This window comes from Ahaetulla prasina, chromosome 6 (genome assembly GCF_028640845.1).
Source record: "Ahaetulla prasina isolate Xishuangbanna chromosome 6, ASM2864084v1, whole genome shotgun sequence".
NCBI classification, from domain to species: Eukaryota; Metazoa; Chordata; class Lepidosauria; order Squamata; family Colubridae; genus Ahaetulla; species Ahaetulla prasina.
Genome location: NC_080544.1, coordinates 65,334,784 through 65,623,141, shown reverse-complemented (window position 1 = coordinate 65,623,141; position 288,358 = coordinate 65,334,784). Strand labels below are relative to the sequence as shown.

The following is a 288,358-nucleotide window of genomic DNA, read 5'->3' as shown; positions in this document are numbered from 1 at the left end:
TGAAAGACTCCTGCAAAAAGATAATTTTAGCCTTCCTTGATGCAACAAGTAGGTCAATACTGTTTTTTTTTCCTCATGTTTTTCAGTAAGAAAATCCTGTATTTTATTTTGCATTTTTTCATTTTCATATAAATCTTTTCAATGAAGGGTTAGAATTAGTGTCTTAACCCTTAACTTAACTCTAACCCTTTTCATGACTCTTTTCATACTTTACCTAAATAGTTATCATTTTGCACAATGCTTAGGTATTATATATAATGCCTAGGGAAAGTATATAGCATATTAAAATAATACAGACATTTCATATTTTGCCTAAAAATGTCACACATTTAATAGATTTCTTACATGTTCTATTTAATGTCAATTTGTCACACATTGCTGGTAACATACATAATACATGGAAATGCTGAGCATTTCTTTTTTAAAAAAAACAAACAGAAGTCAATTTGTTGCCATGTTCTATTAATAATATTTACTTATTTAAATATTTTCACCTTCAAGAAGAAAATACCAAAAGGCAAAATACCTGTTTCCTTTTATTTACCAACAGGTATTTATGTACTAGGCTTGGAAGATCTATTTTTAAACCAATAGGTATCTGGTGCAAATAACCTTCTGAAAATAGAGAAGCCTAAGCGAAGAAACCATTTCAACTACTAATCTAAAACAGAGATAACAAATAAGAAGAAAAAGTAAAGCACATTCAAACCTGGCCTTGCTGGAATGACTTCAATCTCTTCTTGAACCGGGATGGAAGAACAAAATCACAGCCTTTTGCAAGGAAAGCTAATTCCCCTCGTAAATCAGGGTCCCTTCGCAGAGATCTATCCTTGATCATCATTTTTGTTACTTCCTCAGAAAATTGTTCTTCCCAGCAAAGATGTAAAGTCCTTTTCAGGTATCACTTCAACTATTTTCTTGATTTGTTTGTGTGAGAGGGGGCAAGGGTTTAAGAAGTTCTAAGTGAAACATATCTTGTCTTTTTATTCTCAGAAAGAATTGCCTATATCTCATCCCAAGGCCAGTGGACTCTCTTTTTTGATATTCAAAGAATCCCTGAGCACAAAGATTTCTGGATGCCTTTTACCAATTATTTATCAAGAAGTATATCTACACCAGAATCTGTCCCTGCTGGCTACATGACAGTGAGACAAGCTGTCCTTGGTTGGTAACAGAGCAGAGGTATTGTGGGAAGGGAGGCATCTACCACACTACTAGCAGTGGTGCTAAAGTTAGACTTATTGCAGAGATAGCTAAATATATCATCTTCCAAGATACGCATTTTATGATGTCCCATGGTGAAGTTTTAGGTGCAAACTTAGCTATCAATCTCAACTGAAATCAAAACCATAATCTATAGATGCCACCAGAAGAGCACAGATATTTCTGATTAGAATATAATATTTAAAAGGTTGAAATCTCTTTTAATTTAAATTTTTCATGTGGTAAAAAAATACAGCTTCTTACTGTCCAAAAGACATATAATTATTATAGGGTAACTATCATGCTGTTAAAAATTTTCCTTACATGTTTGGAGATAAGACAACAACATTTTAAAGTAGACTGCTTTCCTAGTATCAGAGCTTTTAAAAAGTGTGCTTTTTAAATTAAATCAAGAATGGAGCTACCAAAATTGGTACAGTATTTGAAATCCAGAGAATGTATTTAATTTCATGTAGGATCAAAAAAGATCTGATTATGCCAATTGTCATCCTTGATATCCTAAATATAAATGAAATCTGGATTTAACAGATGTATTGGAGGGAGAGGTAGACATATTTGGGCCTTTGGGGAAAAGTATTAAAACTAATTTCAGTTCTCATGAAAAACAGGCACCTTAGAACAATTATCATTTAAAAATGGCAGGAATCCTTCTTCTTCTTTTTTTGAAAACTTGATTGAAAATGGGATAATTAATAATTATTTCAACCAACTATTATGTAAAAATGGAAAATAAATATAAGCACTTTTATTCTTAAAAAGTCATTCAAATCACTAACAGCAGGTTTGCCTGTGCTTTTATTTTATTTTAAAATTTATTTAAATGTATTGGCCTCTCAACTCCAATGAATTCTGGGTGATTTTCATATATGACAAGCTATTTTTGTATTGTGCATAAGAAAGTTTGGACTGATGTCCAAACTATAAATCTACTATAAAGAGTGAAAAATTCAATGACATATAAATAATTTGCTATGTTACAGTAATTCCACAGCGCAATATTTTTATATGAATGGGCTCAACTGTTATGTGAAAAAAGAAATCACTCAATCTTACCTTGATAACCTCCGGCATCTGTTGAATTAATGGTGAGGCAGGTTTTTTCTTCACTGTATCAATGTAGCTCTGCTTGTCAACTGTAATGGAAGGTGTGGCTAAAGTTTCCTGAAGAATATGCATCACTTCTTTCTCTTTTGATAAGCTTCCTTTGCCCAATTGGAATTCTACTAGTTCTTGGGCAAAGTCTTCAATACTCTCCAAAATACGCAATAAAAGAGTTTTCTCATCTTCATCCATTTTATGACCATTGATTTCTACAGGTTTTGATAAGGAAGAAGGCACGCTTTTGTCTTCAGGAAAACAATCTTTGCCTTTGTCTTCACTGGTTAAACCACTACTTTTCAAATGTCTAGACTCACTCTGCTCCACAGTAGTTTCTCTCAGTGTAATTTCCATTTTTTGTGAAAAATTCTCCAAATCCAACAAAAGTTTATCTATCTCTTCTTGATTGTTTTTTCTAAGCTCTTCTTTAGAGACCTGAACATTGTAGTTAAAGGCTTGATCAATGGAACCTGTTGAAATGGAGAGGTCGCCCTTTGATAGAGGCTGTGCAACAGTATGTGAAGTTTTAGGAAGTTCTAAAGAAGGATTTAGCGTTTCAGCTCGCTCCTGGCTGCTTTCTGAATCTCCCCTTATTGTTCTACTCTGAACACTTGATGCACTTCCCCTTACTTTTTTCCCATCTGATTCTTCTACAATATATAGAGATTCTGTGGGAAAAACACAGTCTGATGGATTTAGAAATTGTAACTGAGGTAGTACATGAGAATCATTTCTAAAATCTATATTGTTCGGCAATGTATTTGAGGAAATATCTACACTGGGGATTTGGATAAGATTGGTTGTGGAATTTGTATCATTATTATCCTGAATTCTTTTTGAGTTAGAGAGAAATGTCTGCTTTGCCACAGATGATGCAGAAGTTACAACATCTTCATATCTTGGTGGTTGCTCATTGCCAAATATTGGGGAGAAATGAGATTGCTCCAAAGCAGACAAACTATTAATCAGTTCTACCATGTCACTAGGATGTCTAAATTCAAAAGGCAACTGTTTAAGGTAAGAAGAAAATCTTGTCATTAAATTCATATAGATTATTTCAGAATTAACCAAGGACTCGCTATTATTTCCGCTATTGACATTTCCTGAAGATTTCTTCTTAATGCATTGCTTTATTATATCTGTACACTTCTTCAAGTCCTCTGAGCATTTTAGCAAGATATCTAAGCACATCTTAATATCTCCACTGGAAGAACCATCCAGTTTGTGCTTTTCCAAAATTTGTGTTAAAAAATTGCCATCAGGAAAAGTTTCTATAGGTAAAGGAACTACAGAACTCCCACTTTCCTTAACAGAGGGGCTGCTGACATGCCATTTTTCTTCATGGGAACAATTATTTAGAATACCGTTAGGAGGGGACAAAATTTCATCGCTGCTGAAATGTCCACTAATCAAGTCAAAATCAAGTGATCTTCTACTGAATTGGTCTGACTTAACTTTTCTTCCTTTTCTATAGTTTGCCTGATTTGAAGAATTTCTCAGTTTTTCAAATGAGAATTCTTTTATTTTTCCACTAGCAAGATTTATGGCTTCTTCAGTGATATCTTTCAGATTTCCACTGCTTTGAACAGAAGATCCTTTTTTGAGTTTTGGATTACTAGGAAGGAGCTGATGATAATCTTCATCCCCAGGCAAAGCAATTGAATTTTCAGGCATTGAAAATCTGTGGGTCAGATCTGAATTTCTAAAATTAGGTGTAGAAACTTTAAGTAGTTTTGGACAAACACTGTGGTGGGCCACTATGCACATAATTCCTTGTTTGAATACTTGACATGTCCCTGTGCAATAATGCACAACATTTTGAAGCTGATTATCTATTATAGCACTGCTGTAACAATTCACTGTTGTTATTACTCTTTTATAGTTTGCTGCCATAATATGAATTTCAATTTGTTGCACTCTGAAATGGCTTAAGAGAGCAATCACTTTACCCTCCTTTAAATCTCATATTGGTACATCATAAGCATTGAGGTGGTTGTGTTAAAAATGTAGCAAAATCAATGCATTGTCAAGAATCTGTATTAAAAGATTGTAGACAATAATCTATAAAAAATTAAAATGACCAGCATAATGTATAATTGTCTTTTAGATAATAGTAAATATTTCCAGACTAAAAATGTTGTAGTGATGAACAATTGTTTTCTTTTCTCAATAGCAATGTTAGAAGTAAAAATGAAGGACGTTAATCCACTTATTGAGAAAATTAGGAAAAAACTTTCTCTTGAATGTTTTGTCCAAACTTCCTCTGAACTTCAGATTTCATGGAGAAAATAAAAGCATGTAATGTGGTCAAATGATCCACCTCCTTCATTGATGTAGAAGATGCCTGCAATAACAAATGTTGTTAGCAAACAAATTTCAAGCCTAACTTTAGATACTGCTACTAACTTTAGATAAGCATTGCAGGAGAAGCAGTGGCAGAACCTGGGGACAGACTACAGAATCAAAACAGGAATCAGCCTTGAATCTCTACCTAGACGCAAATAGACCAAACCCAACCCCTATTGAATTCTGTTGACCCTTATCTAGTGCCAAGATAATGCTATCAATTTATATCATTAATGGGAGAAATACATGTTTAATAAATCTTCCATGTCCGTAACTAAGTATATGGAAAAAAAGATCCAAAAAATATATTTTCTTTCTAATACAAATTGAAAACTACACTACTTGCTAATGCTATCTGCTCTCCAATCAGATAACTTATGCAAAGGCAACAGATAATAACCATTAAACCATGTGGGTTACAAATAAAATAAATAGTAGATAAAACAAATTAATCAAATATACTTAAATTAGTTCAATAGCTAATAGCTATTGCTATTAAGCACATAGAGTTGAATTAATTTTAGTTTGTTCACTAAATGAAGACGTGAAAATTACTCTTGCCTAAGATCCAGATTTCATTTCCCAGTCATGACCACTATTACTACCAACATCTACAGACAACCTGCTGCCTCAATGATTCAAGGGGTAGAGATTAATGTCTTGCCAGTCCTCACCTTTTTAAGATGGAGGCTGAAAATGGCCTCTGAGCTCTTCTGAGCAGAGAAGGCAGACTTCTCCACTCACCTTATACCCAAAGGTATAGTCCCTTTCTGCCTAGAAAGCAACAAAAGAAGCTATCATTTCAGCTTCCTTCAGTACATAGAAACTAGAACTGCCCTTTGTCTGCAAATAGAGAACAATTGTTCCCCAAGTTTCACTGTAGAAAGATAAAAATAAGGGGTGAGGTTTTGGGGAGAGGGAAATATCTCATTTGAGGCACCAGACACTTCCCATAGGACTTACACATTTATCTAAGCATATATACAAGACAGCCAAGACAGGAAACAGCTGTCCTATAACTGCCCAGAATATCTTTAATTCTACAATTCTTTTCTCTCTAGAATCTCAGATTACACTTCTAAATGCTATACTGGATTTCATATTTTCATAGATGACATTAGAATAAATCATTTAATTTAGCTTTTTCCAGAGGCTGCACTGACTAATGCAAATATCAACTTTAATCCACAGTATACTGATAAAAAATATTGCCAGAAAAACTTACCCAGCAATTTCATCAAGTTATCGGGCTGTTTTACAGATGGGAATACTAGTAATATTTCAGATCACATCTCAGTTTGAAAACTGCACATTGTACTAGCAGTAAATGCTCAAGATTATCAATGAGGCATATTTATCTACTGCTAATCTCTCACTCAGTGAAGACGAGTACATGCAACACTTTCATTTTAAACCTGTTTTCACAAAAGCCACTATCATAAGGATTTCCCCTGATAACTGCTTAGAGCAGTCTTCCTCAAAGTTTTTACCTTAAAGGATCCCTTGAAATAATTTTCAGATTTCAAGGAACCTGTGAATAAAAAATTACAAAAATTTCACATAATTCATTTTTAATTTATACAATCCATATTTTATAGAACAACAGCAAACTGACAGGCCAGTAGCTGACTTGAAGCATGTAAAAAAATCACACCACTGCAAACACTGGCATTGCCTGGCCTGCAAAGTTCAAAAACTGATGTTTATTTATTTTAATAAAGACCTTTCTCAGAAACCTCTTGCAGAACCTTAAAGTTTTGTGGAGCCACAATTGAGAAAGGCTGATAGCGTTTATAAGGCAATGTATACTGTATTGTGCAATTATGATTTTAAATAAATGAGTCATCATAATACATTATTGAACATATACTTTATCTGAAAATCTTCACCATCAGAATGACATCTCCTTTTTGTTTACTCTTACCATGCCTATTACTTACTAATTTAAGGTAAAGTTCATACTCCTATTAATTTTATAAGATTCAAGCATTAAGATTATTTATTTGTTTTATTAATATTCTGCCTTTTATTATTTTTACAAGTATTTTATAAAGCAAGTCAAGTTCCTCCTCCAATTTTCCACACAACAACCCTGTGAGGTGAGGTGAGATAAGGTGATAGAGAGTGACTGGCCTGAAATCACACAGCTGGCTTTCATGATAAGTCAAAACTTGAACTCATAGTCTTCTGGTTTCTAGCCTGTCAATTAGACACATTTTTCTAATAATAGAGGAATGTTAATCTTAAATTTTAATTTATAGATTTCATTCTAATTTATTCCCAAGAATCAGGTTATGTAAACTTTTTTTTCTTTTTACAGATAAAGAACTGAAAGTTAATAAATAGCTTGGTCAAGCATCTAAGTAGCTGTACAACTTGAACTTTCTCTCCAAGATCCAGATCTGATTTACTGTGCCATAAAAGTATGTGTTTACAATATTCCAACATATTTTTAGATTACCTTTATCCGATAGACTTCATGCATTTAGTCTTTTTATCTCATTTCCCACTATTCATGCATTAGATGTATTCTTACCCATTCGAATAATCTATGTTAAGTAGTAGTTGCATACATTTTTAGAAAAGCAACCTTAATGTCATCATGTTTATTTTGAAAGAAAAGCAGCCGATCAGCAGCTGTTGCTGGTAAGGCGACTTGATTAAACACAAACAATAAATAGTAACATATCCTGTCTCTACAATGCCACCAGATACTGAAAAGCAGCAAAGGGAACACTGAGCTCTGCTGTTTGGGTACAGCAAGCAAATTTGCAGCTGCTATTTTCTCCTTGTACTCATTTTCTGGAGCCGGACAGGACGACTGTGCTCACAGATGAATCATCTGCAATTTCATTCATTTTCTCTTTCTCCCTGAACCTCGGATCCTCCCCACCATAGCTTCTAAAAGTGCTATCATAACCATGAAACCATTTTCAGGATCCTGACACTTTTTTCTTTCTGTAAATGAAAGGACAATGTAGTTGACCTTCTGTTATGTTATAGTTATGAAGGACTAGTTAATATGACCCTATAGAATCTCCTTCTCTTGTAAATCTTGCCTTAAAGCCTTGACTTTAACTTTTCAATAAGTTCTCTAGGGCAACGCTTCCTAAAGTCTAGCAAGGATCAGCAGATTGTATCAACTGCACTGTGATTCATTGGCCTAAAAATGAAGCTGAGATGACTACAGATTTCCATCCAAAATGAAGGGAAATCGTATATAACAACAGCAAAAGCTAGCACAGATTCTCTATGGCTGTGATCAAACATATCTAGCTATGAGCTGCTTATTACTGAATTGGATGGTATATACTACATTATAAACCCCGAGTTACAGTCAATACTAGCTGGGTTCTGACATCCTACATTTCTGGGAATCATGTCAAAGGGATCTTGGATAACCATTGGTACCACACTTTCAAACTTTTTGGATAACAGATCCTTTGCCTGCAGCACTGCCCAAACAGAATTGTCAACTAGGGAGATCAAAATGATTCCTTGTATTTTGTCTTTAAGTAACACCTGGATTCAGCAAAGCTATCTAGAATAATTCTAGCAGAAGCAGCTAACGTCTACAGGACCATATAATATTATTTTCAGTGCATTTGAGTGCATTTTCAGTGCATTGTCTCTGTGATCTCCCCACCCCATACACACAAATTTCTGTATTGTATCCTGCACAGCACCTAGCACTTCTGTGTCACTCAGGTTCCTTACACAAAGTACATAATAGCACCCAAGGCCCGAAAACCAAGTAAAGCCCTATTTCAGCAAAACAATTAAACTGGTTGTGACAAGAGGTTTTGCATCATTTACTGTATTCAAATCACAGGGACGGTTTTTCAAAATAGCCCAGTAGCAGCAATGTGGACTTATGTTCCTTCTTTTTTTTTCCCTCGGGGTTCGGCACTCCACTTTTGCCTACCTTTCTTAACAGGATTTGCCCATTTCGTAACTTTGGCGACTGCAGTGATTACCTACACAACGCTCTATTGAAATTGCGACTGACGTCGAAAACGGTTACCAGAGCTTAGAAATCATCCGGACGTGGGACTAGTCAATTTCTTTTCCCTTACCCCTTCTCTGCAAGTTAAAAGTACTTATCTGTTCTCTTCCTGACCCTCTACTGTCATCACCCGTTCAGCTGAGGTCGTATGTCTCCAGTTTTCCCAAGAGCTACTCGAAATGCTGGAAATCTCCGAACTGTCTCGATTTTTTCGTCCCCGGCCGCTCCCTCTTTTTTCCCTTCCAGCTTTCTCCGCGCCCCGGCCCGCCCGCCCGCCAACGCCAATCCGATCCAACGAAAACCCAGCACAGTTGTAGCCAGATTCCGGACAAGAAAGGAGAGTTGGCTTTTTCGGCGCCACTTTCCTCCTCTGTTATTTGAGAGCAACAATTACTACCCAACAGGGGACGCTGGTACTAGAGATAGCCGTGGCAGGAGCTTTCGCACCTACCCGCTGCCGAGGCGATTCCCTCGCCCATTCTAAGGCTCTCTTCAGCTTCGACCCTCCTCCTTCCTCCACCCTCTGGCCGCAAGAGGCTCGGCGTCTTTTCCCGTCCCTTCCGCACTACGAAAGGGGCGCCCACAGAGCGCACTTCAGTGGAGATGGGGAGGGGAGGAGGCGGTGGTATTTCTCTGCCAAGAGGGCCGAGACTCATTTGAGCGCCAGCCCCCGCGGCTCCCGCCTGAGATTGTTTTTCTGCGTCCCGTCAACAGAAGCCCAAGTCTGATCTTTGCTTGTCCTGCCTGGGAACAGCCACAGACAATCGCCTCTGAGGGTCCTGGGATTTAGGGTGGGAGTTCTTGTGAAGTTCGGTTTGAGGAGGTGGTTTTAAAACAAAAGACCAACGCCCTTGACATTAACAGAAACGTTGATCTCATCCTTGGCCTTGCTATGTTGCAGTGGAAAGTTTCTTGAAAGATTGAGAAACCAGAAAGGAAAAAGAAAATAATGTCTTTATTCTCCACTTTTAAACCACATGATTGTGGCGCATTGAGCCAAGATTATGGAACCCTTAGGTCTGGCATTTCTGAAATGCCAGCTGCAGTTTCCTGTCTCTGATTCCAAAGCTCCAGGGCTCTTCCCTTACAAAGTCCTTATGTCTCATTCTCTTTGGCTTATAGTTATTTCTACCGCACCCATGTTGTGCATTCATCAGCTTCATCCCCATAGGCTGAAGTTGGCTCCTAGTTCTTTATTCCATTCAACAAAGCCATATGTACTAAGTTGAATAAAGAATGTGAATAAAATTTGGACTGGTCCATGTAATACATCCAGGCTATCTTTTGGAGATTCCCTTATAACATGCCAGGCTTGTTTTATCAAAAGCTCTCAAATAAATTGCTAGGATGAATCCAATTATTCAGAAGGATTTTGTGGTACAGGTATTTAACAGCCCCAAAACTTAAAACCACCGTAAGACCATGTCACGGTTTCCTTTGACTGTTAGAAGCAAAGAAAAAGCATGTCAGGGAGAAAAAATGTAACTCGGGATTCTTCAGTTTCATCCACTATTTTCTATTAACCAAGGACCTTTCTCCACTGCTAAATGAAAGTACTATTCACACATTTTTGAATTTACTGTTCTTTGAATCTACAAAATAGTAGATTATTCTGCTTCTATTGCCTCTTTCTCACTATTGAATAGTGCTGTCCCGATTTTGCATGTCCAGTTGGTTCTTCCTGTCTGCTATCTTTCATCTTTTGTATCCAGCTCTTTAGGGATATGAACAGAATGACAACAGTTGGGCTAATGTGGGATATCTGTTGTCAACTCGTTTTCTCAAAAAAATCCAGTGCAAATTGTTTTCCAGGTAGATACAGTAAATACATTCCCCAAAAACCATCAATCTTAAGAATGTCCAATTCATCACTTGTTGATTCTGTTCTCCAGAATCTGTAGAATTAGTATCTCCTTCAGCCTTCTCGAATGAGAAGCGATTTCCAAACCAAATTCCTTCTCCTTTAAATCAGCCAACAGCAATTTAGATTCCAATCCATCCAGTTGTGAGAGTGATTTGGCTACAGTTGCCTGAATATCGTCTTTAGGCTGATTTAAAACTTTGTTATTTTATCAAACTTTTAATCAAAGTTTTCAGTTTGAACTTGTAGGTTAAAAAGCATTTTTAAATATCTCATATACAGTATGTCTTTTTATATATCACTTACTTACCATCTGTAGGAATAAAATTTTCTTTATTGCATTACATTGTATCTTAGTGTTTAACTGAGAACTCATGCCTTGAGAAGAGGCAGTAAATTCAAGCATACACACTGCTGCACTTCTATATCTGCAGCAAAGTATAGGATTACCGTAGCTTGTTAGAATAAGAATCAGAGACTCGGCGGAACTCATATATTAAAGCTACTGTGTAGCCTTTCAAGGGATATGTGTATAATATTTTCATACCTTGAAGGATACCACTCTGCCCCTAGAGTTATCTTGTTTCCTTATCAGTTATAAAGCAATTACCCCCATTAATGGACACACATGTTCAAACTGTCTTTGATCAACAGTCTATATAAGAGCTTGGGTGGGGGTGATGCAACCATTCTGATATTCCTTCATTTCTCAGTGGCTTTTGATACCATACACCACAATATTCTTCTGGATTGGTTGGGTGTGGAAGGCGCTGTGTTGTACTGTTTCGCTTCGTTCCTCAGGATTTGATTTCAATTGATGTTGATAGGGGAGAAGTTGTACCTGTGGTCCCTTGTTTGTGGGGTGTGTCAGGAGTTAGAATATAATAGAATAACAGTTGGAAGGGACCTTGGAGGTCTTCTAGTCCAAACCCCTGCCTAGGCAGAAAACCCTACATCACTTCAGACAAATGGTTATCCAACATCTTCTTTAAAAACTTCCAGTGTTGGAGCATTCACAACTTCTGGAGTGCTGACACTCTCCCCTTTCCAATGTAATATTTATATGAAACTGATGGCTAAGGGTTTTGGTATCATTTTATTTATTTATTATTTATTATTTTGATTTATATACCGCCCTTCTCCCGAAGGACTCAGGGCGGTTTACAGCCAGATAAAAACAGAAAATACAAACATTAAAAAACATTTTAAAAAAACTAAATTCAATTTGGCTAAGAAAGACTAAAAACTCTAATAACCCCCCCCCATTAAAACTATTAGGCCAGCCCTGTGCGATGAAACAGAAATGTCTTCAGCTTGCGGCGAAAGGTCTGGAGGTCAGGGAGTTGACGTAAACCTGGAGGCAGCTCGTTCCAGAGGGCAGGAGCCCCCACAGAGAAGGCCCTCCCCCTGGGGGTCGCCAGTCGACATTGTCTGACCGACGGCACCCTCCGGAAACCCTCCCTATGGGAGCGCACTGGTCGATGGGAGGCAATTGGTAGCAGCAGGCGGTCCCGTAAATAACCTGGTCCTATGCCATGGAGTGCTTTAAAGGTGGTAACCAACACCTTGAATTGCACCCGGAAGACCACCAGCAGCCAGTGTAGCTTGAGCAGGAGAGGTGTTACATGGGAGCCTCGAGTTGCTCCCTCTACTACCCGTGCAGCCGCATTCTGGACCAGTTGGAGCCTCCGGTGCTCTTCAAGGGGAGCCCCATGTAGAGAGCGTTGCAGTAGTCCAGGCGGGAAATGACGAGGGCATGAGTGACCGTGCATAAGGAATTCCGGTCTAAGAAGGGGCGCAACTGGCGTTATCAGTTGAACCTGATAGAAAGCTCCCCTGGCAATGGCCGTCATATGCTCTTCTAAAGACAGCCGTACATCCAGGAGGACGCCTAGATTGCGGACCCTTTCATCAGCATACTAAAGATATCAGGCTTTATAGCCCACACCCAGGCTGTGATATTTATCAGTGTCTGAAGACTGTTCAGGTCTGGATGGGGCAGAACAGACTTCAGCTCAATCCTTTCCAAGCTGAGTGGCTGTGGTGGTTTTCAAATAGCAAATGTCAGCTGTGACCAAGAAGGACTTTGCATAATCATTCCAGTGCATCCTTTTCTGGACCAGAAAGCCCTTCAGACAGTTTCTCAGATTTTGATCATTGGATCACTGCAATGTGGTCTTCATGGGGCTTGAAGGCCATCCAGAAGTTACAGCTGGTACAAAATGCAGTTGCACAATTGGTAACAGTATCTCCCAGTATACTCATGTGTCACCACTATGTGAGCTGTAACATAGTTGTTAGACAAATTTCAGGTGCAATTCAAGGTGTTGGTCATTACCTATAAAGCCTTTATGGCATAGGGCCTAGATACCTGACAGCCTACCTATCTCCAACTATTTGTAGGTATTTTCCATCAAAGAATATACCTAGTGGGTATATTCTAGATTTCTTCTATTAAATATTGTCATCCTATGGGACTTTTGTTGCCATGAACAGGATTTGCATCTCACACAGCATCGGTCAAAACTCACTGTATAAATGGGGCATCCTCCTCTCAGTGTGACTGTGGAGTCCCATGTTAAATTATAGATCACATTGTGACTGGTGGTAAGCTGAGGGCATATACTGGTCCAGTAACTGATTTTTTCTCATATAAATAATGTTCCATGTCAATAGTTAGATGGCCCAAATCATGGGTGTCAAACTTATGGCGTCACATTCCTGTCACATGACATATTGTGATGTTTCTTCCTCTCGCGGACCTGGGATGGGTGTGGCCTGTACATGATGCATCCAGCCCCCAGGCCGCCAGTTTGACCCACACACATACACACTGCAAGTCCATACTCTAAATAAATAAATAAAGTGTGTCTTCTCTGTCATGGCCCCTCTGGAACAGCATCCCAGAGATATGGACATTCCTAGGATTCTAAAACATACTTAAAAAGTGGCCTTGCTCCCAGACCTTCAGTTGATATATTTGTATGGCCTTTATTTGGTTTAATTTGTTACTGTTTATTGTTTTAGTCTGAACTGCTTGTGGGCTTGTATGTTTTAAACTGTTTTTATTATTTTGTATTTGTAAGCTAATTAGATTGTGGGAGTGGGAAGCTATAATAAATTAATACTTTTGTAATTTTGTATTCTTGCTCCCAAGACATTTGGATACAGCAGACTAGTACAGCCTCACAGCTTTGGAAAATAAAACAATTGTTTAAACGTGTCCTGCAAACAACACATCAGAGCACCACCATTTATCACAAGTCAGAGATCAGCACAAGGGACGACTATAAAAAAGGTAAAGGTAAAGGTTCCCCTTGCACATACGTGCTAGTCGTTGCTGACTCTAGGGGCCGGTGCTCATCTCCGTTTCAAAGCCGAAGAGCCAGTGCTGTCCGAAGACGTCTCCGTGGTCATGTGGCCAGCATGACTCAATGCCAAAGGCGCACGGAACGCTGTTACCTTCCCACCAAGGTGGTCCCTATTTTTTTCTACTTGCATTTTTACGTGCTTTTGAAACTGCTAGGTTGGCAGAAGCTGGGACAAGTAACAGGAGCTTACCCCGTTACACAGCCACAAATATTATTTTGAAGAATCTATTTATAGACAATTATAACATTCAAAAAATATGTTGAGAAACAGGGTGTCAAGAGACTTACTCCTTCCTGCCTCTCTAGGTATAAGAGGGAGAAAAGCAAAAAGACTTGCACAATTCTGTTACAGTTACGACAGACGAACTCAATAAAATATTGTTCTAGTCATCTTCTGGAGTCTGTTTCCTTGACTTATCAGCTTAAAAGGGCTAATAACAGCACATTTTATGATGGTATAGTTTTCTGATTAGGATGAGAGTAGAGAGCTGTAGAAAGCCCTTGATTTGTAAAGGTTTCTAGTGTAGTGTATTGAACAGCCACTGCCATTGTGGGTCTTACTCTCTGGGTCTTACTCATTCTCGTACTAATATTTTAAGCACATATTTAGAAAATGGGGTTTGATACTTTTCAGCCTTCTATTCCTGTGTTCCATCCCACTGCAATGCTAAACTTTGTTTCTAAATACTTTAACATAATTACACATCCGTGATGTGCAATTTTTCCTCATTTGCGTTACAAGCGTATGTCTCTAAAAAATAATTGTCAATAGATGGCGTACCAACACTAAGCACTCGAATTCCTTATCTGTTTCTCCTGTTCACTTCGCCAAGGACAAATTCTGACAGGTGGTTTTACCGTTACGCATGCGCACGCCGGCCTCTCTTCCACCCCACCCCCCTTGGCTCAACGCCCAAACATCCGAAAGTCGAGTTGGCGCATCCAGTTTCACGTTTCTTTTCATCCTGATGTTCTATAAACAGGTGGGAGTAAATTACCTACTTCCGGAAATAATCCCTCCCTCCCTTCAACAAGTCCTTTTCACGCATGCGTGTTGGTGGCTGCCGGAGAAACTGTGTTTCCCCCCCCCCCTTCCCATTCGCTCTTTCAACTGACGGGATGTAGTTGCTTGTTTGCTTGCTTCCTTCCTTGTATCTCCCCCGGCAATGTGGGTGCGCTTGGTGGAGGCTGCAGCAGCAAGAGCAGCACTAACAGTCATCGCAGCGGTCCTGGCACCAGCTCTTGCGTGGGGTTGAACGGCTGGTGCCGTTGGCGTGCGTCAAGATGGCGTGTGTGCTGGAGACGCCACTCCGCATGAGTATCCTGTCGGTAAGTGCAGGCCCGCACCAGCAACGGCAAAGGCTAGCGCTTCTGCTTCCTGGTGAAGGAAGTGGCATTAGGGCTTCCGTTTGGCGGTCTTTTTTCTCTCTCTTACCTGGGCTGGGGGAAGCGGTCTTGGTCCTCTTGTGTCCGGCTGGGCGAGTGAAGGACTACTACCTTTCTTAGGTTGTTCATAGCGAGTCCCGCCCTCCTGGAAGCTTGTCTTGTTTTTTTCCCTTTCCCCCCTTGCAACAACGATAGGAGCAGGAGAGCCTTGGGTGCTGCTTTTCGCTTTGAGGTGGGCTTGGGGAGATTTGGGGATGTCCAACTGCTGGATTTTTTTTTTCTCTGGAGGAAATAAAATAAAATAACACCCGCTGCATTAAGATGCCACGGGGATAAGAGCAGTAGCTCTCGTCTTGTATCCATAGATTTTGGAGGGAATTTTTCTGTTTTGTTTGTCCCCTTTATTAGTTTTATGCACACACAAAAATTGCCAGTTTTTTTTTTCTCCATAGAAGTTCGGACTGTTTTATTAGAGTAGGAAACACACGTATAAGTAATGGATTTAGTTTTAGATTTAATTTTTTAAATGCTTGATTTATTTCCTAATGTTGAATCTGAACACAATTAGAGGGGCATTCTGGAAAGCAGAATTCTTTTCCTTTAATAGACATTTAAGAAAAAAGTTATAGCAGTTGCAAATTCCACCTGCTGTAGTTTCCTATTTTGCTCAGCTGTTAATTGTACAGTTCTTTTTTTATAGCAGGTTACAGTGAAGTCGCATTGAGCTAGGTTTTTTAGAGAGAGAGAGAGAGAGAGGGAGGGAGGGAGGGAGAGAGAAAGTGTGTATAGGTACTAAAAAGTATATTCCACTCTATTTGCATGTGTTATCCTTGGATTTCCACTTTCTGTAGTGCTGTAGGCTGGGTGGGGAGGAAATGATTATGCTGTTATAGGTACTTCAGTATCACTTATAAATATGGCTGTATCTGTGTAAAGAACATTTAAGGAATGTGTTCTTTTAAACATGATTTTGTTGGGATTCTGTCTTTGCAAAGTCTATTATCTTGTAAGTTGGATATGTTCCAATAGTTTGGAAGGGCTATAGGAGGTATGGAAGTATTGTGTCTGTGTATTTTTACACCTAACATCCATTGAAGAAAGAAAACAAAGTTTGTACTATGGACAATGTTTCTGCAGCAAACCAGTGTTTTGTGTATATATGTGTGTGTATAATTGTAGAATTGTTCTTTGTGTTAAAAATTTGTAGGCAAGTTTCTAAATTTGGAACTCTAAGGAAAACTTCATTTAATGAACTGATATCAGGAATGGGTTTTGTTATTCTTGATCATCCATGAAACAATAGTATACCATCCATATTGAAATCATTTTTTAGATCATATCATTTGCATCTTTTTATATTTCTACCTATAGAAGCAGAATGATTAAAGGTAGATTTATCTCATAGGATATTGATTTGACAACATCCCTATAAGAAGCTGTCTTAAATCCCTAAATAATATTAAGTGCTAAAATAGTAGCTTTATTATTGAAAAATTATTTCAAATCTATAATGTAGCAGTTGAAGAATATTGTAATGTAGTGGATGATACACGACTGATATAGTGTAATCTCTTCAACAACTCCCCGTAATGACTTTTGGTTTTGAAAGTAGGTGCATTTATATATAAAAACACATTTTTATCAGGCAAAAGAAAAAAACTGGCAGAAGAATCTGGTCCTGTGTTGGAGAAATAATAGAATTATTAATTGGAAAATTATAAATTAGCAGACTAAATTTCTACCCAAACAGAGAGGCTATTGATTTGGAAGCTGATTGAGTCCAGAGATAGGTGTTTTTTTTACTCTGAATGAGATATATCACCTGATGATCTACAACTTGGAGGAGTCCTAGACTCAGAAGTCCTGGTTGAATAGCAGGTAGTGGCTGTAGCCATGATGGCCTTTGCACAATTATATATTGAATACCATATATGTCCTTTCTGGATCCGGAAGCTTTACTTTCAGTCATTCATGACCTTGTCACCTTTAGGTAGATTACTATAATGTGCTGTTACAAATAAATATTACTGTTTCATAGTCTTGCTTTCTTGAATTTGTAAAGACCTCAAATGTCTTTGCTTACAGGAAGTTACAGCAAGTAGTCGCCATTATGTTGACAGATTATTTGATCCTGATCCTCAAAAAGTACTTCAGGGTGTCATGTAAGTAGTACAAACTTTTTTGCTATTGTGTCTTTGTTTGAATCATTTTCATTACTTGCTTTTTATACTTCAACAAAACCTATGTATTCAACGCATTACTAGTGAAATATGCTCAGTTACTATCCTTTGTTAATGTATTAACATAGTATAAATCTTTCTTTCCCTGCCTGGCAGTTTCAGTATTTTTGGTTTGATTTCTAAATCATGCCTAAATCTTGTCCGCCGTTTTATACATCTGATATACATCTGATAGTAATATATTTTTCCTGCCTGCACAGTATTCACCTTTGCATCTGATGAGAATTCCCCAGTGTTTTGAAAAATACAAATTAAGATAGTATTCCTAGATATTACAAATTTAAACTAAAAGTAATATATATCTTAAATTGAACAATGAATATACAATTATGCATATATTTTGTCTTAACACTTGAAAAATGAGTATCTGATATATAAATTATTAGAATTCAGCTGTTTTAAAACCATAATTCAATATGATTACAATAAAATTCATCTGTGGTTATAAGAATATTGTTGGAAGTTTCTGTTTAATCACAGTACATTATGTATAGATTCTAATGTCATGATAATCATAACACTGGTTACATAAATGAATTTCAGAAAGTATGGCTTGATTTTGGTTCAAGCAATTCCAGTATGTCCTACCATCTGACCTCAACCAAGTTCATTTAATCTAATATGTGTTTCTGAATTGGTCTGTGTCATTGTTTTGGTAAGGTTGAACAAGCATTAATTCTGAATAGGGCAAGTAAAGACAGCAAGGATAAAAAACATGTTCCAGTGTGCTTTTGTATTTTTGTATTGTACCTGAGAGAAAAAACAATTGGAATATACAGATCAAGATTAATTAACTTGGTTAAGCCATCGTTAAAAATACAATTAAAAGAGAATTTTTACTTTGGCCCCATTTTGTGGTTATTATAGACAGGTACATAGATTTCTACGTAAATATAAAATAAGTTAACATTTATTGGCTATATGAGAATATCTAGGATTGGTTTCTGCTGCAGTTGATAACTTTAGGTTAACATAGTAAGGTAGCTGGGCAATTCATAGGGTATTTTGTTTATATTTAATAGATTTTCTGTCAGTTTTCCTTTGAAGAGGAAAATATGCTGGTTCTCTTTTTGGATAAAAATGATTATAAGTTTTTCTGGAAATCAGTTATTGAGTTGATGTTCCAGTATTATATAAACATTCCATTAGTTACGCCAAAAGAATTATTGGCTTCTCTTATGTGAAATAGCTACAAGAAATCCCTTACTATACCAATAAGTTCCATATACTTTGACAGTAATTGCCTACTACAAACTCATGTTGAAAACCCTATTTCTAACTAAACCATAGGATTTATGTTCCAATTCCCAGACATGTATTTCCAACAATAAGAAGATTGTAACCTACCCTAATTTTGTGTTTTACAGTCTGTATGCATGGATATGGATATGACTATATGATGTAGTGATCTACGATATTATTAGAATTTCTCATGAGGATATTACTTTGGAATTTCTATCTCCCAAAGAGAATTCTGGGGAAAAAGAATCTGAGTAATACAAAAATAGAATAGGTTTTAGTTCTGAACAAGTAATTACTTCAAAGAAGACGACCTATGAGTTTTGTTTCATAATACTTTTTGCATAGTTGAATCGCAAAAGAATCAACTATTTCATTTATATTGTTGCTGTGTCTAGTGTTTTTATGGTACAAAAAATGAAGCCATTCTTCTAAGGTAAAAGAAATCATTTTTTAAAAACATCCTTTCCTATGAAACTGTTGGAATTAGCATTGGGCTATTGTAGTCATGTTTAAGATTACTTTCAACTTTTATAACTTGCACTGACACATTTACTATAGATCTCTAATGTTTTGAGTTTATCAGGTATGAATATTTTATTATAGTTCCCAAATTCATTTCAGAAATTGAATATACAGTTGCAAGAAAAAGTATGTGAACCCCTTGGAATTACGTGGAGTTTTGCATGAATTGGTCATAAAATGTGCTCTGAACGTCATCTAAGTCACAACAATAGAAGAACACAGTCTGCTGAACATAATACTACACAAACATTAGATGTTGCCATGGTTTAATTGCACATAACATGTAAACATTCACAGTGCAGGGAGGAAAAAGTATGTGAGACTCTAGCCTAATGACTTCTCCCAGAGCTAATTGGAGCCAGGAGTGAGCCAACCTTGACTCCAATCAGTGTGATGATATTGGATGCATTGCTGACAGTTGTCCTGCCCTTTAAAAACACACACCTGTTTTGGGTTTAACTGGTTCCAAGAAGCACTGTCTGATGTGAACCATGCCTCGCAGAAAAGAGCTCTCAGAAGACCTACGATCAAGAATTGTTGACTTGCATGAAGCTGGAAAGGGTTATAAAAGTATCTTCAAAAGCCTTGATGTTCATGTGTCCACGGTAAGACAGACTGTCTACAAATGGAGAAAGTTTAGCACTATTGCTACACTCCCTAAGCGTGGTCATCCTGTAAAAATGACTGCAAGAGCACAGTGCAGAATGCTGCATGAGGTAAAGAAGAATCCTAGAGTGTCAGCTAAAGACCTACAGAAATCTCTGGCATATGCTGACATTTTTGTTGACACATCTACAATAAGGAAAACATTAAAGAAGAATGGAGTACATGGGAGGACACCACAGAGGAAGCCATTGCTGTCCAAAAAGAATATTGCAGCACGTTTGAAGTTTGCAAAAGAGCACCTGGATGTTCCACAGCACTAATGGCAATATATACTGTGGACAGATGAAACCAAAATTTAGTTGTTTGGGAAAAATACACAATACTATGTGTGGAGAAAAAAGGGCACAGTACACCAACATCAAAACCTCATCCCCACTGTAAAACATGGTGGAGGGAGCATCATGGTTTGGGGCTGTTTTGCTGCCTCAAGGCCTGGGTGGATTGTTGTCATTGATGGGAAAATGAATTCCAGAGTTTATCAAGACATTTTGCAGGAAAACGTATGACCATCTGTCCACCAACTGAAGCTCCGCAGAGGATGGGTGATGCAACAGGACAATGACCCAAAGCATACAAGTAATTCAACAAAACAATGGCTTCAACAGCACAGAATACGCCTTCTGGAGTGGCCCAGTCAGAGTCCTGACCTCAACCCGATTGAAATGCTGTGGCATGACCTTAAGAGAATGATTCACACCAGACATCCCAAGAATATTGCTACACTGAAACAGTTTTGTGAAGAGGAGTGGTCCAAAATTACTCCAGATCGTTGTGCACGTCTGATCTGCAACTACAGGAAGTGTTTGGTTGAGGTTATTGCTGCCAAAGAAGGGTCAGCCAGTTAAGTCCAAAGATTCACATACTTTTTCCTCCCTGCACTGTGAATGTTTACATGTTATGTGCAATTAAACCATGGCAACATCCAATGTTTGTGTAGTATTATGTTCAGCAGACTGTGTTCTTCTATTGTTGTGACTTAGATGACGTTCAGAGCACATTTTATGACCAATTCATGCAAAACTCCACGTAATTCCAAGGGGTTCACATACTTTTTCTTGCAACTGTACACACATGTACAGTGGGCAATTGGCACTATATTTTCTATCTTGGGAAATACTTGGCTTGAGAGACTGATTATGCCTGATTTACTTTAAAAAATAATAATCAAATGAGTTATAGATAGATGGGGAATGGAATTATATTGGGAATGATATTTTAGCTTTATCCCAACATTCTTTCAATAAGTTAAAGGCAATATATGTGGCTCAAAACAGAAACTTTTGAAGATAAAAGGTAAGAGTTTCCCCGGTCCAACCGTGTCCAAATCTATGGGGCAGTGCTGATCTTCATTTCTTACCTGAGGGAGCCAGAAGATATTTCCGTGGTCACGTGGCCAACATAACTGTATGTTGATGTGCACAGAACACTGTTATTTTCCCATCAAAGTGGTACCTATTTATTCGCATTTGCGTGCTTTCGAACTAAGTTGCCAGGAGGTGGAGCAAGTATTTATTAAGGTTATCTTTATTAATTCAAGGTCACCCACTGAGTTTTGTGGCTATGTGTGGGGATTTGAATTATAAATCTCAGAATCTGGGCAACTGGCAGATGACCTGAATGTGCTGTACTGTTGGTTTGAGAGGAAATCACTGTCAACTATTGTTACCCTCCCCATCTCAGAAACATCAACAATATCCAAATCTCCTGCATCTATCTTCATCCCACTAGATGCCCCACCACAGGTGATCCTAGAAAAAAATGTATGAGATCTATTTTATGGTAGAGGGATCACCAAGGCTCTGGCCATGATCCGCTACTGGTCCGTGGCTCGTTGAGAGCTGTGCTGCGCAAGCGGTGGGCAAGCTTGTGAAGCATTATTTGCATGCTCAGGATTAGGTTGTGTGCATGCAACCATCCTCTACCCTGCACTGTCGCTGCCACCAGTCACAGACCCAAAAAGGTTGGGGACCACTGTTATAGGCAAAAGATCGGAAAAGCACCAGGCCCAGATGGAGTAATTACTTCTTGCTTGAAAGTCTGTGCTGATCAATTGGCTCCAGTCTTCATCAGCATCTTTAATAAATCACTAGAGATGTGTTATGTTCCTTCTTACTTCAAATGCTCTATAATCATCCTGGTTCCCAAGAAACCATACATCTTGGGATGACTACAGACTGGATGCTCTGATATCTGTAGTTATGAAAACCTTTGAAAGGTTAGTGCTAGCCCACCTGAAAGTCATCACAGATTCACTGTTAGACCTCTTGCAGTTTGCCTATCCTGCAAATAGATAGGCAGATGATGCTGTCAATATGGCACAGCACTACATCTTGCAACATCTTATATCTCCAGGGACTTATACATGGGTCCTCTTTGTAGACTTCAGCTCGGCATTCATTACTATCATTCCAGAAATTCTTCACTAAACTGATTCAGCTAGCTGTGCCTCCATACTTATAGATGGATTATAAGCTTTCTGACAGATAGAAAGCAACAGGTGAAGCTAGGGAAAATCACATTGAATACCCAAACAATTAGCACAGGTTCCATCAGGGCTGTGTGCTCTCTCCATTACTCTTTTCTCTCTATACAAATGACTGCATCTCAAAGGATCCCTTATTTAAAGTACTGACTTTTGCAGATGGTACCACAGTCATTGGTTTCATTTGAGATGGTTATGAGTTTGCATATCAACGGGAGATTGAACAACTGGCCTTGTGCTACAGCTGGAAAAATCTGGAGCTGAACACACTTAAAACTGTAGTGATATTAATGGAATTTAGGAGGAGCACTCCAACTCTACTACCTTTTACTATATTAGTTAGAAATGCAGAAAAAACAATTGCAACCAGCATGCCTGCCATTGAGGACCTCTATATTGCATAGGTCAAGAGGTCTGAGAAAATATCTACAGACTCCTCACATCCTGGACATAAACTGTCCTCAGGGCTCTGTTACAGGGCATTGCATGCCAAAACAATTAGACACAGAGACAGTTTTTCCCTCATGCCATCATTCTGATGAACACCTAATTCTCACAGTACTGTCTTATATATATTTACCCATTTAATATGGCTGTATTACTATTTTCCTTCTCATATTTTTTACTACCTTCTATTATTGGCATCATTATTGTGATTATTTTTATTCTGTTGTTTTCCATGTATACCGAGAGCTCCTGCACCGGAGACAAATTCCTTGTGTTTCTAATAACATTTGGCCAAATTAAATATTCTCTTCTCTTCTCTTGCCATGCCCATCATCTTTATAATTAGACATACTGTGGTATAATTACAACATGAGATAATTTATGTTGCTCAATATTACTTAGCACACCTGCTCTTTATTGTATATTATCTTTATAATATCTATTTTCATTTGCAAACATGGTAGACATTGCTAATCAGCCCTTATATGCAGTTGCCATTGACCCCTCTGAATCTTTTGAGTCTGTTTTGAGACCATCTTTTTGATAGAACCATTGTTGAGAACAGTGTGTAAAATAATACTCCTGTATCATTTACAAAATACAGTATTATATGTGCTTCATGTAAGGAAGAGTTCATTTAAAGATATCTAGAAACCTACAATTAGTTTTTATGGAATCCTTTTCTATTTTGGTTTCTGTAGAACACCGATACAAGTAATCCTCAATATTTGACAGAGCTTATCCATTATGTGGTATGTTATGACAGTCATAAAATGGGTTGGTCATGTGATTGAGCTGATTTGACCTCTTTTTACCAATAAGCATTAAGGAACTGCTGGAGTCGTTAAGCAAACACTGGTTGTCAAAGCAAGCCAGTGGTTTGCTATGGGTGTGATTTTACCGAAAAGTGGAAATAAGTCCTAGTTTTCAAGAAAACCTACCTGACTGCAGGATGTAGCAAATGCAGCCATGTTGCCAAGCATCTGAGGTTTGGCCATGTTCTAAGTTGAGTTACATGCAATGTAATATTATTATGAAAGGGTAGATGATATATTTAACTTTTGTTCTTAATTTTTTTCTGGAATTCTTAACATTATTTGCTTTCACACTGATGATGTTGGCTTCTATCGGTATCTAGTATTATGAAACATTTAATAGTTAATGTAATTGATACTTCCTTAATAATAGCAGTAATCCTCAACTTACAACCATCTTCAACTTAGCAGCATAATTGAGTCCAAATTTCTCTTGCTGAGTTTGTTAAGTGAGTTTTGCTCCATTTTACAAACTTTCTTGCCACAGTTGTTAAGTGAATTACTGCAGTTGCTAAATTAGTAATGTGGTTATTAAGTGAATCTGGCTTCCCCATTGACTTTGCTTGTCAGAAGGCCGTAAAAGGTAATCACATGACCCTGGGTCATTGCAACTGTCATAAATAAGAACCAGTTGCTAAGTAATTTTGATCACATGACCATGGGGATGCTGCAATTGTAAGTGTGAAAAACAGTCATGTCACTTTTTTCAGTGCTGTTGTAACTTCGAGCAGTCACTAAATGAACTTGTAAGTCAAGGACTACCTGTAATTGGTCTATTTTACAAAACAAGATATAGATAATATGAGCTAAACTGTGGGATTGTAACTACAGAGAGCAAATGGAGATAAATAAAAGTAAAAAACAAGGTGAAGCCTGCCTTTTACTTTCATCATAGAAATTGATATACTTTCACTTTCTCATCATGGCAGCCAAAAGAAAAGCTGCTAAATTAGAAGGACGCAGAGAATCACTAAAAGAATTTGCAGATAAGATTATTTCACCAGGGACCTTCCAGAAAATGTTTGAGGAATTCAGTGAAAAAGAATTGTCACTCTTGGGGAGAAATAATGTACCATTTAAACAATGGCAAAAATATATTTAAATTTTATATAGCTAGAGAAAAAAGTTAAAGTTAAATCTAAAGTGTTGCAAGATGCAAAGGAAAGAAAACTGGATTTATCAGATTTGAATTTGTATTTCACTGCTTGTTGTTTGGTCTGGATGAAAGAATGGATATTGCTAAGAAACGAAACTTTTACAGTTAGGTGACAACCTGATGTTTTGATGACATGTACCTTAATGATATGATAAAGCTAAAATTAATGTAAACTTTAAAATTTTTATTAGATATCTGATATTGAGAATATGAAATAGATATAAACTCAGTTGGTGCCCAAAAACGCATTTATGGATAACCAGCTCAAGAATGATATCATAGAAGAGAACTGGCAGACCTATCTGGAAATTTAATTGTTGTACTGGGACATACTGGAAAACAATCAAAGGAAATTTAAAATCAAATCAATAGAATAATTAATAGCAAAAGGATATAGTTTTCAGTGGTTTTTCAATTTATAGCTCTCAAAAAGGTTTAAAATGGATAAAAATAACATGATATAGAGGAAAATAAGACTGAATTTGAAATACAATTGTGTACTGATGATGAACATGTAACTGCTAAAATGTATAAACTTTGTTGTAATTTGAAAAACAGGAAAATAATTTAAAATGTATGATTAAAATAGACTAAGAATTTTGATTATAATATGCAGATGGATCAGGTGAAAAATACATGGCTAAAAGGATTGAAATTTATATTGTGTTGTGATCCCAGAGAGAAATTTTATAAAAAGATGTATTGTTGGTACATGATGCCAAAGAATGTGTGAAGATTGTATAAAGGCACCAAATGTATGTTGGAAATGTGAACAATAGGCAGGGACATTTTATAATGCTTGGTGGATATATAAAAAAGATAAACAATTTGATTCAAATGCATATTTTGATACAGAGAATTTTAAAGATCAATGTTCAATTGAAGCCAGAGCTTTTCCTTTTAGGACTAATGGATAAACAGAAAAAAACAATATTATTTCAACATATGATTACTATGGAGAGATTATTGTATACATAAAGATGGAAAGATTAAACATTACCTATTATGGAAGGAAGGGTTGATGAAGTTGACAGATTTTGTTGAAATGGATAAATTGGTTTCCTTGATTACAGAAAAAATATCTATATTTATTGGTGATTGGAAGCCTCTTATGGAATTTTTGTGTAAATATAAAGTGTGATTTATAGACAGGATAGATTATAGAAAGAAAACTAATATGATGGAACTTTAGAGTGAGGTTAAAATATATTAATAATTTCTGTGAAGAATATTGGAAGCCACTTCTTTGTATCTTTTTCTTTTCTATTTTTCCTTACCTTTTTCTTCTTCTTTTTTTTCCTTTTTATTTTGCATTTGATTTTTTTCTTCCTTATTAATTTCTTGTGTAAAGATATCAATAAAAATTACACACACACACATATCCTCTAGAGCATGAACATCATCCCAGCAACCTAGCTAAAGCAAGCAGGCACATACATGGAGCAGGAGCAACATAAGACCCTGTCTTATATTTTTTTGAACCCCAAAATAAGCACTTGGCCTTAGTTTCGGGGGAGGACATTATTTTGGGGCGCTTGGAGAAAGATGGGGGTCCTCTTGCCATCTTACTCTGTCTCCCTAACCCAAAGAAATGGCAGGGACCAGCTGCACATTTGCTTAAATATTTTCAGGAGGGCTTATTTTTGGGGAAACAGGGTAGGAACATGAGCAACATAGGAAGATGCTGGCAGCAGATGATCATGTGACAGTGGCAAAGGATCCGTTCATACTGCCTAGTAAACCACTCCTGTATTTTTATCAAGAAAATCACATGGATAGAAAATTTTAAATGATTAAAATGATTTAAAATGATCATCTATAGTCTAGATGATGGCCCCATCGAGATTCGTCTTTCCAGACAGGTACAGGATTGTTGTCTTGAGTCATTCCTAGTTGCTCCTGTCCAGATTTGGGGAACTCACTGCTAAAGAGCCAGTTTTGGTGGCAAAATCACCTGTTTTGTCAGTAGGAGGAAAAAAATTGCCCCACTACCCAGCCTCATTTTTGGAGGACCTCAATGTTAGGCTTTTTTTTTCCTTTCTTTTTTTTTTGTGTGGAGGCTGTGATGGAATGTTTCAGCAATATACCTTTTCCTTATATATGGATAGTTTGGCACTTGATACTTACATGTGCTTTTTCTGAATAGTGCATTGTTTTTGAAATTATATTCTGTTGTTTTTTATATTGGAAGAGATGTAGCTTGAAATTGAGAATTTACATTGCATTCTTAGCTTTTGTTCCCAGAGGAGCTGAACTTCAAAAAAGGCTATCCAGCATGAGTAAGAATGAGAAGTTCAGCTAGGGCTGGAGAGGGAAGCAAGTGAAAACACTTTAATTTGAGAATGTGCTTGATTTTGCTTTGCACTTTGTGAATTGGAAATTTGGAAGACTTCTGAAAGCAAACCAGCAATTACTCAGAAGTACTGACTCATAGGTATTAGTGAAGATGTAATGAGCTAAGCTTAATCAGCATTTTCTATTACTTAATGAAAATAAGTTTTTTTGTAACGTTATGTAGATAATCCAGCTACAGTTGAGATAGGCAAATCCTTCATTTTGGACTACCTTTAAAATGCAAACAATGTATCAACTCAGTATTCAATGTTTCATGCAAACTGTATTGTGACTGTTCATTTGCAACAGGAACACCATATTGCTAAACAGCGCTTGATTACTATTTCTTAAATATTACTGCTATTGAAGGTAGCTAAACATATTTGAAATGGTTCTGACCATGCTTTCTTTAGAATTGCATGAAAATTAATATTAGGGTTGCTTCATAAACAGTATACTGCAACTGGTTTTGGAAAGAAAACAGCTTTCAGATTTGCAAACAATGCATGCACAGTGTGATCTCTGGCAGGAGGAGCCAAGTTGGACTAATTGAGTCGTATATAAGAATATTTCTTGTTTAGGGCTACGCCTGAATTTAGTTTTTTAATACAGGTAGTCCTTGAATTATGATCACAATTGAGCCCAGTATTTATGTTGCTAAATGAGAAATTTGATGAGCGAGTTTTGCCCCATTTGATGACTTTTCTTGCCATATTTGTAAAACGAATCACTGCAATTCTTAAATTACTAACACAGTTGTTAAGTGAATCTGGCTTCCCCATTGACTTTGCTTGCCAGAAGTTCTCAAAATATGATCACATGACTCCAGGATACGGCAGCCATCATAAATATGAACCAGTTGTCAATCATGTGAATGTAAATCATGTGATGCTGCAATAGTCATAAATGTGAAAAATTGTCATAAGTCACTTTTTTCAGTGCCATTGTAACTTCAAAGAGTCAGTAAATGAACTGTTGTAAGTCAAGAACTACCTGTATTATTTTTATTGCTTCTAATCTATAAACAGAAGGAAAAGAGGGACCCACATAAAAATATTAAAAGTAAATAAAAAAAGCAAGAACACATGTCAGTAACAAACCCAAAAAAATATTGGCCATAAGAGTAAAATTTAATAGACTTTCTACTACTTTGATAAATATTATGTAGGCATTAAATGAATGCATGTCTTGCATCCAAGGTTTTAAATCATAGCATTAGAATCGCCATTGGAGTAAAACAATCTTCTTAAAAGCAGCTGCCACATGATTAATCTCAATTTCTTTATAATTTGGCAGGTTCCAAATTTTTGAAATATACTTTAATATTGCATTGATGTGTTCATTAAGATAATGATTCAACATTTCTTTAAATTATTATCTCATTGATTTCTTAAAATCAATTTTACTGCATTGATTTCCTTTTATTAGTCATTTAAAGTTGCCTGAAATATCTCCATATCAATCTTGGTTCAGCTTTTCAGTTGAATAAAACATTTAACTCTAAGATTTAGGAAAACTTACTCTAAGAATAAAAATTTAGATGTCTCAGATGTTGCCAATATAATAGGACTAAATTGTAACATCAAAAGAGATTATAATTGAGTATAATGACATATGACAGTTTAAAGTAAACCAAATTCAATTTTTAGCTTTTCTTTTTAGCCTCATATTCAAATGAAGCCACTGTAAAATAGGAATACTGGCCATATTGGGATTCTCATGTTTAATTTTTAAATTTTTACTTCTAACTCCATCCTAATTTAACACTTTTGATACTGCTATCTGATTTATATGCCAGATGGCTTTATAATGAATGGTCAAGTGCACACTTCTGTTTGAATAGCTGGTATTAGAGAAATGTCAGATATTTATATTAATAATGGGGATGTTATTTTTTCCTGTTCAGTGCTTAGATGTAGCAACTAAATGGTGCTACATTCTGCAAAACTGAGCTAGTAGTATCTCAGCATAATTTACTAGGGTTTTTCTCTTTCTGGATTTACAGAGATATGAAAAATGCTGTAATTGGAAACAACAAACAAAAAGCCAACTTGATTGTTTTGGGAGCAGTTCCAAGGTATGTCCTCTGCTACTCTCATTTTCACTGATTCACAGCAGTCTCATTAAGCCATTAAGGACACTTAATTTCCTGACTGTCGCTGACTCTCTCTATATTTTTTCTATAGCTAAGATTAGTATATCTGATCCTTTGCTATAAAAATTGTTTGTATGGATACATCTGTGCTGAAAAATTTGGAAAGAATGTCTGTTTCAAAGCTATGAAAAATAGTTCAAAAGTCACTGATTAATAAAACTTTTAAAATAAATGCCTAAACCTGTTTCTTCCATGTCTTACTGCATGAAGATTTCATATAAGAATTTGGGAGAAAAACACTTTTAATAAAAAAAAAGAAAGAAACAATTTACTCTTCTTTTTTAAATTGTGAAGTTAACTTCCCAGCCTTCTAATTAATAATCTATAGCAAATTTCTACAATTTGTTTAGTGTCTAACATACTGTTACCAAGTTTCTCATATCGGTAGTAAAAATAAAGTATCAAGTTGTTTCATGTAAATTTGTGGATCTACATCATTTTTTATATATTCCTAGGACCTACTGCCATAAAGGTGTTTGAAAATCAATAATCTTGTGATCATTAACAAGACTCATATTCTTCAACACCATTCTTATTTTTATTTTATTTGTATCCTGCATCTCCATAAGTAAAAGCACTTCCAATTCCATTTTTTATAATGCTTTCATCTTATTGTTGTTTTTGACCTTAACTTTTTTGATGGAAGAAGCCTTTAGTTCCTTTTGTTAAAACAATGGGCTTCTGAAATATTTGTTGATCTACTGGAAAGCACTCCGAAATCAACCAGTAGAACTTGATCTCCCTCCCTCCCCACCAGCCTAAAGTTACCCAGCTGGATTTCATATGTAAGGCAGAACTAGAACTCAAACATTTCTAGTTTTTACTCTGGTGCTTTAACCACTAGATGACACTGGATCTCACTATTAACTACTAACATAAGGTTCTTGACTATTTCCATCACAGGTAGCCCTTGTGTTTTGAACATTAATTTAGTGACCACTGTTACGATGGCACAGTGAAACTAAAGCGACATGACAGGTCCTGGAAGTTTCTGCAATTGCAGTTTCCCTGTGGTTACATGACCAGCTTTTACATCTTCCCTGCCTTCTTTCCACAAAGACAATCAATAGTGAAGTAGAGAGGAGGTTCACAAGTTGCCCCGCTGCTCTTTTGCCCACTCAAAACACTCGCATAGCCACCTATACTCCATAGTAGCAACCCAGCTACCTGCACTCCTTCATGCATGGCCATAGCACCTGCCGATGGAAGCTGCCAGCAGCCCCCCCTTCTCCCTAAACTCTCATCCACAGCACTCAGCTGATGGCCTACTTGCCTGGGACTCACACCTCTTTTCTTGTTATGGTCTCATGAGGTGGTCACTTAAAGACTTTTGTGCTCCTAGGGTTACAACAGCAACTGTTGGGCTGTTGGAATTGCTATCACTAAGCAATGTGGTCATGTTATATCATGCTTTATGGTCACATTTCTTGACCGTGGAAATTCTGGTCCTAATTGCTGTCACAACTTGAGTTCTACCTGTAACATGGGCTTTTCCCCCTCCATTTGTACCAATGTTTTTTTGCTTTTGTCAGCAGAATTAAAATGTCAGCATTAATTATTATAACTAAAGTATATAATAGACCTGATATACTCATAATGTGCTCTTCAACTATTACCTCTAGTATTCATAGGGCCCGAGGCAAAACAACACTATTTTGAGATTTAGGTTATGTGGTTTGACATACCTTTTGGGCCAGATAATTCACAGACCAGATGCAGCTGTCGAACCATTTTTTTGTTCACTATCTGTACTTATCTTTGTTCATGCCACAAAAATGCAATTTTATTCTGATTTTGGAGAAGAAATAATATAATTATTTGAGCCTTAAAATAGGGTTAAGATCTTAAACTTACATTAACTGCCTCATAAACTCTGAAAACTTTTTAAAAATGGTTTAATTTGCTTTTGTTTAAAATCTGCTTTGTAAGATTTTAACATTTTCATAAGCAGAGTAAATGATATGGCTACTTACCTGAATGCTTTATTCTTTTACCTAGTAATTCCTAGATATGATGACCATTACATTTATACAGTGTCTTCAGGCCAGGGCCCCCTTGATTCTTGATTGATTAGAAAGATGAAACATAAATCTAAACAAATAAAGCCTTCTATAAGTTAAATTAGTATAACTATTTAGTGTGATACAAATGTAACACAAATACCATACTTCCAAGCATTTAAAAAATAGATGAGAATTAGAGTAATAAAAGCAAAAGATTTCAAGGAAACAGGAGGCAAGACAGGATATAAATGCATGTAATGTAAAGAATCTGTACTCAGTCACTATTAGGAGATTGATCTGTCTGTCTGCCTGTCTATCTGTCTATCTATCTATCTATCTATCTATCTATCTATCTATCTATCTATCTATCTATCTATCTATCTAATTTAGCATGAAGATAACAATGGACAAAAAATTGGTTTTAGTTACTGAAAATGAAATTGCATACAGAGCCAACAGCTATTTATTGTGAACGAGAATATCTAATCTCCCCTCATATTTGAAAAAAATATATGAAAGCAATAGTGCTGGAGTTCAAGCTGAGCAACAGTTTGTTACAATAGTATAGTACAAGGAATTGTTTTTGACTGAGACAGTGGTTATATCGAAATGTAACTTGTATATAACCAAAACTATGTTGCTGATAAAGTAATCAAGTGTCTTGGTAAAACTTTGTTCATGTGCAACTTAGTCCTTTTGATAAACAATATAGGAAGAAGTTAATGATTTTTTCCTGAAAATAGGCTTTATTTCCATTTCTAAAGTAAATTTGTTTTGCAGTCATGAAGAAGATACTGAAATCACATAAATAAATCAACTTTTAAAATTTATTTATATTATACAGAGGAATGATGATGATGAATCAGTTGTAGACAAAAATGTCCTCAAAATTTAGCTATCCTTGACATTTATAAAACACCAAAGCTCTTCTGCTATATAAATGCAATTCTATGCATTTTTACCAAGGAGTAAAACAATCCTTGGTAATGGTTTGAGGAAAACAATCAAACTCAGTAGTACTTTCTTCTACATAGACTTGAATGGGATTGTGCTTACATATTTTATCAGGCTTATATGCAACTCTAATCATTCCTTACAAGCCTCCAAAACAGTATCAAGATTTAAGACAATAGTATAACAACATAAATAGAAAAAATAGTATAACTTTCCAAGTGCCATGGAGCTATCATAGCCCATATAGTTAGTCATTCTTCAGGAGAACGAAAACAATCCCTAAAACCCCTGACAACATGTTTCACTTTATCCTATATCCTTCCCTAGTCCCTGTATTTAATAATTGAAAAAGAGAAGAAAGTGTCCTGTCGTTCATGCTGAAATCCACCTGCAATATTCCTTATGTGTCCTCCAAAACCTTTTTCCATATTCACGCATAATTCTTAATCTGGTATTCATCCATCCATCCATCGTTTCAATTTGTATAGCACCTATTTCTAATATATGTTTCTGGGCAGGCACAGTAATTAAAACTATATAAAAACATAATACAAAAAATATATAAAAATGAGGCAAAAAAGTATTCAACAACATAGTCAGTAGCCAAGGTATAACAAAAACTGTCAATAACAATCAACATAACCATTGCATGGATTTAACCACATACCCCGATCCTCAAGCCCAGTGGCAAGTCTTTAAGGCCTTACAAGAAATCAGTAGTCAGGTGAATCTAATTTTTGAAAGCTGAAATATATCTACCTTTGTAGGAGGTACCAAAAACAATAAGCTGAGCCAATTGTCAATTATAATAACCAAAAATTGAAATATCCCACTTTTCCTGACATCATCAGTGATGTGTTTCCTTCCTGTTGTTGAAGAAAAACAACAAAGTGCAGAAGAGAATCTCTGCTTGATGTTATGAGAAAATGGAAGGCATAGCTGCTTTTTCTCCTCTCTAGCAATCCTCCATACTTGGAGAAGAAAATAAAAAATTAGCCGCTATAACTGGAGAAGAGAGGCAGGTTTGTGGGAGGACAAGGAACGCAAAACAGGTGTTAGGAATAGCTACTTCCAAGTTTGATATTTCTCCCTAAGCCTTAAAACACACATAGACTTTGTTTGCTGGGGAGGTTTCAATTGAAATGGCCATGGAGGCAGAGAGCCTTCCATCTGGATGGGAGAGGAGTATGGTATTTGGAATTCTGCAATGTTATCAAATTTCTTCAGTCTTCCTTGCCATCTGAATCACAATATTTTCATAGTGTGCATTGCATTGTATTTTCCAGTGGAAAATACCACTTTTCTTTTATGTAACTAACATTGATCCAGCCTGCTTCAGCAGTAGGCTTGCACAAGATGGAGGCTGTTGTAAGGACATGTCCTTAACCAATTCTGTGGATGAATCCTGAGCTGTGCTACCTTGACTCTGTTCACATTACAAGAAGCTAAATTCTTCAAGTGTGCTACAAGGTTAAGTTGTGAATATAATATACGGGACCGCCTGCTGTTACCACATGCCTCCCACCGATCCGTACGCTCTCACAGAGAGGGACTTCTCAGGGTGCCGTCCGCCAAGCAATGTCGGCTGGCGGCCCCCAGGGGAAGGTCCTTCTCTGTGGGGGCTCCCACACTCTGGAACGAACTTCCCCCGGGTTTACGCCAAATACCTGACCTTCGGACATTCTGTCACGAACTGAAGACACATCTTTTTATTCGCGCGGGGCTGGCTTAAATTGAATTTTATTAAATTTTAAATTTTATTAACTAATTTTAAATGGGGTTTTTAGTTCATTGTATACTTTTCAGGCCAATTTTAAAATAAGTTTTTTAATTGCATTTTAAATTGTATATTGTACTATCTGTTTTATTTTTGCCTGAGTCCTTCGGGAGAAGGGCGGTATAAAAATCAAATAAATAAATAAATAAATAAATAAATAAATAAATAAATAACCTACAGAGGTGTGTTAATTTGTCTTATTTCATTTATTAGGTGCAAATTATGTTTGTCAATAGTAGATGCTAGAGCAAAACACTTAACTTGCTAATTATATTTTGTTTAAAAACTTCCCAAATTGTAACTCAGGAACTAAGGAGAGAAGTAGGATTTAAAGGAAACAGAAGTCATGACCAAACACTTACTATCTAGCCATGTGTTCATATAATGGTTTGTAGCGTGTACAATTCCCAAAAGGATGGCTAAAGTTTACATTTTTTCCCTCTAACTGTACACAGTCCTTTTCTTCATTTTGCTAGAAACATAATGTCAGGTTTTGCATAGTTTGGCATCTTTTATCCAATATGAAATTGTGAGTGAGGGCATGTCCCTGAGGAGCTTAAAAAATGATCTAAAAATGTTAATTCCTGATTATCATTAAGAGCTATGCCTTTTTCTCAGATACTTTTCAGCTGAAAAAATATTTTATTAATTGATCATTTGTCTCTGTTGCAGTCGGTTTGACACCTTCCTTAGTTGTCCAATACTTTTTAGTATTAGCTGATAGAGAAATTTTATGACATTATTATTATGCAGGATACCCTTACCTAAACATTTAAATGAAATAAAGAAAGCATCCTGAGGATTTAGAGTATTTTTGCTTCAGTATACCGTAATTGGAAATAGGAAGAAGTATTGTTTTGGTTGCTCCAGTGATTTTCCAGAGTGGGTAATGGTGATTCTCCAAGCCACAGTGCTTTATGCAAATAAGACTAATTAAGACTTTGATGTACATAAAAAACTGTGATTAGAATGACAAATAAAGTATTTATTTCATTAAGTGTATCCTGTTATGCTTGTTCTTTCTTAGCATTTGAACATCTAGCAAGTACCTAAATTATAGTATAGGGCAAAATATTGTCAAAGGTATCCTTTAGCAACTGGGAAATATAGCTTAATTCATCTGATACATCTTTCTGGTCAATCCGTTTATTTAACTCTGCTGCATAGAACTGGCAGAAATTGCTGATATGCTTATTTAATTATTTTCTTTAAAGAAGGATAATCTCCCCCCCCCCAACAGTGATTACTTATTCTTGGGTTTTGAAAAAATATACACTTATATCCTACGTGAACCAAAAAGATAATGTTATATTAGTTCATCTTAGACAATTTTACTTTATTTATAGTTTCAGGGTTTATCGCTTGGAAGTCAATCAACCTCACAAAATAATAAACTTAATGGTGCAAAGTTCAGCATATTTGGTTTCGACTCTTATCCTTGTCCAAATTATCATTAAAGAACTTCCTGCCATTTTCTTGGCTGATTTTTTTCTGTTTATATAGCTGAGAAAGTAAGCAGTTATATATAATAAATAAATAATGAATGGTATCAGACTTTGGCATCTCAATTGTTGATGTAGTGCTGTGTTCTAATATGAATTTTTATGTAATAGTTTGATGTGAGTTCTGATTGCTTATTTTAAGAAAATGGAACTGTATAAAACAATAGAAGTGAAATGTTTATTTTATTCTATTATGCTAAAAACATGATCTTGAAAAAGAATACCACAACCAATGTTACATTTATTGAATGGAAGTAGTAGTAGGAGTAACAGTATGAATCTGAGTTTGTATGATACAGGAGAACAGAATGACCCATTTCAATTATTATGAACACACACACACACACACACACACACACACACACACACACACACACACACACACGATTTCTATGTGTTTTGCCTTCATGCCCCTTTCTTCCTCCCTATTTGGCATGTAACAGTTGGAAGTTTCCTAGTTACTGATAAATGGATATTGATACTCAGTAATGTAGACAATCACTATTTGCATTCTACCAGTTTTGGATTATACCTTTCATAAGGTTCATTCAGCATGGGCAGATGTTAGGGATTATTGAAGTCCAGAATATTTGGAAGGCACCCAGTTTTATTAAAATCAGGGCAATTTGGGATTTGAAATCAGTTTTAAACACAACCTACCTGAGAGCATGGGTTTAGTTATTCCAATCCAGAAAGTTATTTTCTAATTTAGATGTAATGAAAAACCATAGTTAGCTAATCAAGAATTTTTTATCAGATACCAAAAGCATAAGAGAAAAGGCAGCACAAAGATTAAAACATCCTATATTATAATGACTGATAAGATGAAAAATAGTAGTATGACAGTATTACCCATTCTGTTTCTCTCCTATAGAACTGTTAACATTCCATTCTTCCTCCCCTATGATCTGTCCTCTTTCCCAAACCTGTTAGTACTTCTTAGCACTGAGCATTCTCAACATTCATAGGGCTCTATAGGTGTTTTCTTGCTTTAAGAGTTGAATGTATATGAATATATACTTTGACCTTGGGAGTGTTCTGCATGGGCAATGAAATATGGATTATTATGTGTAACTATTAATAATAATATCAAAAATCAAAAATGAAGAAAATTAAGGGTCTTTCTGACTCCAGTCAACATAGCTATATATCTTTTAAATTAACAAGAGTACAATATATGATAATGCAAAAACATGTTACCAATGTTCAAAGAATACACAATATATGTATTATAATAGTATTATCTTAGATAATTTTTGATTATATAATACAAAAAAAATCTATTAATCACCCTTAACAGTCCTTTATATCCATAGAAGGAATTTGAGTATATTTATTATGGCATAAACTTTTATGGATTAGAGCAGGAATGAGGAATGATAGATTTCTGAATGATTTGCAGGCTACCTGCAGATGTTTCTTAGCAACAGTAAAACAGTTATCATTTTGAAATTCGCTTATAAGAATCCTTAAACTTTTAATCTAATGTAGATTTATAATGGTATATCCCATTAGTTATCCCTAATGTGTGGCTGTTGAGTTTGATATATGTAGTTGTCAAGATAGATTATAATGGAGCCTGCATCATTCAAAAAGTTACTGTTTTCTAGTTTACATGTAATGAAAAACTGTAGTTGCATAATCACAAATATTTTATTTATGGGATATCAAAAACATGAGGGAAGAGACAGTACAAGGATTAAATTCCTAGATTATGTGATTGATCATTAATTGTCAATGGTCATTAAGTAAGCTAGTGGTTTGCTATGGATGTGGATTTGCTGAAAACTGGAAGCAAATGCTGGTTTTCAGCAAAACTCATACAAGGCAATTGTGTAACCTTGGGACTCTGCAAATGGTTGTAAATATGGCCATGTTGCTGAGTGCCCGAAGCGTAGGCATGTAACACTCCCCACCCCAAGTGTCAGAAGTATTTTGAATCTGCCATAACACCAAATCATCACTTAAGTGACAGGCCGTAAATTGAGCATTACCTCTATAATTCAGCATTGTGCTATTTGATTATTGTTTCACACTTTGTTCCCAATTATAAACTTTAGAGTTCTGATAAAGAATATGTTATATTTTTGAAGTCTATCCATAGCTAGTATACAGTTCATCTCATTGGGGCAAAATAAATTCGTAGAGTAATTAAAGTAGCTACTAAGGATGTACACAAACTATTCCTATTCTTGTTATATGCGCTTAATTAACTTGCCCTTACTCTCTGTTGCTTCTGTTGAACCAAGCAGAAAACACAAGAGAAAACAAAACAAAACAAAAGAATACATGAGCATATTTGTGAAGTAGAACACAAAAGGAGCTCAACAAGATTAAGATGTTTCTTCCTTCAGTAGTAAAGGTGCTCATGGATCCTTCTGTCATTGTTGTGGTCAGAAAAAAGTTCAAATCAAGTTCAGGCAAAAGAAAAACATAAGAGAATGAATTCATTTTAAAAATATTATATACATTTCCACCACTCAACTAGCTCTGGCAAATGGTGAGAAAGATGGATTAAATGTTTTCTGTAATTGTCCTTTGGGAAATAGCAGTTCAGTTTAAAAGCTTTTAATCTTGTAAAACAGTTATGTGAGAAAACTGATATGCATGGATTTAGCTTCTGGCGTAAAGCCTATTGATAAGCAAATATCATATTTATTTATTTATTTGTTTGCTTACCGTAAGATTCCAAAGGGAGAGGTAGTGTCTCTATTCTAAATTTTAAATTATCATTAAAGTATTTTTTATTTCAATACAGTGTTGTTTGTATACTATAAAGATTATTGACATTCTATTATTTAGATAGCTTAGAATCTTGAAAATAGAGAAGGGAAAAATAAATACAATAAATATTATAATAATTAATTTTTTCTATCTGTAGATAGAAAAGTTTGGTAATTATATAGTTAAACAATTCGTAGAAATCAAAGATCTTAAGACACTTATTTAGAAGGAACAGTTCTCAGCCTTTTCAAAAGATAATAGTAGTCTTCGAATTATAACCATTCTTTCAGCAACCATTTGAAGATACGAAAATGCTGAATGAAGGGTCTTTTCATCAGTGCTTAACAATCTGGCTGTTGTAGCTGTCCTATAATCATGTGAAAAAAATTGGCTGCTTGGCAACCATCTCCTAATTTTGACCAATTGTAAGATTCTGCAGGCATGTGATTGCCGTTGACCTTCTCTTCTGGCTATGATGGATTACAGTAACACAGCAGTTTCCAACAAGGAAGGAGTGCATTCCAAGGAGGGGTTGACATGAGACAGCACAGTCTAGAGCTGGATCATTGAAGGAGGAAGACATTTATGATAGTCAGAATCTCCCAGGGTATATCCATTAGGTTAGGCTAGTACAGCTTTAGTCTGGCAAGATTCTGTCTATACAGTATATACAAATAAAGAACTTAACTTTGGTTCTTTTGGGGACTAGGCCTGACACTGGCTCCCCATTGACTGCTTGTGTGAAACTGGCATGGAAGGTTGTAAGTCAGGCTCTTGGGTATGTCTCTCCCATCTCCTATCAGCCTTCACAGATAAATCTGACAGGAAACAGCACTAGATGAATTAATTCAACTTTATTGTGAGTCTACAACAGAATCTTGCAAGTGTGAAGGCATAAACTTCCTATTGTCACTTTTAAGTGCTTGATCCATTGGGTGGGTCCTTCCTGAATTTCTTTCTCTAGTTGTTAAGCCACTGGAGGCTGTTGCTACTCTTGTTCATTTTCTAATCACCATCTCCTCTTCACATATTCCATATTCCAGGGGCACTTCCTTTATGTATACATGCTGTCCCTCCCCCTCCCCTTCATTCCCATGCCATGTACATGCTGTCCCTTCCCCCCTTCACTGATAGCACACAATAATAACATAATAGCAATAGCACTTACCGCTTCATAGTGCTTTTACAGCCTTCTCTAAGCGGTTTAGAGAGTCAGCATATTGTCCCCAACAATCTGGGTCCTCATTTTACCCACCTCAGAAGGATGGAAGGCTGAGTCAACCTTGAGCTGGTGAGATTTGAACTTCCGAACTGCAGCTAGCAGTCAGATGAAGTAGCCTGCAGTACTGCACTCTAACCACTGCGCCACTTCAGCTCTTAGGCTTCCCACTTTCCCACCTCACAAAGATGCATGCTCCCACCAATGCCCTTCTTTCTTGGATCTCTCTGCATTCACACATATGCATGGCATATACTCATCAGTGTCTTTCCTAAGCCTCCAAGCATTCACAAACATGCATGCATCAACCAGTGCCCTCCTTCCCTGGGCTTTCCTACATTTGCATACACTCCCTGCCCTTTTTCTCTCTGCACTCACACTCATGTACTCATCAGTGCCATCCTTTCCAGGCCTCCTTATACCTGCACACACTTCTTCCCAGGTCTCCCTGTAGGCTCACACTGCACTGTCCAGTCCCCCAACTCACATGTGGCTTGCCCCAGTCCCAACACCACTGTTACTGATAAATTCTACTTGAAATTCCATATCACAGGCCTTTACCGCCTCACACTGTTCTCCAAGCCATACATCGCATTCCTTCCCCAAGCCATGTGTCCCCATCTAATGATCCTTCAAAAGCTTCTGGTCTTCCTCAGGTTTCATGAGAATGGGAATGCTGATTGGAGAATAGCAGGAGCCTCATTTTCATGGTTCTTTGAAAGATTTCATTCTCCAAATTGTGTGCACCATTTCTTCTCCAGATAGTGTGCTCTTTCTTGCAAGACCTAGAGAAAACCAGAGCCTTTCCAAAGGATCATAAGAATGGGATGTGTAGCTTGGAGAAGGAATGGGATTTGTGGAATACTATTGTGGAATACTATTTGAGAATAGTATGAGGTAGCAAAAGCCATCAGTGTGCAGCTTGAAGAGCATTTCTCAATGGCAATGACACTGGGCCTGAATTACTGACCTTGGGGCTGTGAAAGCTGGATGACACTGCTAGAGTTCCTGGGCCTCTGCTTCAGCCCCAAGTCTTCTATTGCTGCCAACAGCTGCCATGGTGTTGAGTCACCAAAAGGGCATAGATCTGGGGGACATAAGTGGGTGGAGCGATTGTAGTGCCCCTGCTGACATAAGTATTGCTAGGCCAGGTGGGGCAGCTGAGGCTTCTGGGAGCAGCTGCAGCTTTCTGCTGCATGGCAGCACCCCACCCCAACTTGTATGCAATCTGTGCTGGACACTCCAGGGCCTCTGCCACCCTCCCTGCATCACCCCTGTGCTCCTTATTTTGAATGCCCTCTGCTTAATAACTGACAATTTTGACGTTTCTTATCAGTAACCAGCAAAAACAATTATTTCAGTTAAAAACCTTATAAAACGGAGCTGGTCTATGCTCAAGGATTTTTTCTTTATGCATGAAACTGATGCTCAGGAATGTATTTTACAGACTTCCATTAGAGTTTGTATATGTGGGAGTTCAGCCCACAAATGAGTTGAAGCTGATATTGTCTCATTTGTGTTGCTAACATAGCTTTCTACAGTTGGTTGCTTCTTGTTCAAAATTGCCCCCATAGGGATTAAACATTATGTTTAAAATAAACACGTCCAGCTCTTTTTCCTTATATAATGAATGCATTTTCCTCTACAGTTACCTCCTTTTGTATAAGCCAAATTTATCCTGAAAGCTAAAGCAATAAATATTTTTTAAAAAATAATGTTAGGGAATTTGCATTATTGCATTAAAAATGTTTTTGATGTATGTGGAATTCTTAGAGCTGTTTATTTTTAACATACGTTTTTAATAACATGGAGATAAGGTAACTAATTCTTCACTTTTGAGTATAACACAACATGCTGAAAGTGTAGTGATATATCATAGATGTTTTCCTATTTGGTATATTTTTAATTATTGTGAATTACGTAATGTTACTAGTTGGTAAAATGTTTTTACCTGGTTGCTTCCATGATATTTATTTCTAATTGTCAGGGATTTGATTAGGAAAAATTGGTTTGCTTATGGCTTTTTGGTATATGTGAAGCCACTCATTATGACTTAATATTATGCACAAAATCTTGACTGTGTAGAGTAGAACATGCCTTCTTTCTGTAGTTTTATTTTTAAAATATTTCAGCAATTTTTTGGTATTTTCACAGTGTCATTTTTCTGATTAGGCATGCTAAAATAGACTATATTTGCATTTTGTTTCTAATAGATATTTTAAACAGACTATAATTAAGCTTTTTGCAGGGTATCTTTACAAGGGTATCTTTACTTTTTTATTCTGTTATGGTTAACTTTTTTATTCAATGATTTTAACACATTTCTTTGATAACTTAGTAGTAGTTAAAGTTCTTTTCAAAATAAATTGCATCTCTTTCCAAGTTGTTTCTTTCCAATCTTTGAGATTTTCTTGCTACCTATGTTTTAAAAATATATTGCCCATTTCTTCCAGAATAGCTCTTCACTCTGACCTGGTACTTCTAATTTAAATTGGAAACAAGCTAATTAGCTTTCCATTGTAATTCCACTTTTTCAACATAGGTTATGGATATAATGTTCACATTTTTTATCTATCTAATAGAATCCAGCTAGGGTTCTGTGTAAACCCCATCCATTAGCATTTTTATAATCTGCTTTTGTTTATATAGGAGGTTTCTTTATTTGAATTATTTTATGTGATCTTACTTAAACAGTTGTATTTCTGTATGTAGGTTGCTATACTTGCTTCAGCAAGAAAACTCCAGCACTGAGCTGAAAACGGAATGTGCAGTGGTTCTAGGAAGCCTTGCAATGGGTACAGAAAATAATGTTAAATCGCTACTGGACTGCCATATCATACCAGTCTTATTGCAAGGTACCTAATTTTTCATTATTCCATTGGTTTTTTTTGAGTACATAGTTTGTGAAAACTGAAAAAGAATCTAAACTTGTATTTACAGGGTTACTGTCACCAGATCTTAAATTCATTGAAGCTTGCCTCAGATGTCTTCGTACTATTTTCACCAGTCCTGTCACTCCTGAAGAATTATTGTATTCAGTAAGTTACAGGCTGTAACTGATCTTTTGTGTCTGCATTTATTTATTTATTTATTATTTACATTTCTATACCGCCCTTCTCCGAAGACTCAGGGCGGTTTACAGCCAAGTTAAAAAGACATATACAAAAATTAAAACACAATATTTGAAATTTAAAAATCTGAAACCATAAGGCCGAATATTAAAATAACAAGAAATAAAACCACTCAATTAAAAATTACTCTTAGGCCAACCCTGCTCGTTGAAACAAAAAAGTTTTGAGCTCGCGCTTAAAGGCCCGGAGGTCGGGAAGAAGGCATAGCCCCAGAGGCAGTTCGTTCCATAGGGTAGGTGCCCCAACAGAGAAGGCTCTTCCCCTGGGGGCTGCCAGCCGACATTGTTTAGCTGACGGCACCCCGAGGAGACCCTCCCTGTGGGAGCGCACAGGTCGATGGGAGGCTATTGGCGGCAGTAGGCGGTCCCGTAAGTAACCTGATCCTATGCCATGGAGCGCTTTAAAGGTGATCACCAACACCTTGAATTGCACGCGGAAGACCACCGGCAACCAGTGCAGCTTGCCTGGAGAGGTGCTATATGGAAGCTCGAGGCGCTCCCTCTATCCCAGCAGCCGCATTCTGTACCAGTTGAAGTCTCCTGGTGCTCTTCAAGGGAGCCCCATGTGAGAGCATTGCAGTAATCCAGGCGGGAGGTAACGAGGGCATGAGTGACTGTGCATAACGAATCCCGGTCCAGGAAGGGACGCAGTTGGCGGATTAGGCGAACCTGATAAAAACACACATTTGATGTGTGTTTCCGGGAGAATTTAGAATCTTTGAAATTAGAACTATTGCCCATTTCTTCCAGAATAGCTCTTCACTCTGACCTGGTACTTCTAATTTAAATTGGAAACAAGCTAATTAGCTTTCCATTGTAATTCCACTTTTTCAACATAGGTTATGGATATAATGTTCACATTTTTTATCTATCTAATAGAATCCAGCTAGGGTTCTGTGTAAACCCCATCCATTAGCATTTTTATAATCTGCTTTTGTTTATATAGGAGGTTTCTTTATTTGAATTATTTTATGTGATCTTACTTAAACAGTTGTATTTCTGTATGTAGGTTGCTATACTTGCTTCAGCAAGAAAACTCCAGCACTGAGCTGAAAACGGAATGTGCAGTGGTTCTAGGAAGCCTTGCAATGGGTACAGAAAATAATGTTAAATCGCTACTGGACTGCCATATCATACCAGTCTTATTGCAAGGTACCTAATTTTTCATTATTCCATTGGTTTTTTTTGAGTACATAGTTTGTGAAAACTGAAAAAGAATCTAAACTTGTATTTACAGGGTTACTGTCACCAGATCTTAAATTCATTGAAGCTTGCCTCAGATGTCTTCGTACTATTTTCACCAGTCCTGTCACTCCTGAAGAATTATTGTATTCAGTAAGTTACAGGCTGTAACTGATCTTTTGTGTCTGCATTTATTTATTTATTTATTATTTACATTTCTATACCTGGCATAGACTCAGGGCGGTTTACAGCCAAGTTAAAAAGACATATACAAAAATTAAAACACAATATTTGAAATTTAAAAATCTGAAACCATAAGGCCGAATATTAAAATAACAAGAAATAAAACCACTCAATTAAAAATTACTCTTAGGCCAACCCTGCTCGTTGAAACAAAAAAGTTTTGAGCTCGCGCTTAAAGGCCCGGAGGTCGGGAAGAAGGCATAGCCCCAGAGGCAGTTCGTTCCATAGGGTAGGTGCCCCAACAGAGAAGGCTCTTCCCCTGGGGACTGCCAGCCGACATTGTTTAGCTGACGGCACCCCGAGGAGACCCTCCCTGTGGGAGCGCACAGGTCGATGGGAGGCTATTGGCGGCAGTAGGCGGTCCCGTAAGTAACCTGATCCTATGCCATGGAGCGCTTTAAAGGTGATCACCAACACCTTGAATTGCACGCGGAAGACCACCGGCAACCAGTGCAGCTTGCCTAGGAGAGGTGCTATATGGAAGCTCCGAGACGCTCCCTCTATCCCCCGCGCAGCCGCATTCTGTACCAGTTGAAGTCTCCTGGTGCTCTTCAAGGGGAGCCCCATGTAGAGAGCATTGCAGTAATCCAGGCGGGAGGTAACGAGGGCATGAGTGACTGTGCATAACGAATCCCGGTCCAGGAAGGGACGCAGTTGGCGGATTAGGCGAACCTGATAAAAACACACATTTGATGTGTGTTTCCGGGAGAATTTAGAATCTTTGAAATTAGAACTATTGCCATTTATCCAAACTAAGAAGGCAAATTTTTATATATATATAGTTTCTGGGAACCATGTAATGCTACTATCATTTGTTGTGTGAGAAGCAAACACAACTTTATTGTATTCCCCATTTGAGAAATATGGGGAAATAATGTTTATTATATTGACTTGAGTGGGGACTAATGGTTTTAATAGTGAAATAGAATAATTCACATGTTATAAAAGTAATATTAGAATTATTTTACATTTTATTATTTCACAGGAGACTTTCATTGTCCTTACTGTGTAAAGTGATCATTTTCATCAGCTTGATTAGCTGGGCCAGTGTGGGAAAGTTCCCCCACATGGGGCTTTCAAGGCAGTCTTGCAGTCCTTTACTATGAAATATTCCAAGTGCCTTAAATATTTAGCAATTTATATTGCTTATTTTATACTCCATGTATATACTATCGTTCTTGTATTTCTTAAGAATTTCCCTTTACCTACACTTTCCCACTCTCAGCTCTTGCCAATGTTCCAAGCAGCATATCCCTACTGGCAACTCATCTCCTGATCTCCTATTTTTCTTTCCTCTGCCCCAATGCACTTGACTTTTCTCCCTTCTCCCCTCCTCCAATTTTCCTGGACCAAGGGATCCCTGTTTCCTTCCATGTATGGACCTGAAACTCTGTTTCCTATGCTGAGTGGTTCATGCATGTAACATTTTACTCATCTTTTAATTACTATAGTCATTGGTGGGTTTTCTGGGTTACTGAGTATGTAACTTGAATAGATTCTGAAAAGAATCTAGTTTTTGTTATTTTGATTTAAGGTTTTACAAATCCTTTGTTTTCCTGTGCACTACTTGGAGAGTCCAAGCATGTGTTAAATTTGTCTGATTGGCCAGTGACTGAATTGCAAAATCTTTGGCCATGCCTCTTCCTCCCAGCCAAGCCCCAGTTTTTTCAACTCAAGTCGGCCTAGAGAGACATATTTTGAGTTGTTTACACAAATAAATTCATTAATTAGGATATTGGACATTCCAACAACTAAATTATTGCTAAATTGGCTTGAACACTGTGTGTGTGAGAGAGAGAGCTGCCTTCCGCGCTGGGAGTGGCGCTGCAGTCGGTGCCGTAGCTGCGTTTGCTGCGTGGCAGGCTAATTCTTTCAGCCGGTGTTGCAGAGGCCTCAGAAGAGGTTGGAACCAGCTTTCCATGGACCGAGGCTTTGGTCAGTGGTACAGCTCACAGCAACACATTGGGAGTGCGGTTGGCGGTACTGTGCTGAGATCGGAGAGCTGATAGCTGCCATTTTGAGGGTGGCAGCTACTATTGTAACTGTTGCAAGCTGCAAATTAGGGCCAGGAGGCTCTGAACAGCATCAGTGCAGACAGAGGTCTCCTGCAACCGAAGACTTGGTTTGGAGCAAGGAAGGCAGCCATTACACGCAAGTAAACCGTGTTGCCAGTTTCACACCTTTGCCACTGTAGCTGTTTCTGCAGTCTGCCTTGTGCTTACAAATTGTGTTGCCGGTTTGGCCCTTCAATTGTGGCCTGGACTGCACAGTGAGTACCTGCTTTATTGATCAGTAATAAACATTCCCTTGTAGGGGATTATTTTACTGTGTGATTCATGAGTCAATTATCACAGCAATTCCAGCAATAATGGCGGACCGCATGGATTCTAATAGTAATTCTGCTGAATCAGAATTACTGACTGAACCAGTCAGCAGATGGCTGCGTGTTCTGAGTCCAAAAAGGCGAGAACAGAAGCCAAAGGGCCTTCTACTAGATCCAAGGCCAAGCATTCTAAATCTTCAGCATCTGACAAATATGCCCAGAGGAGGCAGAAGGCCCTTGAAAAACAGTTTGCAAAAGCTCAAAAGCAGGTAGGGGCTGCAAGGGCCCCGAGGATTTCTGGGAGCACTAGTTGAGCTTGCTTGTCATTAGACATGGAAATACTATCTCAAACACTATTGGATGGCCAGCTCCCCTGGTCTCCTAATGTGATCACACAGCTGCAGGAGTTTCAGCCAACCTCCTATGAGGAAGCAGGTGATTCTGGCTCTGGCTTTTCTGCATCAGGATTGCAGGCTGGGTCTGGCAGCAGGGCTTCAGCTCCATCTGCCACATTTACTCCGACTGTGGCGGGACTCTGCCCTCAGGAGAATTTGGACCAGTGTTTGTCTGTAGAATTATGCAATGTCATTGTTCAGACAATTGCACAAGGCATTGATGCAGCTCTCCACCAAAGGGGGTTAATGGGATCATTACCTCCAGGACCTTCTCGGTCAGGAGCTAAGCATCATCACTTCCAACCAGAGATGGGTTATCTGAGAGAACCACATTCCCCACCTCCTTCAATGCAAAGTGAGGCCTCGCTAGAAGGGGAAGAGGCATTAGGAGACTTTGAATTCTCAGAGGATTAAGGCGTCGCCCCAGCAAGCCTATGTATTCTGCGCTATTTCGCCCTAATCTGTTTGAGACCTTATTATTTAAGGCCAAAACGACAGCCAATATGGGGAGGACTGAGGGTCTTATTGACGATTCCATGGCATCTCAGGATTCCTGTGCCAGCCTCTTTACGGAGCAGTCACAACACAGGAAGTGATCCCCTCGCCGAAATTCTTTGTGGATATCATACAAAGACAGTAGGATCAGCCTGCCTTCATTCCTGTGCCTAGTGGAATGGACAAGAAAATGTACACGGCAGAGCAGGAGCTAGAAGAGCTCCTGCAGATTCCAACTGTGGATGCCCTGCTGGACACATTAGCTTCAATGGCCATACTACCTTCAGACACTGCAGAAGGGTTAAAGGCAGAAGACAGGAAAGCAGAGCTGTGGGCCCGTAAAATTCACCAGGCTGCCGCCTGGGCTATTAGATCAGCCACAGCCAGTTCTTTTTTTTCTAAACTTCACTATTATGGCTGCATCAATTGCAGCAGGACATTAATAAATTGATTGCAGCAGCCGAATTCTCAGCTGACGCGGCCCTCAATGCAGCCAAGTTTGCCTAAAGGGCCCTGGCATCTAATGTTACCTCCAGGTGCTTATTATGACTTCGCCAGTGGCAAGCTGACACGAAATCAAAATGGAGATTAGCATCAGTTCCATTCAAAGCAGGTAATTTTTTGGGGGACGTGTTGGACCCCATCCTAGTGGAAGGGAAAGATAAGAGAAAGGCCCTTCCACATCTTTACAAAAGAGCGGAGAGTAAGACTGTTCCTTATTACCGGAGGCAGTCCTTTTGTGGGTCTGAGGCGGGATTCTCTGCCTCACACTATCAGAGATCATACCCACAGAGTATGGACAGGGCACAAGACAGATCATTGTTCCGGGATAGGGCTCGACAACCCCAATCCAAATGGACCTTTCGGGGAGCCAGTACCCAACTCGAAGTGACTCTCAGTTGCAGGTTCCCATTGGCAGCAGGTTGAAACTGTTTGCCAGCCTATGGCAGGACACCACTACAGATACTTGGACACTACAAACAGTGAGGCTCAGGCTCACTCTAGAGTTTTGCTCCAACCCATCAAGACATTTCATTCAGTGCCCCAAGCCCAGGAATGTCACCAAGAGAATCCTAATGGAGGCCGAGATCCAGCACTTGCTGGACAACAGGCCATCGAACTGGTGCCAATAGAACAAAGGGGCCTGGGGTTTTATTCAGTTCTGTTTATGGTTCCCAAAAGTTTGGCGGGGGACAGAGAGCCATTTTAAATTTGAAGGACCTCAATGTACATATAAAATACAAAAGGTTCAAGATGCAATCCCTGTACACCATCCTGGGTGGCATCAGACAGGGAGATCCGTTGACTTCTATAGATCTCAAGGAGGCATATTTCCATGTGCCAATCAGACTGTACCACAGGAGATTCCTCAGGTTCTCATTTGCAGGCAACCATTGGCAGTACAGGGCACTGCCTTTTGGCCTTTCCTCAGCCCCACGAACATTTACCAAATTGTTAGATGTCATCACAGCTCATCTGCGGGCAAGTCCCATAAGACTACAATGTTATCTAGATGATGTCTTAATTCAGTCGTCGTCACTAAGACTGGCAGAACAGGACCTTCAAATCACGGTCCAAACTCTCCAGGATCATAGGTTTTCTGTGAACTTGGAGAAAAGCCACATTATACCTTCCACCATCATCACCCATTTAGGTGCGGTGATCAACATGCAGATGTCACAGATATTTGTGTCTCAGGAACACCTAACCAGTATAAGAGACATGGTGAGGCAGATCAAGGACTTAAACAGAGTACCTTTGATCCTGCTTTCCCAACTATTAGGGAAAATGATATCATACTTAATGATAGTTCCTTGGGCTCAATTGCATGCAAGGCCCTTGCAATGGCTACTACTACCCAGCCAGAGATCAGGGTGCAGCAATTCACTGGCCACGATCAAGGTTCCCAGGCAGGTGGTCCAATCCTTGGACTGGTGGATGTCATGAGCTATGGAAAAAGGCAGTCGTTTTTGGGAACCTTTCCGAATGATACTCCTCTTGGAGGCCAGCCTTTTCGGCTGAGGCGTCCATTTGAATTCCAGATTGACCGAAGGTCGGTGGTTGGAACAGGAGCTCCTTCATGACATCAGTTGGCTAGAACTGAGGCTGGCCCATCTGGCGTTACAACACTTTCAAGCAGGATTGACAGGTCAGCACGTGCTGTTCCTGACTGACAATGTGACAGCCAAAACACATGTTGATAGACAGAGCGGCACTCGTTCCAGGGATCTGATGCGCGAAGCGATGGCCTTAGGTCTTTGGGCGGAGAGACATCTGTCATTACGAGCAGAGCACATTTCCAGGGCGGACAACACTTAAGCGGACTGGTTGAGTAGAACAACCATCGACCAGTCCGAATGACGACTCCACCCAGACTTCTTCCGCCAAATAACAATCAGATACGGATTCCCAACCCTGGATTTATTTGCCAGTCCACAAAACACTCAATTTCCAAGATTTTTCTCAAGATTCCGGACTCAATCGGCAGAGGGCACCAATGCTCTCCATTGCTGGTGACCTGCTGAACTCTTATATGCCTTCTCCCCAACCCCTCTCATACCAAGGGTCATCAGGAAGATCTTGGAGGAGGAAGCAGAGGTGATCCTGGTGGTGCTCCACTGGCCCAGGTGTCTGTGGTTCGTGGACCTGGTGACACTATCCAGTGGCCATGGAAGATACCACCTCAGGATCTCCCTCAACCAAAGGGTTCTGCAACATCCAGACCTCCAGTTGCTCCAGTTGGCCGCCTGGCACTTGAAAGGGAGATCCTCAGGACAGGACAATTTTCAAATAAAGTAATTTCAACCATTCTAGCTGCACAGAAGGACTCAATAAACAGGATATATGAAGCCACATGGGTTTCATTGTGTCACTGGTGCACTAAGGAGAACTTACCTCCGACTTCTGCGACTGTTCCACAGGTCTTGGAGTTTTCCAAGTAGGTCTTGAGAAAGGGTTATCCACAAACACTCTCCGCAGGCAGATGGCAGCCATTGTCCTGCCAGGTGGAGGAATGACCCCTCTTTCCCAGCACCCTAAAATGCATAGCTTTTTGAAAGGGGTCTCCAACCTGTTACCCCCAACTGTCCATAGATACCCAACTTGGGATCTGTCAGTTGTTTTATAGGCGCTAATGTTTCCTCCATTTGAGCCTTAACATCAACCAGCCTCAGACTGCTTACCTTCAAAGTGTCCTTTCTAGTCGCAATCACGTCAGCACGCAGGATCTTGGAGCTGGCAGCACTTTCTGTGTGACCAGACTTGTGTATTTTTCATCCAACTAGAGTCATTCTCCGCTTAGATCCGACATTTGTACCGAAAATTAACACCTGGTTTTACAGGGCGGAGAAGGTAATTTTACCAGATTTTTGTCCGAAACCCAGACATCCACGTGAAAGACTCTGGCATACCTTGGACGTCCACAGAGCCATTCACAGTTACATGAAATGTACGGCCTCATTCTGACAGACAGAATCTCTGTTCGTCTCTTCAGTTCAGGTCGATGGGCAAAAAAGTTTCCCCATCTACCAATGGACACTGGCTGAAGGCGTGTATCACACTGGCCTACAAACACCAGACCAGGCTCACACCACACCGTATTACAGTGCACTCAACCAGAAGTGCGGCCACTACAGAGGCCTGGGCTACGCAGGCCTCGATTTTGGAAATTTCCAGGGCAGCCACCTGGGCTTCCCCGTCTCCATTTGTCAGAAATTACAAATTGGACATGTTTGCCTTGGCTGAGGCAGTGTTCAGAAGAAGGGTACTGCAATGGGTTCTGCCGGCCGGGGACTTGGACCATTCTGTTTCCCGCCCTTCACCGAATTAGCTTGGGTATATCCCATGCTTGGATTCTCCAAGTAGCACACAGGAGAAGGAACATTGGATTTACCTGAACGTTCTTTCTATGGGCACTGCAGGAGAGTCCAATACCACCGTAGTACGGTACGGTGCCCAGGAGTGGTCGATTCATTGATTAGACTACGTCCTCTCCAGATCCATGTCTTCATTGAAAAAACAGGCTTGGCTGGGAAGAAGAGGCGTGGCCAAAGATTTTGCAACTCAGTCACTGGCCAATCAGACGAATTTAACCCATGCTTGGACTCTCCTGCAGCACATATAGAAAGAACGTTCAGGTAAGTCACCATTCCTTTTCTGAAAAGCCACCATGATAGATGAACAATGAAAAGTGAGATTAAGTTCCTTGGAGCAGAAATGTTCATTCATAATGCATTATGTATATCGATGAGGTGACATTTAATAGAATTTGTCCAGACAAGTATTAATAATATTATCAAATACATTTTTTTTAAAGAAATAATAGAGTCCCCTCTTTTTGTTTTTGTTTTGTTCACATCTACATTTTTAACTGGTCTACCAATTTCTGTTTCCATTTATTTCTAAGCAATGCAGAAGGTATATTAAAATGAATTCTAAAAGAAGGTTGAAAGTATCAATACTCAAGGTATTCTGTAATGCTAGTTAGATCATGTTCTTAAATTGTCAGAACTCTACAGTCTTTGTAGATAAATCTTTGCTTATATTGTGTGTAAATTAATAGTCAACTTCGCACTTCTCAAACTGCTTCCTTCTCAACGCAATATAAAATAAAATTTTGTGCCAAGTCCACAAAGTAGATTTATCTGTGACTTTTTTTTTAATTTAAATGTTTCATTTAACTTTTCTGACTTTCTAGGATGCTACAGTTATTCCCCACCTCATGGCGCTGCTTAGTAGGTCTCGATATACCCAAGAATATATATGTCAGATCTTCTCACATTGCTGCAAAGTAAGAACTATCATGAATGTTCTTTCCATATGCATGTGTTTATTTGCTTCTGAAATATTGTTTTCCAAGTATTTTAAACAATTTTCTCTTTGATTCATTGTGTTACTTTCAAACATGTAATTTCTAGTTGGCATGCATACGATGTACTTGAGGCCTTCCTGAATTTCTTAACTCTCGAAACATTGTGTACTTGTTCCCCATTCTGTAAATTTGGCACTAAGTTCATAAATATAAACAGCAACTTTTCTTTAAAAAATCTATCTAGTTTTTATTGAATAATATAATTTCTGTACAACAGAGTAAATTGCTATATTTACCCTGATCCTTCCTCTTTCCTCCTAGAAGATTAGTGAAAGCTTTGATATGGTGTTCTGTAGATGTGGTCCATGGATGAATTTGTCAAGACTTATAGAAATTCCTGGTGCTTTTGGGGGAGCTCTACCTCCACCCGATACCTGAGGGAAAGGTTTCCAAGCTGCTAGACAGCTGATTTTCGCTGTCTTAGCGGCTCTACGCGATCCAGGGCTGGCGGTCTAAAAAGACCATCCTTAATGACCAGTGGAGCCACAGGAAATATGGGGGAAAAAAATCTTGTAAAACTTTTTCAATAAAAAAAAGACTTATAGAAATGATGCTTTACAGAATTCATTAAAAGGTTCAGAAATTCAGTCTCTTGAATTGAAAACTTTTCAAATCTGCAGTCCTATATATTTTCTAGAAGAAATATTAATAGAACCACAGTTTTCAAGAAAGACAGACAAGAACAGAGTATTCAGATAGTGGTCTCATAGCTGAAATCTTAAATGGTATAATTGAAAAGAATGTTCTATATACAGTATATAGAATGTATATATAGATAGATGGGGGGGCTATCAGGTTCTTACACATTTTTTTTGCATTTGGGCTCTGTACACTACCACATTGAATTTCAAATGAAACAACATGGGAATGAAGTGAAGTATTTCAACTTTAATTCAAAGGGTATGGCAAAAATATGGCATTAAACCATTTATTTTTATTTATTTTATTTTATGAAATTTTTATACCACCCTTCTCCCAAAGGACTCAGGGTGGTGTACAGCCAGAAATAAGATACAAGATATATACAATTAAAAGAAATTAAAATATAGCAATTACTAAACGGCTGATAGTTAAAAATGAATTTAAAATTTAAAATATTAATAAAACCCCAATATAAAATTAAACTATTATGCTAGTCCCGCTTGAGTAAATAAATATGTTTTTAGCTCACGACGGAAGGTCCGAAGATCAGGCACTTGACGTAGGCCAGGGGGAGTTCATTCCAGAGCGTCGATGCTCCCACAGAGAAGGCCCTACTCCTGGGGGCCGCCGGCCGACATTGTTTGGCGGACGGCACCCTGAGGAGACCCTCTCTGTGAGAGCGTACGGGTCGGTGGGAGGCATACAGTAACAGCAGGCGGTCTCGTAAGTACCCGGGTCCTAAGCCATGGAGCGCTTTAAAGGTGGTAACCAGAATCTTGAAGCGCACCCGAAAGACCACAGGAAGCCAGTGCAGACTACGGAGCAGTGGTGTTACGTGGGAGCTTCGAGCGGCTCCCATTACTACTCGCGCAGCTGCATTCTGGACTAACTGCAGCCTCCGGGTGCACCTCAAGGGCAGCCCCATGTACTCAGCATTGCCGTAATCCAGCCGAGACGTAACCAGAGCATGAGTGACTGTGCATAGGGCATCCCGGTCAAGGAAGGGACGCAACTGGCGGACCAAGCGAACTTGGTAAAAGGCCCTCCTGGAGACGGCCGCCAGATGTTCATCAAAGGACAGCCGTCCATCCAGGAGGACGCCCAAGTTGCGAACCACCTCCTTTGGGGCCACTAACTCGCCCCCAACAGTCAGCTGCTGGTGCAGCTGACTGTACCGGGGTGCCGGCATCCACAGCCACTCCGTCTTGGAGGGATTAAGCTTGAGTCTGTTTCTCCCCATCCAGACCCGTACAGCTTCCAGGCACCGGGACAGCACTTCGACCGCTTCGTTGGGGTGGTCCGGGGTGGAAAAGTACAGCTGAGTATCATCAGCGTACAGATGATAACTCACCCCGAAACCACTGATGACCTCACCCAGCGGCTTCATATAGATGTTGAACAGGGTAGGCGAGAGAATCGACCCCTGAGGTACTCCACAAGTGAGGCACCTCGAGGACGACCTCTGCCCCCCTGTCAACACCGTCTGCGACCGGTCGGAGAGATAGGAGGAGAATCACTGATAAACGGTGCCTCCCACTCCCAATCCCTCCAACCGGCGCAGCAGGATACCATGGTCGATGGTATCAAAAGCCGCTGAGAGATCTAATAGGACCAAGGCAGAGGAGCAACCCCTGTCCCTGGCCCTCCAGAGGTCATCCACCAACGTGACCAAAGCAGTCTCCGTGCTGTAGCCGGGTCGGAAGCCGGACTGGAACGGGTCTAGATAGACAGCTTCCTCCAGGTGCTGGGGGAGCTGCCATGCAACCACACTCTCTACAACCTTCGCCAGAAAGCGAAGGTTGGAGACTGGACGGTAATTTTCCAAAATAGCTGGGTCCAGGGAAGGCTTCTTCAGGAGAGGTCTCACCACCGCCTCTTTCAAGGCGGCGGGGAAGACCCCTTCAACCGAAGAAGCATTTATAATCCCCTGGAGCCAGCCTCGTGTCACTTCCTGAGCAGCCAGCACTAACCAGGAAGGACACGGGTCCAGTAAACATGTAGTTGCATGCAACCTCCCCAGCAACCTGTCCACGTCCTCGAGAGCCACAGAATCAAACTCATCCCAAATAACATCAACAAGACGTGTCTCCGCCATCTCGGCTGGATCATCGCAATCATGGTCCAAGCCATCACGAAGCTGAACGATTTTATCGTATAGATAACTGTTAAACTCCTCAGCTCGTCCCCGTAGGGGGTCATCCCATCCCTCCTGTTGAAGTAGGGAATGGGTCACCCGAAACAGGGCGGCCGGGTGGTTATCTGCCGATGCAATGAGGGTGGAAACGTAGGAACGTTTCGCCTCCCTCATTGCCACTAGGTAGGTCTTAGTAAAAGACCTCACTAGTGTCCGATCAGCCTCGGAACGGCTGGACCTCCAAATACTCTCTAGGCGTCTTCTCCGGCGTTTCATCTCTCTCAGCTCCTCGGAAAACCAGGGAGCCAATTGAGATCTATGCCGGGTCAGAGGCCGCAAAGGCACGACACGGTCCAAAGCCCCAGCCGCGGCCCGTTCCCAAGCCGCAACCAGTTCTTCAGTCGTGCCGTGGGTAAGATCCTCAGGAAACGGCCCAAGCTCCGTCAGGAACCTCTCCGGGTCCATCAGGCGCCTGGGACGGAACCAACGTATTGGCTCCGTCTCCCTGCGGCGGGGAGCGGCGGTCCGAAAGTCTAGGCGAAGAAGGAAATGATCTGACCATGACACCGGTTCTTTCACTATATCTCCTAAATCCAGATCATTTACCCACTGACCAGAGATAAAAATCAAGTCTAGCGCGCCTCCCCCAATGTGTGTAGGGCCATCAGTTACCTGAATCAGGTCCAAGGCCGTCATGGAGGCCTGGAACTCCTGAACCACCGTTGATGACAAGCCGGCCGATGGCAGGTTGAAATCTCCCAAGACCAAAAGTCTGGGAATCTCAACCGCCACGCCAGCAAGCACCTCTAGTAGCTCAGGTAGGGCTGTAGTCACGCAGCAAGGAGCCAGATACGTGATCAACAGCCCCATCTGATTCCCATGGCCCCACTTCACAAGGAGGGATTCACAACCAGCTATCTGAGGTACAGTGGACTCCCTCGGCTCCAGACTCTCTTTAATCACAACCGCCACCCCCCCCCACCTTGGGCCCTCGGCTGATGGAATGCACGGAAACCCGGAGGGCACAGTTCAACCAGGGGTACATCCCCCTCTGTGCCCAACCAGGTCTCCGTAACGCCCATAATGCCCGCGGACTCCCTCTGAATAAGATCACGAATCAGGGGAGCCTTGTTAACCACGGACCGGGCATTGCAAAGCATCAGCCGAAGACCCAAGCTCTGAGGGTCTTGACCATCCGGGGAACGAGTGAGGACTGAGGGGCCGGAGCACGTGATCGCTTTTAAACATCGAACACGTGCTCCCGAAGAATGATGCGGCCCCCTGCCTCCGCCATATCTGCCTCTCCCACTTACATTGAGGTTTTGTCTTCCATAAGTGAATCGAATGCTATATTAGGTTGAGATAGGGCAGTGATGGCTAACATTTTCTGGACCGAGTGCCTAAAGCGTACACGTCCCTGCACATGAGCCCCACCCCTGTGCATGCGCCCACCACGTGCCTCACCCCCACGCATGCGTGCACAGCCCCCCCATGCCCCACACATCCTACACGGCCCCCCGCATGTGTCTCTCCCCCGCACATGTGTGGCAGAGATCCAACAACCAGCTGGCCAGCGGGAGGCATGCGCGGCAAAGCTGAACTGGGATGACGGCTTGCATGCCCACAGAGAGGGTGCTGCATGCCATAGGTTCGCCATTACAGAGATAATGTCATTCACTGACTTAGCCAGTGAAGATTATCCCATTTTTTTGCTTTGAGAAGCTCTGGGATTGCTTTTGCTCCATGTATATCCATCTGCAATATAAAGTGGTGATCTATCAGTTTTGCTTCATTTGCCTGAATCTGAGCAGAGATTATAGCCTTATGCACTTCAGAATTCCTCCTGCTTCTTTCATCAGCAATCAGATCATCAATAAACACCCTTGGTAGCCATACATACCCATGCCATAACACTGCCTCCACCATGTTTGTCAGGTGATGTATGTTTTGGATCATAAACTATTCTTTCCTCCATCCCCCTCCCTCTTTGTGACTGTGTGATCCACAGTTTGGAAGCAAGTGAAAATAGTGGCATATGAGAACAGAGCTAACTATGTATTGTATTGTCCATAATGGATTATATACAGATACAAATTGATATTTTAATAATACAGGTAATTTGCTCAATACACATTAAGATTCAGTACAATCTGTAATCTAAAGTATGAAGAACGGAAAAAGCTCTCATTGGAGGAAGGGAATAGACTACAATTTTTCAAAGCTTGAGCTTTGAAAAAGAAAGACAATATCATACTTGGCTTTAATTTTATATCTTTTAATATCTGTTCTTCAGCTCCGACACTGGCATAGCTGCGGCTTTAAATCCTCACCTCAGCCACTTCTATGTGCCAATGTAAGTTTTTTTCCCTACAATGATTGCATTTTTAAATTAAAAAATTTGTCAGTTTCAACAGTCCAAATTATTTTCAGGTGTTTTTATGCTGGTTATATGTAGTTTAATATCTTGTTTTTACTTGAATCAGGATATATGTACACATTTTATTAGCGTGTAGTAACATTTTAAAGCACTCCAATTTGAAGTTTAATATAAAAATAGGAGGATTAAAGTGTACTAGCAGTAAAATTTGAAACATTGAATAATAAACTGAAGAGAGTCTGTGGTATGAGTGTCAAAATATGTTGTACACCCCCCCAAAAAAAAACAACCGATGGAATTCAAACAAAGACTTTTCAACTTTCACCTTTCTACAACTAGCCAAAATAAAAAGTTAAGAATTTTAAATTGAGCAAAGTAAATAAGGTGCTCCACATTATAATTGGTTCATAATAAAGATAATTTATTATATATCATTCAGTTGAAACTGACTTCATATTAGAAGAGAAAAGAAAGCAATACCTGCTTGAGCAAAAAGACCTAGGCAGTAAAGTCTGGCATGTGTTATCTCATTAGTTAATAAGATAGTACTAAAATGTATTAATCTTTTTTGTTGATGTTGGTGACATTATTTAGAAACAGTGATTTATTAGATACTTTTCTGGTCTTAACATTATCAAGATGATTCTAAAATAACTTTGATAAAAAGATGAGCATATATATTAATATTTGCCTAGCTCTAGTTTGGTCCATGTAATCCTCATTTATGAACATTCATTTAATGTTTGAAGTTATGCTGGTGTTGAAAAAAGTGAAGTATAATCAGTATACTTACAACCATCACAGTGTTCCCTCAGTTACATGATCAGAATTTGGGTGTTTGACAATCAGCTCGCTATTACAATTGCAGTGTCCCATGGTCACATGATTGCCATTTGCAGTCTTCTCAGAGGGCTTCCAACAAGCAAATTCAATTGGGGGAACTGGATTTACTTAACAATTATGTAATTCGCTTAATGACTTCATTGATTTCCTTAATGACCAAAGCAAAAAAGGTAAAATTGGGTGCAACTCACTTAACAACTGCAATACTGGTCCCAATTGTAGTTGTCAGTTCACAACTAACAGTTTAGTTTTAATTACTCACGTACAGTAGAATTTCGATAGTATCCATAGTTATAGGGAAAGTTTTTTTATGTGATTAGGACACAAATATTTTTTGTCCCTTAAAGAATTAACATTCAAGTCTGATAAATTCAGCAATTTGGAACCAAGAAGTCAAATAATGATCATCAGAAAACTCAGATGAGGAAATAGATGAGGATGAAAAAATGGCATCTCAGCAAAAATAATCAAAGCAACATTTAAAAAAAAACCCTTATTGGAATTACGTTTCTTTTGGTTTATGATTTCTTTTTTTATAGTTAACAATGCAAGTATAATGAAAAAATATAGTAGCAAATTAAAAATACCTAGTATGCTAAGCATGTCATTTGGGGTTCTTTTTGCTTTTTACAGTCCTTTTGTTTTAAAACCTTTCAATATTAGCTACTTTAAGTATTTTAATGTTAATAAGGATTTTTTTTAAAAAACAACAAAAAACAAATATGCAACAATAAATTCTACACTTCTTATCCATCTACTTTTCATTAGATTTATCCTTTCTTTATATCTTCTTCCCATTTTCCCCCATGACATACATGTAAAGTGAGTTAGGTTGAGAGAGAATGACTGGCCCAATGTTTCCAGGTAGCTCCTGTGGCTGAGGCTAGACTTGAACTTGTATCAACCTAATGCCAGTCCAATACCTTAACCATTATGCCCAACTGGCCACCAGTGATCCTGTGAAGTAATCACTAGGCCATCAGTTAAAAATATCTTTTCCTCGACATTTCCCAAAGTTGCTGTTGTCCAGATTGTGCATCCTTAGCCTTGTGCTTTTTTGTGCACACTTTTTTTTAGTCAGCAGCCAAATGTTGCTGAAAATACTGTTAAAGTATATTGAAATAAGTTTCTTCTAAGGTTGCATCAATTGTTATCCTATATGAACCTTTCTTATTGCATCTCATAGCCATGCAAGATGTTAATTTATGTTATGCAAAATGCTTAATAATGTTCTGTTCAAATAGCATTGCCATTTGGTGATCATGGACAGCTGTAATTTTTCATTTGAGATTTATTTTTCCTGATTCAGCAGTTCAGTGTCATTCACAGGAATTTCATTTCTATAAAAAATAGAAACTTTCATTTTAAATATGAATACTTGAGTGTTTTTGACAAACAAGGTTGTTTAAAAGCACATAAAATAGCCAAAAAAGAATTACAAACACAAATACAATACAAATTCAACATTTATATTTCAATTGGTATAATTCTTGCTTGAGATATCTGAAACACCCTTGGATTTTTCGTTTTAAAATGTTTAAACACGCTTTTCCAAGATCTTCCTTATTTCACACTCATAAAATATATAATTCCCCCCCGAAGAAGTGGGTTTTTTTCATTTTAAAATTTGATTTTTTGACAACGTACAGTTAATATTCTAAAGACGGATGCTAAGGGAAACCCAGTGTTACCATTTTTTACAACATGCTGCTTGTCTTTATGTTTTTACTCTCCCCCCTCCCCCCCAAATAGCAACTTCTTCCCCAGGGCTACAATTTTTGTAGAAAGTACTACCTGCAAGTTTGGTGATGCAGCTCTTCCAAGTCCTACTTGGAGGGAAGAATTATTTTTCTCTTAAATGAGGTAAAGAAAAAAGGTTAATTGACACCCCCATCTCCCATTGACTGCTGTTCTAAAAAACAAAACACGAGCAAGCAATGTAGTTCTTACTTTCATAAAGTTTTGTGTTCTAAAAATTGCTGGCAAGCAGTGATGGTGAAGTCACGTAATGATAATCCAATTCTAATATTTATTTGAAATGAATTAAATTAGACATTGAAAGCTATAAGCCTGCAATTAACTAGTATAAAGTAAAATAACTTGCTTTTCTTTACTGTATGTTTAAAGAGATGTGGTTTGTTTTGTGTTAGGGTCCAGACCATCAGACAGTGCTGTTCAATCATGGAGCAGTGCAGAATATTGCTCATCTATTAACCTCTGCATCTTATAAAGTAAGCCAGTAATATAATCTGTTTTCTATAAACTAAGCTACTATTTTAAAATAATAAGTTAGCATAGTTCTTTTTTGATGAAAAAAGGAAGTGCACATTTTTCAGTTTAGTCTTGGGTGTATCTGTATAGATATGAAAGAGAACTTATTTCTTGTAAAATAGTGTTAAAAGAGTAAACTTCATATTTTTATAAAGGATTTTTTTCTGATGGTTATGGTGGTAGATACATATATGTACCAAGACAACAATTATGTGTGGAAGCAAGAAAACAATTATGCTATTAATAAAATTAGATTTTTATGAAAATAGCATCTGCCAGTGATCATTTACACATATACTTATTATATCATAATTATAAGTTTTGCTATCCAATATGCCAAAACCAAAACAAATTTAGTGCGTGGGAGTAATTACAGTGAAATTGAAAGCCAAGTCATTAGTATAAGAAATTGAGCAAAATGACAGAATTAATATTTACAGTCTTTAATATCTTTTTTGTTTGGAATATTACATTTTTTTAGGTAAATAAAGACTATAATCATCATATTTATAATTGCAATATTTACAATATTAAATATTACAATATTTAAAGAGGACAGAAAGCAAATATTTTATCATAAAATTTGTTGGGACTCTATAGACAAGGAATTTGATCTATGTATTTTTGAATAGCCACTTTTCCCAAATTAAGATTCATGAAAACAAATTTCAGTCACTTTGGAAAACACACAATGATTTGGCCAATAATTCATGTCCCTTTAGAAAATTTGCTTTTGATAAATACCTTTTAGTCTTTTGAATTTTTTAAATTTTTTTGAAGAGTTTTAAAATGGCATTTTCACTTCTAATAGTTCTTAAAATACTTTTAATTGCAATTAATGTAAATGCTGTATATTTATTCAGGTTCGAATGCAAGCACTGAAATGTTTTGCAGTTCTAGCCTTTGAAAACCCCCAGATATCAATGACTCTTGTAAATGGTAGGTTTCTGAGGTCAGTATGGATATTCATTAAATAATTACAGTTAAACTGTTTCTTGAAACACATTTTCTCTTTGTTTTTCAGTGTTGGTCGATGGAGAACTATTACCACAGATATTTGTGAAAATGTTACAAAGAGACAAGCCCATTGAAATGCAACTCACATCAGCCAAATGGTAAATTTTAGGATGTAGGAAACATGTTTTATAATATTAATGTTCCAATTTAATCAAGAGTGCATCATATGCATCACATCAACTCCAAGAAAATAATATCAGAATCTAATACCTCAATCACCAGCATTAATAGTAGGCAACTGATAGTATTAATGGTAAGCAATCCTTTTAGGACAATGAGCACATTTAGACTTGCAGACATTTGGTAACCATGTTAGCTATGACCAATCATAAAACAGACATTTACTAGAAGGAGGACAGTATGTTTCCTCGTTGTCCAGCCAATTTTTAATCAACTCCGCATACATTTGTCTTCTATTTAGGAAGGTAGTTGCATTTCAAAATAAACCACAGAGCTGCAGCCAGCCACAATTTAACTGCTATTTTAATTTACTAAGAACTTTCTCCGAGTTATATGTTACTGATACATTAATACTGATTTATTAAATTACAGAATTCTGTAACTTGGCTTATAGTGCTCCATCATAACCAAGTCTAAGATGGATTAAGTAATTAAAAATTAATTAAATTTATACTGCTACATTTCCACCCAAGTTTAAGTGTTGTATTTGCCTTGAATGAGGTCCATTTCTGAGAAATTGTCAAAATGTATACAGTCCTAATGTTTTCCATGCTTTCGGTTTTAGATTTTAGTGTCCACAGTTCTTATTTAAAGAATCATGAACAGAAACAGTATAGAACTGGGGACAACAGATGATACTCAATATATTTAACATATTGCTACTCTTGCCAATGGACAAATTTTAATATCGTAACAAAATCAAAACTATATATATTCTCAGTAATCATGCTACTTTGATATTTCATTGTAGCCTTACATACATGTGCAGAGCTGGAGCAATCCGTTCAGATGATAACTGCATTGTGTTAAAGGTAGGTGGGTGAATCACACTAATAGTACTTAAAACAGGTACCTCAAAAACAAATAGTGGAATAAGTTTATTGCTAAAAACAGGATGTTTAGTAAAGAGTCAAGAAATACTTAATGCTTTCTTATTTAATTTTATTAGCAACATTGTTTTTATTGTATGGTTTCTATACCACCCTATGTTGGTATTCAGTAATACTAAATTATTCTGTCTTTAAATCATGATGAAGTTATGTAAGTCTAATACATTTTGTTAAGTGAAAATTGGACTCATGGCTTAATAATCTCTGCAAGTGTTACAGTTGTATATAATAGATTTGAATTTGTGATAATATAACAATGTAAATATTTATTAATAAACAAGTGTATATCAGTGGTTGTTTTAAATTTTACTTTTTGTGCAAATACCAAAAAAGGTTTGATGACATTTGATTAGGAAATGCCTGTTAAAACATCTATATTTAGTGACAAATTTAACAGAAATTTATATAAGAAATATGTAAATAAGTAGTCAAAAAACTAATTTCGGATGTTGTAATTTCCAGACATTACCATGTTTGGCACGGATGTGTAGTAAAGAGAGACTACTAGAGGAGAGAGTAGATGGAGCAGAAACTCTGGCCTATTTGATTGAAACAGATATTGAACTACAGAGAATTGCCAGTATTACTGACCACCTTATTGCAATGCTTGCAGACTACTTCAAATACCCTAGTTCAGTGAGTGCCATCACTGATATAAAAAGGGTAGGTTTATTATGAATTAAGTAGGTATGACAAGTGTGTTTCTGTGTGCATGAGAGAGAGAGAATGAAAACTTGGGTTAATATATTTACTGTATATCTATATCTAAAATCATTATTTTTAGACTCAAATGAAAATCTTACAGAATCTTCAGTAGAGACAATATTTAAATTAGCTTTTTAGTGGTACCTGAAATTTCTTTGGTCCTGACTTGTATGAGTAAAACAAACTAGATGGGTTTTTAATAAGCTATACTAAATTGTTTCAAAAAGTTAACATAATTGCTACAGTTTCTTGTATTTGATTCTGCCTGAAGATGGGATTGAAATTCTGTATGTGACAGATAAGCCAAGCTATATTAGTTATGTCAACAATTAACAATTGCTCAGCTTCATGGCAGTGACGTGCAGGACAACGAGAGAAAGATGGGAAAGGCAATTGATTTGGGGATAAGTGGGAGCTACATTTGCACATTTATAGATGTGCAAATGCATAATACGATTTCAGTCAAGCCTGCGATAATAATTCTTTACATCAAGTATTTGAGTGACTTTTGCCAACTTTTAATCTAGAAGTCAGCAAGCTCTGTAGTAGACAGAAATTGGAGATTTGCAGCTTAACATTGGCTCACAGAATCTGATACAGTATAATGTCCCCATTATTAATGTTTTAGCCCATGGGTGTCAAACTCACTGTGTCATGTTACCATCATGTCATGTTTCATGACATTTTTCCCATTTACAGCAATGGGGTGGGTGTGGCCTGTGCATGATACATCCGGCCTGTGGGCCACCAGTTTGGCACCCCTGTTTTAGCCCATTTAGACTCTCTACTCCAAGATTGTTTAATGTATTTATTTTTAGTGATGAGTTAAACATTGCCGGTAATATTCTTATTTAATCTTGAATGGGATACAAATTTACAAAGTAAGGTGCTGTATAGACGTAGGGAATGTTTTTGCATGTTCTCCCAAATCATTTCCCTATTTTCCATCTCTTTTCACAAAGATGGTGAAGAGTTTCAATTTAACCAATTTTTCATATAGTTGTAATGGTGGGAACATTTCAGTATCATTGCAAACACTTTAGATTGCAGCTAAACAAATTGTTTTAGGGAGTGGCTGTGATATGTAAAATTATGTACAATTCTGTAGTGTTTTATGCAGTCATCATCTTTGTTTCTCTCTGCTTCATCTTGTGTCTTGTCCTTCAGAGATTCTAAGTTTGAATCTGCTCAAGTTGACTGGTTGTGAAAGTGGGCTTAACCCTCTTTAGTATTTTTCTAATATTAACAATAGAAAATCCCAGGATTGCAGACTAAACAGGAATGCTGAAAAAAGTCCTGGATAAAAAAGGCAGCAGCAAACAGTTTCTATATTTTTTTCAATAAAAAGCAAACTTTTTCTATATTATTTCAAGAAAATGCAATCACTAGGATTTGAGCTCAACTTAAGGGAATTGTTAGGATTTATAAGATTTAAATTATTATAATTGAGAAGAACAGAAATGAAGTTCTAAATAAGATATATAATAAAGTGCCAGTTGGAAATTCTTAAAAGTGCTTCCTAATCTAAACTCTTCAACACTCAGATGGTATCAGTTGTGAAATATGTTTTAAAATTCCATTCAGAATTCCATTCAGAATTCAGAATATATACAGTTTGATCAACATCCATGAGTTTGCAATTTAAAAAATAATGTGAATTTAATTATCTTTATTAGCTTGACCATGACTTAAAACATGCTCATGAATTGCGCCAGGCTGCTTTCAAGCTCTATGCTGCCCTTGGAGCAAATGATGAAGATATTCGAAAGAAGGTAAATCTAAGAATTTATCAGGTAGTTTCCAATATCTGAAAGTCAGGAACATAACCTTGTCATTGAAATACATGTTTTGCTTATCATTATATTTTGTAATGAAATAAGATATCTGGATAAAGTGTAGTTTCCTAATTAAAAATATTACGGTTTAATTGAATTGCAGAAAATAATTTTGACAATGCCCCTTAATAGATATTGCCATTTTTGTACAAGAAATATAATGTATAAAAGTAATATAACAATATGCTTCATTATCATACTATGGCATAAGCATGAAATTTCTTTTATGTGAAATTTAACTTTTTTTATCTATTCATACACACTGTATGCATATTGTACACAGTATATGGCATTAAAATAAACATAATAAATACTTCATTTTGTTCTGTAAAATGCAATAACATTTTTGATAACTTTCTTTCAGATAATTGAAACTGAAAATATGATGGATCGGATTGTAAATGGCTTATCTGAGTCTAGCATCAAAGTGCGCTTAGCTGCAGTCAGGTATAAATTTACGTAGCAGGATTAATATTACATTTCACATGTTCAGACTGATAGTTGTTCACTTCATTTATTAGAACATACAGTGATGTTAAATTATTTGAAAATTATGAATTATCTTTAGCAGTAATTGTACTACGATGAAACAGAATCTGAACTCAGTTTTTAGTTCGGTTTCTGAAAATGCTTACATGCAAAACTGCCTCTATGGAAAGGAAGTATTTTAGAGCTTATACCTCATATTTCTGAGCAGATGTTTGCACAGTTTGTCAAGATCTGTACAGCAACTACGAACAAGTTTCCAAGATCATGCTGTTTGGAAACCCTTAATGAAGGTAAGAACATTGGGAGATTATTTGTTGTAGTATAAAGTACGTTGATAATATTATCCAGGTAGTCCTTGACTTATGACCACAATTGAGCCCATAATTTACATTGCTAAGCAAGACAGTTGTTAAGTGAGTTTTGCTACATTTTATGATCTTTCTTACCACAGTTGTTAAGTGAATCACTGCAGTTGTTGTTAGTAACACGGTTAAATGAATCTGGCTTCCCCATCAACTTTGCTTTTCTGAAGGTCACAAAAGATGATCACATGATCCCAGAATATGGCAACCATCATAAATATATGCCAGTTGCCAAGTATTTGAATTTTGATCACAGGACCTTAGAGATGCTGCAGTGGTTGTTAAGTCATAAAGCACTTTTTTTTAGTGCTGTTGTAACTTCAAAGGGTCACTGGATGAATGATTATAAGTTGAGGACTACTTGTAATACAGTTATAAGGCTAGTTAAAGAAAAAAAATTGTATTGAGATATGTTTCTAGTGATTTACCTGTTCGTTTCAACTCACCTAAAATATGATGTTGCTAAGATCTAGAAATAATTAAATATAATGTATTAGAATTAAAGGGTGTGGTTGAATATAAATTATTTTCAAATAAAACTTTATATTTCTAATTATGAATTACTGTTTCAGTTTAGGTTCTTCTAACTGTCAATGACAGTAGAATGCATATCTTGATAAATATGGATTTTAAAAAGTAATTGTCCTACCCTTATTTTTAGAAAGCAGATATTTCTAAATGTCAATGCAGTTGAAGTGCATATTGGAAAATAATTCACTGCTACAAAATATTTAAAGTGCTATTTTGTAAAAATGTTTCAGATAGTAAATGATTTTTAAAACTCTGGTGATTTTTCTAGTTGCAATCCCTGTTCATTTATATATACTGTAAACTATTCAGAAAGCACAAGGATTGTTTGCAGTATTCTCTGAAATTTATAGAAAATATTTTTTCATTATATTTTTTCACTATCAAAAGACAGAATAATAACTCAAAAGTCTTGAGTAATTTCTACCTAGGCTAGATGATATCTCATGTTATAAGAAAGGGAGTATTATGTCATTAAGCATTTTAAAGAAGGAAGACATGTTTCCTCTTTTTCTTTTCGTGGTTAAGTATAAACAGCTGGTATGTCAGTTAGAATTGTTTGAAATCGGAAAAGATTAACTGCAAAAAGCAGATGTTGGTACTGTTTAATTTCCAAATGCTAATAATGGAAGCTGGAGTTCAGGTTCTGCATCTACAAAGGTAGCAAGGCAAATGTATATGTACCAGTCAATGAATTATTCTAAATTCTTGAAAAAAAATGCTTATGATAAAATTACTTTTTCTTTCTTTTTTTAGGTATTACAAAATGCTCCAGATGAAATTTTAGTGGTAGCATCTTCTACTCTATGCAATCTCCTCTTAGAATTTTCTCCGAGCAAAGAGGTTGGTTGTTTGGGCTTTTAAAACCATAAAAGTAAATCTGACTCTTTGTGTCAAATATAATGTGAATATGTACTGAAATCATGAGAGGAATCTGTTTCTGGTCTTTCTCAGCAGACACATAAAAACAGGTTTTTCTCTGAAAATAGGCAAATTGTCACTTTGAGCAAAGAAATCATGCTAATAGTGTTTACTAATAAAAGCATAAACAGTTCCTTTCAAGCACAATAGAAGCAGATGTACCATAACAAAATGATCAGAGGAAAAAGTTGAGATAAAATTGCCAGAATAAAAAGTAATTAAAGATGAAAGAATTTTCCCATTAGAAGTTGGAAACAAATAAGAGCAGAGATTAAAAAAATACTAGTAAAAACAAGAGTCCTTGTAGTAAAATCCTGTAAACATAAATGAAGTCAGATAGCTTTCATTACCCAGGGTGAATTCTCTCACCTCGACTTCTTTATGGCAAAGGTGAAAGTAATTTAGAATCCTAAAGTAAACAGTGAGAAAATGAAAATAACTTTATGTTGAAATCCAGCAAGGAGTTATATGGGTCAGTATTCAATCAGTTGATTAATGTATAAATAAAAAGTAAAAACAAAACAAATTTAAAAGCTGCGGTTAAAACCAAGGTGTGCTTAAAAATAACAAACTGCTGAAAGGAAAAAATGAAAGACCCAACCCTTCAATTGGTTCTATTGAGAATTGCAGTCATCAAGATCCCTCATTTTAGAAGGCACATAATCCTCCAAGGGTCGTCTTGAGTTGTTACTAGTTGTTTCTGTTCAAAACTGGGAAGCTGCCAAATAGCCAGCTTTGGTGACATAATCAGCTGTTTTTCAGCAGGTAAGAAAAAACACCCATGCCATCTTGGGGGGAAAGTTTGTTTGATTATTTTCAACCATGGGGTGGGACAGTTAACAGCTGCCTTGGGTAGGAGAACCTGATGGAACATACTGGAAAATCAAAAGATTGGGTGAAAAACTTATGGCATTTGGACTGAGTATTCTACACTGTCTGAGCTTATAAAAATATAAACTGTGTAAAGAAAGAAGATATAAAAGCTTATCTTGTATTCTAGACTTCTTTAAAAAAGTATCTTGTTTTTGATTTAAGAGCACATTTAATGTACAGAAACAAAATGAAAGAATATATGTTACTGAAATTTCTTAACTGGTTTTGCTTTTGTTATATGTAGCCTATCTTAGAATCAGGAGCCATAGAACTTCTCTGTAGTTTAACTCAGAGTGACAATCTTGCCTTGCGAGTGAATGGAGTTTGGGCTTTAATGGTAAGTATCAATGTTAATCTGATAGCTGTATGTATGCATCTCCAATTTTAGATTTTATTTCTTTATTAAATTTGTATACTGTCAAATCATCTAGAATGCTTTTAAGGATGGGAAATCAAAACAAAATCTCAACTGCTAAGAAATATAGCAGATGTTAACATCTGCTGTTATAGCAGATGATAAATAGTGTAATGGAGTGAATCATTTGTGTAAAATGTTGAAATTATTCTGAATAAAGTTAATTTGGTCCTCCTTTTTAGAATATGGCATTTCAAGCAGAACAGAAGATCAAAGCAGACATTTTGCGAGGCTTGAGTACAGAGCAGTTATTCCAGTTACTCTCTGATTCTGATGTAAATGTACTAATGAAGACTTTGGGATTACTTCGGAACCTTTTGTCTACTCGCCCTGTAAGTAAAAAAAAATGGATCTTCAAAATAAATATTTTAAAAATGAATCTGCAGATCTTGTTAATTTCTTATTATATATCATTATATATTGGGAGCTGATATTCCAGAACTTCATCTCAACTTCATTAAGCTGTTGCTTGTATAATTTATAGAACAAACATTCTGTAGAAATGACAAAGCAGAGTTCTTTCTGAACCCTTGTTGCTACTTGAGAGCTTTCTATCTGAAAACCAGAACATCTATTTTTCACAGTATGTGCAGATCAAGGAGTAATACAACAGTGTTTTATTTTAAAGGAAAACTATCATTTCTGTTGTGCTCTCATATTCATATATATGATTTGTTTCCATTGGCATAGACCTATTTCCTGTTATAAGAATTCTACAAAGCCAACTGTAGATTTTCTAACTTTTTAGGTGAGCTGTTTGTTAATGTTATTTTTCAAACTCTTGGCAGCATATAGATCAGATAATAAGTACTCATGGGAAACAGATCATGCAAGCAGTAACTCTCATCCTGGAAGGAGAACACAACGTGGAAGTCAAAGAACAGGTATTGTGCTTTATTGTATTAATACACACAACAAGTTTAGACATGAAGAATTGTTCTTTGTGTTGAATGAACAAAACAAAAATAAAACGCCAAACACTAAAGTCTTCAGGAAGAAAATTCAAATACTTTTGCTAAGAATGCATAAGCGTGCAATATTTCTTGTGCAAGTATATAAAAATGAAATATGCAACTAGGAGATTATTATTCTGATTATTTTATTTAAAAAGTTAGAAACAAGACTGCATAAAACGCAGTCTCCCAAACTGCTGGAAGTAAAACAAGGTAGAAATGGAAGTAAAAGGTAGAAATGTTAGAAACATCTCAGCTAAACAAATGCAAGTTCTTAGATGAGTTCTGAAGAAAGGCAGACCATATGCTGCTTGTTTCCTTTTAAACAAGTATATAACTTATTTTTATATCAAATTTGGAGACCGCCCTTCTCATTCATTTAGTGATTGTGTGATGCCCAAACATACTCAAGTGTTTAGAAACCTTGGGCTTGGGCAATTAGATTTATGGTTTCCTGAGAGAAAGGTAAGTGCCTCTGATATACCAGTATGTGTGTCTATGCTAGCTTATGACGATAATGAATATTTAAATGCACAAATGGAAGAAAAAAATTTTTTTTTGCTGTCACCTTTGGCTGGGAATGTAGGGAAAGTAGGAGCCTGCAAGGTGTGGGTTCCAAAGGTCTGGAGACATGATGTCATCCATTGTCCCTTTAATTTCAAGTTAAGAAATCAGGATAGTATGATAAAGAAAAAAAACCCTCCACTAGTGAATTATTTATAGGATTTCGCTTTTTCTGTCTTCTGTTTGAATGGGAAACGGTTTATGCAGGATATTTTTTTCTCAAAATTTATGCTGTTTTTCTACAGCTAGGCTGTGGTTTATTTATATTTTATACTTACGATATTTCTGTTAACCTTTCTTTCTGATGGGGTAATTTACAGGTTTTCCTCAGTTTACATCCATTCATTCAACGGCTATTCAAAGTTATAGCTGCATTGGAAAAATGGACATACGGCCAGTCTCCAAAGTTATAACTATTGCATCACTCCCATAATTACATGATCTCAATCCAGTTATGATATGGTTATGACATCACAGGGAATCATAGTCTTTGATCACCATTTGCAATTTTTCCTACTGACTTTCCACAAGCAAAGAAAGTAGGGAAGCTGGAAGGGAACATCACAAGTAGCTCCAGTAAGTGACACCATCCATAGCACGCACACTCCATCCAGATGCAGCTTCCACTGTGCCTCCCCATGCACTTCCTCAAGTCACATACAGCGTGAGTTGGGTCTCCCAAGCCCCCCCCCCCCCGCCTTTTCCATCTCCTATGGCATTTCACTGCTCCTTATCTGGGATGTCAGACACATCGTCCTTAATGGCCTGCATATCTGAGAGTTACAATGGTAAGCGGGACTACCAAGATTGCTGCTGCTAAGTCATGCAAGTGACATCGTGCTTTATGACCACATCACTTATCGGTAGCAAGCACCATACCAATTGCCATTGTAACCTGAGAGCTATCAGTGTAATCATTGTGATCAGGAGGGGCAGGATGACCCCTTGCAGGGACGTGCCGAGGAGTTTAGTGGTTATCTATATGATAAAATCGCTCAACTCCGGGATAGTTTGGACCAAAATTGCGATGATCCAGGTGAGATGACGGAGACGCGTCTTGTCGATGTTGTTTGGGATGAGTTTGATTCTGTGGTTCTCGAGGACATGGACAGGTTACTGGGGAGGTTACATGCCACTGCATGTTTACTGGACCCGTGTCCCTCCTGGCTGGTGCTGGCCACTCAGGAGGTGACACGAGGCTGGCTCCGGGGAATTATAAATGCTTCATTGTTGGAAGGGGTTTTCCCCGCCGCCTTGAAAGAGGCGGTGGTGAGACCCCTCCTCAAGAAGCCTTCCCTGGACCCAGCTATTTTGGGAAATTATCGTCCAGTCACCAACCTTCGCTTTGTGGCGAAAGTTGTAGAGAGTGTGGTGGCATGGCAGCTTCCCCGGTACCTGGATGAAGCTGTCTATCTAGACCCGTTCCAGTCCGGATATAGTACGGAGACAGCTTTGGTCACGTTGGTGGATGACCTCTGGAGGGCCAGGGATAGGGGTTGTTCCTCTGCCCTGGTCCTGTTAGATCTCTCAGCGGCTTTTGATACCATCAACCATGGTATCCTGCTGCACCGGTTGGAGGGTTTGGGAGTGGGAGGCACCGTTTATCGGTGATTCTCCTCCTATCTCTCTGACCGGTCGCAGACGGTGTTGACAGGAGGGCAGAGATTGACCGCGAGGCGCCTTACTTGTGGGGTGCCTCAGGGGTCGATTCTCTCGCCTCTCCTGTTCAACATCTATATGAAGCCGTTGGGCGAGGTCATCAGTGGCTTTGGGGTGAGTTACCAGCTGTACGCTGACGATACACAGCTGTACTTTTCCACCCTGGGCCACCCCAACGAAGCTGTCGAAGTGCTGGAAGCCGTACGGGTCTGGATGGGGAGAAACAGACTCAAGCTCAATCCCTCCAAGACGGAGTGTCTGTGGATGCCAGCACCCCGGTACAGTCAGCTGCAACCACAGCTGACTGTTGGGGGCGAGTCATTGGCCCCAACAGAAAGGGTGCGCAACTTGGGCGTTCTCCTGGATGGACGGCTGTCGTTTGAAGACCATTTGGCGGCTGTCTCCAGGAGAGCTTTTTACCAGGTCCGCCTGGTTCGCCAGTTGCGCCCCTTTCTTGACCGGGATGCCTTATGCACGGTCACTCACGCTCTTGTCACTTCTCGTCTGGATTATTGCAATGCTCTCTACATGGGGCTACCCCTGAAGTGCACTCGGAGGCTTCAGTTAGTTCAGAATGCAGCTGCGCGGGTGATTGAGGGAGCCACACGTTGCTCCCGTGTAACACCGCTCCTGCACAGTCTGCACTGGCTACCTGTGGTCTTTCGGGTGCGCTTCAAGGTGTTGGTTACCACCTTTAAAGCGCTCCATGGCTTAGGGCCTGGGTACTTACGGGACCGCCTGCTGTTACCTTATGCCTCCCACCGACCCGTACGCTCACACAGAGAGGGTCTTCTCAGGGTGCCATCCGCCAAGCAATGTCGGCTGGCGGCCCCCAGGGGAAGGGCTTTCTCTGTTGGAGCACCTACCCTTTGGAATGAACTTCCCCCTGGTTTGCGTCAATTAGCTGACCTTCGGACCTTTCGCCGTGAATTGAAAACGCACTTGTTTATCCAAGCGGGACTGGCTTGATTTTTTAAACTTTTTGAATTTTAATAATTTTAATTGGGGTATTTTTATGAATTTTATGGGTCAAATTTGACGGTTTTAAATTTTCGGCCATTTATAGAATATGTTATTTTAATTTTTGTTTTAATTTGTATATTGTACTGTTTTTTAATCTGGATGTACACCGTCCTGAGTCCTTCGGGAGAAGGGCGGTATAAACATCTAAATAATAAATAAATAAAATAAAATAAAGATTACTGCTTGAATGCAGGTAGTCCTCCTGAGACCCCAGCTGGGACCAGACTTCCACAGCTGAGTGAAGGGGTTGTTAATGAGTCACATCTAATTTTACAATTGTTTTTGCTACAATTTTTAAGTGAACCTGGCTTCTCCTATTAACTTCACTTGTAGAACCTCCGGGAAAGGTCATAAATGACAATCACATGATCCTGTGACACCAAATGCCCAAACTTTGATCACATTATGGTGAGCGTACTGTGATGGTCATAAGTATGATGTTCAGTCATAAGTCAGTTTTTTCAACACTGTTGCAACTTTGCACTGTTGTTAAATGAATGGTTGCAAGTCGAGGACTATGTATAAAAGTTTTCATAGTTTTAGCTTCTTACCCTGGATTGCTTATGGAAGTCTTACTTCTCAAGCTGCCATGAACCATTGCCATTCAATGTTAGATTTTCTATTGTTATTTCCATATATTTCTGTTCTTCCTTTCCTTCAGACATTATGTATACTTGCCAACATAGCAGATGGAACAACAGCTAAAGAATTCATCATGACAAATGATGATATCTTACAAAAAATTAAGTATTACATGGTATGTAATTTAAGTTTTTCTATAAATAAATTTTGGGAAAGGATTATAGCCCAGGGATTTTCAGCATTTGATAGAAATCTATATATTAAATGCAGTACTATTTGTTGCTGTAATTTTTTTTGAAAACAATATTTTTCCTTTTTAAATATTTTTTCAACTTTGCTTTCATTGAAAAAAAGCGTAGGATTTTTTTATCATTATTGTGAGTAATAATTTGGAGGCAAGAAACCTAGATTACATAAAAGTTAAGAAAGAAATGTAAATTTTTACTTGAGTCAAGCTTGGTTCCTGACATATGTTTCTTGGCAACAATATGGAACTGGTTTGCCATTAACTTCTGCCAGCAGACATCAGTGTGCTTGCTGCTAGCTTTGTCTTTATAATCAAGGCTATAGCTTCTTGTCCAAGTATTAACTAGATCAGCCAGGGTAATAAAGAAAGCAATAGTAAACTAGATCCATTCTTCTGCCAATAACATTACATAGTTCTGTGACGTCAAAAAGAGTCAGCTTCAAAAGGATTTGATTTTACTAAGGAATAACTTAAAATATTTCTGTCTAAATGTTTTTTGTCTGCTTAGAGCCACTCAAATGCTAAACTTCAACTGGCTGCCATGTTTTGTGTATCTAATCTTATATGGAATGAAGAAGAAGGTAAGATATACTGAGGGGATTTCTCTTCTGAAATGCTTAATTTAAAAATGAAATTTCATTTAGTAGTTGAGCATACCGAATGCATTTTTATCTCGGATGGGGAAAATCACTACAGTAAAAGACAGGTAAAGTGAATATGCTATTTGGGGTCTAGGACTTTTAGTCTCCGACTCTTCATTCTCCTCAGGTGTTTCTCCTTGGGCGATTCTCCCCAGACTTATCTCCTCAGCTGGCATGCCTCAAGGCATTTCGCAAATGAATTTAGTGAGACTTACTTCCGAGTAAACCAACTGTTTCTCCCTGTATGGGGGGGGAAGAGAGAGGGAGGGAGGGAGGCATTTTGGCAATGAATTTAGTGAGACTTACTTCCAAATAAACCAAATGTTTCTCCCTGTATTGGGGGGGGGGGAAGAGGGAGGGAGAGACGAAGGCATTTTGTCAAATTCTTTTACACCTCTCTCCTTTCACTGGATTTCTATTACACCCCTCTAGTCGATTGGTTGGGGGCTAACTGTCATGGAGGGTGGAACACCCAGGACGAACCGTCTTTCTGTGAATGGGCCGTGTCGAAGGGTGTGGGATGCAGGGGCCGGTGGCCCATTGCCCAGGGCAAATGGCTAGAGGCTTGCCAGCTGAGGAGATAAAGTCAGGGGAGAATTGGCCGAGAAGAAATGCCCGAGGAGAATGAAGAGTCGGAGACGAAAAGTTTCATTCTATGCTATTTGATTCCCTTTGAGTGAAAAGGAAGTTACCTGGAAAAAAATGAAAAGAGCAATTCTAGTGAATGAAATTTGAATAGCTTGACATTTTTGTCAGGAGCTGAAATAGGAGAAGAGAAATTCGTGACTTTGGACAGATCAAAAAAATGGAGTAGCCATAAATGTGAAAAAGCATACCATGGTAATCAGAAATACAAATTAAGAATAAGAAAGTTTGATTCCTAATACTGTATTTTAGACTGAATTTAGAAATGTAATTAACTACTGGTTCAATTTATGCTCTGATAAAACACTATAATTCCTCAACTGAATTAATAAAAATTGAACTTTAGTACATAAAACTACTTTGAAAGGGGCAGTAAATCAGCCAAATTGTTAATTTAGCAATTATGGAAGGAATCAAACAAAACAATTGTTACTTCTATTTGGGACAGAATTAAATATATGAAATTATATAACAAATAGGAATATAACCCAGAAAAAATTGAAAAATATTTGAAAAGAGTACTATCTTAAACATCTATAGAATTAAAAAAAAAGTATTTGTTTTTCAGAAGATAATAGTCAACATAAAATGAAATTGAGTAAAGTTCCAGGAACTGATATTTTCTGCAGTTAAAGTTTTTTCAAGAAATTTTGACTAAACCCATGAACAAGCTTCAACCACATGAAAAGGCATTACTTCTTTAATCTAAAAAATAGGAAAAGATTCAATTTATCCTGAATAATATGAACCTATATCTCTATTGTCTTCTCCTATAACCCTGGAAAGGAGCCCTTATGAGGTGCTACCAGCCGGGCCAGCTGGACAAAGGTGTTGTTTTTTTTTAGGGAGGTATTACTCCTCCAGCACTCCTCCTCACTCCAGGACTCCTGCTCCAGATTTTGCCTCGAGGTTAACTCCTGAAACCTTTCTCATAGATGGGTATAGCTACAAGGCAGTGGAGGTTTGTGATCGGAGTTTTCCTTCTCCTGCATAAATTGCCTTCCAAGGCTAATGAATACCATCAGTTTTTTTCCCATGCACACAGCTAACAAAACTTCCCACTTACACTCAATCAAACAGTCACCCTCCCCTCCCCCTAAAAACAAGCAGATTCATTCATGAGGTGAGCTGTAGCACCTTCCTCCTTGCAGTCACAAGATTCAATCATAAGGGGAGTTGGAGCACCTTCCTTCCTGCAGTCACACGATTCACTCACTCAAACAGACACTCCCCTTCCCCCATTTTATGCCCCATTTTGGGGCATAAAGCGGAAGAGGGCTTTATGTCCCAATGGCAGATAAAATAGCAGAACCATCTTCTAGGAGAAGGAAAACTCTGATTTCAAATCTCCACTGCCTTGTGGATATATCTAGTACTGGAAAAGGCTTCAGGAGTCAACCTTGAGGCAAAATCCGGAGCCAGAGTTCTGGAAGCAGTTCGTGACTGCTTTACATTCTGGTAACTCCCGCGTACAATCACGTTCTGGTAACTCCTGCGACACAGCTGGAACTAATCATATCAGCTCTGTTGTTCCATTGGACTATTTCAGCAACTTGGAGAGGGGGGATCTGCTGCTTGGGTAACATTCTGTCCTCCATGTTAATCTACCCAGACCTCATGCTCTGGAGAAGACATTCCAGCTTTGCATACAGCATTGAAACAACACGGGAAGTGGCAATTACCGATTATAAGTCTTTGCTTGATTGGCGTAGAGCATGACACCAGGGGCCACTTTCGATGGTGGGAGAGGTCATTGTACCTCACTGGGCAGTTACCACCTACCATAAGCTGGGCAGCCTCTAGCTAGTAAGGTGCTACCCTGCCACGGTCTATTAACCTCATGGGGTGCGTGGGTTAGGGGTCAAAGCTGACAAGCAGATCAATAACTCTGCACCATACAACAAACATAAGAAAACTTTAGGCCTAAAGTTGGGCACTTGGAATGTTTGGACAATGACCCATGGCCTTTCTGACAATTTACAAAAAACAGATGACGTACATAAGACAGCTGTCATCGAGGTGGAGCTGAGCAGACTGTACATAAGACAGCTGTCATCGAGGTGGAGCTGAGCAGACTGCAGATGGACATCGTTGCCCTTTAAGAGACAAGGCTATCGGACTCTGGATCTGTTAAGGAGAGAAACGTCTCATTCTTCTGGCAGGGAAAATCATCAAGTCTAGGGAATATGGGGTTGGCTTTGCGGTCAGAAACATCCTACTAAGATTCATTACTCCGCCTGCTGCAATGTGGATTTAAAAGCCAACAGATCCACTATTGACATGGTATTTTCCCTTAGACAATTGCAGGAGAAATGCAGGGAACAAAGAGCCACTTTTCGTAGCTTTCATAGATCTTATGAAGGCTTTTGACTTGTTTAGTAAGAACAGCCTTTATAAAATTCTCTCCAAGATTGGATGGCCACTTCAGCTCCTCAACATCATCAGGTTCTTTTATGAGGAAATGAAGGGCACTGTAGTTTTTGATGGTTTAACATCAGATTCCTTAGACATTCGAAGTGGAGTGAAGCAGGGCTGCATCCTTGCGCCAACTTTATTTGGGATCTTTTTTACTGTCATGTTGAAACATGCTTTTGGAACTGTAACAGAGGGTATTTATCTCTGGACCAGATCAGACGGATAACTCTTTAATCTCTCTAGATTGAGAGCAAAGTCTAAAGTCCAGCTGAAATGCTTATAGGATTTCCTCTTTGCTGACGATGCTGCTGTTACTGCTTACTCTGTCGAAGACCTTCAACTACTTACGGACTGTTTTAGCAAGGCCTGCCAAGACTTTGGACTAACAATCAGCCTGAAAAAAACACAAGTCATGGGTCAGGACGTGGATTCATCTCCCTGTATTACAATCTCTGCACAAGAACTGGAGGTCGTCCATGATTTTGTGTACCTCGGCTCAACTATCTCCGACACTTTCTCTTTAGATACTGAGCTGAATAAACGTATTGGTAAAGTAGCCACCATATTTTCCAGACTTACAAAGAGAGTATGGCTTAATAAGAAGCTAATGGAACATACAAAGATCCAGGTCTATAGAGCCTGCCTCCTGAGCACACTCTTGTACTGCAGTGAGTCTTGGACCCTTTACGTACGGTGGGAGAGAAAGTTGAACACCTTTCACATGCCCTGTCTCCGACATATTCTTGGCATCACCTGGCATGATAAAGTTCCAAATAGCACAGTCTTGGAACATGCTGAAATTTCTAGCATGTATGCACTATTGAAACAGCGACATCTACGCTGGCTTGGGCATGTCATGAGAATGGCTGATGGGCAGATTCCGAAAGATCTCCTGTACGGAGAATTAGTGCAGGGAAAGCACCTCAGAGGGAGACTGCAGCTGCGATATAAGGATATCTGCAAGAGGGATCTAAAGGCTTTGGGAATGGACATTAGCAATTGGGAAACCTTGACTCTGATCATTCAGCTTGGAGGGTAAAGACATAGCATGGCCTTCTCCAATTTGAAGAGACACTTGTTCGGCAGGTTGAGGCAAAGAGGCAGTCCCAGAACCAGCAAAATCTGGGGGCTGGGCAGGGGATAGAATGTTTCTGCTCTCAGTATGGAAGGGATTGCCACTCTTGAATTGGCCTTTTTAGTCAAACTAGATGCTGTTTTAGGACCTCTTTCCAGAGCACGATACCACAGTCTTTTGAGACTGAAGGATGCCAGTGATGAAGATCTCTATTGAATTTAGATTACAAGCTTTTTCTGGGAATCCTTGATATGAGATTAAATGGCTTTCTAGCAGATATTATATAGCCTCATCAAATAAGCTATATGATAAATAAAAATAATATTCATATCTTAAATGTTATTGGCAAGATCATAAAAACAAACTTTAAAAATGGCTATGATTTTTCTTGGTGTTGGAAGAATCTTTGACAATTTGGGATGGTCTATGTTTACAGTTCTGGAAAAAAATAAATTGTGTTCCTAATTTTTTTCATATGGATACAGAGTACTGTATACAGAATGAAAAGCCAGAATTATGGGGAATAATGTTTTGTTTTTTTGTCATTTCTATCAAAGTCGAGCAGACCAACTTGTCTTCTCTTTTCCTCTCTTTATTTTTATTTGTTAAATTTTTTTACTTACCTTTATACATATGGCTTTACACATATGGCTTAAAGGGGCATGATAGCAATTAAAAACACTGAGCTTATCGGCTGGAAAGCCTATGTTCAAGACCCGAGTGCTGTGTGATGGGGTGAGCTCCTGTTACTTGCCCCAACTCCTGCCCACCTAGCAGTTCAAAAGCATGCAAATCCAAGTAGATCAATAGGTTCCACTTCAGTGGGAAAGTAACAGCGTTCTATGTGCCTTGGTGAATAGTCATGCTGACCACATGATCACAGAAAGGTTCTTTGGACGATGCTGACTCCCTCAGCTAAGAAGCGGAGATGAGCACTGCTCCTTAGAGTTGGACACAAATGGACAGGGAAATCTTTACTTTTTACCTATACATATGGCTTATGGTTAGTGTTATATAAATATGGATGCTTATTTCATTTTACTGTAAAGTTTCTCTTTTTTTAATGGTCAGTGACTGTAATGAAGTATTTGCTTCATTTCACAAGCTTCTAATGATGCATAACAATATATTACTTTTATTTCAAATTTGTTTGCATATCTACTTGTATATCATTAGCAAAACCTGATTTTTTGATTTGTGTTATCTATTTCTTATATTCTTTCAAAAATATATAAAATGGAGAAGACATAGGCAGAGTTTGCACTAAGAAGGATAAGATTTTGAGTTGGGCCAAACTTTGACTTTTCTTTTGACTCGTGGGGGGGGGGGTATTCATTAAAAATAAAATTATTTTTCAAATGATAATATTAATAATTCTCAATTAATAAACCATTAAAAGAATAGAAAATGTAATTTATCTACTGTAAATTAGAATGACAATGCTTTTTAGTAAGATAAAAGCATGACTTATTTTGTTGCTATGCCAATTAAACTATCATAAAAGTAATAGAAAATCAATTATTGACCAATAGTTCCACCATAATGTAACTTATGGATTGCTGAAGAATTGGTTTTTTTTCCCCTTTCATTTCTAAGGTAATAGATAATTTATCAGAACTTATCTTTGATTAAAATAAAAGATAAATTGATTGGCCTTTGCAGAAAAAGGGAGAATCGGCTGTTTGGTGTCTGTCCCCTCTTTAAGTCTACCTACTTCTCTTAGATGTTGGATATCATAGTGTTGAGTACTTTGGCCTCAGGCTGCTGTTAATGAATGCCAGATCTGTTTGAAATAAGATTGTGATTTTTCACAACTTGATTATGTAGGAAAAAAAACAGAGCTAGTATGTGTGACCGATACATGGCAAGATGAGAAAGGCTTATCTGAAATTACCCATATGCATTTCAGATGTTTCTGCAGGCTTTTACATTGGATTGTATATTGCCTTGCCACTGTTTAATCAGTCTGATATAAAATGCATCAAATTACCAACATGTAATTATTTTATATTAGGTTCCCAAGATCGTCAGGATAAACTCAGAGATATTGGAATAGTAGATATTCTACATAAACTGAGTCAGTCGTCAGATCCAAATATTTGTGAAAAGTAAGTAAACAGAAATTCAAAAACCAAATTGAATTGAATTTGATCATTTTGTAATTAGATTTTCTGTATACTGTATATTGATTCGAATTATATATGAGTTTCTCCTTGCATTCTGTGTTTTTTTTTACCCCGGCAAACCAGAATTGTCTCAATTGTCTTTTAGGATGGCTTAGTGTTTATGAGTGTTTATGAGTGAAATTTCCTATGCTTGATTTCTTTATGTTATCCATAACTCTGGATAACTAAAGGTTAAACAAAAGCAACAATAGTATAACATAATGAACCAGTTGCCAAGTTTTTTTAAAAAAAATAGATAACAATGAAAAACTATTTCACAGACTCATACTGACAACCTGACCCTTATGCCTGAGAACATTGTCTTCAGGACCTTCAGGCTGTCAAGGTTAGGGCAACCTAATATCTGGGGCAAGAGTGTTCCAAAGAATAGAACAAAAAGGCTAACTTTCTGGTTCCCACAAGATGGCACATATAATGCCTTTTCTGCCAGATCTGATGGTATGATTGGAGAAAGGCAATTCCACAAATATCCTAATAAATGCCCCATGGTACAAATGGCTTTGTAGTGACCACTAGCATTTTGAATTGCTCCCAGAAACATATTGATAGCCAAAGCAACTCATGGAGAAGACGTGTAATACACATATATTGAAGGTTGTTCATAATTGACTGCATAAGTGCATTTGAAATGAATTGCAGCTTCTGGATGCTCTTCAAAGGCAGCCCTATGTAAAGAGCATGGCAGACTTCACTTAAAGGGCAAGTAAAAGTCTACATCTGTAGAGATATCCCACTTAATATCTTCCCTCCCCAATTATTATATCTGACTGAAATATCCTTGTGTTTTCACATGCTCTCATTTCAATCAGTTTCAGTCCAAGATAGTTTTAAGTTCTCAAAGTTGTAAAATGCATACACTCTTATGTGAAAGCTGCTTGAAAAATTATAAATAGAAGGATTAGGTTGATTCTAAGTATAAAGAACCGTGTAGTAAAATTGAGAGCAGATTTGTTTTTGCATGTCCAGTTACTGAACTTCATGTACCCAGTTTTCAATGCTGTAGTTTATTCCTTTCATGGTAGTATTTCTAAAATCCGCATTTATGTATATCTTCTAAAATTAAAAAATGCTTTTCATTGCAGGGCGAAAACAGCACTCCAACAGTATCTTGCGTGATGAAAGAGAAGTTGAACTTTCATATAATTTTCAGAGCTATATACTAAGGAATAATGGGAAATAGCTGCACCTAATTTCCTTACCTTTTGCACAAGGCACCTTGGGCTGCATTTGTCTCAGGTGCAGGGAGCTGCTTGGCAGGAGCAGTTTAAGTGATCAGGTCTCCAATGCACTTGAGGACTTTATTGAGGTAGTTCCTCTATTCAGATATCTATTCTGGGATATTTTTGTCTGAATTACCTGAATTCTACTAGAACAATCAGTAGTCTTTTTTTTCTTTGGGCCTACAATATTCTGCTTATACCACAGCTGATATAAGGCTGTGTCTGGGTGGGTGTGATACCTCAGAGCTTTTTCTTTTCCCTCCCTCTCTGTGTGTGTATGTATGTGTGATTTTTTTCTACAGATTTTCAAGGGTGAACCATTGTTTGCTGTATGAAAACTTTAAAAAATTATATACAATTTGAATTGAAATGTTATTTAATAACAGTTTTGTCCCATGAAGTTTATTTTGATCAGATGAATGTTTTTGAGTAAAATATATGCATTTGTTAAACCTCAGCTTAATGTACCTGTACTTCCTCTTTTAAAACAAAAAGATACTTACATGACAGGTAACACATTCAATGTGATTTATGCTTGCCTCTTAACTGCCACTTGTTACTAGTGACAACTCCTTGGATTTAAAAAAGCAGAATTCCAAGATCCCCAAATGGAATTTTTTTTAGTACACATAAATGATACCAAAATTCGAATTGTGGAAATTATGCCTACTGGAATTTTCTAGCAACAAAATTAGAGTTCCCCATGCAGATACAATGCTGCTTCAGAAACTTACATTTATCATAAAACTCTGTGTTACTTTTACATAACATGAAATCGTAAGTGAATTGATTTAAGTAAAAGAATTGACTGCTGGTTGAGGTACGCTCTTGGAAATATGATAGGCATCCCCATTAAAAAATCTGGATGTAAATCAGAGCTTAAATATTTTTTAAAATACATTATTTACCAAATATATATGGTAGAGGAATAAGTTATTCCTGGAGCAGAGAAGAACAATGTTAATATGAGTTTTTTAATATAATTTTGTAATCTCTGCCTCATACCTTGTTGTTTACCAAGTAAGTTTTCTGTGGTCTTAAGCCCACAGGTATCTCTGTCAAGGGACAAGAGCGCCAGTCAGAAATTGAATGTCTCATTTCACTCACCAGTTTCAGTCATCCTGAACATTTATTTATAGTTAATAAATATTCTGCTGCCTAGACACTTTGCATTATATCAAAGCAACTTTTAGAGCTTGTGCCTCTGGCTGGAACTGTTAATAAGCTGGAGGGAGACTGCAAAAATAAAGCTAGAGTTTTTATATATGGTTTTCATGTTTTCTTTTACTCTGAAAGGCAAGTCATAGCAATTCAGGGAATGTAGTAAGTGAAATAATTTCTCAGTGTTATTGCTACAAGCTTGTTGGGTTTGGACTTCTGCAGGTGTATATAATGTGCTCTCCTGCTAGTTAATATTTTAGAAGTAAAGCTGCAATTAATTCATCGATTGGTTGTAGGCTTAATAATACTGAGAAAAATCACTTTCTTGACAGCATTATCTGAATCCATTCCCTGTGAGAAAGGATAGGGAGTGCTGCTTTATCTTGACCACTGCTTTTGCACTCTGAATTATTATTATTATTATTATTATTACACAGGCACTTCCAATTCTGTTGTAATGACTCCATTTACAAATATGCATATCCATTTATTTTGAGATATAGATATGCCTAAACCTGTGTTGAAATATAGCTGAGATGTGCAGATTTTCAGCTATACATTTGAAGATTGCTTTTCGAATGGCTATGTATACGGAAGGAAGATATAAACTATGCTAAGACAATCTGGATAATGGGGGTGGGCAAGCTGAATTGATAAAATATTAAGATGGTAAGTGATAACGAAGTGACATTTTGCACTTTGCATTGTGAATATTTTTGATGTTACTATAAATATGTACAAACACTGTAAATAAAAAAACAAATGTCCTTTTATCGGATAATATTTAAAATTGCTTGGCCCTATTTATATATGTATATATATTTAAGTCTTCATTCAAAGGTTATATTGCAGGCATGGATCTATGCACAGACAGCTACATCTTTTTAGGAAGCTGACTGTTCTAACAAAAATAAGGTTCATTTTTTAATTCTAGTATTCTTTTTTAAAGAACATGATAAATGGACTTGTATCTTCTCCCCCTCTCATGACTTATCAAAATTAGTCAAGAATAATAACTTTTTTAAAAAAAATTCTCTTAATTTTTTTGTTGAGAATGGTTCAGTTATTGAATGAATTTAAGTTCCTGAGCATTTGCTTCTTATTTTCAGGTTTGATTTAAAATTTTAATATACATAAAGTCTTTATTCTGTTCTAGATGTTGTTCAGTGTGGTAAAGTTCATTGTACTCTTTTTATTCTGTTTTTCACACTTTATTTTCTTTTATCCTCAACTTTTACTTCAATAATCCCTCCCCTGTTGTTTGTATTCTCTTTATGAAATTGTACTTACATTAATAAGCTATAACTCAAATACTTTAAAAAGCAGATAGATAAATTATTTATTTCGAAGAAGCTGGATATGAGCCCAAAATATTCTAGTCTAGTTAATTGAAAACAAGACATACTGCAGGAATTTAAAAGTTATGAAGTTAAGGCTTGGAAATGGAAGAGGCCAAAGGCAACATCTGAATGCCGCTTATAATTGAGGCTAAACAGTGATTTATTTATTCTGCCTTATATTTTACTCATAGTTTTCTTGATTAATTTAGTTTAGAACAAATATGTTGGACTCTAGGAGTATTAACCCGATGCAGCAGTGCCTTTCTTAATCAGCTCAGATGCTGGTATACTTGCTTCTGGCTAATTCTGAATAATTAAATAGTCATATATAGCTATATAACAAAGCATAAGATTATGTCTTTCTGGGACAATATTAAATTACATTCTTGTAATATAAATTGAAAATCACCATATATTGCTCATAATTAGGCTTTTAACTTCCTGTTAAGCAGAAAAATATTACACATGTTCAGCTTTTTGAATACAGTGGGCAAGGGGACATCAGTCTTAGGAATGTAAAACTGTTGATTTGCACTTAATGAAACCAGCATTTAATTTCCCAAGGAGAATAAAGAAACAAAAAGAAAAGACGCGTCAGACCATCTCGATTTCCTCTTCCTTGGGATTCAAGACATTTCAGGAATACTGCCTTTGGCTATGTTTATGTATAATCAAGTTAACATCCCTCTGGAATATTTTGTAAAGAAAACAGAACCTAACTTGAATTAAGTAAAGGCAACTCTTGATATTTTTCAACAGTCAACTACATTTTTGTATTTTCTTTTATTTCTATATTGTTTTGTGCTATTTAATATGTACTGTTTTCTCAGTGCATGTTCTACACACATTCTAAAGAATTTTCTTAGCCATTTTCATTCCATATTTCAGCTGAATCAAAACTAGCAGGAAACCCAGAGCAAGTAGGACAATACTGATGGATGTAATAATTGCCTTCTCTCGCCTCAGGTGTTCCCAACATGACATAGCCCACCAGCTTTTACCTCCCAAAACTTCCCTGCCTCCCTCAGCCACGGTTAATGTTCTTCCCTTTCAAATACTGCTTTGAACAGTTGTGTTTCAGTTGAACAGAAACTGCCCTGTTCCATTCTAGCCCAAACACACGTTTCCGTGGGAAAGATAGGTACATAGGACATTTCCAGACCATTTTAGACATTGCTTGTTGTTGTTGTTGAAGTTGAATGACTCAAGTTAGTACAACCAAGTTGTTACTGTTTGTGGCATGTGCAGTTATTTTCTGGTGCATGTCAGAAAATTTAAGAACTGTAACAGTAAATAAATGAAAGTACAGGTACTATGAGAATTGATGTGTTTATCTTAGCAATAACACCCAAAAAAGTGCTGCCACTCTTTAGCCCTAATGCATGCATCTATAAACTAAGGTAAACTTCAGACTGAGGTTGATTCTTGACTATTTTGTTTGTCGATATGATTTTCTTGACTGCAATAGAAATGTTATTTGTCAGATAGCAACACTAGGTTAGCTTAAAAAATGCTATGTTGGAAACTGCATAAAATTTTAAGACGGGAATTTGAAAAGAATATCCCAGAAGAAAATATGATAACCTGCTTCCACACTGTTGCAAAAAAAGAAAAAAAAATGCCTAATATGACTACAAACTTACATTTTTTCATGATCCATTAGCCCCACTAGTTCTTCTTGAAGGCTGTGCATCAAGATGGATGGTAAGTAACTTAGCTCACTTGTGTTACTGCAACCTTTGTACTTGCTTTTTGCTACTTCTATACCTAGAAAATGAAAGCCAAGATTCATCAAAGAATCTTCAGCATCACATATCAGACAGACTTGAGCACTACAGACAATCTACAGGAATGAATTCCTTGGACCTGTGAACATCCTGTTCAGTTTAGCCTACTCAGCACACTACAGAGCCTTTTCTTTGGCTTGCTTCAGGGCAATATAGGATCCCAGATTTCATACAATTTCATTCATTGAGAGAAATTGGCCCTGTGGTCAGAATGGAGTATATATTTCTTCACTGTGCCTTCTAATGCAACGTACATGCTATTGTGTCTGTACTATCCTTTAGTAGAGATCTGTTTTCCATGGGGGAACATGGCACATTTTTTGTTCCCAGACCAGAATCCTGAGATTATGAACAGAGTGCTGTGTTTTTATCAGTAGCTATTGCCGTAAGAAAGGTCAAGGTGACTTAATCTTGTAATGCTGTCACTAGGAAATCTTTATGCTTGTTTCATTTTGCTTAGTCTATCTTTCTTTTCTTTTCTTTTTTTTTTGGGAAAATTTTAACTGGCACGTCCATTTGGTGATTTTATTGCTCTTACTGTATTTTGAGCATTGGTCTGTCTACAGTTTTTTTAATTGTAGTTAATTTGCTGATCACTGATCATAAATAAAATTTAAATTTCAGTAAGAACTTGTAGTTATCAGGATTTCAAGGAAAACTATGCCCTTTTATTCTTTAAAAAAAAATTTGGAATTTTTTTTTATGTATACGTTGGTGTTCAGTAATAAAACCTTGTTTGATAAATGAAAAATATTCTTTGTTTGGCAGAATTTTGTTGTAATTTATATGGAATGTTATCTAATGGTAGTAAGTTTGCTGGATGCTGTTTATCATAATTTTTCACCACCAAGTTATTTTACTTTTGAATATTTAGGTACTCTTTAAAATATTTTTAAAAAAATACTATGACAAATGCCATATAGTGGTTTAGAAACTGTTCTATCATTGCAGGATTCCTAGAAGCAGGAGGAGATACGGGAAATGAAGTACTGAGTGATTCAAACTTAATTTGTTTTCTGAATAATGAAAGTTTCTTGCTGGCCAGACAATTTCCAAGTTACCTTTTCAAATTAACTCCATTGATGTCACTTACTCTGTCACAATGGTGGCTTTCCATACTTACAGCTGAAAGAGGTGTATCTCAGTATTGTATGTACAACAGTTTCCAGAATTGAATAATTTACTTAAGTTTAGACAAGTCAGTATCACAATCAGAAATAGGAAGCTATTTTAGGAAAAATAAAAATTGGTATAGATACATCTGCATGCTGTCCAAAGTGTCTGTGATGGTAAACTTTAGCCACTTTACACAAGACTATACATTCAGTGAAGAAATGCAAAAGGAATGACAGCAAGCCAAATCCCACATAGTAGTTTGCATATAATTTGATTATATTAGTGAATAAAAATTAATTGAAATGAAAACATTTTATCCTTGTGTAAAATGTAAGCTATAGCTACATATGTATTTTTGAATTATATAACTTGTGCAGAAAGCCTCTGCAGTACTTTGGTTAATTATCTATGCTCTCTTGAAGAATGAGAAAGTAGAAAAAACTCAGAGTTTGTTCTTGAGACAGTGCTGGAGGGCTTCTCCCATGGCATGGAGGACTCTGTCAACATTGGGTTTAGTGGAGTTGTAGCCCATCAGTCCAATGCGAAGAACCTGATGAAAAAAACATTTAAGTAAATGTTTTGTGACTGATTGGAAAACTCAAGTATTAACACGCTGTTTCATACAGACCAAAAATTATTAGATATTTTATTATTAGATAATCCTCTTTGAGATTTTTTTTTTTTACTTCACAGAGAAATGGTTTCAGGTAATATGTTTTAAGGTTCTTCATTGTTTACAGAAAACAACCTAAACATCAGAAAGGTGGCTATATTCTAAAGAACATACCCGTTTTTCACAGACAAGATTAAATTACAGCCTTTACCCTACCATTAATATTAAAATTTGGGCTATATAATTTGTAATTAATAGTTCAATCTGTTTTATACAACCTTTATAAAACACCATTCTTCAAGAACCACGAGTCACCTCTGTTTCACTTATTTTCTCCCCATGAGCCTGTATTTACCTTGCCTGCTGAAGGACCCAGGCCTCCAGACACCTCAATCTCATGATTTTTCATAATATATTCAGTTATTTCTTTCCAGTCATACCCCTCGGGCACAAAGATAGTGTTGACTGTTGGAAGTCTTGCATCCTTAGAAAAGAAAGAAAGCAAAAGAGCCTTTCAGGTGGTTTGGGATTTGAATAACACTATCTCCATAATTTAACAAAAATCAATAGTATTAAAAAGAAATTTATTCTTTAGTTCTGGCCTTGTTTCTCTCCCACACTCATTTTTTGAGAAGCCTCTTAGCAAAAGTAACCATTTATCTATTAATGAACGGATAAATTCAGAAAATTGTGTATATTTATACACTTGGATCAGGTTTTGCCACCATACAAAAAATTATTGTCGATATGAAAGCAGAATAAGCGTTCTTACCTCCAGTATGACCTCTCCCTCTGGTTAAAGTCATGATTTTTTTAATAGCATTTTTTAATTGGTTTTTTTCTAGTCTATGTAAACAAGTGTGGGTAAAAACAGTATTGAAGGCAAGGATTTAATTCTGATTCCCATTTTTTATTCTGTCTTTGTAGCAGTCAATATTTCCTATTTGCTCAATTATCCAAATTTACCCTACACAGTCTTTCCCAACTTCCCAAACTTCATAATGAATAATTAGTTTAATCCATATTCTGCATTCATGATTAATTTCATTCTTACTGGTTCTTTCACAAAGAGTTTGAGACCTAACTTCTGCAGTCCTGCACAGAGATACAGGCTATTTTCTTTATGAAGATTCCAGGAGGTCTCTAGTCCCTGTGTAGAAAATGAAAATATTTATTTTCTTATATACAAAAAAAATAAAGTATAAGAAACCTGCAAATACATGTTATGCATTTTGTTCAGTTAAACCCCCAATCTTAGGGATGTGATGGACATAATTTAGCCTGGATTGTTGTGTCAAAAGCAAGCAATTATAGTTCTAACCATATTTTTTTATTTTATTTTATTTATTTGATTTTTATACTGCCCTTCTCCCGAAGGACTCAGGGCGGTGTACAGGCAAAATAAAACAAACAATACAAAGTACAATTTAAAATGCGATTTAAAAAACTTATTTAAATTAGCCTGGAAATTTAAAATTTACCATACATTAAAACCCCATTTAAAATTGATAAAAATTTGACATTAAAATTCAATTCAAGCCAGCCCCGCGCAGATGAAAAGGTGTGTCTTCTATTGGCTCTTATTTAACTGCCTTACATTTTTCCTCAGTATTAGGAACTTGCCACCTTTCGCCTGTGTCCAGAATATTTAAATTTTAACTTTATTACTGATGCTTCCAATGACAATCTGATTGTATTTCATCCAGTATTGAATGAAGAATTCTTGATGCAGTCTGCACTAACAGAATTCAAAGACAGCCATTTTCTTTTAGAACCACATGTTATGACTGGGAAAACAGCCTTGCTAACACATTTGTTCAAAAAAAATGCAAGCACCTCTGGTCGAATTCCTTAAGTGAGCAATATGTAAAACAGCCTCTATAGTACAGAGTTAAGCATAACATCTTTCTACATCTTTTAATACATACTTAATATTTATGAACTATTTTTTACAGACTAAAAATACCCATTTATTCAGTCAGTACTTATTGGTAGTAAAAATTTGACAGAAATAACAGCTTCCAAACATTTGCAGCATTTCCACCCCTGCCCTGATGAACCTTAACTATCCCCAAAAGAGATAGATTCTATTTTGGCAAGGTATTACCTAATATAATTGCCATATTCAAATATATTTATTTATTTTTATTTATTTATTTGATTTCTATACCGCCCTTCTCCCGAAGGACTCAGGGCGGTGTACAGGCAAGAATAAAACAGACGGTACAATATACAAATTTAAAATGCAGTTAAAAAACTTATTTTAAAATTGGCCTGAGAAGTAAAATATATAATAAGCTAAAAAACCCCATTTAAAATTAATTACTAAGAATTTAAAAATTTGTTAAAATCAATTTAAGCCAGCCCCGCGCGAATAAAAAGATGTGTCTTCAGTTCGCGACGGAATGTCCGAAGGTCAGGTATTTGGCGTAAACCCGGGGGAAGTTTGTTCCAGAGTGTGGGAGCCCCCACAGAGAAGGACCTTCCCCTGGGGGCCGCCAGCCGACATTGCTTGGCGGACGGCACCCTGAGAAGTCCCTCTCTGTGAGAGCGTACGGGTCGGTGGGAGGCATGTGGTAACAGCAGGCGGTCCCGTAAGTACCCAGGCCCTAAGCCATGGGGCGCTTTAAAGGTAGTAACCAACACCTTAAAGTGCACTCGAAAGGCCACAGGCAGCCAGTGCAGTCTGCGCAGGAGCGGTGTTATATGGGAGCTACGCGGAGCTCCTTCTATCACCCGCGCAGCTGCATTCTGGACTAACTGAAGCCTCCGAGTGCACTTCAAGGGGAGCCCCATGTAGAGAGCATTACAATAATCCAAGCGAGAGGTAACGAGTGCATGAGTGACCGTGCACAAGGCATCCCGGTCAAGGAAGGGGCGCAACTGCCGAACCAGGCGAACCTGGTGGAAGGCCCCCCTGGAGACGGCCGTCAAATGATCTTCAAACGACAGCCGTTCATCCAGGAGGACACCTAAGTTGCGCACCCTATCCTTTGGGGCCAATAACTCGCCTCCAACAGTCACCCGCGACTGAATCGGGGTGCCGGCATCCACAGCCACTCCGTCTTGGAGGGATTAAGCTTGAGCCTGTTTCTCCCCATCCAGACCCGTACGGCTTCCACACACCGGGACAGCACTTCAACAGCTTCATTGGGGTGGCCTGGGGTGGAGAAGTACAGCTGGGTGTCGTCAGTGTACAGCTGGTATCTCACCCCAAAGCCACTGATGATCTCCCCCAACAGCTTCATATAGATGTTGAACAGGAGAGGCGAGAGAATCGACCCCTGCGGCACCCCACAAGTGAGGTCCCTCGCGGTCGACCTCTGCCCCCCTGTCAACACCGTCTGCGACCGGTCAGAGAGATAGGAGGAGAACCACCGATACATGGTGCCTCCCACTCCCAATCCCCCCAACCGGCGCAGCAGGATACCATGGTCGATGGTATCAAAAGCCGCTGAGAGATCTAATAGGACCAGGGCAGAGGAATAACCCCTGTCCCTGGCCCTCCAGAGATTATCCACCAATGCGACCAAAGCTGTCTCCGTGCTGTACCCGGGTAGGAAGCCGGACTGGAACGGGTCTAGATAGACGGCTTCATCCAGGTATTGGGGTAGCTGTCGCGCCACAGCACTCTCTACAACCTTCGCAACAAAGCGAAGGTTGGAGACTGGACGATAATTACCCAAAATAGCTGGGTCCAGGGAGGGCTTCTTGAGGAGGGGTCTCACCACCGCCTCTTTCAAGGCGGCAGGGAAAACCCCTTCCAACAAAGAAGCGTTGATAATCTCCTGGAGCCAGCCTCGTGTCACCTCCTGAGTGGCCAGTATATATAGCTTCTGGGTGTCAGTTCAAGATTTCCAGAGTGTCTCCAACTCAACCCAGGTCTGGGATGTGAACTGGCAGCATCTGCATTTTTTTGATACCTCATCCTGAACCAATTGATAACCTATTCCAATTGAACCAATTGATAACCTATTCTATATATAATCTATATATTATTTATATAGATGTTAAATAATATGAAGGAGATGACCAAACCCTGGGGAATCTCACATTGGAACTCCCAAAGGGCTTGGTCACTGTCTTCTATGACCACCAGCTTGAACTGTCCATTTAAGTGGATTTAAGTACGTTGCTGATATATATAATGTAATACCAGTGTGTGTGTGTATAAAATAGTAAAAACTTTTTTAAAACATGCTATTTTCAATATTATAGAGTGCCTGCAGCAACTGACCTTTTCTGCAAAAATTGCCAAAGCTTCTCGCAAGCAGAAGAATGTGCTAATAGGTGCAGTATGATGATATCTGTTAAAAATGGCGTATAATAATACATTTAGTTTATACAGAAACAGATTCCAACTATAATCTTTTCTGCTGCCAGTTTTAATTTTAAAACAAGATTAGAAATTAGAACAATCTAACTCAAATATATAAAGTCACAGCTAAACGGATACTTTCTTATTTGTTCATGAATTTTTTCATTAGATTTATATTCTGCCTCTCCTTCAAAATATTAAGATTATTCAAATAGCACTCTTACTTCCACTTTTCCACAGCAATTGCCCTCTAAAGTAGGTTGAGTTGCTTGACCAAAATTCATCTTCTGTACAGAGCTTCTATAGCCATAGGAAGACTCCAAGAATCAATTTAAGAATTAAAAATTTAAAGCTGAGTTATGCAACTTCCATACTTTTAAAGCAAAACAATAAGGGAGACTGTTTTGAAAATGAGAAGAAAGGCAGGACAGAGTGATCAAAACATTTGATTGTTTAGTCTACAAAGTCATTTCCTGCATTATCACAAATATACAGGTAGTCCTTATGACTACAGTTGAGCCTAAAATTTATGTTAAGCCAAACATTTATTAAGTGAGTTTTGTCCCATTTTACAACCTTTCTTGTCTTAAGTGAATCTGGCTTCACCAGTTGCCAAGCATCTGAATTTTGATCACATGATCATGGGAACACTGCAGAGGTGATAACTCTGAAAAAATGGTCATAAGTCACTTTTTTCAGTGCCATTGTAAGTTTGAATGATCACTAAACGAACTATTGTAAATCAAGGACTAACTAATCAAAATGCTGGTATTGTTTAACATTTTCTCATTTGGCAGCATAACATGAATTCCCAGACCAGTTCTCGGAAAAAAGAAAACCATTTTCTCAAGAGCAAAGTAGAAAAACTATATAAATGCTCACTTTCTTGGATTACCATCACAGCCCCAGTATGTAGATAGCTCTTCCACATCCAGGTAAAAGGAAATTGGCTTTGTTTTCCGAGTATGAATCTTCTTTCTGGCAAGATGAACATTTTTCATTAGCTCTTCAGGAAATCCACTATGGTTCATAGTATATTCTCTGTGCTGAGGGCATGGTGGCCTAGTGATGAAGATGCCCGCCTTCTGCTTGGAAGGTTGAGATGAGAGTTCAGTTCTCTCAATCTTAGTGGCAGATGTTTCTCTTCTAGGGTGCGAAGAAAAAATATCTGTGGCAAACTCTGCATAGGGACTTTGGGCCAGTCTCTATTTCTCAGCCTAGGCTACCTCCAAGGATTGTAATTGTGGGGGAAATAGAAGGAGAAAGGTGTGTTGGATGTGTTCATCACCTTGAGTTATTTGTAAAAGTAATAAAGGCGGATACAAATAAATTCTTGGGTAGTCGTTGCTAATTCAGGAAGCAAAAGCTGAATGTTTTAAAATGAATGAATATACTTTGTTCTACATCTATATGTTATGTGTGTACTTGTATGGTCCATTTCCAGGATGGTTTGAAGCATAGTAGTAGTATTCAGTGAAAGTAACCATGCAAGTTAAAGTCAGAAATTGTAGACCTGCCTGCAACTGCTAAAATGTGTGACAGTCTTGGAAACAGAATCTATGCAATCAAATAGCAGAATGTGCGTACTATACCTCCTGAGTGTCAGGCCTGGAAACCATACTAGGCCTTAGGGTTCCAGACGCTGCCACATTTTTCCCCTGAGGGGAAGAAGGGGGGTTGAGGGGTATGGTAACATTCTTCAAGCGGTCAAGGTCGGATGTTGTTCACTTCGGCAGGAGGAGTGGCGAGAAGATATTCGAATGAACTGGGAGAACGTGGGACCATGTGACCATGTGACCAGCACAGGGGTTAGGGGGGTGGGACTCTTGGGGTTTGTATAACTGGGAAAAGAATCCGGAAGTTCAGTTTTGGAATTTCACTCATCGTGTGCTAGTTTCCTTATGCTAGTAAAGAACTCTGAAAGACAATGGCTTCTGAGTTTTTTTTATGCAGAAGAGGTTTTTCTGGAACCTTGACACTGAGATTTTCAGATACAATACTTTGTATACTGAGATACTTTGTTAATTGCAGTTGGTAAAATGCATGCTTAAGGTGTACAAAAACATGATGTTTGGACTCTCAGAGATTATGATGCTAAGACCAATGAATTTGCCATTGCCTCCTTCCTGGGGCTGAGAAACTCATGGTCTCCTAGTTTCTACCGATGCCGTAAACCAACCATATCCAACCCCTGGGCCACAGACCACTACTGGGCTGTTGCCTATTTGGAATTGGGCCATGTAAGTGACTGGCTGGAGTGTGTTCATGCATGTATACAGCTCAACTTGTGCAAACGGCAGCCCAGTAGCACTCGAATGAATGCCTATCAGCCTGCCACTCGCACAAAGGTTGCATGTGTGTGCCAGCCTGCCACTCACATAGCCCAGTTCCCCTCTTCCCCCCTCCCAGTTGGCCCGCCATATTGCAAAGGTTGGGGACCGCGGCCTTAAACCACTACACCAAACTAGCTCTCTTTTCACAATAGGTTCCATGTTGTTGCAAATTAGATATTCTGTTGTAGCATCATGCTTGTAGAATAGGTTGGACATATTGCTGTGGAAGTTGCTGATTATCTTTTATTTTTGTATTAAGCTCTGAGGAATTTTTCTCTAGCTTTCTGCATGGTGCTGCCTTCTAGATATGTTCAGTTCTGGCAACTGTGTTTTTAATATATTTTTGTGCTCAATGGATATCAAGAAATAGATATCTTGTTTCTCTTATTTAGTGTACAGTATGTCTTGTCCCAGAAAGATACAGCACTTGAAAATCATATCTCTCATAGACAAATATCCTTACCTGGCTCTGTTGCTGAAAGAAATGGGAGAAGCACCAGGTGGTGCACTTAAAACTTTTTGGGAGCCAGAATACAGAATGTCAATACCTGTGCATTTAATAAGAAAAATGGTTAAGAGTTTCTTCATTTGAATCACCGTTATTAATACAGAAAATAAATTTACCACAAAAACCCTTGGGTTTTTGCTTTCTACTTTCTTCTGCCTCACCAGCATTTTGTAGGACAGTAGCTAATTTTAGATTTCAATGTGAAATTGATTTGTTGGAATGCCATGTTCATTTTATATACATTATTATGTGGCATGCATTACTGCACAAACTGGTTTAGCTATTCCATCTTTCCCACAAAGGTCTAGAAGCACATTAAAAAATAATATAATCCCCCAGACTCTTGGGGGGGGGGACTCTTATTGGTCCATGTATGGTAATTACCGATACGTTTTCCCCAACCTGATAACTCTGTGTAGTATATTCAGTAGCCATTTCTATCAATCCAGCTAGCATGATCTTTAACCATCTGTTTCCTTCACTCCAAGTGAACGAACCTTTAGCGGTTACCTGAACATTAGTTTCAGATTTACTTAGTTTTAGATTTACTTATCACTCTTTGCAAGGTATCCTGAGAAGAATCGGTATGTTGGCCCAAGGGCAACGTTTTTGTTAAATTTATATCCTGCCTCTAAAAGTTCAAGGGGACTTATAGGGGAATATTTCTTCATTTGATCCCTTTAAAGGAAATTGGCAGGAGTGGGACTGACTGCCCAGAAGTTATTCAGTAGCTTATGGTAGATTTGTCTCTGGATCTTCCTAGTTCTAGCCCAATATTTTAATAACTAACATTACAGTGGTTGCAGGAAAGTGCTTTATGGACCACAGGGTAACAGTGGGACTTCCTCATGAAGTGGGCATCTTTCTCATGAAGTGGGATTATTTGCCGTGTTAAGCAGTGGCTCCCCAATTAGGAGCAGGGGACTGGTTAGGAAATGGAAGAGCTTTGGAAATAGTTTGGGGATCTTCATGGATTTTCATATACCATGGCTATAATTTAAAATAGAATTGTCTCCTGTGATATTTCCTTTGAAACTCTTTCTGCTACTGTTGCTGTACAATTAAAAGAGTTCATGCCCAAAATATATTTTGAGCAAATTCACATTTATCTTCTAGTATGAACTTTCACTAAAAAGGATTGATCAAATAAATCTGGTTAAGAACTTTAGAAATAAAATTCAGTTCTACATTTTAGAAAAATCCAGAATTAACACTATAGAATAGAAGCAAACGTTCATGCTGCAAGGACAGATTGCTGTATCTTGCTCACCTTGTTGGTCCATAAGTATTGGAGTGCCACCTAATGATGCCACAGCATCTACCAGTAGTAAGCAATTATATCTAAAACAATGATGAAAGAATATATCAGGGATGAACTATTTTTCTAGAAAGCGAGTAATATATGATTTTACATGATGTTGCCGGTTCCAGTTTTAAAAAATGAATTGTTTTCAATGTTTTTAAAAATGAAAGTTTGAAAATTCACAAGTGAATACAGATCTGGTACAATTTCCGCCATTTTAACTGAAAAAAATCAAAACATTAATTTTTAGAGGCCAGATAGTGATGCTGTAAGAGCCATATTGGTGATCTACAAATGACTATCACTGACTTCTAAATAATAATTGGTAGAATTTAAATTATATCCTGCCTCTAAAAGTTCAAGGGGACTTATAGGGGAATATTTCTTCATTTGATCCCTTTAAAGGAAATTGGCAGGAGTGGGACTGACTGCCCAGAAGTTATTCAGTAGCTTATGGTAGATTTGTCTCTGGATCTTCCTAGTTCTAGCCCAATATTTTAATAACTAACATTACAGTGGTTGCAGGAAAGTGCTTTATGGACCACAGGGTAACAGTGGGACTTCCTCATGAAGTGGGCATCTTTCTCATGAAGTGGGATTATTTGCCGTGTTAAGCAGTGGCTCCCCAATTAGGAGCAGGGGACTGGTTAGGAAATGGAAGAGCTTTGGAAATAGTTTGGGGATCTTCATGGATTTTCATATACCATGGCTATAATTTAAAATAGAATTGTCTCCTGTGATATTTCCTTTGAAACTCTTTCTGCTACTGTTGCTGTACAATTAAAAGAGTTCATGCCCAAAATATATTTTGAGCAAATTCACATTTATCTTCTAGTATGAACTTTCACTAAAAAGGATTGATCAAATAAATCTGGTTAAGAACTTTAGAAATAAAATTCAGTTCTACATTTTAGAAAAATCCAGAATTAACACTATAGAATAGAAGCAAACGTTCATGCTGCAAGGACAGATTGCTGTATCTTGCTCACCTTGTTGGTCCATAAGTATTGGAGTGCCACCTAATGATGCCACAGCATCTACCAGTAGTAAGCAATTATATCTAAAACAATGATGAAAGAATATATCAGGGATGAACTATTTTTCTAGAAAGCGAGTAATATATGATTTTACATGATGTTGCCGGTTCCAGTTTTAAAAAATGAATTGTTTTCAATGTTTTTAAAAATGAAAGTTTGAAAATTCACAAGTGAATACAGATCTGGTACAATTTCCGCCATTTTAACTGAAAAAAATCAAAACATTAATTTTTAGAGGCCAGATAGTGATGCTGTAAGAGCCATATTGGTGATCTACAAATGACTATCACTGACTTCTAAATAATAATTGGTAGAATTTAAATTATATGTTTTGCAGATTTCCTTTGGATGTGCTTCATAGTTAAATATTGGAAAGCTGTTAACTTTTGTCTCTTGAGCAGTGTTGGTTGGTGGGGGGAGGAGGGCTGTTGACTGAAAGTCACTTTCCCAGGATTATTTAATTACTCATGGAAAAAAAGTTACTTCCATATTCTTCCTCCATACAGTTGAGCAACTTTGAGAAGTATACTTCTAATTGAGCAAACAGTTGTATTTTGTAACAAAAAGTAAACAGAGGAGAAAAATGAAGCATTCTCCAAATCTATCTTTCCTCATCATAGCCTGCCTGTTTGTTGTACTGTAGCTTTTGTAGTTAAAAACTCTTCTTATTTCTAAGTACTTGAGACAATCTTGTAAAACTGAAATTTTGTCCATTTGTCATTTTGTTTACCTCCTAGATGTTTTTCAGTAATAGTTTGGTAATGAAATGTCTTCAAAAAAGCAACGAAGCTCAGAGAGCACCAAGGATCCCAAAACTGTCTTTCTGATACTTTATTATTATGTTTTTCAGAGCCCCTATAATAACACAGTTATTTTTATTTAATCATATGGATGCACTATATATACAGTAAATACAACTTAAATGTCAGATGTGCCCATACATCTTTCCTCTTTAGGCCACTTCACTGAAATTCAATAACAACATAAATTATCATGGTACAGGTTTTATGACCAAGGGTTTTAGAAGCTGAATTTTTAAAAGCACAAGTACTAGACATAAAAAAATCTGACCATTATCTCATTTGGTGTATGGTTGCATTATCTTTTCTGCACATTAATATATACACTGTGTATATTGAGGGTATATTGAGGGTAGAGATGGAGTGATGGTTAATGTACAGGGATTATTGAAGATGTATAAATATAATTAATGTAGGGTTGGGTCTGCCCAGTTACCATTTTAGAACGGTGGGGAGGGAGAAAAGAGAGAGTAGGAGGTAGGAAAGAGGAGAAGAGGAAGGAAGAGGGGTAGAAGAGGGAGAAGGAATGTAGGGTGGAGGGAGGAGAGGATGTAGATAAGAGAAGGAGAGGAAGGTTTGGAAAGTAAAAGAAGGTAGAAGAGGGAAGAGTGTTAAAAAGGGGGGGGTGACTGGGCAAGCCCGACTAATTGTATATAACTGTACATTGGATGAATTATTTGATATAATTGTAAAAATAAAACTTTTTTAAAAAATATATATATATATATACACTGTGTGATGTATGTATTGTTTCTTCTATTGTTTCTTATCTTTTTTTTTTACTGTCATTTTGCTATTTTACTCTAACCTCTAAGCTACCTTGAAGTAGTCTACAAGGCAATCAATATGCATCACTATTATACTCCCTTGTAGTCTGATTTGTAGTATAATTTCTGTTTCTATTTTATTGTCAAAGCCAAACATCTAGCTGAAATACTTTTGTTTTGAATGACCGTCATGTGCAATTTCCATAAATAATCAGAATAATCTCCATCAATAGGTAGCAGCCCTATTATTTTTGTTCTAAAACCAATGGGGTTGACTTTCCTTCCTTCACTGACCTGTGACAGAGGTCTCCCAGGCCATCCAGTGGCTGAACTACTCCAGTGGATGATTCTCCATGTGTGATGAAAAATAAAAAGGGAGAATGCTGCATCAAGCCCTAAAGTGGCACATAAAGAGAAAAAGAAAAAAAAATCATGCAAAGAAAAAAGTCAATAGCATGTTTCTGGTAAGTAGGAAAATGAATTTCTATGAGTTGTCCCTGGTACATCCAAATGGAAGAAAGTATGAAATCATTTCAGTAAATAATATCTTTTGGTACTTGCCCACAACTCACCCTTTCTATTTCTTCTAAAGTAAAATATTCACCCGGAGCCTTTACCAATTGATGTACTTCAGCTCCTATAAGGAATAAATGATATGAGCACAATAATAATATGGAATTAAAAGCAAAGGAAGAAGCAGCTCTTAAAACTTCAGAAAAATATTAAAACTTAGGAAAAAAGTAAACAAAGCATGTTTTTCATATTGTATAACAAAGTATTGACAAATCCCTTCATTTTATTGGAATCCAGTTTATTATGAACTGAAAGAAAAGAAATTGTCTATTTAATATCCCTTGAGAAATTCCAAGTTAATGAAGTTGTATTTTCCTGAATAAAAATCTTTTTCTTAAACAGCAAGCTTCAGATAGGCATGCTAATGTGACAAACAAACACAAAATATTTATTGGCAAATCTACTTGCTGGTTACGACCTTTAAAGCGCTCCATGGCTTAGGGCCTGGGTACTTACGGGACCGCCTGCTGTTACCACATGCCTCCCACTGACCCGTACGCTCTCACAGAGAGGGACTTCTCAGGGTGCCGTCCGCCAAGCAATGTCGGCTGGCGGCCCCCAGGGGAAGGTCCTTCTCTGTGGGGGCTCCCACACTCTGGAACGAACTTCCCCCGGGTTTACGCCAAATACCTGACCTTCGGACATTCCGTCGCGAACTGAAGACACATCTTTTTATTCGCGCGGGGCTGTCTTAAATTGAATTTTATCAAATTTTTAAAATTCTTATTAATTAATTTTAAATGGGGTTTTTAGCTTACTGTATATTTTAATTTTCAGGCCAATTTTAAAATAAGTTTTTTAATTGCATTTTAAATTATATATTGCACTGTTTGTTTTATTTTTGCCTGTACACCGCCCTGAGTCCTTCGGGAGAAGGGCGGTATAGAAATCAAATAAATAAATAAATAAAAATAAATACTTGTGCTACAGTGATTTGGACTGTTAGATTGTATGACTGGTTCAATCTACTAATTGTGTAATTCAGCTTTTGAGATTAAGAATTTGGATTGGATTAGCATTCTTGAGTAATAAGAAGCCTATAGTCACTTCACTTTTCAGTAGAAAAGCACAGCCAACTATTTTAGAGTCACTGTTTGCTACAAGTCATATATTAACTTGAATACATAGCATTGGGCTGTCAAAGTCCAGCTAGATTCCATGGGACCTTTCAACATAAGCTATCATTAAATGTGGTGTTTGGGGGGGGGGAGCATTTAATTATTAAAATGTCTCACTGATTATTAAAAAGGCAAAAATACTTTATTCTGAATTACAAAAAGGTGTAGAGTCTTACAGTAATCTTAATGTTACTCCATCAGGAATTCTAATCCAATCCAAGTTCTTACTCAAAAAGATTGAATGACACAATTAGAGGATTGAATCAGTAATGAAGTTTTTCAAAAATAGACTATTATGTCATGTGTTTCAGAGTTAAGTACACTGATCAGCAGTTCTTCAGTATATTAGATGGGAATCTATATCAATTGGAATTTCACAATGATGCTTTCTGGAAGCAAAGCACATGTGCAGCCACTGTAGCATTGAAAGTTAATCGATTTATGGTTTTCTCACTTTCTCAGATATATGGTGATAATTTAAATTTTATTACTTACTGGTATTTTATATATGAATTTAATAAAATAATTGCATTAATGGATTTTATCAAATGGTATCACTGATCAAGATCCTGGCATGGAATAGGGGAGGAATTTAATTGTTTGCCCTCTGCTGTGATGGTTATTCAGATTATTACATTTCTAGATCTGCATTAGAAGAAATAATCCAATTCAAGGCAATGGAAGTTTTTCTTGAAGCTCTGGCATGGGCTTTTGATATGGTCCTGGACCTCTCCAAGGAACATATGATTCAAGCCTATCTTTTGCATCAATATGTTGATTGGTTTGTGTTCTGGACTTTTTAAATAGCTCATTTAAGTTAGTAACTGCAAGAATGGCCTCTTGGACAGTTTGACCCTTACCCTGCCAAACCCAGATTATTCCAAAAGAAGAACTAGGGTCTAGTTAGGTTACTACATTACAAGAAAACCATGTAATAATATACCTATTACTGATATTGTGAAGTTATTAAAATTCTCATTCTTCGTATTTCTCAAAAGTGTTATGGCTTATCCAAGTGTAATGTAAATTATATTTCATTACACTTGGATCATTCTGTGAAATTTGTTTTTGTTTTATATACATACGATTTACAGTATTACTGTTTTTGCTTCATGTGTGTCATCCTATAATCTTTAATCCCAGTTTTCCCCAACTATAAAGGAAACGTAGTCCAGGGTATCTACAAGACAAAGCTGGGGAAACCTGTTTTAGTGTATGGATTTTTGTGCTACAATAAATCTCTTATGTATGTCCATACATACAGAGTAAGCCATTATTTGTTTTAACCATGGTTTACTGAATAAGTCATTATTACCTGGTCCATTCTTAAAATAATCATAAAATAAAAGAATAATTTAAACAATTAATAAAATAATCAATAATTTATAACTTAATCAACTAATCATGCCTTTTAATGAAGAAATACTCAGCTCCATGCATACTCCCCTTAATGTGATTTATATAGGACAAATGTAGTAACTACTTGTTGGATGTAGTGAGACTGTAAAAACATAAATTGAAATCATGGTACACATCAGAGACACAGAAGGATTTTTTATAGAATGGCTATGACTAGAAGTATGCTCAAAGTAAATGGGGATTTAAGATTGCAGCCTAAATTGCTGTAATGGTTGTTCTCTGAAATGCAGCCAACTGGCACCTCAGAGTAAATGACATGGTTCAATAGAAAAATGGAAAGAAATGTCAGTTTGCATCTAGCAATAAAGAAGCTGGCTATTAAATATATAACAAGAGGCTCCCAAGTTCATACCAAGTCTGCTTGCAATGTCAGTTGCTCGTTCTCCCCAAATTCCATTCACAGCTACTAAGACTTTGTCTCCCTGTTCCACCAAATTCAGGAAGGCGGCTTCCATTGCACAGTGGCCAGTGCCACTGATAGCCAGTGTGAGAGGGTTTTGTGTCTGGAATATATACTGGATTCCCACCTTGATATCATCCATTATCTGAGAGAAAAAAGAAGTAATAAGCTTTCCCCCTCAGAGATAGTTTAATGTATTTACATCTGATAGTAACATGCATAGGAGAAACTAACTAATATTTTTCTATCAACTAAAAGGTATTTGTTTTAAAGATACTTTGCTTTAAGAAAAAATGTTAATAGGTAGAAGAAACTGAACTGTGGTCAAAATGTCTCTGAAATTAATAATCCTACAACAATTTTTTCCATTCTAGTGCCATGTGACTCTGGGGGAAATTGAACCAATACAGCTTATTTTCTCTCTAAGATTTATACAGCCTCCCATCTTAAAACACAACTCTGGATGGCTTACAACAACTATACTGTATTTCCTAGGAATTTTGGTAACAGTTATATTTTCCCCCTTTCCCCCTTTATCCTGACAGAACAGATAGGTTTTATGTTCAGCTGCTTTAAAACCTAAAATATTCCCTTAAGGTTAGGGTTCGTGCTCCTGTGTAGCTGCAATGAAAGTGATATGACCAATGATGCAAAGATGACTAAGCCTTGTTTTACTGATACAAGTTTTTCTAATTTTTATGATCATTGATCAGATTTCTGATCATTGATCAAATCAGACATACTGTAGAACAAAGAGGTGGAAATAATTCTGAAATTGTGCTATTCAATTTCTCTAGACTTGGGCCATCCAGCAACTAGGTTCCAGGATAAGACTGGAGAAAAAGAGGCTAGAAAAGCTGAGATACTGTATAATGATGCAAGTTGCAACCAGATGTTAAGTCTTATTCTTCACTCTATATTTCTTTTCATCAAATAGCCTATTGGTTGTTCTCTTTTTACAATAAGCAGTAATTCTGTTTTACAATGAGGGATAATAACAAATGTTAGAATTCAATCAAAGTTGCAATTAAGTAGGTGCCTGATGATTTAGGATTACATGGTTTTTCAGGAGACATCAATACGAAACATATCAACAACACGTGATCCATAAAAAGCTCATATCCAGATTATTTGAGAGATTATAGATTTTTTAACTTAAACTATACAACCCTTCCCAGGCAACAGAACTGAAAGGGGATTTTTTTTCACTGACATATGGAAAAATGAAGATTATAAGATCCCAGCAGCATTTTCTGAATTGATTTAAAGAGCTTTTTTTCCTGAAGATTTGTAAGCTGTTACTCAGAATATCCAAATTAAACAAAATCATATGAGGCTGTTCTCAATAAAGCTCTGAAAAATTATCAAAATTTTCATTTTAAAAACTAGCTGTTTCATTTGCCATTAGCTGTTTTTTGGCTTAATCAATACAATAAAATGTAATTAAGAGCATACGAACTTTATTAGAATAAAAAACAATTTAATGTTGAGTAAATAAACATATCTCAGCATGGTATCTCTAGGTTACAAAGCAGTGAGTGGAAATTGATGGAGGAATCCTCCTGATCTTAGGAGAATTTGGAAGTATAGTCCTTACCTGAATCAGCTCTTTGTGTAGATGTCCTATGAGCTGTCGGCTACCTGCAAACAAGACCCGTGGAGGAGAATTGGAAGGCCCAGGTCCTAGTAATAATCTGTCTGGGACAGAAAGTGGCTGTAGTAGAGATGCAGGGGGAGATATCCAATGTTTTTGAGAAGACATGGTACAGAATCTCCTAGTTACAACCATGGGCAGCCGAACACGACACCGACCTATTGCCTGCTGCACTAGGAACAAACTGCCCATCACTGACCTTAAATAGAAGGGTTATTAGAGTCAAGCAAAATAAACAAGTCTTAGATAAACGTTGCAGCACTCCCTTTTCTTTAGTCTCCTGAAAAATCTTCCAGAACCTCAATGAGTATTGAGTCTCTTTTGTTCTATCAATCCTCTTCAGATTCCTGTTAACATATATAGTAAATTCAGTTCAGAAACAGCAACACACTGTCAACCTACTCCTTGCCCTTCTGTTTTCTCCAGATAGTTCTGTTTAGGCTTCTCTGGCCTGAGAATTCTGCACCTGTTAAGAGCTGGAAAATTAAATATCATGCAAACATATTTCTGCTTCTGATATTTTTAGTGGTTCTTTGGGTAACATAGCGAAGCACTTATTTGTCTACCCTACTTAGACATTGTTTCCTTTACAGTCAGTGAAATGTATAACTATTGGATCATTCTGCTGTTTCTGACTATGGTTTAAATCCCTGAACCCAAACTAAAGCCAATGGAATTTTTAATAATTTTTTTCCTTTGGACTCCCTTAAGGAATCTTCTGTTAATTGTTTGCCAGAAGCAGAAAGTTCAATAAAAGATTAACAAATAACATTGCTTGTTTGCTTTTTCTGGCCTCAAAAGAACTAGCCTAAGACATTTTTCTGCTTGAGATGAAAAAGAAAATGTTGTATATATAGTTCTTGATTTGCAACCATAGATGAGCCTGGCAATTACAGTCTTAAGTCATGACTGTTATAAATTAGGTTATAATGTGACTGGACCCAATTTTATGACATTTTTTGTGGTGGTTATTAAGCGAACCCATTGTTTGTGTGTTCATGCTGGAAACTGGAAGTAAACACTAGTTTCTGGCAACACCTTCCTAAATTATTGTCCTATTGAGCTGGGTTTTATATTGGATGGCCTCATTCAACTCTTTAATTCTATGTTATCATATTCCGTACAAGGACGCTGTGTTGATAGATGTAACTGGAATGGGACAACTCACCATGGCTAACTCAACCCGTCTGTCTTGCCATGGCCAACTCACCCTGGTTGGCTTGGTGCAGCTAACTCACCCTGGGACAACTTGCTGTGGAGAATTCACACAGGATAACCAAAGAAGTGAATAAGTGAACTTCTAGTGTTGTATATAGTTATATGTAGCTTTGTTGGGGTTAATGCATTTTCTGATGTGTTTAACTTGCTAGTTCTTCAGAGTTGGTTGGCCATATAAATAAAATCTTGTTTGTATACAATATGAATATTGTATACAATATGAATTACCCTAGCTCTGATAATTAAATTCAGGCACATAATATTTCAGGATGAAATATTACAATTCAGAAAATTACTTGGGTTGTTCTATTTTTCATATTCTTTATTATCACATTTACAGTACTAGAAAGCAAGAAGGGTAAGTTTTGTCCAAAGTAGATACTGATTCAGGAATTTGCCGCCTTCTATGCCATTGCCTCATTTTCTTGTCATAGCAGCTGGAGTTGTTGATTGCATTTAATTTATCCAATGGTTGAGGAAAGGGAGAGAGAACCAGGAATGTCTCCTGCTTCTTTGATCTGTGATTAAAAACTATGTTTACTCACTTGTGTTTTTGTATTTTTTATTCATTACATGTTTCCCAAACCAATTGATTAGCTTGTTTTGCTGTTACATCTAAATTGGTTCATTTTGACAAATTATTCTTGTTCCATAATCTTCTTTCCTAGTAGAGTATGGTAAACCAACTCTTGAGGGCATCTTCTCTCAGGCAAAATCAGGTCTCCTTCTACTATAGGTGCAAATTTTCCATTCAAATAAACTAGCTTGACACACATAAGAGTGACAGACACTTTCTTACATAGCTGAAACCACAGGTATGGAATCAGCTAAAAGTGAAGAAAAAAAAGAGAGAAAGGGAGGAATACGGATAATAAAAAATGGAAAAGTCAAACTTCTGGGCCACATATTTCTAATTCATCTATAGAAGCTTGACAAGATAAGGTAAACCAGGGGCTTAGCATAATGGAAAATTCCAAAGTAAGAATTTGTTGGGCTGGAAGTGAGTTTTGACTAGCTGGCTAGATTGATGGGTTGGTGAGTTTAGTCCTTAATCAAAATTCTCTGTGTTTTTACACATATCTTTTGTCGGTGTATTCAAAGGGAATTTGACTATCCAATGACAACCAGAAAAATGCCAAACACAAGTTGAAAAGTAGTCTAACAACTATCGACAGATTTGGGGTGGATTGATTGCAGTGTGAAATGACAGAGAGGATCCTGGATCTAGAAGCAGAATGAAGGGACCCTACAAGTATCAATTTTCTAATAAGGAGAAATTGAGAGGAGAGAAGAAGAGGAGCAAAGACGGAGTTCCTTTCCTTTTGATATCAACAGGATAAAGGCACAAAGAGTTCCTACTCCTGAAGTTGCATCTCCAACAAGTGCCCCTTCTCTATCTACAGTACTTTTGACATTTTTGTCAACAGAGCATAGGAGGGCTGGGGCCATCACTATTAGAATCAATTCAGAGGCTCATAACCCCTTATTTATAATGCCCCACACACCATTTTTAAATCACATCCCTCCATGCTGTTGCCTTTGTTTCATTCCCAATCCACAGCAGAGACCAAATAAAATTGTATTTAGCTGTTCCAGTTAAAGTCATATAAAGTCATAATTAGAACTGCAGAAAAAATAATTGCTACCAACCTGCCTTCCATTGAGGACCTGCACAAATACTGCACAAATCAAGAAGAGGGCCGTGAAAATATTTACAGATCCCTCACATCCAGGACATAAACTCTTTCAACTCCTACCCTCAAAACGACGCTATAGAGCACTGCACAACAGAACAACTAGACACAAGAACAGTTTTTCCCCGAAGGCCATCACTCTGCTAAAATAATTCCCTCAACACTGTCAAACTATTTACCAAATTTGCACTACTATCAATCTTCTCATAGTTCCCATCACCAATCTCTTTCCACTTATGACTGAATGACTAACTTTGTTGCTGGCAATCCTTATGATTTATATTGATATATTGACCATCATTTGTGTTGTAAATGTTGTACCTTGATGAACGTATCTTTTCTTTTATGTACACTGAGAGCATATGCACCAAGACAAATTCCTTGTGTGTCCAATCACACTTGGCCAATAAAAAAATTCTATTCTATTCTATTCTATTGATGTACGAGTTTAGTGCTAAGAAATATTGACAGACCCTGTTGCCTAAGAACATTATTTGAACTGCCAAAGAGAGCCAGGTTCTGCCAACTATATTCTACTGTTACCAATGAGTGCATTACAGGTTTAATCATAAGGAGTTTTGCATGGTTGTTTATTGTTTCTATTTCCATGCTGGCATAATGCCATGTTGCCTAAACTTCAATAAGCTATTTCTACTTGTCAGCAGCATTGCTGTTCCCTTGCAGCATTTACTGATTACTTTGTCCATTACATTCCACAGCTGAGTGACAGGTTGCAGGCATGGGAGAAGAGTATGGGGTGAACCAGGAAGGAGCTACTCTGATGTTTTCCAAGCACTTTTTCTGCACCTGTCACATTTCACTCAGGTTATTTCTGAACATGGGTCTAGAGTTCTAGACCCTTGTTCAAAAATAGCCCAAGTAGGGTCCACAAGCATGGAACACTTCTATGCTTACAATGTGACAGTCAGGCACCCTAGAAGGTATCAAACTCTCCATCCTAGGCACCTGCCTAGCCTTTCCCTATAGTATTCTAAAGATATGGTTTATCTACCCCCCACCAAGAGAGGAGAAGCAAAATCTTCCACTTTCTTTAACTTATCCCACAAGAAAATTGTAAGGACAGAATTGCCAGCTTGAAGGAAAATAGGCACAATAGGGTTCATCTGTCAATGAAGGCTAATTTAGGCTAGTGTATTTTTTGGGTAGTTCAGGGACTGGAAGATTGTTAACATGGCCATGAGGAAGAAGTCAGATTGCTTGCAAGACAAATATAAATATCTGAATACATTAGAATGTCCTTAATCTTCTCTGGTGATATTCCCAACTCTATATACAGCCCAAGAAGGTTGTAACAATTTCTAGTACAGCTCAAATGTTCCTTTGTTTTTTTGTCATAAAAATGCTGTTTCTAAATCATTCACTACTTAGACCAACTGCCTCCTTACAGTCTCCTCTGTGATTAACTGCCCTTTGGCTGTTTCCATTCTTACTCTGCACTTCTTTGTTAGTGCAAAGTAAGTTCTAAGCTAAGCAAACATTTAAGTTTGGAAGAAAACAAAGAGATAATCACCATCATGTGATAATGGGTGGCTATAAGAAATATGCATGTGATTTATAGCAAATCTAGTAAAGGAAAATGGAACTATACTTACATACTATACTGTACATGCCCTCTTCTACAGGCATCCATTGATCTGGCTCTTGTTCTGCATGAAACTAGGTAAATAGTCCCAAATACAAAGAATGTCTAAAATCTAGTTTTTAAAAGGTTTCACGGAAGATAGCTGTAACAATGCCTTCCCTTTTTCAAAACCAGATAGTTTGAAATAAGATTTAGCTAATATTCTTATTACGCCTTCATAAAATTGCTTTCCTTTTGGCTGATTTATCCATGCTGTTGTCTTAACAGAATAACAGAGTTGGAAGGGACATTGGAGGTCTTTTAGTCCAACCCCCTGACCAGGCAGGAAACCTTATGCCATTTCAGGCAAATGGCACCTCAATCTCTTCTTAGAAATGTCCAGTGCATCCACAACTTCTGGAGGCAAGTTGTTACACTGATTAATTATAAACTGTAAGCCGCCCTGAGTCTTCGGAGAAGGGCGGGATATAAATGTAAAAAAATAAAATAATAAAAAAAATTGTTCTAACTGTCAGGAAATTTTTCCTTAGTTCTAGATTGCTTCTCTCTTTGACTGGTTTCCATCCATTGCTTTTTGTCCTGCATTTTGATGCTTTGGAGACTAGCTTGACTCCCTCTTCTTTGTGGCAACCCCTGAGATATTGGAGCACTGCTATCATGTCACCCCCTAGTCCTTCTTTTCATTAAATTAGACTTGACCCAACTCCAGGAGCCATGGTGACACAATGATTAGAATGCAGTATTGCTGGCTAATTCTGCTGACTGACAGGGATTTGATGCTCACTGGCTCAAGGTTGACTCAGCCTTTCATCCTTCCAAGGTCAGTAAAATGAGGACCCAGATTGTTGGGGGCAATATGCTGACTCTTTAAATCACATAGAGAGGGCTGTAAAGCACTGTGAAGCAGTATATTAATTTAAGTGCTGTTCCTAGTGCTATTCTTTATATGTTTTAGCTACCAGTCCCCTAATCATCTTTGTTGCTCTTCTCTGTACTTTTTCAGAGTTTCAACATCTTTTTTACATTGCAACACCAAAACTGGATGCAGTATTCCAAGTGTGGTCTTACCAAGGCATTATAGAGTGATATTAACATTTCATGTGATCTTGCTTATATCCCTCTTCTATCTGTAAATCTTCTATATTTTCTTGCCTTTTCTTGCACAAAGCCAGCTGGGTGATCTTGAGCCAATCACTCTCCCTCATACTTAGGAAGGAAAGGCAAACCTCTTCTGAAATTTTACTAAGTAAGCTATAGGCACCTGTTTAAACAGTTGCTAGGAGTCAACACACACACACACACATTCCCCCACCACCCATCCCTCCCTCCCTCCCTCCCTCCCTCCCTCCCTCACCTCTTTCTCACACACAGACCTATTTTATATTCACCATAAGAAAATAAGAAAAAAGATAGAAGCAGAAATAAAAAAAACAAATATTACATATGGAAGATAATATCTGGACTACATGTAAAATCTGATGTGTCTGTACAGTAAAAACATTGATTGTATCTTTCTCCTGAAACCAGAAGAACATTCCAGCGAACCCTTCAGGAGTCCAGATTTTTACCAGAAGCATACAGTTTGTACCTTGTAGTTCATTCATTGCTGCATGTAAATCATGCAGACACAGATGAGAAAAATCTTCCACACCAGTGGCCGTCAAGAAGCACTGAAATTGAGCCATATCAGCCATCAACATTGGTAGGAGTACCCTGCAAGACAGAAGTTGAGATACAAGTGCTCAGAGTTCCCAAAAATATAAAGATAATATAGAATATATATAACATATGGTATGAAAAAAAAGGCTAGAAAAGCATTTGGCTTACAGACAAGTAAAATGAAGAACTACTTTTGAGTGTGAATATGCAAAGATTTTTTCCTATCCCATCAATTTTACTCAGAGTTTCAAATTAAACATTTTTCCCTGGCATATCTTCAAATGTGCTGATCTGTATAGAATTATTTCCATTTTAGTTTCTTTTTCTAGTACAATACCCTTGAATGGATAGGAAATAAGAACAAATTTATTACATGCATTAAATAATGATTATAGCACAGTAGCTATAAGTGCTACTTCTTTTTTTATATATGTATGTGTGTGTGTGTTTGTTTTGCATGTGTTAATGATATATACTTTTCTTGGTAGTCATGTACTTGGGAGTCCTAAAAAAAAGATTTTTTCTTTTTTACTTTTGATGTGGAATTTGAAAGTAATAATGCACCTTCCATTATATGAAAACATAATACTCTTATTGTACAGCAACTGAATATATCCAGTAGTTGGCACTGCAGGATCACTTTAGGAATTTTATGGCACAAACATGTTTGCATTACCTGAAAATTGTTCTGGGCCAGAGTACTTTAAGTGAAAAATTCCAAAAAGATGGGCTTTGGCTAGGGAAACTCCAGAGAGATCTTCTAATAATAAGAAAGCAATAAACATGCTGGTACTGTCTCCTGCACAATGAGTACAAGCTCATACTGGAAAGATTTTTCCCTTGCTGAAATTCATACATTTCCATAAATTTCTTCTCTGCTTGCATTAGAAGACTTTTTTGGGGGGAAGCACCTTAAGTTTGTGCATAACATTAGCTATAGTAGAGAAAAAATGGGAGAGATGATGTGTATGAATGTGTGCACATACAGTTAGTCCTTGACTTACAACCACAACTGAAACCAGAATTTCTGTTGTTAAGCAAGACAATTGTTGAGTTGTGCTCAGATTTACAATCTTTTTTTGCCAAGATTGTTAAGTGATTCACTGCAGTTAAGTGACTTGTGTGATTGTTAAGCAAATCCCCATTGACCTGGCTGGGAAAGTCGCAAATGGCAATCACATGACAACGAGACACTGCAACCACTGTAAACACTTGCTAGTGGCCATTTTAAAAAGGGCTTACCAGATCTTGCCTACATAACTCCGGATCACCAATAGATGGCAGCAAATGCATAACAGAAATTACAAATACTTCTTCAAATAACTGTGTGTTATTGATTTTGCAATTCCAGACTGTAATGAGTATTTTCTCTCTTCCCAAACAGGAATCTTATCTAAATTATTTTTTTACTGTGTTGTTCTGATGGTATAAAGAGTCTTGTAAACCATGAGAGCAATAGCTCTGCTCGAAGAATAATGAAGCTACTTGTAGTATATTATATTCTTATGATCTAACATACACATTATTTTGCTTATTATTAAATACTATAGCTAAATATTTCTAAATTCATGATTTCTCAATTATTTCCTTTGGTTCAAATGTTTGGGAGCGGCAAACAAAGTATTAAGTCTCCAGAGATCAAGATAAGTCCTAGAGAAGCCCTGAGAAAATAAGACCTTTCAAGGTACTGCTGTTGTTTTAGTTGCCATCCTTTTGTTGAAAAAAAATACGTTTGTGGTGTCTTGGTTATGTGGATGTTTTTGAGAGTAGAAAACAATGAGTGAAACAGGTTTATGACTTTAACAGAAAGGTTTATTTAAGGAAATCCATTGGGAGGAGGAAAACAGGAGGGTCAGCAACTGAGAATATGTACACATGCACACACACACACACACATGCGCGCATGCACACACACACAAAAGCTCCTCTGTGCATTCATGCCTTGGAAACAAAGGCAGAAAGAAAAGCATGAGATTAGCAATCCCCTAGACAAAGACCAGACACACACAGAGAGAAACAAAGAGAAAACACAGAATAAATCCCTAACTCTCTATCTATATGGACCCCTTGTGGTCAGTAGGAGCTGAGGTGTTAAAAAAACCAGAACCACTGAAATCACATTTTTAATATTTGTGCTTTCTCCCCTCTTAAAATTGCAAAGGAAACAAGTGAGATAGTTACTTATCTCACAAAGGTAACAGGTGAGCCACTCCCAAAACTGTTTGCAGTGTTGCTGACCCCAAATTTACTTTATAGAATTTTTCCCCACATTGGCTTTTATAAAGAAAGAAAATGAGACATGGTGGAGGAGCATTGTGGCTGTTGCAGACAGCACAAATCCAGCCTAGCTTCATTGTCTGCTGCTGGCACACAGTGGTGAGATCACTGGTCAAGAAAGGAAATGACCACTTTATTCAATTCATTCTGAATCTTTAAACTATGCAACCAAAGGAATTGGGTTTAGCAGAGCTACATAGCAGAAAAGAGGAAATGAAAAGTGAAAGTGTCCTCCACTTTTGTTCTTTCTTATTGGCTGGATGAAACATCATACTAAGACTGATTTAACCAAAGTTTCTTGAATAATTCAGAATATCTAAACCATAAAACAAAAATGTGTATGATTTTCACTTTCATTTTTTATGGACTCTAAAGAGGCATTTTCAGAAACACATTGGTATCCCTGATAAGAAACAGGATTTTTATATTTTTCAGATTAAGAGAGGAGTGAAATGCAAAATAGATGCCTTGAGTTTCATTGAAATTTTTAGCAGTGAATTCTAGCATCATGAATATTATAAGCCATCCAGAGTTATCCTGTGGTAAGTTGAATCGCCAATAAATTTTAAAAGTAAAAGAAGTAAAAGAAAAGAAAAGATCTGGGTTTGATATAAGATGGAGATACAAAATTGGGGCTGTGATGCTACTCCTGCTGTAAACAATAATTTATAAACTATAGTGGCTCAGTATAATTTTGAAAGTGGGCCAAAACCAAACCAATAATGATGGCTAAGAGAAATGTATGAGTTTAGCCTGTGTACACTGGAAAACTGAGCATGAGAAGAAGTAATCAGGCAAATTCAGCTGCTTGTTAGAAAAACCAGAACATCATCTCTATCTGCTCACTTCCTTATTCATTGGTTGGTATGGGCCAAATCAGTGGTGGGATTCAAATAATTTAACAACGGGTTCTCTGCCCTAATGATTTCTTCCCACAATCAGTTCACCAAACTGCTCATAAAGTTAACAATTGGTTCTCCCGAAGTGGTGCGAACTGGCTGAATCCCACCACTGGGCCAACTGGACTCCAAACTCATCACTACCCCATTCAGCGACAGAGAGGGCAGATGAGAGAAAGGCAAGATCGGTAGTCTGTGATGGATCTTTATGCTGTTTAAGTCTTTCTAAGTAATCAATTATAATTGATTAAGGGTTTCCCACAATGGGGTTCAGTTCCAACCTCAGTTTCTTGACCAATATGGACAGACTAGGAGCATTGGGATTGGCTCTGAGGGCTCTGTCCCTCAGCAAAGGTCATGAGACATATTGTGTACATTTAATTACTGTTACATAGCATTTTTCCCTGTAACGCAATAGTCTTTAGCTGTCCACTGATTCCACTGAATATTGCCAATGCCCTGAGAAAGTGAGCTACAATCACAAAAATGTTTGACAAGATGAGTTAAAGACCGGCCAGTTGTGTTTGCCCAACTCTCTAACCCTGGTTATTGTGAATACAACTTTTCATGAGATGACAGGGTGCGCTAGAATGTAGTTATGGTCAAGATTCAATGTACTATATTCTGGAAAATTATTTTTAATCTAATTAGATTTAATAATTAGATTATTAAAATTAGAATGTTACATTGCACAACAGAACACAAAGATTTAGGTGTGCTCATAGCAGATAACTGCAAAATGAGCAAATAGTGTGGCCAGGCAGCTGTGAAGGCAAACAGAATTCTGGGATACATCATTAGAGGGATCACCAGCAGGAAAAAGGAGGGTCTAGTCCACTGGTGAACCTTTTACTCACTGTGTGCCAAACAGGTACGTGCTTTGTGCACTTTGTGCGCTTTGTGCGCTTTGCATGCTTTGCACGCTTGTGTGCTATTTGTGCTAATGCATGGCTCCTCCCCATGCGCTGCACGCACAACTAAACCATCTGCACATACACACAGCTTTTGCATAGCTCCCCCTGTGTGCTGCACACACAATCATGCCATCTGCGCATGCACATGCTCAATGCACGTGCACAAATGCCACCTACGCATGCACACACTGCATGCAAATTCTCACGCATGCGCAAACACACATGCATGCGCAGGAGAGCTCTGGAGACCAGCTGGGTCCCCTGAATTGTGCGCATGCGCCTCAGAGGCCTGAACACCAGCTGGGGCATGTGCAGCTGCAGATGAGTTGGGCGATAGCTTGCGTGCCCGAAAAGATGGCTCTGTGTGTCACTTCGGGCACATGTGCCATAGGTTCGCCATCATGGGCCTAGTCTCTCTATACCGTGGTGGGATTCAAATAATTTAACAACCGGTTCTCTGCCCTAGTGATTTCTTCCAACAACCAGTTCACCAAACTGCTCAGAAAATTAACAACCAGTTCTCCCGAAGTGGTGCGAACTGGCTGAATCCCACCACTGTCTCTATATAGGCTTCAATCTGGTTCCATTTGGAATACTGTATTCAGTTTTGGAGACCTCACTTTAAAAAAGATATTGAAAAGATTGAGCGAGTTCAGAGATGGACAACAAAAATGGTACAAGGTCTGAGCAACAAAACATACCAGGAGAGATTGGAGAAATTGAATATACCGCCTGGAGAACAGAAGGGATGAGAGAGGGGATGAATCTTTATATTAACAGTATGAATAAAGTTATAGAAGGCAGTGTTTTCAATATTAAGCAAAAATCAAGACCACGGGTTATAATCTCAAATAGAAAGAAAGGAAATTCAAAAGTAATGTTAGAAAGTATTACTTCACAGAAGAGTAGTGGAAGCTTGGAAACAATTTCCAATCGAGGTAATGGATCAGTCATCAGTAACTGAGTTTAAATATACTTGGGATAAACAGATATCCATCATCCAACAAAAAAACAAAAAACAAAAAAAAAAACCTCAAAGAGTAGACTCAATGGATTACTAGGTCTTTTTCTACTATCAATTTTCTATGTTTCTGTGAAAATGAGACCAATACATTTAAGCATGTTTTGGTAATTCCAGTAAAGGGTGGAAACTACCATTGCCTTGGACATTAACATATTTCTGTCAACCCAAAAAAGTCAAACTCAGAGATGGGGCAGACAAGAAAGTTCCAGGGGTTTCTTGCTCAGGTGGTCCTTTTCTGTATTATGTTGGAGAAAGATCGCTAGTGACAGGGTTCATATAAATCAGGATAACTAATACCTGTGTCATACACATAATTTTTGTGTTCATGTATCTACCTACTTTGTTGAAATAATGATATGATATGAAATAATCATATGATGCCTGAAGGTTAAATTCCCCAGCCCATTTTAACTTAGCCTGGAACTTTGGAAGCATTCCTTTCAGATGGAAATGTAGATTGCTGATTTTGAGATTATCGGTTTTCTTTAACAAATTGCTTTTTTGTCAAGATGGACTTGACATTGTTAGATACTGACACGATTAACCTTCAGTGGTTTTGCCAAGAGAGAGAGGAAGGGAGAGGGAGGGAGGGAGGGAGGGAGGGAGAGGGAGAGAGAGAAAAACTTAGAATTTAACACCCCCCCACCTTGAATTCTACCTTCAGAAATAAACTATACAGAACTGAATATATAATTCAATGCTACATTCAGAATAAGAGTTTACACAAAAGTAGATTTCTGGAAGATTCAGTACAACAATCTGACGGCCTCCAAACATGACTATAATAGACAATTATGACAAGATGCAGCCTGTGAGTGTTTAAGGGTGATGTGGGGTGTACTTTGAACTTTCAAGCATCATAAACATTTTGGTGTGGTCTTTGCTAAGACAAGGCAAGAGCTGGGAATGACTCAGATACCTCCTGGGTCTACGGAGAATGCAAGAGCAGGGAAGATGTGATGGACTTTGAACAGATTTCCCGAATGCTTTGGGTAGTAGGGTACATTTGTATCCTACCGAGGGCGGAGAAAGGGTCGCTTCCCACTCCCATCTCACTTTGCACGGCTTCTCCCCTGGGACCACACGACGCAGTTCTGCAGCAAGGGGGCCGCCCTAACCTAAGCCAAGCTCCTCCTCCTGTTGGCTGCGGTCAACAGGCTGTTCTGCTCGTTGAGCCAATCAAACGGCGGGCAGGGCTAGTGGGCGGGGCGCTCGGTGAACCTGCAGGAGTCGCGCATCTCCAGAGAGCGCAGCATCAGTACCACAAGCCAGAGAAGACCGTCGTGAGACGCCCCTCAGGTCTGCTAGCCGGTGGGAACCATAGCCGGAGCTTTGCCAATGGTAGTGCCGGCCCCAGCCTCTCCCCGTCGAGAGCGGATTGCAGAAAGCCTTTGAGGTAAGCCGCAGCCCTTCCATTGTCCCGTAGGATCTCTGAGCTACCGCCTTCCTCTTTTGCAATGCTGGCTCCTGGGGGATCTGAGCGGCGTGGGTGGGGGCGGCCCCGGAGCCGCGAATCTTAGGCGTTCTGCAGTGAATGCAGCGTCTAGTGGCGCATCGCTCTTCCTCGCCCGCTGGCTGGGTTTCAAGGAAAGACAATGGAATGGAGCGCGTTCCCGGAGGATGCCTCTTTGAATTCATTGAGGTTGAGAAATAGGGGTGTGTATGTATGCTTGTCTAGTCATGGAGCTCTGCACCTAGCCGCTGTTTCCAGGAGGTATTAAAAGGCAACACAATGCCGTATGTTTTTTATTCCCCCCCCCCCCCACATTTGAAGCACAGCATTCGGGTTTGGGCGGCCATGTGTGTATGAGTGATGTCATGGCAGATAAGGGCAGCAGAAAAAAGACATTATAATGGAAAATGGTGGGGTACTAGCTCTTAGCAAAAGAGATTGTTTGCGGGCCAAGTAGTAGTCAGATGCCAAGACTGATCTCCTTGCCTTGGGCTGTATTTTTTTATTGGAGAAGCAAAACATCCAGTTATAAGGCCTTTGGCGTCCTGTGCTCTTTCATCATTCGTCATTCTTCTTGATCCATCAGAAGGAGGGAGACACCCTTTCTCTTTGGGCAGGTCCTAGGCTTTTGCTCTTCGGAGATACTCTTATTATTAGTAGCAGATTATTTCTAAGGTGAGCTTCTAAAATACATCCAGCCTGGGAAAAATATTGGTAATAAATACCACCCCACCCCACATGCCCTGCACCAGTGGCTGTGACTTAAGGCCATAAAGAGAATGCAGAGTCATGAGGACAGGGCAAGAATCTGCCAGTCCATGAAATGCATATCTGAACTGCATTAATCGCCATAATTAACTTAATTCCCCGGCTGGACCTAAGCACACTTTTTATTGAAAAAGGATGGTTGGGGGGGGGGACATTCAAAATGTCTGCTCTGTAGATAACAGATTAGTTTCATTCATAATCTGTTTATGGAAAAGCCAGTTATTTATAATATTATTTTCTTTATGGATCTTCTACAAAAATTTTCCAAGGCATTTTAGAGGAAAATAGTAAAATATGTAAATCATTTAAAGATGCTATATTATAAGATTATACTGAAGCGGTTCTAATAGTAGTTGACTAAAACTGAGTGCTTTGTCATCTGACACAGCTGAGGAAGGGAAAAAGTCTTCAGAACCTTTTTTTTAAAAAGAGGTTTGGTGTAAGCGAAGGACCGGGTGGTATATCATGTCAGCCATTTTACATGAATTAGAGAGCCTGCACTGCTGTAGCAACAGAATCAACACTGGATTAAATGCTGGTATTACAGCACTACAGGGTCCTATTATATCTTCTTAGTAAGTGTTTATTCTATGCAACATGAAAACTATGCTCATCTTCTTTCTTAAAGAAAAATATCTGGTGGCATTGAAAATAACTTTTAAGAAGCCTTACATGTAAACAATACACACACACACACACACACACTGATGTAAGTTGGTTGAATTTGGAAGTTTCTAAGGCAAATGGGAATAAATTTAAACTATAAGCATTTGTACTATGATCAGATACATCACCTAGTTTATACATTGTAGATAATACATCCATTGTCTAATAGTTCCAGAGAATGGAAAACTTGATAAGAAAATGGAAATGTTGCTTCTAAGAAGAACTATTGCATCTTTCACAATAATTTTGGAATATTCTAGGCATACGATACATAGCAGAGGTGATATTTCTGGAAGGACAAATGTAGGGGGTGTTTAAAGGTCTCATAAGAAGTGATACAAGGCCATTTTAGGAACAGCTTGATTGCAGACATATGGCTGAATATATTGACTTGAACTAGTGTGCTGGGACTTGAGTAACACATGCTTTTCCTTCTTTGAAGTAGAGTACAATTGGTTTTGGCAATATGAAGAAAGGGAATGCTTTATACTCCAGAGATTATAAATAGTTAGAAATAGAAATACAGGCAGAAGTAAGTACAATAGTTTTCTAAATTAATATGTGCATGCTATAGTTCCTGAACTGGGCAGACATTTGCTAACAGTATCTTCAGCATTGTGGATCTTCTGTAAGTGCTTATGATACCTTTTGGGTGATTAATGACTGTCTGCTTTTCTCACTATCAGGAAAAAGGAAGGTCAGTTTAGGGTTGACCTAATGCAGTAAATTGAGCAAAAGAGTATATTTCACTCTGAATCTTACATAAGACAGATAATCACTACGTAGAATGCGATTCTATAATTTCTCTATTTTTGTCTCAATTTTTATTTTGCTTCACCTTTTAATGCCATTGAAATAGTGACCATATTATTTATTTTATTTTGCAGCACAAACTTTGAGTCTTCTAAAAGATGCAAGTGAGAGTTTATCCACGATAGCCATTTGACAAGGTTACATTCTAGCCATACAATATTTTATCTTATTATTAATGAAACTGCCAGTCTAAGACATAATGAAAAGAAGTTAATTCAGGTTTTTAATTATCAGAAATTCAAATAATGTAAATTTCCATTTACAATGAAAATAAAGAGATATAGGTCAAGTATAGTAGTTTACACATTCTCAGTGTTTTCTCTTCTACATCCATTTTAGCTGAGTGGGACTAGAATTATTGATAAGCTATTAGGTTAAGGTTAAATTCAACTAGTTAATGCATCTTCAGCTAACTGCACTCTGAACAGGAAAAGTACTATGTTTGGCAGCATTTCCAGATCTCAGTCCTATAGCTATATTATATTTTCTTTTTATTGTATTAATTTGTGACCACATTGTAGAAAATCAAAAACTCTTACCTTTCAAATATTTAAACTATATTCATAGATATTGTCTCTCTACATGTATTCATTATATAAATTTGATCCATAAATATAATCTACAGTTCATATTAGAGAACCAGTGGAAATTATCCTGAGTCATATTATTGGTCCATTTAGGCTAGTATTAGATAGTTTGACTAGTATTAGATGTTCCTGGGAATGCTTGAGAATTAGCTTCAGATATTATATATGTAAAGCATGTAGTCTGCTGTTAAGCTAAGGCTGCTTCCCCTACTTTTAATTATTTATGGCATAAAAATGACCTGGATAAAAAACAAATTACAATCTGAACTCATCAATAGAGTGAATTGGCTGCAAAAAAGGTAGGTGCTATGTTGAACAAAGGAATTAGCTGTACAGGTCAGCAAAGATTTGTCTCAGCTAAAATGGTATGTCCAGCTTCTGATAACTTTTGTATGTAGAGCAAACAAACTGGCAATATTTCAAAGGAGAAGGGGAACAAATTTTTCAATTTTTGAATATTTAAAAGAGTATCATTAAGATGTATAGGAATAACAGTGCAATCATGTGTGTAAAAACATTACATGTAAAACTGTATGAGAGGAATCAAAAACATAGCGACTAAAAATAATTGGGCAGTGGAAAAATGATCAAAATAAATTAGGATGTTTCCTCCTGAGATTTTAATTAGGCTGGAAATACCATCTGCTGAAAATAGTTGGAAACTATTCATTCAATTATTGGGAAATTGGAGTATCATCTGAGTCATTCAAATTAATAATATATATAAATACTAGGTGGGAGAGTAGCTATTAAATTAGTCTTCCTGCTGCATAGCAACATGTGAAATTTCTGGACTCTGTGCCTGGGATAGTGGTGGGAGTTTCCCAGGCTTGTAGTAGTAGGGGATTTTAACCTGCTTTCTCTGGTGGTAGAGTCTGAAATAGCTTAAGAGTTCATGGGCACTACGACAGCCATGGAGCTTATCTGGGTAACCAAGGATCTGACACATAACAAAAATCATATGCTGGATTGTTTTTTCCTGTTGGGGCAGTGGCAGTATAATCTGGAATTGGGGGAACTACTTTACTCTCTGGTTGCCCTGCAGTTCATTGGCCATATGGAAGCTGGACATATTTGATTAGTTTTCTGTACGTGATTAATGGGCCCCAATTGGGTCTAGAGAGAAGCTGAGGTTCTTTCCAAAGGTCTGATTCACAGTCCAAACAAAGTCTTGCTTTCTGTCTGGAATGGGGAGGCACTGGAGACCTTGGATGGATTGTGCCTATACAGCCACTGCTCCATGAAGTTCTCTTGGTTTACAGAGGAATAGGAGATGAAATGGGAGAAGAAATGCCTTAGCATGCCATGACAGCAAGGGCAGTGAAATGTCCATATTTCCCCACACTTACTATGTCCATGGATAACTGTCCAGTAGCCTTGTTCAAGTTAATATGGACCCTCCTGGAAAGGTCTGATTTGGAGACCTTGTAGATCTTTATCTACAAGATTGCTATGAAGAATATGCTAGTCATCTGTTAGATAAAGTTGTTTGGATTTATTCCAAGCTGGACTATAGTCTTCAGTAGGTCTTCTGGAGGTTTCTGAGGCTGAACCTGTTAGTCCTTTGGAAGTAAATCAGATTCTCAGAATTGTAAGTTTGGCCACCTGTATATTAAACCTCTGTCTGCTAAGGCACCCAAGAGGTGGCACATTGTTGGGTTTGGTGGTGGTTAATTCTTCTTTGAGAGAGGAGGTGGTCCCACAATCAATTAAGGAAATGATGGTGCTCCCCCTCCTCAAGAAGCCATTGACAGAACCACTCATACTGACATTTATCATTTACTTTCCAGAGTAAGTGGATCATCTATATTTCTAGAGAAGGTGGTCATGAAGCATTTTAGAGCATGCTGAAAGAAGTGTATTATCTGGACCTCTTTCAGTCAGATTTCAGACCTGACTATGGGACTGAAACAGCATTGATTAAAAACTCTGATGGAAGTGAGGTGTGGGTGGTACAGTACATCCATCTTGGCTCTGTTTGACCTCTCAGCAGCAATCATGATATTCTTCTCAAAAAACTTTGGGATTAAGAGTGGGCAACACTGTGTTGTGTTGTTTCTCTTCATTCCACCAAATCCAATTCCAGTTTGCATTGTTGACAGTGAGAGATGTAGCCTGCAGTCCCTGCTTTTCAGGTACTTCAGGGCTCAACACTATCTAAATTCCTGTTTAAAATCTACTTGAAACCACTGAGTGAAGTCATTTGCCTGTATGCGGATGATATCCATCTTTTACCCTGGGATGTGGAGATTGTCTTAGTGTCTGGAGATTGTAAGTTTTGGATGGGTAAGAACTGGCTTCAGCTTAATATAGCAAAACGGATTGGCTCTGGGTTTTAGAACCAGATTGGTTTTTCTCTCCCCAGATTGGGAAAGTGGCAAGGTGGTTCTGGGAACTTTCGGTGGCTTTTTCCAGGAGTAGATTGGGCACTATCCCAATCAGAATTGGTGTGCAGTTTTGGGGTGGTGGTAATAAACAGATGGTAGCTATGGCTAGGATGACATTTTGCACAGCTCCATATTTATGCCAATTGTGTTCTTTCTTGGACAAGGAAGCTCTTTTCACGGTCACCCATGTCTTAGTCATTTCCCAATGGTCTGTATGTGAGGTTTGTCCTTGAAAATCATCCAGAGCTACAGCTGGTTTAAAATATTGTGGCAAGGGCACTTTTGACTAGTGGATGCTCGGATGCTTCTGGGTACAATTCAGGGTGCTGGTGGTCAGCTATAAAGCCCTTCATGGCATTGAACTGGGTTATTTCTAGAATCACTTCTCCCTAATTATTTCTATTTATTAAATTCAACAGAACAGGCATGTTATTTGGTGGGACCAGGAAGAGAGCCTTTTCTGTCATTATGCTTGCCCTGTGAACATCATGCACATCCCTCCCTGAGCAGATTGATACTGGCCCTCAAGGCCTTTCACAAAACTTTGAAGGCATGTCTGTGTCCCCAGACTTGGGGGTCAGATAATCATTTAGTTTATGTGAGATCATTCTGTTAATCATGGCTCATTTGGGTTCTTTTATCTTTTTTGACAGTTGTGTATTTTATTTTTAATCTTGTGTTTTTAACTGTTTTTAGCTGCTTAAGAGTCACCATAGAGAAATGAATGGCCATGTGAATATGTAGATAAATAGAAATAAATAAATATCCCAGTGTATCATGTTATGTATATTATGTAGAAACTGCTTTGGTTAGTTTTTGTGGTATCTTAAATTTCAAGACTTAAAATATTTCTTCATTTCAAATAATGTTGCCTTTTGAGTTTGGCTTAGTTTAGTTTAGTTTTTTTACAATGGGAAATTTCCAGATGTGTTGCAGTTTTTAGCATTTCTGGCCAGCAATATTTGGTGGGAGTTGTGATTGGCACTTCTGGAAGAACCCAAGTTGGAAAAACTGCCCAACATTTGTAACCTTTGCTTCACTTAACCATAGCAACTTGGTATATAGACTAAGGAATAAAGTAGCAATGTTGAATGTATTAAAATAAAGAACAATTATGCAGCCAAATATTAGTTAGCTTACAGTATCATACTTCCTCTATAGTTGCACACTGATTTCTTAATGAGCATTGCATTCTTCTTGCATTCTTCTTGCATTCTTTGACAAAATGACAAAATTAGTAGACCAGAGGAATGCTGTTCGATATAATTTACTTGGACTTCAGTAAAGCATTTGATAAAGTAGACCATAACCTACTACTAGATAAAGTAGAAAAATGTGGGCTAGACAGCACCACCACCAGATGGATTCGTAACTGGCTGACCAACCGCACTCAACGTGTAGTCCTCAACGGAACTACATCCACATGGAGGGAAGTATGCAGTGGAGTACCCCAAGGCTCTGTTTTAGGCCCAGTACTCTTCAACGTCTTCATCAACGACTTGGACGATGGGATAGATGGGGAACTCATCAAATTTGCAGATGACACCAAGCTGGCAGGAATAGCCAACACTCCAGAAGATAGGCTAAAGTTACAGAAAGATCTTGACAGACTTGAACATTGGGCGCTATCTAACAAAATGAAATTCAACAGTGAAAAAAGTAAGGTTCTACATTTAGGCAAAAACAAAAAACAAAATGCACAGGTACCGTATATGTGGTACCTTGCTCAATAGTAGTACCTGTGAGAGGGATCTTGGAGTCCTAGTGGATAACCATTTAGATATGAGCCAGCAGTGTGCAGCAGCTGCTAAAAAAGCCAACACAGTTCTGGCTGCATAAACAGAGAGATAGAATCAAGATCACGTGAAGTGTTAGTGCCACTTTATAATGCCTTGGTAAGGCCACACTTGGAATGTTGCATCCAGTTTTGGTCGCCACGATGTAAAAAAGATGTTGAGACTCTAGAAAGAGTGCAGAGAAGAGCAACAAAGATGATTAGGAGATTGGAGGCTAAAACATGAAGAACGGTTGCAAGAACTGGATATGTCTAGTTTAATGAAAAGAAGGACTAGGGGAGACATGATAGCAGTGTTCCAATATCTCAGGGGCTGCCACAGAGAAGTGGGAGTCGGGCTGTTCTCCAAAGCACCTGAGGGTAGAACAAGAAGCAATGGGTGGAAACTGATCAAGGAAAGAAGCAACTTAGAACTAAGGAGAAATTTCCTGACAGTTAGAACAATTAATAAGTGGAACGACTTGCCTGCAGAAGTTGTGAATGCTCCAACACTGGAAATTTTTAAGAAAATGTTGGATAACCATCTGACTGAGATGGTGTAGGGTTTCCTGCCTGGGCAGGGGGTTGGACTAGAAGGCCTCCAAGGTCCCTTCCAACTCTGTTGTTATATTATATTATATTATATTTACTGAATATAGGATGCTATCTCTTTTCTCTTATTTCTGTAAACAAAACAGGAAAAAGACTGAAGAGCTATTGTAAAGCAACAACAATAAGGAATACTTTGGCAGTGGGTGGGGGGAGCAGAAAAGGAGCCAACCCGTCCTTCTTCAGTTATGGCTCTGGCTCCAAGTCACCCACACCGAATCAAGCATCTTCAAAACCTCAGCAGAACTCAACAGTCTACAAAGTTTCATTCACTCTAAAAACTTTCTCGTGAAACAATAGCTTTGTTGATTGGGCAATATAGACAGAAAAGAATAGGTGTAATTCTGATCTGTGTAGATAGTATTCTTTTAACTGGTCTGCTTTTGGTCTGGTTATGTGGTTGGATGTTTTGAGTGGGTAAGATTTTTATTCTTTTTATTTTCTGCTTAGCGAATAGAATGACGTTACTCTGCCCAGTGCAGTGATGTATATTTGTCTTGTGCTCATTGGGCAGCAACTTTGAAAGTGATGTAGCTCAGAACAGAAAGGATCAGTTAACACAAATTCCCTGCAGAAATTGACTGCTTAGTTATGTTGCTGAACTCTGTCTCCCATCATCCTTCATTATAGGCCAGGCCAACTGGGCATTGGAGTTGGAGTTCAACAACCTCAGGAGGGCTACAGTTTAACATTGTTCTCCCATGGTAAAACATTGACATCAACCCAATTCATTTTCCACATTAATTCATTACATCCAATAATGGAAGCATCTTGCCCCAAAATGATTCCAGTTTCAGTATTGGTTTTGCAAGCAAACTAAAGGTACCCAAAATATCGTAGCTGTGCAGTGATCTTGTTCAAGGTTGCAGCTAGATTGGAAAGATAAATCTTTATGCCCCTCCTCAAATACTCTTCTATGTGTTAGAATCCCTTTTAAGAAAACAAAATTAAAAGGTCTGGATGGCATTTGCAGAGGAGAATCATTGGAAATTATGACTTTGTGACAACCTTTCAGGGATACAGAGGATGTTATCATATCCCCCCCCCCCCCGTTCAAATGGCTGAACAATGTCAGCTCCTTAAGTCTCTCTTCATGGGATGAGTCCATCATTCCTAATTATTAGTATTGCCCTTCTCACAATACTTTTCAGTTTGTTTTAATCTTTCTATCTCTTTTCAGGCAAACTTGCATTTGCAGGTATCTAATTAATCTGCCTAAGGCATGTAGATATATAATTATTTTTTATTTTATTGCAACATATTTGGACATAACCACTGTAATGGTTTTTTCCCCATTTTAAACACTGCATGATGTTTAGATGGTGCAGTATAGCCTAAATAATAACTGCATTCTTCAGAGCTTGATCTGCAGCAACCTTAAAAAGTAATTCAATTTTATAGTACAAAGTTAAAACATATTCCTGATCAGAAGTCTATTAATATGTGATCCTTGTTGGTATAGTTGAAACATTAAGCAATATAGCATTTTACTTCTGCAAAAATCTGTTTACTCAAGGCTGATGATTGAAAAGTTAATAATCCACTTGTGCTTAGTCTGGGCAGTTCTATGCTATCTCCATTTCCACTTCATTTCCCATATTCTCCCCAAACAGTTTACAGTATACCTTAATAAGCTTTACTTTTGCCAACCTCAAAATATATAAATTGTGTAGAGAATGCCATGAACCGAACAATGCTCATCCTCCAACTGACCAATAGGAGAGTATAAAAGAATCTAATTCATTTAGACCCTCAAGGTTTTTTCAGTCTTGGAGTAACTCCCTCCCCACCCAAAAAATAAACCCTCAATCACCTCATTCCACACAAATGGGAAACAAAACTATTAGTACCTGCCAATCTCTGTACGTTTGTCTGGCAGTTTGCAAAAATAAAAACCCTGAGAAATTGTTGTACATGGAAACTTCATAGCTACCAACCTATCATTCTTACAGTAAGTTGCCTTATAAAACTTTGATGAGTTGTGAAGATGAAGTATTAGTGTATCAGCAATTTTGCAAGTTGATGCTTTCCCTGATAGATGTTCCATCAAATGAATATTTTGGATGGCAAGGATAGATTTCCAATCCTTCTATGTGAATGTGATCCACATTCTGTAGGGCTTAATTTATGGATGGGCATTTTAAAATAAACCATACTAGACTAATTCAGTACTAAGAACATCACTTTCCATCAGTTTAGTGATGCCTGTAGGGTGGAACAATGGAAGTCTCAAATCACTTCTCACATCTTGGACTCTGCCTCCTACCTCTTGGAATCACAGTAATGACTTCCAGCATCTATCTTCTAGGTAGTAAGTCACCTGGTGGCCTTCCTCACAACTTCAGCAGGTCAGAGAAATTAGAGGTTCCAATCCTTGTGCTACCCTCTTGCAATTACTCTGTAAAAGTGAAAATAAAGTAAAAGTTATAGCACCACCACCTACAGATCATATAATATCTGAGATTTGTAACTAGAGTCATCAGCCTTTCTCCCCTTGAACAATTTTACATGGTATACACAAATAAAACTTTATTTAAAAGACAAGCTTTACATTTTAGAATGTAGGAAATCTGTGTTAAAAAACTCAATTTCTATGCTGTTCTAATTTGAAGAGCTAGCAACTGGAAATTAAAGAAACAAGGAAATGATCCAATGGACCACATAAAAGTAAATATCACAAACCACAAGATGATACTGATCTGCTAGCAATGAAGATAAAATAACAAGTTGCTTGAATATATGATTCACACTGACAGAAAAATACAATATTTTTAAATTATTCAGAGATATAAAAATTACAGCAATAATAAAATAAATATTAAATTTAGTGCAGTTGTATGTACTGTACATATTATTTTTTATCCAGTCCTTTTGGATCAGATTTCAATCCACTTTTCACATTTTAATTTACTTTTTGTTCTGGAAGTTCTAAGATTTAATCTGGGGCTGATTTAATCTTTGTTCTTTTCTGTTCCCAAATCCATTTTTTCTTGTTTTCTGGAGATTTGCTTAAATTTTTCCAAAGGAATAATTAACTTCATCTTTTTAGGAAGAGAGAAGTTGGAGGCAAATGCCTTTTGCTTATACTTGCCCATGTTTTGAGCAAAATGTTGGAGATATATCCTACATTTAGTTCCGGCATTGGGCAGGATTTGATTAGATACCCTAGAAAACCTTCATCTCTTATGATTCTGTGGATCAGGAACAGTATGAAAGCAACCCAAATTTCTAGACAGTTATGATTTCTCCAAAATAGTTGAAAAGGTATTGTATAGTTTATAGCAGTAGATACATATGTTGGCTGATATGAAAGTTAGTCCTTCTACGGTCAAAAATAAACAGCCTGATACTAAATTAGGTTCTTGCCAAAATAAAGAACAGATGGGAATCCTGCCTAAAAGACATTTGTTGATGGACTTTTAAGCACAGGAGAAAGAAGTGCAGCAAATTGGAACACCAAGTATTATAAATACTTGCGGAGTTGCAGTAGCTGTAATTCTTTTGTAATGGCTTCACTGTTTTACTACAATAAATCTACTTTTCTGAATGTTCATGACCTAGGTAATATATTATTGCAATGCTTTGCCTTGACAGCCAGGAGAAGCATGACAGCTGTGTCTTGACTGTAATGTTATTTTATATTACCTACATTCTTTCTTGTCCTAATTTGGCTGAATGCTGAATAGCAATACAAGTTCCACGCAGTTTCTGTTAAGCACATTAATCCATCAACCAGTGGGAATTTCATAGTATGGGTATCTATATTCAGATTATTTTCACACTCTGTTCAGATCACAGTAATAATTTTAAGCATGTATGCAAGTGTTCTTGTGAAAAAAAATATTTTATATTCGAGAGTGCTAGAAATGCTAGAAATATATAGGGTTTTCACCTTGCTGAGTTGTCTACTTTAATACCAAAGTACAATTTTTTAAAACAATGAAAATTGCTACTGTTCACAATGAAATTGGTAAGCACCGGATTTATGATTACAACTATGATTACAACTATGGGGCATTAATGCACAAATAAATGTCAGGTTGCCAATTTATAATGCTTTATAAATAATGCTCATTTGCAGATATGTATACACAGAGGAAATTCTTCTTGCACTGTGATTTAAAAAGTAAGAAGTTGTAAGGAACTATACAGAACTACCATCAGGGTGGATTTGATTTAAATCCCAATTTAAATCGTGATTTAAATCACCAGTAAAAAGGCTTGATTTAAATCATGTTTTTTAAAGAGCAACTGTCATCTCTGTCCCGCAGCGGCTTCTCTGACCTGCTGTTGACTCACCAACAGTCCCATTCACTTTAATGGGATGTCTGGTGATGCGGCAGTGACATAACAAGGTAAGGGACGTGGCAGGCAGCAGGTAAGTGGATACCAGCTAACAGGAGCTGCCATGATGGATCTGAAATTTAATATTATATTTATAAGCTGCTTAAAAGGTTTCACTTCCATTTTTACTGCTTGCCCTTCCTCCTCACACTTAGAGCCTGGCGGTACAGATGCATTTCTCTTCAAACAATTATACAGTTTGTAGTGTACATAGATTTGCAAAACAATGGGATAAAGGAATATTCCTGAACTTTGTTTTATGATTTATCTCATGGTTACTGTGAAATTGTGTGAATGCATCAATGCAGTGCATGTTATCTCAGCTTGCAGAGCTTGGATTCATTGAATGAGTTTACAAAAAATGTAAATATTGTAGAATGTACAGCCTCATGCTACATAACTAAGCTCCATTTCATGCTGAATAAACTAAATTATTAATGTATCTTAAATAGTAAACTATCTTTAGATAGATTTTTACTCCAAAAGCATTTTATTAAAATAAATTTGATAAAAATAAAAAAATCCGATTTAAATTTTAAAAAATCCAATTTTTTAATTTTTTTTAAAAAAAATCATCGATTTTTATCCACCCTGACTACCATAGTTTCAAATGAAGTTTCCGTATGTGAAGAATCTGAAATATAGATATTAATGTTCTAAAAAGCATTGACCCAAATGGGTGTTCAGGAAGGGATGGTGAATGGACAGGAGTAAAAAACAACAACTCATCCTTCCAAAATAATGGAAATGAAGTGCTGTGGATTCCTGAATCTTCCGAGACCTGCACTTATGTTCTCAGTCCTCATGACTAAACATATTAATCTTCCTAAGAAAAAAAATGGTTGAAAAGATGATACAATGTGCCTAGTGACTAAAGGATGATGACAGTATCTGGTAATGGTCCATTAATATTATAAGGTCTGCCTGGAAGCAGCCATTGATTCTGTGGCACAGATAACTTGGCTGTTCCCTATGGAGTCTTCCTTTTTCTCCTCTTAAACTTCCTAGCTTCCACAGAAGATGCTGGATGTGGCTAAACTGAGTGCTTCACTTAGCTCACTTAATTATTCATATTGAAAACAAGTCTGGAGGTGGGCCTTGGAGGCTTAGCTCAGTTATTCAGATATGCAGGGAAGGTAGGCTTTCTTTGATTTTATGCCAGCTTTTTGTAAAAGGCATCAAAAATATAAGAGGGGAAAAAAAAGACGTTTGAATGTTCTGGTCTTCCTTTTGAGCAGTCTTATATAATTCTGGAATGTTATGACATCTCCCTGCCCAACATTAGGGAGAATTCAAGTTTGCATTTTTAAAAACTAAATAATTATCAGAAAGATGGGCAGAATTGGTTATTGTTCCTTATAGAAAGAGAATATCCACATAGACTCTGTTCCTCAAAAGAAAAATACATGACAGAAACACTTTTTGCCTTCTTGTTTGCATAGCTTCAGAAGACGTAAAGCAATTGCTGCTGTTTTCCAATGATGTCTTTGTCAACAACCTTTGTGCTTTGTTCAAGCAGCTGTCAGACCAACTTTTTTGGAGCCCCTAAAGCTGTTCAGCCTGTCATTTATTGTTGTTCTCTCCCCCCCCCCCCGTCCCTCCCCATTCACTCTCTGGCCAGTTGCTGGTCCATGGCTAGTCAAAAAATATGGAGGTTCTCTCTAGAAAGCTGGGTCATGAGGGCATTGCAAGGTAACTAGTACCACAGAGGCTCTTATTAAATATTCCCTACTAAAGTAACATGCTGCAATATGATTCATCAGTTTTGTTATGGACATTTTGCTTTTCGACTGCCAGAATGTAATGTAATGTATCCTACATTACAAAGTGCATTGGTAATAGATTTCATTAGTTCTCATACTTTAGGAAATTCTAATGTTCTCCACCTATATTGAGACTGCAACTCAGAATTCCAACCAAAAAGGGTTAGAAAAGGGTCAGATTGGTTAACAATCCTAGCAACTGCACTCACACCTTTGGAAGGCACTAGGGAAGGCATAAATATATGAATCTTTCATATATTTAATATATGAGAACACAAAGGGGGACCTCCCACACATACAGTAGCACTGGTAGTTTTGCAGAGATTCTGGAAACATTTCAGGAAGTTTTGAATAGGCAGATATTTGAAGACAATTTATTACTAATTGGCAGGCAAATATATATATATATTGTTAATGATTTCACTAAAGTTTTAAATTTTAATGAGGGTATTGACCATAGTTTATTGAGTAAACCACCATTGGCTGTATTCATGCAACACTGGGTGTCTTTGGGCCAGTCAGTCTCTCTCTGCCCAGATTGTTGTTGTGGGTAAAATAGGAGGAGGAAGGTATGTTGGATATATCAAGCTATTCTCCAAAGCACCTGACGGAAAGACAAATGGGTGGAAACTAAAAAGGAGAGAACCAATCTAGAACTAAGGAGAAATTTTCTAACAGTTAGAAAAATTGATCAGTGGAATAACTTGCCTCCAGAAGTTGTGACTGCTCCAACACTGGAAGTTTTAAAGAAGATATTGGATAATCATTTGTGTGAAGTGATGTAGGGTTTCTTGCCTAAGCAGGGGAGTGGACTAGAAGACCTGCAAGGTCCCTTCCAACTCTATTATTCTATTCAATTCATATGTTTACCAACTTGAGTTGTTCGTAAAAATAATAAAGTTGGGATACAAATAAATAAAAATAAACACGCTTAACCAAAATTATACAAACCATATTATGGGTTAATGCGCTGTGTAAATTAATCCTTTACCTCCTGATTATGCAACATTAATTTGAAAGAGGGAATTAAAAAAAATAAAGTTAACTGGTGGTCATTTTTAAAAGTAGTAGAAATATAATCTTTCTTTTGAATGGGCGGCCCCTTATGGATGCCTACCTGGATAAAATTTTCATATAATTATCTTTATTTCTATAAGTACCAATGACTTGTTGCAATCTTTTGGAATTACTCATTGTTTGGAATTCTCTTCGGTTGGCTTTATTGGGATGAGTTTCCCACCACACTTAATAGGCTTGTATTTTGCTTTAATCAAGAAGAAGTTTGAATAGCTTACATTCCAATCCACAATAAGAAAGATAAAACAATCATAAGAACAATCTGAACAATACAATAAATCATCATGTTTGAGGACAGGTTGAGCTTCAAGAGACATTTTTTCTTAACACCTTTTTAATTCCTTCCTAGGACATTTTAAGGAGTAAAATCCTAGCAAGAGGATAAAAATCTGCAGCTCACCAGGATGGCAGGAGCCTCAGTAAAAGTGGCAGTGCGGGTGCGTCCTTTCAATTCCCGAGAAATGGGCAAGGATTCCAAATGCATCATACAAATGACAGGAAACACTACAAGTGAGTAACTTCTCCGTCATTTTCTATTAGATACTTCAAATTGCATTTGAGCCTCTTTTCTTCCGTTTGTGATTGATATTAATCAATATCAATCTAATATTAATCAAGAGGGAATGTGAAAGAGCTTAATCAAAGAGGTTTTGTAATTTACTATACAGATAGTAGAATAATTCCATCTTTTATAAAGCTAAGCATTGCTTTACCAAGCATTGTCATGTGGGGAAAATATGTAACTATTTTGATATGGTTGTTTCCATGATACCATTTCCTAATAATGGCAGGAAGTTGGATCAAATAGGAAGCTGAAGCCTTTTTCAGCTTCATGTAGAGACAGTTCTAACTGTAACATTATACAGTGCTCAGGCATAATTTTGAATGATTGTATTTTCTAAGTAGAAAAGAATGATCAAGTTTACTCTGCAATATTTGAAGAGAGAGATGGGGTAGAACAGTGATGGCGAACCTTTTAGACACCGAGTGCCCAAACTCTCCGTGCACATGCCCAAACTGAAAGTTGCACACGTGCGCATGCATGCACGGACATGCACGCATGTACAACAGAGACCCAAAGACCAGCTGGCCAGTGGGAGGCATCCCAACACCGGCATCATGGCAAGAGGTAAGATCTTTTTCTTTCGTGAGCTTCTGTTTCATCGATTGCAGGGAAACAGAAGCTCACAAAAGAAACGCCATGGAGATCTGACCTGAGGCGACAGTGCGCATGCCAGCAGAGAGGGCTCTGAGTGCCACTGCCATAATTTTATTATTTATTTATTTTGTCACACCGTATATTTAAGCATAAGCATGAAATAACTATACAATATATTATATATATATATAAGCATGAGTATGAATTAACTATGTTAATTGGATATAACGAAAGGAAACAATAGGACAGGAATGGTAGGCACTCTTGTGCTCTTATGCACGCCCCTTACGTCTCTTAGGAATGGGGTGAGGTCAATATCATGGGGGTAAAAACTCCTATTTCCTGGACAGTCATTGTGAAGTTGTTGAAAATGAACCATTCTCCAAAGATCTTAATATTGAAATACCAGAACCAGATTGGAATGTGAATTGGAAGAGTAGAATTATGAGAACTTTATCTATAAGGATTAAAGAGCACAATTATAAAGTTGTTTGGAAATGGTATTTGACTCCAGTAAGATTGTCACAAATGGATAAAAAAACTAGTAAAAAATGTTGGAGATGCGAGTTGGAATTGGGGACTTATGAACATATGTGGTATAATTGTGATAAGGTTAAAAAGTTTTGGCAACAATTGGAGAAAATGATATTTGAAATGATGGGGAAAGTAATAACATTGAGAGTGGAAACTATATTATTGTTGGTAATTAAGGAAATAGAATTAACAAAATATGAAAAAGAATTGATTAGAATTATGATTATAATAGGTAGAATTATAATAGCTAGATATTGGAAACTAGATGTGATTTTTAGAATAGAAGAGTGGAATTCTGAAATGTGGAAATTAGCTTTAAATGATAAAATGACATGTGATATTAAAATTAGAAGTGGTGTGTATAAAGAAGATATTTTCTGGAAGACTTGGAAACCATTTGTGGACTTTGCGCTTGGAACATTGGACGCTTCAGTACCTGTACCTCGAGAACGTGGATTTTGGCAATCATGAGGATATATCCGAAGACCCAAATCTTCCTTTTATGTATAGCACAAGGGTGTAATAATGTATTTTCTTTTTGTTTGTTTGTTGCAAAAAAAAATAATTTAAAAAAAAAAAAAAAAAAAGAAAATGAACCATTCTCCTTTGAGCTGGACATTTTCCATTTGGCAACCATAACGTTGCAAGGTCATTTAGAGTTTTTCCCCAGCCTCTACATTAATCAGTTAATTAAACATCAGCATTGGCATTAATATTGACACTAAATAATCGCTATTAAGGTAAACCATAAAATCCATCCAAATTTGATATAATTGTGGTTCCTGCTTCTGAAGTGTTGTTATTTTAACTTTATTATTTTTTTCTAATATGACAATTAAAGAGGCCTTATTAATCCATAACTCAATTGTTAACATTATGTAGAGTTTTCCAAGGCTGCACAATTATTAATTTGACTGCTGTAATTAAATAATCAGTTCCTGATTGTAAAGCTCATTATCTGGTCCTCTAAATAAATGTAACAAGCTTAACTCTGGAGAGCATTTAGTTCTTTGGCGATAATACTTGTTTCCCCAAAAATTCTTCTGCTCCCCACCAGACATAGAAGAAGTAGACAAGACAGAAGAGTTGTGGGGTTCTTGATTTCTCAATAAACGTCTTAAAATAATCCATTTTTAAGACAATCTAAGTGTTGTTCCTGGCATCTGTATGTTAACCCCACAGACTGCTGACTGCAAAACCTTTCCCCCCCCTGCAGGATAAAGGCATCTAGAGCAGAGGAAAATAGTCGTTAATCCTTCCTGCTGGATATGAAATCCCTTCCTTTTTGTAGTTTAACAGGCTTGCGGTTCTGTCTGCTTAAATCTTAGGTAGAGGAGAAACAGCAAGGAAACATGAGCTGGCTCATCTGAGAACAGAGACAATCCCCCCCCCCACTTTGTGGGGGAGGTATTTATGGAACGATGAAGTATGTGTTGTGTAGACAACCAGGCTATTGGGCTGCTATTCCAAATCTACTATTGAAAACAGATACGATTTACTAGGGTCCTTGAGGAGCTAAGTATCCTGTTTTCCCCAAAATAAGACATCCCCTGATAATAAGCCCAATTGGGCTTTTGAGCGCATGGCAATAAGGCCAAGCGCATATTTTTGGGGAAACATGGTATTTAAACTTTGTCTTGTATCCATGAATGGGCCATCTTAAAAAACAACTCTGCAGTGTTTCAATTTTGGCCTAACAAAGGCCCTTTTTCATTATATATACTTATATATGGTAGTTTAGAACTGGCAGTTATTGAACAGGAATCATCCCCCGTGGCTGTGGAGTATAATTGGAAGAAAAAGATGGATACAGGAAGAAGTACATCCTTGCATTGGTGGAGGCAAGACTAGGGAATGTCAACACTGCAAACGCAAAGCTGTGTATGATTAATCTGCCAGCAGGCTGCATCATAAACTGCTCCTAGTCACAACTCCACACGTACATAATAAGTGACTAAGGTACTTTGTCTTGGTAAAAAAGTATTTTCTCCTTGCCTAGCTGAATTTCAGCTGCTCGGTTATTTTAATGTATTTTATTAAATTTGAAGTAAAAGGAGTAAAAAGACACTAAGAAGCAGATTGCTTACGTTTTCACCCTTACAGTGCCCAGACTTCATATAAGAAAGACTGCTATTTGGGGAATCTACTATAGCCCAGTTTCCAGATAACTTTCAAAATTCTTTCATTTTTAAAAAATTCTGGATCCCTGTTTCTTAGTAGGTGACTGTGGGTCATAGTGTTTGCTGAGCTTCTGATTCTGCCATTACTCCTTTATTCAAATGTCAGGCTATTCCCAATGCTATTTTCCTTTCTGTCATAAAGTGCCAGCTGTTATAATGGTATACTCCTAAATCCTTTTTATGCCCATGATGGTTTCTTTTGATTGAACATCAAGGTTTTATGGCCAAGTTTCAGTCACAAGCTTTGGTTTCTCTTCTTCTTTCCCTTTCTCTTCTCCCTTCTGCTGTAGGGACTGGACTTTTAGGCGTATTGTATAACAGATAGGAGTGGAGGCTGATAGAAAGCAGGGAAATAAACAATTGAAGAAATTCTGGATTCATTTGTCTGCTTATCTAGCAGTTTTGAAGGGACAATAGAAGTCTCTAGATTGTGGCCTGGCAACCCTATGCAAAGATTTATAAAGAAATATGATTACTCAGTATTAGGCTGTGCCTAATATTAACTAGAGAGGACTATTGAAAGTGTTTATGCAATAGTGTGCTTTTGCTATGGAAGTTACCACCATTTTTGTTTACTATTTTAAATTTGTAGACATGGGTATCATTAGAATGTATGCAGTATCATTAGAATGTATGCAGTTTTTATATTGTTAAAATAAACAAATAAGCAATATTAGGAAATTGGAAAATAATCCTATTTTTTAGGGAGAATGAAGGGTATATCTATCTTGCAGTGGGGATATGGAAGCACAGAAAATACAAAAGCTGGTAGTAAAATCAGGAAATAAACAATTAAGTAAATATGCTGTTCCTCAAACACTGAATCAAAAATTATCTATATATTAGAAATGTTCCATCTAGAAATGATCACTCTGGATCTGAGACAGAATGGAATGTTGTTATTAATAACAACCCTATTTGCTTTGGGCCTATGCAAGCCTTGGTAAAACTTAAGCAGAGAGTATAGGATTGGTATGGGATTTAAACATTCAGATAGGTAGAGACAAATTTTCCCATTTCCCCTACAGATTAATTGATCTTTGCCCTTGGATATTTCCAAATGGCTTCTATAAGATTCTGTGTGTCCCACATACTGTGTGTCCCACAAGTCTTCTCCTTAGTTAATATACTGTCAATGTTCTTCCTGCCACTTATAAAGTGACAGCTGGTCAATATGCCAAACTTCTATATGAAGGACAAGTATGTATTTACTCAAACAGAGGTTCAGCTCCTTCTGAAGTGCCCACTATACTCTCTTTGGTGTTCAAAGTTAATATATCCCCTTTGAGCCTGATACTCTATTCATGGAGATTGAAGTAGTCTTACAATACAACCAATTTCAAAGGCAGTAGCAGAATTTTTATCTACAGCCTTAACTTTGCCTGCAGATAACTGGCTATGAGACCCTCTAGCTTAAATTGAGCCTTTAGAAACTGTTGGGATTATTGCTGGTATACACTTTCCCTGTTGCCAAACATAATCTCTGCTTTTGTTTTCCATTGCCAGTTTAGTGGTGGAGATCCCAAAGATTATGATCCTTGGTGACTGTAACTTGCCTGACAATGTTGAATCTATGGTGGCTCGTGAGTTCATGACCTTCATGGCAACCAGGAACCTGTCAAATGATCAAAGATCCAATGCTGTCTGTATGCTGATTTGGGGTGCTTTTGGTTTTCCAAAGATCTCTGGGAGATGAAATACTAGAAGCAATGACTGTAGTACTCTTGGAGAAAGACAAGAGTAAATCTGATTGAACATCAATACCGTATATACTCGAATATAAGCCGATCCGAGTATAAGCCGAGGTCCCCAATTTTACCCCAAAAACTGGGGTAAACTGGGGACTCGAGTATAAGCCGAGGGTGGGAAATGAGGCACCTACCGGTTGGGGAAACCCTCCCTCCCTCAGCTGAGAAGGCTGGCGGCTCCCCGCCCGCCTCTCACTGCACCGCAGGGCTTCCGTCCGCAAAATGTGAAAAAGAAAAAACTCGAGTATAAGCCGTATATACTCGAGTATGCCGAGGTGGAAATGAGGCACCTACGGTTGGGGAAACCCTCCTCCCTCAGCTGAGAAGGCTGGCGGCTCCCCGCCCGCCTCTCACTGCACCGCAGGGCTTCCGTCCGCAAAATGTGAAAAAGAAAAAACTCGAGTATAAGCCGTATATACTCGAGTATAAGCCGAGGGGCTTTAAAAAAAAAAAAAACCTCGAGTATAAGCCGTATAGACCCGAGTATAAGCCGAGGGGACGTTTTTCAGCACAAAAAACGTGCTGAAAAACTCGGCTTATACTCGAGTATATACGGTAAGTAACATCTGGGCTTATGTCATTGCAATAAGGCTAGTGAGATTTTGCTATTTCTCCACCTTATTGTGTCAGCTGATAGCCATTCCTTACTAGTGGGATTAAGCACAGGATCATCTACAGGGCAATAGTGAGGAATATGAATGCTGTCTGGCAGACAGAGTCACTCAAATGTGTTGAACTCTGACTGGACAAGTTGAAATGAATTGTCCAGGGCCCAGTCTTGTTATATTATATGAGCTTGATTCTGAAACACCCATGGAAGTTGTCAAGATCCTTATGTTTGTTAGTTTGGCACCTTTTTGTTAGATCCTGGTCCCTTATGGATTATTAAGGCAGTCCAGAAGATGGTATGATTCCTCCTCAAGAGGTCATCTTTGAATCCTTCTGTGTTGGATAATTGTCAGCCAGCTTCCAATCTTTCCATTTTGGGGGAAATTATGAAACAGTGGTTGGACAACAACTACAGAGGATCTCAGAAGAAATGTATTATATGAACCAGTTTCAGTCTGGTTTCAGACTGGCTGGGTATAGTATGGAAACAGTGCTAGATCTGATTGTTGATTACTTTCGTTGATCACCTTCTTGATGGTTGATGATCTCTCAGCAGCTTTTGATGTTGTCAACTATAATACCCTTCTAAACTGGTTGTGGGGGTTAGGAGTAAGAGCCACTTGCTCTAATGGTTCACATCGTTCCTCAGCGATTGGTTGAACTCAGTGTTGACTCAGGGGACAGAATGCCTCCATGGCCTTTCACACGAGGGGTATCCTAGGGCTCTATGTCCTATTCTGTTTAATACCTATATGAAATCCCAACATCTGTTGGAGGCAAACTCTGCCAAATATGACCCTTCCAGAAAATTCCTAACTTTTTTTTCAGAAGTTGGAGGAAAGGACAAAATGATCAGCTACCCCTAACTTAGTAGTAACTTGTAAGGAAAATTAGTTGGTGGAAGTAGCAGAAAAATCGAAGGAAGTGTTCTTGAAGGTCTTGGTTTTAAGACAAATAATGGCTAAATTCAGAAAATCAGAATTTTAAAAAACCCTGAGCAATGATAAATAGAATTCCATAGGAATATGTGGGGAAAAAACTCAGATGGTTGGAAGTTCTGAAAAAAAGGGAAAAAATTCAATAGTAAGTAATTCCAGTAAGAAAAAAAAAGAGTTCAGCAGAAGAAATATGGCTATTCAAAATGCTTTGTGAAGATTGAAAACCAAAGGACAGGAGCCTAAAATTGCAGGAAAGATGTTAGGAAAGCTGTGGTTCAGAATGAGCTTGGTTTATGAAGGATGCTATGAATAGCAAGAAGAGCTTCTTTAGAGATATTCAAATAAAAGAAAAGAAATGAATCACTGCAGTAATCTTGATTTACAAGTGGTCACTTAGTGAGCCCCTCCCGCAGTCATGTGATTTCATTTTCGGTGCTTGGGAACTGGCCCACATTTATGACTGTAGCATCATGTGGTCATGGTTTATGGCTTTCTTTTGCCAGAAACAGGTGTTTACTTCCAGTAAACTAGCCTGGACTAGCCTGATTTTTATCTCTAAATTTTAATTGAATTTATGGGTTTTTAAAGTTTTATAATTTTATGCGGGAGTATGTTATTTTAACATTTGGGCAAATTTAAATTAGTTTTTTAAGGGATGTTTTTAACTATTGTGTGTATCTGTATTTTATCTGCCTGTTCACCGCCTGAGTCCTTCGGGAGAAGGGCGGTATACAAATTAAAATATTCATTCATATTCATTCATTCATTCATTCATTCATATTCATTCATTCAGTATCCAGCAAATAATGTCCATTGCAGTCAGTGGATTGACTTAATGATTGCTGTGTTCACTTAATGACAGTTTATTTATTATTTATTTATTTATTTTATTTTTCAAATTTATATACCGCCCTATCTCCCTAAGGACTCAGGGCGGTTCACAGGCAGTTAAAATACATATAAATACAAATTAAAAAACAACAATTAAAAAACTTATTCTATTGCCGAATTTAAAAAACAATATAAATAATAAAAAACCCTTAAAACCAATAACTTTAAAATCTAATCCAGTCCCGCGCAGATGAATAAGTGCGTTTTAAGCTCGCGACGAAAGGTTCGGAGGTCCGGAAGTTGACGAAGTCCTGGGGGGAGTTCGTTCCAGAGGGTGGGAGCCCCCACAGAGAAGGCCCTTCCCCTGGGTGTCGCCAGACGGCACTGCCTAGCTGACGGCACCCTGAGGAGTCCCTCTCTGTGGGAGCGCACGGGTCGGTGAGTTGTATTTGCTTTACAACCATTCACATTTACATAACAAAAAGGGTAGTCAGCTTGGGTGTAGTCAAGTGGTGACTTGCTTAATTACTGGTGTGACTTATAACCAGGGGTGAAATGCTCCCGGATCGGACGGGATCGCGCGATCTGGTAGCGATGGCGGCTGCTGGTTCGGAGCAAAAATCCCTGGCCCCACCCCCCTGCCTCTGCTGAGCCCCACCATCTGCAGAGGTGTTTTTTTTTTTACTTCTAAAAGCTGGTTTTGCTGCAGCTGAAACAGGCCTTTAAAAGTAAAAACAGCAGAACCTTGCTTGTACTCTTACTTGTAGAAAACATGTTTTCTACAAGTAAGAGTAGAGATTCTAAGGCACTTACCTGATTACTGATGAACGCATGGCTCTCTTTCCAGCCCAAAAGCAGTTTCAGTTTCAGCCAGACAGAATCAATCGCTCAGCTAATCTATTTCCTCGGTGATCAACTGGCTGGCTTTGCTGGGTTAGGAACTCTGGGATTTGAAGTCCACAATAAAATAAAATAAAATAAAATAAAATAATAAAATAAAATAAAATATTTGTGCAGCTTTCTGAGATTTGGTGTGTTTCTGTAGTGTTTCACTCTACCTACACAAACACACAAAATCTCAGAAAGCTGTATGTGGCATATTGTGTGTGTGTGTGTTTGTGTGTGTATGTGTGTGTGTGTGTGTTAGTGGTGTCTGTAAAGTGGGAAAGTTGGTTTTTGAGCTTTTTGTGGCTGTGTGAAGTGTGAAGTGCAGCTGCTTTTACATTGTGTGTGAGTCAGTTGTGTTGTGTTGTGTTGTGTGTAAAGTGTGAAAGTTGGTTTTTGGTACCTCTTATTGTTTTTTTTTATACTTTGTTTATTATTTTTATTATTTATTGTTATTGGCCACGCCCACCAAGCCATCTGACCACCAAGCCACACCCATCAATTAAGCCATGCCCACAGAACCGGTAGGGAAAATGTTTAGATTTTACCCCTGCTTATAACTGTAATTGTGGTCCTAGTTATGGTCATACACTGAGGAGTATCTGTATATCAGCTGTTCAATGCCAGTAGTCCTTGACTTACAACCATAAGGGAGTCTAGAATTTCTGTCGTATGTCATGATGGTCGTAATTTGTGGCACCCATGTGACTGAAATGATTTTGTAACGTTTTTGCGCTGGTCATTAATTTTTTTAGAAAAATTAAAGGAGTGGCCTGATCCCTTGCTTCTACCTTGACCTGGAGGTAGACTAGAGACTATCTACTTGTTAGTGAGGTTTATCTGTGTTCTTTGGAACCTTGCTATGAGAATTTGTATTTTATAAAGTTCCCAAATTTCCATTAAGAGCTGCTGCTCTACCTCCAACCCTGAGTATCAGAGGAAAGTAAGCTTGATGAGGAAAAACTGAAAGGTGGTGAAGAAGAGGGCTCTTGGGGATTAGAGAAAGGAAAATCTTTCCCCCAACCAAAGTGGTTACTTGCCTTATGAGCCTGCACCATTAATCACAAAAGCACAGTAAAACATGTCAGATTTTATCCTTGAAACTTTCACTAGGTATTTAAAGGTCAACACTTTTTAAATATTGGTACAACCAAGGATTACATAAGGCCATGGAGTCATTTTCTTTCATATGATTTCAACTTTTTTTTTCAAAATAAATTCTTAAGATCTGTTTTAGGAGTCCAAAAATCTCCCCATATCCTTTGTCTTTGCAGAGACTGGCATTCAACTATTAAAATAGGTATCAGGGAGCTTTTAAGCACTAGGTCACAGGGGTATCAAACTGGCGGCCTGCATGCTGGATGCGTCATACACAGGCCACCTCAGCTCCGCGAAGGGGAAAAACATCATAATGATGGCAATGTGACGTGGCGAGTTTGATACCTATGCATTAGGATAAGGTTGTATTCCTTTTAGATTCTAAATTTTGCCTATTAAAGCAAATGTTCCAACAAAATATTTATGGGTTCATGACATGGGAGGCCTCATGCATGTGGATGCTCAACAAAGGTTTTTTTTAAAAAAATCTAGGAATAATTTGATAGCTCCATAAATTTTTAAGAACAGGACCTTTGCAGTACCTTTGCTTTGGTGGCCATGCTCACCATTTTGATTCCCCTTGGCAGTTTCCTTAGCAACTGCTGGTTTTTCAGAAAGGCTTATCATTAATTCAGGACACCGGGCTGTTTTATTTGGTTCATTCCCTCTGGCCTTTACGAATGTATTGTTATAAACACAGTTAATTCTCCAGCACTGCACCATACGTGAGAGAGGCCATTTTACACCAGGCAGATATAAAATAAATTGAATAATGACAAATAGCAAACCTGAGGGGGCAGGGAGGGAGGGAGGGAGGGAAGGAAAGAAGGAAGGAAGGAAAGAAGGAAGGAAGGAAGGAAGGAAGGAAGGAAGGAAGGAAGGAAGGAAGGAAGGAAGGAAGGAAGGAAGGAGAGTTGGTTGAGCAAATGTGCAGGAAAGCTCTTGCCTGCTTTTTCTGATGTAGGGGAAGAAAGAAAAACTCATTTCTTCAAGGGTGGCCAAAAGCAAAAGTTCTGTGAGTTTTGGGATTTTTTTTGCCTCCAGCAGCAGAAAAACAAGATAATTGCTTTGTGTGAACAATGTCAGCAGTTGTTTCTTTTGATCCGTTTTTAAAGTTATAAAAGGGTTTTAAAAGATACAAGGAATATTTTCTTTTTTCACCTTGGATATCTTGTTTAAATAAGCATTTTTTCAAACATTTAATTCTATCAAAATTTTTAAACAATTGAATGTTGATTCAAGGATCTTGTCATTGCTTCTGGAGTTTCTGATTTGGTTGAAGACAAAACAAAGCAATTAGCTACCTTTTAAAATTCACTTGTACTTTTGGCTCTTCCCCGGATGGAAAATTTTGTTTCTTACCCTTCAGATTGATAAGAATGTATATCAGTGGTGATATGGTTTGCCAAATAGTCATATTTTGTGTGTATATGTATGTCTCTCTCTGATATCTTTGTTTGCGATGGTGAAAAATAGTTGAATAAATAAATTCACCCCAATGTTGGTCTCAAACCATAGTTCAGATAAAGTTTATGCTTTATTTCTCAGAATTCTCATATATATTTGCCTCAAACCACCATAAAACTGGTCACAGATACATCAATAACTTCAAGTTATAATTAGGAAAATATTGAAAATCCCTTATTACTGGAGATTTCCGCAATCTAATGAATTTTGGATGTGTTGGGAAAGCTGCTGCCTTCAGTTCTATTTTTCGGACATCTTCAATTTCCAGCAAGTACCAGGAGAGGAACAAGGTTGGATCAGGCTGACATGAAGCATATAACTATGCACAATATTTTTATTACTAATGTGAACTTTTCGGAGGTATGGAAATAACTCCAAGTGTGAATAAGTAGGACTCCATCAACCGTTGTAAGAATCTGTCAGCTTCCTGAGTAGACCAGACAGGAACATGACAAGATGAGCTAATTCTGCTTTATTGTAAGGCTACATTTAGAGAATCTTCCAAGTCAGAAAGTACAAATCTTTTACCATCCCTCGCTAGGCAGCATCTCTTCCCCTTATCTCTCAAGGTCATTCCCACATAACATTACAGAACAGTGGTGGGTTTCAGATTTTTTTACTAACGGTTCTGTGGGCGTGGCTTGGTGGGTGTTCCCCACTCCAGGGGAAGGTTACTGCAAAATCCCCATTTCCTCCCGATCAGCTGGGACTTGGGAGGCAGAGAATAGATGGGGGTGGGGCCAGTCAGAATTTTTACTACTGGTTCTCTGAACTATTCAAAATTTCTGCTACCGGTTCTCCAGAACTGGTCAGAACCTGCTGAAACCCACCTTTGTTACAGAGTCTGATCACAGTTACTATTAGCTTGTTTGTATTTATCTAGTTCATATGTGAGAACTAGATAAAATGAATAAAAAATTGTGTAAAATGCATAAAAAATTGCATTTTATTTCCAAGTGTCAGTTTCATAGTGGTTTCTGCACCAGAGATTTATTTTTTGTGGGTATGTGTGCTCTGGATTGATTGGTAAATAAACTAATTAGTTTTGTCAAGTCTCTGTTAGCACAGAAATAGATAAGATGGGAAAAAAGATTTATCTAGCCCTCTCTGGAGATGTTATTGGGCAAATGTAGACATGAATGTGGAAGTGCTATTTACTTTTTTAGAGCTAGATTGTTTATAAACCAGTTGACCATGCTTCTATATGTCCTGAATTTTAAAATAACACTGCCCTTTTTACTCTTAATTGTTGCTATCCTTACATGCTTTCCTCTGTATCACTTAGGAGGGAATGTCTGTGTGCCTCTTTGTCCTTTTCTTTTTCTTTGAAAATGAACCTGTCATTGGTGCAGTAGACTCTACATAATGAAAAGAATTTCTAATTTGAATGATGCATCATCTTCCTATTAAATTGTAATTCTTTACTCCACACCATCTTATTCTGAAAGGTCATCCAAATGATGTATAAAATTATGGATTTGCTTCTTTTTTTAGGCTTGCCATTATTCTATGTTTCGTGCCTCTTCTGTTTAAAATGCAGTAAACAATTAAGAGAGATTGACAGAGCCAAGTCAGTTCTTAGATTGCCATAGTAACATTCTTGACATCAGAGGAGAAATGTGTGCAGAATTCTAAAGTGTGCATATGGTTCACCAAGAGACAAACATTTAGTGCTTGAATGCCTCTCAGTCCTCATTACCGTTACTTCTAAAATCAAACTGCTAGAAACAGTATCAGAACTGAAGATTGGCTAATTAAGACTTCTGCGCTAAGATGGTTGCACTGACCCATTCATAATTAGCATTCCCAACTCCCCTATCTCAAGAATATTAATAGGAGATATAAAGATTGAACCTGGAATCTTATGCATGTAAATAAGGCACAAATGGAAACTGTTGGCTGGAGCCTTATTTTGGGTGTCAGTGAGAGTACACTCTGCCATAGACTGCAGTTACCTTTAACATTTATACTGATAATGCAGAGTTGGCATAAGCAGAATTTGGGTCAAGAGGAATCATGTCTTTTGGAATAAAGTTTGCGGAGTGTCTTTGTTTTTTTCCTAAATATGTTTTCTACAGGAGTTCATTCACTTTCCACAAATATTCTTATAGACTTAAAAAATACATTAAATAAGTAAGGGGATGTCACACATTTTTTCTTATCCCTTGCTCTGTATTCAATTATTTACTAAGCATTCAGTTTATTTTCTTCTATGTTTTGCTTTTTAGGATATGCAAAACATGTAGTGCATACACCATTTTCTGCACAGAGCAGTTGTTTTTCATTGATGAATATTCAAACTGAAACACGCAGGTTTCATTCAGAAATGTTTTGGGATAGGGAATAGGAAAAAGCCATGCGTATTAAGAGTGGCAAGCAGCAGCTAAAGGGGTTATTGAAACAAAGACACTGGAAGAAATGAGGGGGAGGGGAGAAGGCTAGATAGATACCGGTATATCACACTTATCAGGGGTAAAATCCAGCTGGTTCTATCTGGATCTGGCAAACCGGTAGCAGTGGCTGTGGGAGGCTCTTTTTTTTTTAATTTGCATTTATATCCCGCCCTTCTCCGAAGACTCAGGGCGGCTTACACTATGTTAGCAATAGTCTAATGGTTTTTTGTGACATTTTAAGCCTCTGCGCATGTGCACAAGGCTTTGCGCATGCGCAGACGACGGCACATGCATGGCATGTGCACATTGGCGAACCAGTAGGGAAGGTAAGTGAATTTCAGCCCTGACACTTATAGTCAAATTGGCTGCTGCTACAACTGCTACTGTCCTTGCTCCAAGTGCAACATACCCAGCTGGCCTGGACTTTCCTCCCTCACCAACCTTTCTGGCATCTGCCTTTTCCTATCTCCTTTTAGCTGTCGTCACCAATATCTGTATATCAAGTTGATTTTTCCAACATTGTAAGATGACCACCCATCTCAGTAAAGCCACATTTTTTGATGTAAATTTCTTAAGTATTATATATCCCAAATTTGGAGCATATTACTTTATGAAGAACTATTGCTTATTACTGTTTTGCTAAACTTCGCAAAATGCTTTTTCATCCAAAAAGGAATATTGTGGTAGATATGCATGTCTATGTTCTAGACCCATTATGGCAAACCTATGGCATGTGTGCCAGAGGTGGCATGGAGAGCCCTCTTTGTAGGCATGCGCACCGCTATTGCCAGTTGGTTCCGTTGTATGCATGTGTGCTAGACAGCTGCTCTCTTCTGAGTTCCAGCACTCCAGCATGTGCACGCTCCAGTTTTGGCACTTGGTGCCGAAAAGGTTAGCCATTACTGAATCTAGGTTTATTTTAGAACCAATTTATCATTCCTTATTTCAAAATATCAAGAAACTGTGTCATTAGTTTTTGTCACCTGTTTTTAGAAATGTCCCTAAGAACTGATAGATTTCTCCCAGGCAGGCTAGATTGGAAAAAATAACAAGCCCATAGTAATTCAAGAACGTCTAATAAGGAATTTGAAGAACTACATCGACTTTATGAAATAAATCCACTGATTGTAGTGTATCAACAGCAGGTCCTAAATATGATGAATTCAAGATTCATTTGTTGCGCCTCTTTGTGGCTGCAGCATACAAAATGCTGGATGCCGCCTGTCAGGAAATTGTTATTTGCCTAACTAGTTGGCCAGGCAATATATAAACTAACTATGTATGTTTATAGAAAGGCATGATATTGCTTTAAGGCTGTGCTGCATCATGCAAGCATCCTGATTGGTTGAGCTCTGTAGCCAATGTATAAAAGGAAAACTAAATTTTGGCTTGTGGGGAATCTACAGGAACGCTACAGCATTGTAACCTGATGATATGCTGCAACTGTATATTTGAGCTTTATGGTCGTTGCTTGATCATGGCTAGTTACTGATTCCTCAAGATACTGACTGTTGTGAATTGAACTGTGTTTTGCCGAACTGAAAGAAGACCTTGTTTGTTGTGCAAGTTACGTTGGTAAGAAGACTTGATATTTGTAATATCCCTGACTGGCTTTATATGTGTATGACCTGGATTGTTTTTGGACTATGTCTTTGCCTTTTCCCTAAAAGTAAAGGAATATCAAACCCCAGTTTGTCTGCAAGTGACTGTTATTGTATACAACCAGTCTCAGTCATTTTCATGCGTAGGCAGTGGTGGGATTCAGCCAGTTCGCACCACTTCGGGAGAACTGGTTGTTAACTTTCTGAGCAGTTTGGTGAACTGGTTGTTGGAAGAAATCATTATGGCAGAGAACTGGTTGTTAAATTATTTGAATTCCACCACTGTGCGTAGGGTACTCTGCTCAACAGCCCACAACCTTGGTTGTAAACCCAGATTACCCTTAACACCGCCTTCTCTTTGAGTGGGAGGCTGACTATCCATTTGTCTTTTGCTGTGATGATGGTCAGATCTGATTCCCAGTTTTTCCCAGGAGTAACTGAGAATCAACTCTCCAAAAGTCACAAAAAAACATCATGGGCTGCATGTTCCCAAGAGCTTCAATTCTGTCTTAGACTCCTGATATAGAAGTCTTGGCATTACTTTTCCATATGTTTTCAAGTGAAATGTTCTCTCAGGTAAATTAAAAGGATCACATGTCATTGGGGCATTGATAGGGCTGATACAAGATTTTTATTCTTTTACTTGGCTGATCTGAGAGTTGTATCCTAGCATCTTTTGTAACATTACAAAGGCACCTCATAGATAAGGAACATCCCTACAAAAAAGTTGCAGTAGGTAATTCTACACTTTTCTTGTATTACCTAATCGTAGATGCAATAGACCAACACATCTAAAAAGTACTTCCATTCTTTCTTACTTGAAAGCTGTTTTCTTCCCATCAGCCAAACAGGTAATATCAATTTAAGTTAGAAAATTATTAAGTATTCTTCATTTCAAGTAAGTAACTGAAATATTTTTTTGAAATGATACAAAATAGGTGTAGGAAGCTGGCAGCCCTTCCATTAGCAATTCAACTGCCTATAGGTCCCCTCAGCCCCACTTCTGTTATCAAAAAAGGCATTAGAGAAAGTTGGAGCCTCACATAAAGGGCTTTCCAAGAAAAAAAAGGGAGGAATTATTAAAGGAGTAAGGCACTTATACCTTGCCTTTGTCTTCTATGGAATAAATTTCACAGATAGTTAGACAGTTGCAGATATATACATCATGAGAAACTCCAGCAGATGATAAAAAAATGGATAGGATACCTGACTACTTGTGATCTCTGCTTTGCAAAAGCCAGTTAAATACCATTATGTCTCCATTTTTCTGAACCTAGTACCTTATTTTTTCTTATTACTTTTTCAGTAAAAATAAGGAAGAAATTATCCCACATATATCAACAAATTAAAAAGTGACCTTGTGACCTTTCATTATCATTAATCAAATAACAGTTAGATATACAAGATCACCTGAAGTTGAATATGCTACTTGAAAATTATAAATGTTTCAATCTAAAATAAATGTTTTATATTGGCAGCTGATAAACCCTTCCTCATTTGGCATGGTTACCATAACAATATTCATCTATTTGATCTTATACAGAATCAATTTATACCCAGAGAGTTACATATTTCTGCTTATTGATTTTTTATATGTGCCTAACTTTTGATATAATAAGGATTCATATTAGGCTATATGCTATTTAAATTATATGTGTAAATTTATTCACTGTAGTAAATTTTTTGTATGTCTGCAGGGAAATAATCTATTTATAATGACAGCTACTTATATTTTTCCTTTGGTGAAAAAACATATTCAAGGAAAGGTTTGAGAATACAATATTTGTAGGTATTTAGTTTGCATTTTTTAAGTAAACGCTTATTGCCTTTTCTCCCATTACTTCATGTATACAATATCTGACATTTGTTAGGAAACTTAAAGCACAATTTTTTGACTTGTCTGTCTAAGAGAGAAGAGATTTATCTTACAGAAATTTGTAGATATGTAAAAATGTTGTACTTAAAAGTTTTCTTTGCATATTTGTTACTTGATTTTGCAATGCCAAGTCATGATGCACCTAGCCAGTTCATATTTTACTAAATGATTCTTCATGATGAACCTCAATTGTTCTCGAGGGCACATGGAATGTTAACTTTCTAGGAGTTACAGGTATTATGTGTTTTTCAAATTCATCTATTGGAAAACTTTATGAATTTGGATATTTCTGTTTATTGAATCAACAAATTATGTTTGCTAGTTCCTCATGTAATATTTCTACTCTGCTTCTTCCTAGCTATCATTAATCCAAAGCAGCCCAAAGAGACACCCAAAAGTTTCAGCTTTGACTATTCCTACTGGTCTCACACAACTGTAAGTAGATACTAGGGCACAAAGGAGGGAAGGTTGAATCTTGGAAAAAAATATGTAAATGCGGATTGGACTTTGTTGGGTCATTCTGTTAACATGGGAACTCATATTGACTAGAAAAATATATCTCTGCAGGAGAAGCAGTTAGCAGCACCTTAAAAAGTTAGCAATCGTTCCATTTTAAACTTACTTCTTTTAATTGACCAAGAACATATGCATTGTGTTCACATTGCATACATATATACAGATGGTGGCATTGCTAGTACAAGGGCTAGAAAGCATTCCAGAAGCAAAGCTCCTTACTTGTAGCCTGAAGATTTAAGCAAGCATTATTAGGAAAAAAAGTATGTTTGTATGTATGTATGTACATGTGTACTAGTAGTCCTAGACTTACAACCACAATTGGGATTGGAATTTTGATCGCTAAGTGATGTGGTCATTAAGCAAATCATCATGTGATTTTACCCAATTTTATGACCATTTTTACCATAGTTGTTAAATGAACCACTGTAGTCATTAAGCAAATCACATGGTTGTTGAGCAAATCCAGCTTCCCTAATTGATTTTGCTTGTCATCTGGGAAAGCAACTTATTGTGATCATGTGACCACAAGGTGGTCAACGGGCATGGAAGCACCTGAATTGTGGCCCCATGACTGCAGAGTTGGTGCTATGGTCTTTTGAGGACAGTTTGTAAGACACTTTTCCCAGGGCCATTTTAAACATTGTTAAACATAAGATTGCAAGTCAGGTATTTAATGAATTTGGAATAGTTTCTACTGGTAAAAATATATACTTCACTATCAATGAGAGGTATTATTGCCCTCCAAGTGTTTGGATAGCAACAGTCATCTATCCCAATCAGAATGGCAAATGATGAAGGTTTATGAGGATTAGACTAGAACATCTGGAGGCTTCAAGATGACTATATTGTGCAGAGGGAGAAAATATTTTTTCCTCTTTCCTTTGTCTGCTGCTTTGTCAGTCTTCCTCAGTGATCTCTGTTTCTTTTTTCTGAGCAGCCTGAAGACATAAACTATGCTTCACAAAAACAAGTATACCTGGACATTGGAGAGGAGATGCTGCAGCATGCTTTTGAAGGTTATAATGTCTGCATTTTTGCCTACGGCCAGACTGGGGCTGGCAAGTCATATACAATGATGGGTAAACAAGAGAAGGACCAACAAGGCATAATTCCCCAGGTAATCATGACAATGGGAAATAGTCAAAGTAAGACACAAATTCAAGAAAATAATGTTTGGGATGGGAAGCATGTAAAGCAGTTATGTTAATAAGCAACAATCAGGAAAGGGGATGGAAGCATAAAATCCCATGACATCTTTAGAGAACAGAAAGGTGTGGCATGAGAGGATTGAGCAACAGTTGATGGAAAGAAAAGAAGGAATTATCCCTGATTATCAGAAATTCTAGTAAGAGTAGCAGTAAAACGTATAGAATTGATTTATTTGGTCTCAACTAAAAGTTTTGTCATAGTAAGACCTCTGAGTAGATCACTGGCTGCAATTGGCCACTATTAGCACACGAGTTCAACAATTTGTGTTGTACAAAAGTATAGTTTAGAAAACAACAGAAATGTTTGAGTTGCAAGATGTAGCTGCTAGGAATAGTTCCTTCTGCAGTATCACACATCTCTATTAAAAAGGTTGATTCAAGATTTGGTTGGAATTTACATCTTATCCAGATCACTTTTTTCCAATTAATAAGAAGCCTTTCCCCAAATATTATTTGGAGGAAATATTTCTTTTTACAAACAGTTTGAAAATTTAAATGATGCAGATGGTACTATTGCTACAGAATTGTAACTTTTTTTTGTCTTTCTCACACTACGCAGCTGTGCGAGGATCTCTTCTCTCGAATCAATGACACAACAAATGACAATATGTCCTACTCAGTGGAGGTACAGGCGGCTATTTTTCAATGCGCAGTATCATTTTTATACATAGTTTTAAGCGACAAAAGAAACTTTATGATGCTGAGGTTGTACAAATATATGAAGTTGAAGAAAAATGTGTTTGCCAAAAAAACCTCTCTAATAATGTATTTCCAAATTCTCAGATTTGTTTGACATGTGTGGACAACTGTTTTATGGTCAAGAATAATTATTGAATAGTTTGTCTTTTTTATTATTATTATTGTTGTTTTTGTTATTATTACCACTATTATTTGTTGTTGTTGTTGGAGGAGGAGGAGGATCATTGATACAATAATCATTCAGTGATATTACTAGAGGATGGGATCAGAATTTTCAGCTCTTTTAATATTTTTCCATTTTTGAAAGTATAAAATAAGATCACTAAGCATATTGGGAAATAAACACACTCACTTACGCTTTTCTGATCTTGGGAGGAAATTGTACAGACAATACTTATTGGTTTGGTGGTTTATTCTGAGGCAGGGATGAAAAGAAAGGACAAGAATCAGGAGATAGGATGAACAAGAGCTCCTGCCTGCAAGTCTTATAGATCATCAGGGCTGAATTTTTGTTCTGGGTTAACGATGTCATATCAGTCAGTGCCCACAAGATATTTAGGGTCCTTCTGTGCTTCTCTTGCTCTTATATTTATTAAATGAATAAGTTCATTTTGTCCTACAGGTGAGCTACATGGAAATATACTGTGAACGTGTACGTGACCTCCTCAATCCCAAGAATAAAGGAAACCTGAGGGTCAGAGAGCACCCACTCCTTGGACCATATGTTGAAGATCTCTCAAAACTAGCGGTTACTTCATATAATGACATTCAGGATTTAATGGACTCTGGGAACAAAGCAAGGTAAAAAGAACAACAAAGAGAATGTATCTCATTCTGGTATTTCTATGAAACCATTCAGAATTATTATTTTTTAGTCAAGTCCTTCATAGGAATTTTATTCTGATAAAAATATCAGGAAATTGAGTTTTTTCAAAGAGAATATTTTGATAGCCCTGAGACAGGGAGCTAACCTTAACTTAAATAATTCAGAACAAGAAAGAGTGTAGAGTATGGTCCCATGATTGGGTTTATGAAGATGTTGCTAGATGGATTGAAGAATAGGTTCTTTTGTGAGTCTTAGAAATTTAATACTTTATCCTATTGGATATACAGATTAGCAGCAATTGTTCTATAGCTAGAACAAGAAAAAATGAGTACATTGCATTGGAGTAGAATAAAAAAAAGATGAGAAGTCAAGGATTCCCAGCTCTAGAGATCTAAAGGAATTATATCTTTATACAGATCTTGTAGGGATTAAATGTTTACTCTTTTTTCCTTCCAATTTTTCTTCCTATAACATTTATTATATGTTTTATTCATTTATATACAAGTACTATAATTTACTGTGGCAGTTTTCCATGACAGTTATGAATTCTGAGAAATACAGTAATACAGCTGAAAGGTTCTAAACCAAGGAAAGATATTTTAAACATCTGTATATTATAAATATTTGCTTGTTCTTATCAACTTTGCTTTCCTGACAAGAAATATAAGTACATTCCCTGCTACTCTTCTTCAATAGGACAGTAGCAGCCACTAATATGAATGAAACCAGCAGCCGCTCGCATGCGGTTTTCAATATTATCTTCACCCAGAAGAGACACGATGCAGAGACAGACATCACCACTGAAAAGGTGAATTGAAAAAAATTAGTATGCATTGATATTTTGGCCAAGAGCATTCATGCGTGCAGTCTGATAGCATCTCATTTGTAATTACTGTCCAGCCATCACAAAGACTCTCAGCTCAGCTGTCAGTTGGACTAAATTGGTAATACAATGAAGAGAGTAGTAAAAAGCATAAGCGCACAGGGAGCAAAAGGAAAATATCTCCCCCCCTTTAATTTTGGTCTCATATCCATAGAGAGTCTTTCTCTGCGTTGAGAAAAGATAGGAGGGAAAGGTTGGTGCAGGAGGAGCCAACACTTTAAAATATAAACAGAAAGACCTTTGTGGGGCTTGATGTGATAGCAGTTAAGTGATACTGGAAACCAAAAGTTAAGTGATAATAGATAAATACTGGAAACCAAATCTAAAGATAAAGCTAAACCTCATTTTGGATGGGGTTGCATTGCCTCAGACTGATCCTGTGCACATTTTGGAGGTCCTCCTGAACGCATGACTCCTGCTTAAAGATGTGCTCTCCAGATTCTTGGGAGTATTATGGTTGCTAAGAATTTGGACAGTTTTAATCACAAATATTGTCCACTATCATTTGAGCCTATTCCACCATATGAGTTATCCAAGCCTACTTTCTTCATTGCTGCTTTCTTGTACATTGCCTTGAGTTTTTCTGGATTAAAGTCAGTTTAGTAAAATCTGGGATCATCCCAGAGATGGCTGTTTTCTGAACGGTGGGGTTGCTAAAACACTGTGTTTGTTATTTTATTTTTCTCAATTTTTAGACTTCCTTTAATAATATCAAATATTCCATCATGCCTAAGTGCTAGAGAATAATCTGAGAGGCAGATATCGTGTTGGATATAAAGCGATATTTAATCTGTTTGCTCATTCCAGGTCAGCAAAATCAGCTTGGTGGATCTTGCAGGAAGTGAACGGGCTGACTCCACAGGAGCAAAAGGCACAAGACTTAAGGTAAAGGAAAAAAAACAAACCTGGAGATACTTATGTAAATATCTTTGCTTAAGGAAGGATTAATTTTGAAAACTGTTCAATGAGATTATCCTTTGAAAAGCTATAAATTTATCTTGATAGAAAAACCTGTAGTACTATAAATCAAAATATATTGTGTAGCTCCTACATCTTTACCTTCTTAGTGTTGTTTCTTTGCCTTTCTATGGTTTGGAAAATGAAAATGAAAGAAGTGCTCAGAAAACAAGGGAAGTCTGTGCATGAAAAAATATTACATAGGATCATCTTTCCTATTATATAATTATGTGGATGAGGCAAGAGTTCTGCATGATGAAAGACTTGCCAGAAGTGTGAGAAGAGCAAACCAACTATGATATAATTCACTGTAACAATTGTTATTCATCTACCGTTTATGTTGTCTGTATTTACTCATACTGTTATTTTCTATATGGGACACAGTTCCCAAAACCTGATTGGTTTGTTTCAGTCTTCCCCAATCTGGTTCCTTCTGATGTGCTAGGAACCCAGTTTTTAGAATTCACAACCAGCAGTATTGGCTAAAAATTCTGGGAGTGCAATCCTAAAATAAAATTTTTATGGTTTTGGAAGACGGAACTCTTCAGTGACATCCTAGATTGGCATACATACATATATATATATGTAGTAGGTCTTTTATCAGAAAGAACAGCAAAATTATCCACCAGGAGCTTTGAATAAATAAAGAGATATTTGAATGTGTGATATAATTCTAAATCCTGGTGGTTCTGCTGAGTTAGTGATACAGCACCTTAAATATGTTTTTGTGCAAAATGTTTATCAAAATTCAGTGCCCCACACTGATTGGGTATCCTTACTTTCACAGGAAGGAGCAAATATCAATAAATCACTAACAACCTTAGGAAAAGTGATCTCTGCTCTAGCTGAAATGGTAAGACTTCTATTGAGATAAGTAGAGAACATTTTATTACAATTAAAATACAAAATTTTATTTTCCCAATTGATTTCACAGATGCTTCAGTAAAACTATTACTCAGCCATTTGATTTCTGGGGAAAAAATACCATATTTAGTTTTGCTCCAAAAGTCAAAAGTCACTAATCTGCTAATGGAAAAGAAACCTTATAAAGAATTCATTCTTTATTAACCTCCAGCTTCTTTTGCTGTGGAAGCCTGAGAATACAGATTAAAATATTCAAGGACTCCAGCCTCAGAATTAAAATTAAACTAATCAAGGACTATTTTGAAGGTTACTTATCACTGTCTTGATACTGATACATTAATTTCTATTTTTGCCTATGGAGGAACATAACAACTGTATGAATTCACGCCCACAGATTTGAATTCACATCTACAGATTTATATACAAGTACACATCTACATCTACAGTGTGAATTCACAGGTTTACTACTTTAGAAAGATTAAGACATTTCAAAGTATCGTGATATATGCACGTGAACAAGGAAAATAAATAAATTATAAACATCTGTTTACATTATAGATGTAATATTATTGGTATTTATGCACATCTATATGTATGAAGATGTTCTGCAGTATGAAGTGGATAAGGGACTGTGTGTTTTGTCCCTGCCATCAACTCTGTTTCCTTTGCTTTGTTCCCTAATTTTGTTATGTTAGGTGAAGATCTAAAAGAGGGACCTGATATATTTGTGAATATCTCTTCAGTTGGTCAACTGTTGGGCTTCCACATGTCCAGATAATTATTTCCTTAGGCTTAATTAAGTGCACCAAAATCAGGATGGGCAGCAAACCTCTTTTAATTAGACAGGAGCCCTTCATGCAAATAACACAAGAAGGTGGCTGATGAGAACACCCAACAACTATTCTGTGACAAACATCCAGCATATCTTCTGTCTCTCTCTGAATCATCTTTGTATTTTCTCTTTTCTGCAAATGGGCAGAGAAGATATTGTGGCATCGCAGCAATGTCAGATAAAAAGATATGTAGAAAATCAGGGGCTGAGTGAAGTTATGGATTCTGGTCTCTTGATTCAGTCATGTCTGCTTTTGCTCTATTACTCTAAAATGATAAAATGAACACTGTTTTTGGATTATGTTAAATGTTTTTCATTGGGAGGAGATACATAATTGATATAGGGTCACAGTTTAGTTTTCAGATCCAATTTATTAAAACCTGCTTTGGTAACATAAAATCATGAAATTTTAATTGGTATCTGCTTTGTTTTCAGGATTCAGGACCAAATAAGGTAAATATTTGTGCTGGGAAAGTAATGATAGGCCTGAGTGAAGCTGTTTTGTCTGAAAATAATCCATGTCCAAACATTTCACTTGGTGTTTTTTTTAAGTTCGTATATCACAACAGAGAAGGATTCTTATAGAACCACATCACCTTGCAGGTAGTTTCCTAATTGTTTTTAAAGACTGTCCCATGTAGAACACATTACAATAATTTGGACAACTGTAATGGATTTGAGCCTCTATTGCAAAATATCCTGGTCCAAACGGGGGCTATAACCAACCACAGAATCAGAGTGCTTCTGGACAATTATAACCGTCTCCTGTTAGGATTAAATCTACCTATGCAGATATTTGGTTAGGACTTGTAGCCCTCTTTGGGATACTGATGTAAAGTTGGGTATCATCAATGTACTCAGTGATGATAACCTCATTGTCCTGTTGCAAGCCAGTCACACTTACATACCAGTGAGTTTAATTGCAAAACTTTGAGTAATGCAATTCCAATCCCTAGAAAGGTCACTTGCAAAGGTTCCAAGTGGTCAGAATGTAAGTGGGAAAAGAAAAACCATAATCAGATCATCATTTAGAAATCCAAGATTCCAAATATAGATTGTCATCCAGTCCAGGTACTAAGGGGCATAATTTCTGTAATCTAAGGGTGCAGAAGAGAAACACAGATATTTTAGTGAGTGAAGTTGTTTTTGTAAATAGAGAATTGCTGCTGGCAATAGTTCTGAAATAGTACATACCGTGGATGTAGATGATGAAGGATGGAATAGACTTTGCTGTTCTCTTATTTAGTCTTAGCATCATCTGGAATATAATACAAAATTAATCTGTTGTATTTCTTCCTAATATTAAAAATGTGTTTCAACAAGTTCAACCATAATTTTCCTAATAGAGTAGTTATAGTCAGGGTTAGGAAAACTATAATTGAAAAAAGATTTTTTTAAATCTTACGTATTTGGTTTCATTGCCTTTGAGGAATGAAACACATCAGAACAGTAGATACTGTGCAGAGACTCAATGCAGAAGAAACATGAGGCCCATCCACCTCATATTTTAAACAGTGCTGCTATCGTTTTGTATTTTAAATTCTACTGCATGATGATCTGACCATTAGATAACTTCCCACCCAAAGTGACCTTCCCCAGCCTGGTGCCCTCCCAATATTTTTTAGACTAAAATCTTGACATTATAGAATAGCGGAGATTATAAGCAGATACATGTTGCGGAAGAAACTAGGCAAAGCTCAATTTGAAAGGCTTAATAAAAGTTGGAGACGGATTAATAAATCTCTGATTATGAAAGAAGGAATAGAACACTTGCTCAGATACAGACAGCTTGAGAGCTGGTTGGATTTATCAATGAAAGCAAGAGAGAACATTATTACCAGTAAGAAATTAGTATTAATGAAAAGTTAAAAATAATTACAAGATAATTTTTGAGGAGTTAATTTGGTTTCTTATGTGACTTTTAGTAGTAGAACATGGGGAAAACGTGCAAGTTTTGCCAAACAGAAAACTCAGTAGCATTCATTTCTGTGGTGACTGGTAGCTATGTGATAACAATTCTAGACTGGCTAAATTTATTTTGAAGGGTCAAATTTGTTATTTTAAGAGCAATGTATAGTCATAGGCACAGTATGAACTACCTTATGTAAGTTGTATTAGTTTTGTTCCTATGAGAATCATGCTGAATAGAATGCAAGTCTTCCTGAGCTTTGAAAATCTTAAATGTTTCATGATTGTTATAAGATGATAGTCACTTAAAGAATGTACATTCTTTCTCTAGAAAAGAAACTTTTTTGGTTATGTACATAGTTGAATTTAGAGAAGGAAATTAATTCTATTTTTAAAAGGAGATTACTGCTTTTTCTTCCTTTGTATTAGGGTTAAAGAACTATGATTCACACAGACATTAGAAGTATCAGTTTAATGTTGTATTCTCTCTTTCTTGTAGAATAAGAAGAAAAAAAAGTCAGACTTCATTCCATATCGAGATTCAGTACTTACTTGGCTGCTCCGAGAAAATCTAGGTAGGTTTTTTTCTTCCCTCAACATGTTGCCTACATTCAATCTTATTTCTCAGCCAAGGTCTAAATGCTGAAACTCCCAAGTCTTCTGCTTGTGAGTTGTGAAACCTTCTTTTATGATTTTCTTTATTCAGCTCCTATTTCTATGAGTAAGGAAGGTAGTTGAGTTGTCTGAAACCTAATAATAAAATTTTCAATTCCTTAAAGTGCTTGCCAATAGTCTTCACACAAAGATGGGATGAATGTTAAGAGTCTTCTTAATTTGGGAGAGCTGGATGAATGAGCAGACAGAAGAGAAAGAAGATGACAGCTCAGAAAGTGGATATTTAATTTTATCAGTCATTGTGTTGTGTGTTCTCTGGGCAGGTGGTAACTCCCGGACTGCTATGGTTGCTGCTCTCAGCCCTGCTGATATTAATTACGATGAGACTCTCAGCACTTTAAGGTAGAATTTTTATAAAAGGTTTCTCATTCTTTTAATTATGAACTAGACTACATTTTGTGAAATAGCATTGCATTCATTGCATTATCCTAGTTTTTTCTTGAATTTTTCTTGGAGGGAAAATATATATTTTATCCCTTATTCATGTTGAAAATATATATTTTACACATAGGGCCTAGAACAGCTTCATTATGCTATCTTTTGCTTGGCAATGCATAGGGGTAAAAGTTGTGTGATGGGGACAAATTTCTCTCTCAAGTTGAACTGAAGTTCTGATTGAGTTGAAAGATTGAGGAAAAAGAGAGACTCAAAATGCTTCCCTAACCAGTGCCTGGAGAGTCTCTCTGTAGAAGAGTTTTGTATTTTCAGGTTTAGAAATACAAATATTGGTAGCTTGAAAGGCTAGTGTTAAAATCCTCAGTGTTCTGTGATCCAAATTTTAACTGGGGAATGGAAGAGATAGTGGCAGAAAGAAATACGCTCTAACCATGGGCCAGTTTTGACAGAGAAATATGGGATGTGACTTGTTTACTTATTTGATTGATTGAGAATATTTCCTGCATTTTAAGAGAAATAGCTTAGGTTTTTATGCCTGGGTAAAAGAGATAATCTAAAATTATCTTATGTATTTCACATTCTATATTTTCAGCAGACCTTACTTTGTTTAGAATGTGTATTTTCCCCACAGATATGCAGATCGTGCTAAGCAAATCAGATGCAATGCTGTCATTAATGAGGATCCCAACAACAAGCTGATCAGAGAACTTAAAGATGAAGTGGCTCGCCTCAGAGACCTGTTGTATTCCCAAGGCCTGGGAGATATCATAGATAGTATGTTGAGTATCAGTGCTTTGGATTGGGCTAAGGCTGACCTGTGTGTCTACATCTTGTCTTTCTCAGTTTACTTCTTCAAGTTGTAGATCCAACCTCCACATGGTTCCTGCTTTCAGTTCATAGTCTCAAAGCCCACTAGACAACCATGAAGTGACAATAACAATTTCACACATTATAGTGACTGTGTTAAGGTTCATAAAGGACATGCTGAATACAAATTCTAGCAGTTTGTTATCCTAACATATTTTGAAAGTTTTGCCAACTGTCCAGTGGTCTACAACCAGAGGCTCTTTCAATCATAAACTTCATTATTCCTCTACACCTCTACTTCTGAGCAATTATGATTATCCATCCATAGTGATATAAAGTTATTTAAAATATTTAGCAATCGATGATAGGATTTATTTAACCCCCCCAACATCCTAATCAGAAAATTGTTTCTCTTTTTACAGCCTACAGCAGTGTGCACTTCCTTAGCTGTGAATAAGGAAGGAATTGTTTGATAATGAAGGATATGCATCTCATGGCCTTTCCAGTCAATTCCTTATTGGGGCAATAAGCAGCTTGAACATATTGTTGCTCTGTTATACCTATAGATCCGAATTTTGCTGTGGGATTGATTTATTTTTGCCTATGACTCTTAAGCACAACCTTTTTATGGCTAAGAAGATATGATGATCCAAACTAAATCAACTGTCATGAAAAGTATAGTAGCTAAATGAATGGCATGACTCTTCATGGGATGATAGCCATATTATTGATGGAAATGAGTGTAGTTGTTTCCTCCCCTTCTCATGAACTTGTTGCCTCTTTCACCAATTATTTTATCCATATTTTTTTGTTTGCACTTCATGTGGTAACTCTTTATAGAGTATGGGGTCACACATCTCCCCATGTAAAATAAAATCAGGGAAAGGCTGCCCCTTTATAAGGAGGTTGCACTACATAAAAACAAGAGTGAGCTAGTTATGTAAAACCCAAGGAGTAAGCCTCAAAGTTTCTGTATTTGCGGAAAGGCCCTCAGGTGCTGTTTCTTTATTCCTACAAGATAAACCTATTCTTGTTTTCTTTGTCTTCCCACTCCCTTCTCCTATCTCTCTTAGCTAATCCTGTTCCAGGAGGACCTAAATGTGTGTATTTCCCATGGCTGGTATTTTGTGTGCTTCAATGCTTTTGACAAACTCAGTCAAAGCAAAGGAACAGAAGTACAGCATGAGAAATGAATTCAATAGCAAATGTTGGGAAAACCTTTTCATTTTAGGGCAGGTGTTGAGATGGTTTATATATATATATATCTACTTCAAAGAGCAGAGGTGGGCATTTACAGGAATCCAACCCTATTACTAAATACAAGCAATCCATGGAAACTGCTGTTATTAAGTGCACAGAACTGTGGCAAGATACTGATTTGTTGAGTTTTAGTGTTCATATTAGAATACTAAATACTTCTTCCACAAAAATGCCATTTCTCTCCTTCAGAATGTCCAAGGACACCCACAGTCTTTCCAGAACATGCTTTAGAGAGATTTTGTTTTCTGGACCTTACATAGAAAAAAAATCAATTTAATATCCAAATACATTTCAGACCATGTTGTATTTGAATTAAGACACTGCAGCATTCCACTTTAGCTGGATTGTTTTTTATCTGGTGATCCTATAAACTCTACTCCATCTCCTTGACTCCAGAAATATTTTCATTTTGAGTTTGCTCTTGAGATTCCTTTCTCTGTGCTGTAACTATGCGTCCTGCTGCTTGTGCTGCTGCTATCTCTGCTGCTGCTTCTGCTGGAGCTGGATCAAATGAATTTGTTTTGCTAAAGGAAAGGAAACACCCAGCCACAAAGCAATAAAATATCTGCTTTAACCACTATTGGCTTAAGTATTACCAGTGATTCTGTTTGGCCCTTCTACTAGCAGTTGTACCTACTACGAATGCTGTGGGAGTAATTCAGTTGCTGACTGCATTTGGTAAAGCAATCTGGCTTTTGCTGGCATGTTAGAAGGCTTGGAGCCTCTGCCTCTATTTTGAGCAGTTCAGCCTACGCTCTGATCAAATTGGCAAACAGAACTTTCCAGTTGCCCACATCCAGGCCTATCTTCCCTGCGGAACCGCATAGGATCTGCCCCTCCCATTTTAATCTGCTGAATAACATCAGATATAAATTAGATATATGATGTATGCAATTGAAATTTTAAACTTTGACTGCAGATGCTTATAACTTGTCTGGGTCTCTGTTATTTTAACCATTAGTCCTGATCAGAGATCTACAGTTTTCCCATGTCCATTCCCAATAATTTGATATCTATTTTATTCTTTAGTCTTGGCCTTCCATGTGCCAAGATGGTTTGGAATTGCAATATCTAGTTGAATAAAAAGAGTTGTCAGGAAAGTCTAAGAGAGTCTATCATCTATCTATCTATCTATCATCTATCTTCTCTCTCTCTATTTATCTATATCATCTATCTATCATATGTCTATCTACATACACTCCTGCCTTTGTACACACTCTTGTCCATTCCATGTACGTGTGCACACACACACACACACACACACAAACAAAACAGGTGGCAGCAGCACCTACTTAACCTTAGCTGATTTGAAAGCTAATCAGGGTTTAGTGAGGATTTGGATGCAGGACTATCTTGTGATTATAGGCTTTGGCTAGAGTGGGAAGTCAAAACAATTTCTGGAGAAAAAAATAAGAGTACTTCTTTATTACCAATGTCACTAGGAGCTGCATAATCTAAGGGAAACTTTACTTTTTATTGATAAAATGAGATTTCTGCCTTGTAAAACTCAAAATTTTCATCATAAATCTCAAAATTTGTGATTCCCGTTCTGATACTATAAATAAAGTACATATCACTGTTTCCTGTCTATCCAGTTTAAGAAGTGCAAATAAGGAAACAGAATATCAATTTTGGGCATCAGTTTTCAAACATTACAAATTCACCCTTTTTAATCTGATTTGCACAAATCAGAGGATCCTTCTAAATAAGTAGTTCACTGTACTACCAGTCAACAAAATATTGTGCATTGATTTTAAAATCCTGAAGAGACATAAGATATTAAAAAAAAAGATTGAAGAAATAGTGGGAAAACAATATTGTTTGAAATCTGTATGAAATTTCACGTTTGAGATAAATAATTGCCCAATAAAAACATATTTGTAACCATTCAAAAAAGGAATATCCTGTTAAGGCAACCTCTTACTTTTCTTTTTTTCACTGAGAATGTTGATCAAAATAGCGTAGTCATCGTTATTTTTGTTTTTAAACTTCTATTTGTCAAGATGGCTTTTAACGAATATTGGTATAAAAATGTTTTAAATGACTAAATGTTGGTTGGATGCTGAAATTATATTGTTATTCAGTTAAACCTGCAGAAGGAAGGACATTCGAGAGAACAGTTAGAGGAGAAACTCTATTTAGCTTCTATAGGAGCGTGCATCTTGTATGACAAACATAGCATTTTTTCCTTAATATCCCTGCATTAGATTGGCACTTCTACTTATTTCAGCATCTTCATTCATAAGAAATTTCTGAATTAGACCTTTCAAGACCTTTCCTACAATCTTTATGCAAATAGACCATAAATGTAGGAATTTCTTTTTTCTTATGTTTAATTGTACCCAATTCTCAGAAACTCTGAAGATGCCCCTGCAGTTTTCTTGGCAAGGTTTTGACCCACCAGAAATTATTTGCTGTCACCTCTTTTCTAGGGCTGAGAGAAAGTGACTGGTTCAAGATAACCCAGCTGGCTTAAAAATTTATGTGGTATGGAATTTTGATACCTCATACATGGCCTTAGTGGACATGGTCACCAATTCTTCCTGCCTAGCATATTATTAGACAAGATGGCTCTGGAATAATAGCTGAGAGTTTCTTTTTTTCTTTTTTTAAAAATGCTGCCTATTTTCCCCAAACCACAGGAATCAGCAAAGTCTGCTGTACCAGTTTTAAGAGAGGTTTGCACAGGGCGTAGTGTGAACACTCCAGCTAATGTGAAGTTCCAGCCCTGGCCCTTCCAGCTACATTACTATCTGCATATCTCTATGTTGAATTTCTATCTTTCTCCTCATTGCATCATGTTGCTATTTCCCAACTGCAATTCTTTTCTCTATCCTTTCCTTCCTTCTTCTTGTCTTGTTTCTTTCCCTTTTCTTTCTCCCCCCCTTGAATCCCATAGACATGTCCGACTTTGAGAACAATAATGATAATCGTAGAGTGGCAGATATGAGTCAACGGAATGACAATCTCTCCACAGTGACCAATGCCTTGGTAGGAATGAGCCCATCCTCCTCACTCTCCGCTTTGTCCAGTCGAGCTGCCTCAGTCAATAGTCTACATGAGCGGATCATGTTTGCTCCGGGTAGTGAAGAAGCCATTGAAAGACTCAAGGTAAGAGCCATTATGAAGAAGACCATGTTTGTATTGTAATGATATGGAGAGAATGAGGTAGAAAGCAGAGCGGAAACAAGTATTATTAGGTTCCAACATGACATTGATTCCAATTATAATAATTTAAATTATCTTATTCTTTTTAAAATTAAAAAGTGCAGAAAAGGGTACAGTTAAAGAAAGGAGAAAAAAGAAACAACGTCCATTCTTCTTTACAGCAATTACAAAAAAACCTCATCATCCGTCTCTCCTCTCTAACATTATAATAATCCTATTAGCTCCTCATTCAATCTTTTTTCAATCATCAAATCTGGAAATAAGCATTTTAATTTTTCCCCATTTTCAGCAAGAAGCTGATAAAGAACTATTTTATTCCAACATACTATTTCTGAGTCTTTGGAGAAGGGCGGGATATAAATTCAAATAAAAAAAAAATTCTGAAATTATAAGGGAAAATAAAGTAAGCAAACAAAGAATTATTTATAATGCACTCTCCTGATATAGTTGAACCACAATCAAAAATATAGTCAACATAAAAATTAAGCAGCAGTTAAAATTACACAAAAGCGTTAAAAATCAATATACAGCATAATGTATTTACAATCACAAAATAATATTTGCACAATCATAACCTCCTAGATCTAACTTTATTGACAGGATTTACAGCATTACAGTCTTGTTGCTAGACTTTAAAGCTAGTTGTTTATGTATTGACATGCTGTAAAGTGTTGGAAGACCTCATTGTACTCCTAGGTCCTAGATTATGAGGGATGGGTTCAACATGGATGTGTATTATTTGGGGCTGATGCCCAGATCCCCCCTCTTGTTTTATTTTGTGTTGTGTTTAATGGTTATATATTGTTTGCCACCCAGAGTTGGTTTGAAGATGGGTAGCTCATAAATTGAACACACACATACATACAATTTAAATAGTCTTAGTTTATTTGATTGATTTGTGTCTTCTAAACATATAGCTTCATTTAAAATTTGTATACTATAGAAGTGCAACACCATAATAATATTGTTCCCCAGGCTACTGATATTAAGATGTAGATAAATTAGAATTCTCATCCTGGCAGAAATCTGTTCTAAGACATCTGGAGAATATCAGATTGCCGAAGCCTTTGTAGAGTAACAGTAACCTAATATATTTTAGACAAAATATTTTTGGTTTAATCACATGATAGTCATGACATTCATATTTAACTTGAATTCTGCAGGAAACGGAGAAGATAATTGCGGAGCTGAATGAAACATGGGAAGAAAAACTGCGCAGAACAGAAGCAATTCGTATGGAGAGGTAGGAATAAGGCAGCTAGTCTAGTCTAGAACATTGTTAATGCCACAAGGTTCAACATTTTGTCATAGTATCTTTTTCTTTTGATAGCTAACTCTTACTTTTATAGCTGCTGGCTGATAGTGCTACATGAAGCATTATTTTATAAAACAAAAGAGTTTTTGTGGGGCTGAATGGAATACCTTCCAGTTCAATATTGTTTCAGGAAGGGTATCCACATCATCCTTTATAACTGTGATAAGAAAATAGCTCATGTGATGGCACTATAACATAACAATTTCCTGTTAAAATTTGAGTTAGAACAGTCACATGAATGATGTTTCAATCTGTAAATTAGCTGTGGTGAGTAGAAAGTCTCAGATTCCCTTTAAAGATTAGTTTTATATATGAATTAAAAGCATGTCAACTGTTGGAGAGAGTTGTTGAAGTCTAACAGTACCAGTGGATAGCAAACCTTTCCGGCCCGACATGTCAAAAATTCAGAAAATGCCTTATTTGATTCTGTTGGCCCTTATTTCTAAATCATCTCTTACTATGCTATCTTGTTTTAGCAAAATTTTCAAAAATTCTTCTTCCTTCCTTCCTTCCTTCCTTCCTTCCTTCCTTCCTTCCTTCCTTCCTTCCTTCCTTTTTCAGAGAAGCTTTGCTGGCAGAAATGGGAGTGGCTATGAGAGAAGATGGTGGTACCTTGGGGGTATTTTCTCCTAAAAAGGTTTGATACTTTTTTCCCCTAGATATTCATCATAACCACTTTGAAATATGCCAACTGGTTAACTCTGATACTCCTAAAAAATATAAAATAAAGTATTAAAATAAAGAAAAATAAAGTAGCTGCACCCATTTTTAGAGTGTGACACTTAGCATGTCAGCGAAAACATGTGCAACTCTTGAGCCAATAGAAATGTTGATTATCCTTCTTGCTGTCAACTACTCTAAGCAGTTGAGGGGCAAGCTCTGTGATATAATTTCTGTCCTTTAAAAAAAAAGTAACTGTGTGAAATCCTATTCATAGGGGATCATGCTGAGGGGCAGAATTAAATCTAATCCTAAATAATAATTCTTGAGATCTTTATATGGATTTTTAAAAAGGAAGAAAAAAATATGGTGAGAGGTTTTCAGGGAAGCAGCTGTGACTGTGGGAAGAAGGAGGTTGAATACTTTCTGTTGTGCTTGGTGTGTTTGATCAGGATTGGAATTCATCATACCAGTGTCTCTATATTGTTTTTCAATATCAGTTGCATATTTTGTTTTTAATAAAGTATGCAGCTTGACATGAAAAGTTAGTGGATGGTTCATTTTTATAACAGCCAAAGGATTGATACTATGACCCAGTTTGTTCTCAATGAAGTGGATGTGATAGGAAAATATAGTTAAATCTCTCCATGGCCAAAGGTGCATCGCTGTTCTCCATTGTTTTTGTAGACACCACATCTGGTCAACTTAAATGAAGACCCACTGATGTCTGAGTGCCTTCTGTATTACATTAAAGATGGAATAACCAGGTAACAAAGTTCCCATGTCATAATCATTGCTTTTAATATGGCTACAAGCAAACTGATCTAGTAAAATAAGAACTAGTATATTATACAATTATTTACAGTAATGTTCCCTGAATTTTACTACTTGCTTGTTAGGAGTACATAACAGACTTTTTGCAATGAATGAACCAGAGGTGGGTTTCATCAGGTTCTGACCAGTTCTGGGGAACCGGTAGTGGAAATTTTGAATAGTTCGGAGAACCAGTAGTAAAAATTCTGACTGGCCCTGCCCCCATCTATTCTCTGCCTCCCAAATTTCAGCTGATCAGGAGAAAATGGAGATTTTGCAGTAACCTCCCCCTGGAGTGGGGTGGGAATGGAGATTTTACAGTATCCTTCCCCTGCCATGCCCACCAAGCCGTGCCCACCAAGCCATGCCACACCCACCAAGCCACACTCACACAACTGGTAGTAAAATTTTTTGAAACCCATCACTGGAATAAACTATTGATAATGCCTTACAGTTTTGGATCACTGGTCCCTGAATAATTGAGATTTATCTTCAACAGGGTTGGTCGAGAAGATGGTGAGAGGAGACAGGACATTGTACTTAGTGGTCACTTCATCAAAGAAGAGCACTGCATATTCCGAAGTGACACTAAATCTGGCAGTGAAGGTATACTTATATGGAAAAACTCAACATTTGCAGAAGTTCTTCCCTGTTCCTAGTGGGGTGTGCATGAGCAACCCATGATCACCATATAGACACTTAGTGCTGTTATAACCATAACTTACTAAGAACAATTATAGGACTTTCATATCATAGTAATCTAAATATTTTAGCAGAGTGTTTAAAACAAACCAAAGAATGAAGAACTCATGATTTTGAATGAAATATTTGGAAATATACTAAGGAAAGAAACCAATTTTCAAAAATTCAGAAGCAGTGTTATGCACAGCCCAGGGAGCTAGGTATTATAGATATTTAGTAATAATCAATATTACTTTTTGAAGTTGAAGGGTATCTGCGTGTGATAATTGTGAGAAGTATCAACTTCCAGATTTTGCAGTTGATCTATGTGACATAGAACCCTTAACAGGGTTAAGTTGCTATAACTAACCTTCACTTCCTCATATTTTTTAGAGCTGGAGATCGCTATTAACCGCACATTGGAGGATAATTATGTACATATTTCATAAAACATCTTCAATAGTTTTGACTTTCTAAATTCCATTTGTATTTTTTACAGCTATTGTGACCCTGGAACCTTGTGAGGGTGCAGATACTTATGTCAATGGAAAGAAAGTTACAGAACCCAGCATCTTAAGATCAGGTAGTTTCACTTTCTAAGAGAACACATTAAGAGCAGTAGATTCTTAGCATAAAGATCAAGTGCTTTAACAGATGCCTTTTAACAGACTGACTGCTTGCCAGTCTATGACAGATTCATAAGAATGATTGTTTGAAGGAAAAATTGCGTTATCCTAAATATACTGGTGTTTGACCAGTTATGCAGTCAAGTTGCATAACTTGCATCTTATATGCAATGTGAGATAGAGGTCTGCAACAGAGTTATTGTATCATTTTAGTATTGGATTGGATAGCTTTTGAAATACAATCCCATGTACATCCCTGTTAAATATGTCCTCTCCCCCTTTCTATAGGAAATCGCATCATCATGGGGAAAAGCCATGTATTTCGATTTAATCATCCGGAGCAGGCACGGCAAGAGAGGGAACGAACACCTTGTGCAGAAACTCCTGCTGAACCAGTGGATTGGGCTTTTGCCCAGAGGGAATTGCTAGAGAAACAAGGCATTGATATGAAGCAGGAAATGGAACAGAGGTGAGTAAGAATAAAAATATAAAACAACTCATGATCAAGAATTAAGAGGTCCTGGCTAAATGGTAGGTCAAACTCTTTGCATATAGACATCCAAGGAGCAGGGCCAAAGGGAATGGGCATGATCTCTTTCTGAGATTTCCGGACAGGCTCTGCCCATCAGGAAATCCATCATTTTTATTTATTTATTTCCTATATAAGTGGTCAAATGACATTTTGGGGTGCCAAAAATGAAAGGGCTGTGGAAAGTAGATGTTGTCTCTGATTGTTGATCCTATACTGTTGATTTTTCATTCCTATTTTTAGGCTTCAGGAACTGGAAGATCAATACCGAAAGGAAAGAGAAGAGGCTAATTACCTTCTGGAACAACAAAGACTTGTAAGGATTCTTTTGATTATGCAGTTTCCTGAATTTTAGGATGTATGTCTCATCATAACAATTGTGTTCAAAATACAGTTCAAAACCGTGTTCATAATGGCACATGTAAAGAAATGTACATGCAAATGTTTGTGCATTTTTTCAAATTGCAGAAATTTAATAAATGACTTTATGGTGAAATACATGAGCCTAGCATGGACTAGAAGTAGACCTATTTGTCTATTCTTTCCTAGTTCATTTGCAAGAGGAATAATGTCTGGAATATGTCAACATGCTATTTCTGATAAACTTAGTTTCACCAGTTATGTTTATTTATTTATTTATTTCGATTTTTATACCGCCCTTCTCCCGAAGGACTCAGGGCGGTGTACAGCCAAGTAAAAATACACTATATACAAATTAAAAGAAATTTAAAAGGAACATATTATGATGTGGCCGAAAAATTTAAAACAATTTAAAATATAAAAATATAAATAACCCCAATAAAATTTTAATCCAGTCCCGCTTAAATAAATAGGTGCGTTTTCAGCTCACGGCGAAAAGTCCGAAGATCAGGCACTTGACGTAAACCAGGGGGAAGTTCATTCCAAAGCGTAGGAGCTCCCACAGAGAAGGCCTTTCCCCTGGGGGCCGCCAACCGACATTGCTTGGCGGACGGCACCCTGAGAAGGCCCTCTCTGTGTGAGCGTACGGGTCGGTGGGAGGCAAAAGGTAACAGCAGGCGGTCCCGTAAGTACCCGGGTCCTAAGCCATGGAGCGCTTATGGGTCCTAAGTACCCGGGTCCTAAGCCATGGAGCCATGTTTATCAAACAACAAGTCACCAGGTTCTCACGAGGCTGATTAACATACATTTCTGTAGTTCATTAAATGGAAAAGCCAATTATTAAAGAATCTACTATTTGGAAGTAGCTTCATTTCCCAGTTTTACAGGCATTCAAACTGCAGTAAATAAGAGAACACTTTTTTTGTAATAATTTTATTAAATGCTACATTTAGAGAGATAAAGGCTAATACAAACTAAAAGAAATAAAACAATAAAGAGAAAAAAGAAAGTGTAGAAAAGAAAAATGAATAGAAATAAAAAATAGAAAAATAAAAAATAAGTATATAGTAAAGAAAAAGAAAACAAACATAAAGAAGTAACTTCCTCCTTAGTATAAGTAATAGTAGTATACTATTATACTAGTATACTAAAATAGTATATATACAATAACAATGTTAGTAACATTACTTTCTCTTAAACTACAAAAAATGATCTTTTTCCCCATATCTCATCTCTTTTTTTTTTTTTTTTTTTTTTTTTTATTGAAAGAGTTTTAAAAAAAACAAAAAACAAAAACATTTTCCCCCTTTTTTCCCCCTCCCTCCCAAAAAAAAAAAAACAAAACAAAACACCCCCCTCCCTCCCCCACCCCCGGCTTCCCGGGTCAATCACAAGGTAAAGTCCAATCCAAATAACCACATCCAAAGCTTTTCGTCTCCCAACCCCCTCCCCATTACATAAAATAACTTTCTAATTATTCAAAGGCAATCTGATATTTCTTAATCTGATATCTGTTTTGTAGATAATCAATCCATTTTTTCCATTCAATTAAATATCTTTCCTGCGTATTGTCTTTTAAAAACGCTGAGATTTTAGCCATCTCAGCCAAATTAATAACTTTCAATATCCATTCTTCTATTGTAGGTATCTCTTCTTCTTCCAGTATTGTCCAATCAACAGTCTTGCTGCTGTTATTAAGTTCAAAATCAATTTAGTCTCAATCCCTGTACAATCCATTATAATTCCCAAAAGGAAAAATTGTGGCAGGAACTTTATCTTCTTCTTCAGTACATTTTGAATAATCCACCAAATTCTTATCCAAAAGACCTTAATTTTCTTGCAAGTCCACCAAATATGAAAATATGTAGCATCATCACAATCACACCTCCAACATTTCGCTTGGATATTAGGATACATACATGATAATTTTTGGGATCTAAATGCCATCTATAAAACATCTTATAAAAATTTTCCTTAAATTCTGTGCTTGTGTAAACTTAACATTTCTAACCCAAATTTTCTCCCATGTTTCCAACATTATTGGTTCCTGAATATTCTGTGCCCATTTTATCATACAATCCTTTACCAAATCCTTTTCGAATCTATTTCAAGCAACACATTATACAATCTCTTTATATGCTCCTGGGTCTGATTTCTAATTTGCTTTATTAAATTTTCCTCCCTTTGCATTATACCAATTTTTTGATCTTCTTTCCATCTAGCACTTATTTGCCCATATTGAAACCAAGTATAATTCCTCCTTCTTCATTTTAATACCTGTAATGATTTTAATTGCAATCTACCTCCTTCAGCATACAAAAGTTCTTTATATGTAATCATTTCCTGTTTCTGTTCTATATTTATATTCTCTATTGCATGTCTAGGGCTCGCCCATATAGGAATCTTATAATCTAATTTATAGGAATATTTATTCCAGACCATAAAGAGCACTTCTCAACACATGATTCTTAAAAGCCCTATCCACTTTTTTTTCATAAAATAAGTACGCATGCCATCCATATAACAAGTCATAACCTTCTATATTCAAAATTCTTTCCTCTGTTAAGTTAAACCAGTCACTTATTACTGAAAGGGTTACTGCTTCATAATATAGTTTAAAGTTAGGCATTCTTAAACCACCTCTTTCCCGTGAATCCTGTATTATTTTCATTTTAACCTCGCCTTTTACCCTGCCATATAAATTTATTAATCCCACTCTGCCAATCTTCCAAATTTTTATCCTTTTTAATTATAGGTATCATCTGGAACAGAAACAAAAATCTAGGTAACACATTCATTTTAATAGCCGCAATCCTTCCCAATAGGGATAACTGCAATTTCTTCCAGCCATTCATATCATTCTGAACTTTTTGCCATAGCAAGTCATAATTATTCTTATAAAGTTTCTTGTTCGATGAGCTAATATAGACCCTAAATATTTAACCTTTTTACTACCTCAAATCCTGTCATTTCCTCTAGTTTTTGTTTCTGTTGTATAGACATATTTTTAATTATCACTTTTGTTTATTCTGATTTATTTTAAATCCTGATACCTTTCCATATTTATCAATTACTTCCAACAAAAATCTACTTGAATTTATAGGATTCATTAACGTAACCACTACATCATCTGCAAAAGCTCTAACTTTGTACTCATATTGTCTAATCTTAATTCCTCTATTTTCATTAATTCTCGTATTTTATCTAATAATGGTTCCAGAGTCAAAACAAACAATAATGGTGATAAGGGACATCCCTGTCTTGTTCCTTCGCAATCTTAATAACTTCTGTCAAACTACCATTTACTATAATCTGTGCTGTTTGCTCTCCATAAATCGCTTTAATTATTCTAATAAAACAGTCTCCAAATTGCATTTTCTCTATTAATTTAAATAAAAAATCCCAATGCAATCGATCAAAGGCTTTCTCTGCATCCAAAAAATAAGTGCCGCTGAAGTATTCTTCTTTTCCAAATATTCCAATATATTAATAATCTGTCTAACATTATTCCTCATCTGCCTCCCTTTTATAAAACCAGATTGATCAGTATGAATTCTTTGTTGTAAAACTAACATTAATCTATTTGCTATTATTTTTACAAAAATCTTATAATCATTATTTAAAAGTGAAATCGGCCTATAGTTACCAGGTTTAGAGCAGTCTTGCTCCTCTTCGGTATCAGTGAAATAAAAGATGTTTTCCATGACGGGGTATTCCCACCCTAATTGTATCTGATTAAATAATTCTTTAAGTGGGCCTAATATTTCATCCTGTGTTTTTTATAATAAGTTGCTGTAAGACCATCTGTACCAGGGTTTTCCCATTTTAATTGTTTAATTGCCTCCACTATTTCTCCAGTAGCTATCGGCCGGTTCAGCTCCTCCTCTGTTCTAATGTTAGAATATTCACCTTATAATCTTTCAAATAATCATAAATGTCCCTATCCAATATTTTGTCTTTTGCATATAGTGCAGTATAAAATTCTGAGAATGCCTTTTAATTTTATCCTGTTGATATGTCTCTTTACCTTTATATTCTATTTTTTGTATGACACGTGCTTTCTGTTTCTTCCTTAAATTATATGCCAACCATCTCCCAGGTTTATTTGCATTACAAAAGGTATTATGTTTAGCATATTGTATATTCGTTGCCACCTGGTCTGCTATTAACATATTAAATTGACTCTGTAATATTTTTATAGCCTCTTTAAGTTTATGATCTTGTGGGTTTTGAATTAATAACTGTTGCTTCCTTGAATTTCTTCTTCCAAATATCTACGCTGCTTTTGTTTATTATTCCTTTGCCTGTTGTCCAAATAAAATCAATATCCTCTAATAAACGCTTTGCTCGCTTCCCACACAGTTCCTATAGGTGTCCCTTTGTACATATTAAAATCAAAAAATTCTTTTAACTGTTTCTTACAATAAGTTACATTATCCTCATATCTAAACAGATTTTCATTCAACCTCCATGTTCTACCACCTTTTTTCCCTTGTAATAATTCCATCCATACTGGGCTATGGTCAGTTAAACACCTCGAAAATATCTTCGTTTTCTTCACCCTAGAAAGCAAGTCATTAGAAATTAAAATAAAATCAATGCGTGAAAAAGATTGATGCCTATCAGAAAAAAAAGTAAAATCTCTCTCATCTGGATTCCGTAACCTCCATATATCTCTAAACTCAAAGTCTTCCATCATTTCAAAAAAGGATTTTGGTAATTTTGCATGTATAGGTATCTTCTTGGAGGAAGTTCTCTTATCCCTTCTTGTATCAATTACTCCATTCCAGTCTCCTAATAAAATAAACGAACTATAATCCCAGAGGGTCAACCTCTCATGTAACATTTTGTAAAACTTTTCTTGTTGCTGATTAGGTGCGTAAATACCTATCAACAAAGTCTTTTTTGCATCTATCACCAGTTCAATAGCAATAAATCTTCCTTGAATATCTGCCTCAATTAGCTTAGCTGGTATATCCTTCCTGATATATACAACAATTCCATGCTTCTTTTCCAAAGCTGATGCAACAAAATGGTTACCCAATTTTGAATTAATTAAATATTTTTGGTCTGATAATTTTATATGTGTCTCTTGCAAACAAATCACATCATTTTTAAATTGTTTCAAGTAGTGAAATATTTTCCTTCTTTTCTGAGCTGAATTCAAGCCATTAACATTCCATGACAAGATTCTATTTGCCATTACTGGCCTCCTGAAGCTTTGAAGCAGACAACGGAAGCTCCTCCTCCGGTATCTTCCGTCTAGCTCCTCCCACAGCTTCCATAATGGGATCCTGACTTTTACTTTGAGACTGTTGCTCTTCTTTACGCTTAAGGGCTCCTCTTGTCACCCTTTGCTCTTGTGGTTCCTCTAATACTGGCAGCAATAAAGGCTCTTGGGTCACCACGCCTTCTTGAGTCTCTTGAAGTTTTTCTATCACTTCTATTTCGACTTTCAAAACTGTAGAAAGAAAATCCTTTGCCTTTAAAACCGTGTCAATTCTATATCTCCTTCCTTGATAGAATAGTGTCAGTCCAACTGGCACCTCCCATCTGAATTGAATCTGATGTTTTTTAAGTTCTTGTGTAAAAAAAGCAAATTGCTTCCTGTCTCTTAACATCTTTGAAGGAATCTCTTTCAACACCTTCAACTCCTGTTCTCCAATTTTTAAAGTTGTCTGATATGAAACTTGCAGAATTTGATTTCTCATAGTCCTTTTCACAAAATAAACCACAATGTCCCGAGGAAGCTTTCTCTGTCTTGCAATCCAAGAATTAACTCTATATATTTTATCAATTTGGTAAGCTACCTCTTGGGGTCCGCTTCAATAAATTCAGCCAATGCTTCTGATATAATTTTTCTTAAGTCTTCCACGCTCTTCTCGCATACCACGAATTCTAAGAGCTCCTTCCATAAGTTTATATTGTAATATCACAACCTGATCTTCATTTTGATCCACTTTTTTCTGAACACCTTTCATTTCATCTTCTAAATACTTATTTGACTGAGAGATCTGTTGCATTTCCACTTCCAATCCTTCAATTCTTTGGCGTTCAGTCCAAGTACTGCCATAAGAATATCTTCTCTTATTTTTGCATTAAAATTCTCCATCATCTCTTTTGCCTATCTTCAGAAAGTTTTAATTGTTCTTTCAATATTTCCTCAAGACTTGGTTCAGATCCCTTCTTCCAGAAGGCTTTAAAGGTTTAGCTGCCATTCTGTCTTCAAAAGAATCAGGAATTCAAACTTAATAACTCTCCTTCCCTCCTTTCAGTATAAAAAAAACTCCGTTTGTAACAATCCACAAGTAACGCTGCTTCATCGTACTAAAAAATTTTACTTTCACTTTTAGACGCCATTTTAAAAGTCAATTAATCAAAGACAAAGAAAGGTTTCAAATTTCAAAAAGGGAGTCGGTACTTGCCGTGCTGATTCTACATCAAAGTTCGAACGCTTGTGAAATTCCCGTCTGCTTGGAATATCAATCAATTTAATAAGTTCTCTAGAGCAGAAGCAACATTCCTCTCCTTTTCCCTGATAAAAACAGGGGCGTGCTGAAGTTGGAAGGAGTGGAATTCGGTGGGGTCATAAATCCAGGAAAATTCGCTCTTAAGAGCAAACCCCCTGTCAGACCTGCCACTCTTCCACAATTCTGATAATCTCTTTCACCCAGAGATTATGCTAAGCTCAGTGAACAGTGATTTATTTTCTGTTTCACTGACTTTTACAATCTTCTAACACGGAGTGCTCTGTTTGAGCACCCAGCAGGAGGGTGACGTCACTGGAGCCCCCATATCTCATCTCTTATCTATACACAAAATTTTAAATCTTGTTGTTTAGTTCTAGTCAGCAGAAGTCAATTAAGGGTTATCAGAGGTAGCAACATACAGTATCTATTTTAACATTAACCAAATAATCCACCTTTATATAACTTTCATTTACTCTTTAATTCTTTCAAATAATGCCCTAGAATTTGTTTTCTTTTTCTTTTTTTCTTCTCACAAAATCCTTTAACAGGCTTCTTTTGTAAATTTAATTTAGAAAAGTTATTAAAATCACTCTTTTGGCTGGTTATTTGTGTGCCCTTTTAATTATTAAGACATCAGCCAGTCTATATATAATGAAATACAGTATTATTAAAATTAAGTTGAGTTAATTGTTCACAAATATCCTTCAATGTATCCAATGTTATTTTGTTCTGTTCTATATTAGCAAGTTGAGTTTAAGTGTACTTCTTTCATTGTAATCTTTATTTCTTCCTGGTTACCTCTATTGTACAGTTTCAAAGGCCCATCTTATTTTTTCCCTAGTCTTCAAAACAACAGCTATTTTCAACAGGAGGGATTCTTATAATTAATTTCAAATCTATTTAGAACCTTAAGTCCATTTGTAACTTTCTAAAAACAACACTCTAATCACCCTTTGCCATTTATTTGCTCCAAAATGATTTTTCTAAATCCTTAAACTTCTGCTTCATACTACTTTCATTAAAGACCAGTAAATGCCATAAAAGGTGCCATTCCAAAGGTGGTTAATATTTGAAAAGCAGTAAAAAGTCATTCCAAAATGATTAAGAAATGAGGCTCAGCCAAGCTTTATGCTGATGTAGGCTACATTACAACCCTGAGTCCCTAGGGAGATAGGGCGGTATAAAAATACGAAAAAATAAATAAATAAAATAGTTGGAATCCATCAATTCCCAGCTGCTCATCTCCCTAGCTGATTGCAAAAAAACTTCAGTTCCTGCAGTCTACTTGGGAGGGGCAGGTGTTCAAAATACATGTGGGTGATCTCAGGATCTCTCCTTTTCCTGATAAAAACAGGGCGTGCTGAAGTTGGAAGGAGTGGAATTCGGTGGGGTCATAAATCCAGGAAAATTCGCTCTTAAGAGCAAACCCCCTGTCAGACCTGCCACTCTTCCACAATTCTGATAATCTCTTTCACCCAGAGATTATGCTAAGCTCAGTGAACAGTGATTTATTTTCTGTTTCACTGACTTTTACAATCTTCTAACACGGAGTGCTCTGTTTGAGCACCCAGCAGGAGGGTGACGTCACTGGAGCCCCCATATCTCATCTCTTATCTATACACAAAATTTTAAATCTTGTTGTTTAGTTCTAGTCAGCAGAAGTCAATTAAGGGTTATCAGAGGTAGCAACATACAGTATCTATTTTAACATTAACCAAATAATCCACCTTTATATAACTTTCATTTACTCTTTAATTCTTTCAAATAATGCCCTAGAATTTGTTTTCTTTTTCTTTTTTTCTTCTCACAAAATCCTTTAACAGGCTTCTTTTGTAAATTTAATTTAGAAAAGTTATTAAAATCACTCTTTTGGCTGGTTATTTGTGTGCCCTTTTAATTATTAAGACATCAGCCAGTCTATATATAATGAAATACAGTATTATTAAAATTAAGTTGAGTTAATTGTTCACAAATATCCTTCAATGTATCCAATGTTATTTTGTTCTGTTCTATATTAGCAAGTTGAGTTTAAGTGTACTTCTTTCATTGTAATCTTTATTTCTTCCTGGTTACCTCTATTGTACAGTTTCAAAGGCCCATCTTATTTTTTCCCTAGTCTTCAAAACAACAGCTATTTTCAACAGGAGGATTCTTATAATTAATTTCAAATCTATTTAGAACCTTAAGTCCATTTGTAACTTTCTAAAAACAACACTCTAATCACCCTTTGCCATTTATTTGCTCCAAAATGATTTTTCTAAATCCTTAAACTTCTGCTTCATACTACTTTCATTAAAGACCAGTAAATGCCATAAAAGGTGCCATTCCAAAGGTGGTTAATATTTGAAAAGCAGTAAAAAGTCATTCCAAAATGATTAAGAAATGAGGCTCAGCCAAGCTTTATGCTGATGTAGGCTACATTACAACCCTGAGTCCCTAGGGAGATAGGGCGGTATAAAAATACGAAAAAATAAATAAATAAAATAGTTGGAATCCATCAATTCCCAGCTGCTCATCTCCCTAGCTGATTGCAAAAAAACTTCAGTTCCTGCAGTCTACTTGGGAGGGGCAGGTGTTCAAAATACATGTGGGTGATCTCAGGATCTCTCCTTTCCTCAAAGAAATTTTGCTAGCCAGGCTGCACTCTCTGGGCGTTGATTTCTACTGTAATTTCATCCCTGCTTCTTCAGGGATGCCATATCTCACTGGAAGTGTCACAAAACAATTATCTCTTGGCTGTTTTCTTCTTGTCATTTTAGGATTACGAGAGTAAATTAGAGGCTTTACAAAAGCAAATGGACTCAAGATACTACACTGAAGCTAATGAGGAAGAGGAGGAGCCTGAGGATGAAGGTGAGCGTCTAGGAAATAAATAAACTGCTATAGGGTTGCTTTTCATAAAACAATATTGTATTCAATAGAAGAGAAAACATGTAGCTCAGGATTGAACTGTGGAGTCTTTGGTATTCTTTGAGCTGTTGTTTCCTTGCAGACTTTTAATTACCTGGCTAGATAACATCATCAGTGTTGGCCACAAAAAGCTAAGAAGGGAACAAAAAGACCAGAATATATTCCCTCCAACAACCAACAACCAGATAAGCAAGGAATAATACAGGAAGAAAAATCAAGCATTAAATAATAGTCTAATTAAGAACTACCAAGGAGAAAACCACACCCCCCACCTATAGTGGCAGAGAAACTACTATATGTGTATATGAGAACAAACCTCCACATTGACTAGTGCTGATGATGTTACCCTACTTGAGTGATTAATTGTCTGTAACCAAATAACCAAGTTCAGAGAGCACCAAGGAATCTACAATATTGTATTCAACTACAAATGGACAAGAAGAATGGGTGGAAACTAATCAAGGAGTTTAGCAATTTAGAACTAAGGAGAAATTTTCTGACAGTCAGAACAATTAATCAGTGGAACAACTTGCCTCCAGAAATTGTGAATGATCCAACACTGGAGGTTTTAAAGAAAATATTGGATAACCATTGTCTGAAGTGGTGTAGGGTTTCCTGCCTAATCAGGGGGTTGGACTAGAAGACCTCCAAGGTCCCTTCCAATTCTGTTGTTCTAAAAATGCCCCAGTAAATGGATAGGCAGTCGTAGACTCTTCAGAGGAGCAATAGAGAAGAAATGTCTAGCTTCTGCTTTATTAGTGAGTTATCTCTAGATTTCTTTGTTAACCTGAATCATGGATTGAAATGGGATAATTTTATTTATATAGCTTTGTAACTCAAGAATCATCATCTACATTCTGACAATTACATTCTTACAATCCTAGAAAATTTTGGGTTCAAATTACATAAATCATTTCTTTTCAGCTATCTTTTCTTTATCTATCTTTTCAGCTTTGATTATAGTTAGATATATTGGGGTTTTATTAAATCTTCTGCTTCTTGTGCCATATCAGTCATTGGACTTTGGTGATCATGTTGGCGATTTTATTGGATGGAAAATATATATTTAAAATGGAAGCTAACTATCATTGCCATATCCTGTTTTATTCATTTTGTGCAGGTGTCTTATGACAGATTTTCTTCTGATTCTGCATACTTTTACAAGAGAAGGGCTCCCCACATGTATCATCTTGTGAAATTGAACTATGAAGTATATATGCTTTTCATATTATCTCATGAGCAAGATCAGGCAACTTAGGCATACTTGATCAGGCAATACTTGAAAATAAGTAGGTGACCTTACAGAGGTATTTCATTTTGTTTATCTCATCAGTTCAGTGGACAGAGCGAGAGTTTGAGTTGGCACTCTGGGCCTTTAGGAAGTGGAAATGGTATCAGTTTACATCTCTTCGAGACCTGCTGTGGGGCAATGCCATTTTCTTGAAGGAGGCCAATGCGATCAGTGTGGAACTGAAGAAAAAGGTAAACAGTTCTTGTCTTAGAAAACAAATATGTCCTTCCTTCTTTCTTTCCTTCCTTCCTTCCTTCCTTCCTTCCTTCCTTCCTTCCTTCCTTCCTTCCTTCCTTCCTTCCTTCCTTCATCTTAAGTGGGTGTTACAAAATAGTTTGGAAAACAAATCTGGTTCAAGGGATGGATTCTTCTGACCCCATTACCTAGTAACATTAGGTGATAGGTCTTCAATAATGGGAAAGGCCCCCCAAAACCTTTTGCTAAATTCCCATCTTTTCTGTAAAATAAAGAATTTAAACATATGTGGGTGACTTTGTAATAATACTAACCAGCAACGTTTATAATTCACTTCCAGGTTCAGTTTCAGTTTGTACTCCTCACAGACACCTTATACTCACCTCTGCCTCCAGACCTTCTTCCTCCAGATGCTGCCAAAGACCGGGAGAAACGTCCTTTCCCAAGGACCATTGTGGCAGTAGAGGTGCAGGACCAGAAAAATGGAGCAACCCATTATTGGACTCTGGAGAAACTCAGGTAGGTGTAAACTTTTAAAGCCAAAGTGGCTACTAGCTGGCTAAAGGAGGTAATTTTTAATCATATAGGGAAAAAATGCCATGGTATTCTTATCTGGAAGCATAATGAATTAACTTATTTTAAAATACGACAGAGTTTTAAAGTGAAAGGAACATGTGTTAAATTGCCATGTTAAATCATGTGACTCCCTGTTAAAACAACCCTTTCAGTGGACTGTGATTTGGGTTAAGAGGGCTGAATGGGGTAAACAGAATTATATTATATAATATATAAGTTTGCAGAATTAACCAGTCGTTGGTGCAAAATGGCCATGTTAATTCATGATGCTATTTGATCTGTGGTGAATATCTTACATGTTCCTTTTTACTTACAGCAATAGCACTTAGACTTATATAGAGCCTCATGATGCTTTACAGCACTCTCTGGGCAGGTTACAATGTTAGCATATTGCCCCCAATATGGGTCCTTGTTTTACTGACCTCAGAAGGATGGAAGACTGAGTCAACTTTGAGACCCCTCAGGATTGAACTCCAGGCTGTGGGCAGAGTTAGCCTGCATTCTAACCACTGTGCCACAAGGGCTCCTTTTGCCAAAGACAGATTGAACAAGCTATTTCAATCCAGATCTTGACAGGTTCATCACATGGGTTGAAATCTGATTTCTATGCAAGCCAAAATAATGATGGTTTGGAAACAGTGATGGATGGCCATTAGTCCTCACTATTATATATATATGATGTAAGTATTTATTTATTTTTTATTTTTTTTATTTTTTTTTAATTTTATTTGCATTTATATCCCGCCCTTCTCCGAAGACTCAGGGCGGCTTACACTATGTCAGGCAATAGTCTTCATCCATTTGTATACTATATACAAAGTCAACTTATTGCCCCCCCAACAATTTGGGTCCTCATTTTACCTACCTTATAAAGGATGGAAGGCTGAGTCAACCTTGGGCTTGGTGGGACTTGAACCTGCTATGACTGCAATGGCTACAGTCTTCAAATCTGCAAATATACTCTCTTATTATAAATTCAGAGATCCTCAGAACTTTGGAGCTTTTTTATTTTTGCATACAGTATATAAGAACAGTAATATATACATCAAATCTGACAGCAATCTAACATCTTAGTCCAAACTAATAAAAATGGCCATTCTTGTAAATTCAGTCTTCTGTCAATGCAAGGGAAGCTTTTTTAACATAAGCACCAGAACAGCCAAGTATATCTATTAATTCTGAGCATGCTGATGCATGGGTATAGGTCCAATTCTTTCTCCAATTTTTTTCCACTCCTTGAAAATATTTTTATTTACCTGACTCAAGAATATGCTCATTTAATACGTGTCAGTAAGCAGAACAGGTTTCTATACCAAATTCTTACTACCGTATTTTTCTGAGTATAAGGCGCCCTTTTTCCCCCAAAAAAGAGGGTGAAAATCTGGGTGCGTCTTATACTCTGAATGTAGCCCTGCCCAGCTTCTCAAACGGAGGTTTCAGAGGCTGAAAAAAAGCATCAGAAATGGAGCTTCAGAAAAAAAGCCCCAAATGGAGCTTCACAGAGCTTAGAAAAAAAGCTTGAAACAGAGCTTCAGAAAAAAAGCTCCCAAACAGAGTTTCAGAGGCTTTTTTTCTGAAGTTCTGTTTCGGAGGCTTTCAGAGGCAGAAAAAAGTTTTTTCTGAAACAGTTTCAGAGGCAGGAAAAAAAAAAGCAAGGCACAGAGCTCACAACCAAGGAACCTGTTACTAAAATTTACCTCTGGGAACAGCTGATTGGGGGTATTCCAGGAGACCGATCCACCTGCCAATCAGCTTTTTTCTTATTTTCCTCCCCAAAAACTAAGGTGTGTCTTATACTCCAAAAAATATGGTTTATCAAGTAAGATAGTGGCATGCACATGTAAACTGGTTGGGCAATAGTTTCTCAACTACTGTTTTGATAGAAAATCATTTTTTTCTGACATTGCAGGCAGAGGTTGGACTTGATGCGGGAGATGTATGATCGGGCAGCTGAAGTACCCTCTAGTGTTATAGAAGACTGTGATAACGTGGTGACAGGCGGAGACCCCTTTTACGATCGCTTTCCTTGGTTCAGGCTGGTTGGCAGGTGAGAGTTTTGGTCTTCTTTGTCAAAAAATATAAAGCAAAATCAATGAGTTCCAAAGGAGAAAAAACCCAATCCATAGCTAGCCAAAATAAATGATATGTAACACAAGCTCTTCTTCCACTATGGAATAAATGATTGTATTACATTTTAGATCAAGATGTTTATTTATTTATTTTATTTATTATTTTAATTTCTATACCACCCTTCTCCCAAAGGACTCAGGGCAGTTTACAGCCAAAGTAAAACAACGGATACAAAAATTAAAAACAAATTTAAAAGACAAAAATTCAAATTTTGCTAGAAGTATAAAATCCAATAAAAATCCCATTTAAAACCATTAGGCCAGTCCTGCGCGATGGAACAGAAACGTTTTCAGCTCATGTCGAAAGTCCGGAGATCAGGGAGTGGCGGATCCCTGGTGGTAGCTCGTTCCAGAGGGTTGGAGCCCCCACAGAGAAGGCCCTCCCCCTGGGGGTCGCCAGCCGACATTGTCTGACCAACGGCACCCTGAGGAGACCCTCCCTATGGGAGCGCACTGGTCGATGGGAGGTCACCGGTAGCAGCAGGCGGTCCCGTAAATAACCCGGTCCTATGCCATGGAGCGCTTTAAAGGTGGTAACCAACACCTTGAATTGCACCTAGAAGACCACCGGAAGCCAGTGCAGCCTACGCAGGAGAGCTGTTACATGGGAGCCACGAGTTGCTCCCTCTATCACCCGTGCGGCCGCATTCTGAACCAGTTGGAGCCTCCGGGTGCTCTTCAAGGGGAGCCCCATGTAGAGAGTGTTGCAGTAGTCCAGGCGGGAAGTGACGAGGGCGTGAGTGATTGTGCATAGGGAATCCCGGTCTAAGAAGGGACGCAACTGGCGTATCAGGCGTACCTGATAGAAAGCTCCTCTGGCGACAGCCGTCATATGCTCTTCTAACGACAGCCGTGCATCCAGAAGGACACCCAGATTGCGGACCCTCTCTGTGGGGGCCAATGACTCGCCCCCCACAGTCAGCGATGGAATCAGCTGATTATACCGGGATGCCGGCATCCACAGCCATTCGGTCTTGGATGGGTTGAGTCGGAGCCTGTTCTTCCCCAACCAGACCCGCACGGCCTCCAAACACCGGGACATCACTTCAACAGCTTTGTTGGGGTGGTTTGGGTTAAGATTACATCTCACACTTGTTAGGAAATCAGGTCAACATCACCATTCCGTGTTGGAGTAGATTGTCCATTCATTTGATGCAGAGCCTTTTAAATATGATCTGCGCATATACTTGCACCATATACATTTTTCATAAAACCATGCCTAATGTCCAAATGCATGGTGTCCAGAGTACTGAGATCTGAAACTTTCTGCAGCAAGTTGATTATGGTCTGTACTCTCTGTGATCCAGCATAATGCCCACCTCACTTGCCAATTCTGTTTAGTTTAGCTCATGCAAGCTACGTTGTAGCCCACCATTATAACTTCCTGCTTGTTGATTATGATTTCTGAATTATGAAAACTGTCACAATTAGATGTGATGGGAATATGACAACCATTTCATTACCTTATTACCATGATGATGCTTCTAGATGACAATAGTAGCAACCAAAACCAAGCAAAAACATTGTAGCGTGAAGGGTAGCTCAGAAACTCTTTTACAGAATTTTGTACCTTTGTGTGTAGGTGTGTGTGTTTGATGTATGGAGTGTGATATCTGCCTATATACTGCCTAGTATATATTGTGTGTTCTCATGTGCTTCACATGCAACTATTAGAGAAAAAATGTCATACCATCAGTTGAGAGTTGGTTGGAGTCCAGGTAGAAAGGGTTTAGCTATAGAATTTTTACAAATCAACAATGTATTAAAGAAATAATCCAGTCATTTGGGAGGATTCATAACAGACATCTTCCCCTTACCAGAATCTCAATTTGATGAAATGGACACCAGGAATTTTTCATCCCAGGCATCAATTTTCAGCTGATGGCATTTGTGGCTCTTTTGTTAGATGTGTTTGAACTGGGAAGTTTCTTTTTTAATCTCCTTCCTTATTAATTCTGCTGCTTGATTTTAAAGGGACAAAGCAATCCTAGTCTTTCTCTCTCTCTCTCTCTCTCTCTTTTTCTGTGTGCGTGTGTGTGTGTACACGTGTGCGTATGTTAGAATAGCTGGTGTTAACCTGTCTTCTATCTTGTTGTACTAACCTTAGTTCAGATATCTCTGGCTGCAACAGCTCTCCTATTTTCAACACATGCATGAGCGAGCGCATGGCTGATCTCACCCCCTCCCCCACCTTCTCGAACCCTGACTCCGACATCACCGAGCCTGCTGACGAGCAGCACGTGGGGAAGGAGGAGGAGGAGGAGGACCTGGAGGAAGACATCTTTCCGGAGTACCCGCTGTATGATGGCCAGGATCCATTTTACGACCGCTCCCCCCTGTTCAGTTTAGTAGGAAGGTTGGTGAGGTCTTAGGAGAGCATGCTGGGAAGGAACTAGCTCTTTCGCATAAGAGACCTGCTTTCCCATGTCAAGCCCACAGGCTGGGGGCCCCCCCAAAAGACATTTCAGAGGAAAAACCCCTCCCCCACCCCTCCCCAAGGGGATGAGTAGTAGAAAGGAAGCCCAACTACAGAGTGAAATAATACAAGATAAAAGGCAAAGCATCTGTAAATGGATGTGATAAACCCTGATGGCAACACCAACACTTTGGCATTGTACATTTCTAAAGGGAGTCTGTGTGTGTGCATTATATTGCCATATCCTACAGAACCCACAGTTGTAGTCTCACAGTCTCAGAATTGAGCATAATTTCCTAAGAACTAGCACTGAAAGAAGATTCTTTGTTTTTTCTTAATTAAGCTGGTTGATAGTATTTTAAAATTTATATTAATTTACACATGGTAGGATAGCCACAGAAAATTAGGATCATAGATTTAATATAGTTATCCATTGAATTGGGATAGATATTAACAGGTAACTCTGAAATAAAGGGCTACTGAGCAGAACATGATTAACAACTATCTGGGATTTAAAAACTTAGAATGCTAAAGGAGAATTCCTGTCACATTGCAGTTAGCAGAAACACTTATTTTTAGAAAGCAAACTGGGTCAGTTACTATTTTCATATACCGTACATACTGAAAAACTTTGTCCTTTTTGCTTTAGGACAATAAAATTGACTCTGGTTACTATAAATCCTCCAATATTCTCCAATTCTGTATAATTATAACAAGCCTCAATGATGACAAAATGGTGGCACATGATTGTAACATCATAACCCAAATGTCACAATTATGTAATAATGGCTAATGCAGGTTTGCAAGTTACATCATTTGTGTGATGATGTCATAATACATGTATCATTTATTTCTCTATACCCCAACAGTGGACCTATGGCATCTTCTTTGCTTGGAAAAACAGAAAAAATGGTATTATTTTAATAACTAATGCATAATCTGAATCACCAAGGAAGTATAATCCTAGAAATCAATCCTCAACAGGATTCACTTATTGGGCCATGCTATAATGTGCTTTATTAAGCTTTCCATTGCAGTTTATTCAAGAACCATGAAAAACAAACAAAGTGATGTAATACAATATATGAATCCAGTCTTACTGTCTGCCAAAATATTGGCTGAGGTTTTTGCAATATCTTTATCAATTTCCACAGCCCAAACAAATTATTTTTGTCTCATTAGACAACAGCTAAACACTGCCCTTCACAGGGCTACTGGCATAAGTGTGTAGAAGGATGACTTAGGTGATAATTGAACTCATTGGGAATCTGGGAATAGTACAGATAGTCCTCGACTTATTTTTTAGTGGCTGAAGTCACAACAACACTGAAAAAAGTGACTTATGACCATTGCAGGATCCCCATAGTCATGTGATCAAAATTTGAGCGCTTGGCAAATGGTTTTATTTATGATGGTTGCAGTATCCCAAGGTCATGTTTTGCAACCTTCTGACAAGCAAAGTCAATGGAGAAGCCAGATGTACTTTACAACTCTGTTAGTAACTTAACAACTGCAGTGATTTGCTTAACGACTGTGGCAAGAAAGTTCATAAAATGGGGGCAAATGTCTCGCTTAGCAACAAAAATTTTGAGCTCAATTATGGTCATAAGTCGAGGACTACTGTATAAGGGTTTTTTCCTTTGGTATTCAGAGCAAGTGATTAAATCTGAAAAAGTATAGAGCTGCTGTGTAATTGTAAGCTTATAAGCAGAGAAAATGTCAGTCATCAAAAATCCTTTTTCTGTGTAACTATTGTCATTATAGGCTAGTGGGGCCAAACACATGCATCATGACATCATCAAACAAATGATGTGACTTTTCCTCTTATATAAGACATCATGAAGATAGTCATTAGATAATTATGTCATCTTCATGATGATGTCATGATGCATCTATATCATCGTGGCTTGTTATAGCTGCAGCAATCTTTGGGAGTTTTGACGTCTTGCATCCGGCCATCCTAGTTTAGGCAGGAAATCCTGACTTCTAGTTTTCTCTCTGTTAAGTAGCATTTAGGAAAATGGGAGCAAGCGAGGGAGCAAAGAGGCTTACAAAAGGCAGAGAGGGATAAGGGGGAAGAGTCCTGCAGTCTCAGACCGAAAGAGCTGGCTTCTTCCCTTTTTTTTTCTCCTCTTGGGGGATTTGAGATTTTAAATCAACAAACAGGCCAAATGACCAAATAGTTCAATGAGGGAATACCCTCTTCCCCCAATCCTGTGAACTGTTCTTGGGGGTCTTTTGAGTCAGTCAAAATTGACTCCTCCCACGCAGCAGCTGTGCCGTTCACATTTCTCGTGAAGTGTGCTTTGATTGGATTTTTTGTCTTTGATTTTTATTTATTTTTCCTTATTTATTTATTTTTAGCTGCTGGCTCTATCTCCAAAGCTTAAGCAAAATTGGGGGGGATGGTTATTTCACTTTTGTCTTCTTTTGAAAGGCTTTTCTTTGGTCTGAGCATGCCATCTTTGCACCTCACCAATCTTGTGGTTAGCGACTCTGTTCCTTTAATGACACACAATCTCTTTTCTGCCTTCCTTTATTCAACCCTCTTCCACCACCTTCTTCTTTGTCTTCTTTCCTTTTTTCCTCTTCTTGCTGATTCCTCTCCTCAACCTCTCCATCTCCTTATTTTCTTTCCTTCCTTTTGAACAAGTGTATGGAAGAGGCAATTTCAGCCTGTGAAATGCTTAATTATCATTCATTATTTCTGGCCTGCTTCACAATGGTACTGCAATGGATGATCTATCCAGTGTCAAATCATCCAATATCAGAATAGATCCAATATAAAAATGGAGATAAATCCCTGGATCCGTTGATAATTCTTTATGATCTATAGTGATATTTTCTTCTTATGAAGCAGACACCGTGCTATTTGTCATAATCCTTCCAACCATCAGCTTTTGTTGGTTAATTTTTTTAATTTTAATATAAAATTAAACATTTGAATGGAAACTTTTCAGAATAGTAAGGAGTCACCTGAAGATTGGAGAAATAGGAGAGGAAAATCATGATTTCAGGTCTCATTGACATGTATTGAATTTGTAAAATCAGATTTTTACAGATCTAGAGAAAAACATCACCTCATGTGTAAGCATAGGTGCATTGTCACAGCAATCAAAACATGTTGAGCAAAATAATTTATATGTTAAACTTAGCTTGATATGTATTAGCCATATATGAATAACTTAGCCACTCAGTTCAGAATTGTGCCAGGAGAACAGGATAGCTAAAAAGCATAGTTTTACCATCAGGTAGAACAAAATTTCTATGAGATATTTTATATTGGCCTATAATGATTCTAGAATGCCTGTTGTATACCATAGATAAGATGTAATGTTTGTGAAGAAATGTTTCATCTCGTACAGAAGAATGTATTACCCATTTTAATACTGTTCTAGCTACCAGGTTTTAATTAGTTGCTTCCTATTCATTTCTAGGAAGGAAATAGTTAAAATAACAAAAAGTAATATTACAGGAACTCAGGTTGGTATAATCGATGTAAATGATCCCAGTTCTACAATCCTGTCCTGGATAGGACACAGTCACCATATCTTACATCTATATAATGCTTGTTGATTATATTATAGAACCCTAATTTCCCACTTTTATTCATTTATCCACTATGTGCATTTATACTTCCTGATCTCCATAATTATAACCAGTAGTGAGAATGTGATAAAATAGAACATGGAGATTTCAATACGTTAAGGAAAAAAATCTGGGACAGAAAGCATAAAATAAACAATCCATCAGTATGACAAATGCTCGCTTTTGTTTCTGTGTGAGATGGTATGACACCAACTGAAAATAGCTGAACAGCTCAATATGGATCTAATGCATAGTTTTTCTATTTCAAAATAATTCTAATGAATTTTAAGCAGAGGTTTTAGGCCATTTTCATACATGAAATATCCTATAACTTTAGTGCAAAACCCTATTCTGATTGCAATGTGTATTTGATTCCTTTTTCACGTCCCATCCTTAGCAATATTTATAGATGGCACAGAAATACATACACATCTAAATTTTCATATTTTTCTGAAGTCTAGCTTTTATGGCTTACTGTCATGTAATCTGTTGCCAAGTGGCTTGTCCTAACTTGCTACACTATGCAATTTGATACAGAAGCGGCTATGATAGAATTCTATTGATGTCTATATGCTCCATAAGGGATAATGCTTCAAATCTATAATGGGTTGCTGAAGTATAATGGTAATATAAATAAATGGAATCCATCAATATCTGTTTCCACATGCAAGTCATCCACATGCAGTCATCAAGGAAATATATTCCAAAAAATAAATAATATGTAAACTCACCAGCATACTCTAATTACAACAAGAATATGGAGTCTGGGATAAATAGTGTTACTGTTACAGGTGACACCGAAATCAGATTTAGACAGAATCAGCTGTTGTTGATCTCATGCTTAAGAAGACAGTGAAGTTCTTACCTAGTTCCACGTGGGAATGTCATCTAAGCTTTCCATGAATGTCAGCTAAGCTTTCCATGATAGATACCTTTTAGTACAGGGGTCGTCTCCAACCATGGCAACTTTTAAGACTTGTGGACTTCAACTCCCAGAGTTCACAAGTCTTAAAGTTGCCATGGTTGGAGACCCCTAATTTAGTAATTTTACTCCTGACTATATTGCAAGGAATCCCTCCATTCTCTACCCATCAATGAGTTGCACAAATCTAGCTAGAACATATAATTGTCTTTATAGAAATGCTTCTTCACATTAGTTGACTAATTAATTCTGTCAGTTTGAAATGATAAGAAATCATTGGAAACAGGCTTGAAATTGAATGTATTATGTCCCTCTCAAAATTCTGAAAAAAGTGTTCCTCTTTAGAAGGGACTTCCTCTTCTTCCCAATCTCCTTACTTTCCTCCCCCACCCCCCAATTGTTTCTGCTTTTTGTTCCTTCAATCTAATCCCATCTGCCTTCTCTCTTTTCTGTCCCTTGAACCCATTGTTATTCAGCAGCAGGACCTTGGACGAATTACAGCACCAGGGTACTAGTTGCCTAGTCTCTCCGGCCACAGGTCCTTGTTCTAGTTTTCCTTCTTGCATCAGCACCATCCCTTTCCCTTCCCTTCGGTCATAAGAGATGACAGAACCAGAGGTACGCTATGCTAGCGCTCACTAACTCACTACATTTTCGCTTCATGCTCAGTACAGGAGCTCTGTTTTAAGCACGCTGAACCCCCCTCTCTGTCCGGCTGGCCATGGCTGCTTTTCTTTAGTTTTGCTTTGCAGCACCATATTGTGATGTGAGCGGTGAACTGTGGTCCCAGCTACCATCGGCTATGGAGTATGTTTGGAGAAGTTCATACGTGGGACGCAGTGACCGCTGTCCTATGTTACTTTTCCTTCCAGAGCATTTGTGTATCTCAGCAACTTGCTATACCCTGTACCTTTGGTCCATCGTGTTGCCATTGTCAGCGAGAAGGGGGAAGTTAAAGGATTCCTGCGGGTAGCAGTTCAGGCCATTTCAGGTAAGAGGTGGATAAACATAATGAAGGAGGTTCTGGTCCTTCTTATGGTGAGCAACTTTTAAAAAAATAATATCTGTGGGGAAAGATCCTCTTATATTTTTGATTTATATCCCATCTCTTACTCCAACTGTTAAAATGAACAACTAGGGTGCAGTAAAGGGGAGAATGCTTTAACATTACTGCTAGGAATCCCGGAGAGCAAAAGTTAAAGTATTTCAACTGATTTATAAGAACGTATTTCAGTTAAGAAGCTATTGTAATGTATGAACATGCTAACCTTAGGCAATATTGAAGCAAAGAAGATAGGATTACCAGATATCTGAACAGGCAAAGGAAGACAGGACATTTGGAAAGAAGGGCAAATGGTAGGAAAAGGAAGACACATTGTTTGACTTTCTTGGCATCCTGACAAAAAATTCAGTGAAAAACTGCAAAAAAAAAAAAAAGGTACTTAGGCCTATATGTATTTGAAATTACTTTTTCCAACATCAGAAAGACTGGTTTTTCAATTGCAGAAACTATGCTAGAACCAATTGCCGGGCAAAAGCCTTCAGTGTGTAACTGATTAAGTTCTTGTCAATTTCAGCCAGCAGCACAAGGAGATGAGAGAGAGAGGTTACTAATCAATTAATTAAGATCATAGAATGGAGCATGTTAACTTGTAATTACTACTTATGGAAGTGCTGCACTGCTGGGAGAAAACTTGATCTAGAAGAGTTTGTTAATATTTAAAAGGCCAAACAATGTACGAAGCTCTTGATGACGATTTATGGCAAGTTTGATGTCTTTTTTAAATGGCATCCACGGTGGACATTACAACTGGATGCAGTATGCAGACCGGTGAAGTTCTCTGGAGCAAGAAGAAACTGTGAGATAACCCCTTGTGCTCCATTCATTGTAAATTGAGTAGATTGAGTAGATTCAATCTTATGAGTAGATTGTAGGACAGAAGTTTTTATGATTGACTTCTAGTTAAACAGCTGGGAATAGAACTTCCATCTGTAACTGTGTTACAGTTAAAACAAAGACTTTTTTATAGGCAAAAAGTTCAACCAAACATCTCTTAATTACCTTTGGAAATATTTTTACTTGTTTTGAAATATTAAGAACATTTGAAATGACAAGAATTATTGAATTCAATGGATGAGTTTCCTTCTCCTTTGCAGAAGAAATTTAACATATAAGTTTAAGGATTTAGAAAACTAATACTGTTTTAGAATAAAAAACAAAACAAAGTTCAAAGTGATTATTTTGGAAAGTTAAAAGCAAATTTAGGGTCCAGATGATTTTGAAATTAGAATTTGTAATTAAATATAATGATCCTTCCTTTGGGAAACTCTGACTGTTTTAGTTTGCTGGAATGGTAACATGATAAGAAGGAACTTTAAATGTTGGGCATTAGTGGAAACCAGAGGAAACTAAAGATTACTTACCGAAGAACACGCAGACACATTAATTCAAAATGGAACAAAATATTTAAACAACAATAAAATACTTTTATGGAGAGTAATTTGGATAATTCTTTTTTTCTGGATTTATAAAAGATCTGTTAAAGCTTTTAAGTGTTAAAAGATAAGATAAAGAGAAGATCAAAAGAAAACAAGCTCAAGGACATTATTTTAAGAAATTAAAACCTGACATTGTTTTAAGCGAGGAAAAGGGATACAGAGTCAGCTTATTTAATCAAGGGTAAAATAGTTATTGTCAGGCACAAACAACCTGCATGTACAGAGTTCAAGCTAACTATTTATTATGTTCTGCCTATAAAACAGGAATATTCCCAGTCTGGCATCTCTCCCTTGGGAACAATTAGAGAAGGGACCAAGGAATTCAGGAAGGACTGATTTTGGATCTTTTACGGTTGCACAGTGACTCTAGAATTAGTTTTGCACTCATCCCTTTCTCCTGCCAGACTGGATGTTTTTATTTCTGATAGCCTTTAATGGACTTTTGATGACAAAGAATGAATGACAAGGCCTTGATATTTTGGTAAAAGTTATGAGATGAATAAAGAAAAGAAGAGTGTATTTGTTGTCTTACCAAGAGATAGTGATATTTTACTAAAATTGCTTGATCTTGTGATGGAGAAACTTACTTCTTTATTCTTTTTCTCCCTTTCCCCCATTTTTCTTTTTTCCTGAACTTTCTATATTTTATGTATACAATATATTTTGTAGTTTGTATTAGTTTTGACTTTTTCAACTGTAATATTAATAAAATTATTTTTAAAAAAAGTTGGGCAATATTTCATTTAATTCTGCCTGCTGGATGCAGGACATGAAGAAAAAAATAGGAATATCCTCTTTCTGCCAGACATCTGGTAATCTTCATGGGCAATTTTAACACTAATATGAATACAGGAAGTATATTGGGTGAAAAAATTACTTTCTTCTGCTCAGCTATGTTGTATGAAAGCGGGGGACGGGGACACCATCAACTTTCGACATCCAGACAGTCTTCTAAATGAGGCAGAGTAGAGTGCCCTACATTTTCCATAAAATATGGATTGCTCACATTAGTGTGCTATTTTGCTGGGCTGATAATAGATCCCCCCTTAATTATATTGATGCTGAGGGATTAACCTCCATTTCTTGTGAAAGAGGTCAGGCTTAGATTTAGGATTCCAGAGCTTAAACAATAACTATAGTGTTATCCCATGTCATCAGTTGACATTTGGGGAACTCCTCAATCATTTGGTTGACTCTTCAGCCACATACCTAATTTACTCTAGAAATACAAACACAACGAAGGTGCTGGATGAATGGCCCTCTCCCAAATGGCCTTTTTCTGATGGTTGATTGAAGGATTCTCCTTGGGTTGCTTGGCAGCTTCTGAAGATGGAACTCTAAAAATAACACCTAGAACTACAGGATGTAATGGGCTGTGAGAATGACCTTGAAGAGCAGGAGCCACAACCAAGACATTGGTCAGATAAAATAAACCTGAGTCCAGAGCAGAAATTTAATTAGAGATAAATGTCTCGGATTTGTGCCTCCCTAGTGTTCTTGCAGATAATGGGGAGGTGCTTTCAGATTTGTGGGCTCTATTATCATGACCCTATAACCATGATGGTGAACCTATGGCATGTGTGCCCGAAGTGACATGGGGAGCCATGTTGCTTGGCAGGCGTGGCATTGCCCATTCCTCTTTTGGGTTTCTGGTGTGCATGCAAGTGTGACAATCAGCTGGCCTTTTTGCATGCGGCAGTGCAGGATATTAGAAGAGCTGGTCTTCTGTTTTCCTGCATGAGCATGCGCGCCAGCCAGCTGATCATTGCGTGTGCATGCACGCCAGAAATCCGGAGGAGTAGCTGGCTGAAACCAGAAGTTCAGTAGCTGAAACTGGAAGTTCATTTTCGGGCGCGCTCATGCATCCTGGGCAGCTCCTCTTCTGGGTTGCGGCCCAGATGCGCGCGTGCACTCCCTTTTTGGCACTCAGTGCCAAAAGGTTCACCATCACTGCCCAATAATCAATTTAGCATTAGCATTCATAATTTTGGTTTCCTAGTCTGGCCTATCTCAAAGGGCTAATGAAGTGATGAATGACAAGGGACGAATAGGCCTATATAAAATTATATCATGTATAATTATATCATGTATAACACAGTGTTATACTTTTCCTCCCTTATTATGTCTGCATGATGCTGTTTAAGGTCACATGAATTTACGTGGAGGTATGGGTTTCAAGAACAAACTTTAGGCTGCTGTGATCTTTTTCCAAAGTAGTCTTCAGGTTACAACGGCAATTGGGTCCAAGGTTGCTATTGCTAAGAAATGTGATTAGAAAGGGTAATGACCCTTTCTAATCACATGACCACATCACTTAGCAACAATAATCCTGTCAGCCCCATTTAACACCATAACCGCAAGACATGTGGGTTGTTAAGTGGGAAGTAGTGGGAATCATGGGTAAGTAGCACAGGGGCGCCAGAGAGAGAATGGATAAGGTCCTGGGAGGCCCAAAGCAGGCTGTGCATGAGAGAGAGAAGGGTGAGGAAACACTTGGAAGGACCAGTACAGGTGTGGCATGAGCACAGGAAGTTGAAAGTGCGGTGCAAGTTCAGGAAGGTCGGGGGTGGATGGTCCAGCATGGTGCAGGCACAGGAAGGCTAGGGGGGACTTACCCAAAGTGACTTGCAACCTTTCCTGTCAGTTTCTCTATTGATTTCGCTTGTGGGAAACAGGCAGAGAAGGTGGCAAATGGCAGTCCCATTTAGGACAAAGATTAGTATTGCAAACTAGATTTCTGTGGACTATTCTGATGGTATTATGGTTGTCATGGAAAAAATGTGTGATAGAACTCCATGAAGAATGGGAATGGAATAGACCCCAACGTTAGTACTGTTACATATGCAATTTTTCAAATGGACAGGTCAATGTGTATATGAGGATAGTACAAGAACCTATTTTTATAATTTCATTTTATATGGTTTCTTTATTTCTCCTAATGATACTATGGTAGAGGCATTGTATTGTATGTTTTTTCACTTCGCTACATCTGTGTTCTAATTTAAATCCACATTATTCATATTCTTCTGCAGTTTAAGTTTCTCAGTTGATGGGAGTCATTTTATGAAAGCTCATCTTTGATATTACTATAGTTATTGAATTTACTCACATATTCCTTTTCCAGTATATCAGCTACAGATTTTAGATTTACCTTTTATAAACAGTTTAATGAAACATTTGTATTTTAAGTAACTTAATCAAACATTTATATTTTAAACCTATTATGGACAGATGCACAATTCCATGGTTCTTGAAGCCTAATAAGAATATTTGGATGATTCAAGATGCATCTTCCAATTCTGGAAGATGTCCACACATCTTTAAGTTGCCAAATTTGAAAAACACTGATTTAGATAATTAATTAATCAGAACCATTTTTAAAAATATTTGTTTCATCAAATACCAGTCAGTGTTTTTATCAATTCTTTGAATAAAAACCATGAACTGATCTTGCCTCCTTCTGAGGTATTTGAATATAAAATAAAATTGTTTAGGGAACTACTGTGGCTTCCAGCCTATTGCAAAATATAAACTGTGATTATTGCTCACTGCATGTAGACTCTAAGATGGGTGGCTATACAACTTAAATAAATAAACTTTTGTTTACTTACTATATTATCTTGCCATAATCCTGTTTCCAGCTGATGAAGAAGCACCAGATTATGGCTCAGGAGTGCGGCAGTCAGGAACGGCTAAAATTTCCTTTGATGATCAGCACTTTGAGAAGGTATGCTGTAAAAAACAGGACTATATGAGAATTATTTCAGTGGGGTTGATTTCATGAAGATACTTGTGTCATACCTAATCAGTTATTAATAGTTTTCTTATATAGATTTTAAACACACAGGACTTTTGAAAGATGGGCTATATCACAACCTAATACTCTTGCCAGATGTCTGGAATATGTACTTTTAAAACTTCCTCAGCAGCAGTTCTGTGTTTACATTTCTTTACATGCACTGAGATAAAAACCTAAACAGATTTTTCCAGTTTCTAAGTTAACTGAAAACAGACATTAACAACTTTCAGGTTCTAGATTTCATTGGTCTGGTGTTTGAACGGATGAGTTTATATTTCATTTTATGGATACTATTCAAAAGCATACAACATTTTTATTGACTCATGTTGACCACCATAAACTCCTTGAAGAAGAAAATAGGATATCAATAAAATGAATAATAAATGTAAATGCAACAGTCTTTGCATGTCCTTCTTTTCTTTTTTAGCCTCTGCCTGTTTTCGTTTTGAGCTTTGCCATATATTGTTGTGATGCAATTGTTTAAAAAGAAGAGAGAAATTTTATTGCCAGACAATAATATTGATGCTTTTCTTTGTAGTTCCAGTCTGAATCCTGTCCTGCAGTGGGAATGTCTCGCTCTGGAACATCACAAGAGGAGCTGCGCATAGTAGAAGGACAGGGACAAATTACTGATATAGGGCCATCGGCAGACGAAGTCAACAACAACACTTGTGCAGGTAAAAAACCTTCCTGTTTTGGGGTGGGGGAGCAAACTTGTACACAGCAATAAAATCACATTGGGCCTTCTTATAAGGAAAATGTAAAATGCTACATTGCTGGATATATTTGTATGGTGCTGATGCAGTCGAAAGACCAGTCTGAAAAGTGAAAAAGCTTTACATATTGCGCAAAATGTCAGTATTTTAAAATGTTAAACACACAATGGAAATGAATTAAATGGGAACACAGCTAAATTAAGATGAGGGAGAAAGTTTAAGCTTCCACAAAAGAGGCAATGTTCTATGTTTAGATTACTGCAAAGTGCTTTACATGAGACTGTCCATGAAGACTGATCAGAAACTTCAGCCACAGTTAGTTGCTTTCTGATGAGTGGTTTATAGACCATATTATCAGCTATACTGTATCGTTCTCTCAATTTCTGGTAAATGGCAAATTGATTGTTATAACTTTCTTTGATGAAATTTTTCCTCAAATATGGATAGATGATTTTCTTCTTTGTTGTACGTGTGAAACATAGATAGATAAAATCTGAAACTTTATATTTGAGAAGAAAGTGTTTACAATTGCTATTATGTTTTCTTAGCCACTCCAGAAGATATTCTCCTGGAGAGTTCCGAGAAATCCACAGTTGATGGACCTTTTGAGGCAGTTTTGGAGCACTTGAAATTGGGCAGCATTTTCACTTTCAGAGTTACTGTTCTACAGGCCTCCAGCATCTCAGCAGAATATGCGGACATCTTCTGCCAATTTAAGTGAGATATAATTACATTCCACCATTTGCTATTTATGCAGTTTAGATAAATTTAGAAGACTGCGATCATACTTTGTCATTGATCCATTCTTTTCACATGGAGAATGAATCAAAATGATTTTAACATTAAAAATTTGAGGGATGGAGGCTAGAGCATAAGTGCATTTAAAAGGTTCTTACTGAGAATAAATACAGGAATGAAGCTTAATAGACTGAAGATATCAATTACTCTCATGAGAGACTATGGAAATACAGAAGAACCCTACAAGATGAGAGGAAAAAGTATTATCTTCCTAATCTTTCCATGTATTGTCGTGCTTCTGATTTTTCAGTTTCTGAACTGAAAAATTCTAACAAAGGGTAGAGCACACCATATAGGAGGCCTGGTGATGACCAACAGACTGCAGTTGAACTTGGTTTACAATTTGAATGAACGAATGCAGACATTTGCATACACACCCCCTGTGTATGTATATGCTTTTGAAATGAATGTATTCAAGCATAGTAATAGAAGCTCTTTTTTCACAGCTTTATTCACCGCCATGATGAAGCCTTCTCTACTGAGCCCTTGAAGAACACTGGTCGAGGCCCACCTCTTGGCTTTTATCATGTTCAGAATGTTAGTGTAATTTTCTGCTTCATGTTGTTAATTTTGCATATTTTGCATTACTTCTCCTTTAAAATTGTGCTTTTAAAGAACGACAGGAAATTAAATCCAGCTTTCTGCTTACTGGCTAACACTGGTTTTAATGATTTCTATGTATATTACAGTACTAGAGGTTTATATTGCTAGTTTTAAGACAACAATATTTTGTTTCTAGATGACCAAGAAAGGGAAGAATTTAATTTATTTTGTACAATTATGTCCTTGACATAATTAGTGACATTTTATGCCTTGCTTTGTTGATTTCATTTCTGGAAAGACCGCTGATGAAGGAATAAAGGCCTAGATTGCCAGAAAATCAATGAAGATAATGAGATATATTAACATATATTAACATTGAAGTTTTAAGTTTTGCCCTTTTTTTTAGCTTCAGTGAATGAAAGTTTTAGATCTTCCAGCAAGTTTTACCCACCTTAATAATTTGGCCATTTTAAGTTGAATATCTTGTTATATAAAATAAGCATTTTTATCCTTTTCTTTTCTGTCTTACAGATTGCTGTTGAGGTCACTAAATCCTTTATTGAATACATTAAAAGCCAGCCAATTGTCTTTGAGGTGTTTGGCCATTATCAGCAGTATCCTTTCCCCCCTCTCTGCAAGGATGTACTCAGGTAAATTATCATTCATGATCTTTCACTACCTTTGGCTGATCTGCTTCTTTATAAGAAGTGGAACTTGCCTGACGAAGCACTGAGATGTTTGCCTGATTTTCAGCAACAGTTTAACTTTTGCAAAGCTGCTACAGTGCAGTCTGTGCCATTACAAAACAAATAAAACGTCCTAGTATGTTTGAGGAATCATATAAAGAGCACAACCAGTGGTGAAATCCTGCCGGTTCTGTCCAGCTCATGCAAATCGGTAATGGTGGCGGCGCGTGGTTCAGTGAATGGGTAGCGGCAGCAGCATGAGGCTCCGCCCATTACCTGGATGTTGTTACTTTCTGGTTTTAACCAGAAAGTAACCCATTTTTGAACTTCTGTGCATGCGCAGAGGGTAAAAAATCGGACTTTATGATGGCGCATGCGCACTTCCGAACCGGTAGGGAAGGGAAGGAAGGTTACCTGGACACAACACTACTGTATTACATTTAGGTAAATCAACCTGGCTAGTCAACTGAGCAACAGGATTACCAGATATAAACACTGAATCGTTGTTATTTCAAATTCTTACACAAATAAAAATTGTGATGCTGTATTACATTGTATGTTCAGTTTCCAGTATTTGACCAAGCAGAAATACTTTTTTGAAAATTTTTAAGATCTATCCAATAGGTCTGCCCTGATTGATTACAGTTCATTTTTATAGCATTCATTTTAATTACTTATGCCTTTTTTATAGCCCCCTAAGACCATCTCGCCGCCATTTTCCTCGTGTTATGCCATTATCAAAACCAGGTAAGAGAGAAAGGATTATTTGTTTTAACATGAGCATTAATAAAAATTTCAGAATTTTTATACATTTAGAACAAAAAATATTAGTGATTAATAACTGTTATTTGGAAAAACTATCCCAAATCTTTGTAAAAATTAGTATTGTGTTGAGTTCAGTTGATGGTGAATTGAAATAGCAGACATCTTGCCCAAATTTTCATAAGGAATAGATGTAGAAAAGAATTATCTGTGTGTCATCTCTGGTAGCTCTTTCCCAAACATACATCTAAATCAGCGGTCCCCAACCTTTGTTGCTTGGCAGCCTGGTGGACGGGGAGAGAGGAACCAAGCCATGTGAGTGGTGGGCTGGCACGTGCACATGCAGCTCAACTTCCACAAGCTGCAGGCCAGTGCACATGCGCATGCACACAGAGCTCAACTTGTGCAAATTGAGCTGCGTGCGTGCGTGCATGGATATTGACCCACTGCTCATGTAATTCAAGCTACGTGTGCGTGCTGGCCTGCCACTTGCGTGGTCTGGTTGCAAATAGGCCATGGCCCGGTAGTGGGCCACAGCCTGGGGGTTTGGGACCCCTGGTCTAAATGGTAAAACTTCAGTATAACCCAATTTTCAGCTTTTAACCAACTTCTTCTCCCTTGAATTGAACACTTGCCTGGTTGGAAAGATAGGATAGCAACTGAATAAATAAAAAAATGTCATTGGTGAGGGACACAGAACAATGAGGTTTCTCTTATTTAAACAGTTCCGATTTCTAGAGTATAGATGATCTCCTTGGGATATCTCAATGTTTGAAGAATAATTGGAATAATTTTTAGACAACCATTACAGAAAAGTTCCTCAAAATGCTTAATAACTGCTTATATAGTCACATCAAGTAAGAACCACAATATATGATGCTTATTCTGTTATTCTTATTCTGTTATTTTTGTTTGATGCTCTTAATGGCATTAGATGCAACATGTTATCCCTTTCTTTGTGTGCCTTGTATCTCTCATATGAATTTTTTTTATATCTGGTTCTTGTGAGAAATTGTGCATAGACTCACAGCTTCATCTGTCTTGCTTCTGTGCATTTATGCCCAAAGGCCTTCTAGTACCAGCCATTTATCTTTCAACATAGCTCTTTAGGCATGATGCAGAAACCCAGCTGCAGTATGAGATAATAGAGTTTCTCAACCTTTATACTTGACCAATTATTCCATTTTATTATAATTTTTGCAGTGCCTGCAACAAAATTGAGTGCCATGACAAGACCCAGTATTGGCCCATGTCAATGCAAGTATGATCTCATGGTCTTCTTTGAGATCTGTGAGCTGGAAGCTAATGGCGAGTAAGTTGCTTTATATACTTATGAGCAATTACATTTTGCTAACTAATTTACGATCCATGATTAACCAAGTGAATTACACAGCTGAAAATGTTCATTCTGTTTTAGTATATTTACTGGAAAAAATAATTGCCAAACTTTAAATGTAATACAAGTATTTATAGGACAGATTCAACTTTTTTGAAATCTGAATTGGATTGGTTCAATGCATCTGCTTAGGACTTTATATTGAGTCAGACCACTGATTCAATATTGTATATGGTGAGTTTCCAATATTGTTTCAGACAGGAATAAGTAAACACTTCCTATTGTACAAATGCAGATAATGACCGTATGAGACTCTGAATGGAAAAGATTCTTATCCTAACTCTAATTGTCCACAAAGCAAGTTAAGAGTGATGGTAAAGTCTAATGAGATTGAAAAATTTATGATACAGAACAAAGTATTATCATCAGAGGTAGTGAATTGACCTAGAATCGAGGAAGGGCAGGGCTCCTGTTATCATCCTAACAGAGATGCAAGAAGATACATTACTATACATGTTTAATCTCCAATTATAGTGCTATAAAAATGTTGGAAGTTGGAGCTCGAACTTTCCCTTTTCTACATGGCTATTAATGACCTGATGCAGAATTTTGTAGTATTTCATTCTGCTAAACTTCTTTTCTCAGAATTGGTTTCTATGGAAACAAACCACTTTTCTTTTATACATCTTGGAGCTATGAAGAGTTTTTTAAAAATTACATTGAATTTTCACAATGTGTACTTTTCAGTGTCTTAAGCATATCTGAACAATTCTTGTCACAAAGCAGAACACTGTGAAATATCTTATAACTTAATATCAAAGGGTTGAGCAGTGCAAAGCACGTATTTTTAAAATCATACAGAAAGAATTGTAACATGAAGTTGTAAAAATAAGGTCCAGTAAAGGTGAGCAAATTAATACTGATGAATTCTTGTTTACTCGGTGCAATATAAATGGAGATTAATAAAAACATACATTTTGTAAAGCTTTACTATAGTACAATTCTCATCATTCTAGGCCAGTGATTCTCAATCTTGGCTACTTCTATAATTCCCCACTCAATGCATACTAAAAGTTGCCAAGATTGAGAAACATTGCTCTAGCCAGCATGGATATGGATATCTGATTGGGGTGTAATGCTAGGGAACTCCAAAAATATCTTGAAAGCACAAGGTCAGAGAAGATGCTGTTTATTCAGTCTCAATAAAATGATGTTTTCTAGCTATATCCCAGCCGTTGTGGATCATCGTGGAGGAATGCCTTGCCATGGGACTTTCCTATTGCATCAGGTATTTCCTGTATTCTTCTTACCAATTCCTAACCCTAACCCTATTCTAAAGCATAAGGTAACAATAATACTGTATTTATTCTAGAAAATGAATTATTAGATACAATTTTTGGCGAATGGGCGTCTGAAGAATATGGGACTCGGAGCATTTAAAAACATTTTTGGTGTGTTTGCTGCTTCATTGAATAATCCTTCATATGTCCCACCCGAATGGGAAAACAGGATAGTGTTCACTATCATTTTGGATTCTGTTATCTATTATTTTGTTAAAAAAAATTGTTTTTATTAGGATCATAGAATAGAATAGAATAGAATATTTTTTATTGGCCAAGTGATTAGCAATCTACTTTTTTAAAAAAAAGAATATACTTATAAATATACATTCTGGAAATATAAAGGAACATATTTATTTCAAAAAAATTACATTTTTTCTTCAATACAAAGGGGCAAAGTTGCATTCAATTTTCAGGAGACACGCCTAATAATTTTTTCTTTATAAAATATCTGCTGACTTTTTCTTTCTTTAATTATATTGCAAAAGTCCATTATCCATTTATTAGGGGAACTCAGTCCCTTAAAATTACCCGTCAAAAGTGTTAGTTGTTATTTTACCAAAAAAAGTAAATCATTAAAAAAAAGAAATACAAATGTAAATTTTTATTAAGGATTTGATTTTCTTTTTTCTAGCTTTTTCTCTGGTAACCTTTTAGATATATATGAGATTATTTCAGTATTTCTAACAACTATGTTGCTTTATTCAATAATCTGCCCATTACTTATTTTCTCATAAAGTTACAAATTGAATGAAAAAGAATTATTTGTATCTCTTTTCTCTTCCTCTAAATATATAATACATTTTTCAAAACTTTTTTTTAAAAAAATAGTTCTAATGCTGTTGAGAATTCTTTGCTTTATTACATATTGGTTGTGAGCTGAGTTTGGTACAAGACAGCCAGTTTATAAATGTTCATAGTTATATATATTGGAGGGATTAATGTCCACTATATAATAAAATTTACAAAAGCTTATTGAGAAAACTTCCTTCTAATAATTCCTATTTGGAATTGGGCCGCATGAGTGGCTGGCTGGAGCATGTGCGCGTAGCTTATAGTAACCAAATGTCCCGCTTTTGGCGGGACAGTCCCGCTTTTTAGAAATTTGTCCCGCGTCCCGTGGCGTTCTAAAAAAGTCCCGATTGAGTGAGGGTGCATTTAAGGGTGCCTTGTCTTTAGGCTGGGAAAGAAAGGTCTTGACTGTGATCAAACGGAACTTCTCTCTTCGAGAGATCAAATCTTGTTAAAGCAAAGAGAAGAGAGGCAAAGCAAAACAGGGGAGGGCAAAAAGTTTCTTCAAGGACATTCTAGGAAACACCTGTTGTTTTATCTCTGCCCACCCAGTCATCTTCGAGCACCCACCCCTCCCACCCCATCGGCAGCCCGTATTCTCCGCTCAGTGTTAACTTCCTCTCTGGGAGCCGCGAGCCGAGTGGTCAGGCGTGGAAAGGAGCGCTCTGTCGCTGGGGCAATAGTCAGTCACGGCCAAGCGCGCTGTCTCCACCCTTTGCCCATTGGCTTCACCTTGGTTGCGCGGGTATTCCCTAGCGCTTGAACCTCTGGAAGTTGGTGCTGCAGCAAAATCCGGCAAGGTAGGCTTTGGAAGAAGAGCCACTGGGGTTCGTGCCAGCAAAAAAAAAAAAAAGGGTCTGGTTTGGATTTCCTCCCCTTGTGGCGGGTGATGTTTGTCATAAGTGCCCCGTTACACCGAATAGAAGAAAGCGGAGAAAAGAATGCCTGTTTTGCTTGCAAAATTCGGTTCCCTTTCTTTTCCTGACTGCGGGGGGAGTGGGGATGGGTGGGGGATAAGGGCGCCCATTAAATGCAAAATGTATTTCTGTACATGAAAAACCCTACCTTCACTACGGTAACTTGTAATGCCCCTTTTCCGCCCAAGTTTGAACTTAAAAGTAGAACTTGGCTCGGGAATTACTTGGTCAGTTTTGGAATGATTAAACAGCAGCCGCAGCAGCAGCAGCAGCACCACACTCGTTCCGGTTGCTGAGATGAAGTAAAGATGGAGTAATTAGGTTTGGATTTTTGTGGAAGGACTGGCGCAGTAAACTCCTGGTTTCATTCATTTTAAGCATTGGCTTTTTGCATCAATTCCAGTTTAGTAAATTTCGGAATTTTTCTAAATTTAGCAGATACGATAATCCCACAGACCTCCATTTTATACACTTTTGCCAAATACTCCATACGGCAGTATTTCCTCCTCGCCCCACACCTTTATGCTATCTGTATAAATTCATCCTAATGTTTCTACCACCCCTCCTTTAATATAGTGTATTGTAATTACTCCTGATAGTAACTGCAATACACCATATGAGATAGGTAGAATCACTGTATTGTAATTAATTGAAAATGCTGTGTAAGAGATTTGATATGATCTCTGAAGATATTTTGATGGAAGGTATTCAAGAAGGAGGATATGCAGCTCCTGAACATGCACAGATCACCTTTGCTTCACATCAAGGAAGGTCACTGCTTGTTTTTTTAATAGTCCTCCAGTTTAAAGTTGTGTGCCCATACACACTCAGTACTATGTAATATGATTAATTTAAATAGTATATTTTGGATGTTCAGTAGTAGTAAATAAATAGACAGGGAAATTGTATCTCATTGAGACCTTTGAGGCGAGGAGAGGCCAGGCACCCTAACCTTTGACGTGAGTGACATCAAGTTGGTCACACCCACCCAGTCACATGACCACCAAGCCACACCCACCAGACAAGCCACACCCACAGAACCGGTAGTAAAAAAATTAGAAAACCCCCCCCGCGCCGCCACCCCCCCCCCCGTCAATGGTGTCCCACTTTACCAATGTTAAAATCTGGTCACTATAGCTAGCTCAACTTGCGTGACTGGTGGGCCAGCTCGTGTGTGTTGGTGCACTGCTTGCATAAGTCAAGCTTATGCACGCCAGCCCGACGCTCATGCGCCCCAATTCCCCTCTCCCCACCCAGCCAGGCCACCAAGCTGCAAAGATTGGGGATCACTGTAATAATATATCCGAAATTAATTCTAAATGTAGCTTCAGTTCAAATAGCACTTTTTCTGTTTCAGTCCAGAAAATCTTTGAAATTTGCTTTCTAGTCTTTCTGTAGTCATGGGTGTGCTGCATGTGGTCTTTGAGATATTCTGAACTATAACTCCCAGGTGCTCCAATATCCACATATGCTAGGAGATGTAGTTTAGCAACATTTAGAAGACCACATTTTGCTCTTCTCTGTTTCATATTGTGTGTCCTGCAGTCTGCATATAAAGTTTTCAATAAGACATTCCTTTCTTTAAAAAAAACTTAACATACTATTTTTAAACTATATTTTTCAACAGAAATATTTTCTATAGTTTTATTCAACAGAAATATTAATATATATTTCCTCTGGCCCAACTGCGTACCCTGATTTATGGGAGTTGATGTACTTCCACTTAGGATAATACTTTGTGCGCACTATAGATTTAGACTCTTTGGATCTGGAGGTTGGCTATGAGATACCTTTTTCCACATCTGCTCCATCTGGAAGCCATAGCTGGCATAGCTTATGACATCTTCACATCAGTGGAATGGGCAGATAATTTTCAAGATGACATTATTTATTTTCTTTCTTTCTTTGTTTTGTTCTTAATATTTCTGTAGGCCACCCAGAGCTGCAGGTTATATGGCAGCCATATAAATGTCATAAATTAATAAAATTTATCATTAATGGTGGTTTATCTGGTTGCTTCTGGAGGGCGGAATATTTACTTAGCTTTTTTAACACAGTTCTTATAACTGCTAACTTTATTACTTTTTCATATGATGGATGTCAGGGTATCCAAAGGAGGATTACAGTCACCTTGGTGCATGAGACAGGGAGCCACATCCGCTGGAAGGAAGTGAGGGAGCTGGTTGTGGGTAAGTAAAATATTTGTTCTATATCCCAATCAATGTTGAAGCTATACAATACATATGAACTAAGCAGTCTCAAACTGCAGAACAGCATCACTGATTTTAAGAAAAGATTATGGATATAGATGCTATGTAAAAAGTATCAAAATAGAGCTTTCAGATGACATTAGAGCATTTTTCCTTACTTTTTGTAACAAGTTGTTCATTTTGGTAAACAGAGCCTGGATTTGGATGTTTTACAGTGTATCTCCTGTGTAGCTTCCAAGAGTCTCTTGGATCAGACTAGAATAGAAGTATTTTGGAATAGAACTATGTTTAATGAATAAGCAAATCTCCTTTGATACAGTTTGAATTTTGAAGGTTAGACTGGAACTTTGTATAGAAAACTGGATGATGCATTTGTTTATGTGGACAGCGTTTGAGAGATTGTCAAATTATAGTGATGTGATTGGTTCACAGCCTTTTTCTTCTAAGAGGAGCATAACTCATAATGGTAAAAAATATGAAAATATCCCAACAGTGTGATTTCTTTTCAGTTCTCATCATGATAAGCAATGATGAGTTTAAGACCTAGAGAATAATCTCACTTTATAGATATACTATATTGGGCAGCCTGCAAGCTACAGGTCTTGTGTGACTCTTTAAAATTCTGCTTATGGTTAGGACATATGGCAAGCTGGAGACTTTATAAAATATGACTACAATGGAAATATGACACATATGGATGAATCTTCCAACACTCTGCCTTCTGCCTCCCATAATGTTGAAATGGAGAGCGGAGAGAAAGCTGCATATGCATCACTCCAGATCTTCCCTTCATATTTTGGAAAAGACTTACCCGATTATGATTTAGATGTCTAGAAATATACTTACTCTAATTGTTCTGCAGCAGTATAGAGAAGATAAAATGTATGCTCTATCCTCTATTTGTAGGTCGAATCCGGAACACTCCAGAAGGAGATGAGTCCCTCATTGATCCCAATATCCTCTCTTTGAACATCCTGTCTTCAGGATACATCCGGCCCTCTCAGGATGATCGGTAGGTCTCTCAGAATACTCAGCTAATCTGGATCAGTCATGATACTTCTATATACGTCTGGTACTGTATATGCCCAGTTGCGTGAAAAGCTTTTTCCCTGAAAGACCCAACTCTTTACACAATAGGTCAAAGTTCTGACAAAGTTGGCAAAAAAGAAAACCACAAAATTGCACACAGAAAGGGCTAGTGACTTTTCTCCAGTATTTTTTGGAAAACATGGATAACAGTTTAAGAGACTAGTGCAACATAGGAAGTTGCCTAGTATCAGTTAAATCATTTATTTGTCTAGTCTGATATTATTTCCTCTGGCAGAAAGTTTCATGCGTCTGTGGCTGAGGTCCATCTTGCCCAGAACATGTCCATGTGTCCCTTTTATTCACTTAAAAATATTGTTTTAAGAAATATTATTTAATAATAAATGGAAATACTAGAAAGAACCTAGGACCTCCCAAATAGTTAGCAGTTACATGACCTTGGAGGACTGGCATCTCTCCATGTGCAGAATATGTTTAAATTTGCTCCTGGACTGTGGCTCAGTTGCTTTAGCAGTTTGCAAACATTTATTCGCCATATATTGTAAATACTACTTTTAGTATTTACAATTTATCTCACAGCCTAGCAGAAGAAAGCTGATAATATTTTCATGTACTATGAAAGGGAAGCACTGACACATGCATCTTTCTACAAGGGCTCAGTCATTCTCCAATGGAACAATGGGTGGGATTTAACACCGCAGTTTGAATGGAACAACCCTTCTCCAAAATTTCAAAAATGGCTACAGGGATGCATTACAGATTCTTCCTATTTTGCAAAACGTATTTTTAAAAAAGATACTGAGAAGATTAGAGGTTGGAATGTGAAGCCCTTTCTTACTTCCTTGGGTCTGGGTATTGCATTATTATGAGAGGTTAGTGGTAAAAGATAACACAGTGTCATTAACAAATGGATGATTTATTATTCTTAAGATGAAAGACATGGATGAGTGAGTAATAGATTCTGTTAGGAAAACAAAAGACAGGAGACAATGTGATATCTCCTTCATTCATCTTTTTCTGAAGATTAGTTTCTCTTTCAGTACCTTCTACAGTTGAGACCAAGTTATTATGATCAAATAATCCTGAGTTTATTCCTCAACATTGATCTCAATTCAGATGTTTAAACATATATGATTTTTTACAACCCTCTGAAAGAATATATGGGTGAGTTGGGAAATGATGGTGAGTCAAGAGCAGCATAAATAAATTTCAACAAAATAAGGTGTAAGTATATCATGGAAAAGAGCAAAGCTGATGAGGGAATGTGAAAAGGAAAAAGAGGTTGGTTAAACTAATTCTAATCCAGGTTTTTCCAATCTGATGTCCAGGTATGTTAGAACTATGATTTCTAAGCAGCCTGGGCAGAGTTTGGAAGATGATTGTTCAAGGACAGGGAATAGGCAACCTTTGGGGACTATTAGACATAATTTAAATGGTTAAGGCACATCAGTTGCAAAGTATCTCTTCCCTGAGACTAGTCAGCTTTCTTTCTTCTCCTTTGTTTATGGAGAAGATCCTTTCTATTATTCCAGTTTTTTTTGTTCCTTTTTTTCTGGGTAAATGATCACATCCCAACAAACACTGTGCTGCACCCATCCTCCATGATGGTTTTCCCCAAATGCCAATAAAATATATGTGAATGGAGTTCATAGCTATAAATAAAGTTGACTGTTAGAACTGTTTGAACACAGCACACACCCTCCCATTTAATTAGTTTTTTAAATGTTGTCTGGCAGATATCAATGAAGACATTGATAGGGATATTGATATCCTGTATATCCTTGAGCATCAATTCCATGTGTTTGATGGTAATATAATATATATATATTCTATTCAAAAGGAATTTTCCCTTCTGAACAAACAAGCAATAAATCAACAGAAGAAAAACAAAACAAAATAAAATAAAATGGGAAAATAAAGCCAAACCAAGCACAGCAATGTTGTTCCTTTTACTGATATTAACCAAGACCTTTAGTTTTGATTAAGTTGATATAGATACAATTTATATAACAATGTTTCCAGCTTTTTCAGTGACAATAATAGCCAACCTATAAGCAAAAATAGAAGAAAAAAACATAGGAAATTTACCTATTATCAAGAACAATGATAATTATTGGAAGCTATTGCCCTAGATTTATTTAGTGGTTGCTGTTATTCCTACACTAATCTTGACAGCATACATGCCAAGTAAACTTCTTTTTTACAGGATCCTGGCTTGTCAACATGCAGTCATCTGTAAAATCAATGATTAAAACTAATATTAGGAAGTATTGCTAATTGTATGATGCATTTTGCTTTACAGAATGAAAGCAATCAATCCTGGTCATGCAATATTTCTTTCAACCCTGGTTCCTGAGCTTTCGATCTCAGCCTCCCCTGACCTGATGCCCTCCAAATGTATTGGAATATAAATCCAGAATTCCTATTCAGCATGCTGGGAATTCCAATTCTATGACATGTGAAGGAAATTGGGTTGAAAAAGGCCTCTTTATTACATATTCTAGAAGTGGTATTTTTTCTAATATTATTTCCAAACTCTGCAGCTCTTCACAGGAAACCCGAGTATGATTGTTTTCAGTATGTCTCAGGATTGATTTGCCATTTGGTTTATTGTGACATTTATTAGCCAAGTTCCTTGTTATGGTGTTCAAAGCAGCAGCCTTCATTGAACCCAACATTTAAATTTCTAAATTCTCATAAACCACAAGAAGTCTATTGTTGAGGTTTCTGAGCATTGCCAGAGAAGTAAGAAAGACTAGGAATCATATGCCGGTAGGTTTCTGCTGCTCCTTCCTCTTATGTCTTTTTCTCCTATATGAGCGTTATTCTTTGCTTCCTGAATGGATGAAAACAGAATTGATGGCTGGCATCTTAAAGTTGTCAGCAAGGCTGGCCAGATTTGGCTGAAGGAAAAGAATAACAAAGGGTCTATCTACAAGAACAGCCTTTCTCAACCTGATGCATTCCCAGTCTGAGACTACAATTGTTGTCATCCCAAGGTAGCATTTTTATCTTGGGGCAGTAGGAGTTGTAATCTGATCCCATCTGGATTGTATCAAGTTACAAAAGTGGCATTAGAGCCCCGTTTTCCAGATTTCTCATCTTTTTAAAATTTGCATGAATTTTAGGAACTTTCTTCAAATCTTGATAGTCCTTAACTAAGAACTTTTTGTTGAGAACTCAACTCATCCACCTACATGGGCACCTGTTTCAGTTCCCAGCTATCATGTATCACCAGGCTATTTTCCCAGTAGGCAGACAACCATCTCTTTAGACTTTATTCACTGTATCCCAATATCATTGAGTAACATGATGCAAGAAAAATTCAAACCAGCTTCATGTTCATAGCATTGTAAAAGTCCTCCTTGTGTGTTGGCCAAAAGCCCTTGTAGAGCCATATGGCAGTATTTATAGGAATTATTAGACAAAAGGTGACGATGCATCAGATTGATGGAAATGACACAATGACCAAATTATATGCCTGAATTAGAATGTCAAAAATACTAGAAAGACAGCCTGAATTAGAATGTCAAAAATACTAGAAAGACAGTTTTTCCTTGAGGCAAGTCAGCAACAGCAAAACAAAAAAAGCAAACCTAGTATGGCATGAATTTCTAAATGAGGACAGTACTTTTCCTACATATCCGTTTATAGTCAATGGGTGGGTCCTCACAACATGTGGAATAAAATGCCCTGTTGAGAGGCAGACAGACACTGATGTTCCCAATCTTTCTGCTGTCAGATGCAGCTCTTTAAGCAAAGGTTTATTTGTTTTCTAAACCTGAAATGGATGCCATTTCAGATTTCTAGTCCAGGACTGGACTAGAATTTTAAATTTTAATTTTAAAAATTAAAATTTAAAAAAAAATAAAAAATAAAAAAATAATAATAATAATGGGGTTTTATTATTTTTATCGTAATTTTAATATTCGGCCTTATTTAATAAGTTTTTAATTGGTGTTTTATCTTGTATTTATATTTGTGTTTTTTATCAGGCTGTAAACCGCCCTGAGTCCCTCGGGAGATAGGGCGGTATAAAAATGTGATTAAATAAATAAATAAAAATAAATTTTGGAATTGGAGAAACCAGCCTTTGTAACTTAGACCTGTGATGGCTTAAAATTCCAGTTTCTCTAAATGGCAGACATTTCTGATCTAGATGGTATAGTAAACATAAATTCCTGATTAAGAACTATGTGCAATTGTGGTAAAATGGTAGCCGACATGCACTTGTCAATCTAACCTTAAGACTTCTGCAAACATAACAAAGGCTCTGCCCCTTTCACCTTCACAATGCTGAGGGAGCTTAAATTTGCTTTAGGTAGTGATGTACTGACAACAAACTTCATTTGAATTTGAGTGAATTGATTGGATTTAAGGCTCTGCAATAAAGGCCCCCAAACTGACCCTAAACATTTCAGTGTATCTCATTGTTACTCCACTTACTTATTTACAATGTGTTCATCAGGGGGCCTTGAGCTTTTTTTCTACTATAGAGAGATAGGGATAGAGAGGAGCTGTTTGTAAGGCTTAGGCTTTGGAAGACCTGCATGATAAAACTGCTGATGCTACTGCCACCTCCACCAGCACTGCCCATTTAAACTAACCATGTGATTGTTTGTGTTTTTGCAGGCAGTTTCTTGATTCGGATATGCCTAGGTATTATTTGTGAGCTTTCCCATGTATTTTATTTCCTCTCATACACCTTTTTCAAATTGGCATTGGGTTAGCAATGCTGTAGACTAAACTTACTTCCACCTACCTGAACACACCAGCTTCTCCCTTCCTTTTTTCTCTTCTGCATCACTGGGCTTCTTTTTGTTCCATTTTGTTCCTTGGTTGTTGCTTTTTGTAACTTTTCTTTCAAAGGCCAGTGTTTTTCTTATTTCTCTCTCATCCATAAATGCTCTCTTTGGGGACTGGGGACTGGGAGATAGCTTTTTTTTTCCCATTTGATTTCCCTCTTTCCTTTTTTCCCCCTCTATCTCTGCCAAAAAATGCTGGCCTGGCCTGTCCATACTGAAACTCCTCCATCTCCTGCTTTTGGCTTTGGCAGTGACACAAAAGAAGTTGAACTGATGCAGGCTTCATGAGATGCTGTGTTCCGTGTGACTGGGGTTGAGAGAGGAGATTAGAGTAACCCCAGGATGATGCGAAAGAGCCATCAATGGAGGTGGGGGTTTAACAGGCTTCCTAGGTAGATGTGGGTGCAAAAACTGTTCAAAATGCAGTCTGAGGCAACTGTACCAATTCAAGTATCAAATGGATTGCATGACTTGACTGTGACAATGATTAGATATTAAAGCATCCCAAGGAGCCAATAAAATTGCCAACTCTGCATGCTAGGAAGATTGGAATTTCTGAATATAATTCTTTAAATATTGACAAGATCCTGCCGGTCTCACTGGCTGCAGTCCCACACATTGGAGAGACACTATGTTAAAGAGGAAAGCTATGCCAGGCCAGAGAACAGGATCAAAAGAGCTAGGTTGTGATGTAAAATGTAAGTAATTCTTCAAACATTTCTCTATTCCCTAACCCTAGTATAATGATTGACTTCTTTTGTTGAAGAATTTAAAATCAAACAAGGAAAGCTAATGTGGGAAATGGAAAGAAAAATTGTCTGGTTGATTTAGTTTAGTCTAATATTTGAATTAGGTCTATTTTGCTCTTTGGAATCTAGACTTAAGACTTAGAACATTTGTTTTAGAGATGATAGTGATAGAAAATATAATAAATAAGAATAAAATATCAACTTTAGTTGCAAGTCAGTGTGCAATTACTGTAACTATGTTCTTAATTTATGAGGTCACTGTAAGAATTACAATTTTATTGCAGTGCCTCCTAGTTAATCATTTAGATTTAAAAATTTGGTACCAAAAGTATCATTGAAGATAATTGGCTGAAAAATTCCATGGATAAATCGGACAAGACAGATGTGGCCACTGTGATTCAGTTCACTAAAATTAAAAGCATTTCCTGCCTTGGTACCAGTATTTTTGTTCCTTCATCTGCAGCTTTCTGCCAATTTGAATTGAGTTTCTGTTGCCTATTCCAGGCACCATGATGGAACTGGTTTCCATTAATGGTTTCTTATGTAGTCTGGTTTTATACAACAAAGTTTACATCAGACTTTCTATGATGGTCATCTGGAAGATGAAGTTGATATGGCTTTTACCTTTTGAGGATTAGAAAGGATTATTAGAACTATTAGAATGAATATTTCTAATTTAGGACTTCCTTTTTCAGAGCCATTTGGATTTATTTATTGCTATACTTCTCTTTTGCATGGAACACCTTGCTTGTTCCTTCTTGATAAGTAGGGCATACTGTAGTTTGACTTGATAAAATAAAGTTGCTGAATACTCCTCAATATAGTAGCATTGCTCGGTACTGTTAAGAGAAGCTGTATTTTTTTAGGGAAATACTATAGGCTGAAAGGGTTTTTTCCTGTAAATCTTACCTTCATGAAATCATTGTAGCACAGCAAATTTCATGCATTCCAGATGTGCGAAGATTACAACTCCAGGCTGCCAAGTGATTCAGAGAGCTGTAATTTCTACATGTCTTCAAAGCAACAGGTTGGGAGAGACTGAAACCCAATTCTCATACTGGAAATCACAATTCTGATAAGAACCTGGTTAATGAAAATTTCCTTGATCTTTTTAGTCTACAGATAATACAGATTTTAAAAAATCTAATTGAATCACCAGGACTATTAGACTTTCACCTAGAAAACCAGAGGGAAATATCCAACACAACAGTCCGGGCTTCCGATTGTATACGTGTCCTTCTACTAAGAGATTGAAGAGAGAACAGTATTGTAACTAATTATGGCTGGTCTCTTCAAATCTCCATGCATCCCTGTGTAGCTGCCTCTCTGGGCAGCTTTTCTCAGACACCTATAAACAATGCTTTCTGACATTTTAATTTTTTTGTGTATCTGTACATGTGTTTGTCTTGGGTTGCCTTCCACTTATAGCATTTCACTTGGAAATGACACTAGGTATTTTTGTCTCACTTTTCTCTCACCCTTGCTTGATCTCTTACTGGTTTCCCTCCTTTTCTCTTCACTTCTACACTCTTCCTGTCCTAAACTTGTTTCCTTCCTTTTGGAATTTGTCTTTGACTTGCTTGTGTCTCAGTGAACTTAGCTCTTTTGGTTTTTGCAACATGCAAAATGTATGTGAAAATGTCTGATGTTTAGAATGGGGTAGTTAATTGTGCATCAACCAATACTCAGATCCTCTTTACCAAGAGTCAGCTGCTATTCTTAGTAATAGATTTATTGTTAATAAATTAACTTCCAATAGGTGGATTGGTGTTTCTTATTATTAAAGAGGCTTCTGACTACGTTGATACTGAATGTTGGTGAGCTGTGATAGTGGAATGCCAGAATATTTTTAAAACTTGAGGATGCTCAGATGAAAATGAGAGAAAGGGAGGAGAGAGAGAAAAAATCCCAGTATTTTGATCACGTTTGGAAACATTTCATAATTTCTGAAATGGCCACTGGTATGTATGTATGTATGTACATACATACACACACACATACACACACACACATATAAATAAATAAAATTGAAACAAGCATTTTTCACAAGAGAAAAACCATCGTAAGTGAAAATGTGATTGAAAGGGGATAGGTGGAAAATTGGGCATGTGTTCTAATTAGCAGAATTGCTACCTCCTTTGGGTGTTCCAACATGAACAGAGCAGCTAGTATGCCATGGAATTTATTCTTTATGGAAATCTGGATTTCTGAAGGGGCATAATATTCCATAGCACTATAGGGTGCTATGCTTATGGACTGCCTAAATAAGCTAAGTGTTGGCTTGTCCAAGTAATTCAGACAAGAAAGCCGGAAGTAGAGATAGTCCTCCACTTACAATCACATCTGAGTGCAAAATTTCAGTTGTTAAGTGAGACATTTGTTAAGTGTGTTTTGTCACATTTTACAACCTTTCTTGCCACAGTTGTTAAGTGAATCACTGCAGTTGATAAGTTAGTAACCCAGTTTTTAAGTGAATCTGGCCTCCCCATTGACTTTGCTTATCAGAAGGTCGTAAAATATAATCACGTGACTTTGGGACACAGCAACGGTCATAAATATGAACCAGTTGCCTAGCATCTGAATTTTGATCACATGATCATGAGGCTGCTGCAACGGTTGTAAGTGTGAAAAATGTTCATAAGTCACATTTCAGTGCCGTTGTAACTGTGAACAGTCACTAAATGAACTGTTGTAAGTTAAGGACTACCTGCACAGTCTGAGTGGGCTCCAACTTTCATATACAAATACAATGGCTTGTATAATGAAGGTTGCTATAATAAGCAAATATTCAAAAATGGAATGAGAAATTAGTGACTGTCTTAGTTATAACACCCAGAGTACAGGAATAAGCCAAATTTAAGCAAGCTCACTCTTCTCATTAAAAGTTTGGATTTTAAATTATCTAGTCACTGTTTTTTGGAAGCATTAGTTTTATTCACAGATGGGTCACATAAATTCATTTATCATGAATGACACAGCAAAATTTGAGAACTTCTGGACTAATATCTACTGTGTAGAACATATTTTTCATACTAAGGATTACAGGATTACACACTAGTCCACAATTTTGAAAATTGTTATGTGCAAAAAATAAACAAACATGGTAAATTAGCTGCAAACACTTTGTAACAAACCTCTGCCAAAGTATACTGAAAATGTTTCTAGAGATGTAGAATTGAATACTGAGCATCCTCACTTTTTCTTTCGTTTTTCTGAATTTGCTTGCCAAAAATTAGTATCTCCTTCTAATGGAAGAAAGATTATTTATTTTAACATATTTGACTGAAGAGATGTGGCCTTGGAGTGCTTTAGGCAATACTTTAAGATGATCAGTTATTTCTATATCAAGGAAGGATCTTTTTAAATTGCTATTGCTTCTTCCCTACTTTCTTTTAGATGGCATCTTAAATTGCATTTTTGGATGATCTCTGGTGGGAATGGGATGGGGGTAGTATATCCATCCTGGCCATCGCAGTGGCTGCAGATACCATCAACCATGGGGTTGAAAACGGATAGAAACATACTCTGCTGGTTCTCTTCCTTCCTTTGGGTCTGGTAATAGTTGGTGCTGATTGGGAATGAGAAGTCTCACCCTCTGTTCCAATTATGTGGGTGCCATAGATTTTGGTGCTCACTCCATACATGTTTAACAGCTACATAAAATCACTGGGTGAGATCATCTGTCACCATCATCTCATCATCATTATTAAGGGACTATTAATAAGTGATGATGTTCAAATGTACTTCCTTGCTCCTAGCATACTAAGTTATGCTGATGATATCTTGTCCTGGTGCCTGGAGGCTGTGGAACTTTATACCTTCTTAAGTGAAGTTAGCCCCAATCCTTATGTCCTTCCAGAAAGCCTTCAAAACATGGTGTGTGTGTGTTTTTCACAAGGTCTGAGGATCCCCTGATAGTAGGGAACCCACACTGTGGTTTAATAATTGAATTGCTTTAATTCTTTTTATAATATATGTAAATAATCAGTTTCATTATAGGCTGCCCGGAGCCTTCTTATGTGAAATGGGTAGCTATCTAAATAATAATAGTTCCAAAATAAGAATGAGTCAATAGATCTTAAAATTGCTTTGGAATCATTTCGTCAGAAGGATGGATCAGTGGGTGCTATTTCTGTCTGGTATACTCTCAGCTCTAATCCTGTTTATTGTTCATTGCCCCTTGTTTATGTAACTCCCTTTTCAAGTGCTGCCTTCCTCTTTCCCTGTTTTTCTGTCACCTTTTCTTCTTTCCAAAATCATTCCTATCTATATGGGGCCATTAAAAAAAATAATTAACATATACTCCAAGACCTTCCTTGAGAATTCCCAGTGATACTGTCATATTTGCCTTTCAAAGAAGATTTTATATTTTGGGCCAGAGTACTCCAGTATGGGTACATCATTCAGACAGATCAATGTGTGTATGTGTTAAGTGTGTGTGTACGTGTGCATTTGTGCATGTTTGTGTTTTGTTCCTATTACTAATGTTTTGGAATAATTTATAGTCTTTTATTAACCTGGTATTTTATTTTTTCCGCTGCAGGACTTTTTACCAGTTTGAAGCTGCGTGGGATAGCTCCATGCATAACTCTTTGCTCCTGAATCGTGTTACTCCTTACAGAGAAAAAATCTACATGACCCTCTCTGCTTATATTGAGGCAAGACATATCAGTGCCTTCATTTCAATATTCCTTCCAAAATCCCATAAAAAAGACAATAACAAATCAACTTTTGTAGGAATGCAAGAAAATTACATAGATATAGAAATGTAATCACCAGTTTAAGCTTGCTTTTTTAAAATCACTGTATATATGAAGGAGAGACAGAGCCTGGGGTCAGAGTCAAGAGAGGAATTAACATTTACATTCCCATAAACAGTCCAAGTTCTGCCCCTCTTGAATTCAATTTCCAGTAACTATTATCTAGCAGCAGTTTAGTACTGTCAATTAGTTGACTAAAATCTTGTGTATAAATCAACTTAACTGGAGCTTAATGTGTGGTCCTGATTCTTCAGGCCTGACAGTGTAATAAGATTATGCTCTCATTTCAGATGGAGAACTGCACCCAACCTGCTGTCATCACCAAAGATTTTTGTATGGTCTTTTACTCCAGAGATGCCAAACTCCCTGCTTCTAGATCAATCCGCAATCTTTTTGGAAGTGGAAGCCTTCGAGCTTCAGAAAGGTAAGAAAGGCCAGAAGGGTAGCACATCTTATTAGGATAAAGAATATATATATAGGATAAAGAAGATCAACTAACATGGAAGCTGTAAGTGTATTTCTTCGTAGATATTAACTATGTTATGTTCACTTCTTAACTAAGGGCTGTTAGGCTTCATATAAAGCTTTCAGCTTAATATTAAAATTCCCTAAAAAACAGATTTCGGTCCTCTCATCTTGAAAGATGAGGTGTAATAAAATGATTCCTTGAATGTACCATATTCATAAGAATGGTGTAACTTCTATTAGCTTGCTCTTTTTTTCCACTTTCTGCTACAGTAACCGTGTGACCGGAGTCTATGAGCTCAGCCTCTGCCGAGTTGCTGATGCTGGCAGTCCAGGTAAAAAGTTTTTTCTTTATGAAAGGGTCCCTCCATGAAGTTTTGGGCTTATACTTAAACAAGAGGGATATAGCTTTAGAAGGCAAGACTTAATTGTTGCTCTAACTTACAAAATATGAATGTGTTGCATGCACTTATAGAACACAGCTATGCTGAATAAAGATTTCCTCTGTAGGTATGCAAAGGAGACGAAGGCGTGTGCTGGACACCTCTGTGGCCTACGTACGAGGAGAAGAGAATTTAGCTGGGTGGCGACCCCGTAGTGATAGTCTCATCTTGGATCATCAGTGGGAACTGGAAAAACTGAGTCTTCTACAAGAAGTAAGGCTCTAGCCTGAGGCCTGATAACTGCCAGTTTCACATCAATTTAGTCCTGCCCAACTAATGGGCCAGGTGGCAAGAGTAGATTGATGTAAGGTAAAATACTTGAAATACTCTTCCCCATACTGGATGCTCTCTAGATGTATGGATTCTGACTTCCACAATTCTCCACCTGGCATGGCCATTTATGATAATGGAAGATATCAACAGCAAACTCGCCTTTCTTTTCATAGGTTGAGAAAACAAGACATTATCTGCTCTTGCGTGAGAAGTTGGAGACAACTCAGCGCTTAGGTCTGGATTCCTTGTCCTCAAGCTCCAGTGAAGATTCTGATTCCCGTAGCACATCTTATGTTTCATCTCCAATCTCTGCAGATGGTACCCCAGAAGGGAGGCCTTTACCTCTTGATATTCCTAGTGAGAGACAGAAAGAACTTGCAGTCAAGGTATAGAATATGGAATGTGCTTATCTTCTGGGACAGGACTAGAAAAGTTGGCTTCATATTTTCTTTAAGTCTATGATCTTTTTGTACCTGCATTCTGAAGGCATCTGAATATTCTCTGCAAGTTCCAATAGTATTTTTTTCTGAAAGTAGCAGTAATTTCTGAGTGAAGAAATAACATTTGTTAGCAGGAAAGCTTTCTCAGAAAAGAGCATTTCCTTAATTTGAAGGCCCACTGAGAATATCTTTAGATTTCTACAATACAGGTACATGGTGGTAATTTCCAGCAGAACTAGTTTTTACCATCAATTATAAATACTTGTTTTGTGCTGTTACAAAAATTATTCCTTTCCCCCACTTCTACAAAGAGTTGAACATTTGATTGGAGTCCTTATTAATCTTTGCTGCTCTTGGAGAGAGAAGGTGAGAAAGGAGGGAGACATATAGATTCAGAGGCAGACAGAAAGGCAGGAAGACTGTCCATAGGAATAAAAGTAATCCAAACTTGTTCAGCTACAGGTAGTGCTCACTTAATTACTTGTCGAATGGTTTAATGACCATTCAAAGTTTTAACAGTCTTGACAGTTTCGGAAAGAATGCTTGACAACCTATAAAGCACTTTTGACTGTTGTAAACCGACATGGTGCCCCAACCCCCATGGCCATGTGAGGCACTTCGCATCTTACATTTACAACCAGTTGCAGCATCCCATGGTCATGTGACTATGATTTGCAATTTTTTTGATAGAAAATGGCAAAAAATGCCCATTGGAGATACTGGATTTGCTTAATGACCACATAGTTTACTTAATGACAGTGCTGAATCACTTTATAATAGTTATAAATGCAAAATCAAGTCAGGTAGTGTGGTGATCCTCTAACACCACCCAACTGCAATGGTAAATAAAGGATTACCTATGTACTTTTGTTCTTGTCAGAATCGAAACTCATTTTTCTCTTTCTCCATTTTTTTTTGCAGTGCTTGCGCCTTCTTACACACACTTTTAACAGAGAGTACAGCCATAGCCATGTGTGTGTCAGTGCAAGTGAGAGCAAGGTAAAATACCTTCTGTGCTTTCATACCTTTTTATTAGTCTTATTACTCCCCAGATTTTAAAACCTAGTCCATTTCAGAACTGATTCCCAGAGAACCGAATAAAGCTAATACATTTAACTTGGGATACATTGGATTTGGGGGCAAAAAGGGAGTAAAATATCAAACTCTGATACTTGTGAAATGATGGAATCCCACCAGATCTGAAATGTTCTGATCCTGAACTTCTACTTTGTGTTGTGGAACAAATTATAAATTGCCCTAGAGGGCTTATTTTCTCTTTTACTGCATATAATCCCTTTAGAAGAATAAATGATAACTGAGCATAATTTGTAGACATAAGGGTACCTGTTTTCTGAGAAGGTCCTGAATATATAGTTATAAAAGTGCTGAAACATACAACCAAGATTTGGAGGTATTTGTTTTCAGACAAGCATATCCAGTGACAGGTTCTTTTTATACCCAGCTATCTGAAATGTCAGTGACTCTGCTGAGAGACCCCTCCATGTCAGGCCTTGGTAGTGCAACTTTGACCCCCTCCTCAACCTGTCCATCCCTGATCGAAGGCCATTATAGTGCTACAGAAGCCAGGTAAGAAACGTGGCAAGGCTAAAAATGTCGGGGCTGTTTATGTATCAAAAGTACATAGTTTTACTATGAAAAATAAAGGACATTGGTCAAAATGTAATTGAAGTTATAAACCTGCTTTTTCTCTGCAGAACTCTCCAGCTCCCTTCCAGAGTAGAAAGTCCTGAAATTGAGCTCACCATCGAAGGAGAGAAGAAAAAATCCCCTGTTTGTGGGCCCGAGGAGGATAAGGAAATCCAGCGTCTATTGGTTCCTGATATTCAAGAGATTCGGGTCAGGTAAAAACTAAGGGCAACAGGAATAATTAGCAACTTGGGCAAAACTGTGAATTTTATTCCAATCATTATGAGCTGGACCAGATTATCAGAGGAATCATCTCATTCCAATTATATTGACCCATCCCAACCATCAGTCTTCCAGATGTGCCAGGGACCACAAAATTGCTCCATAGGGTTGATTGTTGAGCACACACTGTGAAGTTTGTATGCAATTACTAAGTGGGATGCCAATGTGTCTCCTCTACAGCCCTATTGTCTCCAGAAAAGGCTACTTACACTTTCTGGAACCCCATACAAATGGGTGGGTGAAACGCTATGTGGTTGTGAGACGCCCCTATGTCTACATCTACAACAGCGACAAAGATTCTGTGGAGAGAGCAGTCCTCAATCTCTCATCAGCTCAGGTGGAATACAGTGAAGACCAGCAGGCAATGCTAAAAGTAAGAGCAAACTTTGTTCAAATAAGCATCCCCACCACAGGTTGCTTTCTTTGTTTCCTTTTCTAGGAAATACTATAGTAAGGCTGTTTTTGGCATCGTTGTAAATAGGAACTAATTATTTAAACTATCAGTTAAACATACTGCTAAAGTGACCACCTTAAGAGCCAGTTTGGCCTAGTGGTTAAGGCACCAGGGTAGAAGGCAGGAGACTGTCAGTTCTAATCCTGCCTTAGCAATGAAAGCTGATTGGGTGATCTTTGGCTAGGCATCCTTTTAGTCCAACTCCCATCACAGTGTAGTTGTAGGGAAAATAAGAGGAGGTGTGTTGGATATGTTTGCTGCCTTAAGTTATTTATAAAATTTATAATAATCAATATATTGATAAATAATTTGATGAATGGATTTTTTGGGATTAGAACAAATAACAAAACTCATTCTGATTAGAATAGAATAGAATAGAATTTTTTATTGGCCAAGTGTGATTGGATACACAAGGAAATTGTCTTGGTGCATGTGATTAATGTAGGTTGCATATTAGCAAAATAACATGTGCAGCAAATATTTCAGAACCAGGACTGCTGCAATATGGATTGTTAAGACTGTATGGATGGAAAATATGGATCTGGGTTCACATGGCTTGATTTCTGTAACTTGTAGTCATTATAATTGCAGTCAGTATATACTGCAGTCATCTTGTTCTTCTATTTATTTATTGATCAAATTTATATACCGCCCTATCTCCCGAAGGATTCTATGAATGAGTCTAACAACTTTTTACTTGGTTTAGACCCCTAACACTTTTGCAGTGTGCACTGAACATCGTGGAATTCTGCTACAAGCAAGCAATGATAAGGACATGCATGATTGGCTGTATGCCTTTAACCCTCTCCTGGCTGGATCAATAAGGTAACTGAATGCCTTAAAGGATTAAATCTTAAATCTTGAGAATGATTTTCCAAATATGTCTTTTTTGTCTTGCACAAACAGCTCCCATTAGACTTGCTGGATAGCTGGTATAAAATTATGGAAGGAACCAATTGAAAAAGTCTCTTCTAGAAGAAGAGTAAACTAGTTCATTTATACTACTGTTACAGATATGCAATCTCTGATTCAGTTGAGTTGAAGCGTAATTCCTCCCTTTTTCCCCCTCAAGCCTTTACATTTGTTCTATCTTGGCTTCTCCAACAGATCCAAATTATCAAGACGAACAACAACCCAGGCAAGAATTTAACTTAAAAGATCTGCCCACCTCAAAAAAATCCAGAAAAGTGAAATAATGGGTGCTGTTGGAAGATCCCCATCTGAAAATTGGAATTTTCCTGTCATTCGTCTCCTCAGATGCCTGTGCCTCAGAGTGATCCATTATGAGTTACAGCTTCATTGGGCAAACTCATTTCCTTGAGTAATTTTAAAAGGGTACTATTCCCTGGAATTCTTGCACATATGTGATCTTCCACTCTTCTCTTTATTGGGTGGCTTATGACTACTAACAAAGCAAGAGTTTTTTTTCTTTCTTTCCTTCTGTTTTTTTTAATTCCTAAATCAATTGTTCAATTTAAAGAGAGAGGAATTTGCAAGAGTGAACCTTAATGCTATTTAAAGAGATAAGTGATAGAATTATGTGCTGCTAATTCATTACTTACTGTTGACATTTTACAAATTACTTGATAGAGAAAGAGTAGTATGAGATTATATTTATAAAGTATTTATTTCTATTTACTTCACTGAAAATAATATGCATTCTGTTAATCATGTGTTTCGGGGTCTCCCCTAACTTATGCATATTCCTGATGCTGGACTGCATTTTTGGTAAAGGAAGAGATACCCAAAGGAACCAGGGTGGTGATGCAAGAAGAATCCATCTCTGTTTTATGTGGCTATTTTTAGTTTCTTTTCAAGCTGCATCTACTGTCTGGACATTCCTTTCTAGTGTGTTTCACTAACAACATTCTCCCCTTCCTTACCTGCTCCCCTCCACTAACACACAGTTTTTGTTTTTTAAATGCTGTGACTAAAAGCAAAGGAACAGCAATAGAAAATAGAGGAAGCAGGGTTTTTTCCCCTTTCTGCTGCTTTTTTTCTTGTAGGGTGGCTTACATTTTTCTGTTGGATAAAATGAAGTTGTAAATACATACAAGAGCATAAGCAGTGACCTGCTGGATTGGACCGCTGGCCAATCTAGCCCAGCAGCTTGTTCTCACAGTGGCCAACCAACTGCACAAGGAACCCCACTAGTCTCTCAGCAGATGGCCTTCAGAGGCAGTCACCCTGCTATAAAGGCTAATAACCACCAAGCCCCACTATTTCTATGAATTGGTCCAACCCTTTTTTGAAGCCAGTCAAGCTGGTAGCCAGCACCACGTATTCTAAGCAGAATAATTTGTGAAGGAAAAGTTTAAACAGGTCCCCCTCCCAAGTATTCTTTTGCTCCCAGAATATTGCTTTTCATTAATTAAAAGAGCCCATGAAGAGGGAAGTATAGCAAGCGCTGACCTTGTCTTAATAAGGATTAACAGCTGGCACTGAACATGTGCTGTTCCTAAAAAGAAAATGTTGGTGAGGGAGCTGCTTAATCCTTTCCTTGTTGCCAAATATTATTCATGGCATGGAAGTTTTTCTCTACCCTATTGCCCTTTCACTGAGTTAGGGCTGTGGTTCCCAGATTTCCCTGTCAACATGGTCATAGTAGCTCTACGTGTGGAAGATACCAGATGAAAGAAAGCTAGCAGGACTGGGAGAAGTTGGAATGCTTCTCATTAGTGATGTCATAGGTAATATTTAATTATAGTGTAATATAGCCATTTGAAAGAGTATGGCTGTACTCTTTGAGAAGGAAGGGTGAACAGAAGGCGATATACGCAGTGCAAACTCAAGAGATGGTGTCGTCTTCCCACAGCAAAGAAAGAACTATTTGTTGGTTGCACTTAAAACTGATTGTCTGAAAAAGATAGCTTGTTGTTTTCTTTTCTGAGAAAAGTAGGTTTAGAGAATTTAGTGGGAATATAGCAAAGATGAATGGGATCTTTATGCAGAAAAGGGTATGCCTTTCTGTCACTATAGGAAGTGAAGCTGTTAAAAATCTCCTTCAAAATATACTTGTTATCTCACTGCTTTTTTTTCTTTTTCAAGTGTTAGAATTCCAAGTGGAATGGACCAATTGGAAAATGAAGCTGACCAAAGCATAGACACTGAAAAATCAATCAATCCCTAGCACTAAGTAGTTGAGGAAGATATTTTCATTTTTATTAAATTTTTAGAGTAAACTTAAAAGCAGAAGTGTTTTATCTCAGAGTTCTTGTTTTTGGTGATTTTTTTTAATAAAATGGGTATCTATGTAAGCCAACCTTTGGCAAGCCTCTGAAGATCCCCAGCCCTTCTAACGTATGTTCTTAGGAATGTGGCATATTTCACTAATAGTGAATCTTGATTTGCACAGCATGGATACACTTTGGTTTCATTGTCTCCCACTTTTTTGTTGCATCCATTGGTCCTTTGTGTGATGCCCAGATGAAAGTTTGTTTAAGGATGTAGAGTTTGAATTTCATGTGCATGTGATGTGAGATGTGTGAATATAAAGGCAAGAATGTCACAATCCCTTCGGCATAGATTCAGCGGATTGGCAAAAGTGTCCCAGAGGTTCAAAAATACAGGTTTCAGCAGGAATAACTCCAGAATCCTTTTATAATATTGTAGTCTCTGGCTGGAAGATACTTGCTGGGTTCACACAACATTATCAAACCAATTGCTTCTTTTTTAGCTTACATTGTTGTGTGAATCCAGAAAATGTGGATGTTTTATGATTTGGTGTGTTGTATAAAATTAGTTAACTGTAATTTATTCTGTAAACCATGACTTAATGGTGTTTGAACACAGCCACTATATAATTGTGAGATTTTCTACATATTTCTTTCTGATTAACTCTCTTAAGATAGCATTTCTTTCCTTCAAGAAACTCCACTCTTAAACATTTATAGGACAAAGCCTAGTAGATCCAATCTCTTACTGATCTGAGGCCAAAACTGAGAATCATGGACCCCTCCAGATATTACTGAACTGCAGCTATCAGCTGCTGCCTGAAGTGTAGATAATGATGAAAGATGCTGGAAGCTGTAGTTCAGCAAATCTATGAGGAATCCAGGTTTCCATTCTTTTACCTTACGTAAACACTTGTCTTGCTCTTTTAAGAATTATTCTTAGCACTAGTTCTTAATTCTGATCAGTCAAACACTAATTAGGTTGGGACAACTGTTTGGGCAGAATGTTATCCTAATTTAAATGCACAAGAAAGGTATTTCTACTGCCCATTCAGTGAGATTTAAGAGATTGTCAAGTGACAGTTTTATTTACTTTAATCTTCATTATTTACTCTTTGTGTTTGAAAAATAGCAAAGAATTATAATCATGACTTTAAAAACAGCCTTGATAGGCAATTTTATTCATTTCAGCTTTCCAGCCTGAAGCTGCTTCCAGACAATGTGTTTACAGTAAAATTGTGTATGTCTTGTTCATTCACATTTAATGAGGAATTAACACCACAAAGTCATCCTCCAGTAACCCTCGTGTTTTTCTAGTGGTGCTCCTGCCTTTTTTTTTTAAACTGAAGAAAATCACACTTTAGGGAAAGGAATAAATAAGCAGTAACATCTATTTGAAGCTGTGCTGACTGGGAAAACTATCTAAACTAGGACAGTTAGCAAAATTTGTCACCGAGGTAGGAGACTGACATTTGGGAATGCCTTTCATTTTTGTATTCCTTGCCATGAATTTCTCAATGCAAGGCCAATTCATCTTCTATAGTGCAGTTCCTTTTCTCAAAATGTTTTGTCGTTTAACCCTTGTTATTCATTCAGTTGTCCTTAAAAAAAAACCAAGGCAGATTAATGCATGTTTGATTTAAAACAATAGTTTCCAATGTTTTCCTTTAATACAGATACATTATCAGCAACGATTTTGAATAGCACCACATAAGTCAAGGATTAGCATTGTAATGTTTGTGGGCACCAGAAGACATGACCCTTATATCATCCAGAACATTTCAAAATTAAATGTTTTTCTTTTTTTAAAAAAATGGCTAAAATCATACTATGAAGTTTGGGGTAAACATGTCAAAATTTGGTGAACTAATTAACCTTCTATTAGATTTTAAGAATTTTTATTTTGGTATCCATGCCAGGTATCACCTAACATTCTCTAAGCTACAAATTGGGAACCACTTATCTCTAAAGCAATTCTGCTCTTGGTTATTCCATTTGCAAAATACTTTTCAAAGGAAGCTGTCAAGATACTTGTTCCCTCTCAAAAGGAAGTTTTATTAAAATCTATGACACAGAGTTTAGTTATTTAATTAGAAGATTTGGCATACTTTGCTATATATTTAAATAATTGCATTAGAGAGCATTTCCGTAGCAAATAATTGAATTTTAAAAAAATAATCCCATACTCTGATCCTGAGATAATAATGATTGATGATAAAGATAGATGAGACAAGATAGATAAGATAAGTAAGAAAGATGGTAAGTGGATAGAATATAGTAGCCTTTTGTTATAGAAAAAGTGGGATTTCTACCTGCTGGAAGCCAACTTGAGGAAAGCATCTGAACTTGGGCATACTTCCTCTGAGAAACCACCACACTTAGTACAACCTGAAAATAATTTTTCTAATTAGCAAGTTTCACAATGTCCAATGGGGCTTTCTCCTGGGTAAGTGTGCAGAAGACTGCAAGCTTAGTCATTTTAAAATAATGCACTCTTTTAAATAAAGGATAAACTTACAGAAGTTAGGAGTTTGTTCTTTTTGAGCATATATTCTATATCAAAACTTCCCTAAATGGCACCCTCTGTGAATACTGTATTGCCCTATAGAGCCAACGGTATTCCCACCCAGCACAGTTCATGAGATGCAAAAATCAAAAGGATCAGAATGTCCTTATTATTGAGACAAAATTAGAAAAGTCTTTTAGTTCCTTGTACAAATCAGAAATTGTCAGATATTTCATTATAAAAACAATGAATGAAGTCGTTAGGTCAGTATTCTTGCTTGTATATATTTAGCTCTTCAAATTAAGCAGTCAATAAATATGTACTATCAACTGCACTGGAACCAAAAAAGAAAAAAATGCTCAAGTGGATTGTGGACAGATTAATAGTGGAGCATGCCTTAGGTCAGCCAACCTGAAGAGCATGTCCTTCTATGGTGTGATGGTTGGGTCAAAGCTTGATCTCATGCTTTATTTCATGTTTCTTAGGCCAGCAAACCTACAAAGAACACGAGAGTTTTGAGTTAAGAGATCAAAAGTTTGACCCAAAGCCCTTAGATCAGCAGAAATATTTTGATCAGAATGTAAAAACAGATAAAAATGAGTTGGTGAATTCTGATCTCAGCAAATTGACTGTAATTTATCATATATCAAGCAAGATGGAGCTTTCTGCTGGACTGAATATCCTCAAATGATTGTTATTTATAAGGGGTAGTGAAGACCTAATCACCAGCACATCCTTTTTCTTGGCCTCTGTATTACTGAGGGTGCTGCTTCATTCATTGCTGAAAAAATTCAAGCTGCTAAGAAATACTATCCAGACTTCAACTGAAATAGATAAATCTCTGTTGACTTATTGTAATTCTTTTGTCTTTGTTTGAATGTAAATTTTAAGAATGTTTTTGGAAAGTACTTAGTTCCAGTAACCACAAGGCCTTTGTTGAAAAGAAAATTATTATTTGTTTTCTCCCTACGATGTTAATATTTTGGGAATCTTATCAATAAGAAATTTCTTAACATAAAATGCAACAGGGTAAATTTTCAACTCTGCTCTTTCTCATAGTCTCACATCTTAAGTGGCAATCTCAAGAGGGAAATTAGTTATTATAACATGATGTAATAGAACAACACATGATGCAATAGAACAAGTACTAACTCACACATTTCCATAAAATATACACGCTAGAGGTTGATGTTTATTTACTGGGTGACATAGTTTTCTGTTTCTTCAGCTGCACACACTAAACTAAGGGAGACATTTATCCCATACAGAAGTTCTTTCTATCACCTTCCAGTAGATTAATCCAGCATGACAGACTTGAATATTATTACAAAGCAACAGAAATGAAAGGAACATAATTAGCAAAGAACAACAAATACCATAAGGAAATTGCATACCTCTGGTAATCTGCAGCTATAACACAAGACATTTAACTGTTTAATATGCTATTACTGTCTCTTTTTCTGTAGTGTATTCAATTGCATATACAGTACGAAGGATTTCTAACATTCATAAGCTGAGATTCAGTATCAAGATCTTTCTGTATAACAGAGGTTATAGTTATTTTAATTTTTCTTATTTTGCCTGTGCTTCCATTATCTAGTTTGTCTACATGAGCTCTTCCTGTGATGCCATCTCCAAATGCTGGGAGACTATTTCTCTTGCTTTGTACAGTATATATGTGATTGCTGTGGGAACACCCTTTACCACTGTATAAATAACAATACTGAAGTAATGAGTCTAGTTTTCTTGATGTCTTAAATTATGAGTGTTGGAAATTAGGGTCTTAAACTGTTTGTGTACACTTCAGGCACTGTTCAGTTAAAGAAATAAATGTGGCATTTATGCAAAGGCTAGGCTATGGTTTTGACTGTTTTCTTAATTAAAAGTTGCTATATCATAAAAATTATTTGAATGCCAGAAGTAACCAGAAATAAACATATGCTGCAAAATAATCCCTTCAATTTATAAGGAAAAAGTTCATGAAATAGTTAACACTGTGATCAAATGATACAGTAAATCATACTGTGGTTTGAAATCGTATGCTGACCAAAGCATGATTGTGGCCACATCTCTCCAAACTGACATAATTGATTCAGATTACATAACAATTGATTACGCCTCCACATATAATCTGAATTTGGTTAATTCTTCATTTCTCCAATCCTCAATTCTAGCGGGAAGCAGTGGCAAAAATCTATTTCTGCAGCAGCATTTCTACAAATTCTTTTTCAGTTAACAACTACAGCCATACAAGTTTTTCCCCCCTGCCATATGATAGGGTGGAGGAAATGTTAGCTTTCCATAATTGAGCTAAAGACCTTATCGCAACTAGGTGCACAATACATAGATAGCTTGCTACAGACTGGAAGTAATCTATAATTTCCATAAATTTCTCCTAACCATTTTAAGAGTCCATCACATCATAGTAGCAAAAATCTGTTTGTAATGTAATTAAGATGCTGAAATAGAATTTCACCTTAGTAAAAGTGTTACCCAAATTATGTCTAAGTAAACATTTTAAAAAATCTTAGCAATTTCCAGCGATGGTCTGGTCCCCTGCCTTATTCTTTCAAATCGCTGCTCTCAATCGCCCATGCTTCGCTACTGTCACTTTGTTAAAATGATGGTTATCGCATCTCGGCTGGAAAAACCTGAAAAAGTACGAAACGGCTTTTAGGAATTTTGCAGTCCAAATATGGATACTCCAGCTATTAAATGACGGTGCTTCCTATTTAAATTAAAGGGCAAACTTTGCGGGCCTTCGTGAGGCCTCTATTGCTACAACCGACCAGCCACGAGGACTGAATGCTACTCGTTCTGCTCCGCCCCGCAGAAAGCTCGGGCTACTCGGGCAGCAGCTGTGACACTTCGAGTTTTTAATCTATGAATTTTATCTAGCTATAACCTAATCATTCTCCTTGGGGCTTAAAGCAGTGGCCGGGAGCCTTCCAGACGTACGAGACGATCCACCTCCGGAGCCACCGGGACCACAACCGGTGGACTGCGAACGCCAGAAGCTGCAGCCCCTCCCCCCGCCGCCCCCAAGCGGAAGAAGGCCGAGTTCTGGCGGGAACCAGGTCACCGAAGACATCCCGCAGCCCAGCCCCCCCTCAAGTTTTCTTCCAGGGGAAAGCCCTGGAAGGAGATCGTCCAGGAACCGCCCCCGGAAGTAGCGCGAACGGCTGGTCCATCCTCGCCATCCTTTGTTGGGGGCCACAGAGATAAGACCTCAGACAATTCAGAGGCCACTTGAACGCGCCCTCTCGCTCCCCAAGATTGCCGCGACCACGCCCCTTCTGGAGCGACCGTCGCCTTGAGGGCCTGAGCGCGAAGGGCGGCGCTTGAGTCACCCTGACGCCAATGATTGACAGCTAGACCGGCCTTTGCGCGAGAGGAAGGAGGGGGAGGAGGGAGCGGCTCGCGCTGGCCGGTGCAGCTGCAGCCTCGTTAGGCTGGATGGATCTTTTCGGGGACCTTCCGGAGCCAACTCCTCCGGCTGTGGCAGCAGTAGGTGAGTGGCGGGTCCCTTTTGGGGCTCGGGCCTTCATGTTGGAGGAGGAATAGGCTCGGGAATAGGCCCGAGTCTGCAGGGAACAGGCGAGCTGGGTCAGCTTCACTCTCCCAGGAGCCCTCGGTGTTTCCCTTGCTGCAGTTTCCCCGCGTGCACTGAAGAGGCCTTTACACGCTCTCGCCCCTTTCCCGAGGGAGCAGGAGGGGCTCTCTAGGACCCTAGGAGGCTTGTGACGTTCGAGTACGGAACTGTAATGCTTCGAATTAAGACTCTGCCAAGCGCGAGTCAACGCGCATGCGCTTGTGACCCCACTGGGGAATCCACGCGTCTCATATTGACACTCGGGGGTGACCTCTGGCGGGCGCAGGTAACAGGGTGGCTCCTAATAGTCAGACCCTCAGGAACAGCCAGTCCCACCCGCTTTATAGCTGGAAGGGTGTGATGATAGGATTGCTCTTGCCATAATAATAATAATAATAATAATAATAATAATAATAATAATAATTTATTTTTAAGTTGTAAAAAGTAATGTGTGGAAAATTGGACACTCACTAAAGGACAACAGAGAGCTGTCGAAACTATTTGGTGTTGCTTGGCGGTTTTTGAATTTTTGTAGCTTAATTTGGCCGCCCTAGTCATATTTTTGAAACTGTATGTTAATAGATTGCTCTGTTATTTGGTTTGATTTGGTTTTGTTTAGAGAAAGAGGGACAGAAAGGATCTCTGCTTTTTGATGATCTTCCTCCAATCAGCAACAGTGATTTGGGTATGATTGTTGTCTGCGTCTTGTGTTACTTTTAATTCTCTTGTTTCTCTTGCTTTCACAAGCTAGTTGAGTCCTTGTGCAAAGTTCCCCATAGAGGGTGTGGGAATTCAATAGATTTATCTGGCCCCAATGGCCAGGAATTTGCAGGAATTTTCCCCTGGCTGCTAGTAAAAATACAGCAATGGCTCTATAAGGTTTTTCTGTTGGCTAATACCAATTTTTTTGCTTTATTCTCTATGGACTTCTTGTTTGCATCATATTGGTGCAAAGAGGTATATGTCCCAGTCCTTTTTACTTTTTACATTTTTATAAGTTTAACTTTGTCCTTAAGCAAGACTCCATTCGGTTGTGTATTTAGATTTAATTTAAGATTATTTTCCAGCAATGGAAATGTAAATAATAGAAAGACTAGTAGTAGAAAAGCAAAAGCCGAATCTTAGGTTCTGTGTTCTCCATTCTTTTGTTTGATTCTATCCTTGTTCCATAATTGAACTAACATCATACAAAAATACTAGCCATAACTACTCCATAGTTATTTAACTGAAGCTTTTTCTTAAAGGGAATATTTTAGATGGAGATAGATATATAAATAGGTAGATAATTTTTAGAAATATATATTGTTATGGGAAAGCCATTGGTTGCTGGAGTAACATATTTTGCAAGAAGATCTCAGTTTCATTTCCTGGGGTGGCTGGTACAGAGAGCTCCTACTTACATCCTATATTATTACCAATACTGCTTGACATATCAGATAGTTTTCTTTTGAAACAAAATTTCTAAATACACTGCAAATTTTTTATTTATTTTTTAAGAAATTTTGCTATGACTTAAATTAGTAATTTATACTTCTAGTTAGTTTTATTGGTCAATGACCAAAATAAATTTCTGTCTTACCTCTAGTTATGCCTCTTTTTATAAGCTATATTTTAACATGGATAATGAATGTAATCTTTTCCAGGTTTATTCAAAAGCTATTTTTGTAAGGCCTACTTCTAAGTAAATATAGGATTACAGTCCTAGTGCTTCCCCCTCATTTTATGAATTGAACTTGGTGCCATATGTGAAATGGATAAAATGTTAAGTAGCTATTAAGCTTGGCAGTTTTTTGGAGATGAAACTGCTCAAAAGTCTACTTACTGTGAGATCTGACTACGGTTGTGTATTTCCTTGTTTGGTTGGGGTTTTTTTAGGAGCAGGAAGCTCTTTGCTATTTGATGACCTCCCACCTGCCAGCAGTGGCAACTCAGGTGAGCCATGACTAGATTTATTTTGCTATTTATTACACTGCTCTAATAGGTTACACTTGAGTGTTAGCTGTTTAAGTACCTGTGGTTTACGCTAAATGCACACAGGTAATGTGTCTAAAATGATACTAGAAGAAAGGGTAAAATATCTATGTGATTTTCCTTTTTTCAGATTAGAGAACATCTATGCTGTTCATGTTTTTGTTATGATACTGATCAAGTACTTTAATAGGGTGAGATTACAACTCTGATGTTGCTGAGGCCACAAATATCTACACAAATTTACCTGAGATCAATATTTGTGGAGAAATAGCAATCAGGGAATGGGTTCAGCATGTTCCTTGACATAGTTGGTCCAAATTCAACTTCTAAAGCAGCTTTTCTTTTATTTTATTGGCCTGCATTTCCATGTAGTGTACAATTAGGCTTTTTTACTTCAATTTTAAATATCAAAATTTGTGACAACCTTGGTTTTCTATTTCCAAATATTAAAGCCAATCTAAGCTAAAAGAAAAACCCAAGCATAATTAGGTGACAGAATAATAGAATTGTACAATGTAGCAGCATATGCCATTTGGGGCATATCAAAGTATGCCCATAGAACACTGCTGCTATTTGAGTTGAACTGGCTCAAAGTAAGCTTTCCAAGTGGAGTTCAAGATGCTGGCTTCCACCTTGAAAGCTTCCTAGCAAAGGGCCCAAGTTTCCAACTGGCCCTGTTAGTCCTTTGGAACACTTTAATATGCGTTTTTCCCTTCTTGCATTCAATTTTAGTGGACCCCAATTAACGTACTGGTATTTTATGTGTGCCGTGAACTGGTTTGCAAGGCATCTCATTCTTTTAATTATGTATAGCATTGTGGTGTTTACACAGTGTTTTATGAACTGATTTTATTAGTGCAAAGTTCTTTGACTAAGATGGGTGGCCATATAAAGTCTATAACTAAATAAATAACAAAATTTTGTTTTTCAGCTTATCATCCCACTGAGCAAGTTTCTCTTCCTATGAGCTATGGAAAGGGAGAGAAGAGGAAGTCCACGGAAGGAGAGAAGAATGGGAGTGAAGAACTTGTGGAAAAGAAAGTTTGTAAAGGTTTTCAGACACTCTGAAGCCAAATATTTTGTTCTATTCTAGTGCTGCTTTAAATAATAAAAAAGTGAAATTGTTTTCCTAATATGGTTTTGCCTGTAGCCACTCATAGGAATGGGAGGAGTTGCTGTACATAGATGAAATCCTTCCTGAGTATTTCTTCTACCTTAGATGAATTTGTGTTTCTCCCTCCTTAAGGGTACTAATGCAAATCCTTTTTCACTTAATCATTACAATCATGCTGCTGTCACACATTTTGGCTGCATTCCTTCACAGAACTCAGGGCAGTCAGCATAATTTTTCTTGCAGCTGCCACTTTTAGAGTTCTTATGTTTAAAAAAATTAAGCATACAGATTGCTCTTTAACCTGCTTGAATTCTGTTTGCAAAAACAATATAATGCATAATTAAGATTATTTACCTAATGTAATTAGTACAAATTAGAAGGCTATCCCAAATTGCTCACTATGCCATATATACTTTTTTTTGTGTTGCCAAATTTATATTATTTGGCGCAACATGACTTAGTTGCTCTTGTATTGTTTACATCCTAATGTCATCTTGCCTAGGACATTGTGTTACATCATGGTTTTAATCATGACTTGCTTACTATCTAAATCGTTGATTCAATACATGATTTATAAACTACAGTGAATAGGTCCAAACATCAAACTTAAACCAAAATATTAGATAACGGTTTATGCAGTGTGAGAAGCCTGTCCATATTTATCCTCTTAGTAATGCAGGGAGCATCATAGCTAAACTTCCCCCAGGTTAAATATGGAAACCCAAACACGGTCTCTGAATTTTTCACCTGAATTATAATGTGATGGTAGATGGATAAGCTTTTCTTAGCACCATCCAAATGTTCACATTTTCAGTCAGAGGTACCATACAGGAACTATTTACAATTTCAGTATAGATTATAATGAAGAGGTTGTTAGTATTCTAGTCCTTAATTTTGCTAGCTGACTGTAGTGCTTTTACACAGGAAACATGCTGAGGGATTAAATATGGGTGCATCTTTGCTCTGTTTTTCTTTAGATTCTGCAGGTATTCTTGGTTTGAAGGGTTATGTAGCAGAGAGGAAAGGTGAGCGAGAAGAGATGCAAGATGCCCATGTTATTTTGAATGATATCACAGAAGAGTGCAGTCCTTTGTCCTCTCAAATGTGAGTTACATAATTACTTTTGGAGTGGATCTTTGTGTTTTCCTCCTGCTTAGCCCAGGATGGTTTTCATTGCTTATCTGGATGGTAACTTCAGCTGGTTAATTTTGTTTTAACTTTCTATAATGCTATAATGATGCAAAAAGTATATTTTCTTTTAAATGTCACTGATTTAGGAAGCCTGACTAAAAAGAGAATCCAAAACATCTAAAAAAGATGTCATTCACTCTTTAACATTCTCATTTTTAAAATTTAATTTTTGCAGAATAAAATGACAAAAATTCTTTCCCAAAGAAATGATTGGGATGAAAATAAAACATTAACTCCCCCCAAACTGAATTAAAAATATTGATAATTATGTATATACAATATTGTATATGCTCTTTTTTAATAGATCTATTTTATATTTTGAGTTTCTAGCTTATTCCAGACGGGCATTTCTGTTTAATTATTTACATTTTTAGCATGATCTTCTTTTATTTTCCACATTAACCACGAAAGAAAAGATTCTTCCCACATGGAACATAATGTTAAACTTGTGTATAAAGTAATTTGACATCACAGTCTTCATGTATATATAAGGCATCGATAATAGTAATGCAATATTATTTAATATGCACTTCTATCTAAATATAGCATAGATAAAACAAATATAACACAACATAAACTAATACCAGCAAGAAAACAATAATCAATAATAAAATACCTAAATATCAGCACATCATCTTTGCTGAATAGAATTCTTTATTGGGCAAGTGTGATTGGACACACAAAGAATTTGTCTTGGGTGCATAAGCTCACCATGTATATATCAACAGCAAGTAATAGGTCATAGATCATAAATCATAATTACAATTAGTAATCATAAATTACAAATTACATAAATTACAAACAACAATTGATAAATCATAAGAAACCAATAGGAGAAGATAGTAGAAAATATGAGAAATGAGACAGTGCTGTAGGAATTAAGTGTTCAGCAGAGTGATGGCATGAGGGGAAATCTGGTTGTTTTGGCAATGCTCTATAGTGGTGTCCTGAGGGGAGAAGTTGAAATAGGTAGTGTCCAGGATGTGAGGCGTCTGTAGATATTTCTCAGTCCTCTTTCTCGTTCATGCAGCATACAGATCCTCAATGGAAGGCAGGCTGTTTGCTGTTGTTTTTTCAGCAGTCCTAATTATCTTTGAAGCAAAGAAACCTTCCTACATAAAGATCCTGAGAAAACAAATATTTAAGAGAGTTTTTTTCAAACTTCAAAAGATCAGACTCCAAACTACTGATCAAAAGGAGCGTCTCTATATTTGCATTGAGGACAAGGAAAAAAATCCTGTAGAAGTGAAAGTATAGAATTTTCTTGTACAGGTACTGGAGTCTTTTCAACTGTTAAGGGAAATTTTGGATTTGGAAAATGTAAAACAGATCACTTTTACTTTCCTGAGGCTAGGAAACATTCCCATGTGTCGGTTGCAGGAAAGATTTTTTTTTCTGGATCTTATGTTACAATTTCTTCAGCTCTCTTGATGAATACAAATTCAGTATCATGGCCAATTTCAGAGTGAGAACAGTCTGTATCTGTATTTTCTTTATAGAACACGTGTCTCATATTTTGCTGTTTTTGATGGCCATGGAGGAGTTAGAGCTTCAACATACGCTGCACAGAATCTGCATCAAAACCTAATCAGAAAATTTCCTAAAGGTCAGAAAATGTGGTGGTATTCTTTGAGTTCTACTTCTGTTGACTTGGAGTTCTACTACTGACTTTTTTTTTTTATTTGAATTTATATCCCGCCCTTCTCCGAAGACTCAGGGCGGCTTACATTGTGTTAAGCAATAGTCTTCATCCATTTGTATATTATATACAAAGTCAGCTTTTATTGCCCCCAACAATCTGGGTCCTCATTTTACCTACCTTATAAAGGATGGAAGGCTAAGTCAACCTTGGGCCTGGTGGGACTTGAACTTGTAGTAATTGCAAGCAGCTGTGTTAATAACAGACTGCTTAGTCTGTTGAGCCACCAGAGGCCCTTTTAACTGTTAAAGACTTGGATCTGTTAATAGGATATTCTTATAAAGTATCCTTGGGAAGATATACACTGATTTAAGAATGTGAGGTAATTAAACAACATCAAGCAGTATATGAAGGATAACTTGGGTAAAACCGAATCTAAATTATTAATCTGATTTGTAGACTTTTTTAATCCCATAGTCATGCAGGATTAAGCAAAATAATTTTCCTTTCACCGTGAATGCTGAATTTTCTGTTTTCTCTGAGAACTGCAAAAAATGGCTGGGGTGTCAATTCTGGAGTGGGTGGTGCCAATTCTTTCTAATATTTTCTCCATTAACCTCCAATTAGGTATCTAATTGTTCCCTTTGAATCTATAAAACAGGAGAGGTACCCAGTGTGGAGAAAGCAATAAGGAGATGCATTTTGGATACTTTCAAACACACAGATGAAGAATTTCTTAAACAGGCTTCCAGCCAGTAAGTATATACTTATCAGGGACATAATATGTAAAGGTATTTGAAGTTGAACCTCTGTAAGAAAGTTGGATAGGATGCAGCTTTGAATTTTTTTCTTCTGTCAACCAGTTTCTGCATAAGGAAAGGTAGCCATTTGAGAAGAATATTATCTGATATTTGTTTGCTACTTTTAGAACTTTGATAGGAGAGGAAGGTATTCCAACATGCATTCTGGAATATTTCACTTGAAAAGAAAATACCAGCAAGGCTGTATTATATGTGTGGGGTTCCATAGGGCCTAACATTTCTATCTTTGTAATGGGGGACTTGGTATCTTGTTAGAATCACTTTGAGTAGTTGGACTCATCTTTGTTTTGCCCCCAATTTCGGAAACCTGCAGGAAACCTGCATGGAAAGACGGTTCTACGGCAACCTGTGTGCTGGTGATTGATAATACTCTGTACATTGCCAACCTTGGCGACAGTAGAGTAAGTCATACTGAAAATTGTGGATCCAGATTATATGTGTTTTATAGTACTAACCAAGAGTAATTGTTTTATTTCAGTGATAAGATGATATAGCAACTATCCTTTAATTCAGAATATAGAATAGAATATTTTAATTTGTATACCGCCCTTCTCCCAAAGGACTCAGGGCGGTGAACAGGCAGATAAAATACAAACATACACAATAGTAAAAACAACCCTTAAAAAACTGATTTAAATTTGCCCAAATATTAAAATAACATACACCCCCATAAAATTACAAAAATTTAAATTTTAAAAACCCATCAAAAGTCAATTAAAATTTAAAGATAAAAAATCAAGCTAGTCCAGCCATACGAAATAAATAGGTTTTAAGTTCGCGGCGAAAGGTCCTAAGGTCTGGTAGTTGTCGAAGTCCGAGGGGAAGTTCGTTCCACAGGGTCGGAGCCCCCACAGAGAAGGCCCTCCCCCTGGGGGCCGCCAGTCGACACTGTTTGGCTGACGGCACCCTGAGGAGTCCCTCTCTGTGGGAGCGCACCGGGCAATGGGAGATCGAAGCCGGCAGTAGACGGTCCCGTAAATAACCCGGTCCTAAGCCATGGAGCGCTTTAAAGGTGGTAACCAATACTTTGAAGCGCACCCGGAAAACAACAGGTAGCCAGTGCAGACTGTGCAGGATAGGTGTTACGTGGGAGCTCCGAATCGCTCCCTCAATAACCCGCGCAGCCGCATTCTGGACTAGCTGAAGTCTCCGGGTGCTCTTCAAGGGGAGCCCCATGTAGAGAGCATTGCAGTAGTCCAGGCGAGAGGTAACGAGAGCATGAGTGACCGTGCATAAGGCATCCCGGTCCAGAAAGGGACGCAACTGGCGGATCAGGCGAACCTGATAAAAAGCTCTCCTGGAGATGGTCGCCAAATGATCTTCAAAGGACAGCCGACCATCCAGGAGCACGCCCAAGTTGCGTACCTTCTCCATCGGGGCCAATGACTCACCCCCGACAGACAGCCGCATCTGCAGCTGACTGTACCGAGATGCTGGCATCCACAGCCACTCCGTCTTGGAGGGATTAAGTTTGAGCCTGTTCCTCCCCATCCAGACCCGTACGGCTTCCAAACACCGGGACAGCACTTCGACAGCTTCACTGGGGTGGCCCGGGGTGGAAAAGTACAGCTGAGTGTCATCAGCGTACAGTTGGTATCTCACCCCAAAGCCCCTGATGATCTCACCCAGCGGCTTCATATAGATGTTGAACAGGAGGGGTGAGAGAATCGACCCCTGCGGTACCCCACACATGAGGCACCTCGGAGTCGATCTCTGCCCCCCTGTCAACACCGTCTGTGTCCGGTCAGAGAGGTAGGAGGAGAACCACTGATAAACGGTGCCTCCCACTCCCAACCCCTCCAACCAGCGCAGCAGGATACCATGGTCGATGGTATCAAAAGCTGCTGAGAGGTCTAATAGGACCAGGGCAGAGGAGTAACCCTTGTCCCTGGCCCTCCAGAGATCATCCACCAGTGCGACCAAAGCTGTCTCCGTACTGTATCCGGGCCGGAAGCCGGACTGGAACGGGTCTAGATAGACAGCTTCATCCAGGTGCTGGGGTAGCTGACATGCCACCACACTCTCTACAACCTTCGCGGTGAAGCGAAGATTGGAGACTGGCCGGTAATTCCCTAAAACAGCTGGGTCCAGGGAAGGCTTCTTGAGGAGGGTTCTCACCACCGCCTCTTTCAAGGCAGCGGGAAAGATCCCCTCCCGCAATGAAGCATTTGTAATCCCCCGGAGCCAGCCTCGTGTCACCTCCTGAGTAGCCAGTACTAACCAGGAGGGGCACGGATCCAGTAAACATGTAGTGGCATTCAGCCTACCCAGTAACCTGTCCATGTCCTCGGGAGTCACAGGATCAAAGTCATCCCAAACCACCTCAACAAGACGGGTCTCGGAACCCTCGCCTGGATCTACCCAATTTTGATCCAATCCGTCCCGAAGCTGAACGATTTTATCGTATAGATAACTGTTAAACTCCTCGGCACGCCCTTGTAGGGGGTCCTCCGGCCCCTCCTGATGAAGGAGAGAGCGGGTAACCCGAAACAGGGCGGCCGGGCGGTTATCTGCCGACGCAATGAGGGAGAAAACGTAGAAACGCTTCGCATCCTTCAGTGCCACTAGGTAGGTCCTACTATAGGACCTAACTAGTGTCCGGTCAGCCTCAGAACGGCTAGATCTCCAGATACTTTCTAGGCGTCTTCTCCGGCACTTCATCTCCCTCAGCTCCTCAGAGAACCAAGGAGCTGGTTGAGACCGACGCCGGGTCAGAGGCCGCAAAGGCACGACACGGTCCAAAGCTCCAGCCGCGGCCTGTTCCCAGGCCGCAACTAGTTCTTCAGTCGTGTCATGGGCCAGGTGCTCGGGAAACGGCCCAAGCTCCGTCAGGAACCTCTCCGGGTCCATCAGCGCATTGGTTCCGTCTCCCTGCGGTGGTGGGTAGCGGTCAGAAAGTCTAGACGAAGGAGAAAATGATCTGACCATGACAGACGTTCAACAACTAAATCATTTAAAACCAGATCATTCAACCACTGGCCAGAGATAAAAATCAAGTCTAGGGTGCCTCCCCCGACGTGGGTAGGGCCGTCGATTAGTTGACTCAGGTCCATGGCCGTCATGGAAGCCATGAACTCCTGAGCTGCTGAGGAAGCTGCGCCGGCTGATGGCAAATTGAAATCCCCCATGACCAACAGTCTAGGGGTTTCAACTGCCAACCCGGCCAGCAACTCCAACAGCTCAGGCAGGGCTGTTGTCACGCAGCAAGGAGCCAGGTACGTGATCAACAAGCCCACCTGAGTCCTACGACCCCACTTCACGTAGAAGGTTTCACACCCAGCTATCTGAGGCACAGTAACTGTTTTGCAGTTTCTTTACCAAAAGACCAGAAGAATGACACAGACTACTCTTATACCAGTAGTGAGCACCTTGTAGTAGCTGGGTGATTTTGGAGAGGGGTATTCTTAGTGACCTAGTGGTTGATGATGTCTTTTTTTAAAAAAAAAAATTCTTGAAGATGGGTGTAGGTAAGCACTGGTAGCCTTTTGCTACCTCGTTAGAATGCTTGAAATTTCAATACAGTAGGGGTTGGCAACCTTTCAACACCCAGCACCATTACATGAAGTCAAGGGATATCCCAGATATCTCAAAATAAACAATGCTCAGGAAGTTGGCAATCTTACCCTGATCTCAATCTTATTGTTTGGTTGTGGGGTGAGGTTTTAGTTTTTTTGGGTTTTTTTGGCTTATTTTTCTAAAAAAAATTGTTCCAGCTTCATTTGAGAGGGTTGGCAGTGCTGCTTTGAGGACAGTGGGACCTTTGTTCCCCAGATGTCATTTGTTAAGGACTACAGTACAGTGTGCTGCTTAGATCTTGCTAGCAGAGACTTTATGCTTATAGCCCTTGCACTTGCTTACAAGAGTTATTTTGTCAATACAGGCAATTCTTTGCCGTTACAATGAAGAGACTCAGAAGCACACAGCTTTGAGTCTTAGTAAAGAACATAACCCAACTCAGTATGATGAGCGGATGAGGATCCAAAAGGCTGGAGGCAATGTCAGGTAACAAACAGCAAGCAACAAAGGGAAATGATGGGAAGGAATTTCAGAGTTGCCAAAAATTTCAGCAACTTCTTGGGAAATTTATGTGGTACAGAGCTTAAAATGATGTTGCCAATTTGGTGTTGAAAATCGAGGTTGAAAGCCCTATGGATCTCACTGGCTGATTTAGGGACACTCTCTAAACTCAATTTTCCTTTTGTTATGGGAATAAAGTTAAAAGCATCTATATCAGGTTGAAAATGTATTAAATGTTGGGTATTTAATAATGAGTATTATACATACGCATGCACAAACTCCATATAAACTGCGATTTGGCAAATATATTTTAATTGGTATTTAACATTGAGGTTCTAACAGATGTTTCATTAACAAAATGGTAAAACAGGTTTTCCCAGCTTGACCCCCATCAGATGTATTGGATTGCCAATCCTAGCTATTTTTGATGATGCCGTTATTGATTATATATGAGTAACAATGTCCTGTAATACAGAGGACTTCCAGATAATTGTTTAGAGAAATTAATGACTTGAGTATTGATTTCTGTTTTTAAATATAAAGAAAATACTTGTATGTTGCTTTTAGTCACATTCTAAAATTAGAGATTGAGGCTGCAAAAGGAATTTTTTCAGCCATTTGTGAACTCTGTAGACAAATTGAAAGATTCTAGATTTTTCTTTCTTTGACCTGCTGAGTCTCTAGATAGTCTTGACCTACAACTGCCATCACTCTGGATTAGTGGCTATGTTTGGTAGAGATTATGAGTGTTGTAAACCAAGGTTTCCATGGATCTACAGTTCAGAATTACAATCCATATGTCAGGGTTCCAAGTAACTTACCCGTAGCAAACTGACTGAGGTCATTTTGAGATTTCAGCACTGACACCATATTTTAAGGACTTAATTTAGTGACATAATTATAAATCCAGCACCCTCCTTTCTCTGTTTAGAGAAGGACGTGTTCTGGGTGTCCTGGAGGTCTCCCGCTCTATTGGAGATGGACAGTACAAGCGATTTGGGGTTATCTCAGTGCCAGATGTCAAACGCTGTCAACTTACACACAATGACAGGTAAAACTGAAACAGTACCAAGGTAAGGAAATATATGTGATGACTCTTCCTAAGTGGCTTCAAAAGTATAAGTACATGCTTTTTTCTTTTTTTCTTTTTTGTATTTGGGTACATCTTACTGTCAGTTACTTTTGCAGATTTATCCTATTGGCCTGTGATGGTCTCTTTAAAGTCTTTTCACCAGAAGAAGCTGTGAACTTCATCATGTGTTGTTTGGAGGTGAGAGGAGGAGGGTTGTATTGAGAAATCAAGAGGATGGTGAAAAAGAAATTACATGTCATTTATTTCAGTTGGGCTTGTTCCTCTTTTCCACTTACTGTTTTGCCATTTCATTGCTGAACTTTTTATTACTGCTTGCTAAAAGGATCGTAGCAAACAATGTTTGAGAAGCAGCTGAGCTCTTTTGTTCTTTTCTGTTTTCTATTCTGTGTGCTGTATCTTTGCTTTCAACTTCAGAACAAACTTTGATTATTCCATCAAATGACAAGATTATTGCCCAAGTGTTGCTTTCTCTCTCAGATTAGGAATCCGAGATAGCCGTTTATTTTGCCCCTGCAGCATGGCCCTCTTAATAAACAGGGCAGCAGTACTGAGACTGCAGAGTGGGTGATTTTGCTTCCTGTTTAAATGCAGAAAAGGTGTACAGGAGCATTCCTATTATGTGACATTATTTTTGTGGGAGAATAAAGACTAATACATGTAATATTATATGGACTTCAATCCATTCCGATGTATTGTAATGTTAGAGTCAAGGCAAGATAACTGTTTTGTTATTTTTTTGGATTTATTTCAGCAAATGAGGTTATCTTTCTTTTTAAAAAAGGACTGTTCTATTGAGAATATGCAAATAACTATCTTCAAGCCTAAGTTATTACCTGTAGACCGAGAGGTATGATGAAGATTCAAGATGTCAGATGAGATATGATTATATAAAATTACCTGATTGGAGTGAAAGTAAATTACCCTGATTTGTGTGATCTACTTCTCAACAGGATAAAGCTGTTCCCACAAGAGATGCCAAATCTTCCATTGACACAAAGTATGAAGCAGCCTGCAACAGGCTAGCCAACAAAGCAGTGCAGCGAGGATCAGCAGATAATGTCACTGTGATGGTGGTTCGGATTGAACAATGATGGGACAAATATGTGCAAGGAAGATCCATAACAGCATGCAGCAAATTTAATAGAACACGATAGTGTGTTTGTGAAATGTGCGCGTGTGTAGAATCTTATGGATTTTCCCCCATATGCTTATTTGTAAATAAAAGGGTTTTTTATAAGCATTCAGGTCAGTTCATTGTTTCATAAATTGTAAGTAATTGGGTCTTCTGTTTTCCTCCTGAATGGGCTACAGGCAGCAATCTAACAAAATTTCCTGCAGATAGTCATATTGTTTGCTGTCTTACAAGATGCTTCAGGTTCCAGTATCCCAGTTTAAAAAAGACATGCACAAAGGGCACAGGTATATTTTATTGGCAACTTGTTTTAACTGAGCATGGGTTCTAATCCTATATATACTTTTGATTCAGGCTGCATGGATACTACCTCAAGTAGTATTTATATAGCTATATGCAAAATAGATTAAATTTCTAGATTAAATTAACTTGAGCTAGAAAGTGAGGTTAGATTAGATTTTAAATGCATGGAATATGGCATTGTTAGATTCTTTAGGCTGAAGTCTTGGAAGAAAGTATATCAGAATACGTCTATCTTATGAATAGGATTTGGCTGTCATTGAGATGATCATATTTATAGTGACTGAAATTAGTGGGGGTTTTCTGTCTGAATTTAAATAAAGATATAGAGTAAATTTGTGCCTTGGGTCAGCATTGACATGCCAGTGTAGCTTGAGAGAACTAGCTAACAGTGAATTATGGTTTATTTTCAGTTATGATACAAATTGTGGTTTGTTTGTTTGCTTGCACATAAACATTCAGGAAAAATTTCAAGGTATGAATTCATATGTGAGGAAAGCCTTTGTAAGAACACTGTTCTCTTTTTTGTGAAATAACGTTCTCCTCTTATAGATGCATAAACGCTGTCCATTTTTAATATGTCAGCTTTAGATGTACTTTCTAAGTACCATTATTCTCATTATTTAATTTATAGGAATAGAATTAAGCTATTATGGGTGAGATAATACTCAGTGGTGACAACTATAAGTAAAGCAGGGGGGGAAGATTGGGACAATAGGAGTAGAATGCACCACCAACTCAATGTGAGCAAACGGGGGGGAAAGGACAAGTTAATTTCGGATTGCATTAAATGAAGCTTTGTAGCTCATGGGAAATAGTAACTGTAGATATTCTATTCTGAATTTGGGATCCTATGCCTATTCTGGATATACCGCTTAAATAGCACATGAAGGAGTCAGAATGGATTTAGGGGGAAACTGTTAGGATGAGGCACAATGAGCCTCATGAAGAACAACTAAAGATTTAGTTTATTTAGCATATTTATCTTGCAATAGAGAAAGCTAAGGGAGATACAATAGTGGGCTATACTGTAAACAGCTAAAATGTGCTACGTACAAAAGGGGATGGACCTGTTCTCAGTTGACACTGAAAAAACAAGGATCAACAAGCCAAATTAAATGAAAGATTCGGGCTTCAAGTAAGGATTAGTTAAGCTGGGTATTGAGAAAAGCTTAATGGATTCTTGTATTGAGCAAAGATATATTAAATGATCTGTATGCTTGTTCCAACTCAGAGCTTCTATGTTTCTAAGTGACATTGGGGTGCAGTTAAGCCAACAATCGTTTGGCTCATGCGTGGATGTCAGCAGCTGAGGTTATCAATCACATAATAAAGTATTTGCTAAGCGGCCCTTACATTCTCAGTTTAGTTTTTAATATCCTTTGCAAGTATTACCGTGCTGTTAACTATTTGATAGAAGCTGTTCAACAAATGGAATTCAAACTAGGAAAAAATATTCTCCAATTGAAAAATACATCTTCAGTCAAACATTTTCAATATAGAAGCGTTCAGAGTTTAGGTTAAGCCTACCCATTTGACTGGACAACTAGAATTTCAAAAGTATCTGTAAACAATTAGATATAAAATTATATCTATAAATTGGTGCTGTCTGTTGAAATTATTGAGATATTGGGACTGGCTCCATGGTTTTTTAATATAATAAATCTACTAAAGAGTCACTTTTTTCCTGTGCGTCAGCTTCATTGTTTGGCCTATTTCTTTTGTAACTAAATAAAACACATTTAAAAGTGGGTGAATGTGTTCATTAATTTTTTTAACACAGTAAACTAGAGTTGCTGTAAAAATATACTTTATAGTGTATATATGCATGCACACCAGGATATATAAGTAAATACATAAGCATACAAAAGAGCTGCAATTTGCAGATGATTGATTGTACTGCAGGGCAGGGCAGACCTAGGCCTTATCAAGCCAGTAGCATTTCCAGAATAAGAAGGGTGGATGCACAATTTACTGAGAATATGTTTTCCCTAAAATAGAGCTTTTATAATGCTCAGCCTAATCAGTCTGATGCCTAGAATTCTAAATGTTCTGCAGATGCTTCTGCCCTCTAGTGGTCTTTAAAAGTGAAATTGAATTTGACTTTCCAGTTCTTATAGTCTTTTCAAATTTTCAAATTCTGAGCAGGCAAGTAGCTTACTAGAAATTTATCTGTATACAAAAGAAAACAAAATCCTTTTGAATATAGAACGCTGGGTATCAAAAAATCCTCCCTTTTCTGGATCTTGTAGCTACTTTTACTTTTTTTTACTTTTTCTTTCTTTTTTTAGGAAAGGATCCTAAAATGCCATTATTTCTGAGTTTTCTGAATATTTGAGTAGACTTAAACTAGAACTTGCCAATGTGTGATTACTGTGGACCTATAAACTCGTGTTCAAACTGAGCTGGTCTCTGCCTGCTGCTATAATTCCCAACCTGTTTTGCTAAAATATATTACGTATTTGCTTATAGAAAGCGATTATGAGAAGGAGCAGCAGTTAAGTGGCTTTCAGGCTGAAATAGATAAGGGCGTGTCCTCTGCATTTCTCTGATACATAAATTAAAGAAATGGCTTAAAAATTTGCCTACGTGCCAGTGGTGCTGTAGGACTAGAGGGTGGTACTGTGTTGGTTTTGTTGGCTATCACGCTACAGTTCTGATAGCTACAGGGAAAATAAAGACATTACTCTGAAAGAAAAGTTCCCTTACTGTAATCGGTGGATGCCTGAGCACATAACTTCATAAACTTGCTCTGATACAATTAGGAATTAAGTTTAAAATGCACTTGCCCTTCCTCCATTCATTGGATTTAGTGCACTGAAACAATGTAATCTGACAGGTGTAAGGCAACAGCTTATATGGTTAGCAGCATTTAGAAGCAACCCAGTACTACTGTAATTATCTGTGTCATCAGTTAAGAGTCATCAAGTACCTAACAAAAGGACATTTCACATTGGTTAATGTAGGACAGGGGTTTAGATATGGAACCAGGGAGATTTGAACTAAAGTTCATTGTATACTATGAAAATTCATGCGGTGACTTCAGTCCAGGAAAAGATATTGGTGGGGATAATTATTAGAGCAGACAGTTTACCATCATGAGCTCTTAGAAGAAAGATAAAATACAAATGAACAAAAGTTAAAACACTGGAGGATTTCTGTAAGTGCATTTGTGCAGAGTGGTAGAAGTGTTTGATACTCTTAATGAAAGACTTTGAGCTGATAAGACAGTATCTTCAGGAAATGCCAATGTTTTACAAAGACATTCTATTGTGGAGGGAACAGCAAGTACTATATCCTTGGGATTAAAGTAGAGTTGAGAGCCACGTCCAAAAGTAAACTAGGAAGCAGAACGGTCAAATTTCAAACTTAGTGCTAGAGGAAAATATAAATTGTCTTCAGTCAAATGTCACTTGTAGTCTTGCTTTCTTTGGATGTTCTGCCACATGCTGAACTCTTTCTATAATCACATTTTTCACCTTTGGATGTTTAATCAAGGATCTGTGCTTCCTTCTAGTGATTCCAATTCCACTTGACCAAAGACAGAAGCTTAGCTTAGAGCTGATTAAAGGCAGGATTTCAGCTTAAAATGGGCAGTTCAGGGTCACTTAGATACCTAAGAGGACACCCTTGAAGTCTGACCCACTTCGTACAATGAAGGAGGATCCTGTTGCATTATCTATGAAAACTGAAGCATACTGGCCAGCCTATAATAGAGAAGGTCAGAGTTAGTAACTAGGTTCACCCTATACTAAACCATATGGTATTTTAATTATGGTATGTTAAAGAACTAAATTGACTAGCTTCACATAATATACCATGTTTTCCTGAAAATAAGACCCTGTCATATTTTTTTGAACCCTGAAATATGCGCTTGGCCTTATTGCCATGCACTCAAAAGCCCAATTGGGCTTATTATCAGGGGATGTCTTATTTTGGGGGAAACAGGGTACTAAGCCAAATATAAGCAAGCCACATAATGGTGGGTGTGATGTGTAATAACTTCAGACATTGAATTGAACACAAACATTGGGTTTAGTTGGCTTTATCTAGTACCTAGCACATTCTGAAGCGGAAAAAAATAGGTAATTTTTTGTTAAAAGTTTGGCTTCTACTGTCCTCATGTCATGAAATGTATTCTTTAAAATAAAATCAACTTAAAGTTGGATATTTCTGAAATCATACAGGTTTTTAGTATGAGTGCTTGCTTTCTAAAGACTCACCTGCAGAAAAAGAATTCCACTGACTGAAATAGTGAAATATTCACTGGCTTTGTCCAAACGGCTGACTGTTTCCAGAGAACTGAAAGTAAGATAACAGAATCTTTAGTAATGGATGCCAGAACACAAAGTGACCCCTTTTTAATTGACTAGTTTGCTCTAAAATTGCATCCAATCTTGCTTTTCACATTAACCTGGTTAGCTGCAGATAAGAGATTAGGTGAATAAACTACATAGGTAATTAATGATTACCTATATTGGGATACATAGGCAGGCCAGGATGCAGCAATATTGAAAAACAGATGCTTTCCAAACAAATATTTCTATCCCAATCAATCACCTTTTCTGGCGGCAGAGTGACTCAACACAGATCAGCAAGCGCAAGCGATCTCTGGCCCGTGACTGGTACCTTGTGGGATGGATTTGAGGAACTGCAAGAGATAAGAAAGAATCAGGCTGGGCTGCAAAGAGTGCCAGCAATTAGAAAACGACCCCAGAACCTGGACATTACTAAGGGCACTGCTTTAATATGCTTATTAGTCCAGTGCTATCACTATTTCAGAGACGAGTCACATAGCATGACCTACAAACTAGACTTTTATAGTTTCTGCCTGCTTTTGTTGCCTGAAAGAACATGAAGAGATCTAAAATATCTAAACAACCCAATCAATCCATTCCATCCCTGATTTAGCAAAGACGTATATTTCTATGACTTTGCTAGTAATCTTTATGTCATTCATTACTGCCAAATTTCTCCCTGACACTATATCTCCTTGGGATTTAGTATTACCATTTTTAAAAAATTCATGTGAGGTCAGATTTAATCCTTCGGTGGGCAGAATTACAGTTTGTTTACTTTTATAGAAAAGTTCTTTGATAAAATAGAAATATCTTACCAATTCTTAATTTAGAATTTGTACAATGAATAAGCCAATAGTGTATTATTTATTTCAAGTTAAGCACTTACCAACATACAGTCTGGCACTGAAAATGTAGTATCCACTGACAGGGGCCATATATTGACCATTGTGGAGGTTAAGACCTAGGCCACGATGGAATAGCTCCTCTTTCTTAGGCTAGTACCAAGCAAACAAGAAAGGTTCATTTAGTTAAATATATTTGCTAAGATAAAAATATTAAACATATTCCAAAATAGTTAACTAAAAACACAGAGTAAGTGGGATGGAAAGCTCAAAGATCATTCAGACAGAAATAAATCAGGCAGCTGGGATGGCCAATGTTGAGTCCATAGCCATCTGATGGGAATCAAAATCAAACAAAATTTAACATTAAGCATTCTCCTCATTAAACCAGCCCCAAACAGGAGGTTAATAGGGTCATACTTGGTAGAAAATGTAGTTGCATGCCAGTAATAGTTTTAATTCATGTTTTTCAAAATTGACAACTTTAAAATGTGTGGCTTCAACTCCCAGAATTCCCTACCGGCATGCTGGCTGGCAAATTCTGGGACTTGAAGTCACTCACCTCAAAGTTGCAAAGTCTGAAAAACACTGGTCTTAATTGTCCCATCTGGTTGTGCCACATTATCTGATCTTCCCTCTAAAATCAGTGACAACAAATTGAGGCTAGTTAATGAAAATTCTATTCTATGTGTCCAGGACAGAGAAGATATTATAATGTAATTAGATAAGGATAAACATTATTACAAAGGCTATTAGAGTTATAAGAAAAAAAACCTCTTTTCTGTTTCTTTGTTCCATACGGGGATATTTAAATAATAAAGAGTGTTGCAGAGAACAGAAACCAAGTATTACTTATTTGTGAACACATATTTATTAGTATAACTATGGTTGGGAATAGCAGGTTGAACCCAGATTTATTTTGAGCACATTCTCAGGAATTAATGGGACTTTAAATCAGTAATGATTAACATAAATGCAAATAAAGTACAAAAGCAAGTCAAATGACAAGTTTAGTAATAAAAAATCTCTCTATCAGCAAAGTGGACATTTAAGGCTTTGGGGGAGGGAGGCTTTCCAATCAGGGATTTTTTTTTAGTTTCAGCTTTAGCAAGGTAATCTTTACTTGTAAGCTCTTTTTAGTGGAGAGACTTAATTCATTTAACATGAAACCAAATCTTGCTGCTAAATTTATAGGTGCAATCTTATGGTGCTAATGGGCCAACAAGGAGGGGGGGCATGCAGCCCATGGATTGCCTGCCTTGATTTAGAAACACTTAGGTTAAAAAGTATCTAACCATCAAATCATATTTTTTGCTAGCTGAACTCTGTATGTGCTTGCTTTAATCTGATAGGGATTAACTGGGAAGTGTGCTAAGTGGTGTTACTCACAGTAATTTTCCAACAAGCATATTGATGACATGGCAGCTATGTATATTTGAGAATAAATAAATAAACTAAGGCCAACCCACCATCATTTAATATTATAGACATCATGGGCAGGTTAATCCAGCAACCTGGCCCAAAATGTCAGGGTTGTATGAAACAGGCTTGGGACCATCTATGTGTCAGAGGTATGTACAGATAGTCTTGACTTATGACCACAATTGAGCCCAAAATTTCGGTTGGTAAGTGAGTCATTTGTTAAGTGAATTTTGCCCTATTACATGACCTTTCTTGCCACAGTTGTTAAGTGAATCACTGCAGTTGTTAAATTAGTAACAAGAGGTTATTAAGTGAATCTGACTTCTGCATTGACTTTGCTCATCAGGTCACAAAGGATCACATGACCCCCGAATACTGCAACCATCATAAATATAAACCACTTGCCAAGCATCTGAATTTTGATCACATGACCCAGGGGGATGCTGTGAAAAATGGTCATAAGTCACTTTTTTCAATGCCGTTGTAACAGCCACTAAACAAACTGTTGTAAGTCAAAGACTATCAAAAATCAGATGCCATGACAGAGAAGGCTGCAATGGGAGAACAATATTTTAAGGAAGTAGCCTGGAGCCTGCTGCTAAATATTAGAGACATAGAGATAATTGAAAATAAATGGTCTCACAAGTAACCGAGGCTTATGTTATGAAAAGCTTTGTAGATGTATTTGAATTGCATCTGGAAGTTCCCCGGGACCCAGTGCAGGTCACAGAGCAACAGTGCTACATAGGCATACCTTGATGGGATGGAGCAACCAGGAGATGAACAAAGGTTGAGTGACTGTGAACAGGGCTTCTGAAACCAGGAATGGATACAAATACAAGATGGATTTGTACAAAGTCTCTCCTCACTATACTGCAACCTGCTCTTGAATCAGGAGGTATGAAAGAATAAAGATACCTTTTTTGTACTGATGGTCCTTAACTGCATACATTTGGCTGACCCATTCTCCAGCTTTATATAGATATTTAAAAGGAGTGTAGAGTGAAAAGCCTTGAGTAACCCTACAAAGTAGGGTTTTCTGTCCCAACAATATTAACTGGATCTGCTCTGGAGAAATTAGAACCACTACAACTTTGATACACACACACACCCAATTTTTAGGGCTAGTCCATAAGGACACCATGATCAATTGAATAAAAAACTTCTAAGAGATCAAGGAAGAACAGGGAGATGCCCCATCCCCACCCTAACCCTACTAGATATCATCCACAAATGCAATTAATGCCTTCTCATTACTATACCCTGTTCTGAAACCAATTGAAAAGGATCCAGACAATTTACTCCAAGACCCTCTGAAGCTGACCACTTTCTCAACAATTGGAGGCACGACAAAAATGGGATACAGCAGTTGATTCTTGAGGAGTGGATGATCCACTGCCGCAAAGAATTGGCAAAACCACCTCCTCTGGCAATGTTACCATTGCTGGGATTCAATGACCCATCATCTCCTATGAGGCTTTAACTAGCCACGAGGGTCATGGATCTAATACACAGGTGGGTTCACTTAGAGTCCCAATCATTGTGTCTACTTCAGAGTAGCAAACTTGAACACTTTCCAGGGAACTAAGCCAGGCTCTCCAGAATCTACATGCTGAGAGAGTCCACACAAATGCAATCTGATCTAAGACTTACCATCCTCTCATTACAGGCAACAAGTAAGGCCTCAATTGAATGATGCATTAGAAGCAGTACTATTCAACTTCTTTCCTTTTGCTACTCACTATATAATAAAGTTGAAGTTCTTGAAGGGACCGTCGATCCACTGAAATGTTCTTCCGGGTCTGGCAGTGGAATGCTGCTTCTATTCGTCCTTGTTCCCTGCTTTTTATCAATGGGATCCTATTTTGGGCAAATAAATTCTCTTTTTTCCCATCTCCATCTTCTCCATGCTGGCACATTTTGCTGGTGGTTTTCATATTGATCCTTTCTTGCTTCCTAATTATTCCTGAGTGGTCAAAAATACAAAGATTTATAACAGATTTGCCTTATTACATCTTATTCTCAAAATATGGTTGACTTGATTTTCATTTTTTTTTATTGCCAGAGTACAATTTATTTGTTTGTGAGGCACAAGCTGATGGAAACCCTCTTCACGCAATAGCTTTCCATACATCACACAAGGAGAGAGATATAGCCATTCCCTTCTCCAGCTTCAGCTGGTTACCTCACTGAAAAGCCAATATCTACAGTGTGACCATCTGCAACAAAGCGTCTGAATAATGCATTTCCATGCAATCCAATTCAAACCCTGTGGTCTCTGGGTTCCAGCTTATGCAGTATGGATGGATAGATGGGGATTATGTATGTATGTATGTATGTATGTATGTACTGTGTATGTGTGTATGTGTGTATTCATGCAAAGATACCGCTTATCCAAAATACAGACAATTGCACCGTATTCAGGGAAATTGGCTCTTTAGTGATGTCTCCATTACAGTTTGGAAGGAGGAACGGCTGCTCCCTGCTCCCTGTTGAATTCTACATAGGAAGGTATTGCCTAAATAGGGTTTTGGATCTCTGATATCTTGGGCTACAATATTCTTCAGAGATACAGCTACTTCATTAATTATGCTATTATAGTTTTCATCAATCTGGTTACTTTTAGACATGCTGGAACAACAATAGCCAGATTTCCTAACTAGAAAGTTGCAGTTTCACACCATCTAGTGAGATCAGATTAAAAATAAAACATCACTCCCAGAATAGTAACCACGGCCTATTAAAAATTATTGGAGGAAAGTCACAGAATTCTCTGTAGGCAAATAAGCAGAGTCTGAGGGGGAAAGACTGGAGGGCTATCTCCTAAGGGAGGGACACTACACCCCACCCCAATAGCCAGTATTGGTCACCAGCCAGTTTCAAGGGAGCGGATTTACACATTGTAAACTTATTCAGAATCCCATGTTCTAAGATTCCCCAGAGTGTTTCACCTTTTTAAAAATTCTGCTTGGCAGTGGTGGAGAAAAGAAAAATCTGAACAGTACATTTTAAAGACCAGCTAGAAAGTTAGCAAATGCTAAATATCACTAATAATGCAATGTTTTGAAGCAGAAATAAAATGTACTCTTTTGAAACCATTTATAAATTAATTCTACTTTACTAACTCCATTTTGATTGGCAATAAAAGAGAATAAACCAATGCCAATTTTATTTCTATGTTTGATACTAATTTATATAAACAGCATGAGTCACAGACTTTAAGCATGCCATATAGGAGGGTCACTCAAATCTACATCTTAAAGGCTCTCTTTGTGCAATCTACCCAGAAACTTGTCCAGATCAAAGCTCACAATTTCAGAATAAAGGCACCGATGTCTTTTTGTGTGTGTACTAAAATTCCTACGAATTCATAGCACAATCCCCTTGTAATCGACCAACCATATTATTCTTTATTAATTGTGAATGGGCCTCCAAAAGCCTGAATGATATCCAACTTCCTTACTCCATCTGCCATATACTCTACTCATTACATTATATCATTTGTCCTTGTAAAAGGAATTTTAAAAGGTTTACCCCCAGAATGTCAATTGAGACAATCAATACATAAAATCAACTTATTCACATTCATTTTATTTTAATTTAATTGTACCATAATATATTTGTTTGGAGTACAGTAATTTTTGTTCCTTACCTTTGAGCAGCAGTTGGAATTCCCTCAGCAATTTCTCCTGAGTAATAGTATCTGGACGAGGTTGTGCTGACTCTGCAGCCTCTAACAGGCCTGGAATGCCAAACTAGAACCCAAATTCACCACAATAATTAGGTTCTACTCCTTCAGGTCCAAACATAAAATCTTTTATCTCCTTATTGTCCATATCTATGGCACCCATTTTATTAATTTTGTTTGTCCCTCTGTTAATCAGTTTTGAAACATTTTGTAATCCCTCTGACACAGGAACGGTGTTACAAATCGAACACAATATCACCTGTAACTATTTTTTATTCTTCTTGAATCGCTAGTCTTCTTGAATAGAGTTTATTCTTCTTGAACTTCTCTCCCAGGTAGAAATTAACTAGTGTAAATCCTAAATATTTCACAAGCTGTTCTGGTAAAATCCAGTGAGAGGAGACCATAAAAAAAGCAGATACGCTTAACTATGGTCCAGAGCAGGGGTCTCCAACCTTGGAGACTTTAAGACTTGTGGACCAACTCCCAGAGCAAAGCTGGCTGAGGAACTCTGGGAGTTGAAGTCCACAAGTCTTAAAGTTGCCAAAGTTGGAGACCCCTGGTCCAGAGTATATATAAGGTAGTCACAGCCCACATGGAATGGAACTTTGATACAGAGCTTATTAGGTCTGCTGTCATCATTAAAAAGGTGATAAAATGCTGTACAATCAGGCCAGAAATGTACTAACAAGGGAGATCAGAGCAGCAAAAAGAATCTACTTTGAAAAGCTAAAGAATCAGTTCTCAACAAATGAACCAGCAAACATGTGGAAAACTCTTAAAAATATCACCGGTTATAGCAAACCTCCTTCCCAGGTTGAAGGAAATCAACAACTTGCAGATGACCTAAACGTGTTTTACTGCAGGTTTGAAAGGAAACTACAGTCACCTATCACCATAACCCCCATCTCAGACACACCAACAACAGCCAAACCTCCTACAACCGATCCTATCCCATTGGGTTCACAACCCATAGTGATCACAGATAAGGACGTACAAGACCTATTTCACAGACAAAAGCCAGGAAAAGCTCCAGGCCCAGACAAGATAACTCCTTCTTGCTTAAAAGTCTGTGCTGACCAATTGGCCCACATCTTCACCTGTATCTTCAATAAATCACTAGAGATGTACTATGTTCCTTCTTGCTTCAAATGCTCTACTATCATCCCAGTGCCGAAGAAGCCCACCATCAAGGAACTAAATGACTACAGACCAGTTACTCTAACATCTGTAGTCATGAAAACCTTTGAAAGGCTAGTGCTGTCCCACTTGAAAACCATCACAGATCTGCTGTTAGACCTCTTGCAATTTGCATACCGAGCAAATAGCTCAACAGATGATGCTGTTAATATGGCTCTGCACTACATCCTACAACATCTTGAATCTCCAAAGACCTATGCAACTGTCCTCTTTGTAGACTTTAGTTCAGCATTCAGTACCACCATTCCAGACACTCTTCTAACTAAGCTAAACCAGCTACAGGTACCTGAACAGACTTGTAAGTGGATTATTAGCTTCCTAACAAACAGGAAGCAGCAGGTGCAGGTGAAGCTAAGCAGAATCACATCAGATACCTGTACAATTAGCACAGGGGCGCCCTAAGGCTGTGTGCTCTTCCCACTTCTCTTCTCTCTGTATACCAATGACTGCATCTCTAACAATCCATCTGTTAAACTACTGAAGTTCACAGATGACACAACAGTGATCGGTCTCATTCGAGACAATAATGAATCCGCATACAGACGGGGAGGTTGAACGACTAGTCTCGGGGTGCGACCAGAACAATCTGGAACTGAACTCACTCAAAACCATAGAAATAGTGGTAGACTTTAGGAGAAACCCTTCCACCTCTCGCAATAGTAGACAACACAGTATCAACAGTAGAAACCTTCAAATTTCTAGGTTCTAGAACTTCTTACTAAATCTGCACTACTATTAATCTCATCATTCCCATCACCCATCTCCTTCCACTTATGATTTTATGACTGTAACTTTGTTACTTGTACCCTTACGATTTATATTGATATTGTTTCCTGATTGCCTATTTGTAGCCTATGACTATCATTAAGTGTTGTATCATAGTGTTAAATTTGTAGCCTATGACTATCATTAAGTGTTGTAAGTGTTGTACCTTGATGCAGGTATCTTTTCTCTTATGTACACTGAGAGCATATGCACCAAGACAAATTTCTTGTGTGTCCAATCACACTTGACCAATAAAAAATTCTATTCTATTCTATTCTATTCTATTCTATTCTATTCTATTCTATTCTATTCTATTCTATTCTATTCTATTCTCTCTGGGATTTCCTGACTGGCAGAAGAGGCCCAAGATCTTTCTTTGTCTAGGGTTATGTTTCAGTATTCCTTGATTGCTGTCTCATGATATGTGATTATGTTATTTCTTTATACTGCTTTAGAATAAATCCTTAAGTATCCATATTCTTGTAGTCAAACCTGCTGTGCTGGGAACAGAGCAATACAGTCAGGCACACAGTTAACTAACTTTCCTTGGATTTGTTGTGGAAATATCTAAAAGCTGTCAATTGTCTCATTTATCATAGTCAACTACCCTAGAAAAAAGATGAATAGGTGAACAAATTGAACTAGAATTCATTACCAAACTTGGCCAGCACCAAGCACATGCTCTAAACAATGATTAGCTGCAATAACCAAGCCACACCTATTTCTGTTTGTCTGGCTAATGGAGAAGAGATCAATGTAACTTTCTACTAATTTTGTGGTTCATACACTCATGCAATTCTAGGAAAAATGACCAGAACTCTATATTTTTAAAATGATGACTTTTGACTGTACGTTACCAGAACTATTTAGGAGACTGAGGTTGTGGGAACAGAACTTCAAAATCTTCAACATAAAGGTAAAGGTACATATGTGCTAGTCATTCCCAACTCTAGGTGGCAGTGCTCATCTCCGTTTCAAAGCTGAAGAGCCAGCGCTGTCCGAAGACGTCTCCATCGTCTTGTGGCCAGCATGACTAAATGCCAAAAGCACACGGAATGCTGTTACCTTCCCACTAAAAGTGGTCCCTATTTTTCTACTTGCATTTTTTACGTGCTTTCAAATTGCTAGGTTGGCAGAAGCTGGGACAAGTAACAGGAGCTCACCTCATTATGTGGCACTAGGGATTCGAACCATGGAACTATCGACCTTTCGATTGACAAGCTCAGTGTCTTAGCCACTGAGCCACCGTGTTTATTTATTTATTTTATTTATTTTATTAAATTTCTATACCGCCCTTCTCCCGAAGGACTCAGGGCGGTGTACAGCCAGAATAAAAACACAGAATATATACAATTAAAAGAATTTAAAATGAACTATTATTATACGGCCGATAATTAAAACATTTAAAAATTTAAAATATTATTAAAACCCCAATTTAAAATCAACTATTTATGCCAGTCCTGCTTGAATGAATAAATATGTTTTAAGCTCACGACGAAAGGTCCGAAGATCAGACAGTTGACGTAAGCCAGGGGGGAGTTCGTTCCAGAGTGTTGGTGCTCCCACAGAGAAGGCCCTACTCCTGGGGGCCGCCAGCCGACATTGTTTGGCGGACGGCACCCTGAGAAGGCCCTCTCTGTGAGCGTCTGGTCGATGGGAGGCATAAGGTAACAGCAGGCGGTCTCGTAAGTACCGGGTCCTAAGCCATGGAGCGCTTTAAAGGTGGTAACCAGGATCTTGAAGCGCACCGAAGACTACAGGAAGCCAGTGCAGACTACGGAGCAGTGGTGTTACATGGGAGCCACGAGCGGCTCCGTTACCACTCAGCGCAGCTGCATTCTGGACTAACTGCAGCCTCGGGTGCACCTCAAGGCAGCCCCATGTAGAGCATTGCAATAATCCAGCCGAGGCGTAACCAGGCGTGGTGAATGTGCATAAGGCATCCCGGTCAAGGAAGGGACGCAACTGGCGAACCAAGCGCACTTGGTAAAAGGCCCTCCTGGTGACGGCCGCCAGATGTTCATCAAAGGACAGCCGACTATCCAGGAGGACACCCAAGTTGCGAACCACCTCCTTTGGGGCCACTAACTCGCCCCCAACAGTCAGCTGCGGATGCAGCTGACTGTACCGGGGTGCTGGCATCCACAGCCACTCCGTCTTGGAGGGATTGAGCTTGAGTCTGTTTCTCCCCATCCAGACCCGTACGGCTTCCAGGCACCAGGACAGCACTTCGACCGCTTCGTTGGGGTGGTCCGGGGTGGAAAAGTACAGCTGAGTATCATCAGCGTAAAGATGATAACTCACCCCGAAACCACTGATGACCTCACCCAGCGGCTTCATGTAGATGTTGAACAGGGTAGGCGAGAGAATCGACCCCTGAGGTACCCCACAAGTGAGGCACCTCGAGGACGACCTCTGCCCCCCTGTCAACACCGTCTGCGACCGGTCAGAGAGATAGGAGGAGAACCACCGATAAATGGTGCCTCCCACTCCCAACCCCTCCAACCGGCGCAGCAAGATACCATGGTCGATGGTATCAAAAGCCGCTGAGAGATCTAATAGGACCAAGGCAGAGGAGCAACCCCTGTCCCTGGCCCTCCAGAGGTCATCCACCAACGCGACCAAAGCCGTCTCCGTGCTGTAACCGGGTCGGAAGCCGGACTGGAACGGGTCTAGATAGACAGCTTCCTCCAGGTGCCGGGGAAGCTGCCATGCAACCACACTCTCTACAACCTTCGCTAAAAAGCGAAGGTTGGAGACTGGACGATAATTACCCAAAATAGCTGGGTCCAGGGAAGGCTTCTTCAGGAGGGGTCTCACCACCGCCTCCTTCAAGGCGGTGGGGAAAGCCCCTTCAGCCAAAGAAGCATTTATAATCCCATGGAGCCAGCCTCGTGTCACTTCCTGAGCAGCCAGTACTAACCAGGAAGGGCACGGGTCCAGTAAACATGTAGTTGCATGCAACCTCCCCAGCAACCTGTCCATGTCCTCGAGAGCCACAGAATCAAACTCATCCCAAATAACCTCAACAAGATGAGTCTCTGCCACCTCGGCTGAATCATCGCAATCATGATCCAAGCCATCACGAAGCTGAACAATTTTATCGTATAGATAACCGTTAAACTCCTCGGCTCGTCCCTGCAGGGGGTCATCCCGTCCCTCCTGTTGAAGGAGGGAACGGGTCACTCGAAACAGGGCGGCCGGGCGGTTATCTGCCGATGCAGATAACGTTTCGCCTCCCTCATTGCCACTAGGTAGGTCCTAGTAAAGGACCTCACTAGTGTCCGATCAGCCTCGGAACGACTGGACCTCCAAACACTCTCTAGGCGTCTTCTCCGGCGTTTCATCTCTCTCAGCTCCCCGGAGAACCAGGGAGCCAATTGAGATCTACGCCGGGTCAGAGGCCGCAAAGGCACGACATGGTCCAAAGCCCCAGCCGCGGCCCGTTCCCAAGCCGCAACTAGTTCTTCAGTCGTGCCGTGGGTAAAATCCTCAGGAAACGGCCCAAGCTCCGTCAGGAACCTCTCCGGGTCCATCAGGCGCCTGGGACGGAACCAACGCATCGGCTCCATCTCCCTGCGGTGGTGAGCAGCGGTTCAAAAGTCTAGGCGAAGGAGAAAATGATCTGACCATGACAACGGTTCTTTCACTATGTCTCCTAAATCCAGATCATTTACCCACTGACCAGAGATAAAAATCAAGTCTAGCACGCCTCCCCCAATGTGTGTAGGGCCATCAGTTACTTGAATCAGGTCCAAGGCCGTCATGGAGGCCTGGAACTCCTGAACCACTGTTGATGACAAGCCGGCCGATGGCAAGTTGAAATCTCCCAAGACCAAAAGTCTGGGAATCTCAACCGCCACGCCAGCAAGCACCTCCAGTAGTTCAGGTAGGGCTGTAGCCATGCAGCAAGGAGCCAGGTACATGATCAACAACCCCATCTGATTACGATGGCCCCACCTTCACAAGGAGGGATTCACAGCCAGCTATCTGAGGAACAGTGGACTCCCTCGGCTCCAGACTTTCCCTAATCACAACCGCCACCCCTCCACCCCTACCCTGGGCCCTCGGCTGATGGAATGCACAGAAACCCGGAGGGCACAGTTCAACCAGGGGTACACCCCCTTCTGTGCCCAGCCAGGTCTCCGTAATGCCCATAAAGTCCGCGGACTCCCTCTGAATCCCATTGTGTCCCATTTCAAACATAGAGAATATCAAAACATAGGCAGCATGGTTAAAATTGCTTACCTTAATCTTTCTGGACTTGTTTTTATTCATTTTTTTGTTCCTCACTTCATTGTTCATGAGGAGCATCCAAGCATTCCGGGAATCAGAGCTATGAATCTTTTGTGAAGTATTTTCCTTTGCATAAGAAGAAAAAAAATAAGAAAAAATTGAAGCAACTATACAGATTGATCACAAAATGTAGACAACCTGGGAAAACAATAATATCTCAAAAAGCACTAAGAATTATCAATAGCTTTACAACCTGCTGTTCCAGATATGAGTCAGAAAATTATTTGCCATCTCGGCTAGTTTCCTAAACTATTACTACTCATGTTTGTTGGAATATAATTCTTCAACATTTCTAACCAGTTGGACATGCTGGCTGAAAATTGTGGAAACTGCAATTTAGCAAACCTATTACTAAATTGGGGAAGACTGATAAGAACTATCTGTTTATATTGCTGCTTCCCATTATTCAAAAAAGAATTTGCAAGTTCCTGTCATAAGGATGATTGATCAGATTGGATTTTGCACTGTTTTGTCTCTCAGAACATACATACCACTGTCATCTTTGAGGATACTTTCCACCTACATTTTAACTGTTTTTTCCTATTTTCTTGTTAATATGTTGTCTAAACTATTCCTAATGAATGCACAGATAAATATAGATTCAGTGAGGTTCTTTAAACCGTTTTATCTTTTATAATTCTCAGAATGACTTACTATTGATATAAAACTCTCCCTCTTTATTTCTTTTTTCCTCAAAGATGTTCACATTTCCTCATCCATAAAGTCTAAGTGTTGTAATCAGGAAAGAATCATATTTCAGAATAACTCCAATTTTCTCACAGCCAGAAAAAATTACATCAAGTATCTTCTAGATTTGAGTTGAGTTGGAAGTCTGGTGATTTCAGGTTACTGCCACATAGCTTTCTTGGTAACAGCAAGAGCTGTTCCTCTGTAACTTCTAGTTACAACTAATAATGTCTAGGCAAGACCAGCCAGGCACAAAACTGAAGTGCTTTTTTCCCAACGATTTTCAGTGCAACTCTGAAGAGTTAATAAAAAGATCCCATCATACTCAATATAATTTATCTCCAAATAAATATGTATAAATTCCTATAAGAATCAATTTTGACTATGATAAACTAGATTAAAAGGCATACATTTATATGCAACTTGTTCGCCTCCCAACATCTAGAAGCAAAATCCATTTTGATAATTGAGAACTGTTTTGTTTTCTCTAATGTACTATCCTAATATTATTTCTATGTCATATCCATTGTAGGGAATTCTTCATCAAGGAAGAATTTTCAATTTTTACTAAGAGGTGAGGTGGAAGAAACCTTCAGTTAGTAAGAAGGAAGTAGCATATGAAATGTTCTTACTGAATCCTGGGATGATGGCAAGGGAAGACTGCTCGTTTCATTCCATCGGGATGCCTTTTCCTGGTTCCTTCTGTTTTCCTGTTTCTCATTTTCCACAGTGCTGGCACAAAAAAACATTGCTAGTAGACTCATAGCCAATAATTGAAGTGGGCAACCAGAAAGGAAAGGCCTTGCCATATTCTGGCACATAATTGATTCCTTGATTTATATAGAGAACTAGAATTAGATATGGCCGGGAACTTCTCAAGAACACAAAGACAAAGTTAATCTGTGGTCTTTCAAAAAAGTATGCAGTAGTCTGTATATCTGTGAAAATTCCACAAAGGAATACTAACTGCAAGCAGAAGTTATCCAATGTATCTTCAATTTATTTTTTCACAGACTTGTCCAAGAATATCAACTTTTTCTTTTTTAAAAAAAAGCTTGTAAAAAAGTAAGGTTTTAAAAAATTAGCTGTGTGAGTACACACACATCAATTGCACCTGATCATTAGATCAGAAAGAGCGTTTCAGTTTCTTCTTCAGGGTCAAAGATGGGTAAGAGGTTTTCGTAGGACTACTTCAAAAGCAGCCAAGTAGCAGAAATCAGGAGTTTCAGGCTGCCCTTAAAGAAATGAGTCCATCCAGATGGCACAGAAGCTTTTTGCTCTCTTTCTCCTGGATTCTCAGTCAGAGCATAGATAAAACTGTATCAAAACCACAGAAGTCCCATGATGGTTGCATTCACAGCTTTAGCTGCCTTGGAGTGCTTGGCCCAACCTCTTTTCAATGCTCTCTTTTTCAAACCATGGACTCGTATGCTTGTCTGATTACATCCCTACTGCCACTCTGCTCCTGTCTGAATATCTTTGCCCAGCTTCCCTTCTTTTAATACGCTTGAATTCCCCGCCTCACCAGAAAGGTCACTTGGCCTAGAGAGCCACCTCTTGGCATCAGGAACAAATTACAAAAGCAGAATTCATGCGGAAGCTCATCAACATCTGGTAGCAGCAGAACAAAGAGATAAGTATGCACTAAAAGTGGCACTCTGAAATTTCAGTGGCTTGCAGGTTAACATGAAATGCAGATAGTTGTAATGGCTTTGTTTCTACCTTGTAGAGAATTTACTTAGGTCGGGGCTGAGAGAAAGGGGGCTTAATCTGGAAGACCTGGAGGTTGAATGCATCACACATTTATTTATTTATTTATTTATTTATTTATTTATTTATTTATTTATTTATTTATTTATTTTGTCACAACAGTATATATAAGCATAAGCATGAAAGTAACTATATAATATATAAGCATATATATAAGCATAAGTATGTAATAACTATATTAATTATATATAACGAAAGGAAACAATAGGACAGGAATGGTAGGCACGCTTGTGTTCTTATGCACGCCCCTTACAGACCTCTTAGGAATGGGGTGAGGTCAATAGTAGACAGTTTTTGGTTAAAGCTTCCCATACTGCATTTCTTTGGACAAATCTTAATGCTATTTTGTTTTGTTTTGTTTTGAATCTAAAATCTATGTTTCACTTGTAGAGGTATAATTAAAACAATTGTCTCATTTCTTAAATTTTTTTCAATCCTAACTCATTTATCATGTTCAAGAAAATAAAGAAAATGGAACCAACCAACAAGAAGCACAGGTGCAGGTAAAAACTATAACAAAAGTAAAAGTAACAACAAAATAATAGGAACACAAAAAAGTTGTTCCATATTACAGAAGATTGTATTATGTTTTTTTCTGTTACTTTTATTTCAAAAATATTACATTTTTCATTTTAATCACAAGTTTAGATCTGAATGGAAGAGAATTTTTCCATTTGATCATTTGATCTGGACAATCCTTTGAATAGATTTAATAAAAAGACTGAAGATGAATTTGTATGAAATACAATGAAACTATCAAGGGAGAGAAATTGCCCTCAGTCTGTGGACATTTACATAATTGCAGGAAATGCTTTTTATTCTAATACTCCATTTTATATGGTTCATGTGCCTCCTCTGAGGTTTTTCTAAGGAGTACAGTGGGAAAGAGAAATGCATTCATAGCCCATATGGTTCCTTTTGGGAGTCAAAATAAAAATGGCAAAAAGGATTTTGAATTTTTCAGAATTATAATCTCTAAACATTTGGGCCAGTGGCCGTATTATGCTTCAGCACTCATGTTCTAAGGACAGAGAAAATTCAACTTTGGAGGCCTGATGCAATCCCAGAAACCCCTTTCTTCAACTACAGAAGCTTCTATGGCTCTTGCCTCCCAGTCAAGTCAGTATTCCAGTTTTACTAAAAGTATTAAAAATGATGGTTAGGATCTGTCCATGGGTCTGTCAAAGGAGGATTAGAATACACACACCTTCCCATTCCTCAGAAAATTCAAAGGGACCTTGCATTTGTGGCTTTAGTGTTGATCTGATACACCATTCTTCATGGGAAGCCATTTGAGCACAGCCAGACCACCCCCCAAAAGACTCATCCTCATCTACAACCATGCCCTGATTTTATCAGGTTGTTGTCTTCATCTAATTCTCCATTCACAATTAGGACAATTTAGTAATCTTTAGCTGTTCCAGTTTTCTGTCTTTTCCCAACACAATTTATACTCTGGGCACAATCTAGCATACTTCATCAACAATGTGGTCAGAAAGAGCATCTCCCCTCTGCTACAACCCTTGTCCTTCCTGGACATGTTGACTTAGGTTGCCACAGAGATTGCAGTCATTAAATTTGCAGTTCTCTAGTACAGGGGTTTCCAACCTTGGTCCCTTTAAAACATGTGGACTTCAACTCCCAGAGGGAGTCTGGGAGTTGAAGTCCACATGTCTTAAAGGGACCAAGGTTGGAGACCTCTGCTCTAGTAGATTTCACAAGTGACTACATTATTTGCTAAATAATCAGGATGAATCTGGTAGCACTTTTCCAGTAACACATTTTAGTGATCAATCTGATGAAATGAAATTTTGTGATCCAAGTTTGATGAAGTGAGCTGCAGCTCACAAAAGGTTATCGCTTTTTAACAAAATATTAGTTGGAAAAGGTGCTTTTCCTCTGTACAATATCAGCAAATGTGATCTTAATGGTTCTGGTCAGTTTCTGCTCAATTTTAGAACTGCATTTAAAAAAAGAACAAAACAACTTGATTTTCCCTGGTCATATTAACAGCTTGCCCCAGTTTCTTGTCTCTCAGTGTTTCATGATAGCCCAGCCATTAAACTTAATGCTCCCACACACACACACACTCATTGCTCTTATACACAGAGATTCCACACTGCAACTCACAACCTTGATTGCAGCTGTTGGGAAAAACTGAAAAATTACAGTATTGTGTCATCATGACAGTTTTAAATGAAAATTCATATGCAGGAATAATGAAGTCTTGATTACAATGCAGCTTTATCCTCATACCAATAGTTTAGATTTTTTTTTCAGTTCAGAGCATGAACTGAAAACCCTGGGGGAAGGAAAAATGATTTTATTACTGCAGGAGTTATTATAATTTAGGGATGAGGCACCAATTGAATAGTTGGATCTCGCCCCTTCTTTTCTTGGTTCAATGAAGGAAGCACCAATTGGGTCATGGTGTTCCATTTTCTCATCATCCTGAGATCAGGAGGGATGTATGAATTTATGATTGCTTTCAAAATATCCTGGATCAATTAAAGAATTGAGGTGATAACAGTGTAGTAGTATTCATTTGGTTTCTATTTATACAGCAATGACTCAGATTTAAGGAGATGTGCATTAGTTCTAAGTGTGCTGTACATAATTTCATTCACATTAGCCCAGATATAATAAAAATAGTTAAAAAGCAGAAAACATCTGAAAGGGAAATCTACTCTTTTCTTTTTTGCACTACACTTTGGGATGCACTTTTTTTCCTACTGCATAAACAACATGATCATTGTTGGTTTGATTCTCAGTTGTCGGTAATAAAATTACTGCCCATCAAGCTATTCCCACCAGTCTTCAGGACCTCAGTAAAGACCTTTCTTGCTTCCCAAAGCTCCTCCTATTAGTTTTCTTAGTAAAGAAGAAAAGCAGAGTCTTCTAGATAAAACTTGAAAGAGTAATAGGGCTCTTATGCAGTAGGCAAGTCACACTACACCACATAAATTGGCAGAAGGTATAAAACACTACTTATGGTGATAAGTTACCTTTATAGTGGGTTTGGATAGATTGAGGATGATATGATACATTCCGGTCCTCAAGAAATGGTTAATGAGCTGTTCTGCACAAGACTGTTAGAACATGCAGATGTGCCTATAATTATTGGTGTTAGTGGCCGTCTGAACCACTCAGGAATACAGCTGAGCTTCCCAGTATCTCCCTTGATTATTTGGTCATCCTGTATTTTCTTTTATAATTCTGAATATTTCACATCAAATCTACCAAAAGCACATTCAAATAAAGGAACAAAAAGAAGAGATACAGGAATTCCTGTTTGGTTTTCCTCATTTTGGGTCACTCTTGATATGTTTGGATTAGAGTTCTGAGACTTTTACTTTATGTTGGCTGGTTATTTTGAAGATTGTAATCCAGGTTATTTGAGGAAATCAGGTTGAAAAAAACCCTAAACTTGTTCTTGTATTCTGAGAAATAAGTTTGGCTGTATGAGAAATTATTTTTAAAAAATCAATCTTTCTTGCTCATATTTCCTTTAACTGTCCTTATTAATATATACAATGTACATGCCATATGGCCAAAGAGAGACCCAGAAATCAAAGAAGGATAACGAAAATTTCAGACAAGGCTTTGGATAAGAGAGGAGGGACATTTTAAGTATTTACTAGTCCCATCAGTCTGAAATCCACACTGTACATCAGCTGTATCATATCAACCTATAGATGTGCTGTCAAGTGAAGTACACTTGCCTGATGACTTCTTACCTTCAGGGACAGAAACCAGTAACATTTTAGAAATCCTACAAAAAAGCTATATGTGTAGAGCTATAGCAAAGTCTGGCTCTCCCCCTCGTTTTTTCTTCATGCGTAAATGAAATCTTAAGTTCCATTCTTGAGCTCTCACGTCATTGTCTTGGCCTACTGTTCCCAACAGAATGAGGTAACCAAGCTGTTCACTCTCCCCTTCTCCTTCTATTTTTCTTGACCATCCAAATGATGTCATGGGAATGAAAATTTCTTTTAGTCCTCAAAACAAAAGTCAATGCATATTAGAGCATGCAGTGCTTTCAATTTAGTTCTCCAAAGGTGTTTCTGAGGATTTCATTAAAGCAGCTACTGTGTGTCCCACAAACAGATGCAGCTGACTTCATGAATTGCAGCCACATGATACGTTGTGTGTTTCCCTGTAGGCCAAAGGAATGTTTTGGAATCAAATACAAAGCATTGTACATCCCCTGTACCTTCCTTTATGACTACAATATTCAACATACAGCAATTAGGTTAAAATATATAAATCAGTGTTGCACAACGTGGTGTTACAGTATAGGAAATATAATATGATAGATTAATATTTCAGGAACTTTAACTTAATGGTCACAACATAGATTATTATAGATATAAATTTCATAAAAGTTATATGAAGTTATATGAAAAACATATGAAGAACGGTTGCAGGAACTGGGTATGTCTAGTTTAATAAAAAGAAGGACTAGGGGAGACATGATAGCAGTGTTCCAATATCTCAGGGGTTGCCACAAAGAAGAGGGAGTCAGGCTGTTCTCCAAAGCACCTGAGGGTAGAACAAGAAGCAATGGGTGGAAACTGATCAAAGAAAGAAGCAACTTAGAACTAAGGAGAAATTTCCTGACAGTTAGAACAATTAATAAGTGGAACGACTTGCCTGCAGAAGTTGTGAATGCTCCAACGCTGGAAATTTTTAAGAAAATGTTGGATAACCATCTGACTGAGATGGTGTAGGGTTTCCTGCCTGGGCAGGGGGTTGGACTAGAAGGCCTCCAAGGTCCCTTCCAAATCTGTTGTTATATTATATTATATTATATTATATTATATTATATTATATTATATTATATTATATTATATTATATTATATTATATTATATTATATTATATTATATTATATTATATTATATTATATTATATTATATATAATAGCTCGACCAAGAGCACATAAAATTTTAAAATAAAAATTGTACAAAAACCCCAGTCATATTGAGTTTGGGTTCATTTTTTATTTATATTTAAAAGAATTCTGAGACAGTTCACAATAATATAAGAAATTACAGAGAACTATTTAAATACATTATTAATGGACTATCAATATTAATCAAACATTATTAATGGAATATAGATATTAAAACTGTCTAGATTATTTTCCAAGCTGGAAGAACAGAAATACATTTTTAAAGTTACCATTCAAATTGCACAATAATCTTACAAAATTGAATAATCAGTCTGCTTATTGTTCTTTATCATTATCAATAGACTATCAGAATATTTTCCTCACAATTGTTAATAAAGATGGTAAAGATAAAAATAATCCAACTGTGGCAAAAATATGCTTGTGATTTATATACTATACCATCACTTCTCAGAAACATGTTTATGCCTAGTAAAAAAAAATCACAGAAACATTACAAAAATTAAGATGGTGAGTACTATCAATATTGTTTTTCTTCCATTCAGTTGTTTTTTTATTCTCAAAGACTTCTGGACAAGTCCTTGAAGTTTTCTTGGCAAGGTTTTCCATTGCCTTCTTCTTATGGATAAGAAAAAGTGGCTGGACCAAAACCAGATGGCTTTGTGGCTAAGGCAGGACTAGAATTCATAGTCTTCCAGTTTCTAGCTGATACCTTAACCACTACACCAACCTATCTCTTAATAAATAAATACAAAATCTTAATTCATAAATTACAGTCTACCATGTGAGATGCAGAACACCTAATCTCTCCAAAGCTTCAGTCAGAGCAGCAGAGCTGTGAGACCTCATACCAAACTTTGTGATCACGACTGGAAATTTGCACTACTCATGTGATCCTGAGGATAAATCTCCAAGTGGCCTCAACAACTCTCTAAAAGAATGCAAATGACCAGCTGTCTGCAAGGAATATAAATCCTTCCATTCCCCATCATCCAGTCAGAATTGAAGAAGCTTCTTGGATGAAAAGTGAAACTTCTTCAAAAGAAAAAAAAAACACGAAGTCCAGTTGCCTCCTGAAAAAGGCACCTTTGGGACAACCATGACCTGGATGACTGAGAATCTCCATAGACTCATGACTGGAAAGGTTCCCTCCACTTTGAAGTATCCATGAAGATAGAAGAAGATGCATGGTAGAGCCATAAACAGGGAAGTGACCCTTCCCTTGTCCAAACATCCTTGGCACAATCATACATTTCCATCTCTACTTGATAGTCGCCATCCATACCTTTCCAGTAGCCACCTGTGACAAAGAGTTTACCACCAAGTGGTACCATTCCACCATTTTCATGTAAAGTGTGAAGCTGTTGCACCTGAAAAACCATTTTGGGATATTTTAAGATTAATTTACGCATAGAGCAGCAATAGATTAAGAAGCAGACAATCATATACAATTTATATCTAGTTGTGAGGGGGACACATTTGTGTGCTAGAATGAAAAAACAGACAATATGCATTAAAATATACTCCAAAGCCCTATTGACTCTTATCATTTGCAGGATTAGTAAACTGTAAGGGTTAATTATGCAAGAGATGAAAAACTGGATTTGATATATACATAAGCTTATTATATTTATATTAAGTGCTTTTAAAATTCCATACAAGGAATTGTGCACAAAACTGGAAACGAACTACAGGTAGTCCTCATCTTACAACAGTAATGGAGCCTGCCTGTTTTGTTGAAGGTTCAAGTTGTATGGTAAATGAAACACATCATTAAGAACACCCCAATCCCTGCTTTCCCAAATGCATTTTTTAAATATATCCAGGAGTTGTTAGGTAGAACGTAGGGTGACTCAGGGATGGGGAAGACCGCAGCTGACACTAGGGAGGAACAAACTGCAAGGGGAACAAAAGCAGCAACATTTCTTCTCCTGGATTATGTGTAAAGCCAGTGTGGTTGGCATGGGAGGAATAGATTGTGAAGGGAGCAAAAGCAGCAGAATTTCTTCCCCTAAACTGTGTCATGTGGCCTAACAATGGCCCACTAAGGGAATAGCTTTCCACACTAGGACTTCCTGAACTCTGCATATCTTTGAAAGAACAGTAAACAGAGGTGGGAAGGAAGATGTGGAACCCAGTGGGGTGGCAAAACAGGCCCAGTGTTTCTGAGGATCTGGAAGGGAGGAAAATAGGTGGGTGGGTATGCTGCAGTATCTCTGTGGTCGGTCATAAGGCAAATGACCAGGGGCCGCTGCAAGCGGCGTAACTTTGAAAGGGCTTCCTATGTAGCTTTGGGGGAAGAGGGTTGTAACTTTGAACATTTGTTAAATGGTCTGTCGCACCTTCAGGACAACCTGTATTTACTTAAAGATAATATATAACATCACACTGAAAATACAGTAACTGCTTATAACAAATGTTTGCAGTAAGTTTAGCAAATTAAAAAATTTCAAAACATGATAAAATAAACCAGTCTCAACAATAGTTCCTCTAAATGTCTGACAATTAAATCAGCTTTAACCTGGTATCAGAAACATTACATTTTAAGGTTAAGGACAATGTTCTTGAAATGACTACTCCAGAGTCAAGCCTCTCCTCAGTAAATGCATAATGAAACTCTGGAAATAATGGTATTCAGAAGAGAATCTTATCAGATCTTCAATGGATTGGTATGAAAAGAGACACTTGTCAGATATTTGGCCTGCCAATATTTAACATATTTTAATTATAATCATCAGATCATAAGTCTTCAAAGTTAATAGTGATTGTAATTATTTCTGTATAAATGTAAGAAGAACAGATCTGGCTGAATTTGTCAAAATCTCCATGATCATTTTAAAAATGCAAATCACTCTACATTTATTATTTTATATACAGAAGTTATTTGAGGCAGCCTTTTAAAATACTGTAAAAATCTTCTAATGTAATTTTTAAAAAAATAAGTACTATTCTCCCTTTAGTATGCTTCTTTCCTTAATGTGTTTTATTGATTTTTTTTAGTTAGTGTTTGTAATATTAAAAGCAGAAGACCCAAATTCTCTCTCAGCAACATAATCTTTCATATATTACTGCTTGACCCTAGTTAAAAATTAATACAGATTATCTAATTCAAAACAGTAGTTAATAAATCAAGGTATAATCGGTATATGATTAGGTGGAGAAATGTATAAATATATGGTAATATACTTAGATGAATGCTCTCATACTTTGGACCTGATATACATTTATTGATGTATAACCCTCAAGAGCCATAAAAGTCACTCTTTATTTCTCTTCCTACCTATCCAGCAAGTATATATAGTATGTTGCTATATTGGGTTGTATTACATAGACTTCCTTTAACTCTTGCCTATCCATCTGAAAAGCAATGAGATCATAACAAGAAATTAGACTGTTCCTAAACAATCCTTTAACAGAATCAAGTAGAAAATTGGTTTGGAGAGGAATTGTTTAATGACAAGTTGTTATAACAACATTTTTAAGGGGCACTGGCAAAAGCAGAACCAATGGGCAGCCAAAATAGACAGTGTTAACTACCGGTACTTATTCATAAATTAAAAGAGATGGGGAATCTGGCAGAGTATCTTCTGCACCTGTCCTGTGCATTGGAGTCATTTGAGCAATGACGCCATGTGAACAGCTGCAGATGGATTTCAGCATGACACTGAAAACCAACCTTCCAGCAACATTGCTTATATCTTCACTGAAGCCAAGCAGCCAGCAGAATAGGACCAGGTTATGTTTTTGCTTAAGATACCATCATTCAAAAAACAGATCTTGTTTTTCTGAAACACAAATACCAGTTTATATATTAAAGACCACCTAAGGTCTGTTTTGACAACCAGATATAATTCTACTAAGGCAACTTGAATCTCTGCTGTAATTTGGACTGCCACTAGACGTAAAATTCTGGAAGCTGAGTCCTGATTAATTTTGAAAGTGCAAGGCTGGGAAAGGTTTTCATTGTCTTGTGTATAACAATAATTTCTTTTTAGCTGTTAGTATATTATTAGTATTAGTACTAGTTTTATCAAGACGACCTTAGAAAAATCAGGTAAAATAAACACATCTGTTCTTTGAAATTCTGTATATGATCGGTGAAGACGTAAGTAATATATACCCAATCCAAGAATAATTATATATAAAATAATATAGTTGCTCCCAATTTACCCACCTTCTGCCAGATGTTAGCATCCGGATCATACACATAGACTTTCTTTGTATTATCACCAATAAGGTAAATGACTCCATGCAAGGAGGCACAACAAGGAGCAGAGAGGTACTTGGGGAGAAAGGGAGATGCAATTATACTCCAGACATCTATTAAAAAATAATAATAATTTTCATGAAAATCTTCATTATCACTGAATAAAACTCACAATTTAATATATTTAAAAACTGTTTATTAAAATCATATGTTACTATCTGTAGTGGAGTAATTTAGATTGTTTAAGCAAAAAATACCAAAGCTAAAGCCTGATAAATTCAGATTATCCTACTTTTATTATTATCATCAAACCAGAAAACAACAAATAAAATCCTTCTTACATGTATATCAGAGGTGGGTTTCAGCAGGTTCCGACCAGTTCTGGAGAACCGGTAGCAAAAATTTTGAATAGTTTGGAGAACTGGTAATAAAAATTCTGACTGGCCCATCTATTCTCTGCCTCCCAAGTCCCAGCTAATTGGGAGGAAATGGGGATTTTGCAGTAACCTTCCCCTGGAGTAGAGTGGGAATGGAGATTTTACAGTATCCTTCCCCTGCCACACCCACCAAGCCACACCCAACAAGCCATGCCATGGCAACCAAGCCACGCCACAGAACTGGTAGTAAAAAAATTTGAAACCCACCACTGATGTACATAAAACATAGTTATTGAATGTTCTTGATAATGAAAGAAAAACCATTCTAGAAGCGAACTATCTCTTTGGCCTAAATATTAAAACCTTTGTGGGGCTATCAAAATGGATGTGAAACAATCTAACGAAGTGGAAATCATCAGTGCTGAAAGGGGCCTCCCACACAGTCTCTTGTATTCATTACTCTAGAGAGTCACTTGTCTGAGATGGTATAGGTTCTCTTGGACCAGAAGACCTTCAAGGTCCCTTCCAGATTCTATTCTATTCTATTCTATTCTATTCTATTCTATTCTATTCTATTCTATTCTATTCTATTCTATTCTATTCTATTCTAATCTAATCTAATCTAATCTAATCTAATCTTTATTTTGGTAATAGTCTTCCTCCTGAATGAGTCCAGAGTAGTGAATATTAATATATGGAACATATACTGTATACACTCACACAAGCAGATTTTGACACCTAATTAACATATTACTAACACACATACCCTCATGCATAGATCCTTTTTCTCATATTGCAATCAGGCTCAGAAAAAAAAATCTAAGCAGGGGATAAATTTTCAAGAGAAATAACATAGCAGGTGAGAAGGTTGCATTTCTCAATGGTAAATGTCTCTGTTAAATTTCATTTTGTTATTTTAAGCACATTTCTCTAACTTGTGCAGATGCTTTCCATTTTTTTTTCTGTTTCTAGTGTCTTAGCTATCTCACACTGTATCAGTTGACAACCATTCCCTCCACTTCATTAATAAACATGCTAAAAAGGCAAGGCCTAGAACTGAATTGAATGGGATCCCATTTAATATCTACCTCTAGTTTGAAGAGGATCTACTAATGAGCACTGTTTGAATAGTTTCCAAGCTACTTAATCCAATTAATTACCATGCTGTCCAGCCTACATTTAACTAGCTTTTTAATCAGAATACTAAAATACACTCTGTCAAATATTTTGCTGAACACAACTTATATTATATATACATTTTTTGTAATTCTGCTAGGTAAATTTACCCTCTCAAAGCATGAGATTAGTATGTCAAAATTTATCCTGATTTCAGTATTTGCCATGTTATTTTGAATGCTTTTTTCTAGGCAGACTACTGTATGATTTGGTTTAATCTTTCCAGTAACAAGTAGAACAATGACCCTTTTCAAGGGTTGGTAGAGGGAAGTAAAGCGAGATAGAGGTGGGTTTTTGGTAAATAAACTATACAGGAGGCAGTGAATATATGCCCAGAAATGAAAGACACCCCAAAGTTTATCACCATTTAGAATATAATAGAACAAGATGAGATGGTGGACAACGGATAAAACGTTTGATAAACATTGTTGTCTCTAACTAGCATTAAATGAGCAGCAAGTAGAGGATGCTGACATTTATTGTAAAGCCGGCACATGTTTCATGTTTATCATCTAATGTCTCCTGGACAAACTAACCTTGGGTCACATGGCATAATACTTATTATAACTAGCAAATTGATGCTAGCTGAGAAAATTCCAAAAAGCAATGACAAACAAGTAACTTGAAAGTTTCCTGATGCTTATGGTGTGGAATTTATGTGTAAGGTAGATAGCTGGATAAAAGACTATGAGCAACTGTTATTTTAAACAAACAAATAAACAGATGCTGCCTTCAATTAAAAAAAGACTGGGTATTTCTAGCAGTAAGGTGATATAGAACAGGGGTCTCCAACCTTGGCCACTCAGCTGGCTGAGGAATTCTGGGAGTTGAAATCCACAAGTCTTAAAGTGGCCAAGGTTGGAGACCCCTGATATAGAATATGTGGCTGACGAAATAATGTATCATACATTTCTTCTGCCTCAAATCCAGACTAGCATTCAACATGCCAAATTGTCCATAGGTAATTGTAATCAAGGAGAGATTCCCATATATATTTCTGAGTTCTTATCCCCCAATTATTTAGCATTTCCATTTAAAGAGATATATTTGGAATGTTCTCTGTTGTGTATTACTAAGAGCTGGAATCAAATTTAGCCTCGACCACAACATGGATCAAAGCACACATCTTTTTATTTACCATACTGTATATAGGAGAAAGTACAGATATTGTTTATTCATAAAAGACAAAGCAAAGCAATTTTTAATGTTGTTGTAATGAGAGCCCCTTTCCAACTGACGTGTGTGTGTGTGTGTGTGTGCGCGTGTGTGTGTAAAAGAGGCACGTCCTATACAGAGAAATATTGCCCATGATTATGACCAACACATTTGTATGATACTTGGGCAACATATTATTGGAAATGATGGATTTCCATTCAGTATTAGTTATGACAAGTTTTATAAGATGTTTAGAATCAGGTCAGAGAATATCTTTAAATGATTATAAAATACAAAAGAACTTGATGCAAAAGTACTGCCAGCTGCTTCCTTAGAAGTATTTTCTATTCCTTCTTACCAATAGCAGGGTTGTAACATTGGAGGGTCAATGTATTATATTTGATAGCACAAGAACCAATGAGGTACAACTTCCCAAGACATCCAGCTACAGCAAAATTACTGACATACTTCAAGGCAGGACTGACAAAGCACCAGCTATCATTGTAAGGATCGTAGCATTCTACTTCCACAATGTCCATAGTGGTTCCTTTGAAATACATAAAAAGGGGGAGGAAAAGTTACATAAGCTTGCACCAAAACAGACAAAGAGCAAGATGCATGCAGGTCATATGAACTTGGCTTACTTAGTTCAACACAGGAATATCTACAGTATATATATTTTTCAATCTTATGATAAACACTGGTTCTTCTCTTCAAATACATGCAGCCTCATAAAAAGTTATCTATCCATGGTATGTAAGAGGTCTAAAATAATATAAGTGCACATCATGATGTAAAATAGTTCATATTAACCAGGATTCATCAATGTGGGGGCCTAATACCTGTGGGAGCCCTAAACATTTTTCTCCACAATTTCTAAAAAAATGAGCCTGAATTATGGCCATCTTCTCTCACTTTTTCAGCTCTGACAAGTTGCTGTTCAAAAAAAAAAATTCATCCTTGTCCACATCCTCATTCCAGTAGAAAAACAAGTCTAAGTCTATGATGTGTAACCACTATGTTACAGAAGTCACCTTATGAAGTGTTAGAATTTTCTAATTTAGTATCTAACCAAAGGCTGCTGTGACTTTCTCTGGCAACCCCCACACACCTCCAAACTATAGAAAAAATATTTCTGGAAATTCAACTGTTATATTTTTGTGAAGGTTGGATAATAATTCTATTTCTTTCTCTCGGGCCTCTGCTGACCTATGCCTGTAGAGCAACTTTCTCCAACCATCTGCCCTCCAGAGAAATGTAACCAGTGGTGGGTTGCTATTGGCGAATTGATAGTGGCGGTGCACATGCGCAGAAGTCTCTGCACATGCGCAGAAGCATCCTGCGTGCGCACCCATGAGCAAAACAGTAGCAGCTGAAATTGAAACCCACTACTGAGTGTGTACTCAGAATTTTTTTTTTTTATAAAAAAAGTTTTATTTTTACATTCATATCAAATAATTCATCCAATGTACAATTATATACAATTAGTCGGGCTTGCCCAGTCACCACCCCCCTTTTTAACTCTCTTCCCTCTTCTACCTTCTTCTGCCTTCTTTCCAAACCTCTCTCCTTCTCTTATCTACATCCTCTCCTCCCTCCACCCTATACCTTCCTTCTCCCTCTTCTACCCCTCTTCCTTCCTCTTCTCCTCTTTCCTACCTCCTACTCTCTCTTTTCTCCCTCCTCACCGTTCTAAAATGGTAACTGGGCAGACCCAACCCTACATTAATTATATTTATACATCTTCAATAATCCCTGTACATTCACCATCACTCCATCTCTAGCCTCAACCCCCCAATTCCCCTCCCCCATACCCCCCGCCCCCCACCCCGACTTCCCAGAACAAAATGCAGGGTATCCAAACTAACAATCATAATCTAAAATAATTCCTAAATTATAACCTCTAGTCTCTCCACATTTAATCACACTCTCAATTCCCCTCTCCTTCATGTGTACTCAGAAATTGAAACCCACTACAAATCCCTTAATCCTAGCCATCAGTTAGGCTGGGAGGTTTCTGCATAATGAGGCTTTCTTTCATTACATATCTCATTTCCTACCACCAATGACATAGATCTCTCCATTGAGAACAGCACTGGCATGATTTGTTCGGGGCTTCAGCATTGGAGCAATGGACTTCCAGACACCCTTCTTAAGGCAGAAGCACCAGGACTGTGTTGTAGACCATGTGTCATTCTGCGATCCTCTGGAGCCACCTAAAGCAGAAATAATCATTATGGTCATTGTGAAAGTAATCTGTTATTGTTTTCAGAGTTGACATTTGTTCACTACTTTTGCTTCTGAATCTTCTGCAAGCCTTGTACAATTTGCAGAATTTTAGGTAAAATGCCTAATAAAATCATGGAATATTATTACATTTGCCTTTTACTGCCTGACTATGTGATCTATGTGCTGTATTGTAAAACAGTATTTTCTCTATTATTGGTCAGGTAAGCAGAATAAGTCTTATGGGGAAACAGAAACTGTTTTATAGATTTGGTAGTATCCATAAAGCCAGAACGTATGCTATACTTACCTGTAATGTAAATGTTGTTGTTTAGAGCAATCATAGAAAAGCCCCATTTATTATAATCTGGAAAATCAGGCAAAGCAATCCATGTTCCTAAAGTGGAAAAACCAAATGTATAAATAGCCTATTAAATTCTTACATTCTCCTAAAGAGTTTTGCCTTGCATGATAAAGATGGTTCTGCATAATTTCCATTTTTAGGATATTAGCAGTAATAATATGTTGAACAAAATTCCAAATCCTCTGGTTTTCCCTACATATCTCTACTTTCTCTTTCCATCACTGAGCAAGAGACATGTCCTATATGCAACTTTCTATCTTGTATTATATCTTCAATCAGTAATAAAGGTCTAGGGATTAAGTTTCTCCTCATCCCAATGTTTTTTCTTTCCCCAACCTATCTTTAATTCCTAGTCGAGTAATTGGCTTTTATAATGAGTGTGCTATAACAAATAGCTGTTTACACAATTCCAATGACATACTTTGTGTCTTCAAATATACTGGACTTTCGAGATGTACTAATGTTCTAATTGTTCTCTCAGCCTGGGTGCTTGGTGAGCTCAATTGATTGGTTTGTCTGTTGTAGTTTATTCTTTATTTGATCATAAATGGGAAAGATATATTTGGACCTCAGATACATGATATTTTGACAGTTGTTGTGATTTATTTTTTAATTAATTTGAGATGTTCTGCTGTTGTTTTGTTTTCATTGTTAATTGCCCAGAGGGCTGCAGTAATGAAATGGAAGGCATAAAATAAAAGAGTGCAGAGAAGAGCAACAAAGTTGATTAAGGGACTGGAGGCTAAAACATATGAAGAAAGGTTGCAGGAACTCGGTATGTCTAGTTTAATGAAAGAAGGACTAGGGGAGACATGATAGCAGTGTTCCAATATCTCAGGGGTTGCCACAAAGAAGAGGGAGTCAAACTATTCTCCAAAGCACCTGAGGGTAGAACAAGAAGCAATGGGTGGAAACTAATCAAGGAGAGAAGCAATCTAGAACTAAGGAGAAATTTCCTAACAGTTAGAACAATTAATCAGTGGAACAACTTGCCTGCAGAAGTTGTGAATGCTCCAACACTGGAAATTTTTAAGAAAATGTTGGATAACCATTTGTCTGAAATGGTGTAGGGTTTCCTGCCTGGTCAGGGGGTTGGACTAGAAGACTTCCAAGGTCCCTTCCAACTCTGTTGTTATTATTATTATTATAAGCATTATACACTGTTTAAACAAATAATTAAATAAAATATATTTAGGCAAGTATTGAAAAGTCTATATCACAGAGCCGGTAACAGCAAATAAGTAAAGCACTACAATGAAAGGTGTAATGGCAGAAGACAGCACAACTTTCCCATAAACTTTAAATATAGGTATAAATGGCAATATAATAATAATTTAAGAGTAAGCAAAGACAACACCAAGAAAAATGGGTTTTCATGATGAATTTCAGGACAGGAAGATGCCACTGTTCACATATTCAAACAGAAAACCCCTATAAAGTTAAAGGTAATGTGTTGTCATAATGAGTAACATATCTTTAACTTGTCAGTATTATGTTAACAGAGAGAAAGAGCAGGATTATAATAAGGAACAGAGGATAAAATACAAGGTAAGGTAAGATTATATAAGATTGAGAATTTTTGCTGAATATAGATGAATATGAAATATCTAATTATGACTGTTATTTTGGATAAATTTAGAAAGTAGGTCTATGAAAAAAAGAAAGCTCAGAGGAACAATAGCTAGAACAACTCAAAGGAAGAGATTACTGGGGATAAATAAGTTTAGTCAAGGAGGAAGCAGAGAATGAGTTCCATTTCTGTAAAGTTGTACATGAAGAGGTAACTTGGCAATGCATGAAACATGTGGTACTGTGGAGAGAGAGCTAAAATACATCCTTGGTCTCTGGGTTTGCAGTGGTTTTGTTAATGATATTGAGAAGAATGGGGAAAGGAACCTTGGAAGTAAAACTATACGATTTAGTCTGATAAGATGAATTGTTTAAGTAAATCTATCATATTTTTGCAGTGTATGTATGTATGTGTGTGTGTACATGTACATGTGAGATGTGTGTGTGTGTGTGTGTGTGTGTGTATTAGCCCTTTTGAGAGGAACATTACTAATAATAATAATAGTTTATGTAGAAAAATTTAATTTGTGTGTATATAATAAGCATCACCATCTGACAATCCCAATCACATTGCAGTATTACATTCAATCAGTATTTACTGACAATTGTGTAGATAGACAATGTTTGATTCCTTTGCAGAAAGAATTGGCCAAAGATTTCTCTAAAAATAAAAATTTAGCACTGATTTATTAGAATTGTAACATATAATACCCAGATATGTTTTGGCAATAATTATGTATGGACATTATTTGTTTCTATGTTCACAATATTGTCAACATTGCCCTAAAATTGCATCATCTTTTCCAGATTACACCAAAGATCCAGAATTTAGAGTCCTAACCTCTAAATTATTCCTCTTCCAACTTCAGTGAATTTGTAGGCCAGTCTGACAGGTTTCACTGTCAATGTGAGCCTGGGAGGAATGCAGTTGCTTCACAATAACAAACAGCCCAAGAAAACCCAGAACATTACATCATCTGGAAATCTAAGTTGCCTGTGGCAACGTAAGCAATACTACATTAAACCCCAAAACATGATTGTTTCTGCCCACACTAACATATCTTTTATTGAAAGTAGGTCTGTATAATTGCTCTTTGATGATTGCTTTGAAGTTATAGACTTATTTTCCCACCTCTCCTTTCACTTACTGAATGAGGCAGAAGATAAAGAAAGGCCTTATAATTGGGTAATCAACATATATAAATAATAGTTAACAAACATGACCTAGCTCTAGAGATATTGAGAGGTTTTGCTGTTAATTCCAATGAAATTCCACAAAGGAAAAGAAAACGAAGAACTGCAAACAGAAAAACATGTGGAATGTATTCAACAGAGCAATAGACAGATCCCAATATTGACAACTTTCTGAATGTTCCCATCTCTACTTCCTCCCTGGAAAGATATTCCAGCCATAGTATAGCATAAACATGATGATGCCAAAAAGCCAAAATGTATATCTGTCCTTTTCCGCTTTGCGTCACAAACATCCCACCCAGGGTTGCTTGATAGTGAGTGGGATAGCATATAAATTTAATTAATAAATAAATATTTTTCAATTCTACATCACTACTGGTGTTGCACTGCAGTACTCAGTAGCATGAGCTAGAGTAAGCTATAAAATGTTCTGGTTTGAAATAAAGCTGTTCTGGTGCTGCATATTACGGAAGTATTCTGATTTATTTTTATTTATTTATTTTATTTATTTGTCAAACACAACAGTATATATAAGTATAAGCATGAAATAACCGTACAAATTGGATATAATCAAAGGGAACATTAGGACAGGAACGGTAGGCACGCTGGTGCTCTTATACAGGCCCCTTATAGACCTCTTAAGAATGGGGTGAGGTCAATAATAGATAGTCTTTGGTTAAAGCTTTGAGGATTTTGGGAAGAGACCACAGAGTCTGGTAGTGCATTCCAGGCATTAACAACTCTGTTACTGAAGTCATATTTTCTACAATCAAGATTGGAGCGGTTCACATTAAGTTTAAATCTACTGTGTGCTCATGTATTGTTGCGATTGAAGCTGAAGTAGTCTTCAACAGGAAGGACATTGTAGCAGATGATACTGTACTTACTAGTGTTAGTATTATAAAAAGCAAAATTTCTGGAGAAGTGTGGTGGCTCTTCATCTTCATCATTTTCTTCCAAAACTCTGCCTCCCACAACCACCAGCACCTCTTCTAGCTTCTGTGGAAGGGCCTTCAGTCTCTGCTGGACAAAGGGCTTGTTCTCTGCCTTAGAGTAGGGGGAAAAAGGTATCTCACAAAATAGAAAGCTTCTCAGTTGCTTTTTGTCAACATTTTGTATGTTGTACATTTAAAACTGTAGGATGCCATTTGGTAAAGCAAAACTTCCCAATCATTCCTCCTAATGAATCTATATGCTTTCTAGCTCAAGCAAAGCAGGAAGTACAGCCTACCCTTAATGCAGGGGTGAAATCCAGCAGGTTCTGACAGGTTCTGGAGAATTGGTAGCAGAAATTTTGAGCAGTTTGGAGAACCAGTAGCAGAAATTTTTAGTAGTTCAGAGAACCAGCAAATACCACTTTTGGCTGACCCCAGAGTGGGTTGGGAATAGAGATTTTCCAATATCCTTCCCCCAGGAGTGGGGGGGGGGAATGGGGATTTTGCAGTATCCTTCTCCTACCACGCTCACCAAGTCATGCCCACCAAGCCACACCACACCCACCAAATCACGCCCACAGAATCGGTAGTAAAAAAATTTGGATTTCACCACTGCCTTAATGTGCATGAACAGTCCATTGATTTCTTCCCATATGCCTTCCCACTTATTTTACAATTTGAACACACTTGGACAGCATATTATCTTTTTCTTAAGAAAAGAGAAAGAAAAAAAATTGAATTGTGCATTTTAAAAAGGCCTTTCTTTGATATCTCAATCAGGTAGTGTTATGGGGCACATATCCCTCTATTACAATTCAATTACACTTGGTAAATAGGGAACAATCATTCATCTACAGTTGATCATTTCAGTGGGACTTTTTAAAATCTACTTTCCTTGTCCCCCAGGTTGCTTTCTGTGCTGCAGAGAGATCCTAATTATGATGATAATAACAATTCTAACATTTCAAAATGTATTCTGAAGAATACTTTGATTAGTAAAAAATAATGCAAGTGTAAACACGATGATAATGATGATGTTATCCATTCAATCCAGTCTGAGGACTTCACTGTCTACTATTCAGGACATGATACCAAGAAAACAAATGGAGTGACATTTATTGTAAGGAAGTTTAAACCTGTTGGCCCTATAATTAATATGTAAACTAAATAGTGCATTTTACCAGATACTGTACAAACAGCCACCCTCTATGTGTCAGCCCAGCCACAGTCGAACAAGCCCAGAGGTTTTTCTAGGTATCAAGTCTTTTTTGGTTTCTGAATCCATAATGTTCCTAACCTACCCAGGATGGGCTATTAAAAAGAAATGCCACCTTTTTTCCTAGAATATGAGTCTTTGCCAGTTTAACCAAATTTTAGATAAAAGCTGGGTGATTTTGTAAGTTCAGATTTATATAGCAAGAAAACCAATCACTGCTCCAGAAATGCCGTTGTCTACCTTCTAGCCTTCAAAATGAACTAGAATTGGGTCAAAAAATACATAGTATCTCCAAACACTGACCGTGCTCCGATGTCTAGCAATGATAGCCTTGCAAGCTTCTGATTCTTGAATCAATGGTTCAGATGACAACATGTTTTGCAGATACTGATCTGGCAATGAAACCAAATGCACTAGGTCAAGAAGCTCTGGAAGGTGCACCATTCTGGCCAGTTTTTCATACCTGACCCACCTGAGGACAGCTTCAACTAGGCTCTGTTCTTTTTGTACTTGCAATAGGTTGTTAGACAGATAAATAATTATCCTCTCTTTCGATAGTTGAAGAAATTCTTCCTGTTGAGATACAAGTTCAAAATTTTCTTGCAAAAATGACCATGCCTCAGATGAAATCTCCGAACAGCCATACATCTCTCCAAACTCACAAATGCCTAAACAGTTGGTTGCATCCATCTGCTGTCTCAAGTACCGACTGCAAACTTTCTGGATGACGGGGAAGTGAAGTTGGCTGGATGTCCTAATCAAGGCTTCCACGTTCCCCTGATTGATGGTCACTTTGCCTGTGTAAGCAAAATTAAGCAAGGACTCCATAATGATAGGCTCTACTTCTTTGATCTCGACACGTGCTGAAAAGCTTTCCATAAAGTCACCAGCAAACATAGCATTGAAGTACTGACTACAGAGGGCCAGGATACTGCGGTGGCAAGGGAATTCATGTCCCCCAACAATCAAAGTGACATCTGAGAGTTTGGGGTTGGAACGTAGGGTCTGTAGTCCTTCCAGAATAGATTGAGGATGGGATGGAAGGCAAAAATTGAAGTCGTCAATGTTTCTCACCATGGTAATATTCTCCAAAAGGCTCTAATTCTGTACTTGGAAATGATTTTAGATGTTCTCAATAGAAAATAATTTTCCCAGACCTGTTCACAGGAGAAAAGGAACAAAGTCAACCTGATTTCCGAATCAATGGGCCTTTTTAAATAATTCCATGTTTACAATATGCAATCCAATATTTATTTTTATTTAATTACAACATTTGAACTCTGAAATATACAAATAAAATTTAACATGCTACACATATATCTATATATTTCTTTAAGCTAACAAATAAACAAACAAAATCAATTAGTGTTAATTGTGATTATCCTGATTTTACAAGTAAAATAAATCTGTATGAGTGTAGAACATTAAATATGGGTGATGTTTCCCCATTACTGTCAGGATCAGAGGTCTGCCAGGCTGTGCACAAGAAGAAATATTGAAGAGGTTTGTTGATTCCAGAAATACACTGTTAGTAACCCATGGAACAGCTTCACCATTAATTTACCTCATATTCACATACACACACACACACAAACAAGCTGCAATAACCAAGCCAAAAATAAGCAGACATTCAACATTAAGAACTGAAAAGGAATAAGGTATAAAAGCAGTTGTTGATTATTCTGGGTCTACTTCTGAGATTCCTGTCAGAATTGCAATAACATCAAAAAAGGAAATTCAGCCTTTTTGAAAGACAATACGCAAGAAAGATACTTAAATAAATGGAAAAAATGGATTGACTATATCCAAAATAGATATCAGACTAAGAGTTATCAGACTGCCTTTGAATGATTAGGATGTATTATTTCTGATTGTTTTGGGGGAGATTAGGAATTGATGAGAACTGTAGGAGTATAATTGAGTTAGGAGGGAAACTTTTTTAGCATATGTTTGTTTTATCTTTAACTATACCTTGTGTTTGTTCTGGGAAGGGGGGGAGAGGGGTTTGTGAAGGGAGGGGAGGGGAGGGGAAGAGGGGATTTTTTTGTAAAACTTTTTCAATAAAAAAAAAAAAGGAAAGAGAAATCAGAGGACCTGAAGCTAAAGACAGATTGATTATTCAGTAAAATTAGAACCAATAAGGATGTATCTTTTGACAGAAAAGATTGCTTGTGGGATCTGTCAGGAAGTCATTATTGCATTACCATTAAGTCCTTTGAGAGGTCCTCTAAAAGGTCCTCTGGAAGAATAGCATACAGGTTGAAGTTTCAAACCACCACATGACATTTCTCTGCTCCCTAACTATTAACAATCATTTCCTGGATTGTTGCTGGTTGAAAGCAAAGCTTAATGAGATTACTTTTATTAAGTATATTATGAAACGTAGTATTATCCTTTCACAGGAAACTTGGCTTGCCAGTGAGCCAATGCGTGATAGTTATAAATCTTTTTAGTAGGGGCAGCTCCTAAAGCAGGATGAGGAAAATCTTGCAGTGATCTCACCTTATTAATTTCTAGTGTTTAAAATTTGAAATCAGCAGCCTGACAGAAATAGTTTCTCGGGAATTTTAACTTTGCAGTGCGTGACAAACTGCCTTATGAACTAAACTCTCTAACTGTAGGAGAAAATCTCTTCTCTACATGGATTAAGTAGTTTTTGCAACAGGAAAAACTCCTAAATCTGAATCAGTTCATCAAATGTATATAGATAACTAATAGTTTTAAGTAATAATTCCAATAGAAGAGAATATAAGCAATTCAGGTTAAATAATATAAGTGGAGTGGATTGGGCAGGGACTGCCTGGGACTGCTTGAGAATGTGCAAAAAGTGCTATGGAGGTCAGGATGGCATGTGGGGGAGTTGGGGAAGGCATGTAGGAGAGATGTGGGTTGGGAAAGGCAATTTGGGATGGACAAGAGATGCCACATGGGCCATGGAAGGAGCACAGGGGCAGCATGGGTCAAGAAGGGTGCATGGTGATATGGAAGAAAAGTCCATATTGGGGGCTTGGATCAGGTTGGAGAGGATGCATGGTAAATGAGCAAGAGGTGCTATGAGCAAGAAGTGCTATGTGGGTTGGTAGGGGTCAGAGAGAGGGATTGGGACACTAGGGAAACTGTCGTGGAAAATTGAAAAAGATCAGGTGATGCAACAGTAGCACAGCTTCACAACCAGTAGCATTGAAGCAGCCATAACTTTCCAAATGTCATTCCCTCAGGAGTCACGATTTCCAGATTTTGGACAGGTTCTGTAAGAAAGCTCATTTGAGTATCTTGGTTCAAAAATAGTTGCCCTATAATGCACTGTTACACCCCATTAAAGTTCATGCCCAGAATTTTAGTAATATACATATGATGCGGTAGCTCAGTGGCTAAGATGCTGAGCTTATCAATCAAAAGCTCGGCAGCTCAGCGTTTGAATCCCTAGTGCCACGTAATGGGGTGAGCTCCTGTTATTTGTCCCAGCTTCTGCCAACCTAGCAGTTCGAAAGCATGTAAAAAAATGCAAGTAGAAAAATAGGGACCACCTTTGGTGGGAAGGTAACAGCGTTCCGTGTGTCTTTGGCATTTAGTCATGCTGGCCACATGACTATGGAGACGTCTTCGGACAGCGCTGGTTCTTCAGCTTTGAAACGGAGATGAGCACCACCCCCTAGAGTTGGGAACGACTAGCAAATATTTGCAAGGGGAACCTTTACCTTTACAGATGAGTCAATCATTGGCCACTACTCTACTTCAGTTATTTCCTGTTCTCATATCTTCCCAGGAACCAGGTATTTCAATCAAAACTCTAGTTAGATTTAAGAAGCATATTTTAGTTGTCTTTAGATTCTTTGCCATTTATTGCTAGGATGAAGATTTAGTAACCTACAGTGATTGAACTCAATGACACAGTGACTCAAAAAACTAAGTAGACCAAGACTCTCAAATATCTTCGAGTCATTTTTCAGGTCTCTGGTAGGAGAAATGTTCACTATGACTATGTAATTCAGAATGTCTTGGTAATTGGAATTTCTAGTGTGGGAAAAAATGTCCATCTGGGTTCAGTTCCAAGTGGGAAGAAAGACACTGGAAACATGAAGGCTATTTGGAAAGATGGTTTAATGGTGGACAGGACCACATGGTTTGAGATTCTGGGCAATCAAGCACATGGGGAGAGAAAGGGAGAGAGGGGAGGGAGTGAGGGGGAGAGAGAGAGAGAGAGAGAGAGAGAGAGAGAGAGAGAGAGATTTATACCCTCTCTTGGACTTTGAATTAGCTTCCTGTTCCTGTGAAAGAAATGTATTCTGATTGGTTTTGAGACTCCCATGAGGCCATGGAGGGGTAACTTTGTAGGTTGTCTTGAGTCCCAGGCTTGGTTGAATCTTGCTGGGTGATGTAATGAAGGGGCTTTGGGCAATTCCTATTATGGCTTAATGGCTTTGTCCTGGTTTGGATCTTGAGTGAGGGCTAATCCTATTCTGCCTTTTTAATATTTCCTAGAATATTTCATTTTTCTAGGAGAAAGGTGGGTGCTAACTTTCTACACTAGTAAGGGTTCCCTTACTCATTCTTGCTAATTTACAGTAACTGTTTGCCAAAGTGTGTTCTCAGCTCCCATACGGTGTTCAGCTAGAGCCCTCTACTAACTACTCAAAAGTAGTAATTACACATTTCTATGAGTATCTTTTGAGTTCTTTATGTACTGGTTAAGGTTAAAAGTTAAAATTAAAGTTAAAATTTCTGCCCATAGATTGATTACTTAGGAAGATAATTTCAGTGTTAAGATAGAGGGCTTATGTATTTGAATTCTATGGGTTCTCCAAGGAAGCTTTCCTGTTCTCAGGCTATGTCCAAGTCAAAAGGTGCTGACATAGCAAATGCTGGACACAGATAAGTCAATTATTAGATTTCTTACAGTCACCCCACTCAGAAAGACTCTTGGTAGCTTACAACATTTGCTATGCAAATAAGAACAGTTAAAAAATAGCTTAATAGGCCAGAGAAAAACAGTCACACACATACACCAGGAGCTCTACCAACACCTTAACTCCAGGTCTAGGATTTCATATTTGCATCTCAGCCTTCTATACCAGTGATTCTTGTTTGAGCCAATTGCCTCTTTTCCCAGTCTCAAATAATTTTATTACCTCCACAAAACAAGGACCAAACTGGATTCTTGATTCACAAACAAGCAATTACAAATTGCTCCATTATCCTCAGGATATATTCAAATTATCCCCTTGGGTAATTACCCTCTAGTTTAAAAACTAATGTTTTATACAGCCTGCTGCATAGGAAAAACATATATTTTATCCCATTTCATTTTCTTTTGCTAAGCTAATCTATCATTAAATTTAGGATCGTACAACATTAAAAAATCAAAACAATCAGAAAATTAATATATATCAATAAAAGGATGTGCCAAGAAAGATTTGGATATTATATTGTAATTGTAAATAAATAAATATTATAAATAAAGCAGCTTTCTTGCTAGGAATGAGAGAGAGTGAATAGTCCAAGGTCAGTCAGCTAGCTTTTTGCCTAAGGCAAAAAGGTCTCCTGGGTTTTAGCCTCGTACCTTAACTCCTACAACTAGCTTGGCTCTCTTGTTAATAGTTAATATTACCTACCCATTTTTTTGACAAGAATCCTCACCCACCAACTTCCAGAGCTTACCTTATTAACTTCTTTTACATGCAGGCAATGTCTGATCTGGAAGAATGATGGGAAGAGAGTTTGACTTGATCCTTGGCAGTGGCAGTTATTAGGCTGGGTTTTTTTCAACAGTTGCAGATATGTATTTTTAGATTAGTTCTTACAACTGACATAGAGGAGGGAGGCCAAATGCTCTGACAGTTATTCTCTCCAGATCACCTGCTCTTAAAACAACACCCAAATAAGAAAGTAGGATGAGAACTTAGAGGGAAGGTATGCAGTTCCTGGAAGCAGATTTGAGGTTATTTCAATCAAGTCTGAAATTTGATTTCAATTTGATTAGGGTTCATTTATTAGAATTTAGCATCTCCTCAAAACCTGATGATATTTATGGGCAAGTCTGTTCAATAAACATGAACTCTGTGTACACACACACACACATACACACACACACACAGACGGGGGGGGCTGTGTTTATTCAACATGCTTTCCCATAAGAACTTTAGTTAGGGTTTACCTATCCTAATTTTCTGCATTTTCAATAATCGCCCCAGCTGGGTTTACACCACATGCTAGGCTAAAATGTGGCTGGTTGGTTTGCACTTCATGTTTTATGAATTCAACCGCTGAGTTCTAAACAGTATCCACTGATCAAAATCTTATGACTAGATTT

At 37.6% G+C, this 288,358-nt stretch overlaps 7 protein-coding genes and 1 long non-coding RNA gene across 19 annotated transcripts in view; 3 read left to right on the top strand and 5 right to left on the bottom strand.

Moving 5' to 3' along the window:
* PPP2R3A (protein phosphatase 2 regulatory subunit B''alpha) overlaps positions 1–9,425 on the bottom strand; it is a 35,291-nt gene extending 25,866 nt beyond the window's left edge. The window contains exons 1-2 of one of the 6 annotated variants that reach the window (XM_058189422.1): positions 9,126–9,425; positions 2,278–4,666 (exon numbers count right to left, since the gene is read on the bottom strand). In XM_058189422.1, the coding sequence (XP_058045405.1) occupies positions 2,278–4,215 (1,938 nt within the window). In that variant the 5' untranslated portion in view covers positions 4,216–4,666; positions 9,126–9,425. Of the gene's footprint in view, positions 1–709; positions 2,243–2,277; positions 8,915–9,125 lie in introns of those variants that run through there. The other 5 variants (XM_058189420.1, XM_058189421.1, XM_058189423.1 and 2 more) reach the window with 5 other exon arrangements.
* A 5,528-nt stretch (positions 9,426–14,953) lies between these two features.
* ARMC8 (armadillo repeat containing 8) lies at positions 14,954–83,811 on the top strand. Of its 5 annotated transcripts, XM_058187735.1 has the most exons (23): positions 14,954–15,235; positions 17,378–17,454; positions 29,202–29,273; positions 42,243–42,385; positions 42,471–42,568; positions 51,995–52,087; positions 57,238–57,297; positions 60,315–60,395; positions 61,299–61,374; positions 61,460–61,550; positions 62,384–62,444; positions 62,985–63,185; positions 64,904–64,999; positions 65,427–65,509; positions 65,760–65,841; positions 67,198–67,284; positions 68,480–68,572; positions 68,833–68,982; positions 69,439–69,534; positions 73,511–73,606; positions 74,187–74,259; positions 80,469–80,562; positions 81,723–83,811. In XM_058187735.1, the coding sequence occupies exons 1-23, from the start codon at positions 15,191–15,193 to the stop codon at positions 81,754–81,756; spliced, it is 2,082 nt and encodes a 693-aa protein (XP_058043718.1). In that variant the 5' UTR covers positions 14,954–15,190; the 3' UTR covers positions 81,757–83,811. The 5 variants fall into 5 exon arrangements, with proteins under 5 accessions (XP_058043718.1, XP_058043720.1, XP_058043721.1 ...); XM_058187737.1 differs by lacking the exon at positions 57,238–57,297; XM_058187738.1 differs by lacking the exons at positions 57,238–57,297; positions 62,985–63,185.
* A 3,653-nt stretch (positions 83,812–87,464) lies between these two features.
* AGXT (alanine--glyoxylate aminotransferase) lies at positions 87,465–104,230 on the bottom strand. The gene is made up of 11 exons (XM_058187739.1): positions 104,051–104,230; positions 102,406–102,598; positions 99,516–99,580; positions 99,238–99,338; positions 97,329–97,399; positions 94,992–95,076; positions 93,078–93,173; positions 92,115–92,184; positions 88,932–89,027; positions 88,233–88,361; positions 87,465–87,814 (listed from the first exon to the last, which is right to left on the bottom strand). The coding sequence occupies exons 1-11, from the start codon at positions 104,213–104,215 to the stop codon at positions 87,707–87,709; spliced, it is 1,179 nt and encodes a 392-aa protein (XP_058043722.1). The 5' UTR covers positions 104,216–104,230; the 3' UTR covers positions 87,465–87,706.
* Positions 104,231–116,674: 12,444 nt separating this feature from the next.
* KIF1A (kinesin family member 1A) lies at positions 116,675–226,041 on the top strand. The gene is made up of 49 exons (XM_058187548.1): positions 116,675–116,791; positions 131,986–132,146; positions 149,314–149,390; positions 150,409–150,588; positions 151,239–151,304; positions 152,001–152,179; positions 152,901–153,012; positions 153,895–153,972; positions 154,832–154,897; positions 156,176–156,193; positions 158,148–158,223; positions 158,587–158,665; positions 159,351–159,493; positions 163,764–163,897; positions 165,118–165,197; positions 165,831–165,906; positions 166,617–166,696; positions 167,242–167,348; positions 167,923–168,006; positions 168,338–168,518; positions 168,822–168,894; positions 178,168–178,261; positions 179,652–179,800; positions 180,145–180,323; positions 182,290–182,427; positions 184,617–184,865; positions 190,308–190,426; positions 195,576–195,661; positions 196,272–196,410; positions 196,998–197,166; positions 197,694–197,784; positions 198,322–198,440; positions 199,168–199,223; positions 200,442–200,550; positions 201,796–201,862; positions 205,728–205,812; positions 206,740–206,845; positions 211,513–211,539; positions 216,978–217,092; positions 217,485–217,618; positions 217,933–217,994; positions 218,170–218,315; positions 218,549–218,761; positions 219,737–219,814; positions 220,278–220,402; positions 220,531–220,677; positions 220,925–221,117; positions 221,905–222,023; positions 222,306–226,041. Exons 2-49 carry the CDS (start codon positions 132,041–132,043, stop codon positions 222,346–222,348), a joined length of 5,352 nt encoding a protein of 1,783 aa, XP_058043531.1. The 5' UTR covers positions 116,675–116,791; positions 131,986–132,040; the 3' UTR covers positions 222,349–226,041.
* Positions 226,042–228,051: 2,010 nt separating this feature from the next.
* LOC131200580 (uncharacterized) lies at positions 228,052–229,919 on the bottom strand. The gene is made up of 2 exons (XR_009155658.1): positions 229,783–229,919; positions 228,052–229,528 (listed from the first exon to the last, which is right to left on the bottom strand). It is a non-coding gene; the product is annotated as an uncharacterized LOC131200580 (long non-coding RNA).
* A 157-nt stretch (positions 229,920–230,076) lies between these two features.
* Positions 230,077–245,954, top strand: ILKAP (ILK associated serine/threonine phosphatase). Of its 2 annotated transcripts, XM_058187549.1 has the most exons (12): positions 230,077–230,388; positions 231,089–231,154; positions 232,345–232,401; positions 233,372–233,491; positions 234,532–234,658; positions 236,245–236,351; positions 237,046–237,139; positions 237,519–237,606; positions 241,086–241,207; positions 242,154–242,273; positions 242,411–242,492; positions 243,266–245,954. In XM_058187549.1, exons 1-12 carry the CDS (start codon positions 230,334–230,336, stop codon positions 243,404–243,406), a joined length of 1,179 nt encoding a protein of 392 aa, XP_058043532.1. In that variant the 5' UTR covers positions 230,077–230,333; the 3' UTR covers positions 243,407–245,954. The 2 variants fall into 2 exon arrangements, with proteins under 2 accessions (XP_058043532.1, XP_058043533.1); XM_058187550.1 differs by lacking the exon at positions 230,077–230,388 and having other exon boundaries at positions 233,372–233,477.
* A 143-nt stretch (positions 245,955–246,097) lies between these two features.
* Positions 246,098–264,301, bottom strand: ERFE (erythroferrone). Its single transcript, XM_058187551.1, has 8 exons — positions 261,581–264,301; positions 260,214–260,327; positions 253,965–254,067; positions 252,055–252,278; positions 248,935–249,043; positions 248,308–248,398; positions 247,971–248,049; positions 246,098–247,454 (listed from the first exon to the last, which is right to left on the bottom strand). The coding sequence occupies exons 1-8, from the start codon at positions 261,767–261,769 to the stop codon at positions 247,356–247,358; spliced, it is 1,008 nt and encodes a 335-aa protein (XP_058043534.1). The 5' UTR covers positions 261,770–264,301; the 3' UTR covers positions 246,098–247,355.
* Positions 264,302–267,712: 3,411 nt separating this feature from the next.
* KLHL30 (kelch like family member 30) lies at positions 267,713–287,795 on the bottom strand. 2 transcript variants are annotated; one of them, XM_058189001.1, is made up of 8 exons: positions 287,707–287,795; positions 282,352–283,205; positions 280,785–280,944; positions 277,081–277,167; positions 276,605–276,760; positions 274,903–275,091; positions 271,804–271,949; positions 267,713–268,999 (listed from the first exon to the last, which is right to left on the bottom strand). In XM_058189001.1, the coding sequence occupies exons 2-8, from the start codon at positions 283,123–283,125 to the stop codon at positions 268,760–268,762; spliced, it is 1,752 nt and encodes a 583-aa protein (XP_058044984.1). In that variant the 5' UTR covers positions 283,126–283,205; positions 287,707–287,795; the 3' UTR covers positions 267,713–268,759. The 2 variants fall into 2 exon arrangements, 1 of the variants encoding a protein (XP_058044984.1); XR_009155810.1 differs by having other exon boundaries at positions 268,862–268,999; positions 271,804–271,911.
* Between the last annotated feature and the right edge of the window lie 563 nt (positions 287,796–288,358).

Coding starts and splice junctions, on each gene's coding strand:
- ARMC8 (XM_058187735.1), top strand. CDS start 15,191: ATGGCGTGTGTGCTGGAGACGCCACTCCGCATGAGTATCCTGTCG. Junction 60,396..61,298: donor TAACCTCTGCATCTTATAAA/GTAAGCCAGTAA, acceptor ATATTTATTCAG/GTTCGAATGCAAGCACTGAA. Junction 68,573..68,832: donor ATGGAGTTTGGGCTTTAATG/GTAAGTATCAAT, acceptor CCTCCTTTTTAG/AATATGGCATTTCAAGCAGA.
- AGXT (XM_058187739.1), bottom strand. CDS start 104,215: ATGTCTTCTCAAAAACATTGGATATCTCCCCCTGCATCTCTACTACAG. Junction 99,339..99,515: donor CTTTAGAAGAAATAGAAAGG/GTGAGTTGTGGG, acceptor GTGCCACTTTAG/GGCTTGATGCAGCATTCTCC. Junction 92,185..93,077: donor TGTGATGGTAATCCAAGAAA/GTGAGCATTTAT, acceptor CATTTTTAACAG/ATATCATCATACTGCACCTA.
- KIF1A (XM_058187548.1), top strand. CDS start 132,041: ATGGCAGGAGCCTCAGTAAAAGTGGCAGTGCGGGTGCGTCCTTTCAAT. Junction 165,198..165,830: donor GAAGCAATTCGTATGGAGAG/GTAGGAATAAGG, acceptor TTCCTTTTTCAG/AGAAGCTTTGCTGGCAGAAA. Junction 195,662..196,271: donor ATGATCAGCACTTTGAGAAG/GTATGCTGTAAA, acceptor TTTTCTTTGTAG/TTCCAGTCTGAATCCTGTCC.
- ILKAP (XM_058187549.1), top strand. CDS start 230,334: ATGGATCTTTTCGGGGACCTTCCGGAGCCAACTCCTCCGGCTGTGGCA. Junction 237,140..237,518: donor CTTAAACAGGCTTCCAGCCA/GTAAGTATATAC, acceptor GGAAACCTGCAG/GAAACCTGCATGGAAAGACG. Junction 242,493..243,265: donor TCATCATGTGTTGTTTGGAG/GTGAGAGGAGGA, acceptor ACTTCTCAACAG/GATAAAGCTGTTCCCACAAG.
- ERFE (XM_058187551.1), bottom strand. CDS start 261,769: ATGTGCCAGAATATGGCAAGGCCTTTCCTTTCTGGTTGCCCACTTCAA. Junction 252,279..253,964: donor ATTCCAACTGCTGCTCAAAG/GTAAGGAACAAA, acceptor TTGACCACTCAG/GAATAATTAGGAAGCAAGAA. Junction 247,455..247,970: donor GTGGAATTCTTTTTCTGCAG/GTGAGTCTTTAG, acceptor TCTCTATTATAG/GCTGGCCAGTATGCTTCAGT.
- KLHL30 (XM_058189001.1), bottom strand. CDS start 283,125: ATGGTGAGAAACATTGACGACTTCAATTTTTGCCTTCCATCCCATCCT. Junction 280,945..282,351: donor TTGCTAGACATCGGAGCACG/GTCAGTGTTTGG, acceptor CCCTACTCTAAG/GCAGAGAACAAGCCCTTTGT. Junction 275,092..276,604: donor AGAGATCTATGTCATTGGTG/GTAGGAAATGAG, acceptor TGTATTTCAAAG/GAACCACTATGGACATTGTG.